Source organism: Balaenoptera acutorostrata, chromosome 10, assembly GCF_949987535.1.
Source record: "Balaenoptera acutorostrata chromosome 10, mBalAcu1.1, whole genome shotgun sequence".
Taxonomy (NCBI): domain Eukaryota; kingdom Metazoa; phylum Chordata; class Mammalia; order Artiodactyla; family Balaenopteridae; genus Balaenoptera; species Balaenoptera acutorostrata.
Window position 1 is genome coordinate 52,402,785 of NC_080073.1, and position 247,044 is coordinate 52,649,828.

The window sequence follows — 247,044 nt, forward strand, 5'->3', positions numbered from 1 at the left end:
AACTGATAATAAGATGTCAGTATGGGGGTACTTCCCTGGCGGTCCAGTGGTTAAGACTCCACGCTTCCACTGCAGGGGGTGCAGGTTCGATCCCTGGTCAGGGAACTAAGATCCCACATGCCTCCTCGCAGCCAAAAACAAAAAGTCAGTCTGGACATCTTGGAATAAGCAGCCTGGCAATGTGTATGTAGCCTATGCCACCCCCCTAAGAGGAATTCAATGAAGAAGTTACCCCTAATAATCAGGTGGCACCTTGGAGGACTGGACCCATTCTCTGGCTGTCAGGTACCTCTGTCTCCAGCCGCATCTGCGCTTGTGTAATGGAACCATGTACGTAGGGGTCATGGTGGGCAGAGATGGAGGCCATGCAGGAATGCAATAACACAAACTTCTCTTCTTCCTCAGAGTTGATCTGGTTACCACCACTGCTGAGCATCCAATGTGCCAATAGCAGAGGCCACCATGAGTCCCCACAAGACATCATTCCCTAGCTGGCCCCTCCTGTTATGTGGGGGGAAAGTTGTTTATATGGGATCCCTTTTTTTTCACAGGGGTCACAATTATTTGTCCTCATTAGAATAGATCCTTATTCTAGATATGATTTTGCCTTCTTTGCCTGCCTTGCTTCTACCAGCATGATATCGTGGACTCATAGAACGCCTCATCTAGTGCCATGGAATCGCACATTACATCATCTATAACCAAGAAACTGATTTTGCAGCAAAGGCAGTATGGCAATGGCATCATGCCCATGAGTTTTACTCTATGCCCCATCACCCAGAAGCAGATGGCTTGATAGAAAGGTGAGGTCACAGGGTACTAGCTGAGCCAATACCCTGAGAGGTTAGGGCACTCGCCCAGGATACAGTATATGCCTTAAGCCAGCAGCCAATATATGGTGTCATTTCTCTTATAGACAGAATACACCATCTAAGAACCAACGAGTGGGGGCTTCCCTGGTGGCACAGTGGTTGAGAATCTGCCTGCTAATGCAGGGAACACGGGTTCGAGCCCTGGTCTGGGAAGATCCCACATGCCGCGGAGCAACTAGGCCCGTGAGCCACAATTACTGAGCCTGCACATCTGGAGCCTGTGCTCTGCAACAAGAGAGGCCGCGATAGTGAGAGGCCCGCGCACCGCGATGAAGAGTGGCCCCCGCTTGCCACAACTAGAGAAAGCCCTCACACAGAAACGAAGACCCAACATAGCCAAAAATGAATAAATAAATAAGTAAATTAAAGTTTAAAAAAAAAAAAAAAGAACCAACGAGTGGAAGTGGGAATGACCTTCCTTCTATTACATATAATAACCCACCTACCAAAGTTTTGCATGCCATCCCTACAACCTTTAGATTGGTGAATTGGAAGGCTTGGGTGGGCAAGGGAGACATACTTCCACCAGTAAACACACAGGCGTCTGCCAGTAAACTGGACGCTAATATTGCTCTCCAACAGAAGAGAAGGTCACTCTACTGGCTGGTGATTGATCCTGATTACCAAGGGGAAAGTGGGTTGCTTCTACAAAATGCGGGTATGGATGACTATGTCTAGATCCCAGGAATCTGTCCAATAGCAACAGTCAATGAGAAACCATGGCAAACTAAGAAAGATAGGTCCTCAGAAGGAATGAAGGTTTGGATCCCGCCCACCTGTTAAAAAAAAGTCATGTCGGCCAAGATGCTCTGAGGGTGGAAGGGAAATATTGCAATGATTATCAAATAATACCTCTTGGCCAGTTACGGGAGCGAGGACTGTGGAATCTACATTTTATGATAAGGGTTTACTTTTCGCCATTTCTCTTTATGTGAAACAGCACTTATGTGAAAATAACCAGTGATGGTGGTTAATGTTACTGTTTAGCTCCAAGTGAGACTTTGAATTGACATATTCCCAGATCATACAGAAACTGATAGAACTCTGTGCTTCCCCTGTTTTGTTCCAAATTATGTTCATCCCAATGAAAGAAGAGAATAAATGGACTGTGCTGGTTGTTTTCCAACTGCCTCTCCAGATCCACTCTCTACCCTCCCCTGCCTGACTCTGCGCCCTGGGAGAATGACCTCTGAGGACTGTGGCACCTGTGCTCCTTTGCCGTCCAGCTGTCAAATGGTTCAGCCACCAGGAGGCATCAGGAGGAATCTAAAGGGTAGAAGGAGAGAGGTTGGGGTATTTCTTCCTCACTCCCTCCCTACCAGACCACTGGCAGCAATTGTGTTCCTCTACCTGTGGTTAACCTCTCCTTTCAGGCAGCCCCTTTCATGACCATGCTCCTGCTGGATTTTGATAACACGTCCAACTCCCCTCATACCTTCAGGCCTCACGGTGGTAACCCTTCCTGCTGTTGACAGTCCCAAGGGCTTTACCATCCCTTATTGGTTCTCTCAACCCTGCCTATATTTCTCTGTGGTCCTTTCATTAAACTCTTTTCTGTTAAACTTATTCTTCAGGGCAAGAACTGAACTCATTACTCTTGAAATATTTGTTATTAAGGTATAAATAGCATTCAACAAAATGCACAGATTTTTTTTAAACATCTTTATTGAAGTATAATTGCCTTACAATAGTGTGTTAGCTTCTGCCTCACAACAAAGTGAATCAGCTATACATATACAATACGTTCCCATTTCTCTTCCCTCTTGCATCTCCCTCCCTCCCACCCTCCCCATCCCACCCCTCTAGGTGGTCACAAAGCACCGAGCTGATCCCCCTGTGCTGTGCGGCTGCTTCCCACTAGTTATCTATTTTACATTTGGTAGTGTATATATGTCCATGACACTCTCTTACCCTGTCACATCTCACCCCACCCCCTCCCCATATCCTCAAGTCCATTCTCTAGTAGGTCTGTGTCTTTATTCCCGTCTTGCCACTAGGTTCTTCATGGCCTTTTTTTTTTTTTTTTCCCCTTAGATTCCGTATATATGTGTTAGCATACTGTATTTGTTTTTCTCTTTCTGACTTACTTCACTCTGTATGACAGACTCTAACTCCATCCACCTCATTACAAATACCTCCATTTCATTTCTTTTTATGGCTGAGTAATATTCCATTGTATATATGAAATGCACAGATTTTAAGTGTACAGTTTAGTGAGGTTTGAGAAGTGTATACACTTGGGTGACTGCCATCCTCATCAAGATACAGAATGTTCCCATTACATCAGAAGTGTGTTCCCACCTCCTCAAAGACAACCATGGTATTGTTTTCACCACAGATTAGTTCTGCCCCTTTGTGAAGTTCATATAAAAATGGAATCATACAGGGACTTCCCTGGTGCTTCCACTGCAGGGGGAGCGGGTTCTATCCCTGGTCAGGGTGTGGCCAAAAAAAAAAAGAGAGAGAAAAAGGAAATCATACAGTATGAACTCTTTTACTAAAGCTTCTTTCACTCATCATATTTTTGAGATTCATCCACGTTACTGAGTGCATCAGTATTTCCTTCCTCTTATTGATGAAGAGTATTCTACTGCATAAACATGACATCGTTTGTTTTTCTGTTCGTCGGTTGATGACATTTGGGTTGCTTCCAGTTTTTAATTATTGTGAATAAAGCTGCTATGAAATTTGGGTATAAATCTTTTTGTGCACATATGTTTTCATTTCTTTTGGATATACACCCAGGAGTGGAATTCTGTGTCTTCGAGGAGGTGTATTTTAACTTTATATGAAACAGCCAAACAGTTCTCTAAAGCAGTTGTACCAAATAAACCTTTAGAGCATGCTATCTCCCCAAATTAGGACAGGGCAGGACAGGTCTGAATAAAGACAAACTTTAAAATTTCATTAGGATTCCGTAGTAATATCCAATTGACTATTCTAAAAGCGATAGTAGGCACAGCTCCTGAAGGAATCAATGCGCAGTTCCTGCAGGTGCCTTCTGCCCCCTCCCCTTCATTCTCAGCAATAATCAGGCTTTCAAAGGTCCCCTCCAGCCCAGACATGTGAATTCTCACTCCTCAGGTTACCAGCTAGCTGTTGCAAGATGAATAGTTAAGTAAATTAATTTACACTCACACGTGAATGATTGTCAGGCCTTTTAGGGAAGGGGAGTCTCGCTATTCCGTGCGTTTCACTCCTCAGAGTGAGGTTGGCAAGTTAGAGCTTTCTTTTTCGTAAAAATGTTCTTCCTCTACAGAAGGACGCCAGCTGCAAAGTCAAGAGGCAGAGTACAGAGTTAGGCATCAGTTTTTTCACGGTCCTCCCGGGGCGGGGGTGTGTGGGGTGGGTTGGCCTCTCAGACTGCGTCACCCTTTCGCAGAGGGTCCCCAGGCAGGCGGGGGTTCCCTGCAGCGGGCTCTCCGCTCTCCCCGCCTCCACGCGCCCTTCCCCACTGCCCCGGAGGCGCCCAGGGAGCTCGCCGTTCGTTCGGCGCAGCCTCTTTTGGCACCGAGGCCTCCAGGTGCCCAGCACGAAGGCGGAGCCCGGCTACAGCCGCCTCCCCGGCGCCGAGTACTGGACCCCCTGGGAGTTCGGGGCCCCAGCGCTGCGGATCTGGCATCCGAAGCCTCCCTGGCTCCCCGCACTCCTCCCTGTCTGCGCGCCGGGCGCGAAGCCTGCGACGCGCGAACAGAGCACAGCACGCGGAGCCGAGCGGCGTGCGCGGCGCAGTGGCGCGGACACCCCCGATTGCCGCGCAGCCAGAGCCCGCGCTCCAGCTACCCGCCCACGGACGCCCGGACCATGGCTGCCAAGGGACCCGGCTCCCGCACCCGGCTCTGGGCGGCGGCGCTGCTCCTGCTCGGCCTGCCGGGGCTCTCCGTGCGGGCGGAGGGTGAGTGTCCGGGGAGTGCCCGCGAGGCGGCGGGCCGGGGTGGCGCGTGGGTTCTTGGTGGGGAAAGTGAAGCTCGCCGGGGTTGTCCCGTCAGACGAGCCCGGAACACGACCAGCCTGGGAGGAAACAAGGAGCGCAGCTGTCCTGCGACCCCGCCTCCCTCTTGCAGCTCACCGAGTCCCCGCGCGCCCAAACGCCCCCACAGGGCCCCTGAACCACTCCTTAATGCACAAGAGAAAGCCTGTGCTTTGGTCCTGCAGGCCCGCCTCTAGCTTTCCAAGATCTCCTTGAAAGGTCTTTCAAATGAAATCACGTCTAGGGTGCCCTGGAACCTCCTCTGCAGAGACATAATTTCCCACGTCTATTAAATGTGCTCCGAATGGCAAGGCCAGTGATTAGAAGACTCCCTTGGCGTTTTGGCTTGGTCCGGGAAGATCTGAAAGATGAGTGGAAATCAGCTAGGCAAAAGAGAGAGGAGAGGGTCTTGGGGAGAGGAAATAGCACGTGCAAAGGTCCTGTGAGTCGCAGGGGAAATGGGATAAATGATAGAGTGGCTGGAGCGGAAAGTTCAAGGTGAGGCTCTCCTTCGACAAGAAGCTAGAGAGGGCTTCCCTGGTGGCGCAGTGGTTAAGAATCAGCCTGCCAATGCAGGGGACACGGGTTTGAGCCCCAGTCCAGGAAGATCCCACATGTTGCGGAGCAACGAAGTCCGTATACCACAGCTATTGAGCCTGCGTTCTAGAGCCCGCAGGCCACAACTACTGAGCCCGCGTGCCACAACTACTGAAGCCCGTGTGCCTAGAGCCCAGTGCTCTGTGACAAAGAGAAGCCACCGCAATGAGAAGCCTGCACACCACAACGAAGAGTAGCCCGGTAGCCCCCGCTCACAGCAACTAGAGAAAGCTCACGCACAGCAACGAAGACCCAACACAGCCAAATATAAATAAATGAAATAAATACATTTAAAATATAATAAAAATAAAAAACATTTTAGAAAAGCTAGAGGAAATAGGTAAGGACCAGATTTTTGTGGGTTCTGAGAACTGACCCATCTTTTTGTTTGTTTGTTTGTTTTTAATTTTTTTTAATTGTTTATTTATTTATTTATGGCTGTGTTGGGTCTTCGTTTCTGTGCGAGGGCTTTCTCCAGTTGTGGCAAGCGGGGGCCACTCCTCATCGCGGTGCGCGGGCCTCTCACCATCGCGGCCTCTCGCTGCGGAGCACAGGCTCCAGACGCGCAGGCTCAGCAATTGTGGCTCACGGGCCCAGTCGCTCCGCGGCATGCAGGATCCTCCCAGACCAGGGCTCGAACCCGTGTCCCCTGCATTGGCAGGCAGACTCTCAACCACTGCGCCACCAGGGAAGCCCCTTTGTTTGTTTTTTCAACCTGAATTCAGCTTTCAATACTTCCCTAAACTTAGCAGGATCACAGCCTTAGATCAGTTCAGTTTCAAAAAGCTAATTCAGTTGTGTTTTGATTTTGGAACAAAACCCCGTTGACTCGGTGCAGAAGGATCTAAAAGAAAAGAAGCTAGCATGTTCTCACATCCATGAGGGGTTACTAGTATATCCAAGCTTGGAACAAATTAGATTGATGAAGGAGAAAAACCCTCAGCTGATTTAAGATGCTTTGTATATTTTAAAATGTCATCGCTATTTAGCAAACAATATTGGGTGCAGAGAGAACATTTGACAAAAAGAAGCATGGTGGTTAGGGAAAGGAGAAAGCAAAGAAAAAAACTCCAGATAGTATCTTAGAATTTTGGGTTCTCTTTGTCCTAAGTGCCAGCTTGTAGAACTCTTTGCTCCTAATTAAGGATGACTGTCTTATTTCTCCATATGCTCAGAGAGAGTGTTAGAGGGGGAAACACTGTCAACTTTAAAGGCTCCTAGTCATCACTGTTAATTTTTGAGATAAAATTCATGTAAAATTTACCATTTTAAAATGCATGATCCAAGTGTTTTTAGTACAGTCATCAAACATCACCACTCTCTCATTTCTGAAAATTTTCATCACCCAAAAAGAAATCCCATACCTATTAGCAGCCAATCCACTGTTAATTCTTTTTTTTTTTAATTTTTATTCATTTATTTATTTTTTTGTTGCATTGGGTCTTCGTTGCTGCGCGAGGGCTTTCTCTAGTTGGGGCTAGCGGGGGCTACTTCATCGTTGAGGTGCACAGGCTTCTCATTGCAGTGGCTTCTCTTTATCACGGAGCACTGGGCTCTAGGCGTGCGGGCTTCAGTAGTTGTGGCACTCAGGCTCAGTAGTTGTGGCTCGTTGTGGCTTGCAGGCTCTAGAGCGCGGGCTCAGTAGTTGTGGCTCACGGGCTTAGTTACTCCGTGGCATGTGGGATCTTCCCGGACCAGGGCTCGAACCCGTGTCCCCTACATTGGCAGGCAGATTCTTAACCACTGCACCACCAGGGAAGTCCCTGTTAATTCTTTACTGTAGTACTTTTTGGCCTGACATTGAGTCATGAAAATTAAGCTGATTTTAAAGAATGCAAGTAGAATAAATTGGAGCTAGTATTAACCTTTGAACAATGTATACTGTTGTACCAATTTTAATTCCTTTTACAGAAATATCTCTGCAACCCATGAGGCTTTAGAGTTTCACCCCATTATAACTGCTTAAGTGGAATGCCAGATGGATATGGATCAATATTTTGTGCCTATCTGGCTTGATGTGGGTCATAGAAAATTTAAGACAGAAATATCACTGGATAAGGAGAAAGTAACAACAGCACCAGGCATATTTTCTTGTTAACACTTGCCAGAAATGCCTCCGTTTCTCCCTTCTTCTTTCCTTCTCCCTTCTTCCGCAATGGAGAACTATAGGTAAATTTGCTTTCAAGAAACTCCATTTGCTGAGCTCCAACTTTTATAATAGAGCCATTGAAGAATTAGAACCTATTTCAATACTTCCCTAAACTAATCCTATGAAAGGATTCTTTTCTTTACTAAATATATGCTTAACTACCACCACTTTTCACATTTAGGTATTTATGTTCTACAGTGATGGAAGGAGGAAGAAGAAATGTGCAGCTAAACTGATGTGTTAAGACATTTGAAGAGAGAGAATTTGGAGTTATTAAAAATTCCATAGACTTATTCAAAAATAAGTCAAACTCAAATGAAAAACATTTACTTTTACATTGGACTAATTAGATGTGTATCTTATACACAAAAGAGACCTGCTACTGTAATTTTAAAACACTTTTGAAACAGAAAAATCTTCACATTAACTGAATGCAAATTAACTGTGTCTGGGTCAAGACTGCAGGAAAAGATTCATTAATTCAACAGATAATTTGAGTGTCTACCATATGCCAGGTACTGTCCTTGCTGTTGAGGATAGAACGGTGAGGAGAAACAGGTCCTTGCTATCAGGGAGCTTAAAATCCAATGGGGGAGAGAGTCATTAAGCAGATAGTTATATGAATGAAATATGAACTTGCGATTTTGATAAGTGATAAGATTAAAGGACGGAGGTATTATGAGGGCATATATTAGGAGATTTTTGACTTGGCGTAGAAGGATCTGAAAGATAAGTAAGAATTAACTAAGCAAAGGGGGGAAGAAAGAGGATCTGGATAGAGAATAACATGTACAGAGAAACTATGAGTGGCAGAGAAATTGGGACATGTGTTAAGAAACAGAGTGGCTGGAGCCCAGAGTCCAAGGTAGAAGTAGTCTGAGATGATGCTGGGGAAATTGATATGGGGCCAAGTTTTGTTTTAATCCAAAAAAGAGAGACTGATCAGGTTTGCGTTTTGAGAAGCTCACCCTGAGAGGAGGAAGAATGGCTGGCACCAGGGCAAGACTGGATGTGGAGAGACCATGTAGGGTGCTATTTCCCTTGTCCGGGTGAGAGAGGGTGGGGGTGGAGAGGAGGATGGGGTGAATGGAAAGGGTCTGGACTGAAAAGAAAAATGTGAGTCATCCATGTCAAGATGGCCTTTGAAACCATGTGTGTAAATGGAATCCTAGGGAAAAGTTTTACAATGAGAAGAGATGACCTACTTAATTTCTCCACAGATTTTTGTCACTTAAGTAAAAATGTTTTACTGCAACCTTACTGCTGAACTGTTCTAGTAGTTTTTTTAGTGGATTTCTTAGGATTTTCTATATGCAAGATCACGTCATTTGCAAATATAGTTTTACTTCTTTCCAATCTGGATGCCTTTTGTTTCATCTTCTTGCCTAATTGCCTTGGAGAGAACTGCCAGTACAATGTTGAATAGAAGTGGCAAGAGCAGACATCCTTGACCTGAGGGGAAGGTATTCAGTCTTTCACCACCAAGTGTGATGTTAGCTATGGGATTTTTGTAGATGCTCTTTATCAGGTTGAAGATATTCCCCTCCCTTCTTAGTTTGTTGAATGTTTTTTTTATCATGAAAGGGTACTGAATTTTGTCAAGTGCCTTTCTGCATCTATTGAGATGATCATGTAGTTTTTGTTCTTTATTCTATTGATAAGTTGTATTATATTAATTGATTTTGGGATATAAACCAACCTTGTATTCCTGGGATAGATCCCACTTGGTCACGGTATATAATATTTTTTTTATGCTGCTGGATTTAGTTTGCTAGTATTTTTGTTGAGGACTTTTATGTCTATATTCATAAGAGATAATGACCTGTAGTTTTCTTTTCTTGCGGTGTCTTTTGTCTGGTTTTGGCATTAGGGCAATGGTGGCCTCATAGAAAAAGCTGGGAGGTGTTGTTCCCTCCTGTTCTATTTTTCAGATGAGTTTATAGAGAATTGATATCAAGTTCTTTTTATCTATTTGGTAGAATTCATCAGTAAAGCCATCTGAACGTGTACTTTTCTTTGTGGGTAATTTTAAATTACTAATTCAATCTCTTTACTTGTTAAAGATCTATTCAGATTTTCTATTTCTTCTTGAGTCAATTTCAGTAGTTTGTGTCTTTTTAGGAATTTTTCCATTTCATACGAGTTGCCTAATTTTTGGCATACAGTTGTTTTGGTTTTTTGGGGGTTTTTTTTGGCCATGCCGTGCGGCATGTGGAATCCTAGTTCCCCAACCAGGGATGGAACCTGAGTCCCCTGCACGGGAAGCACAGAGTCCCAACCACTGGACCGCCAGGGAAGTCTGGCATACAGTTGCTTATAGTAGTCCTTTATAATCTTTGTATTTCCATAAGGTTGGAGTAATAACTGCCCTCTCATTCCTGTTTGAGTAATTCAAGTCTTCTTTCTTTTTTTTTCTTGGTCATTTTAGCTAAACGTTTGTCAATTTTGTTGACCTTTCCAAAAACCAACTCTTGGTTTAACTGATTTTCTTTATTGTTTTTCCTTTTCTATTTCATTAATTTTTGCTTTAATTCTTATTATTTCCTTCTTCTGCTTGCTTTGGGTTTAGTTTGCTCTTCTTTTCCAGTGTTTTCCAACAGGTTAGGATTTTTTTTTTTAACATTTTACTGGAGTGTAATTGCTTTACAATGGTGTGTTAGTTTCTGCTTTATAACAAAGTGAATCAGTTATACATATACATATAACCCCATATCTCTTCCCTCTTGCATCTCCCTCCCTCCCACCCTTCTAGCTGGTCACAAAGCACCGAGCTGATCTCCCTGTGCTATGCGACTGCTTCCCACTAGCTATCTATTTTACATTTGGTAGTGTGTATATGTCCATGCCACTCTCTCACTTCGTCCCAGCTTACCCTTCCCTCTCCCTGTGTCCTCAAGTCCATTCTCTAGTAGGTCTGCGTCTTTATTCCCTTCTTGCCCCTAGGTTCTTCATGACCTTTTTTATTTTTTTAGATTCCATATATATGTGTTAGCATACGGTATTTGTTTTTCTCTTTCTGACTTAGTTCACTCTGTATGACAGACTCTAGGTCCATCCACCTCACTACAAATAACTCAATTTTGTTTCTTTCTATGGCTAAGTAATATTCCATTGTATATATGTGCCACATCTTCTTTATCCATTCATCTGTCGATGGACACTTAGGTTGCTTCCATGTCCTGGCTATTGTAAAGAGAGCTACAATGAACATTGTGGTACATGACTCTTTTTGAATTATGGTTTTCTCAGGGTATATGCCCAGTAGTGGGATTGCTGGGTCGTATGGTAGTTCTATTTTTAGTTTTTTAAGGAACCTCCATACTGTTCTCCATAGTGGCTGTATTAATTTACATTCCCACCAACAGTGTATGAGGGTTCCCTTTTCTCCACACCCTCTCCAGCATTTATTGTTTGTAGATTTTTTTTTAATAAATTTTTATTTATTTAAAATTATTTTTATTTATTTATTTATGGCTGTGTTGGGTCTTCGTTTCTGTGCGAGGGCTTTCTCTAGTTGTGGCAAGTGGGGGCCACTCTTCATCGTGGTGCGCGGGCCTCTCACTATCGCGGCCTCTCTTGTTGCGGAGCACAGGCTCCAGACGCGCAGGCTCAGTAGTTGTGGCTCACGGGCCCAGTTGCTCCGCGGCATGTGGGATCTTCCCAGACCAGGGCTCGAACCCGTGTGCCCTGCATTAGCAGGCAGATTCTCAACCACTGCGCCACCAGGGAAGCCCCAATTTTTATTTATTTATTTATTTATTTGGCTGTGTTGGGTCTTTGTTTCTGTGCGAGAACTTTCTCTAGTTGTGGCGAGCGGGGGCCACTGTTCATCGCTGTGCGTGGGCCTCTCACTGTCGCAGCCTCTCTTGTTGCGGAGCACTGGCTCCAGACGCGCAGGCTCAGTAGTTGTGGCTCACGGGCCCAGTTGCTCCGTGGCATGTGGGATCTTCCCAGACCAGGGCACGAACCCGTGTCCCCTGCATTGGCAGGCAGACTCTGAACAACTGCGCCACCAGGGAAGCCCTGTTTGTAGATTTTTTGATGATGGCCATTCTGACGGGTATGATAGGATTTTTATTTGAGATAATTTTTCTTATCTTAATGTGGGCATTTATAAATTCCCCTCTATGCAGTGCATTAACTGCATCCCATAAGGTTTAGCATGTTTTGCCTTCATTCATCTCAAAATATTTTCTAATTTTGTGATTTCTCCTTGTCTCATCAGTTATTTAGAAGTGCTTTGTTTCATTTCTATTTATTTATGAATTTCCCAATTTATTTATGTTATTAATTTCCAATTCTACCCCATAGTAATTAGAGAAAATACTTTGTACAATTATAATCCTTTTAAATTTATTATGGCTTATTTTATTGCCTAGCATATGGTCTACCCCGAAGAATGTTCCATGCGCACTTGAGAAGAATGTGTATTCTGCTGCTGTTGGGTGCCATTTTATATAATCAATGTTCACTTTTATTTAACTGTGTATTGATTTTTTTCCCCCTTTCCATTCCATCTTGCCTCTCAAATAATTTTCTTTCTGTCTGAAATACTTCTTTTACTATTTCCTACAAGGAGGATCTGCTGGTGGCAAACCACCTTGATTTTGGTTTATCTGAAAAAATACATTTGTTTCATCTTCTTTCGTTGAAATATATTCTCAGCGAGTATAGAATTCTAAATTTGCAGCTATTTTTTGCTAGTAATTGTATTCTTGCTTCCATTGCTATTGTTTTAGAAGACAGCAGTCAAACTGCTGCTACTTTGAAAGTATTCTGTCCCTTCTCTCTAACTGCTTTGACAATATGTTCTTTGTCTTTACCATTTTGCAGCATCACTGGTATATATATACTTATAGATATTTTCCATATTGGGATTTGTTGTTGGACTTATTCAATCTATGTATTGGAATATTCATCAGTTCTATAAAATTCACAGGCATTTTGTCTTCAGATATCACTTCCACCTCATTTTTTTCTCTCCTCTCTGGGAATTCTGATTAAAGTATATGTTAATCCTTATTCTTGGGACTTCCCTGGTGGCACAGTGGTTAAGAATCCACCTGCCAATGCAGGGGACACGGGTTCGAGCCCTGTCTGGGAAGATCCCATATGCTGCAGAGCAACTAAGCCCATGCGCCACACTACTGAGCCTGTGCTCTAGAGCCCATGAGCCTCAACTGCTGAGCCCACGTGCCACAACTACTGAAACCCGTGCGCCTAGAGCCCGTGCTCCACAACAAGAGAAGCTACTGCAATGAGAAGCCCATGCACTGCAACAAAGAGTAGCCCCCGCTCACCACAACTAGAGAACGCCCACACGCAGCAACAAAGACCCAACGTGGCCAATAATTAATTAATTAATTTTTAAAAGATCCTTATTCTTTCCTTCGTGTCTCTTTATTATCTTAATATTTTCCATCTTTTCTTGTTTCTTTACTACATTTTGGATAATGTCTTCTCATTTCTTTTTTTTTTAATATTTATTTATTTATTTGGTTGCACTGGGTCTTAGTTGCGGGAAGTGGGCTCCTTAGTTGCAGCTCGCCAGCTTCTTAGTTGCAGCAGGTGGGCTCCTTAGTTGCGGCACGCGGGCTCCTTAGTTGAAGCTCACAAGTTGCGGCTTGCCAGCTCCTTAGTTGCAGCACGCAGGCTCCTTAGTTGTGGCATGTGAACTCTTAGTTGCGGCATGCACATGGGATCTAGTTCCCTGACCAGTGATCGTACCCGGGCCCCCTGCATAGAGAGCATGGAGCCTTAACCACTGCACCACCAGGGAAGTCACCTTCTGCTTTCTTTTTCAAGGTTAAGTTCTTTGTTTAAATGTGTCTGATACGCAGCCAAAAACATTTATTGCATTTTAAATTTATCATTGTATTTTTAATTTCTAGAAGTCCTATTTTGTGCTTTTTCAGATCAACTAAGCACTTTTTATCATTTCCTATTCTTTGCAGATATTTTCAAACTTGTCTTTTATTTCTTTAAATACAGTAATCATCACTGTTCTATAATCTGTGCCTGTTAATACCAGTATTGGACTTATTTTTAGGTCAGTTTCTGCTACATGTGGTATCTGTTGCTTCTCACTCATGGTGCCTTGTTTCCTTGTACACTTCACTGTTTTCTACTTCCGTGGGCATGGCCTTTGAATAAGTATTTGTATGGGATTTCCTGAAGCATAAAATGAAGGGGTTTTTTTTTCTCCAGAGAGGAGTTAGTTACAATTTTTCCTATCAGGCATCTGGATAAATGTCAGTCTCAGGCCACTTTAAGCTAAATCCATGGCTTGAAGTGTCTTAGACATAAATTTTTGTTAGGACTACAATTCCAAATGAGGATTAGCACTTGGCCTCCTAGCACCAAGACAGCTCATCCAACAGTTCTTGAGAATGAGGGGAGGGGATATTTTTTATTCTTGTTCCCTCTTATCTTGAGACTTTAACCCTTCAGACTCTCAGATTCATGTGTGCATGTGACAGTGGTAGAGTGGGGAGGAGAGGGCTATCAGATTCCCTACATCATGTGAGCTCTGGGCTTTCACTTTTCTCTCTCTTGCACAGGGGCTTGACCATCAAAATCTCTGTTTAATTTCATAGCATTTTTTTCCAGATAGGCAAATGCTATTAATACAAAAGTGTCTTGGGGTGCATGCTTACTTCTCCAGGTAGGACCATCAAGTATAGTTGTTCAGGTCGTGTACTGCACATTGGCACCATATCTGAGGGAGCTCCAGTCACCTACAGATATGTTTATTGTGAAAAGTTTTTGCATTTTTTATTATAGCTTTTGGTTCCAAAGCTGGAGAGGTTACTGTATTTGTTGTAATAATTTTACAGTAGATGACAGTTAAGTCTCTTATTCTAATAAAATCAATTTATTATGATAATTTTACTGACAGATGGAAGTGAAGTATGCCATTTTAAGTGAGTTTCTTCTCCCCTGCCTTTATTTTAAGCTTGACAGGGTCACCCAAGGCACTGCTTCGTCCTTCCGCGAGGCTCCTGGGGACCCCAGCGCTCCCTCCTGCACCATGGTTTTCTTGCCTAAAGCTGTCCTTTGCTTTCAGACTCAGCTCCCGCCTCTGCCTGAGTTCACGTCCTGTTCCACCCGTCTGCCGCACATTTTTCGAGGCCTGCTACCTGCCCATAGACTGATGCGGTGCCGGCAGCCAGGGTGCACCAGACGTGGCTGCTGCTGCCTTGGCCAGTGGGGGGAAATGCAGCACACTCATTGTAGGAAGGACCTGAAAATGTCCTAAGACAATGGGACAGAGAGAAGGGAAGCAACCTGCTGTCTGTGGTCACCCCAGGGCTGGGGCAGCAGAGGAAGGCAGAGCTGAGGCTGAATCAGGGTCTTGGACACCAAGTGACCCAACCTAAGGGAACCTAGGACGCTGAGGCTTGGCACTTGGTGTTTGTAAAACCTTTTTATTTACTTATTTTTATTTAATTTTTTATTTTTATACAATTTTAAAGGTTACCTTCAATTTACAGGTATTACAAAATATTGGCTATATTCCCTGCGTTATACAATATATCCTTGAGCCTATCTTACACTCAATAGTTTGTACCTCCCACTCCCCCAACCTCCATATTGCCCCTCCCCCTTTCTCTCCCCCCACTAGTAACCACTAGTGTGTTCTTTATATCTGCGAGTCTGCTTCTTTGTTGTTATATTCACTAGTTTGTTGTACTTTTTAGATTCCATGTATGTGATATCAATTCTCTGTCTGGCTTATTTCACCTAGCACAGTGCCCTCCCAAGTCTATCCATGTTGCTGCAAATGGCAAAATTTTGTGCTTTTTTAATGGCTGAGTAGTATTCCATTGTATATATATGTATACCATATCTTCTTTATCCATTCGTCTGTTGATGGACACTGAGGATGTTTGCATGTCTTGGCAATGGTAAATAATGCTGCTAAACATCTTTTTAAAAGGAAGATTTGAAGGGCTTATCCAGATAAACATGCCAGGACAGGCGGTTAAATTTTTTTTAAGTTAAGAGGTAAAAATAGATTAAAACACCAGTGTAACTGTCATCACAGTCCAGGGACGAATGCAATGGGGTAGTTGCTACACTTAGATCTTTAGGCAAGTGGGAAACTACAGTTCTGATAGGCATCTGCCAGAGGGTGAGTTTGCTGAGACTAAATTCCCATGGATCCTAGAGTCAGCCTGTGTCCGTGCTTGTCCTCACACAGGGAAGCTCTTTGTGCTGGAGTCTCAGAATGGCTCTCAGGGCCTGGAACTAGAGGCCGCTCGGCTTTCCTGCAAGAGCAGAGGCGCTCACCTGGTGTCTGCGGATGAGCTGCGGAGGGTGGTGCAGGACTGTGCCTTCTCCGTGTGCACCACGGGCTGGCTGGCGGACGGCAGCCTAGGGTAAGTCAGGCCAGCTGGGGGCGCTCTCCTGCCAACTCACCCCGCCTTGCCATCAGGGCTGATACGGGGTTCAATAGAGGTGCCAGGATAGACAGAGTGCAATGGGCTGTGGCTTCCAGTATATTCTTGTTTTGAGTTAAATATAAAAACAAAATGTTAAACAAAATATAAAAACAAAAATGTTAATTAAAAACATTTTTCTGGAGTTCTGTCACAGTTTTTTCCTCTTTACTTTGTTATTCTGAATTTCCTTTCAAGTTACAAAAGAATAAAATGCTTGTAAAAATTTCAAATAATACAGATATATATAAAGTGCACAGTGAGTTTCTCTCTTCTTCCCCACCTCAGAGGTAATGACTCTTAACTATTTGATATATATTCTTTATCTCTTTTTCTCTGTGGATATTCATCTGCGTCCATGGGAAGAGGAAGATGGTATGGAGGTTTTAAAATATAACCACGAGGGGCTTCCCTCACGGTCCAGTGGTTAAGACTCCGTGCTTCCACTGCAGGGGGCACGGGTTCAATCCCTGGTCGGGGAACTAAGATCCCGCATGTCCTGTGGCGCGGCAAAATAAATAAAAGTTCAGAGTCATCAGATCAATTTTAAAAAATGATAAATTTAAATAAATTTTTAAAAATAAAATAAAATATGGCCACAAATTCTTTCACATTACTCCCATTGAGAAGTGGGGTTTATGTCCTCTCCCTGTGAATCAGGGACAGCATAGTACTGCCTCGACCAGTAGAATACAGCAGGAGTGATACTGTGTGACTTCTGAGGGTAGGTCGGAAAAACCCATGGTCAGATTTCTGGGGACACTTACTTTTGAGATGCTACCTAAGAAGTCCTAGGAAGCCCAGGCCACGTGGAAATGCCTTATGTATGTACTCTCACCAATAGCCCCAACTGATGTCCCAGCCAATAGCCAGCATTAACTACCAGAAATGTGAGTGCAGACGCCTCCAGGTGATTCTAGCCCCCAGCTATTGACTTAGCCAGCCTGTGAGTCTTTCCAGCTCAGCCTCAGACATTATAGAGCAGAGACAAGCCTTTCCCATTGTGCCCCATCTGAATTCCTGACCCATGGAATCCTTGTGGAGAAGTAATTCTGTGGCCAGCTAGGAGAAAACATCCCATTAGTGCTGTTAACTACTCCATTAGTCATAAACAGAGAAGGCAGGAGCCATTCCACGTTTTCCTTCATGCCACAGGAATGTGAAAGAACAAATGGCCTCCAAAAACTACTTTGCTTGATAATGACCCAGAAGGTGTCTGGCTGGGAGATGGCCATAGAAAACACATGCAACCATGCTGATTCACATCTCCAAAGGTGCCACATGTGAAGCAGCAATTGAATAAAGAGAACAACTGAGGTTACTTCCAAAGCTTTTCAGTGAATCTGGAACTATGGCTCTCTCTGCTTTATATTTCCCATCCAAGTTCCTAAATAGACAAAATATGTCCCGTGTATGCATGTTTCCATAACATAGTCAAGTATGGATATTTTTCATAACTCTGTCAGTATCGTTATATCAGATAACCAGGGTATTCTAAAGATTCTAAAGAGCCAGCTTGGAGCCAGGCTTAGGTCTCCCAGGCATTACAAATTGAAACTGAGTCACTGTAAAGGTTTATCCTCTCTGGGTTTCCTGTAAGGCGTTAAGACATGTTAATGGATCTCTAACTTGCTTAGATGCTATTTTGTTGTTGTTGTTGGCCGCACCGCACAGCTTATGGGATCTTAGTTCCCTGACCAGGGATGGAACCCCAGCCCTCGGTAGTTAGAGCACGGAGTCCTAACCACTGAACGACCAGGGAATTCCCTTAGATGCTATTTCTTTAAAGTAAACACACTTACTTGATATATTTACTATATGACATATTAAAATAGTTTTCCATGTTAATGTCTCTGGAACCAAGAAGTATCTGACCATTAGTATGTACATTTCACCGTGCATCTTTCCTGCACAGCCATCTCCCCTCCCCACTAAAAACTAATTATTAAATGCATGGTGCATCTTGCAATTGATGGCATAGTAGCCATATAGATCTGATCTGTATCTCCATGAATTTATATTCAGTATATACATATATCTAGAAGATGGAGATCTAGAATGGTGAATCTAGAATTTGGGGCTATTTGTCTCCTGGGAGCTTTTACAGATTTCATAAAGCATGTCTGAAAAGCTGGGAAGCAACTTAGATAGCCTCATAGGACTAGGAGAATAGAGATTTGAATTCAGGTTTTATGTATGTGGGGGCCAAGGGAATACTTTTGCTTAGGGTTGGAACACTGAAGGGCTGTACCCTAGGAGTCACAGTAAACTGGAACAAGTACACAGGCCCTCAAAGGAGCTGCAGCATAGCTTCAAATCCTCTGAAGCCATGAGTTTGGATTGAGATGATACTAGAGTTCCAGTGTTCCACATAGGTAGCAGAACTGATTTTAAAAATCTTCTCTGGAGGAAAATAACATCATCCTAGACAATTTATTTCCACAAACTATTTTAGCAAGTATAGGATTTGTCGAGCAAAATAAAATAACCAGTCACGTGAGGAGACAAGGCAACAAGATAAAAATAGCCAATAGAAACTCTAGATGTTAACACTGGTAGATACAAACTTTAAAAGAACTCTTTAAAATGTTCAAAGATACAAAAGACAAAAAGGAGAATTTTGGCAGAAGTCTGAAAAGTATAAAAATAACCAAATGAAAACTCTAGAAATGAAAAATACAGTAGCTGAAATTAAGAACTTAATGGATGGATCTAACAGCTGATTTTAAGAGTCAAAGAGAAAATTAATGAACTGGAAGGTATTTCAGAGGAAGATGTCCAGAATAAAGAACAGAAGAAGAAAGGATGAAAATATAGAAGAAAGAGTACAAGGCAAAGAAGATGCATGTAATTGGAATTCTGAAAGGAGAAGAGAAAGAAGACAAAGCAAAAGCAATATGGGACTTAGCCACAACTGTGGAAAAACATCCACACACAGATTCAAGAAGCCCTACAAAGCCCAAGTAGGATACATAAAATAATTTCACGACTTGGAACAACATGGTAAAACTGGTAAAAATCAAATATGAAGAAAAACTATTAAAAGTAATAATAAGAAAAAGAAAGAGTACCTTCAAAGGAACAACAATAAACTGCCAGTGAAAGCCCCAAGACCACTGAATGAGGCCTTCAAAGTGCTGAAAGGAAATTACTGCCAACCTAGAATTCTATACCCAGTGAAAATATCTTCCAAGAATAAAGATAAAATAAAGAATTTTCAGACAGACAAAAGGTGAGAGAATTCATCATACATGATCTGCACTAAAAAAAAAAAAAAACACTGAAGGGTGTTCTTCAGGCAGGAGGAAAATAATTGCAGGTGGATGGCCAGAGATGCAAAAAGGGATGAGTGGAAAAAGTAAATATGGGGGTGAATTGGAATTATGTACAGATGGTCCCTGACTTACAGTGGTTCAACTTACAATTTTTTTTAACTTTATGATGGTGCAAAAACATTATGCATGCAACAGAAACTGTTCTTCAAATTGTGAATTTTGATCTCTTCCCAGGCTAGTGATATACTGTCTGATACTCTCTCATGACGCTGGGCAGTGGAAGTAAGCTGCAGCCCCCAGTCAGCCATGGGATCATGAAAGTAAACAACTGATAAACTTATAACCATTCTGTACCAAGACAACCATTCTGCTTTTTCACTTTCAGTACAGCATTCAATAAATTACATGAGATGTTCAATGCTTTATTGTAAAATAGACTTTGTGTTAGATGATTTTACCCAACTGTAGGCTAAAGTAAGTGTTTTGAGCACATTTAAGGTAGGCTAGGCTAAGCTCTGATGTTCAGTAGGTTTTGTGTGTTATATGCATTTTTGACTTACCATATTTTCAACTTACAATGAGCTTTTGGAGATATAACCCTGCTGTAAGTCGAGGAAGAGCTATAATTATATAAAGCAGTAACAGTAATACTAAACACTAAAAAATGGTATATCGGTCAGGAAGTGTTTTAAGTATGCTAATACATAGTATTTTAAATTGGGTTGTTGGGAAAGAGAGTAAAAGTAACATTAAATTTTAATAAGTCAAGGAAGCGTGTTATAACCTCTGTGGTAACCACTAAAAGAATAGTAAAAGAACATATAACTTCCAAACCAATACAGAAGAAAAGGAGATTGCCAAAAAGGAATTCAAACAATCAAAATACGAAAAAGAAAAGAGAGGAAGAAAGGAAGAATGGGCAGAACTAATAGAAATATGGCAGATTTAAATCCAAAGAGATCTGTTACTAAATTAAGCAGATGTGATGCTCTGATTAGAAAACAAGGACCATCAGGTGGATTTTTTAAAGTTCTACTATTTGCTGTTTACAAAAGATATCCTTAAATAAATCATGGGGCAAAAATAAATTATAATGGAAATTCACATATATGTAGAAACGAATGATATTAAAATATAACATACTCAAACTCATGGGATGCCACTAGTGCTATACCTGGAGGAAAATGTAAAGCATTAAATGCTTGTGTTAGAAAAGGAAAGAGGCTGAAGGTTCATGAACCAATGATCCATCTTAAGAAATCTGAAAATAACAGCAAAACAAACACCCCAAAAAGAAGAGAACTAATAAAGAGAAGAGAATTTTATGAAATAAAAACCAAGCATATACTAGAAGAGATCAAGAATGTATTGCCTCTGAATCTTGAATTGATATACGTGACCTCAACTCAAGCACCACCTATAACTTCCTGCTTTTAGACTTCTGGGGAGAGTATTGATACTTTATCATATTGATACTTTCAGCCAAAACTCCTGAATCAGGAAAATCTCTGCTGATTCAGCGCTGACAGAAGAAAAGAATTCTTTCCCAGTTTTGGTTAGTTCTCCTAACCCAGTGTCTTCTTTGTCTGTTTTAGAACAACCATGTGTAGCAAGGGGAGTGGTGAACAGCAAATCATGAGAGCTGTCGATGTGAGAATTGAAAGCAACCCGGTTCCTGGTGGCACATACAATGCCCTGTGTATGAAGGATGAAGGTCAGTGCCAGAGCCTTTGTAAAGGTTTTGGAGGGTGTGCTCGTGGGGGTTGACCTCTTAGGTTGTGTTCTATAGAAACTGACCTTAAGATGAGGATTCACTGACCATCATGAATCAGGGAGACTTCCAAAGAAAAGCCAACAGGGCAGTGGGGAAGTGGACAGGGAAAGGAAGGGGGAAGGCAATGGTGCAGCACTAAGCAAAGTCCACAGTGGCTGTGAGGTGGGGGGGGGTAACTTTGGCTCAATCCTGCAGGGAATCTCTGGAGACAGTGACCACAGGTCACCACGGGTTTCCTGATCAGGGGTGAGAAAACAGGGGTATTGATACCACTGAACTTGTCAGTCATTGTTTAAGGGCTGCTTCAGGGAGATATAAATTCCTGGACTCTTCTGGTTTTCGGTGTGCTCAGACAAAGAATTACGATAGCTGAGTCACCCTCCAACAAAGATGCACAGATGCCCACCCAGAGCCCCTGTGCATGGGAATGGTAAAGGGATCTAGGAAATATGGGCAGACCCCTGACAGCATGCGCTGCAGCTGCTGATACCACTTACCCTTTGGTCTGTCTTCATGGTGGAAATTTTTCTAAAAAGAAAAAAAATCCTTTTTTCCCAAAAGGAAATGTATAGGATTTAGGAAACTGCTCCTAGAAAGAAAAATTCAACTTCCTTCTGGGAAATCAGCTGAGTGGTGAGGAGAAAACCATAAAGGAGTCTCCAGGGCAGCGTTTCATGTGCACTGGAAAAAGTATACCTTCATTATCAGAAATACATGCTGCTGAAAGGGAATGTCCATGCAAATGGGGAGAAAGCGAGCTGCTTACTCATCAGTCATAGAAATCAGCACAGGTACTGCCAGGCTGCACAGTGGTCCCATCTGGGAAGTTTTAAGAACTACTGATACCTGGGTGCCAGCCCTAGAGATTCGGATATAAATGTTCTGGACACTGGGGTTTCTTAAAGCTGCTCAGTGACTATAACATGTAGCCCAGTTTGAGAATTAGTTCTCTAATGCAGAGTTTCCCAAAGCTCTCTGATGATGAGAAATACCAGATGAATTTATTAGAAATGCAAACCCTCAGGCTGCATCCCAGAGGCACCAAATCCCAATCTCCAGGAAAGGGGTCAGAGGAGTTGGTAAATCAAAGAGCCACAGTGAACCCTACCACCCTGGCTGGTGCTTGTTAGATGTTTATTGGTGGTAGGCTTCTCTGCTGCCATGGCATCTCCCTCCAGGAAGGGTTCTACATTTGCTGATTGCAGTCAAGCAACTGAAAGATGTGGCCATGGAAAGCCCTGGGGAGAACAACATCCATGGTTTGTTTTTTAAAAAACCACATAAATAAATGAAAACGATCCTTTGAATCTCAAACATAGGCAAAGGTTCAGATCCCTGAGGGAGACGGGACAGAGCCAGAGGAAAACCAGCATGACCTTCTTTCTTTAGTGATCTCAAATGGATACGTGGGGCTTCTGAGTCTGATCTCTTTCCCCTCATGAACAAGAGGTAGCAGCTAGCTTTTGCTGTGTAACATACCACCCCCAAATGTAGTGGCTTAAAACAACTGTTTGTTTAGTTCACTATTTTGGGGGGAGGGCAGCAATTTGTGTTATTCTTCTGGCCTCAGCTGGGCTCATTCACAAGTCTGCAGTCAGCTGCTGGGTAGGGGCCTTGCTTCTGGGCGTTGGCTGGATGTTGACTGGGGTGTGAGGGGGGTGCACTGAGCCATGTGTTCCTCATCATACAACAGGAGATCCTGGGCTTTCCACCTCACAGGCTTCAAACAGGTTGTGTGTATGCAAGTGTGTGCCCCTTTGCCCACAACTGTAGTGCATGAAGCCAGAGGTTGGAAACATCTGTTCACATCCTATAGGGCACCAAATTTAAAACCATGACAGTGACTCCAAAACTGAGTTATTGCCAAACCAGTAAGACATGCCTCCTGATATACTGCACTCAGAGGAGCACAACTTCAGTTCAGTAGTATTCCTGCCAAAAATGTGCAACCTGAATCTAACCATGAGGAAACTTTAGCCAAACTCAAGTTGAGAAACATCGTACAAAATGACTGGCCTATACTCTTTTAAAAATGTCAAGGAGGGCTTCCCTGGTGGCGCAGTGGTTAAGGATCCGCCTGCCAGTGCAGGAGACACGGGTTCGAGCCCTGGTCCGGGAAGATCCCACGTGCCGCGGAGCAACTAAGCCCGTGCGCCACAACTACTGAGCCTGCACTCTAGAGCCCACGAGCCACAACTACTGAAGCCCGTGTGCCTAGAGTCCATGCTCCGCAACAAGAGAAGCCACCACAATGAGAAGCCTGCGTACCACAAGGAAGAATAGCCCCTGCTCATCGCAACTAGAGAAAGCCCGCGCAGCAACGAAGACCCAATGCAGTCAAAAATAAATAAAATTAAATTTAAAAAAGAAAAGAAAAATGTCAAGGATAAGAAAGAGAAAGAGGGAATTCCATGGCTGTCCAGTTGTTAGGACTCCACACTTCCACTGCAGGGGGCGCAGGTTCGATCCCTGGTTGGGAAACTAAGATCCTGTAAGCCTCGTGGTGCAGAAAAAAAAAAAAAGACAAAGAAAGGCAAGGTAACTGTTTTGGATTAAAATAGACTAAAAAGACTTGACAACTAAATGTAATTTGTGATCCTAGATTGTATTTTAGACCAGGAGAAAACAGCTATAATTGATGAAATCTGAATATGGATTTGAATTAGATAATAGTATTGTATCAATGCTTAAATTCCCTGATTTTGGTAACTACTGCAGTTATGTAAGACAATATCCTTGTTCTTGGAAATATATACCAAGGTTCTTAGGGACAAAGAGACATCATATCTACAACTCATTCTCAAGTGGTTCAGAAAGGAATTACAGGGACTTCCCTGGTTGTCCAGTGGTTAAGAATCTGCCTTCTAATGCAGGGGACATGGGTTTGATCCCTGGTTGGGGAACTAAGATCCCACATGCCGCAGGACAACTAAGCCCACACGCCACAACTAGAGAAGCCCACATGCCGCAATGAAGAGCCTGTGTGTTGCAATGAAGCAAAGACCCAGAGCAGACAAAATTAAAAAAAAAAAAAGAATTACAGATATAGATACACATATATACATATTCATGTATGTATACATACACATATATGTATGTGTTTATGTATGATATATATTTTCTCTCTCTCTCTCTCTCTCTCTCTAGATATATATATATATATCTAGAGAGAGAAAATGATAAAGCCAATGGGGCAAAATGAAAACACATTAGTAAATCTGGATAAAGGGTTTATGGGAGTTCCTTATTTTTAAAATTTTTCTGTAACTTTGAAATTATATGCAAATGAAAATTTCCCCCCAAATGGTCTACATACTCCTCCCAAAACAACAATAACAACAACAGGAAAGCACAAAACAAAACAAAGCAAAAACAAAAACAAAAAAATAAAGCAAATTCATGATGCCTATCAGCTTATGTAAGGACTGATGCCATTTTAGCAAGTGAGCCCTGTGTGGGTGTCTTTGAGTCAAAGTGCTCAAGAGCCCCGCATCCAGGGCAGTTTGCCTGAGCCTAGCTTGCTCAGGGAGAGGCTTGGGTGGGGAAAACTGGAGTCTTGGTCCAACAGGGCCTGACTTGTGAGGAGGCTTCAGATGGGTGATGAAGGGGCTCAGGAACACATGCTGAGGTGGGATTAGGGTCAGAGGGCTGCTCTCTCTTGGACTTTCCAGAAAAGCAGGATGGATTCCCCACGATCCCTCAGAGAGAGCTCGGCCCCTGTTCCTCTGCCTTTCCTCCTTTAGAAAGAGCATGTAAACGGCTCCCAGATGGCTCTTCACTTTTCCTTAGGGGAGCCTTGTAGGCAGTCAACAAGGGATTATCACAGTAAGTGAAGTAAGTCAGACAGAGAAAGACAAATACCTTATGATATCACTTATATGTGGAATCTAAAATATGATATAAATGAACTAATTTACAAAATAAAAACAGACTCACAGACGTAGGAAACAAACTTATGGTTACCAAATGGGAAGGGGGGTGGGGGAGGGGTAAATTAGAGATTATTAGCACATACAAACTACCATATATAAAACAGCAGATAAAAACTACTACATATAGGGATTTCCCTGGTGGTCCAATGGTTAAGAATCCACCTTCCAATGCAGGGGACGCAGGTTCGATCCCTGGTCGGGGAACTAAGACCCCTACATGCCGTGGGGCAACTAAGCCCGCGCGCTGCACCTACTAAGCCCGCGTGCTCTGGAGCCTGCACGCCGCCACTAGAGAGAAGCCCACGCGCCACAACTAAAGATCCTGCATGCTGCAACTAAGGCCCAACACAGCCAAATAAATAAATATTTTTAAAAACCTACTACATATAAAGTAGATAAACAACAAGGTCCTACTGTATATGTGTGTGTGTGTGTGTGTGTGTGTGTGTGTGTGTGTATACATGAATCACTTTGCTGTACACCAGAAACTAACATAACAGTGTAAATCAACTATACTTCACCAAGGGAAATATGTGTGCCAAAGGAAGGTAAGAAGCCGAGAAGAGGCTCCTGGGGAGTGCACGTGAGGTCTGGTTCAGCAGACACCCGGGTGCAGTATCACCTCTAAAGGTTGCCTTTTTCCTGATGATGCTTCATTGCACCTAGCCCTGGGCTGCTGCTTCTCTTCGGCAAGACAGGAAGAATGAAGGGTGCTAACTCCAAAAATGGCAGACATATGCCTCATAAGGAGCCCAGAAGGAAAACAGCCTGTGGAATGTTCAGGCAGCTTCCTCCTGTGTTTCTTTTTTGGATAAAGTTCACCATGAATGTAGACATTTCTCTGTTTCCTTTCAGTATTTTTGTTTCACTGACAGTGAATTTCCAGCCCTGTGGTGACCTCACTTTAATAAGTGAAGTTATTTTTAACCAACTGGATGCTGATGAAATGAGCTGCCTGCACTTGGGTTCTCTGGCTCTGCTTCTCTTGGCAGCTTGTCTGTGGAGTCAACAGCATGGGGTCTGGAGGCTTCAGGTCTCCTCTCACCTTCTCGCTGCAGCACCCAAGGCTCACTAAGGGTGTGCTTCTGTTTCTCCCCCTCTAAGCCAGGGCTGGCCTGGCTGCTCTCCCCGCCAGCCCACCTCACCTTCTTAGCACTGTATTTCACCTCCCCTGCATATGTTACTCCTACCTGTATCTCCCTTAAAAATAGAAATGGAATGATTCCCTTCCTTTATGTCTTCAAGAAGAGAGCTGAGGGAGTTCCCTGGTGATCCAGTGGTTAAGACTCCACACTTCCACTGCAGGGGGCACAGGTTCGATCCCTGGTCAGGGAACTAAGATGCCCCAAGCTGCAGTGTGGCCAAAAATTAAAAGAGAGCTAAATGCTCACCTCTCAGGTGAGCAGGAATTTTTGAGAGTAGCCACCTCCCAGGTCTGCTTGAGAAGGCGCTGTGCCTCAAGATTGGCTTTGGGGAAATTCCAGCAATGATGGGAGACTGGAACCAATGAACTGCAATGCTTTGAGCAGCTGACAGAACTTATCCAGTTCAGGGTCTCCCGAGGGAGTGTGGAAGAGTCTGCACTCTTTACCATTGACCTGGCACTGGCCAATTTTTCATTTATTTGTCCAGGGTAACGCAAAGCAGGGCTCAGACTCGTGGGTGCTTTAGATAGATAGATAGATAGATAGATAGAGAGAGAGAGAGAGAGAGAGAGAGAGAGAGAGAGAGAGAGGACTCCTCTCCACCCTCAAGGAGTTGACGGTGTATAAGGACAAGCAAGAGATGAATGAGTTTCCATGGCACAAAGGAGGAACGTAATTAGGGAGACTTCCTGAGGCAGTGGCAGCTGAGGTGGAATTTGAAGGATTTTGTTCTGTGGGGATAATGGTTAGGGAAAGGAGAAGAGGACATTGCAGAGAAAACAGCTGGAGCATGGGCTACGAATCTGAGATCCCAGTGGTTCTGGGGAGACTAGCTCTGGGTGAGCCCTTGTCCTAGTGCTTCAGAGAATGAGTTGGGTTTGGAACATCCCTGCGGGCTCAAGTGGCTGCTGGGCAGGTCTGAGGAGGCTGCAGAGAGCAGCCCAGATAATCCCACTGCAGTTACTCCCAACTTGATCTATAGATTCAATGCAATCTCAGTCATAATTCCAGCAAGTTATTTTGTGGATATGAACAAACTAATTCTATAGTTTATATGGAGAGACAAAGACCCAGAATAGCTAACTCATAATTGAAGAACAAAGTTGGAGGACTGACATGACTCAACTTCAAGACTTACCTAGAGGGAGGGATAGATTGGGAGTTTGGGATCGACACGTACACATATTTAAAATAGATAACCAACAAGGACCTACTGTGTAGCACAGGGAACTCTGCTCAATAATCTGTAATAACCTAAATGGGAAAAGAATCTGAAAAGGAATAGATACATGTACGTGTATAACTGAATCACTCTGCTGTACACCTGAAACTAACACAACATTGTTAATCAACTATGCTCCAATATAAAATAAAATATTTTTTAAATTAAATTTTAAAAGACATAAAGATGCAGATATCAATACAGTGTGGTACTGGTGAAAGAACAGACAAATATCAATGGAATCGAGTAGGAGCCCAGAAATAGACCCACATAAATATAGTTAACTGATCTTTGACAAGGGAGCAAAAACAATACAATGGAGCAAAAATAGTCTTTTTAATATAGGTGCTGGGACAACTGAACATCCACATGCAAAAGAAAAGAATCTAGACACAGCCCTTACACCCCTCACAAAATTTAACTCAAAATGGATCACAGACCTAAATGTAAAATGCAAAACTACAAAACTCCTAGAAGATAATATAGGTGAAAACCTAGATGACCTTGTTTATGGTGATGACTTTCTTGATACAACACCAAAGGCACAATACATGAAAGAAGTAACTGTTAAGCTGGACTTACTTAACATTGAAAACTTCTGCTCTGCAAAAGACAGTGTCAAGAGAATGAAAAGGCAAGCCCCGGACTGGCGAAAATATCTGCAAAAGACATGTCTACTAAAGGACTATTATTCAAAATATACAAAGAACTCCTGAAATTCAACATTAAGAGAATGAACAGCTCAATTTAAAAATAGGCAAAAGACCTGAACAGATACCTCACGAAAGAAGATACACAGATGGCAAGTAAGCATATGAAAAAATGCTCCACATCATATGTCGTCAGGGAAATGCAAATTAAAACAACAATGAGGGACTTCCCTGGTGGTGCAGTGGTTAAGAATCTGCCTGCCATTGCCAGGGACACGGGTTTGAGCCCTGCTCTGGGAAGATCCCACATGCTGCAGAACAACTAAGCCCGTGCGCCACAGCTACTGATCCTATGCTCTAGAGCCCGCAAACCACAGCTACTGAAACCCGCACGCCTAGAGCCCGTGCTCCACAACAAGAGAAACCACCGTAATGAGAAGCCCGTGCACCGCAACGAAGAGTAACTTCTGCTCACCGCAACTAGAGAAAACCCACGTGCAGCAACGAAGACCCAACACAGCCAAATAAATTAATTAATTTAAAACAAAAAACAATGATTTACCACTACACATCTAGTAGAATGGCCAAAATCCAGAACACTGATGACACCAAATGCTGATAAGGATGTGGAGCAGCAGGAACTCTCCTTCATTGCTGGTGGGAATGCAAAACGGTACAGCCACTTCGGAAGACAGTTTGGCAGTTTCTTACCAAACTAAACATACTTTTACCATGCGATCCAGCAATCACAGTTCTTGATATTTACCCAAATTAGCTGAAAACTTAAGTTCACACAAAAACCTGTACATGAATGTTTATTAGCAGCTTATTTTCCTAATTGCCAAAACTTGGAAGCAACCATGATGTCTTTCAGTAGGTGAATGGATAAATAAACTGTAGCACTTCCAGACAATAGAATATTATTCAGTGCTAAAAAGAAATGAGCTATCAAGCCTTGAAAACACATGGAGGAAACAAATGCTTATTACTAAGTGAAAGAAGCCAGTCTGAGAAGGCTAGGTACTGAATGATTCCAACTATATGACATTCTAGAAAAAGCAAAACTAGGGAGACAGTAAAAGGATTTATGGTTGCCAGGAGTCAGGAGGAATGAATAAGTGTAGCACAGAGGATTTTTAGGGCAGTGAAACTATTTTGTATGATACGACAATGGTGGATATATGTAATTATATATTCAAAACCCATAGATTGGGTTTATACAATCAAAACCCATAGACTGTAGAACATGAAGAGTGAACCCAAATGTAAACTGTGGCCTTTGAGAGATAATGACATGTCAATGTAAGCTCATGGATTGTAACAAATGTACCACTATGGTACAGGATAGTGAGAAGGCTGTGCCTAGGTAGAGACGGGAACATGGGAAATCTCTGTACCTTCCACTCAATTTTGCTGTGAACCTAAACCAGCTCCAAAAATTAGTTTATTAGTTTTTTAAAAAGCAGGTACTCGGTAATAAATATGATGTAATCCTGTTTATGTTAACACACACACACACAATATCATATATTATCGCTTATATGTGGAATCTAGAGAAATGGTAGAGACGAACTTATGTGCAAAGCAAAAACAGAGTCACAGATGTAGAGAACAAACTTACAGTTACCAAGGGGGGAAGAAGAGGGTGGGATAAATTGGGAGATTGGGATTGACATATATACACTACTATGTATAAAATAGATAACTAATGAGAACCTACTGTAAGCACAGGGAACTCTACTGAATGCTCTGTGGTGACCTAAATGGGAAAGAAATCTAAAAAAGAGTGGATATATGTATACGTATGACCGATTCACTTTTCTGTACAGCAAGAAACTAACGCATCATTGTAAAGCAACTCTACTCCAATAAAAAATAATAAATACACACACACACACACACACAGACAGCTACATATGTAGTATACGTACGTGCATCTCTATCAGTATTTATTTGTAAATACCAAACAGGTAACAGTGTTACCATCAGGGTCGAGGTTGGGGGAGGGGAGAGGCATCCTCTACTCTACAGTCTGTAATATTTCAGCATTTGACAAAGAGTACCACTTGCTGCTGGGCACTGTCTCTGGGGCCACCTTTCAAGGAAACATTAGAGGATAATATTGCCTGGCAATTTAAAAATACAAAGTTGTGGGACTTCCCTGGTGGTCCAGTGGTTAAGAATCCATCTTCCAATGCAGGGGATGTGGATTCAGTCCCTGGTCGGGGAACTAAGATCCCACATGCCGCAGGGCAACTAAGCCTGTGGGCCACAGCTAGAGAGCCTGCATGCCGCAACTACTGAGCCCACACGCCACAACTAGCGAGAAACCGGAGCGCTGCAACGAAGACCCAACGCAGCTAAATAAATAAATAAATAAATAAATAAATCTTTTTTTAAAAAATAAAAAATAAATAAAAACACAAAGTTGTAGCACTTTGTAGCACATTTATTCATTCAACAAGTATTTTTTGAGTGCTTCATCTGTGCCAGGCATTCTGCCAGGTCCTGGGGATGCCACGGTAAAGGAGATCTCAGTTTAAGGTGCAGGCAACACCCATGGGGGAGAGGGGGTTGCTTTCTGTTTTTCTTCTTCTATTGTTACGTTCCTTTTGGATTAATCCAATATTTTATATTATTCCATTTTACTTCTTCTACAGGCTTCTTTTTTTTCAATATTTATTTATTTGGCTGCATCAGGTCTTAGTTGCAGCATGCAGGATCTTTGCGGTGCATGGGCTCTAGAGCACATGGGCTTAGTTGCCCCAAAACATGTGTGATGTTAGTTCCCCGACCAGGGATCGAACCCATGTCCCCTGCATTGGAAGGAGGATTCTTAACCACTGGACCACCAGGGAAGTCCCAAGGGGTTGCTTTTTAAGTTTTTTTTTTCCTCCCAGGCTGAAAAAGTTCTGCAGAGTTTGGGAAAACTTATTGTGATTCCTTGTCCTCAGAGAAGCCGTGTGGAGACCCACCTTCCTTCCCACACACCATCCTGCAGGGCCACACGGGCTTGGAGATGGGGGATGAGCTGCTGTACCTGTGTGCCCCCGGCCACGTGACAGGCCGGCGCGAAACAGCCTTCACCTTGCTGTGCAACAGCTGTGGGGAGTGGTATGGCCTGGTCCAGGCCTGCGGGAAAGGTAAGCAGGAAAATAACTCCAGGACAGCTGTATGGACTGCTCCTCCTGATGAGAATTTTCTGCTGCTGCCCTGCTGTCTTGCTCTACTCCCTGGGCTGCCCCATGAGGCTGAATAAAATTATAGCTGAGGCTAAAAAGACTCCTGGTGGGCATTTAGCTCCCGAAACCTGATCTGATTCCCCCAGATGTCCCCATTCCATCATCATTGTATGCCTGGGGGCGAGGCTTCTGCATCCCACCCCTGCCCAGCCCCCTTGGGAATTCTCCCAATGGCAGAAATCACTCTCTCCTATGACTCCTACACCATGGACCTCATGCCAGACCCTGAATTGTTCCCTGACCTCATAGGGTTCCTTTCTCCCCAAGACTCCTTCAGGGCCCACCTTCCTGATCCCCCATGACATCTGGGTACCAAGCGGAGGTTGGCGCTATAGAGGGGGATGACTCCAGCACCACAATGTTACTGAATTTGTAGGACAGTTGGTCCCCAGAATGTCCGGCAGATTCTATGGGAGAACCATGATGAGACTAGGGTGCTGTCTTATCTGTGAGCTTCATCCATGTTGTTGCCTGAGCTGTGGTTTTTTGTGTTCATTGCAGTTTACTATCTATAGTGTGAATACACCACCCATTATTTCTGCTGGTGGTCATTTGGCTTGTTCTCGTGTTGTGACTGTCGAAAATTTACGCTGCGGTGATCGTTCTCCTCCACATCATTCGTTTCACATGTGAACACATTTCTTTTGGTTCCTGGCAGTGGAGTTGCTGCCCATGGGGTAGGTGTGTGTTCAGCTTACGTGGATGCTTCCAGAGAGTTTTCTAAAGTGTTTTGACCAGTTTACTCTCCCAACAGCTGTGTATAAGAGCTCTGTTCCAGCATCCTCACCAACCTTCAGGATTGTGAGACTTCTTACATTTTTACCTATCTGGTGACTACTCCATGGTGACCTGTAAAACCCATGTCTCTACCCAAGCACTTATCTAATCGGATACTATTAGCATTTACTCAGTAAGTGTCTGTCCAAGAGTTTTGCCCATTTCTCTAATTGATTTTTTACGTTAATGTTGGATTTCTTTTTTATGAAAACTTTTTTTGTTGTTGTTGTTGTTTTTTTAAATCAGTCATCAATTTTATACACATCACTGTATACATGTCAATCCCAATCGCCCAATTCAGGACACCACCATCCCCACCCCACCACAGTTTTACCCTTTGGTGTCCATACATTTGTTCTCTACATCTGTGACTCAACTTCTGCCCTGCAACCTGGTTCATCTGTACCAGTTTTCTAGGTTCCACATACATGCGTTAATATACGATATTTCTTTTTCTCTTTCTGACTTACTTCACTCTGTATGACAGTCTCTAGATCCATCCACGTCTCAACAAATGACTCAATTTCGTTCCTTTTTATGGCTGAGTAATATTCCATTGGATATATGTACCACAACTTCTTTATCCATTCATTTGTTGATGGGCATTTAGGTTGCTTCCATGACCTGGCTATTGTAAATAGTGTTGCAATGAACATTGGGGTGCATGTGTCTTTTTGAATTACGGTTTTCTCTGGGTATATGCCCAGTAGTGGGATTGCTGGGTCATATGGTAATTCTATTCTTAGTTTTTTAAGGAACCTCCATATTGTTCTCCATACTGGCTGTATCAATTTACATTCCCACCAACAGTGCAAGAGGGTTCCCTTTTCTCCACACCCTCTCCAGCATTTGTTGTTTGTAGATTTTCTGATGATGCCCATTCTAACTGGTGTGAGGTGATACCTCATTGTACTTTTGATTTGCATTTCTCTAATAATTAGTGGTGTTGAGCATCTTTTCATGTGCTTCGTGGCCGTCTGTATGTCTTCTTTGGAGAAATGTCTATTTAGGTCTTCTGCCCATTTTTGGATTGGGTTGTTTGTTTCTTTAAATATTGAGCTGAATGAGCTGTTTATATATTTTGGAGATTAATCCTTTGTCCGTTGATTCGTTTGCAAATATTTTCTCCCATTCTGAGGATTGTCTTTTCGTATTGTTTATGGTTTCCTTTGCTGTGCAAAAGCTTTGAAGTTTCATTAGGTCCCATTTGTTTATTTTTGTTTTTATTTCCATTACTCTAGGAGGTGGATCAAAAAAGATCTTGCTGTGATTTATGTCAAAGAGTGTTCTTCCTATGTTTTCCTCTAAGAGTTTTATAGTGTCCAGTCTTATATTTAGGTCTCTAATCCATTTTGAGTTTATTTTTGTGTATGGTGTTAGGGAGTGTTCTAATTTCATTCTTTTACATGTAGCCGTCCAGTTTTCCCAGCACCACTTATTGAAGAGACTGTCTTTTCTCTATTGTGTATCTTTGCCTCCTTTGTCATAGATTAGTTGACCATACGTGCATGGGTTTATCTCTGGGCTTTCTATCTTGTTCCATTGATCTATGTTTCTGTTTTTGTGCCAGTACCATATTGTCTTGATTACTGTAGCTTTGTAGTATAGTCTGAAGTCAGGGCGTCTGATTCCTCCAGCTCCGTTTTTTCCCCTCAAGACTGCTTTGGCTATTCGGGGTCTTTTGTGTCTCCATACAAATTTTAAGATGATTTGTTCTAGTTCCGTAAAAAATGCCATTGGTAATTTGATAGGGATTGCATTGAATCTGTAGATTGCTTTGGGTAGTATGGTCATTTTCACAATATTGATTCTTCCAATCCAAGAACATGGTATATCTCTCCATCTGTTGGTATCATCTTTAATTTCTTTCATTAGTGTCTTATAGTTTTCTGAGTACAGGTCTTTTGCCTCCTTAGGTAGGTTTATTCCTAGGTATTTTATTCTTTTTGTTGCACTGGTAAATGGGAGTGTTTCCATAATTTCTCTTTCAGATTTTTCATCATTAGTGTATAGGAATGCAAGCGATTTCTGTGCATTAATTTTGTATCCTGCTACTTTACCAAATTCATTGATTAGCTCTAGTAGTTTTCTGGTGGCATCTTTAGGATTCTCTATGTATAGTATCATGTCATCTGCAAACAGTGACAGTTTTACTTCTTCTTTTCCAATTTGTATTCCTTTTATTTCTTTTTCTTCTCTGATTGCCATGGCTAGGACTTCCAGAACTATGTTGAATAATAGTGGTGAGAGTGGACATCCTTGTCTCGTTCCTGATCTTAGAGGAAATGCTTTCAGTTTTTCACCATTGAGAATGATGTTTGCAGTGGGTTTGTCGTATATGGCCTTTATTATGTTGAGGTAGGTTCCCTCTATGCCCACTTTCTGGAGAGTTTTTATCATAAATGGGTGTTGAATTTTGTCAAAAGCTTTTTCTGCATCTATTGAGATGATCATATGGTTTTTATTCTTCAGTTTGTTAATATGGTGTATCACATTGATTGATTTGCGTATATTGAAGAATCCTTGCATCCCTGGGATAAATCCCACTTGATCGTGGTGTATGATCCTTTTAATGTGTTGTTGGATTCTGTTAGCTAGTATTTTGTTGAGGATTTTTGCATCTATATTCATCAGTGATATTGGTCTGTAATTTTCTTTTTTTGTAGTGTCTTTGTCTGGTTTTGGTATCAGGGTGATGGTGGCCTCGTGGAATGAGTTTGGGAGTCTTCCTTCCTCTGCAATTTTTTGGAAGAGTTTGAGAAGGATGGGTGTTAGCTCCTCTCTAAATGTTTGATAGAATTCACCTGTGAAGCCATCTGGTCCTGGACTTTTGTTTGTTGGAAGATTTTTAATCACAGTTTCAATTTCATTACTTGTGACTGGTCTGTTCATATTTTCTGTTTCTTCCTGGTTCAGTCTTGGAAGGTTATACCTTTCTAAGAATTTGTCCATTTCTTCCAGGTTGTCCATTTTATTGGCATAGAGTTGCTTGTAGTAGTCTCTTGGGATGCTTTGTATTTCTGTGGTGTCTGTTGTAACTTCTCCTTTTTCATTTCTGATTTTATTGATTTGAGTCCTCTCCCTCTTTTTCTTGATGAGTCTGGCTAATGGCTTATCCATTTTGTTTATCTTCTCAAAGAACCAGCTTTTAGTTTTATTGATCTTTGCTATTGTTTTCTTTGTTTCTATTTCATTTATTTCTGCTCTGATCTTTATGATTTCTTTCCTTCTGCTAACTTTGGGTTTAGTTTGTTCTTCTTTCTCTAGTTTCTTTAGGTGTAAGGTTAGATTGTTTACTTGAGATTTTTCTTGTTTCTTTAGGTAGGCGTGTATAGCTATAAACTTCCCTCTTAGAACTGCTTTTGCTGTATCCCATAGGTTTTGGGTCGTCGTGTTACGAAAACTTTCTTAATGTGTTGAAATTTTCTCTCTCATCCTGTGGCTTATTTTTTCCTCTTGGAGTGTTTTTTGATGAATAGTGAGATTTTGTTGTCTCAAACTCTCTGTGCACAATTAAAAATTTGTTTTCTTGTTATTGATAGACTGACACGTTAGTAAAAATGCAATAAAAATGAATTAGCATAAAACTAAAGATATTCTAGACACAAATAAAAATTTTCCTTAAATAGACATAAAATTCCCCTGTCAAATTGTTACAAAGGCTTCTAAAAACTTCCTACTTGCTTGTCACATACTAATAACAAAGTTACAGAGTGGGACAAGTCCCTGAAACACAATTTGAGCCATTTTCTAGTACTTTCCTCTGTTGCTGCTGCTTTGTGGCAGGCAGGAGCTCCTGCCAGTTCTGATGGATTCACCTGTCTGAGAAAATGAGGCATAAGACCTGACTTCCTGCTTGTTGAATATGTCACCTCAAAGCAGACCCAAACTCACCCTGAGGTGTCAGTGAGTTGGCTGGGTTTCTGGCGAGGCACCGAGGCTACACCATCCCACGAGGCACACCCACCACTCAAATGGGTTGTTTACTGGCCCCAGTAGAATGAGAACTAAATGAAGGTTTTGTGTGTCTGAAATGGTGTTTATTTTCTCACTGCAAAGCAGAGTCGTTGGAGCTTTCAGCTGCTGGGCAGGAATTTTGGTTTCTACACTTAGCTGAATATACAGACCGTTATAGTTTTCATTACTCTGTAGATTTAACATTTAAAGTATCTGTGTTATTATAAGTGTGTGTGTGTGTGTGTGTGTGTGTGTGTGTGTGTGTTACAAGAATATTGTCACCAGGTATTTGACTCCACCTTACGTGTATTTTTCCAGTGAACACCAACTTTTTTTGATTAAGGAACTGCTTCAAGTTGGAGAAAAGTCATCTTGAGAGGGTGGGCCAAACAAGGGTTTTGGAGTTGGACTCATCTTGGTTTGGACAACAACATTCCTTCTACGGTCTATTGGCCATTCATTCATTCACTCTGTCCCCCTCCCTTCATCTGGCAGGGTCCCAGGTACTGTGTAATCAACGTTGAGCAAAACTGTCCCAACCGTAAAGGAAACTAGTAAACTGAATACCTTAGGAGAGACAGAGAAACAGTAGATGATGAGGTAAAAGGGAAAGCTGGAAAACGAGGTGTCCCAGGTGAAATTTTAAAGGAAGTGTGTGTTCCCAGGTGGAAAAAGTGCTCAAAGGCTGCACAGGTCCAGTCAATGAAAGCTAAAAAGTGTGCACTGGTTTCACAGCCTAAGAAGGTTCTGGTAGCCTCATGTTTTCAGTGTGTAACTGGGGAGTGGGATGCACCTGGGCGGAACTGCAGCGAGCACAGGAATGAGCTGGAGTGAGGAAGAGGGCCAAGGCAGACAACTTCTGCTGTTCACGGAGAGGATTGGGGCGGCGGTGGGGAGGGGCAGAGGGTAGAGCTGCAGGAGGATCAGGGGGCCAGAGAGGTGGAGGGGTTGTTTTGTTTTGTCTGCTTGCTTGCTTTTGTTATTCTAAGATGGGAAGTACCTCACTCAGAACAGGACCTGTGGTATGGTCTGAGCTCAGACCATATTCTTTCCCTTTCACTCTCGCGCTGACGGAGGAGGGTATTAGGCCCCTCACTGAAGGATCTAAAGGGATTTGTGTGACGCTGGCTCCTTGCTCCCTTGTGTGTTACTGACTCCAGCTTCCTGTACAACAGATAACCAAAGGCGGGCTGTGACTTCAGCTGTCTAGTACTTGGGTGAGAAATTGGTCTCTGCCAGCGGGCATCTCAGATTCTGGAGACAGCAAATGATCCTTCCAGAAAGGCATGGCCTGTGTGGCTTTAGGACTTGGTGGAGACCCCATGGGCAAGCAGCCGGGGACTTTCTAACGTGTAGCTCCCAAGCATTCCAGACTTGTGGCCCCAGCTGCCCCTCACCTCCAGGGAGCACTTGTCACTTCTGCACTGGGCTCGGCCCACAACCCTCCCTACACATCATGTGGCTGTCTGTCAAGACCCCCCTGCCCCCAGCCCAGAACGTTTCCTTATGTTTCCTGTGAGGTGCTGGAGCCCGCTCCAACCCCTCTAGCAGAACCTGCCCCAGGGGTCCCTGCCCCTTATTCCCCTCATGACCTCTTCAGGCCCAGAGAGCCTCAAGGCTCGGGTGCCATGGAAGTCAAGACAAAAGAACCTGGGGCTCAAACGAGTTTGGTCTCGGAGATTGCAGGGGCTTAGGAGCTCAGGGCTACTATGAAGACTGTTCCACTCAAATTTGTCACTGTTTGGGAATCTTGAAGACTGGCTAGATGACTTGGGTTAGATTCTCTAAAAGCAGAGCCTGTTCAGATGTCCATGGCTTGTTGAGGGAGAAAGGGAATAAGGGAGGCAGGGAAGGTGAGAGGGAGGAGTTAAGGATGTGGCCTCAGCTGGATCCTTGCTTTGCCTGATCCCTTGGGGAGCTGGGGAGCATGAATTGCACCACAGGGTTGGTCCCACTTGGAAGCAAGGGGACCGGCCTGAGTTCCTCCATATTAGTCTGTCATTGGCTGCAGGCTGCTGTGCATGGAGGGCAAGGCGGGTTGCAACCCCCCTAACTGAGGCTCCCATTTCTCCAAGGGCAGTCCTCCAGAGGAGTGGCAGCTGTGAACCCTCAGCTGCCGTCGCTCACAGCAGCTGGGGGATGGGTGCACTGGTCTGGGAAAGGGGACATGAGCACCGACAGCATCCACGACAGTGGAGAACTTAGTTGCTTATTAAAGCATCAGTTCAGGAGAGCAGTGGTTTAAAGAAAAATCAGTAAACTGGGGACTGCCTGAATGAGCGTGATGAAATTTAAACTTTGAATGGTGAGCAGGCATGAATGCACAGGGGCACGTCCACCTGGGTGGTCAGTGAGTGGCCAGTGCAGGAGGGTGCCTCAGGCACACACTGCCCACCCAGGTTGTATGTTCACCTCGACCTTATGGTCCAGCCTCAAGTGGTGCTGGTGAAATCTCTCACTTAGCACAGGGACTTTAGCCTTGACCATCAACCTGAATGGGTGGGGACTTCTTAAACTGCCATTTTCTCCCCTCTGCATGTTGGTATTTCTCTAGCTTTGGTTCCCAGAGTCCAGGTCTGGGTCTGGCCATTTTGTTTTCCATTCTCCTACCCAAATCCACAGTTGGTTTCCATTCCCAGTTGGGCAGCACGAAATGTTTGTCATACCTCTCTAATGTTCTTGGTATCCAACTATGATTGGTTGTTGCCCTAATTATAGACAAATCCTGGTGCTTTGCTCCTTACGCATGTGCGCAGATTTCCATGCTATATGTGGTTTTCTTTGGGCTTATTATACCAAGTCCCATATCTTCAAGGCCATATCCATCTCTGGCCACTTGTACCCTAGGAATAGTCTCTGACCTCCCAGCACTCCGAGTGGCCACCCCTGGCCACGTGACCATGGTACCACACGTGCTTCCCTGGGCACACTGACCATTCCCCTACTTGCTGTCCTGGGTGCTCATTGCCTTCAACACCTCTGCCCTCTCCTAACTCAGCAGCCAGTGGTCCTATGGCCTCTACCCTGGTCTGCAGATACCCCAGGAAGGGAGAGACTCATAGACCCTTGCTCTCTGATTTGCCCCTTGGTCCTCCTTTAAAACTCGCCCTGGGGACTTCCCTGGCAGCCCAGTGGTTAAGATTCTGAGCTTTGACTGCAGGGGGCACAGGTTCAATCCCTGGTCAGGGAACTAACATCCCACATGCCACGTGGCGTGGCCAAAAAAAAGACAACTTGCCCTGACAAAGGGTATCTGCTAAGACAGGCTCTGAAAAGCCTTTAAGATTTTCCACTCCAAGCTCCATGGTTCTGTTTGTGCTTTCTGGTCTGTAGGATCAGGAAAGTGAGTGACACCAAGCTTGACTTCACTCTACCAGCCCTGCCACCTCTGAGTCCAACAACAAATGGACAGCTATTCTTTTTCCCTTCTCTGGTCTGTTGCAGCTGTGGAAACAGGACCCATTCCCCATTTGGGCACTGAGAAAAGAGCTGTCGTAAACCATGCCAAACCTGTTCCATGTCATCTCTGTTTTGGAGTTGTTTTTTGTCCTTGTTTCGTTTTTTTTTTAACAACTTTCCTGAGGTTTAATTTGCATACAATAAACAGTAACCATTTAAAATATAAAAGTCTCTGAGTTGTCACAGATGTGTACACCCATGAAACCACCACCAGAACCAAAATACAGAACATTTTCATCTTCCCCAAGTCTCCTCATGTTCCTTTCTGCAAAAGGAGTTTTTTTTTTTTTAAAGGATTTTCTTATTTATTTATTTATTTATTTATTTATTTTTGGCTGTGTTGGGTCTTCGGTTCGTGCGAGGGCTTTCTCCAGTTGCGGCAAGCGGGGGCCACTCTTCATCGCGGTGCGGGGACCGCCCTTCATCGCGGTGCGCGGGCCTTTCTCTATCGCGGCCCCTCCCGTCGCGGGGCACAGGCTCCAGACGCGCAGGCTCAGCAATTGTGGCTCACGGGCCCAGCTGCTCCGTGGCATGTGGGATCTTCCCAGACCAGGGCTCGAACCCGTGTCCCCTGCATTAGCAGGCAGATTCTCAACCACTGCGCCACCAGGGAAGCCCCCTGCAAAAGGAGTTTTATACACTTTATCTCATTTCATCTTCACAAGTCTGAAAGTAGAAATGGCCGGCTCCAATTTATAGATGGGAAACAGGGACAGAGAGGTTCAGTAACTTTCTGCGTCAGACAGCCAGAAAGAAGCAGAGCCAAGGGACTTCCCTGGTGGTCCAGTGGTTAAGAATCCATCTGCCAATGCAGGGGACACGGGTTCGAGCCCTGGTCCAGGAAGATCCCACATACCGCAGAGCAACTAAGCCTGTGCGTCACAACTACTGAGCCTGCGCTCTAGAGCCCGCGAGCCACAACTACTGAGCCCACATGCCACATCTACTAAAGCCCGCGTGCCTAGAGCCTGTGCTCCACAACAAGAGAGGCCGCCGCAATAAGAAGGCTGCACACCACAGCAAAGAGTAGCTCCCGCTCACTGCAACTAGAGAAAGCCCGCGCACAGCAACAAAGACCCAAGGCAGCCAAAAATAAAAAAAGAATTATTAAAAAAAAAAAAAAAAGCAGAGCCAAGATTAAAACCAGGCACGTCTCATTCCAACATCTTTATGATGGCTGTGTGCTTCTCCAGGGGCCTCTAAAAAGCATCAGGGCAGTGCAGGGCTTGCTTTGTAAACTAGCTGTTCCCTCACTAAGTTCCTTTGCTATTTTCCCTCATTTCTAAAGCCCATCTTTTGTTTTCTTAAATTAACTTCCATTTCTGTTTTCCTCCATCTTCTAGACTTCCTTCATAGAATAAAAGCCAGAGACTGGACTGAATTTAGAATTTCTTTGTCAATATTGCCATATTTGTTCAGAGGTTCATTGAACCAGTGGTTATTTTTGGCTTGTCTGGTTGTCTTTTTCAAAATTACTATTTTTAAAGGCTGCGTAGCCAAGACCAGAGGGAAAAAGAAGGCATGTGTGAGCTTCCATAAATGCAACAACATGAAAAAACATGAAAAGTGGCAGCACTGGGAGAGCCCAGGGTTCTGGGGCCCGGCCTGTAATACTTCTGCCCCTGATAAAGGCACAACCTGGGCGACCCTTTTCTTTTTACTCCTGATTTCTATTACTGTGTAGTCTTTGGTTTTCCTAAAGTAACAATTAAATATAAACACACAGGGAATGACTTGGTTTTTGCCAAGAGAGCCCATGAAGTTTACATTTCCTGGACCCGTTGGTCTAAATCAGAAGGCCCAGTGTTGTGCCAGCCCAGCTTTCAGGAGAGCATGGGGGAGGGGAGGGCTGGAGGGTTGGCTGAGGAGAGCGCAGACTCAGGGGAGCAGAGGGAGGGGAGAGAAATTACACCTCAGCAGGCGAAGGGCTGATGTTCCCCATCTTGAGGCAGAGTGTAATTTTGGGTTGACATTCAGTGAGCAACAGACTTTACTGTTACTCAAGAAGGGAAAAACAGGCTTGGGATATTTTGTCATGAGTAGACTCTTTGTAAACAGTTGGTGTCTGTGTCTTCATTTGAGGTTTTGGCGAAACTGTGACACAGTGAGAGCCTGTTTCTGAGCCAGACCTTGACCTGAGAACCTGGGCAGACAGGAAGCGCTTGGCTCTGGGCCCTGGGCTGCCATCCAGGGATGCTCTAGGCTCAGGGAGCTCTGAAGGCAGAACCTCCGGACGGACAGACAGACACACACACACGCACGCGCGCACACACACACACACAGCTCAGATTGGCCATAAGGGTCCAGGTCAAGGCAGGCCCACCAGGCAAGAGTGGGCAGACCTATCCCAAATCCCCAGCTCTAACATTATACGCTAGGCCAGTATTTCCTGCACAAGAAGGTATGGGGGAGGAGAAAAATGGCTCACGTCCTGCCCATATTCCAGGTGCCTTCTGACTTCTGAAGCTCATGGGCTGGGTTACGTGGGAGAAGGAATTTAGCCGACATTGATTATGCTCAGTCCTAGGACTAAGAGGTTGTTTACCATTCTTTGCTACTGTCATGCACCAAATAATGCCCTGGCTGATGGACTTCCAGACTGAATCAAGCTTAATCAAAACGGGCTTCCATCACTCACTTGTTCACTTCTTCACTCACGCGTTTATTCATTCAACAAATATTTCCAGAGTGTCTACTATGTGCCAAGCACCACGCTGAGTGCTGGGGATACAAAGGCAGAGAGGACTTGTCCACACACCAGAAGACAGAACTGTCACAAACCCTCTGAGAGGATGACCAATATGGAGTCCCAAACAAACACTTCCCAACACAGACGGTCCTCAACCTCAGACACACCTCAGAACCAATTGGCAAAATGCCCAAATGACACTCAGTGCTCACAAACGGTTCTCAACGTCAGACACACATCAGAACCAATTGGCAAAATGCCCAAATAGCACTTGGTGCTCAAAAGAGAAGTTTGCCGGGTGCACACCACTGGACTTACCTCGGTCTTGGAGCTCGTCAGCTCGTCCGGAGGCATCTTTCCGTTCCACCAAGGGAAAGCTTACGCTGGCAGCCAGTGCGGAGCTGGGAAGAAACAGGGAGGAGCCCCGAAACAAATAGTTTCGACAACTGCTAGGAACGTCCTCCCAAACCCCCTCTCAGGGCCAGCGAGCCACGAGCAGCAAGCTACTCACAACCATCCCGACGCGTCTTCATGGCGGCGGCTCTGGTCGGGAAAACCCGGGAGCCAGATATCGCGAGAGCACAGTCTCAGGTTGGGAGCCGAATACTTACCTAAAGCGAGTCCAGCTGCTCGCCGCTCAAAAGCCAATAAAGAGGCAAGGTTGGTGGAAGGGAAAGTTTGCTTTATTCCAAAGGCCAGCAACCGAGAGGGGAGGGCAGTCTCCTGTCCAAAGACCGACTCCCCCCACTGACAATCAGTGGGCAAGAGCTTTTATAGGCGGAGGGAGGGGGCTACGTGTAGAAACAGCACAGTCAGCTCTGACTGTCATCTTGAAATTGGTCATCCACCAATGGTCTGACCACCATCATCTTGTTTTAGCTACAGTTAATCTTCAGTTCCAGGGTCAGTTTGTTCCCATTTCTTTGAGGCCAGTTCTCAGAATTGTGGCAGCTTATGTCATGGCTACAGACTGGTCATCATGTAGTTAACCTCTTCCACCTGATGGGGGTTTTAGTATCTATGAAGCAGCCTTCATCGTGTCATAGTAGTAACATCAAAGATCACAAATATAATAATGAAAAGTAAAATGAATGGGCTTAAATTTTAGGACCAGATCAGAAAGGATTTTTAAATGTGTTTATAACTCTGCAAGTCATTAAATAAGCAAGATAGGGAGACTTATTAGAAATAAACCAAATGCCCACTAATCCAGTTTCAGAGCCCAGGAACGCACCACACCTCAGCATTCCATCCAGACCTTGGTGCTGGAGATCTTTGCATTTTGCCCTTTTTAAGGTGCAGAGTCAAGTAGGGGGAAACTCCTGAGCTTTGTTTCCACCTGCAGAACACTTCTGACTCCAAATGTGGTGAGGTGGGGGGCAGTGGAGGGGGATCCCTCACACCAACAACCAATTTTCCAAATCTCTAGACACCAGCTGGGCGTCCTACAGTCCAATTCCATTCTAACATTACCTACCTGGAGTTAGTGCAGAACCCATGAATTACGGGCTCAGTCCCACAAGACTGCCTCCACTTTACATGCCAATCACAAATCCAGGTCACCTGGACTTGTGACCAACTGGCTATAAATTGGCGGTTTTTACAACCCCCCTCCTCAGGTTTGACAATTTACTAGACCAGCTCACAGAACTCAGGAAAGGACTTTACTTATAGTTACCAGTTTATTATAAAGGATATTACAAGGATACAGGTTGAATAACCAGATGAAGAGGTACATAGGACAAGGTCTGGAAAGATCCCGAGGACAGGAGCTTCTGTCCCTGTGAACCTGGGGTGTATTCCTCCCCAGCACGTTGGATGCATTCACCGACCTGGAAGTTCTTGAAACCCTGTAGTTTAAGGGTTTTTATGGAGGCTTCATTATGTAGGTATGGTTGGTTAAATCATTGGCCCTGGCGATCAGCTCAATCTCCAGCCCCTCTCCCTAGGTGGGGGTGGGGCTGAAAGGTCCAACCCTCTAATCATGTGGTTGGTTCCTCTGACAACCAGCCCCCATCCTGAAGCTCTCTAGGGGCCCACAGAGTCACCTCATTAACATAACTCAGGTATGGTCAAAGAAACTTGTTACGCGTAACAAAAAATATTCCTGTCACCCCTATCACTCAGGAAATTCCAAGGGTTTTAGGAGCTCTGTGCCGGGAACCAAAGACCAAATATGTATGTTATTATATCACAATAGCATAGGAAACCTTTCTATTTAATAATCATGTCTTGGACTTCCCTGGTGGCGCAGTGGTTAAGAATCTGCCTGCCAATGCAGGGGACACAGGTTTGAGCCCTGGTCCGGGAAGATCCCAAATGCTGCAGAGCAACAAAGCCTGTGTGCCACAACTACTGAGTCCGAGATTTGCCGCAACTACTGAAGCCTGTGCGCTCTAGAGCCCGTGCTCTGCAACGAGAAGCCATCGCAATGAGAAGCTCACACACCGCAATGAAGAGTAGCCCCTGCTCGCCGCAACTAGAGAAAGCCCACGTGCAGCAACGAAGACCCATTGTAGCCAAAAAATTTAAAAATAAATTAAAAATAAAATAATTGTATCTTGTAGTAGGATGTGACTTTCAAAGACCATTGAGAAGGGCAAGCTCAGCGGGCTGCTCTCTTCTGAGGACATAGCTACTTGAGACCTTCCTAACCAGCATGGTTCCTACCTCACCAAGCTGTCCTTACATTCTGGGCTCCTGCCTGTGTGGCCCGTCTTCCTTCTCACTCAGCTGGATTCAGGATACTTCACAGCACATCTCACAACTCAGAAGTCTTACAAAGAGCAAATCAGAGTTTCAAAAGATACTTTTTTATTTAATTAAAACATACATACAATGATATCACTTATATGTGGAATCTAAAAAATAAAACAAACTAGTGAATAAAACAAAAAAGAAGCCGACTCACAGATATCAAGAATAAACTAAAAAAAAAAAAAAAAAAAAAAAAAAAGAATAAACTAGTGGTTACCAGTGGGGAGAGGGAAGGGGGAGGGGCAACATAGGGATAGGAGATTAAAAAAAAGGGGTTATTATGAGATTATATGGAATCGTGTGTGAAACTGTTGAAAATTGTAAACCACTATAGAATTTAAAGATCTTTCATTCAATTTTTAGAAAGTTTGAAAAAATATACATACAAATCATAAGGGAACAGATTAATAAATTATCAAAAAATAAAGAAATTTGGCCACCACACAGGTCAAGAAGTAGAATGCTGCCAGTACCCCCAAAAGAATGTGCTCTTTTGTGCTCGGCTTCTTTTGCACAATTTTATGGCTGTGAGATTCCATGTAGTGGGAAGCATGGGTTGGTTCATTTTTAGTGATGTCCAGATTTTCATTGTATGAATGTACGACAATGTATGTGTCATTTCTGCAATTAATGGCCATTTGAAGTGTATCTAGTTTCTGGTTATTATAAACATGCTCGTGCATGTCTTTTGGTGCCCATGTCCATACGTTACTGTCGGGTACATACTTAGGAGTGGAATTGCCGTGCTTCACATCCTTGTTTACACTAGGGATTGTCGGTCTGTTTAACTTTAGCCATTCTGGTGCTATGTAAATGGCATTTCATTATGGCTGTAATTAGCATTTCTCTATTACTAATGAGGTTGAGCCTCTTTACACATGTTAAATGACTATTTAGATATCCTTTTTGTGATGTTCTGATTCAAGTATCTTGCCAACTTTTCTATGGTTTGTCTGCCTATTTATTTATTTATTTTTAACTTATTTATTTATTTATTTATTTTTGGCTGCCTTGGGTCTTTGTTGCTGCACGCGAGCTTTCTCTAGTTGTGGAGAGCGGGGGCTACTCTTCGTTGCAGTGTGCAGGCTTCTCATTGAGGTGGCTTCTCATTGAGGTGGCTTCTCTTGTTGTGGAGCACAGTCTCTAGGTACACAGACTTCAGTAGTTGTGGCACGCGGGCTCAGTATTTGTGGCTCGCGGGCTTAGTTGCTCCGCGGCATGTGGGATCTTTCCAGACCAGGGATCGAACCCATGTCCCCTGAATTGGCAGGTAGATTCTTAACCACTACGCCACCAGGGAAGTCCCTGCCTATTTATTATTGATTTGTAGGAGTTCTTTGTAAATTCTGGAACCCTTTGGAGGCTATATGTGTTGCAATTATCTTCAACTCTGTGGCTTGCATTTTAACTCTCTTCATGGTGGCTTTTGATGAACAGAAGTTCTTAAAGTTAATGTAATTTGATTGTCTTTGTGCCAATACCACACACAGTCTTAAAAAGTACTCCAGTTTTATAGTAAATCTTGAAGTCTTTTAGTTTGCATGCTCCAGCTTTTCTTTTTCCTTGTCTATTCTTGGCCCTCTGCATTTCCATAAATTTTAGCATCAGCTTGTCAATGTCTGAGATGTTTATTAGGATTGTATTAAATCTACATAGATCAATTTGGGCAGAATTGACAGCTTAACAATTACACTTCCATTGTACTAACATAGGATAGCCCTTCACTATTGAAGTCTTCTTTAATTTTGCTCAGAAATACTTTGTACCATTCTATGTAGAAATCTTACACATCTTTTGTTAGATTTATTCCTAGGCATTTGGGGGGTTTTTATGCTATGGCAAATGGTATCTTTTAAATTTTTTGTTTTCTGTTTATTGCTGGTATATAGAGATACAGTTGATGTTTTATGTTGACTGTAGACCCAGTTTCCTTGATAAACTTGCCTGTTAATTTGTTTAACACTTTGTATATAGGTTCTTTGGGTTTATCTGTGATACAGTCATAGCATCTGAGAATAACAGTTTTATTTCATTTGTTCCAGTCCTTATGCTTTTGGTTTCCCTTTCTGTGTTCCACGCTGGCTCTGTAACCTCGGACTTAATGAGGCTTTTCCCTCTTTCCTTCCAGACGGGGGTGAGGTACATATTGACTATGAAGATAATTTTCCTGATGACAGATCTGTGTCGTTCAGAGAGCTCATGGAGGATTCCCGGACAGAGGAGGACAGGGGTCAGGGAGAAACCTCTGAGGAGGCTCCAAAGCAGGACCATCTGGTCTCTATTTCTGTGGGGAGAGAAGACACAGCCCAGGATACAGCTTTTGCGCCAACCACACGTTTGCCCAGCACTGGGAGCGGTGTCCCCACAGACCTGCCAGGATCCCGACAAAACCAGAAGTACATGTTCTGGTTTCCTGATGAGACCTTCCACAAGCCTGAGTTGGAAAAGGAGATGGACGAGGACACCAAAAAGCAGTTTCCTGCTGGAGACAACCACAGTGGCACCACATTGGCCCCAGGTGAGCCAGAAACCAGGGTCATCTACAGCAGCACTGATGGTCCCTTGGGGCCATTTGTGGGCAGGAATGACAGCAAGGCAGGTGACCCAATGGTGAGCAGCAGCGATGAGTCCTGGTTAGATGGCTACCCTGTGACCGATGGGGCTTGGAGGAAGACAGAGGCAGAAGAGGAGGAAGAGGAGGACAAGGGCAATCGATCAGTAGGGCTGGAAGAAACCGTCCTAGTTACACCCAATCAGCCTGCTCTTGTGGAAGTTAAGAAGCCCAGGAGTACCACCCTCACACTCAGTGAGGACACAACCCATCGTTCAGTTCTTCCAACTCAAACACTAGATGTAGAAGCTTTGGCTCTCAGACCCATGAGTGTGTCTGAAACTGAGAGTCCCAGCAAGGGGGATGGTGACTTGACCAGGGACCAGTCGACTGTTCCCTGGAGATATGCCACAGAGAAGCCTCCCATGTCCACCCTACCCTATGAGCTCACCAGCTCTATCCTGGAGACGGTGACAACCGCCATCCAAAAGACGTCGGACCTCATTCCCTCAACTGTCATGGCGGCCACCCAGACTCCAACGGAAATCACTGCCCCTGAGGTCCAGGATACCTTTCCGTACCTGCTGTCTGAGGACTTGCTGGGACAGGAAGTCCCCGGCCCAGGTGCAATCGAGGAGCTTCTTCCAACCTTGGAGCCCTGCATAGGGGATAAGTGTCCCAGCCTCAGCAGAGGCCCCATCGTTGCCACCATTGTCACGGTCCTGTGCCTGCTGCTGTTCCTGGCAGGCATGGGGGCCGTGTGGGGCTACCGCAGGTGCCAGCGCAAGAGCTCCGTGTACAAGCTGAATGTTGGCCAGCGGCAGGTTGGTCACTACCACCAGCAGATTGAGATGGAGAAGGTCTAGCCACCTTGGGGGGCTCGCCCGAAGCCCCTTGGGAGGAAGATAAACTGTGACATATCACATTGAGAAACACTGACAATTCACTAGCGCACGAAACAAGTGGAGTAGGGCTCGTCTTCTTTTTCTCAGGTCTTTGTTTTCTAGGCTGAGAAGCATCTCTGGAGGCACCTGGCAGGGCAGGGAGGCTTTGGTGGCATCTTCACACACCTCAGCATCCCCTTGACCATCTGCCCTGGAACCTGTTGCACTAATCCCAGACCTGTGCTTCCTAATTCCAGTGAGAGGTCAAAACTCACCTCTTCATCATACAGTTGTCTTTTCTTTTTTCTAAGAAAGAAAATGAATGAGCCTGAGACATGGAATTTTCGAAATAGATGTGATGTACAGAGCATTTGAGAGCAGTGTTATTTCGGATATAGATATTTAATTGCTGGGAGTGGGATATGGAAGAGTAATGGGTTATTTCCTTTTAATGCTGTGACGTTGCTGAGGGCATATGAGCCAAGAACCAGGACATAGTCTAGAAGCTTTGAGATTTTTAAAATTGTTTGTTGAAATTGGAAAGAATTTACAACAGATGTTTGGTTGGGCGGGGGGAGGGGAGGAGTGGGGGGACACACATCCACCCCGTTCCCTCTATCCTGTGGGACAGCCCATCGTTTTTTTAAAAAACAAGGTTTGCTTTGTACCGGTAAGCACCGTTTCCTCTCAGAAGCAGTGGCCTGGTTGTCCTTGACCAGTCTGTGCCTAGGAATGTCTTAGAGTTTTTGCCAGGACTAACAAAACTCAGTCCTCGGTTTCCTTTCTCAGGATTAACCATTTCTCTGAACTCCAGGAAAAGAGAATGAGCTAGGAGGGAAAAAATGTTTCAAGAGGGCCAAGGGCTAGGATACCAAGCATGGGTACCTACCTGATAGAGAAGCAGAGGAATTGAAAAGGAATATGAAATGATCTGTGCCGATCTGTTCTTTACCCTGTTGTGGCGATTGTGAGCCCTCTAGAAACAGCCTGAGCGCAAGATGGACTCCCCATGGCTGTTGAGCACCCAGTTCACGGTGTCTCGATCATCTTACGGTGACTCAGCACATCTCGCTTATGATGACAGAGCATGGTCCTCAGACCAGTGGCATCAACATCACCTGGGAACTTGCTAGAGGTGCAAATTCTCTGGTTCCACCCCAGATGAAGTGGAGACCCTGGGGGTGGGGCCCAGCTATCTGTGCTTTAACTAGCCCTCCAGGTGATTCTGATGCACGCTCAAGACTGAACCACAGGCTTACAAGCACATAAATTTTGAGCTTTGAGGCCAGCCGAGGCTCTGGAGGCACCGATGAGGAACACCTGAGGTCTGTCTTGCACGGAGGTCAGGCATCGCTGTGCCCCTGGATAGCATTTGAGGCTGCCGAAACATCACCTCCAACTCAAAAATAGGTAATAGTAATACAAATGTATTAATAAATTTATTACAAATAAATAATACATGGGCTTCCCTGGTGGCGCAGTGGTTGAGAATCTGCCTGCCAATGCAGGGGACACGGGTTCGAGCCCTGGTCTGGGAAGATCCCACATGCCGCGGAGCAACTGGGCCCGTGAGCCACAATTACTGAGCCTGCGCGTCTGGAGCCTGTGCTCCGCAACAAGAGTCCACGATAGCGAGAGGCCCGCGCACCGCGATGAAGAGTGGCCCCCACTTGCCGCAACTAGAGAAAGCCCTCGCACAGAAACGAAGACCCAACGCAACCAAAAATAAAAATAAATAAATAAAACTATTAAAAAAAAAAAAATTAAAAAAAAAAAAAATACATGCAAATGTATTATTTGATAGAACTGCAAAATAAACCCCACACATCAGTTTTTAAGTTTTTATTGATTTGGTGTCACCTAAATTAATGTTATAGGATCTAAAAATGCACGTAGAAAGGGAATGCTTAAAAACACTGTAAACCTAAACTGTATGTCATCATGTGTGTTTTGAGACTGGTAAATGTTTACTGCTCACAAAAATTTGGGGGTGGGGATCCATTAACACAAAGCTTCTGACATTTTTGAAATAAATAATTATTTCCCCAAACAGTTACTTAGTGTATTTTATATCTGCGTTACGTCACAGTGGTTTTTTTAAAAAGGATTCTCTAGCAGTCTTGAAAGTAATGTCTTAGTACTTGTTGGATCTAAGACCACCCTTTCTAAGCCTAACTCTCAGCCATGTGACCTCCCACAGCAGGATTTTGGGGAGTCTGCAGAGCTCCTGCCCCCTCCTCCCTCCTTCCATCTTCCTCACCCCAACCAGAGACCATGCCTCTCACTACAACAAAAAGCCCAGGGCCTTGCTACTCAAAGTGTGGTTCCCAGGCCAGCAGCACAGACACCACTTAGGAGCTTGTTAGAAATGCAGAATCTCAGGCCCCTCCCCAGACCTGCTGACTCAGACTCTGTGTTTGACAAGATGCTCAGGTGATGGGTGCGAGCGGTCAAGTTTGAGAAGCACTGGCCTAAGAGACCAGAACCAATCGCTTCCCTTCTCCTAACTGATGGGACAGTCAAAGGAATCAATAGAGAGAGTTAGGGGTAGGGACTGGTCAGGAAAGCCTGGGGAGGGTTAAGAGAACCATCAAGGTGCGGTGGAGGGCTGCTAGGGGCCCAGACGAGAGCTTCAGCAACAGGAAAGCCCCCGCGGGACAAGGGCTCCGGCCTCGAGAAGAATACAGCCCCTGTCCAGCGGTGACCTAGAGAGGCAGGGTTTTTAGAGACCTGGACCTCTTCTCTCAGCCTGCAGTCCCTTGCCAGCAAGTCCCAGCTGCGGTCAGCAGCAGTCCAGGGTGAGGGAGCCCAGGCAATGTCTACCCAGGGGCACAGGGCAAGGTGGACAACAGATCTGGAGGCGTGAATGGAGTAACCCAGCTCAGAGACCGTCAGCACCGGTCCCATCTGCCTTATGTCCCTCTTTACCTCTGCGAACACCGGGTTATGACCCCGCCCAAGCCACCCAATGTTGTGGACACTGTTGGTGCCCACCAACAGGCAGGTGAACCCTCCTCCTGCTGCCCTGTTGGCTGCTAAAATGCTCATAAACACATACGCGTACCCTTCTCACCCAGAGAATTGTCCTCAGCCTAATGCGAGTTCCGTCACCCAGGAGTTAGCCCCTCACACCCCCCCACCCATGCAGCACCCTGCATGCAGCCAGTGAGTAATGGACACAAGCACACAGAAGTCCAGCCTCCTTGCCTCAAGGTGTGAGAGCTCCCATGGGATCATGCTGAGGCTGGTCTCCCACGAGACCACACCCTTTCCAGCTCCTTCCTGCTTCCCTTCTCCTGAGAGCACCCCGTCACTCGCACAAGGCTTTGCTTCAAGAGATCAGGACTTAAGACGTCCATTGATGGGTAAACTCTTACTGCCTACACTGCCCCTCCTGCTCAGTCCAAACTTTTCCACTGTATCCTCCGGAATTCCTGGGCTGACATCAACAGAATCCCTGTGCCCTCCACCTCCTCTTCCAATAGCCGATGTGTGTGACCTCTCTGGGCCATGGGTCTAGTTTTGCCCTGGCTGGTTCCTCACTCTTTCCACCTGCCTCCTTCCACACTTTTCTTTCTCCTTGCTGGTCCTTGGGTGATAGGCCTGGAGCACAGTAGCTGTTGGCTGTCATGCCGGGAGGCTTTTGGTCCTCGTTAAACAGTAAATACTTTGTCACTTCTCAGACCTTGGCAGCAAGGGACCAGCTCATCAGATCCAAAGCAAGCCCTGGATTCCCAGTGTTTTCCTAGTGAGATCCCAGTTCTCTGAAAGAGAGTCTTCCTGGGGAGAGGAATGAGCCTGCATCTCCTGAAGGCTCTGGGCCCGCCCATGGCTGGCAAGGACTCCCCCTCTGCGTGACAGCCAACAGTCCTTGGGGTGAGGGTTCTGCTTCACTAGATGCACATCCGAAACCTCACAGACCTGAGAAAGCAGCTCATTACAACACGCGTCCTAGAATGACTGGGTGTGGTTAAGACAGCCCCACCACCAGACAGAGAGAGAAGGCAGTCAAGAATAAGCAAAGTAAGGGACTTCCCTGCTGGTCCAGTGGTGAAGACCCCACGCTTCCACTGCAGGGGGCACGGGTTGGATCCCTGGTCGGGGAACTAAGATCCCGCATGCTGTGCGGTCAAAAAAAAAAAAAAGAATAAGCAAAGTAAAACATTTAATGTGATTCTAATTTCCCACAGAGTGAAATTGTACCCACTGCCCTGACCCAAGGAGAGGAGGTGGAAAAGATATCGGCAACAACCTTTGTGGTGTGGCAAAAGTGGGCCATCTTGTTTCTGTTGGTACAGTTAAGAAATTGCTTCATTTCTTCCCACTCTTTTTCTCGTAAAAGGAGGCACCATTAATCTTACGCTATCAGTTCCAAGAGGATAGCCAGTCAACTCACTCATTCAATGAGCCACCGAAGCCAGATTTGAGGTGGGGCACAGTTTAGGCCTAGGGTATGGTACTCACTGTGCCCACCTCTGGGACAGAACATTCTGCTACGGCACATTCCACGGCTGCTCCTGACTTGTTTCTGGGGTAGGAGTGGGTCAGTGAAGGCGAAGCTGGGCCGTCCTGGTGAATTCCCTCTCAGGGAGATGCCCCGGGGACGGGCTGCAGGCACAGGAAGTCCTATGCACAAAACCTTTGGCTGAGGCTGACTTAAGGTCCCTTCCCTTCCCACCCACCTCCTTGTATATAGTTTAAACTCTCCACACTAGGTCATTCAAGCCTGGAGTCCCCAGAAAAAAGAAGTCGCTGTTTGGGAGATGGCAGATGGTCAAGAGTTCGGACAGCTGCGATGAAGGATTAGTTGTGGGTTTTTCTCAGAGCCTCGCTACAAACTGTGCTGCCGTTCCATGTGCAAACACTATTAAATGAGAATGTTTTCTCTGGCTCCAATCCACCTTCTCCCCACAGTTTAAGTATTGAATTTTTTTTTTTAAAAACTGAAGTAGTTTAGGTTTACATCTCACATTTAAAACTTAAAAACGTTATTTCCATCAATGTTGGCAGAAACGGGCCACTGTTGATTCCACCAGCAGTCATAATAAACTCTTTCCCACTGACAATCTAACAAATCATTTTCTGTTTGCCACTGAGTTTGGTTCAATAAAATTTTTGTGCTCTTAAAATTCCCTTAGTAAGAACTCCTAAAAGCAACCTTTCCGAAGGCGGCATTTGTGGGCAACGGACCCAGTGGTTCTGGATCCCAGAGGTGAGCACAACAGGTTAGTGGCAGTTAACTAGAAAGCCTCAAACTCAGAAAGATATTAGTACATTGAATAGCGTGGTATGTACAACATTTCAGTCCATCAGTTGCTTTTAAACCTTTAGGTACACACAAACCTGCCCCCAGCCCTTCCCTGCTAAGGTAAAGTGTGAACATTAACAGAGGTGTAGGGGGTGCCTTGAGACCCTCCCCAGTGTAGGCCCCTGCCTGGGCTGCCTGAGAGGCATTGGGGCTGGAGAGAACCCCCTGCCCCGTGGTGGGCAGCCTCCCTGGGTGGAAACCTGACAGTACCCGTAGGGCTGCGTGCAGGTGGGTCAGAGGACAAGCAAGCCATCCTCATCTCGGTCTGGAAGCTCCCACAAAGCTTACAAATGGGTCTTGTTTTGTTTCGTTTTTTTTCAAAAGACAGGCCAGACTAATGCTGAGCCCACAAGGTCTCAATCCAGGATTCTTCTAGGTTCTTCCAAGAAAACCCGCTCAGGGAGGTACTGGGCTGAGGTCGCTGAATGCAGCCTGCGAGCTGGGGTTTTTTCTGGTGGTTTTGGAAGAATCGCCCCACTTTTTTTTTTTTTTTTCATTTAATTGGTTTGGCTTCTTTCGAAGTAAAAACTTAGTAATTTGGTTCCACAGCCTTCAAGCAAAGCAAAGTGCTGACGGTGTTGATCCTACTGTCCCCAGGGTTTCTTTCCCAGGGGACATCGCTAGGATGGGGGTGGAGGCGCTTTCAGTCCCCAGCGAAAAGAGGCCAACCTCAGACAGTGAAGGAGAACCTCCGCCCACCACCAGGCAACCCTGTGGGGAACATCCTCACCCACAGAAAGCTCACCAGGGCTCCGAGGGTGAGGACCAGAGGGAAGCTCTGTGGGCACAGAGAGGTGGACAGAGTCAGGCCTCCTTGCATGTCCTCGTACAGCCGGCAAGAGCCACAGCCCGGAGCTTCAAGGAGGCTCAAGCCTGTGCGGGTCCAGAGCCTCCACTGATGGGGTCCTGGGGCAGGGCACCCAAGCACGGGCCCCGCCTGCCTTGCAGTCCCACCCTGGGACCCACTCCCCACGGGATCCCTGACTTAGGCTTTGCTAATGACCTCACCTGAGAAAACGCTCCAATTTTATCTGCAGCCTGAACCTGGCATCCCAGCCTCAGACAGCTGCTTGGCACTGAATGCCTTACTTACCCACCCAGCCATCTTCCCCATCTCAGGAAATGGCAACTCCATCCTTTCCGTGCTTCAGGCCCAAAACCTTGAGGTCACCTCGAGCCTCTCTCTTTTTCCCTCTTATGCTCTACGGCCAATTTGTTAGCAAATCCTATCGGCCCTGCTTTCAAAAAAAATCCGCAATCTGACCACTCCTCACCATGTCTCTCCTGCTACCGCCCGGGGCCGAGCCCACATCCCCCTTGCCTGGATTTTTGCAGCCATCCCCTAATTGGTATTCTGCTTCTAGCCTTGCTCGCTTCCAGGTTTCTCACAGGATGGCAGCTGGCGTACTCCCTGTAAAACGCAAGTCAGCCCAGGCTCCGCTCTGCTCCACAGCTCCCACCCCACTCAGGGCAGAAGCCAGTGGCCTTACGCTGGCCGGCAAGGCTGAGCCATCCACCCTCCCACCCACACACTTATCCTCACCTCCTTCCATTCTGCCCCTGGCCCACGCCTTCCCTGGGCCTCCTTACTGTCCCCGGACCACACAAGCGCATCCCCACTGTTGGGAACTGCACGCGCTGCCCCCTCTGGCCTGGAATGCTCTGCCCTGAGACCCACTTCCCTAGGTCTCTGCTCTGCTGTCACCTTGCTGAGGCTTTCCCTGACCACTCTAGTTAAAACTGCAGCCTTGGGACTTCCCTGGCGGTCCAGTGGTGAAGACTCCATGCTTCCACTGCAGGGGGCCCGGGTTTGATCCCTGGTCGGGGAACTGAGATCCCACATGCACTGCGGCCAAAAAATTCAAAAAACAAAACAAAAACTGCAGCCTCATCTCCAGGCCTCCTTACCCCCTTCCCTGCTTAATTTTTCTCCATAGCAATGATCACCCTCTGATGCCTTGTACATATTTATTTTTGTTTATCTGTTGTCTGTCTTTCCCTGAAGAATGTAGGCTCCGTGAGGGCAGGGACTTTTTTTTTTCTGTTTTTCTGTGCAGTATCTCCAGTGCCCAGGTAAAAGCCTAGCACGTAGTAGGTGCTCAGTAAATATTTGTTGAAAGAGTGAATGAAACTAGCTTCCCTCTGCTTCCTTCCATTCCCAACTCTGAGACTAACGGCTGAGCACTGTCCTCAGATGGGATCTACCAACCATTGTAAGACTTTGGACATGTGAAAGTGTTGGAGAAAAGCCACATTTCTGTACTCGACCCTGTCTACCCAACTTCTTTTTCAATGGGCGCTGGAAAAAATGCAGGTCAGACCGTGTACAGACCATCATGAGGAGAAGTTTAGCCTTTGTCCTCACCATCTTTGCTGGATCAGGGGATGGGGAGAAACAAAACCAAAATGTGGAAAAGCAGAAAGGCTAGACTAGGTTTTTATAATTATCACCTTTTAGGAGTATTTTTCTTGTTTAAAAAATAATACTGATTTTTCTGGGAAAAGAAAAAAACTATCCATGGAAAACTGTCCTTCTAACCAAAATGGTGAGAAGGCAGGTATAAAAATGGAGAAGGCAGGTGTGAAGATGGGGGGCAGGTGTGAAGATGGGGAGACAGGTGTGAAGAGGGGGAGACAGATGTGAAGAGGGGGAGACAGGTGTGAAGGGGGGCAGGTGTGAAGGGGGAAGGTGTGAAGATGGGGGGCAGGTGTGAAGGGGGGCAGGTGTGAAGATGGGGGCAGGTGTGAAGGGGGAAGGTGTGAAGGGGTAAGGTGTGAAGATGGGGGGCAGGTGTGAAGGGGGCAGGTGTGAAGATGGGAAGCAGGTGTGAAGAGGGGGGGCAGGTGTGAAGATGGGGGTCAGGTGTGAAGAGCGGGGGCAGGTGTGAAGAGGGGGGCAGGTATGGACGCATGGAAGGCAGGCTCACCCCTGGTTAGCTGTAGTGAGAGATGGGGGCTTCCCTTTCACTTCACAGAGTAAAGAGAAGGCTCCGAGGTATCAACAACTTGTACTATTAGGAAAAGGAAGACAAAGAATCTGTGTTTCCTGAACATCAAGAGGAAGTCTCTCTGGCTGCTGGGGGCTAGCTGGTCTCCTCCAGCTCCAAGAGGTCATCCACATACTCCACAACCTCTCCCTGTAAGAGACAATAAGACACCTCTGTTAAGCAGGTACCTGGCCTTCAAAGTGCTGGTGAGCAGAGACCGTTTCCAAGAGGCAATTGCCAGCCACCCCTAGGCTGGAGCAGCCCTTCTTCCCTCGAGCCCAGAGGATCTGACTTCTCCCTGGGAGGGACCTGGCTTCCACACCATGTGAACTTGGAGTCAAGTGCTCCAAGACCCCCAGATGGCCTGTGTGAACTGGGTGGTCCAGCCCCTTCTGAAAGACCCTGTTTAGTGCCCCTTCCTCTGTGCATCCGTCCCCCAGCCCTACTCCCCTCCCATTAGCAGTTACCCCACAGGAAGACTTTCTGTCTGTTCCCTTTCTGCCTTGATCACCAGACCATGAGCTTTTCAAGGACCAGGACCTTCTTCTGCAGAAACTGGCACACACAGGTCTCAGTAAACCTGCTAGGGGATGGCTGACTGCGTGTAGGCATGTTACTGCTGGTGCAACTGAAGCAATCAGGCCACTCAAACAAGAGACGCTTGGGTGGTACAGGAGCCCACCTGCTCCCTCCTTTTGCAATGAGCCTTAAGCCTCTACCTGAAACAGCCCAGCATACTTTCTGATTTCCTTCTCTGCGTTGATTCCACTCCCACGACACACCTGACCCACCAGCTGATGACACTCATTCCCTTTACTGCAGAGAATGAGTGAATCAACAAGAAGGCCAAGCCCCTTCCCCTGAGGTCAGTACAGGCAGCCGTACCAATGGTGACCACCCCCTGCTAAAGCCTGGCCCCCCTCACGGAGGCCTCCTTCCCAGGCCAATAGCCAATTTGCTCCTTTTGATATTTTAACACAGAGAGAGTCATAAAATCTCTCAGCATTTGAGAATAGTTAGAAAATCTATCAAGTACATGAGACACAAAAGGGGTCTTATTATTTTTATCAAATGCTTCTACACGTCATGCCTGCAATTAGGAACTCAAGTGATGGGAGTGGAAGACCACTGCTTGAATAAACAACATTCTTCAGTTGCTTTCTGGACCCCAAAAGGAAAACAGGGTATGGCAGAGGATTACATATATGGCCATGACATCTGTTCCCAGGGTTACTGTCTCCTGCTGTGTGGCTACTGCAAGGTGGGGATGATAGTATTGTTTGCTTTTAGCTCACTACTAAGTGTCCCCGGCAATAGAGATGAAAGAAACACATCCTCCTATAAGGTCACTGGTGTCACGCTCAGATCTATCGATGTTTTCCAGGCACCCATCCCCCAGCTGCTGGGAGTGTCGTTGCTAATGGCTTATACCTGTCCCTTCTCTGCATGACTGATCTTGGCCAAAATGAGCAGCCCTGCCAGGGAGCTTATACACCACCCCTTCCGGGCTGCCAACAACTAGTGAGGTACTGAGAAAGGGGATGACAAAAGGCAGAAGAAGCTCTGTGATACAATGCATGCTCCAGAGCTCCCCGCAGGATCAGGATAACCTGACTGCAGGTGAGACCACAGGTGTGCGTAGCTCCTTCCCCTGCCCCTCACCTCCTTTCCTACCCAAGAGCATCTATTTCAGCTTGCTTTATAAACATTCTGAAACTGTAACAGGGCCTTTGCAAAATTTTTAACCAGTGTGCAAACTTTCAGGAGTTCTTACACACATTTCAAGCCCAGAAAGATATAGGGGCTTCCCTGGTGGCACAGTGGTTGAGAATCTGCCTGCCAATGCAGGGGACATGGGTTCGAGCCCTGGTCTGGGAAGATACCACATGCCGCGAAGCAACTAGGCCCATGAGCCACAATTACTGGGCCTGCGCATCTGGAGCCTGTGCTCCGCAACAAGAGAGGCCGCGATAATGAGAGGCCCGCGCACCGCGATGAAGAGTGGCCCCCACTTGCCACAACTGGGGAAGGCCCTCGCACAGAAACGAAGACCCAACACAGCCATAAAATAATAAATTAAATAAATAAATAACCCCCCCCAAAAAAAAGTTAAAAAAAAAAAGATATTAAGAAGAATACCACAAATATCAGGAGACTGTATTGACACTTTGTTTCGAAGTAGCATTTTATCCTTTGAAAATTTTTAAGGATTAACTAAGAATTTTATTGTGTTGGTTACAGTTTATTTCAAATTATTACTTGCCATAATTTGATATATAATTTAAAAAATAGCTCATTCTTTAGAAATTCTTTTATAATTCTAAACCTTTGATTAATAACCTAACTATTTTGGGAACTTCAATGGAGTTCTGTTATCTTGACAGGTCCAAGTCTAAGAATCCTAGGAATTTTAAAGCCTGGAATAAGCCTGGTCTATTCACTAGAGGATTACTAAGCAGCCGTGTGACTTTGAGTAAGTCACTCTACCTTTCTGAGTTTGTTTCCTCATCTGTGACATGAGAGAGCTTTACCAAATCTCATAAAGGGTCTCTTCTTGTTCTAATATTTATGATTTTTTTCTAAATGCATTGTTCTTGTATGTTAAAAGTCTTCAAAGGGATCATAGCCAGGAATTCCACCTCTGGGAATTTATCCTAAGGAAATGATCAGAGAAGAGGTAAAAGATCTAGTAACTGCTGTGTTATTTATAAAAGCAAAAAGTTGGAAGCAACCTAAATGCCTATAAAAAGAGCTTTATTTAAAAAATCCACACCATGGAATATTAGTCATTACAAAATTGTCTTTATAATGAACATTAACTAACAAGGTTAACAAAAACCACAAAATCATCTCAATAGGTGCAGAAAAAACATTTGGCAAAATTCAACACCAAAGCATTTGAAAAAATTCCTAGTTTGTCGAATGATAAAAAACATTCAACTAACTAGGAATAGAAGAGGAACCTCCTCAACCTGATAAAGGGCCCTACCACAGCTAAGAATGTACTTAATGATGAAACAGAAGGCTTTCCTTCTAAGATTAGGAACAAGACAAGGATTTCCACTCTCTCCATTTCTATTCAACATTGTACTAGAGGTTTTAGCCAGGGCAGTTAGCCAGAAAAATAAACAAAAGACATCCAGACTGGAAAAGAAGTAAAACCATGTCTATTCACAGGTAACATGATCTTGTATACAGAGACTCCTTAGGAATCCATACACATCAAAAAAAAGTTTAGAACTGATAGACAAGTTCAATAAGTTTGCAAGATTACAATATCAACATACAAAAATCAACTGTATTTCTATACACCAGCAACGCACAACTAGAAAATCAAAATAAGAAAAACAATTCCATTTCCAATAGCACCAAGAATAACAAAACTTGGGAAAATATTATTGAAGGAAGTTAAAGAATACCTAAATAAGTAGAAAGGTATCCCATATTCATGGATCGGAATATTTAATATTGTTAAGATGTCAGTCAATCTTCAGATTCAGCACAATTCCTATAAAAATCCCAGCTGCCTTTTGCAGAATTTGGCAAGCTGATCCCATATTTCATATGGAAATGCAAGGGGCCCAGAATAGCCAAAACAATCTAGAAGAAGAAGAAAGAAGTTGGAAGACTCACACTTCCCAACCTCAAAATGTAGTACAAAGCTACAGTATTCAAGACAATGCAGTACTGGCATAAGGATAGAAATCTAGATCAATGGAATAGAATTGAGAGTCCAGAGGTAAACCTTCACATTTAAGGTCAATTGATTTCTTACAAGGGTACCCAGACAATTGAATAGGGAAAGAAAGTCTTTTCAACAAATGATGCTGGACAACAGTATTTCCACACACAAAAGAATGAAATTGGATCACTACCTCACATCACATGCTAAATTAACAAAAAATAAGATTGTAGACCTAAATGTAAGTGTATAACACTATAAAAACCTTAGAAAAAACCAGTAAATTTTAGTGATCTTGGATTAGACAATATTTTCTTTGATATGACACCAAAAACACAAGCAACAAAAGAAAAAATAGATAAGTTGGATTTCATCAAAATTTAAAACTTTTGAGCTTCAAGACACCGTTAACAGGGCTTCCCTGGTGGCGCAGTGGTTGGGAGTCTGCCTGCCAATGCAGGGGACACGGGTTCAAGCCCTGGTCTGGGAAGATCCCACATGCCGCGGAGCAACTGGGCCCGTGAGCCACAACTACTGAGCCTGCGCGTCTGAAGCCTGTGCTCCGCAACAAGAGAGGCCGCGATAGTGAGAGGCCCGTGCACCGCGATGAAGAGTGGCCCCCGCTTGCCGCAACTAGAGAAAGCCCTCACACAGAAACAAAGACCCAACACAGCCAAAAATAAATAAATAAATAAATAAATAATAAAAATAAAGGAATTCCTTTAAAAAAAAAAAGTAAAATAAATATCCTTTAAAAAAAAAAAGACACCATTAACAAAGTGAAAAGATAATGCACAGATTGGGAGAAAATTTTTACAATTCATATATCTGACAGGGGACTTATAACCATAATATATAAAGAACTCTTACAACTCAACAATGAAAAGACAAGCAACCCAATTTAAAAATGGGCAAAGGACTTGAATAGAATCAACATTTCTCCAAAGAAGATATACAAATGGCTAATAGCCATATGAAAAGATGCTTAACACCATTAGTCAATAGGGAAATGCAAGTCAAAACCATAATTAGGTACCACTTCACACCCAGTAGGATGGCTATAATAAAAAAGACAGACACACACACATATACACACACAAAAAGAAAGACAGACACTATAAGTGTTGAGGAAGATGAAACAGATTAGAACTCTCACACATTGCTGGTGGGAATGTAAAATGATTCAGCCACTTTGGAAAACAGTCTGGCAGTTCTTTAACAAGTTAAACATAGAGTAATAGGACCCAGAAATTCTACTCCTAAATATATACTCCTAGGTATAAGAGAATTAAAAACTTTTGTCCAAACAAAAATTTGTACCCAAATGTCCATAGTATCATTATTCAAAGTAGCCAAAAAGCGGAAACAACCCAAATGTCCATCAACCAAGGAATAAACAACAGGTGGTATATCCATACAGTGGAATATTATTCAGCAATGAAAAGGAATTTTTACATGTAACGTGATGCATGTTACAACATGGCTAAACCCGGAAAACATTACACTCAGTGAAAGAAACTAGTCACAAAGACCAAAAACCATGATTCCATTCACATGAAACATCCAGAACAGGCAAATCCAGAGACAGAAAGTAGGTCAGTGGTTACCAGGGGCTGGGGGAAAGGGTCAGGGTGGGCAGAGGGGAAGGAATGGAAAGTGACTACTAATAGGTTTGGGCTTTCATTTGGTTTTTCTTTTTTCTTTTGGCTGCACTGTGCAGCTCGCGGGATCTTAGTTCCCCGACCAGGGACGGAACCCCGGCCCTCGGCAGTGAGAGCACGGAGTTCTAACCACCAGACTGCCAGGGAAGTCCCTGGGCTTTCATTTGGGTGAAGAAAATGTTCTCAAATTTGAATGCACAACTTTATGAATATACTAAAAAAACCCCACTGAATTGTATACTTTAGAAAGGAGAATTGTACAATATGTGAATAATATCTCAATCAAACTGTTCTAGAAAAACATAACCAGGGAAATTGCTCATACTACAGTGTTACATGGAAAAGCCATGATATATAATTACAGTCAAGTTTATAGTGAATATATATTGGAAATATATAGAAAAACTGGAGACATAAATACCAAAATATCAATAGTAGCTTGCCTCTAGATAATCAGGAACTCTACTGTCCCATTTTTCCTAAATACTTTTTTCTCAGGAATTCCCTGGCGGTCCAGTGGTTAAGACTCCATGCTTCCACTGCCTGGGACATGGGTTCGATCCCTGGTCAGGGAACCAAGATCCCGCATGCCGTGCTGTGCAGCCAATAAATCAACAAGTAAATAAATATATTTTTCTCCACTTTTCAAACCATAGCGGTCAACCTTGTTTGTGTCTGGTCAGCATTCCTTCCTTTTCAGCATCCTTGTAGTCATATCACAGGCTCTGCTTCAAGAGAACCCAAGCCAAGACATATGGCACATGGGTCACTTTGACGTGCAAAGTGGTATTTCATTCTTCCAACCCTGTGAGGCCAATGTTATTAGCCCCATTTTACAGACGAAGGACTGAGGCTCAGGGGAGCCAAATGCATGCTAGTGGTCGATCCATCTCATGCAAATTCATGCACAGAAAACAAATTCCATGATGATGTCTTATTTACAGGTGCTTCACCGAAAACTGGGGCAGTGGAAAGAGCAGACATGGAGGCTCAGGGCTCCCGGGTCTGGCCTAGCAGCTCCCGGAAACTTCCTGTCCCCCAAGCTCCTCAGCTATAAAGTGAGGGGTCAGACGAGAACAAACCCGCAGCTCTCTCCCAGCTCCGATGGCTGGCAAGGCCCCAGCTGTCTTAGAAAGAGTTTGACGGTTTGTTCCAAACGCATCTCTCTAAACGCTACCCCTAATGATGGCTTTTCTGTGACTAAGCTGCCCCACCACAGAATGACGGCTCCACAACCAGCAGAGTCTCCGCCGTCAATAAAGAAGTCAGCTAAGTAAGACTTAATCAGGAATTTCAAGCAACCCCAGAGAAGGATAAAATGCCTAATTTACAGAAAACAAAACAAAACAAAAAAAAACAAACTGACAGAAAAATTGGGATGTGGGCTTCCCAGTGTCTTCAGAGTACTAAAATTCAGTGTGTTTTATAATGTTAAAAAATGATGCTTGGGCTTCCCTGATGGCACAGTGGTTGAGAATCCGCCTGCCAATGCAGGGGGACATGGGTTCGAGCCCTGGTCTGGGAAGATCCCACATGCCGTGGAGCAACGAAGCCCGTGCACCACAACTACTGAGCCTGCACGTCTGGAGCCTGTGCTCTGCAGCAAGAGAGGCCGTGAGAGTGAGAGGCCCGTGCACCGTGATGAAGAGTGGCCCCCGCTTGCCGCAACTAGAGAAAACCCTCGCACAGAAACAAAGACCCAACACAGCCAAAAATTAATTAATTAATTAATTAATTATTTTAAAAAAAATGATGCTTGATGCCACACGGTGCAGGAAAAGAAAAAAAAAAAGATGCTCGGACAGCTCCTGTGATGGGTTCCTGGAGGACGGGTCCGTACTCTGTCAGGAAACGTGGTGCTCCAGCCTGCGTTTCCTAGAAAACCCTTCTTGCCCAGGCCAGTGCTCTGACACGTTAAAACGCCCACAGAAACTCTGTTTCCCGAGGCCACTTCTGTTTCTCATTTCAGGGACGACTCGGCCTTCCAATGATTTTTAACAAAGCTGTGAGTAATATTTTCTCTTAGCCAGACGTGTGCTAAACAGAAAAACTTACCTCATCATCATCCATTATGTTTTCCTTAGCAAAGTCATGCAGCTCTTTCTGGAGTGTCGTCACGTTAAAGAACTGAACTGCTTCCTGTTCAGACACAAACAGAGAACAGTTTATATGACCAACCTTTTAACGGGAGAACTGGGCTGGTGGCAGGTGGGGGAAGGGTATGAGCTTTCTTTGGGGGGTGATGAAAATGTTTAAAATTAAATAGTTGTAACGGTCGCACAGCTCTGTGACTATACTAAGACCACTGAATTGTGCACTTTGAAAGCATGAATTTGACAGTACATGAATTATATCTCAATTTGAAAAAAAGAGTAGCCAATCCTGAGTGAATGAAAGAGAAAGTGTGTGTGTGTGTGTGTGTGTGTGTGTGTGTGTGTGTGTGTGTTGGCTGGACAGTGAAGTTTAAGGAAGATGCATGTATGGCAAACCAGGACAGCATGCACAAATCTCAATGAAAATACAAGTTAAGGGCAAATTAGAAAAGATCTTCTGAAAGTGATATATAATCCATAAGTTTCCCTGAACACATGCAAAGCTGAGTGCATCCATCAAGGGAATTAAATGATGATTCATCCATAAACAAGCCTGCCATGGAGTTGTTAAAAAAAAAAAAAAGTAGGTGGTATGGGTGCGACATGGGAAGTGTTCATGATGAAATTGTTAGAAAGACAAAGCAAGTTGCAAAATAGTATGTAAGATCCCATTTTTGTAAAAATTAACAGTTACATGCTGCATATACAGTAAATGCATAGCTATAGGGCAGGATGAGAAAGAGAAAATATGGGATTAAGAAGCAGTCTCAATTCCTAAGTGAATCATTTCTGTAATGTTTAAAATTTGTAGAGTGCTTACTAATTTAGAAATAAAAGAAAGAAAGAAGTAAAATGTTAAAAGATAAAAAAGCTACCAAAAAAACTGAGTTTCCCTTCATTTCTGAAATAAACCATCTCTTAAGATGCAAAGTTGCTTCCTGAAAGTGGGATGAAGAAGAGAACAGGAAACGCAATGCCTGGTGCACTGGCACGTACTGGTCTGGGCTGGAAATGCTCCTCCAAGAGCCCCCACTTGTCCCTGTGGTACTGATAATACACCAGGTTCTGCTGCATGACCTTATCGTCCTGGTCAAAGAGCAGGTAGCTGACGGCACAGGGGGCTGCGTTCTTCAAGTCGTTCACTGAAGGCAAAGGAAACAAGAACAGGAAATCAGCAAACCTCTCACGACCCACCCTCCATTGAATAACACCTTCAAAAAGAAAAAGATCACCAACAAGCCCCTTCTCCACAGACCCTCCTTCGGAATACCTGCAAAGACAAAAGAAATCTTCCCAGGGTGAAAAGGTCACAGATAGGGTATCCATGGGAACGTGGAGGCCAGTTTGAAAAACAGAAGAAGTTCCTCTTTAGGTAGAGACCTATGCAGAAATGCCTACTATATTCCCCTCACGCCTTGGAGACTTGGGCTGGTGTCACATCCCTGGAACCTAAGCAGGCTTGGGTCCCAAGGCTGGACTGTCCTGAAGCTGAGGGAGCTGGTGAGGACATGCCAGCAAATGAGCCCTCCTTGGACCTGCAGTGCCTGGTCTCCTCTGCATGTGAACCATAACCTCCAGATCCAGGTGGGCCCTTCAAATGCTAAACCAAGCCTAGTTCACCCAAAAAAGGGTCCACCCTCTGGGCTGGAAGAGTTTTGAAAAGTCACCTGGTCTCCATGTCTCCTGGTGGTGGGGTTCCCACCTCCAACCTCCTTCCTTAGAGTCACCCCACCTATGGACGACAGCGCCCTCAGTGCAGCGGTTTTGCTGGGGCTGGGATTTCTCCGTGGGGTGAAGGGTAAGGGGGAAGAAGGAACGAGACACAAGCCCTTGGGCCTTTCTTCTGGCACACTCCACTCTCCTTGACAACCCAGGAACACGACTTTCCTAAGGCTCTGGTTGCCCAAGTATCCAAGTTGGGCATGAAGAAATGCTGCCGCCTTGTGGCCGTTTCCCATAACAACAACTTTAAAACCGCTGCTTATGGGCACTTCCTAGTCACAAGGCCTGTGGGGTTGGAAATGACACCCGTCCTCAAGAAATGTCCTGGGGTGATTGAAAAACATTTCAAAACAGGGCCGACTTTCAAGAAACCAATTTCAAGAGGTAAATTTCACTCACACTGTTTTTAAAAATAAAAAAGAAGCACTGGAAAAGATGCTCCACATAGCTGGGACTTCCCTGTTGGTCCAGTGGTTAAGAATCCACCTTCCAGGACTTCCCTGGTGGCGCAGTGGTTAAGAATCTGCCTGCCAATACAGGGGACACGAGTTCGAGCCCTGGTCCAGGAAGATCCCACATGCTGCAGAGCAACTAAGCCCATGCGCCACAACTACTGAGCCTGTACTCTAGAGCCCACAAGCCACAACTGCTGAAGCCCGTGCGCCTAGAGCCCGTGCTCCACAACAAGAGAAGCCACTGCAATGAGAAGCCCGCGCACCACAATGAAGAGTAGCTCCCGCTCGCCGCAACTAGAGAAAGCCCGTGCGCAGCAACAAAGACCCAATGCAGCCAAAAATTTTAAATAAATAAATAAATAAATTTATTAAAAAAAAAAAAAAAAAGAATCTGCCTTCCAATGAAGGGGACGCAGGTTCAATCCCCGGTCAGGGAACTAAGATCCCACATGCCGCGGGGCAACTAAGCCCGTGAGCTACAACTACAGAGCCCATGCACTCTGGAGCCCACACTGCCACAACTAGCGAGAAGCCCATGCACCGTAACAAAGAGCCCGCATGCTGCAACTAAGATCCAACACAGCCAAAAATAAAATAAATAAATAAATATTTTTTAAAAAGATGCTCCACATCACTATTGTTAGAGAAATGCAAATCAGAACTACAATGAGGTATCACCTCGCACCATTCAGAATGGCTATCATCGAAACTTTTACAAACAATAAATGTGGAGATGGCGTGGAGAAAAGGGAACCCTCCTACGCTGTTGGTGGGAATATAAATTGGGAACAACCACTACAGTGAACAGTGTGGAAGTTCCTTAAAAAACTAAAAATAGAGCTAGCATATGATCCGGCCATCCCACTCCTGGGTGTATATCTAGAGAAAACCAGAATTCGAAAAGACCCAGGCACCCCAACGTTCACTGCACCACTATTTACAACAGCCAAGACATGGAAGCCACCACAATGTCCATCAACAGACAAACAGAAAAGGAAGATGTGGTACGTTTATACAATGGAATATTACTCAGCCATAAAAAAAGAATGAAATGATGCCGTTGGCAGCAACATGGATGGACCTAGAGATGATCATACCTAGTGAAGTAAGTCAGACTGAAAAAGACAAATATATCACTTACAGTTGGAATCTAAAAATTGATACAAATGAACTAATTTATAAAACAGAAAGACACTCACAGACTTAGAAAACAAACTTATGATTCTCAAAGGGGAAATTAGGGGGGGTAGAGATGAATTAGAAAGTTGTGATTAACAGATACACCCTCATATATATAAAATAGATAATCAAGAAGGACCTACTGTGTAGCACGGGGAACTCTACTCAACACTCTGTAATAACCTATATGGGAAAAAGATCCAAAAAAGAATAGCTCTATATGTTTGTATAACTGAATCAAGTTGCTGTACACCTAAAACAAACACAACATTGTAAATCAACTATAGCCCATATAAAAGAAAAATTCAATTAAAAAAAAAGCAGTACCTGCCATATTTCCCTCAGGGCTTGGTAACCAGTGCTGGGGTCACATCCCTGAAGCCTAAGGAGGCTTGGGTCCCAAGGCTGCTCTCTGGCGGGGCTGAGGGAGCTGGGGAGGATATGTCATCAAATGAGCCCCCCTTGGACCTGTAGTGCCAGGTCCCCTCTGGATGAGACTGCCATCTCCAGATCCAGGTGGGCCCTTCCAAAGCTAAGCCAAGCCTAGTGCACCCAAGAAAGGGTGGACCCTCTGGTCTGGAGAAGCTCTGAAAAGTCACCTGGTCTCCATGTCTCCTGGTGGTGGGGTTCCCACCTCCATCCTCCTTCCTTAGAGTCACCCCACCCAGGGACGACAGCGCCCTCAGTGCAGCGGTTTTGCTGGGGCTGCGATTTCTCTGTGGGGTAAAGGGTAAGAGGGAAGAAGGAATGAGACACAGCCCTTGGGCCTTTCTTCTGGCACATTACGCCCTCCTTGACAACCCAGGAACATGATTTTCCTAAGGTTCCGGTTGCCCAGGTATCCAAGTTGGGCATGAAGAAATGCTGCCGCCTTGTGGCTGTTTCCCATAACAACAACTTTAAAACCACTGCTGATGGGTACTTCCTAGTCACAAGGCCTGTAGGGTTGGAAATGACACCTGTCCTCAAGAAACGTCCTGGGGTAAGTGATTGAAAAAGAATTCAAAACAGGGCCAAGAGGATTCAAGAGGCCAATTTCAAGATGTAAATTTTACTCACACTGTTTACCTGTAATCCAGAAAGCAAAGATTTCTTGGGGAGCAGCAAGAAAAGCTGAAAGTTTGGTTTTTTTATTCATTATGTCTTTGCCACAGTTTCTGATATTCTGGTTGGTTTTTAGAGTTAGGATTTCAGAGGACCGACCAGTGAGCTTCCAGGGCCTGGAAGTGTCCGGAACACCTCTAAACTCCAGTGTTCTCGCGTGTTCCCACTGAACCAAGCCTGCTTAGTGGCTGGAAGATCCATGTTTCAATGTCCATTCACGGGGTAGTTTAGTAAAGTGTCAGCACAACTTCTCATGAAAATGAAAGAAAAACACGGGCTATATTTTCCTCCAACAGAACATCTATAAACTGAATCCAAGATCAGCAATGTGTTGATAAAAGTTGAAAATGGGTGATGGGCACCCTGGCGTTCATTATACCAACCTCTCCAAAACATGTGTTGTTTTTTTTTATTACCTTGGTTTGTTTTTTTTTTTTTTTATTTATTTTATTTATTTATTTTTGGCTGTGTTGGGTCTTCGTTGCTGCACACATGCTTTTTCTACTTGCGGTCAACCGGGGGCTACTTTTCGTTGAGGTGCACAGGCTTCTCATTGCAGTGGCTTCTCTTGTTGCGGAGCATGGGCTCTAGGTGCGTGGGCTTCAGTAGTTGCGGCAGCGCGGGTTCCGTAGCTGTGGCTCGTGGGCTCTAGAGCGCAGGCTCAGTAGTTGCGGCGCACGGCCCTAGTTGCTCCGCGGCATGTGGGATCTTCCCGGACCAGGGCTTGAACCCGTGTCCCCTGCATTGGCAGGCGGATTCTTAACCACTGTGCCACCAGGGAAGCCCCCAATATATGTTTTTAAATTTCCAGAAGTTAAAGAAAACATGTACGTAATTTTTTTATAATTCTCATTAAAACAGGGTCCTTCCACGTGTGGCTGAATATAAGTCAACAGTTAACACTGGGGTTGGGGGGAGAGCAGGGAGGGGGGATGGAGATGGGTTGTTTGCTTTTGATGTTTCTCTGTACATCTCTGAGATGTTTGGTTCACTGCAATAAGCTTCTCCTGTAAGCCTTTTTGAGAAAAAGCACTTACATGAAATCAGTCACTTATATTAGAACAGAGGGCTCTTCATAAGCAAAGACACTGCCTAGTGGAAAACCGTCCCCTCCACACTAGAATGTGGTCAGTAAGTATTTGCTGGCACCGTGCTGTGAGCTCAGTGCTGCCTCATAGGAAAGCATGTTCACACGTTACATAGAACTAGACTCTTGTCCTCTATGCTGAATAATCCTTTACCAGACAGCTCACGCTGGGGTGACAGTGGCAAATAAAATCTCATCCTTCCCTCCATGAAAGGGGACTTCTGGGAAGGACACCTGTTAAAAACACACCTCAACCTCTTCTTGATCTCAGAAATGTCCCAACCAAGGGACATTTCAGGACATTTCATTGATGAGGTTCCGGCCGCTCTAAGATCAGGTTCACTGCGGAGAGAGGCCAGTTACCTTCCTCAGAAAAACATGGTATAAATGTCAGTATCAGAGACTTTTCAGGAACAAAGGAGCCATCTTGATTAACAGCAAAAGTTTAAATATTTTTAATTTAAAAACTAAAAAGAGAGAGAGACGGAGAGAAGGAAAATATTTTTCTTTTCTCTTTTTCCCTTTTTTAACCTTCAGCAGGCAAGGCTTTCAGTGTGTCCTGGAGAGGAGATGAGATGGGATTAAAAGGTAGGCAGGTTAGGTGGCTGCTGGAGCAGAGGGAATCCAACAAAGAACAGGATGAACACAGCGGGGAAGGGGGGCTGTGGAAGACAAGGTCACCTGGCACTCCTCCAGGACATCCCTGAGTCCCCAAGACCAGCTGCCCCTGAGTTTGAAGAGCAGCCTTGGGGAAGCTAGCCAGACACCTGCCAGTGGACCCAGACATTTCATCAGGAGGGCAGAGTTGTTGCTGCTGCAAATGACCCTAGTAACTTCCCGTGCTTGTCACTGAACTGCCAAGGTACACGCTGCTCACGCGAGTGGCACCCAGCAATCTTGGCTACAGGGAGAGGGGGGAAAGCCAGGAAATTCAGGCTGAAGTCTGAACTCCAAGTTCCTTTCTTTCTCCCATGTGTCCCCTTTGTCCACTTGGAAGGTTCTGATTGATAAACTCCAATTTCAGGCCAAGGCAGGACCAACTGCAATGACATTCTAAGAGTCTGAAAAGTAAAGCCAATGATGTGGAAGAAGGGAAATAATGATATTTTAAAAAAAGAAAGAAAAAAGAAAAAAGGGACTTGCCTGGTGGTCCATTGGTTAGGACTCCGCGCCTCCACTGCAAGGGGGCATGGGTTCGATCCCTGGTCGGGGAACTAAGATCCCACATGCCATGCAGAGCGGCCAAAACAACAACAACAACAACCAAAAAAACAGTTATATAGAGTTTGCCATGTGCCAGTGTGTGAATTTCCTAAGCATTCCACGTCTATCAACTCATTTAATCGTCAACAATCTTAGGTTAGTACTCTCTACAGATGTGGAAGTTAAGTCTTAGTACCTTGCTCAGATCTCCTAGAAAATGATTACTTACATTTATAATAAGCAAACTGCAAATAATGATACATGGTAGCCACAAATTTCTCGACTGGATATCCTCCTATAACTGGGGTGAGGTTCTCTTCACACTGTATTTTGCATTCCAGAACTTCCACATAATGATCTGAAAGAACACACAAATTTTCAGGCAGTGTATCCATTATTTTCTTAATGCCACTTCTGCCCCACTGCCCCAAAAGATCAAGGTAAAAGGTAAAAATGATAAATGATAAAATGATAAAAGTAAAATATTCACAACACTTATGATAAAGGGCTAAAACCTTTCATGCACAGAGTTTCCTAAATCAATAAGAAAAAGACAAATGTCCACTATAAAAATAGCCAAAAGGATGTTAATAGAAATTATAAAAAGGGCTAATAAACATTGTGAAAAGATCTTAACCACATTTGAAATTAAGAAATACAATTCTACCTAAAATAATGTAAGCTATTACATTGGCAAAATGTTTAAAATTTGATGATGTCCAGTGATAGGAAGAGAATAGTGAGACTCATGCTCTCATGTTCTGTTGGTAGGAGCAAAATAGGAACAAATGTTTTGGAGTACAATTCAGCAAAATTTATCAAAGGTTAAAATACACATAATTCTCCATAATTCCCTGGCTGTCCAGTGGTTAGGACTCTGCACTTCCACTGCAGGGGGCACAGGTTCGACCCCTTGTCAGGGAACTAGATCCCATATGCGTGCCGCAACTAAGAGTTCTCATGCCACAACTAAAGATCCCGAGTGCCGCAACTAAGACCTGGTGCAGCCAAATAAATAAATAAAATAAATTTTAAAAAATACCTAAATACAGTCACATAGAAAGATGTCAAAGACTACATTTCCCAGCCTCCTTTGCAGTTAGGTTGGGGCCATGTGACTAAGTGAGCCATGAAATGTGGACGGTAACAACTGATGAATACTACTTCTGGGGCTGGTCCCTAACAACCTCCCAGGTGACCCTTGGCCCCTCCCTTTTCTCCTTTCATGCAGCCAGAAGCGAAAGACTCCAGCATGATGATACACATTTTGCCAGCAAGACTGTGGAGGAACAGGCACTCTCCTACATTGCTGGTAGGAATGCAAAATGGTACCTTAAAATACCAAATAATTTATGTAAACCTTTACTCTGAATTATCAATCCCACTGATGTTGACTTTGCAAACACACTTCCATACTTAGCAAACAACAACAACCCACTAAAATTCCCCATTGCAGTATTAGATGTAATAGCAAAAGATTGGAACAGCCCAAATATCTATCAGATAGTTGAATAAACTGTAGTACATCACTCCCCGAACCCTCAGTGGAGCACTCGGCAGTAATAAAAAGAATGACACAATCTCTGCGCACTAGTTAGGATATATTGTTAAGTGGAAAAAGCATAAAATAGAATAGTGTTTAACGTATGGTACCTATTCTGTATGAAAGAAGCAGACACAAAAATAAAGGGAAAGTAGTTTTTTTTTTTTCTTTTTCTTTTTCTTCTTTTTTTTGGGCTGCATTGCGCAGCATGTGGGATCTTAGTTCCCCAACCAGGGATCAAACCCCCGCCCAGTGCAGTGGAAGCGCGAAGTCTTAACCACTGGACCACCAGGGAAATCCCTAGGGAAAGTAGTTTTATATTCACACAACCTTTATAGAAAAAAATGATTCAGGCAAGAATTCTCAACAGTGTGCTAAATCAGTGGGGGTAGGGTGGGGAGGGGGGCAGAGTTTGATGGACAGCAAGTTGTCCTAGTCTGGAAGCACCTGTCCACAAATTATTAATTTAAAAAGGAAAAACAGTAATTATATCGTGGAGAAACTGGGAAGCACCTCAACCAAATGTTTAAAACTTAAAGTCACCACTTCCCTGGTCGGGGAAGTAAGATCCCACATGCCGCGGGGCAACTAAGCCCATGCGCCACAACTACTGAGCTCTCGCACCTCAACAAGAGAGCCCGTGTGCTGCAACTACAGAGCCCACACGCTCTAGAGCCCGGGTGCCACAACAAGAGAGAGAAAACCCGCACGCCACAACTAGAGAGAAGCCCGCGTGCCACAACGAAGAGCCCACTCCACAACGAAAGATCCCGCATTCCTCAACGAAGATCCCGTGTGCTACAACTAAGACTTGACGCCGCCAAAACAAAAAAGAAATATGACAAATAAATAGGAAATGTGATCCTGGACAAGATCTTGAACCAGGGGAAAAAGTTGCTAGAAAGGACATTATTGTGACAATTGACAAAATTGGAATATGGACTGTAGATTGGATAAAAGTATTGTATTGATGTTGGGACTTCCCTGGCAGTCCAGTGGTTAGGACTCCACGCTTCCACTGCAGGGTGCCCAGGTTCGATCCCTGGTCGGGGAACTAAGATCCCACATGCCATACGGCCAAAAAAAAGTATTGTATCAATGTTAAGTTGCCTGAATTTAATAACTATCCTGTGGATATGTAGAGAATATTGTTCTTAGGAAATACGCTGAAGGATTATGGGGTAAAGCGTCGTGATGTCTGCAACCTACTTTCAAAATGTCCTGAAATAAAAATAACTATATACACACATATACAGAGAGAATGATAGTAAATGTGCACAAGGTCAAAAATTGGTGAATCTGGGTAAGGAGTATGTGAGAGTTCTTTGTACTACTTTTGGAACTTCTCTACAGTTTTGAAATTACAGTTGACCCTTGAAAAACACGGGTTTGAACTGCACAGGTCCACTTACATGCAGATTTTTTTCAATAGTAAATACTACTGTACCATACAATTCTCGGTTGGTTGAATCCCTGGATGTAGAACCACGAATTTGGAGGAATTATGGATACAGAGGAACAAAGGACATGGTGGACAAACTATTAAGTCATACTCGGATCTCCAACAGCACTGAGGGTCAGTGCCCCTCACAAGCTTAGTTGTCCTGCAGCATGTGGGATCTTATTTCCCTGACCAGGGATCGAACCCGCATCCCCTGCATTGGAAGGTAGATTCTTAACCACCAGACCACCAGGGAAGTCCTGGTGACATTAATTTTTAAGCATTTGGTTAAGGTGCTTTCCAGTGTTCAAGGGTCAACTGTATTTTAAAATAAAACTAAAAAAATCCCTAAATATCTATCTATCTAAGGTATAGCAAAGAAACGAATAAAGAAAGATTACCTTTGGGGGTGAGTGAGATGAATAGGAGAGATGTGGATGGAAGCAAGATTTCTCTGAGTGTGATTTTTTTAAATAGTTTTCACTCAAACATATGAATATTCTATATATTCAAAAAAAAAACTAAACAATTAAAAGGAAAAATCAAGCAAGCCTCCAGACTGAAAACACACTAAAATAAACCTAGATGTATATCCAATTGGTACCACACAGAGAAAAGAACAGATCACAGTAACTGAATATTCTTAGTGGGATACAGTGTAAGGCAGCACAGTCTAATAGAAATACAATGTGAGCCACATATGTAATTGTTAATTTTCTAGTGCAACATTAAAAAAAAAACTAAAAAGAAACAAGTGACATTAATATTAATAACATATTTTTTAACCCAGAAATGTCCAAAATATTATCATTTCAACATGTAATCAATATAAAAAAATTGTTAATGAGATATTCATTATCCTTTTTTTTGTACTAATTCTGCAAAATCCAGTATCTACATTATACTCAGAGCACATCTCAGATTGGACCAGTCACCATTCAAGTGTTCAGTAGCCACGATCAGTTGGTGGCTACCATGCTGGACGGCACAGATCTAAGGACTAAAAGAACTTCAAAGACATCGCAAAGGTCACTCAGAAGTTTTATTGTTAATATTTATATTGGTGTGATACATTTGAAACCATATTATGTTCATTGTAAGAAAAGCAAATAAATAAATATTCTACGGTATAGAGAAGTAAGATTTTCACTGTAAGAAAAAAGTATACAAATAAAAAGTGAAAGAGGGAATTCCCCAGTGGTTCAGTGGTTAGGACTCCTCACTTTCACTGCTGAGGGCGTGGGTTCAATCCCTGGTCAGGAAACTAAGATTCCCCAAGCCGCGTGGAGGGGTTAAAAAAAAATTGGGCTTAAAAAAAAAAAATACAGAGCACAGAGAACTACGGGATACAACCAGCAAAATCCAGACTGTGGGAATCTCTATAGGACAAACAACACAGTTTCTGCAATAACAAGGAGAAAAAAAAGAATTGGCGGGAGGATTTATAGATTAAGAGATTTAAAAGATAACCAGGGGCTTCCCTGGTGGCGCAGTGGTTAAGAATCCGCCTGCCAATGCAGGGGAAATGGGTTCGAGCCCTGGTCCAGGAAGATCCCACATGCCATGGAGCAACTAAGCTCGTGCGCCACAACTACTGAAGCCCACGTGCCTACAGCCCATGCTCCTCAGCAAGAGAAGCCACTGCAATGAGAAGCCCGCGCACTGCAACGAAGAGTAGCCCCTGCTCGCCACAACTAGAGAAAGCCCACGCGAAGCAACGAAGACCCAACACAGCCAAAAATAAATAAATAAATAATAATTTTTAAAAAGTTAAAAAGATAAAAACCAATTTGCTAGAATATGGATGAACCTTGAGGACATTATGCTAAGTGAAATAGGCCAGTCATAAGAGGACTAATACTGTATGATTCTGCTTATATGAGGTACCCAGAGTAATCAAATTCATAGAGACAGAAAGAAGAATGGTGGTTGCTAGGGACTGGGAAGGAGGAGGATGGGGAGTTAGTGTTTAATGGGTACAGAGTTTCAGTTTGGGAAGATGAAAAAGTTCTGGAGATGGATGGTGGTGATGGCTGCACAACAATGTGAATGTACTTACTGCCATGGAACTGTACGCTTACACACGGTTAAAATAGTAAAGTTTTGTTCAAAATAAAAATTTAAGAAGATAACCAAATGCAATGTGTGGAACTTATTTTGAACATGATTCAAACCAATAAATTGGGAATTCCCTGGCAGTCCAGTGGTTAGGACTCCACACTTTCACTGTTGGGGGCCCGGGTTCAATCCCTGGTCGGGTAACTAAGATCCCACAAGTCGCGCAGTGGGACCAAAAAGAAAAAAAAAAAAAAGAAAGAAAGAAAACACACAAAAAACCCAACAAATTGTAAATTTAAGGAACACACATTTATGACATTTCTGAGATGACTGGGACACTGGATATTTGATGATGAGATCAAGGAACTGTTGTTAAAATTCTTTTAGGTGTAATGGTTCAGTGGTTGAAAAAAAAAGAGTTCTTATCTTTTAGAGGTACCTATTGAAACATTACAAATGAAGTGACACAACATCTGGGATGTGCTTCAAAATAACATGAGGGACTTCCCTGGTGGTCCAGTGGTTAAGACTCCGAGCTCCTGATGCAGGCGGCCCAGATTCGATCCCTGGTCAGGGAACTAAATCCTGCATGCTGCAGTGGAGATCCCGCATGCCACAACTAAGACCTGGCACAGCCAAATAAATAAATAAATATTTTTTTAAAATAATAATAATAATATGAGCGGTAAGTGGGTGGGAATTAGATGACACCCAGTTGACCCTGAGTTAACAATAGTGAAGCTGCGTCATGGTGACATGGGGTTTCTTTACACTCTTCTATTTTTTGTATATGTTTGAAATTTTCCACAATAAAAAGGTTTTGTTAAGAGAAATAAAAGTACTCTGTGGAAAAAGAGATCCATGAGCAAAAAAGTGATAAAAAAACAAAAACAAAAACCGTACTGGATTCAATAACTGTAAAAGAGCTGCCTGCCCCAGGGTTTCTGGGAGCCATTAACCATCACAGCACACAGAGACTCCAAGAGGCAGACGGTGCTCAGGCCAATCTCAGACCTATCTGACCTGGGTCCCCTTCCTGCAAGGTGCAGTTTGGATATCCCAAACCACTTAGGGACATCTCTTGGCCATTTCCCATTCTCTGAAGCATCGCTGACCACTACTGGTTAAGGAGAAACCCTAGGGCTATTTATGTGTTTTCAATTTTTCTTCTTTCTTTTTTTTTTTTTTTTTTTTTGGCCGCACCGTGAGGCATGTGGGAATCTTAGTTCCCCAACCAGGGATCGAACCCACGACCCCTGCAGTAGAAGCACAGAGTCTTAACTGCTGGACCACCAAGGAAGTCCTCAATTTTCTTCATTCTTTCCTGTGTTTTCTAAATTTCCTATAATAAGCATGAATTATTTTATAGTCAGAAAATTTTTTTCCCGAAAGTTATCTTAGTGATGACTAATTAGAGGTTCATTTTACTCTTCGTTTTACCTTGATGTGTGCTGAAAAATTGCCATAATCAAAGTTATCTCCCTAAGGTGAGGCATGAGTTGCTTTGGGGCCCATTTTTATTTTTCCAAAAGCCTGTGGGAATCTGTAATCAAGTAGGGCTGATGAGGCAGACCTTCTCTGCTGGCCTGTATCTAGACACCATACTCACTGTTTCTCCAGAAGCTCCCACCAAATCAGAGGCTGATCTATACATGTGTCAGCCACCCCAGTTACCCTCTCTTATTTAAGCTCAAAAGTTCCTCAGAGGCCACTCAAGTACCTAGAAGGCATGTAGAACCCACAGGGGCAGCTATGCCATTTATGTCAAGGACACAACCCACCACTAACCTGCTATGGAAAGATAGAAATCCTTGAAGTCCTTGATCTCCCGGGAGCCCTCGCAGGCAGCGAGACACTCGTAAAAGGCCTTGAAAAAGTCAGGAAGGGCCAGCTCCATGTCCGTGATGCATGTCCTCCAGTTCTCACCGTTGTACCCCCGCACAGCTCGGATGAACAGGCTCTGGAATCATCAGAAAGTCTACAAATAATAAATGCTGGAGAGGGTGTGGAGAAAAGGGAATCCTCCTACACTGTCGGTGGGAATGTAAATTTGTACAGCCACTACGGAGAACAGTAATGAGGTTCCTCAGAAAACTAAAACTAGAGCTACCATATGACCCAGCAACCCCACTCCTGGGCATATATCCAGAGAAAACTCTAATTCAAAAAGATACATGCACCCCTATGTTCATAGCAGCACTATTTACAATAGCCAAGACATGGAAGCAACCTAAGTGTCCATCAACAGGTTGCATGGATAAAGAAGATGGAATATTACTCAGCCATAAAAAAGAGTGAAATAATGCCATTTGCAGCAACATAGATGGACCTAGAGATTATCATACTAAGTGAAGTAAGCCAGACAGAGAAAGACAAATACCATATGATATCACTTATATGTGGAATCTAAAAAATGATGCAAATGAACTTGTATACAACACAGAAATAGACTCACAAAGTAGGAAAACAAACTTATGGTTACCAAAGGGGAAAGGGGTAGGGGAGGGATAAACTGGGAATTTGGGATTAACAGATACACACTACTATATATAAAATAGATAAGCAACAAGGACCTACTGTATAGCACAGGGAACTATATTCAATAGCTTGTAACAACCTATAATAGAAAAGAATCTGAAAAATAATACATATATATATATTCTATGTGTAATTGAATCACTCTGCTATATACCTAAAACACTGTAAATCCACTATACTTCAATTAAACAAACAAACAAACAAACAAACAAACAAAAAGCAGGCTCTGGAAAGCAGAGAGAAGCCAAGGAAGGTCCAGACATGAAGGGAGAGAGATCTGTCCTCCTGAAAGGAATCAGACCATCGTCAAGCTCTACTCTCATTAGCTCTGGAGAAACCATGCTCACTCTTAATTACAAATAGGAAACCAATCAGTAACTTACCTATATCTAGATTTTTCTACCCTGTTCACAGTGGTACACTTATTTTATTTAATTCAAAAAGTAGCAGGTGCAATCCACCAGAGGGCAGACAGCAGAAGCAAGAAGAACTACAATCCTGCAGCCTGTGGAACGAAAACCACATTCACAGAAAGATAGACAAAATGAAAAGGCAGAGGACTATGCACCAGATAAAGGAACAAGATAAAACCTCAGAAAAACAATTAAATGAAGTGGAGATAGGCAACATTCCAGAAAAAGAATTCAGAATAATGATAGTGAAGATGATCCAGGACTTCAGAAAAAGAATGGAGACTGGACTTCCCTGGTGGCGCAGTGGTTAAGAATCCGCCTGCCAATGCAGGGGACACGGGTTCGAGCCCTGGTTCGGGAAGATCCCACAGGCTGTGGAGCAACTAAGCCAGTGAGCCACAACTACTGAGCCTGCGTGCCACAACTACTGAAGCCCATGTGCCTAGAGCCCAGGCTCCGCAACAAGAGAAGCCACTGCAGTGAGAAGCCCGCGCACTGCAACAAAGAGTAGCCCCCACTCGCAGCAACTAGAGAAAGCCCATGCAGCAAGGAAGACCCAATGCAGACAAAAATAAAATAAATAAATAAATTTTAACAAACAAACAAACAAAAAAGAATGGAGACAAAGATCAAGAAGATGTAAGAAATGTTTAACAAAAACCTAGAAGAATTAAAGAACAAACAGATGAACAATACAATAACTGAAATGAAAAATACACTAGAAGGAATCAATAGCAGAATAACTGAGGCAGAAGAACGGATAAGTGACCTGGAAGACAGAATGGTGGAATTCACTGCTGCAGAACAGAATAAAGAAAAAAGAATGAAAAGAAATGAAGACAGCCTAAGAGACCTCTGGGACAACATTAAACGCACCAACATTCACATTATAGGGATCCCAGAAGGAGAAGAGAGAGAGAAAGGACCTGAGAAAATGTTTGAAAAGATTATAGTTGAAAACTTCCTTAACATGGGAAAGGAAATAGCCACCCAAGTCCAGGAAGCACAGAGAGCCCCAGGCAGGATAAACCCAGGGAGAAACACGCCAAGACACATAGTAACCAAATTGACAAAAGGTAAAGACAAAGAAAAGTTATTAAAGGCAACAAGGGAAAAACGACAAATAACATTCAAGGAAACTCCCATAATGTTAACAGCTGATTTCTCAGCAGAAACTCTGTAAGCCAGAAGGGAGTGACATGATATATTTAAAGTGATGAAAGGGAAGAACCTACAACCAAGATTACTCTACCCGGCAAGGATCTCATTTAGATTTTTTTTTTTAATTAATTTATTTATTTATTTATTTTATTTTTTATTTTTTTGGCTGTGTTGGGTCTTCGTTTCTGTGCGAGGGCTTTCTCCAGTTGTGGCGAGCGGGGGCCACTCTTCATCGCGGTGCGCGGGCCTCTCACTGTTGCGGTCTCTCCTGTTGCGGAGCACAGGCTCCAGACGCGCAGGCTCAGTAGTTGTGGTTCACGGGCTTAGTTGCTCCGTGGCATGTGGGATCTTCCCAGACCAGGGCTCGAACCCGTGTCCCCTGCATTGGCAGGCAGATTCTTAACCACTGTGCCACCAGGGAAGCCCCTCATTTAGATTTGATGGAGAAATCAAAAGCTTTACAGACAAGCAAAAGCTAAGAGAATTCAGCACCACCAAACCAGCACTACAACAAATGCTAAAGGAACTTCTCTAAGTGGGAAACACAAGAGAAGAAAAGGACCTATGAAAACAAACCCAAAACAATTAAGAAAATGGTAATAGGAACATACATATTGATAATTACCTTAAATGTGACTGGATTAAATGCTCCAGTCAAAAGACACAGGCTCGCTGAATGGATACAAAAACAAGACCCATATATATGCTGTCTACAAGGGACCCACTTCAGACCTAAGGACACATACAGACTGAAAGTGAGGGGATGGAAAAAGATATTGCATGCAAATGGAAATCAAAAGAAAGCTGGAGCAGCAATACTCATCTCAGATAAAATAGACTTTAAAATAAAGAATGTTACAAGAGAGAAAGAAGGACACTACATAATGATCAAGGGATCAATCCAATAAGAAGATATAACAATTATAAATATATATGCACCCAACATAGGAGCACCTCAATACATAAGGCAAATGCTAACAGCTATAAAAGAGGAAATCGACAGTAACACAATAATTGTGGGGGACTTTAACACCTCACTTACACCAGTGGACAGATCATCCAGAGAGAAAATTAATAAGGAAACACAAGCTTTAAATGACACAATAGACCAGATAGATTTAATTGATATTTATAGGACATTCCATCTGAAAACAGCAGATTACACTTTCTTCTCAAGTGCACACGGGACATTCTCCAGGATAGATCACATCTTGGGTCACACATCAAGCCTCGGTAAACTTAAGAAAATTGAAATCATATCAAGCATCTTTTCCAACCACAATGCTATGAGATTAGAAATAAATTACAGGGGAAGAAATGTAAAAAACACAAACACATGGAGGCTAAACAGTATGTTACTAAATAACCAAGAGATCACTGAAGAAATCAAAGAGGAAATCAAAAAATACCTAGAGACAAATGACAATGAAAACACAACGATCCAAAACCTATGGGATATTTCTAGCCATACAATCCTACCTTAAGAAACATGAAATATCTCAAATAAACAATCTAACCTTACACCTAAAGCAACTAGAGAAAGAAGAACAAACAAAACCAAAGTTAGTTGAAGGAAAGAAATCATAAAGATCACAGCAGAAATAAATGAAATAGAAACAAAGAAAACAATAGCAAAGATCAATAAAACTAAAAGCTGGTTCTTTGAGAAGATAAATGAGATTGATAAACCTTTAGCCAGACTCATCAAGAAAAAGAGGGAGAGGACTCAAATCAATAAAATCAGAAATGAAAAAGGAGAAGTTACAACGGACACCGTAGAAATACAAAGCATCATAAGAGACTACTACACGCAACTCTATGCCAATAAAATAGACAACCTGGAAGAAATGGACAAATTCTTAGAAAGATATAACCTTCCAAGACTGAACCAGGAAGAAATAGAAAATATGAACAGACCAATCACAAGTTATGAAATTGAAATTGTGATTAAAAATCTTCCAACAAACAAAAGTCCAGGACCAGATGGCTTCACAGGTGAATTCTATCAAACATTTAGAGAAGAGCTAACACCCCATCCTTCTCAAACTCTTCCAAAAAATTGCAGAGGAAGGAAGACTCCCAAACTCATTCCACGAGGCCACCATCACCCTGATACCAAAACCAGACAAAGATACTACAAAAAAAGAAAATTACAGACCAATATCACTGATGAATACAGATGCAAAAATCCCCAACAAAATACTAGCAGACAGAATCCAACAACACATTAAAAGGATCATACAACATGATCAAGTGGGATTTATCCCAGGGATGCAAGGATTCTTCAATATATGCAAATCAATCAATGTGATACACCATATTAACAAATTGAAGAAGAAAAACCATATGATCATCTCAATAGATGCAGAAAAAGCTTTTGACAAAATTCAACACCCATTTATGATAAAATCTCTCCAGAAAGTGGGCATAGAGGGAACCTACCTCAACATAATAAAGGCCATATACGACAAACCCACAGCAAACATCATTCTAAATGGTGAAAAACTGAAAGCATTTCCTCTAAGATCAGGAACGAGACAAGATGTCCACTCTTGCCGCTATTATTCAACATAGTTTTGGAAGTCGTAGCCACGGCAATCAGAGAAGAAAAAGAAATAAAAGGAATACAAATTGGAAAAGAAGAAGTAAAACTGTCACTGTTTGCAGATGACATGATACTACACATAGAGAATCCTAAAGATGCCACCAGAAAACTACTAGAGCTAATCAATGAATTTGGTAAAGTTGCAGGATACAAAATTAATGCACAGAAATCTCTTGCATTCCTATACACTAATGATGAAAAATCAGAAAGAGAAACTAAGGAAACAATGTCATTCACCACTGCAACAAAAAGAATAAAATACCTCGGAATAAACCTACCTAAAGAGGTAAAACACCTGTACTCAGAAAACTATAAGACACTGATGAAAGAAATCAAAGATGACACAAACAGATGGAGAGATATACCATGTGCTCTCTTTCATTCAGATTATTTTCAAATCACTATTTAGTATTGTGTGTCTTATCTTAATTAAAAAAAAAAAAAAGTAACAGGCACTTGATAATAAAATCAAGTTTGAATAAAGGAAAAAGAGAAAACTCTAGTGACAGAAACCAGAGCAGTGGCTGTCAGGAGTCAGGGGGTGGGGCAAAGCCTGGACTGCACAGGGGTACAAGGGAACTTTTTAGGGGAGAAGAAAACATTCTACATCATGATTGTGGTGGTACCTTTGACAAAACTCATCGAATTACACACTTAAAATTAGTAAATAAGTTTTAAATAAATTATACCTCAGTAAAGTTGACTCTAAAAATCGATTCAAGGAAAAGATAAAGCTTAAGCAAGTGTCAGATACCCCTCCCCCTAACAGTGAAGTATGAACTAGGAGTGTCACACATCAGTACAAGTTCCTGGGGAGGGCAGCCGCGTGCCAGATAGTGGAAACGTCAAGGACTTTCTGCTAACTGTTGCCTGGAGCAGGTAAAAGAAATAACTAGGGCTGAGGAAGCAGCCTGGTTTCACAAGAAATAAGTAGAGATCTTGGACGCATGAGGAAACCTGCTAAATTGGAGGGGCCAAAACAGGCCTTGAAATACGCATGGGGCTCTCCATTTGTAGTTTTGTTTTCAGTTGCTCTGGAATGGGGGTATTTGAGGGTCACCCCTGGGACCTGAAATTTTCACCCAGCTTAAGGCCTCAGGTTAAGAAGGTGGGTCTCCTTATACCTCCTGGGCAGGCAGCATCCCCTGGAAACAAGACAGGCAGAGAGCTGAAGGGGCTTTGCCTGGAGATTGGGTAAAAGAGCAGCAACACCAGGCCGCTGGCTCTGCAGAAATGGCAGGGCGGCAGCAGCAAGAAAGCCCTGCAGAGAGAGGAAGCCCCTGGGCACGGTGGGGATGGTGCGGAGGGGGGAGCCCACCACACCCAGCGGGACTCCAAAGAGGGCAAGAAGGGTGCAGCTGCTTGCAGTGAAGCCCAGTGCACTGGCCGCATGCACTCCGCTCTGCTCCCCAAACCCTACCCAAAAAATGACAGGGAAGGAAGTAAAAAGACTTCAGTCCTTTTATGGGAGAACGGGAAAGGAGCAAGCAGCAGACAAGAGATTTCAACAACTTTTGGAAAGGCAAAAAACCGAATTTTCAGAGAGGAGGGACCTCAGAGCAGGTGAGCTATACACTCGTAGGCACCTGCAGGCACCAGGGACCACGGAGGCTGGCACAAGGCATGGGACAGAAAGCAGGGCTGAAAGTCTGAACAGAGCTGTTGGAACCCTGGGTTCCCCCACCAGCACCCACCTGCTCAACTAAGGGACCACACCTCCCAAAGCCACTCCTTGCCAGAGACTGGTGGTCTATCCTAGAGACTCTACCCATAAAGGCTGAGGGGCCAGGGAGCAGGCATAGCAGAGCCGAGTCGAGGCATGGGTTGAAAATCAGGAAGCAGGTAAGGTCTCCAACTCAGCTGTGAGACCCCCATCTCTCTCCCCAGACTGGCTCTCAGACACCAGTAGAGAAGCACGGACACCCCACCAGCCCTGCAGAAGGCTGGAGAATTCTTCCCTGGAAAACTGAAGGGCTCCAGGAAAGAGACTTCGCCCACTATGTTTGAGGGTCACCACCAGTGAAAAAGTGAGCCTGAGATCTGGTCCCACAATAGGAAACCCTGGAGTCAGACCTTAGGATCTAACGGCTCCCATGGGTACTTTCAACACATCCCTCTGTTTTCAACCCTGCCCACCCTCCACTGGTACCCACACCCCCAGAGCCCGAGCTCGACAGGGCCGGACAACAGTAAGTTCTCAAAGGGCTTAGATTCTTCCTCTTCTGATTGTCCTCATTCATTCTCATCAGAATTCCCCTCTGTCTCTGCAGATGCAGAGACTTAAGTAGCCTCCAGTCTGTCAAGTCAGTCTTCCTAGCGCCTCTATTTCCTTTCCAACTTAAGATATAAAGTTGTGTGTGTGTGTATAAATATATATGTTTCCTAGTTTCATCAGAAATGGAGAATTATATTTCTCTTTCTCCTATTCTTGGTCATTTTCAGATGATTTCCAAGACATGTCTTTATTCTACCATCTTATTCTACCATCACATGATCATATTTCTAAAATGTAGCATTTAAAAAAAAGTGGCTTTAAAATCATCATGGAAAGTAAAATTGCATTCTTTTTTTTTTTTTTTTAAAGAATGATTGATTGATTGATTGATTGCTACGTTGGGTCTTCGTTTCTGTGCTAGGGCCCTCTCTAGCTGCGGCAAGTGGGGGCCACTCTTCATCGCGGTGCGCAGGCCTCTCACCATCGCGGCCTCTCTTGTTGCGGAGCACAGGCTCCAGATGCGCAGGCTCAGTAGTTGTGGCTCACGGGCCTAGTTGCTCTGCGGCATGTGGGATCTTCCCAGACCAGGGCTCGAACCCGTGTCCCCTGCATTAGCAGGCAGATTCTCAACCACTGCGCCACCAGGGAAGCCCTAAAATTGCATTCTTAAATGGATCAACTAGGTGTTAAAAAGGCAATCATTTCTATTGTCATAATATTCATTAAATGTCATCAAAAATCACTAGCGGTCCTGTGATGTCAATAGACGTTCACTGAGGTACTCTTCTTTGACAACTCGCATTGCAACTAACCACTGTGTAAAAATGCAAATATACCTCATACGACTTGGTTTCCAAGTCTTTAATGTAGTCCTCGGCATCGGGCAGGCTCTTGTAATAAGCCATGTTTCTCTTCATCATTTCATCATCAGGATGCTTCAGTAGAAAGGTGTGAGCAGCTGCAATGGCTTTTGGAAGATTATTTGCCTAAAGTACAAAGAAGAAAGAGAAAAGCTACTCAATGGGTGGTGAGCGTGAACGTCTGTTCAGTCCTTCGGCAACTTTGTGTTTCTACACAATGTTGGAAGCTAAGGGTTCAGTGATTTCCAAGCCCCAGCAAGACCTGGTCCAGCCACTCTGGAAGAGTGTTCATTCCCTGCAGGTGAGTAGATGGCCTCTGTGTGCCTGTCCCGATCTACGCCCTGCAGTCTCCACCCTACCCTGCCCTGCCCAGGAGGCTGGTGTACAGGCTGTCACAGCGGACTCCCTTGCCCCCTAGCTTCCAGTGGGTTCATCAATGAGGAGCTCCAACAGGAGCCCAACAGGAACCCAACAGGAGACTGAAGGAAGGGAAGAGAATAAGGCTGGGCTGTTAGTGTCCTGGCTCTCTCCCTGCAAGGTCGCTCCCTTGACTGAAGGTCACAGCCCCTCTCAAAGGGGGCCTCTCCTTCCGGTATCTCTCCTTCTGGCTTCCAGCAATTGGTCTCTCCCTTGCCCCTTCTGGCCTGGGCGGGGGAGTGTCACACCTCACTGTCACTAGCCCTTGTAAATAACTGCTTTATTAAATGTTCCTCCAATTACCCAGTATGACTATATCACATCTTTTCTGCCAGAACCTTGACAGATGTATCAGTACTTTCCCGAGTCTCTCACAGAATCTCCGCTTCACTGTTCTCAGTGACTCCCACCACCTCCTCACTTACTCATCCATTCACTCAGCAAATACTTGTTGCAAGCCTCCTACATGCCAGGCACTGTTCTAGGAAATGGGTCTGTAACAATGAGCAAAACAGGGGGAAAGAATCCCTGCCTTTACGTACTGGACATGCAGGTGAGCCCCCCCACTCCCGTAACCTTGATCAAGAGACTCTTTTTTTTTGGTGGGGGGACGTGCCTCCTTATGACCTGTTTATTTCAAGTAATTGACCCAACCTGTACCAAATGGATTCGTTTCCTCTCTCTCTCCTCTATCTATATATATAGATACACACACACACACACACACACACACACACACACATCATATACATGGGTCTACAGGTGAATACTTGCAGATAGACATGTTGACATGTAACTTTACTATTTCATGGATATATGTGTACTAATATATTTTATACACTATATAATATATAATGTAATATATGTAATACATTATATTTAAAATGTATATAATTATTTTTGTAAATAAGTTCATTTGTATCTTTTTTCTTAGATTCTGCATATAAGCAATATCATAAGATATTTCTCTTTGTCTGACTTACTTCACTCAGTATGAAAATCTCTAGGTGCATCCATGTTGCTGCAAATGGCATTATTTCATTCTTTTTTATGGCTGAGTAATATTCCATTGTATATATGTACCACATCTTCTTTATCCATTCATCTGTCAATGGACATTTAGGTTGCTTCCATGTCACAGCTATTGTAAACAATGCTGCAATGAACATTGAGGTGCATGCATCCTTTCGGACCATGTTTTTCTCCAGATATATGCCCAGGAGTGGATTTGTTGGGTCATATGGTAGCTCTATTTTTGGTTTTTTAAGGAACCTCCGTACTGTTCTCCACAGTGGCTCTACCAATTTACATTCCCACTAACAGTATAGGAGGGCTCCCTTCTCTCCACACTCTCTCCAGCATTTATTGTTTGTGAATTTTTTGATGATAGCATCTTTTGTGTCATCCTATGTTCTGTCTCCCTGCTTTTCACACCTCTTTGTGGTCTCAGCTAATGTGTTGTCTCCCCCTCCAGACTCTGCACCTTGAAGGACCCAGCAGTGTCATTCATGTCTGCACTCCTGGTGCCTGGCACAGTTCCTGGGACAAAGCAGGACTTGGTAAGTACCAGTGATTTGGATGTAACATCACCACTGCATAATATTTTCATGAAATTAATTCATGTTTCCCTCTATTTTCCCCTCTCTCTCTTCTCCCCATTAGGTGGTGGTCAGCTGATTCTGAGTTTCACTGCCTCATGGGAGGTAGCTGTCTGGTCAGGACACAGAAACATGACAAAAGCCCCTGTACTCTTGAGAGAACTTGGCAAGTATGGGAAGAGGAGGAAATCGGGAGAGGGAGCTGCAGGAAGAAGCTAACTGGGCTGGAAGAAGAAGAGGGAGGAAGAGGAATCCTCTAGGCCAGAAGAAAGTCCCCCTTCGGGTCTGCAGGGGCAGCAAGGTCTGTGGCCCTTGACCTTCAGGTTTGGCACCTGCAGGCGGAGCCCAGGAGAGCAGAAGTCCTTAGAGAGGAATGGGATGCTCTGGGGGCGGGAGGCTCAAGAGGTGGGCAGCCGAGGACAGGGACACCTCCCTGTGTGACACGCGAGCAGCAAACAGAGGGCCCCCCGCGATGTCCTGGCTCCTCGGTCCCCTGGTATCACAGCACAACCTGGTGGGGCGGGGGAGGAGGCCCCCGGATCTCGTGCACAGAGACTCCTTTAGCCAATCCAGAGGGACACTCGGGGGCAAGAATTAGGGAATTCAGTTTGGAGAGAGAAAAATAAAGGGATACTTGGCACACTCTGGATTTCCGAGAATCAAAGGATAGCACATACCTGTGCGAAACTGCCCCAGAATGGGAGCCCAGTCATTTGGAGACAATGGCAGTGGCTACCCTGGAGGAGTGATGGGTGGTGATAAGGACAGACTCCCAGAAGTCAGTGCTGATATTTGGGGAATGCCAGGACCTGGAGTGCGACTGCTTTTTTTTTTTTGGCTTTGCTGCCGGCTGCTTGTGGGATCTTAGCTCATGGACCAGGGATGGAACTCTGGGTGGGTGGTGGGGGCCGGAAGGGGGATGGGGAAGCACAGAGCCCTAACCACTGGACCACCAGGGAATTCCCAGAACTGCCTCTGAAAGAGTTCTACAGACAGCTTTATACTCCTGGCTGGAAAAAGGCCAGACTGGCAGCCAGAAAGAAGGGAAGAGTATGAATGCAGCCCTTTTTAAAGCATGTGCCAATGAAATTAGATTCTCTGATTCTCAGAAGAGCAGTTAGAAAGAGTGGCACAGAGTGGGATTTTTAAGGCCTCTCACTCAGGACCTGAGTTTTACAGAATGGAAGCCCTTCCTGAAGGATGATTTTATTCATTTTTAACTCCAGCTCGGTCAGCTGGAGCGTGGAGCCACATCTTGACAGCTAAACCTCTGACAGACCCCAGGCAGGTTTTAGAGAAGGAGGGGGTGGGGGAACCTACCCTGCCACGGGCTCCTGAGAGACAGCCACCTGCACGAGAGGCTCCCAGTCACCTGCCAAACCGGCCACCCCTCAACCAGGCGAGGACAGAGTCCAGGTCCAGGCAAAGAGGGGGTAAGCATGCCTGTGAGGCAGCCAGCTCTGGCAGCTCAGAGTTCAACAGTCATCAAGGATCTGATAAAGCGCTGGGGCCCACCTGTTCCTCGGCCTGTGGGGAAGATGAGCATTTCATGGAGATGGCGGCCACAGAGAGAACCCGCAGCTCATGACATGAACCTAAGTCAGGCTGGGGGCATGAAACCTTCCGTGGTTTCAGATCCTGCTAGAGCAGGAAGCACCATCCATCTCCGGTACCTGTCGCCAGCCGTCAGGTGCCAGCGAGAATGAATGTGCCTGTCACCAATTATTTCCTCTCTACCCAGAAACAGAGTTTGAAAATATAAACACCATTATGGAAAAAAAAAAAAAAAAATCAGCCATACAATATCATCACCCCAAATCACTTTTTCAGTGATTTTCAGTTGAAGCAATTAAGGGAAGGTTCTGGTTTATTTATAAAATTCTAAACTTCTCCCTGCCCTGTAAGGGATCTCAAAATACTAAGACGGATGGTATTATACTGACTTTTTTTTTTTTTTTGGCTGCACCCCGCAGCTTGCAGGATCCTAATTCCCTGACCTGGGATCGAACCCATGCCCCCTGCAGTGGAAGTGCGGAGCCTCCTTAACCACTGGACGGCCAGGGAATTCCCTATACTGACTTTTTTTTTTTTTTTTTTTTTTTAATTTATTTTTGGCCGTGTTGGGTCTTCGTTTCTGTGCAAGGGCTTTCTCCAGTTGCGGTGAGCGGGGGCCACTCTTCATCGCGGTGCGCGGGCCTCTCACTGTCGCGGCCTCTCTTGTTGCGGAGCACAGGCTCCAGACGCGCAGGCTCAGTAATTGTGGCTCACGGGCTTAGTTGCTCCGCGGCATGTGGGATCTTCCCAGACCAGGGCTCGAACCCGTGTCCCCTGCATTGGCAGGCAGATTCTCAACCACTGCGCCACCAGGGAAGCCCCCTATACTGACTTTTAAGTAAGTGATTGTTACAAGACCTACAAAGGGTTTTGAGAGAAGCTATGAACTTGCTAACCTTTGAGGATGCCAGGATGGAGGAAACCCCTGCCTTCTGGTCACGTTGTAGCACTGCAGTCCCCTCCTCCCTACAGCACTTGTTTCAAAGTCATCTGTATATTAAAGAAATCAGAGCTTCCACTATTCTCCAGGTTTAAAAATAAAACGTTTTCCCCTTGATTATGTGACTCAAATTTGGCTCAGACTGTATTTGTATTTTGTAGAGCTGTAAAGCTCTACAAAAAAGAGAGGATTAAACGAGTCCTTTTTAGCGTAAAAAATACCGCTTGTATGAGTCAGCCATCACTTCTGCATTTCATACATTCTGGAAATGTATTAATCTTATCCCCGTTCTATTTTAAAATTGTTTTTTTATTGCCAGGACAAACATTCACAAATCTGATACTTATATAAAACTGTAACCAGGCATAGAAATAACCCAGCTTTTCTCCTATTTAGGGTTTCTGCTATTTTATGGCTCATATGAATGCAACAGACTCGCAGCTCCGTTTCAGGGAAATATGAAAAACAGATCTTGCAGCCCAAAGACTGAAAGCAAAGTTTAAAAAATCGTTTTCGGTTAGAGAAAGTAGAAACTGGACTTTGAGAGGTCTCTATTGGCAAAACCCGGTGAAGACCCACCAAGCTAAAACCTGTTTATCCAGTAACAGGGAATTCAGCCCTCTTAAAACTTGTGGGTCCCCAGAGTAAGGACTTGAAGGATAGAGACTGCAATTTGTGGCTATTTTTAGCCAGCAATCACAGGCAGAATGTAAGCAGCCACAAACAGAAGGAAGACAACTGTGTTACATTCTAGATGAAGGACAGCCAGCCCAGAGCGCCAGCCCTGATGAATCACAGCGCTCAGCTTCTTCTCCTCCAGGCAGGGAAGTGTCCTTCCAAGGAGCCCTGCCCTTTCCTGGCCTTAATTTCCTCTTTAAAAGGGACTGGGGCTTCCCTGGTGGCGCAGTGGTTGAGAATCTGCCTGCCAATGCAGAGAACGCGGGTTCGAGCCCTGGTCTGGGAAGATCCCACATGCCGCGGAGCAACTCGGCCCGTGAGCCACAATTACTGAGCCTGCGCGTCTGGAGCCTGTGCGCGGCAACGAGAGGCCGCGATAGTGAGAGGCCCACGCACCGCGATGAAGAGTGGCCCCCGCTTGCCACAACTAGAGAAAGCCCTCGCACAGAAACGAAGACCCAACACAGCCATACATACATACATACATACATAAAAAGAATGTAAGCAGACAAGAATATCATTAAAAAAAAAAAAAAAAAAAAAAGGGACTGGCCGGCTCCTCAGGTCCTCTTCAGCCCTATTACTGAAAGGCACCACTCACTCGAGAAATGGGATTTTAATGGCATATACCAAAAAAGTCTGTCTTCAAATAACATTGTGCTAGGCGTTCTATGTACGTTCTCAGCCTCAGAACAACCCTTCAAGAAAAGTATTTTCATCTCTATTGAAGATGAAGAATAGGGGGAACAGGATTTGAAGGCGTCCTTTGGCAGCGCGGGGTGGGAAAGAACTAACTCAAGAAAGAGCGGTGGGAAGCGGCCCAGGACCGATGGACACAGCCTGGGCCTAGGGGCGGGGCCTAGGCTTGGGGGCGGGGCGGGGCGAGGCGGACTTGCCTTGAAGTAGGCGAACTGCAGGAACTTGTAGGGCTCTCGGCGCTGGAAGTCGGCCAGCACTTCGCGGCTGGGCTGCGACTGGCGGAAGGCCGGCAGGCCCTGCTTGCAGCGTTTGAGGCAGTGCGCGCGGCGCAGCAGGCCCCCGAAGAGACGCAGCTCCGGGTAGCGCGCGAGGCCGGCGGCGGACTCGGGCTGCGGCGCCGCGCTGCAGTTGCGGTGGCAGAAGGCCTCGCTGTCGCGTAGCAGGCGGTGCAGCCGCAGGCTGATCTCCAGATAGCCCACGCTCTCCGCCCAGTGCTCGCCGCTGTATTGGTCCAGCGCGTGCCGGTAGGCCGACTCGAGCGGCATCAGCTCGTCCCGAGGGAAGCTGCGGAAGCTGTAGCGCTCGTACTGGGCGCGCCCTGAGCGCAGCGCGCAGCCAGCGCACAGCAGCGCCAGCAGCGCCGCGGCCGCCCGGCGCCCCGGCTCCATCGCTCCCGGCGGAAGGAAGGAAGGAAGGAGGGGTGCGAGAAGGAAAGGAAGCGGGAGGACTGAGCGACGCTGCGAGCCGAATGCTGGGGAGGCGGGGACGCCAGCCTCCGGCCCGCCCCGTCCGGCTGCCCCTCCCCACCCAATCCGGGGGTCCGGGCGAAGCTGCCCGCGCGGAGCGGGTGTCCTGGGGAGAGGCGCTGCCCTCTAGTTCCTGCACGATCTAACCCGTCATCCCGGGCTCCACTGTTCGCTCCTTTATAGAGGGCGGTCTGCAAGCCAGACGCGGCCCTAATGGATCACAGATCAGCGCTGCTTACACTTCAGAATCTCTTAGAGGACTTGTGAAAACGCAGATTCCTGGACCGTGACCCCAGAGTTTCTCATTCAGCAAGTCTGGTTGGGATGGGGGTCTGAGGATCTGCGATTCTAACCAGCACCCTGATGAGACTGATCCTGCGGGTCCACGGCCTACACTTTGATGGCACTGCGACGACCTTACATTTCAATGAGAAAGACAATGCATTAATAAAATTAATAAGGATGTCAGTGGCGCTTTGTAAACTATTAAGCTAATCAAGTTGGAGATGCACACACTTTATGACTGCCATTCCACTCCTCAGAATACGCTGGAGAGGGAATTCCCTGGCGGTCCAGTGGTTAGCACTTGGCGCTTTCACTACTGAGGGCGCGGGTTCAGTCCCTGGTGGGGGAACTAAGATCCCAGGAACGGTGCGGCCAAAGTTCTTTTTAAATTAAAAAAAAACCAATAAATAAAAGAATACGCTCGAGAAACTTGTATGTGTGCATCAAAAGATGCGGATAGAGGGGCTTCCCTGTGGCCCAGTGGCTAAGACTCCGCACGCCCAATGCAGGGAGCCTGGGTTCCATCCCTGGTCAGGGAACTAGATCCCATATGCCGCGACTGAGAGTTCACATGCTGCAACTTAAGATCCTGCACGCTGCAACGAAGATCCTGTGGGCCGCAACTAAGAGCCAGTGCAGCCAAATAAATTAATATTTTAAAAAATAAATAAATAATTTACAGAAAAATTAAAAGGATAGTGGAAACAATTCCTGTATAGCCCTCATCCACATTCACAAATTGCTAAGTTATGCCACATTTCCTTTCTCTATATTTATCTCTATGTTTTTTTCTGAATCATTTGAGAGTACATTGCATACATGAGGTCACTTACCCCTTAATCTTTTAGCATTGATATGTATGTCCTAAGAACTAAACTACAGACAATGATCAAATTCAGGAAACTTAGCATTGATGGAAGACTAATCTATATTCTCTATTCCTGTTTTGTCAACTGTCCTAATAATGTCTTTTACAGCACTTTATCCCCCTGGTCAGGATGCGGTCCAATATCCGGTGTTGAATCTAGCTCTCTCTTTTACCTAGTGTTCTGGAATCTGAACCTTCAGCTTTTCTTGTCATACCATTGACACTGTATAAGAATACAGGCCGAAACAACAATGAGATCCACTACACACCTATTAGAATGGCCAAAATTCAAAATACTGACAACGCCAAATGCTGACAAGGATGTAGAACAACAGGAACTCTTCATTCATTGCTAGTGGGAATACAAAATGATACAGCCACTTTGGAAGACAGTTAGGCAGTTTCTTACCAAACTAAACATACTCTGCCATACCATCCAGCAGTTACATTCATTGGTATTTACTGAAATAAATTGAAAACTTATGTCCACACAGAAACCTGCACACAAATATTTATAGCAGCTTTTTACATAATTGCCAAAACTTGGAAGGAAACAAGATGTCCTTCAATAGACGAATGAATAAATACACTGTGGTACATCCAGACAATGGAATATTACTCAGCACTAAAAATAAATGAGCTATCAAGCCGCAAAAAAGACATAGAGGAAACAAATACATTTTACTAACTAAAAGAAGCCAGTATAAAAAGGCTATATACTGTATGATTCCAACTATATGGCATTCTGAAAAAGGCAAAATTTTGAAGACAGTAAAAGGATCAGTGGCTGCCAGGTGTTGGGGGGAGAGAGGGATAAACAGGCACAGCACAGAGGATTTTTAGGGCAGTGAGACTATTCCGTGTGATACTATAATGGTGGATAAATGTCATTATACATTTGTCAAAACCCACAGACTGTGAAATACCAAGAGTGAACCCTAATGTAAGCCATGGATTTTGGGTGATTATGATGTGTCAAAGTAGCCTCATTGGTTGTACTCAATATACCACTCTGGTATGGGATTCTGATAGCGGGGGAGGCTGTGTGTATGTAGTGGTGGAAGGTATGTGGAAAATCTCTGTACCTTTCACTCAGTCTTGCTGCAAACCTAAAACTGCTTTAAAAATTAAAGTCTATTTTAAAAAAGAACACAGTCCAGTTATTTTATAAAAAGCCCTTCACTGGGGTTTCTCTGATGTTTCCTCATGATTAGATTCAGATTAAGCTCTTTGGACTAGAATACCATCCTTCTCGGCTGTCACAGAAGGAACACACTGTCTTACCTTATCACCTTATCGGTGACATTAATTTTGATTACCTTGTTAAGGTCGTATCCATTTTCTCCACTTCATTTTTTTTCTTTTGTAATTAATAAGTGTTTTGGGTATGATACAGCAGCACAGTTCCTAATAGCAGAAAGCAGAAATAACCTGTCTAAAAACAGAAGAGTGGATTTTTTTTTTTTTTTTAGAGAGAGAGGATGTGTGCAGAGGAGAATATTTTACAGCAGAGGATAATAAAAGAATTACAGGTACACATAACAACACAGTTCAACCTTAAAAAGAAAAAAAGAATGATTCCACTTGTCTAAAAGTTTAAAAATATGCTAAAGTACACAAAATATTATTTAGGAATGCAAGTAATACAGTCTTATTTCATACAAACACGCAGGGTAAAACTGTAATGAAAAAGGAGCCATAAACAAAAACTTTGGAGAGTGGTTTCCTGTAAGGTGGAGGAAGGACATGGAATTGGCAGAGGGTCACAGGAGGGAGAGGGGATGCGAGTGAGTATGGGAACATTCACTGCATCATTTTTTTATGCCATACATATATTTTAAAGATATTATTTTACAGTTCTTTGTTATTTTAAAAACAATTTTTAGGGGAAAAAATTGCAATGGTGATGTAAAGAGAATGAAACAAGTGGATGGGATGGGGGAGGGTGGGAGATTGCATGAGGAGGTGATGTCTGAGCAGAGACCTGAATGGGGTCGTGGAGGTGGTGGGGGGAGGTGGGAGTGGGGGGAAGCCTGTGGAGAGAGCTGAGCTGGGACGAGAGTTTACCTGGTCCCCTGGAAACTCCTGCCCAATCTGTGACCATCTTGCTTGGGGCTTGATATCCTTAATGTACGGAGAACATGAAAAAGTCAATACCCCAATTCCAAAACAGACACACAAAGGGGCCAATAAACAGAAAAGAGTTCAATCCCACTAACAAGAAGTGTACCCTCTTTTTTTCTTCTCATCTGGCTTCCTCTCTTGTCCTTGACGTCAGTTTAAGTCAACCTGGTGTGGTTAATGGAGAGAAACTGTCATACGTGCACTGTGTCCTCTGCTGAAATATCATCTGGTGTTGGTCACCACTAAGGAGTCAACCTCATTATCTTGGCCCAGCCCCTCCAAGTCCATCAGCTCTATGCCACTTCCAGGGCATTCTGCTTTGAGAGTGGGGTTTGGGAAATCTCTGGGAGCTCCCCGAAGCCCAGGCTACCTCCACGTATCACAAGCCGGTGGCCCACAGAAGATGGCTCTGGAGGAGGAGACAAGAAGGGTACAAGAGACGGAGAGAAGGCTACTGTGGCCAGAGTATAAAGAGCGGGGGAGGGACTTCCCTGGCGGTCCAGTGGTTAGGATTCTGTGCTTCCACTTCAGGGGGCCCAGGTTCCATCCCTGGCCTGGGAACTAAGACCCCACAAGCCACACGGCACAGCTCCCCGCCACTAAAAAAGAAGAGTTGGGGAGAGACTGTGGGGCAGCAAAGGTTAACTGGAATTGCCTTTGAGGAGACGGTCGTGGGTGGGCAGGTGAAGGTGGAGGGAACAGTTGCTTCCCATGATAATTCAACACAATTTATAAATGGAAGTGAAACCAGACAATGTCTACAGTGGCTGACCCGTGCTTCTGGGGTCTGTTCAGCTTCACTAGAGCTGTGTCCAAGAGTGTCTCCTCCCTAAAAGGAGCCAGCGTCCCCCAGGTGACTTTAATGACAAATTCTCTTTCACATCATGAATTTATTCATTCTTTCAATACACTGTTCAGCATCTACCTTATACCAGGTCCTGCCCTTGGCACTGGAATGCAAACATGAATCAGACATATATCCTTGACTGAAAGGAACTTCCAGTCGAGTAGAGATAAGACATCTATATTTTTTCCATTTGTTCCATTAACCTATAGTGAACTGTTCCATTAACCTATAGTGAACCTATAGGCACTGTATTAAATAAATATCACCTCTTTCCTAAGGGAACTCAAAGTCTGGAGAAGATATAAGTAAACCTTCAATTACCCACCACCAGAGCTGGAAAGAGTGCTGTGTGGGCCCCAAACAGAGCTGGGTAACTGTCTTAGTGGGTTCAGGCTGCTATAACAAAATTACCATAGACTGGATAACTTATAAACAGAAATTTATTTCTCACAGTTCTGGAGGCTGAGAAGCCCAAGATCAAGGTGTTGGCAGATTTGTGTCTGGTGAGAACCTGCTCTCTGGTTCATGGATGGCCGTCTTCTCACTGGGTCCTGACCGGATAGAAGGGGCAAGGGAGTTTTCTGGAGTCTCTCTTTTTTCTTTGGCTGGGCAGCTTGCGAGATCTTAGTTTCCTGACCAGGGATTGAACCCAGGCCACGGCAGTGAAAACACCAAGTCCTAACCACTGGACCACCAGGGAATTCCCTGGAGTCTTTTTTTGGCCACGCAGCATGCGGGATCTTAGTTCCCCAACCAGGAATTGTACCTGGGCGCCTGCAGTGGTAGAGCAGAGTCCTAACCAGTGGACTGACAGGGAAGTCCCAGGGGTCTCTTTTTTAAGGGCACTAATCCCATTCATGAAGGCCCCGTCCTCATGAACTAATCACCCCAAAGACCTCAAAGACCTCACCTCCAAACACTATCACTTTGGGGATTAGGTTTCAACATATGAATTCCGTGGGGGCTGGGGGTGGGACATAAATATTCACTCTATAGCACTAATCTAGTCTGAGTCTGGGAAAGTTTCTTGCAAGAGGCCATTCTTTTTTTCTTTTTTTAAAATTTGTTTAATTTATTTATTTTTGGCTGTGTTGGGTCTTCACTGCTGAGCACAGGCTTTCTCTAGTTGAGGCAAGCAGGGGCTACTCTTCCTTGTGGTGGCTTCTCTTGCTGCGGAGCAGGGGCTCTAGGCACATGGGCTTCAGTAGTTGCAGTACACAGGCTCAATAGTTGTGGCTCGCAGGCTCTACAGCACAGGCTCAGTAGTTGTAGTGCACAGGCTTATTTGCTCCACGGCATGTGGGATCTTCCCGGACCAGGGCTCGAACCCGTGTTCCCTGCATTGGCGGGTGGATTCTCAACCATTGAGCCACCAGGGAAGCCCCAAGAGGCCATCGTTGAACTCCTTTAAAGGGCCTGAAAAAATGGAATAGAAGTTTGCTGGAGGCAAAAATGAACAAAGGAAGAAGATTCTAGGCGAAGAAAACAACACTACAAAGGAGAAGACAAGTGATGGGACTGGAGGCCAAATAACACCATAGGAGACCCCTCAGTGTGATCTCCATAAGAAAAATGAGGGCCTGGGAATTCCCTGGCGGTCCAGTGGTTATGACTCCATGCTTCCACTGCTGGGGGCCTGGGTTCAATCCCTGGTCAGGGAACTAAGATCCCACAAGCTGTATGGCATGCCCCCCACAAAAAAATTAAATAAATAAAATAAATTAATTAATTAAATAAAATAAAAAAAGATGAGGGCCTGAGTTAAGGCACAGACCATAAAGGGCCATAACACAGAGAAAGATAAATGTCATAAGTTAGATGTAGGTAGAGTGGTGTGGAAATTGTTAGAAGGAAAGAACTCCTTCAGCTAGTGCAAGCACTGATTACTTCATTACAAAAGAGGTATTAAATCTGGGACTTGAACTGGGAATGAGTTGTGACCTATGGTCCTAAAAGCAAAATCTAAGAGGACGTCCCCGAAACCCACGGTTAGAGAAAGTTCAAGAAATACATACAGGCAACGGTAGGCTGCAGAGCAATTTCTTCATGTTCAACAAATAATTATCTTATCCTGGGCTGGAAAACGGAGGCTGAGTCAAGAATTAAGTGCTCATTCTTTATTTGGGGGGTAAACCCATGACAGTGGGAGAGAGAGGAGAGGCAAAGAGGGAAAGGAAGGATGAGACGCAACACAAAGTAATGTGTTACCACACTGGCTACGGCTTCAGAACAGCCTTGGAATGTGGACCCACTAAACTACGTGGAATGTCTCTGAACAGGCTATACAGAGAAACCACTCCTTGAAATAGTTGATCCGAGGAAAGAAGGGAGAGGTCATTTATTTACTGGCTCTTTTCCTCCTCTGACCTCTGTTGCACTATGGTTCTCTACGGGGGAGTGAACTTGCCTGCCCCTCTGGGTTACACCACCCAGCCTCTGGCAGCCATGTAGGAAGCATGGTGCTTTGTTCCAGTGAGTGCAGAGGTGTGTAGAGGAGCCAGAAACTCCAGATGGTTGGTTTGGGGCAGAAGATGTGCTGCCAGGGCAGCTGGGGGGAACAGGAAGCCTAGAGCTCTGGAGACAGGTGACTAGGGAATCTGAGGCATCACACAGATAATGTTTGATATAGCAGTTAGAGAGGTTGTAATCAAATTACCATGGAAACTCTCTGACCCAGAAGTTGCAAACTTAAATCTCTCATGGGGCCTGCAGGCCATGTCAAAAGAACAGTGGACCAGATGGAGATCGTTGCCAACTGGAAGAACTTACCTGCTTAAAGAATGTCCCAATGCATATCTCTGATCTACTGTTACCCTGGTATGGCCAGACCTTCTGATCTTTGAAGAGAAACTGGAAATCCAGATTATGTAAATTCCCCTGATTAAATATTGACAATTCCATTGATTATATAAAATTTAAGACACCGATGGGCCAACATGGTGACTGTCAAAACAAATAGCCCTTTGGCCATATCTAGTTGTAACCTTCGATTGAGCTAGAAAACTACTGTGATCATTCAGAGACATGAACCACAGCTGCAGATGTGGATATAAAGACAGAGAGGGCTAAATCCGGGGGCCCACACGAAGAAGAAACAACAGGCCTAGATCAAACACGAAGGGGAAAAAACAACACTGCAAAGAAGCAGCTGGGAGACCCTAGGGAAGCAGATGCTTTTGCCATATAGTGAAGGCGAAAGAAGATAGGAGAGAGAGTGTTTAAAACAAAGTCATTTCCCCCCCCCCCCCCCACTAAGGCCGGCCTCACTTGGGGCATTTGTTTTTAGATCTCAGACTCCTGAAAGGGAGTTTGAGGACATGGTGACAAGGGCATCCTAATGCTCATGACTGTCAAGAGGGATGGGCCAGTCCTGGGACACAGCTGTTAACTTTTATTGGGATTGTGGGGAAACTGTTGTCCAATGATTTCACAATTTTATCTTTTTATTGTTTCATAACCATACCCATCAGTTGGTTGCACAATTTAACCCCAGGATACAGGTCTTGGGACTTACTGTCTCAGAAAACTCAAAGACTTGTGAGAAGCATGAGGAATTGCTGCACATCAGAATTGTCCGCATCTGTTGGCAGGAGGCTTTATTATTTATTTTTTAAATAACTTTTTATTTTCATATAAGAATTGCTATATGCCCTTTACCTAATTCATCAATTGTTAACATTTTGCCTTATTGCCCTTATTTGCTCCATAATCATGTACATCTAATAATATGTATATTATGTATTATGTATAATTTTATATATAAACATATACATATGATCATTTGAGAGGAAGTTGCAGACATTATGCCCCTTTACCCCTAAATGTTTCAGAGCGTATTACCTTTTTTTGTGTGTGTGTGATTTTTTTTAACAATTTTTTTAAAAATTTTATTTATTTATTTTTATTTTTGGCTGTGTTGGGTCTTCGTTGCTGCACGTGGGCTTTCTCTAGTTGCAGTGAACAGGGGCTACTCTTCGTTGTGGTGCACGGGCTTCTCATTGCGGTGGCTTCTCTTGTTGCGGAGCACAGGTACTAGGCACGCAGGCTTCAGTAGTTGTGGCGCACAGGCTTAGCTGCTCCGTGACAGGTAGGATCTTCCCGGACCAGGGATCGAACTGGTGTCCCCTGCATTGGCAGGCGGATTCTTAACCATTGCACCACCAGGGAAGTCCCAGAGTGTATTTCCTAAGAACATAACCACTGTATTGTTATCAAAATTAGAAAATTTAATCTTGATACAATATTATTTTCTAATCCATAGTCTATATTCAACTTTTGCTAATTGTCCCAATAATGTCTCTTGTAGCAATTTTTTTTCCTGGTTCACGATCCAATCTGGGATCATGCACTGCATTTAGTTGTCATTTCTTTTTAGTGGAGGCCTTGTTTTTTCCTTGCTTTTAACATCTATCATTTAGTATTCCTAAAACCTATTGCAAATTACAATCATTTAAATAGAACTTTAAAAATATTAGAAATGTAAAGTTAGCTAAATTTTTACACTGAAATACAGATCATAACTGACACTGGGGGACTTCCCTGGAGGTCCAGCAGTTAAGACTCTGAGCTTCCAGTGCAGAAGGCTCGGGTTCGTTCCGTGGTCAGGGAACTAAGATCCCACATGCCAAGCGGTGCAGGCCAGAAAAATAAAAAAAAGAAAGAAAAGAAAAGAACTGACACTGGAACCTGAGGAAAGCTCTGTTAGGACCACAGTGGAAAACAGGTCATTCAAAGGGAGATTGATTCTTGTTCTAAAACTTTATTTACTTATTTATTTTTAATTTTTGTTGGAGTATAGTTGATGTACAATGTTCTGTTAGTTTCTGCTGTACAGCAAAGTGAATCGGTTATACATACACATATATCCACTCTTTTTTTAGATTCTATTCCCATATAGGTCATAACAGAGTATTGAGTAGAGTTCCCTGTGCTATACAGTAGGTCCTTATTAGTTACCTATTTTATATATAGTAGTGTGCATATGTCAATCCCAATCTCCCAATTTATCCTAACTTGTGCAAAGCCCTGTTAGGATAGAAAAACAAAGTTTTTACCTGTTATTGGGCCACATATGTCTCTTCCCTTCATTGTTCTTAGGCTACTGATGAGGCCTCTGTGCTTCTCAAGCCACCTTTGGTGAAGGATCACTTTTGTTTCTGCGATTATCAGTGCTCTTTCCCATCTTTCAAGGACTGATCTGGTTGTACAAATTTATAACAAAAAATTACTAGAAAAAAGAAATTAAAAATAGACATAAAATTCACATCTAATTTTTTCATTATTAGATGCAACAGACAAACTTTCTCAAATTGCTATAAGTTTCCAAATACCTACTCTGAATTTCTGTACTTACCTTATGTCACTGGTCCTCGGATCACACTTAGAGTAGCACTGGTCTATATCAGAGCATGCCGCATATATAGTTGTGTATGTGGACATCTTTCTACTGGAAGTGATTCCCTATGGGGTGATAGCCTTCTCAAGGTCATTTCATATTCCCCACAACCTGGAGCAGGAGGTTTACACACCAGCACACACTCTATATGCACACTTGGACAGGAACTAGAAATAAAGTAGGCACAGAAGCATGGCCTTGTAAAAGTAATTCGGGCTCTAATAAACTATAGTGGAAAAGAATATGAAAAAGAATATATTTTGCTGTATACCGGAAACTAACACAACATTATAAATCAACTATACTTCAATTAAAAAATAAAAATAAAAAATAATTCGGGCTCTAAAGTCAGGCAATGAGGGACTTCCCTGGCTGTCCAGTGGTTAAGACTCCGTGCTCCTAGTGAAGGGGGCTCGAGTTTGATCCCTGGTTGGGGAACTAAGATCCCACATGCTGCACAGCAAGGCCAGAAAAAACCAGAAAGCAACAGAAAACAAATAAAGGACTAAATGGCGAATACCCTTGTAACCACCCTCTGGTTCAAGAAACAAAACTTTGTTGCCCTTCCATGGGGCCCCTCCCAATCTCAGGCCCTCACTCCCACAAGTAACCACTATTCTTGACTTTTATAATCGTCACTCACAGTGTTAAAATCCAGACTAAGTTTTAAAAAGATGCACAAGTTGTAAAAAATAGTGCTAAAGAAAAAAATTATTCTGACACCTGCTAAAATGGTAAGGAAAACTTCCTTCAAGACTTTTTTGTAATAAGGGTCAACTCTACTGCCATAGGTGGGGAGGGATGGGTCTCAATTCTAAGTACAGCAAAGATAGCTGGGGATTTACAGCCAGCAGAGAGAAGGGCTTGGTGGTGAAAAATTATGAGGAGATCTCAAGGGATTCTTGCTAAGGGGAGGTCAAGGACTTAGATATCAAAGAGAGGTGGGGTGGGAATGAGGACCTTGATCAGATAACAAGAATTGGGGGATTGTTCCCAAACTGACTTAGCAGGATTCTTTGCTAAGGCTGGACAATGCAGGGCTGGCAAGGACAGGACAGGCACAGAAGGCCAAGGTCCAGGTCTAGAAGAGTCTAAAAGAGTCTCTAGTCAGAGGAGCCTAATTAAAGTTTAGTCTAGGAGTCTGTCAGTAGACCGCATAATTTAACCATACATTTGTTTTTTTGTTTTGTTTTGTTTTTGGCTGCGCCCTGAGACTTGTGGGACCTTAGTTCCCCTACCAGGGATCAAACCCAGGCCACCACAGTGAAAGCGCCGAGTCCTAACCACTGGACCACCAGGGAATCCCCTAACCCTACATTTTTATTTTTCAAAACTAAGTTAACAATATAAAAGTCGAAAATATTTAAAATGAGTGAATTTTGTGGAATGTTAATTATAACTCAATAAAGCTGGAAAAATACATATATTTGAAATCGATTTCCCTAAAGGCTCCTTCCTCTGAGAAAAGGGGGATTTTCAGAGTTCGGGGAACTAGGTAGGAAAGACTTAACTTCAGACTCATATCTAGTGGTTAACCAGCGGTCCTGGACACGTTAACTCACAGAGTAGAGACTTCGTTTTCACGAGTGTAAAACTTGGATAAAACTTGTATTTTATGCTCAGTTGACAGATCTGCGTCATCGTAGGGATGTTGAGAGGCTCAAGTGCAAAACTGAAAGATGGGAGGTGTTGCTACTCTTATCTCTCAAAACCCAACGATGAGATAAAAATTCCGCAGCCCCTGGTGCTTTGAGGGTTGGCATTCGGAAAGATTTCGCCACAGCTGAAACACACCTCTAAATATATCAATAACCTGGAAAAGTGGTTCTCAAACTTTAGCATGCATCGGAACTACCTGGAGGGTTTGTAAAAATACAGATTTCTGGATCCCACCCCTAGAATTTCTTGGGCGAGGACCTGCTATTTCCATTTCTAACACGTATCAGAGACAGGATTGGTCTAGGGAACCACACTTTCCAGTCCCCTGGTTTAGTCTTCCGGACAGCCCCGTAGGCAGGGCTGGGAGGCCATCTAGCCCACTTACGTTTATCTGGCCTCAACTTCCCTCTTCTGTCCTGTCAAGGGAACCAGGGAGCAAGGAGACCCCTGTTAAAGGCCAACCCCGAGGCGCGTTATCAAGCTGCTGACAGCCAGGCCTCCTGAGGGTCTTTGCAAAAGGCCCCTCCCGCCGGCGGAGGCCTGCCGGGGCCAGATAACACCATACTGCTGTCACGCGGCCGCGCTGGGCCCCAGGCTCCCGCCTCCCTGGGCTCAGGGCCCGGCGGCCGCTGGGCGGGGCGCGGGGCGGAGCCGGCGCGGGGCGGTGCCAGGCCGCGGGTCCTCAGTCAAGTGACACCCGGCGGCTGCCCCGGCGCTGACTGTGGAGCCAGGAGGCCGGAGGGTGGATATGTCGGGGGTCGTTCGCATCCTCTCCCTGCTGCTGGTGCCGCTGCTGCTGGGCTCTGCGCGTGGCTTGCACGTAAGTCCACAGGACCCCCGCGCAGGAATGATGGATAGGGGACAGGCTGGCGGGGGACCGGGCTGGTGCTGCGGCCACCTGGGGTCCCAAAGGGCGGAGGTCCTGGGACCCCAAGGCGCGCCCGGGCCCGCAAGGCAACCGGGGGAGCTCAGGCAGGGGGCTGAGCCGGCAGAGGGCCGGCCGGGCGGGGCGAGCTTCCTTACCGGTAGCTCTGTCGCTCGTGTGTTCCGCCCCTGCCGCCTCTTTTCGCTGGGACCTACTTCCTTATTGGTGCAATGAGGGGCTGAGATGAGGTGCTTTCCAGCTTTGCGGGTTTCCGGGAGGGGGATTCCAAGTAGCGCGCGTTCTTGGAGGGCGCCTTGGGCTCTGGCTTGGCGCGCCCTCCCTTGCCAGCGGTCTGCGGAGCGCTCCGGAAGGAGAAAAATGGGGTCAGGAGAGGCCCCCGCAATGGGAACATTGGATTAATTACCTTCGAGGTGTTCTCTTTTCGGACATTTCGTGCCCTTCTCGGCCCTTCCCGCCGCCTACTTTTAAGGCTTGGATTTTACAAACCTTCAGGGTTTGGCGGCGGGCAAGAGGCAGGCTGCAGGTAGCCGCCAGCGTTGCTGGAGGGAGGTCTGGCGGGGCGAGGTGCTGGGCGGTGCGGGGCGTTCACGATTGCGGGAGAAGAACTACAGCCTCAGTCCACCCGGCAGGGCTAAGGCAGGGGCGGAGGAAACTCCGAATCGCTCCTGGGAAGGTCAGCATCACGGCCTTGGAAAGGTGGGGTGGATCTGAGGGGGGATTGAAACGGGCGCCTGTCTCTCTACACGTTCAGGGAACCAACTTTGGTTCCTCCAGAGTTCGGGTGGGCTGAGTCTGGGACTTGTTTTATAAGTGGAAAATGGTGAACTTTGACTTACAAATTACACCTTTGATAAAAGGCTTTCAGTAAAGTGCGTAGGGCAAGGGGAAAAGAAAAAAAAAATATATATATATATATATATGCACATATTTATCTTAAACCGAGGTTGAGAATCTTATTTGGAAAACAACTGTTGAAAATATTTTCATTTGGGGTTCTTCTTGGGAAAAGGTCACCTCAAATGACTATTTGCTAACCTTTGTCTACCTGGGTCTGTGCTTCCCCTGCCCCAGTTTTTTGTCTGGGAGCCCTGGAGTGGGAACTAGCCAGCTATGAGAGCCACAAGAGAATAGTTCAAGGGTTCAGTGGCAGAGAGAGATGGGGAGAAGGCAAATCTTAACCAATATCTAGGAGGGTTGTGAGACGGGAGGGTTAAGGATTTATGGAGGAGGAGCTGGGGGACAAGGCAGCCTGCCGTGTCGTGGTTGCTCATTATTCTTGAGCAGCATCAGTCACAGGGGCTGCCCTGTGACTGCCAGGAGGCTGTCTTCACCCCAGGAATCCTTATGTCAGGTGTCTAGGTGTCCCTCCTGGGCCTAGAGCTGAAAAAGATACCAGCCGACTAGCTTTCCATGATTTCCTTCTTTACATTTATTTACAACAGCGGTTCTCAAACATTAACTGTCCTAGAAATTAAAACCGAACATTTAAAAATATTTATTAACTTACTTAAGAAATCATAAAATCGTTATATGTTAATAAACTTTATATATTTCTTGAAAAATAATATTTCTTCCCAAATTTTAGGGCGAAGAGTGACATTGTACATTTTTGCAAATCTCTTTCATGTCTGTCTTAATAGATGATAGTTGGATTCTCATAGCTACTTCTGCATTCAGTCTTGCTATATCACATGTCATGTAGCCTCTGGAAAACTTCACTGTACACTCATGAGAGAATGATTATGGCTTAGTACTGTTTTTGAAAATAGTTTTGACTTAATGGGCCCCCTGAAAGGGTCTCCCTGGACCACACTTTGAGAACCGCTGGTTTAGAATAATGTTTTTCTTATTATAAAAGTTCATATGCATTATGGAAATACCTTAAACATACAGAAAACTGTAAGAAAATGAAACTGCCCATCCTGTTATAATCCAGCATGTTTGTATTTCAATAATAAAATGTAGCAACTGACTGGTATTTGAGTGGCTTGGATTCAAGGTGGGTTGGGCAGGTGTAAGTGGCCTTCAGGTTTTGACTGGGGACAAGGAAGCTCTCATATCCCACAAAGCTGACGCCGGTTCCTGGTTGCAGGCGGAGCTGACCTGGAAACCTGTCCTTGGCCACTGTCCTATCTAAGGAGCTCACCTTCCAGAGCCCGCCTGCACAGAACTGGCAGGGGACCCTCTTAGGAGCAGAGGTGATGGCGATCTTCAGGCAGCTGTCCCTGGGCGCAAAGGCCGCCCTGGCAGCCGGCACTGTCTTCGTGTCCATGGTCATCTCCCGCTCCTACCTGGCGGAGAGCCTCGAGCTCAGGGCCTGGCGGTGGCTGTTCCGCCTGCAGCTCGCCCTGTTTGCCAACTCGCTCATGCTCCTCGGTTCCCTCTACATCTGGCGAAGCACCGTCAGCAACCTCAGCCACTCCCCTGCTGCAGAGTCGGCCTGTTTCCAGCTTTGGAAGATGGCCATTGTGGCCTTCCTGGCCCTGGCCCATTCCAGTTTCTTCACCATGCTCTTTCTAGTGGCCGAGGAGCCCTATCTCTTTTCCCTGGCGGCCTACTCCTGCCTCGGGGCATACATCATCATGGTGTGCTTCCTCTGTACCCTCAGTGGCATGGAGCAGGCCTACCAGCTCCTGGCCTTGCGCGCCGGCAGGGTGGTGGGCAGCCTTGACAAGACAAGGAAGCTGGCACTCAGGCCAGCGCTGGCGGTGCTGGTGACCGCCGTGCTCAGCGTGGTAGGGCTGCTGAACGCTGCCCAGCCCCCGGCTGTGAAAACCGTGGAGGTGCCCATCCATTGGCTGCCCACCTCCATGGACAACCTCAAGATCGCGCTGCTCTCGGACATCCACTTGGGCCCCACGGTGGGCAGGACCAAGATGGAGATGTTCGTGAAGATGGTGAACACGCTAGAACCGGATGTCACAGTGATTGTGGGTGACCTGTGCGATGCCGAAGCCTCTGTCCTCCGGACGGCCGTCGCTCCTCTGGGCCAGCTTCGTTCACGCCTCGGCACCTACTTCGTCACGGGGAATCACGAGTACTACACATCAGATGTCAGCAACTGGTTTGCGCTGCTGGAATCCCTGAACGTCAAGCCCCTTCACAATCAGAACGTGAAGATTTCTGCCACCCGGGCCCAGCCTGGCGGGGGTGAGGATGATGACTGGATCTGCTTGGCCGGGGTGGACGACATCGAAGCAGACATCCTGCACTACTCTGGCCACGGCATGGATCTCGAGAAGGCTCTGGGGGGCTGCAGCCCGGACCACACCACCATCTTGCTAGCTCATCAGCCCCTGGCTGCCAAGAGAGCTCTCCAGGCTCGGCCAGATATCAACTTGATCCTTTCTGGGCACACTCACGCTGGGCAGATCTTCCCCTTGAATGTGGCAGCCTATCTCCTGAACCCCTTCTTTGCTGGTCTGTACCAAGTGGCCCAGACTACATTTGTTTATGTGAGCCCAGGCACGGCCTACTATGGGATACCCATGCGACTGGGCAGCAGGGCGGAGATTACAGAGCTCATCCTGCAGCGGGTTCCCTGAACCCACCCCTGCCCCGTGCGCCTCCTCATTGCCCTTGCCCTCCGTCCCCGACCCTCTGCAGAGCAGGCTGCCTGCTTTATCCCCTCCAGTCTCTCCTGCCAGCACACGCTTGTCACAAGACTGGCTTGCACCGTGATCAGTGGTGGGGCTGCCTGGCAAGTCCAGGCGAGTTAACTCTATAGATGGCCATCTGCTTCTTTCTGTGCATTTGTGAGGCCCCTAAAGTCACATGTGTAGGAACAGGCATCTATTTTCCAGATGATGTGGAGTAAGCCCTCCTCTTCTGCAGAACTCATGGGGATGAACTGAATCAGGGGGTTGCTTGAAGGGGATGCCTGTGGAAAGTGGAGTAGGGAGGGGACTCTTGGTATTTTAAAAGCCTCTTTAGGACTTAAGCAGTTTTCAAAAGCATTGATCCAGAGCTTTCTGGGGAAGGGGCAGTGTGGCTAGGTAATCTGGGAGAACTGGCGAGATGGAGGCCCCTCTGGCTGCTGGAGAAGAAGGTTTTCTTTTCCCCCCTTGGTTCTATCAGAGTCACCTTTACTGAGAGCATCAGCCAAATCGGCTGGAATATAGGGCTCATCCTGTTCCGGGCCTTGAGTGATGCTGTCTGATTGGCTGTGCTCCTGGGCCTTTGGGGTTGGGGGTGGGGTGGAAGGATGGGAACACTGGTAGGTGAATGAAGGTCATAGTGCTGCTGCTGCCTAGGAATTCAGAGGGTGTTTGCCAAACTTGGCTCCTTTTATACAACACCTGGATGAGGTGATTAGGGGTAGGCGACTTTCCCCAGCTGAGAGATGAGGGAACCGAGGCAAAGGGAGGTAGAGCACTGACAGCAGCACAAGGGTTATGGGAGATGCCCGCTGGAAGCCTGGTGTTCTGCCTCCCAGGACCAGTGTTCTTCCCACTGCCTGATGGTAAGTAGCTGTACCCTGAACAGGCGAGGACAGTGTTCAAACACAAGTAACACTGTAACGAGAACAAGCAAGGGCCTATAACCTGATGCCCTTTGGAAGTGGTCTGCTTGAGGCCGATCTCAGTTCACAGTAACTACGTGAGCCAGATGCGGAAGGGGGTCGGCCAGTTTCAGTGTAGGATGGCTGTTAGCCTGGAGGGACAGTCAGGAAACTGGAGTGCACACCCTCCACCCCAGGTTTGGGTCAGAAACGGAGGTTCGCTGTCTACCGGTAGGGAGGTTGAGGCTTGCATGGCGAGTGGCAGGGCACTGAGCTCCCGCGGGCCCCAAGGCCTTCCCTCCCTGGGACCCCTGGCTCTGGGATGCTGGGCTGTCCTTCCTGCTGGTGGCTCACTGCCCCCTTCCCCCCCACCAGCCTGACCCCATCAGAGCTCTCCTAGCGCTCTGGCCACAGAACCAGATGGCCATCCCTGAGCTGGACCCTCAGAAAAAGAGGCAGGGGTTACCGTGTCTGGAGCAGCCCCACCCTCGCTGGCCGGCCTCTGTGCCAGAGGTAGGATACCCTTTGACCCTGGGGTAGCAATAAGGCCTGACAGACAAGACCTCACTGAGAATCTTTCTGCAACAGGGAACTCTGACTGGAGGGGCTCACCCTCTCTTGTCAGGCAGCATCGGGCAAATGACCTCACTGAGCCTCGGTTTCCCTCACCCTGAAATGGGGATAATTATCATATCTACCTCAAGATTGTTTTGCAGGGAAGGTATTAAGACATGGCGCAGAAGTTGCTTGTGGCTCAGTCACAAGGAAGCACTTGATGTTGCTAATTTTTAAACATCCCGTGGGGCCTGCAAAGGGGCTGTGTTGGTCACAGGTGCACAGAGAATTTACGGAGCAGCCAATCCTGGGGAACAGGAGTGGGTACCATGCCGCCTGCCGCTGGGGCCCAGTGATTTGTCACAGCGGCAACTGCTGGGGTTGCTTTCCTCTGTCTCTTGCCTGTGTTATTGTCTCCCTGTGCACACTCAGCCTGGCCAGGGCGAGTCTCTCCATTTTCCCCCTTGTCCTCTTGGTTAGTGGAACCCTGGGGGCTCCTGGAGACCACCTTTCTTGTTTCCAGGCAACCAAAATATTGACAGCGGGTCTTCCAGTCAAGTTTAAAATGTATCTTTGAGTTGAGATTTCAGTGGTTTCCTTATTATTTACCCCCTCGTGTTTAATCATCCTTACAGCCAGGAATAAGTTTGGAGAAAAACTTATCCAGGACCAAGGAAAGGACCCTGGAGAGCCTTTCTTTTAACACATTTTGCGGATGGTGGGGTTATAGGAGGGGGAAGTGCTTTGCCAAGGGCAGCGCCCAGCTCAGCTCAAGTTTCCTGACTGCCTTCTCGGTGGCATCACTCAAGCTCCCCACCTCAGGAAGGTCACTTCCAGACCTTCTCACTTTCTCGTGCCCTGACCCCAGTTGGGATCACCCCCAGTCTACACTAGTTCTGCCATTTGTCTTCCACCTTATGGTGCAACAGGTCGTGTGTGTCTCCTGCTTTACCAAGTATTATTTCACTGGTTTCTTGATTTGGGATCTTTCTCATCAGTGCCCTGAGCTGGATGGAATTCACTTCCATCAGTCCTGCTTTTCATCTTGCACCTTCTTGTCTCTTCTCTTTCCCTGAGTGCCAGCATTTTTCGGTCTTGAGCACCTTTCATCCCTGCTCTGAAGTCCTTGCTTGACTGATTCCTCTCTTAACAGAAACAAGACAGGTCCATCTTCTGTGCCCAAGGAATAGTCAGCAGCACCTTCTCACACTTGGTTTGTGTTCCGTGACGTGGTGGAAGTTTTCCCAGCACAAATTTCTCCATTTGTGTCCAGATATGGTCCTGGTGGGCTGCTCTCCACGGCCCCCTTGGTACCTCTGTTCCCTGTTCTTCACTCATTTACCTTCTTTGATTTGTTTATTTATTGCCGGGCGGGGGGTGGGGTGGGGTGGTGAGAAACATTTACTTGAAGCTTGAAAATGCTTTCAATTTCATTCTAGTTTCTTTTTAAAAATCTGTTAAATGCAAGCTAAAATGAAACATAAAGCTTTCTAAAAATTAACAATAGCCTGTGTACTGTGATACTATTGTTATAAAACCTCAATACATTAATCCTACTGCCATTCATTCCAAACATCCATCCGTCCAACCATCCTTTTTTCCCCTTATTTAGTTTGTTCTTTTGAAAAGCTTTTTATTGTGAAAATTGGGAAGTATTCACAAACTAGAGAGAGCAGCAACAGAATCCCCATCACCCAGCTTCAACATTTGTGACTATTCTACTGTTCTTTCTCATCTACCCCAGCCCTACACTCTTTCTTTTTTGTCTGGAGTATATTAAGGCAAATCTTAGAAAATATAATTTCACCCTCAAGTGCTTCAGTATGAATCCTTTTAAAAAAAGCATATCCATAATGCTGTTCTAGCCGATGAAATTCACAGTAATTCTTTAATATCATCTTATACCTAGTTAGGAGACTTGGGGCTAGAAGTTAGGTTTTCTACCTCTTAATAAAAGTATTTTTTCCACTGTCAGGATTAGGTGGCTGTATCGATTACAGGTAAGTATAGGATTCAAATGCAGTTAACTGTGTAAAGAGTTAGTTTTCAGTTTTTCCTGATTATCTCAATTGTCTTTTTTGTGTGTGTGATAGAAAAGCACATAGCATGGAATTTATCATCTTAGTGATTTTTTAAAAAAATTATTTATTTATTTATTTATGGCTGTGTTGGGTCTTCGTTTCTGTGCGAGGGCTTTCTCCAGTTGCGGCAAGCAGGGGCCACTCTTCATCGCGGTGCGCGGGCCTCTCACTATTGCAGCCTCTCTTGTTGAGGAGCACAGGCTCCAGACGCGCAGGCTCAGTAATTGTGGCTCGCGGGCCTAGTTGCTCCGCGGCATGTGGGATCTTCCCAGACCAGGGCTCGAACCCATGTCCCCTGCATTGGCAGGCAGATTCTCAACCACTGCGCCACCAGGGAAGCCCATCTTAGTGATTTTTAAGTGTACAGTTCAATGGCGTTAAGTGTATTCACATTGATGTACAACAGATCTCCAGAGCTTTTTCATCTTGCAAATGAAAAACTCTATACCCATTAAACAACAACTCCCCTACACACCCCCAGCCCCTGGTAACCACTACTTCACATTCTGTTTCTATGAATCTGACTACTCTGGGTACTTCATACAAGTGGAATTATACATTATTTGCCTTTTGTGGCTGGATTATTTCACTTAGCATAATGTCCTCAGTGTTCATCCACATTGTAGCATGTAACAAGACTTCTTCCTTTTTAAGGCTGAATAATATTCCATTGCATGTATATACCACATTTTGTTTATTCATTCATCCATCAGTGGACATTTGGGTTGCTTTCACCTCTTGCCTATTGTGAATAGTGCTGCTGTGAACATGGGTGTGCAAATATCTCTTTGAGACCCTGCTGTCTATTCTTTTGGATATATACCCAGAAGTGGGATTGCTGGATCATATAGTAGTTCTATTTTTCATTTTTTGAGGAAACTGTATACTGTTTTCCATAGCAGTTGGACCACTTTATAATCCCACCAGCAGTACACAAGTGTTCCAGTTTCTCTATATCCTCACCAAATCTTACCTTCCATTTTTTTGTTTGTTTTAATAAATTTATTTATTTATTTATTTATTTATTTATTTATTTATTTATGGCTACACTGGGTCTCTGCTCTGTGTGGGCTTTCTCTAGTTGCGGCGAGTGGTGGCTACTCTTCGTTGTGGTGCACGGGCTTCTCGTTGCAGTGGCTTCTCTTGTTGCGGAGCACGGGCTCTAGGCGCGTGGCTCAGTAGTTGTGGCTCGTGGGCTGTAGAGTACAGGCTCAGTAGTTGTGGTGCATGGGCTTAGTTGCTCCGTGGCATGTGGGATCTTCCCGGACTGGGGATCGAACCCGTGTCCCTTGTATTGACAGGCAGATTCTTTTTTTTTTTTTTTAATTTATTTTTTGGCTTCATTGGGTCTTTGTTGCTGTGCGCGGGCTTTCTCTAGTTGTGGCAAGCGGGGCTTCTCTTGTTGTGGAGCACGAGCTCTAGGCACTCAGGCTTCAGTAGTTGTGGCACACAGGCTCAGTAGTTGTGGCTCCCAGGCTCTAGAGCACAGGCTCACTAGTTGTGGTGCATGGGCTTAGTTGCTCCGCGGCATGTGGGATCTTCCCGGACCAGGGCTCAAACCCGTGTCCCCTGCGTTGGCAGGCAGATTCTTAACCACTGCACCACCAGGGAAGTCCCTGTTTGTTTTTGATAGTCGTGTGAGATGATAACTTATTGTGGTGTCGATTTGCATTTCTCTGATGATTAGTGATGTTGAGCATCTTTTCATATGCTTGTTGGCTATTTGTATACCATCTTTGGAAGAATGTCTATTCAGGTGTTTTGCCCATTTTAAAATCATATTATTTGATTTTTTTTTGTTGTTGAGTTGTAGGTCTTTATTATTCTGGATATTAACCGCTTATCAGATATATGATTTGCAATTATTATCTCCCATTCCATAGATTGACTTTTCACTGTATTGATTGTATCCCTTGATGCGAAAAAGTTTTTTATATTGATTGTATCCCTTGATGCGAAAAAGTTTTTTAAGTTTTATGTTCCATTTGTCTATTTTTGCTTTTGTTGCCTGTGCTTTTGGTGTCATATCCAAACAGTCACTGCCAAGCCCAATATCATAAAGCTTTCCCCCTATGTTTTCTTCAAGGAGTTTTAAATTTTGGGTTTTATGTTTTGGTCTTTGATCCGTTTTGAGTTATTTTTGTATATGGTGTAAAGTAAGGATCCAACTTCATTCTTCTGCATGTGGATATCCAGTTTTCCCAACACTTTTTGTTTAAGAGACTGTCCTTTCCCCATTGAGTGGTCTTGGCACCCTTATTGATGACCATGTGAGCATTTGCGTGACAGTTTATTTTCAGGCCCCTCTATTCTATTCCATTGGTGTATTTGTCTGTCTTTATATCAGTAACTCATTGTTTTTATTACAGTAGTTTTGAAATCAGGAAGTGTGAGTCTCCCAACTTTGTTCTTCTTTTCCAAAATTGTTTTAGCTACTGAGGGTTCCTTGAAATTCTGGATGAATTTTAGGATGAATTTTTCTATTTCTGTAAAGAATGCTGTTGGGGTTTTGATAGAGATTACATTGACTCTGTAGATCACATTGGGTAATACGGACATCTTAACAATACTGAGTATTTCGATCCATTAACATGGGATGTCTTTCCATTTATTTGTGTCTTTTTAAATCTCAGCAGTGTTTTGTAGTTTTCAGTGTATGAGTCTTTCACCTCCTTGGTTAGGTTTATTCCCAAGTATTTTATTCTTTTTGATGCTATTATAATTGGAATTGCTTAATTCCCTTTTTGGATTGTTCATTGTCAGTGTATAGAAATGCAACTGATTTTTGTATGTTGATTTTGTATCCTGAAACTTTGTTGAATTCATTTATTAGTTCTAACAATTTTGCATGTGTGTGTGTGTGTGTGTGTGTGTGTGCGTGTGATATCTTTAGGGTGTTCTACATATAAGATCATGTCATCTGTGAATAGAGATAATTTTACTTCTTCCTTTCAAATTGAATGTCTTTTGTTTCTTTTTCTTGCTTGTTGCTCTGGCTAGGACTTCCAATAGTATGTTGAATAGAAGTGGTGAGAGCGAGCATCCTTGCCTTGTTCCTGATCATGGAAGAAAAGCTTGCAGTCTTTCACATTGAGTATGATGTTAACTGTTGGTTTTCATATATGGCCTTCATTGTGTTGAGGTAATTTTCTTCTATTCATAGTTTGTTAAGTGTTTTATCATAAAAAGTTGTGGAATCTTACCAAATAAATTTCTGCCTCAATTGAAATGATCATGTTTTTGTCCTTCATTCTGTTAATGTGCATTCCATTGATTGATTTTCATACGTTGAATCATTCTTGCACTCCGAATCTCACTTGGTCATGGTGTATAATCCTCTTAAAGAGTTGTTGAGGGAATTCCCTGGTGGTCTAGTGGTTAGGACTCAGTGCCTTTACTGCCAAGGGCGTGGGTTCCATCCCTTGTCAAGGAACTAAGATCCCACAAGCCATGCAGCGTGGCCAAAAAAAAAAAAAAAAAGTTGTTGAATTTAGTTTGCTGATATTTGTTGAGGATTTCTGCATCAGTATTAATCAGGAATATTGATATTGGCTTGCAGTTTTCTTTTTTTGTTATGTCCTGTCTGGCGTTGGTGTTAGGGTTATGTTGTTCTCATAGGATGAGCTTAGAAGTGTTCCCTCCTCTAATTTTTTGGAAGAGTTTCAGGAGGATTGGTGTTAGTTCTTCTTTAAATGTTTGGTAGAATTCTCTAGCTAAAGCCATCTGGTCCTTTGTTTTTCTTTGAGATTTTCAATTACTGATTCAATCTTCTTACTAGTTATTGGTCTGTTGAAATTTTCTATTTCTTCATGATTCAGTCTTGGTAGGTTGTATGTTTCTAGACATTTATCTGTTTCTTTAGGTTTCACAATTTATAGGTATACAATTGTTCATAGTAGTCTCATAATCCTTTTTTTTTGTGTGTGCCATCAGTTGTAATATCTTCTCTTTCATTTCTGATTTTGAGTCTTCTCTCTTTTTTTCTTAGTTAATCTAGCTAAAGATTTATCAGTTTTGTTGATCTTTTCAAAAAATGAACTCTTACTCTCATTGATTTTTTTTCTATTCTCTATTTCACTTAATCCCTGCTCTAATTTTCATTACTTCCTCCCTTCTGCTAGCTTTAGGTTTAGTTTTTTTCTTTGATTTCTTGAGGAATTGTGTCACTTCACAGTTCTTTTGTTTGAATCAGGATCTAAAAACAAGGTCCATATATTGCATGTGATATATTTCTTAAGTCTCTCTAAGTCTATAAGATACCCTCTCTTCTTATTTTGTGCCAGTTATTTGTTCAAGTTATCTGGATATTATGTCTTGGTATTTCCTACATTTTGGATTTGTGGTGGTGTTTGACATGTACTATCCTTCATATTTTCTGTAAACTGGTAGAGGAGGACATCTATTAAAGTTAGAGCTAGAAGCTAGAGAGATTCATGTTCAACTTTTCTCCTTTTTTGGTAGGAAGACTTCATTGCCTTCAGTGATGCTGAGATTGACCAGGTGTTGTCAGCTTGGCTCCTCCACTAGAAAGTTCCACATCATCTTTTCATCTAATGTTTCAGCAGTCGTTGATGATTGTTGCCTAAAGTCATTAGTCCAGCAGGGATTGTAAAATGGTGATTTTTTTAAAGTTTGATACATTTAATACAGAATTTAGTAGGCCAGAGTACTAAATAGACTTTCTGGGAGTAATTAGTTGGCTTTTATCTATTCAAGAGACAATGGAAACTTCTTTTACCTCAGTTCTGAATTTTGAAGGAGTTTTTGTGGCACTTAGAAGTATAATCATGGGAATTCACTGGCGGTCCAGTGGTTAAGACTCTGCACTCTTGCTGCCAAGGGCCTGGGTTCAATCCCTGCTTGGGGAACTAAGATCCCACAAGCCACACGGTGTGGCGAAAAAAGAAAAAGAAGTGTAATTCTGCTTTCAGCCCCCAAAACGATGATTTTTAATCTCATTTCTTCTGCATTTACTAGCTGTGGTTCTTCTACAAAGAATTCTCTTCATCAATTGTTTGGTTATTCTGAAAAAGTCTGTAGCAAAGGCAAGATGGATGCTGGATTCTTCCTCTTTATTCATCAGTTTTCAGAATAATGAGTTGATACCCCAGCAAACTTCAGGGATGACCAATAAGCTTTTCTTTTAGGTGGGAAGGAGTATTATGAATTTGGCTGTTTTTGCATATCTGACGTGTTTCAATCTAACGAAATGATAAATCTTTTAATGCTCAAAATATCCCATTTTGAGCCAGTTGGAACTCCTTCAAATTGGCTTCTACGTCATTTTGTGTGGCCCTAATAGTTGTTGATTGTTTTAGGCTTATTTTGTATATATTCTGCCCCAGACTTGGATTAAGTAATTTCTTAAGGAGCCCTGGTTCCTTTTTGTGGGAAATATTTAGACACCATAATTTAAGTGCTAGAGGAGCTAAGTGCTACTGGCTAGTGTCATTTCTTAGCTGTTTCTGTGGCTATTGCGGGGAAATAAATATTTTTTTAGAAAGAGAAAAAATTTTAAGTTACATTATTTTTTGGAGCAGTTTTAGGTTCATAGCAAAATTGAGTGGACGGTAGAGATTTCCTGATTGCAGGGCTTTTACTTAACTTTCTTTGATTTTATGTTTGTTTCTATTTTATACTGAAATTTTTGGTTCCTAACAACCCGATGTAATTACTTATTTATCCTGTTATGTATTTTATAGATTCAGAATAGTAATGAAATATTATTAATAGGATGAAATCTACCGGATGCAGGTTTATTTGTTTTAATGCAGTTCAAGATGTATTTTTATCCTTAGTCTAAATATAGTCAAAATACTATTTCAAATTCACTTGAAATGATTCTTTCCTCTATGGACAGTTAGGTCTGTTTTTCACTTTTAAGAATTATTTTATATTTGTAAATTTATTTTTTTTAAACTGTGTATTTACCTTTTCTCTGAGATGAGGGAGCAGAATTAAATCTGTAAATGTCTGTGAGTCCTGGAGGATAGGGAACTGATCCTCAACTGTGCTCATTTCTCCTCCATTCTGCCATTTCCCCTTCCTCTTCCATTGAAAGTTGTACTCTATCCACAGTCTTTTGGAATGCTGAACAAAAATCTTCTTGGAACAAGACAGGCATAAGTAAATAAAATTAATAAATCTATAAGCCATAGCAGATCATTCACAAATTCCTCCAGATCCATATTGATTATCACCATTCATTCCCTGTGGTGGTTTTTCTTCTACAGCCTGTCTGATGTAATGGTGCTTCCATGACATTTGATGTTTGAAAGCCTCTAGCTCTGGCATTATCAATGTGTGTTTTATAGTTGTCTGCAATATTCCTTCTCTTTCTCTTTGTTCTGTGAACTGAGGGATCTGGGAAGCCCATGTGTGTAAACATCCCTCCACCCCTGTCTTCTCCCCTTCTCTTAATCCCTTTTCCCTCAACACTAGGGTGCTAGCAGCCTGGGATGGTTGGGTCTCTGTCACGCTGGAGCTGAGCAGCTCATGTCAGGAATTCTCCAGGCTCTTGGGCCTCTGGGATGAGTTGAGAAGGTATGTAGGGTGCTGGGGATGGAGATCCATGGAATAGGTGCTTACCTGAGTTATTATGAGAGACTTGAAGACGTTAGCATCTTCACGTAATCGGCATGACACATAACCTGTGATAGCACTGAGCTCCTTTTATTTCTTTATTCAGGTTGAGGAATGTGCACAAATAATGCAAATATAATTATTTTTAGTCCTGAGGATTAGGCAACTTGAGGCATGTTCACATTACCTGGTGATGTAAATACCAATGTTACATTGAATTTTTTTTAAAGAAAGACTTATTCACCACTGAAATAATCTAAATAGTATCATTAACTTTAAAAATGTTGTATTGGACAGCATTAGTTACCTGGTATGTATTTGCTCTGGGGTTATTTCATTTGTACTGTGGTCTTTTTTCTCCAGTGTTATATGCATTATGTACAATACATTGGTTGGGGGTGGGGGCACGGCTTGGAAAGCTGTGGGCTTTGACTTGTTTGGAATTGCTTTTTATTCTGTAAGTTCTGTGACCTCATGCACTGTAAATATTGATGCTAACACACCCGAGCACGTGTGAAATAAAACTGTGGCTCTTCAGTATTTGGTTCCAATGCGAATTAATTAAAAAGGGGTTGGGGGAGTAGGTGTCCAGTAGTTAAGAATCCGCCTGCCAATGCAGAGGACATGGGTTCCATCCCTGGTTGGGGAAGATCCCACAAGAGAAGCCACCGCAATGAGAAGCCCGCACGCTGCAATGAAGAGTAGCCCCCGCTCGCCACAACTGGAGAAAGCCCGCGTGCAGCAACGAAGACCCAGTGCAGCCAGAAAAAAGGGGGTGGAATTTGCACACAGGACAAATTTTCCATTATATGTATTTGGGGGAATAAACTCTGAAGGCAGCTTTCCCTCTTTTCTCCTCCCCCCACGTTTCTCGATGGCCCTACTTCCATGAGTGGTGCCACAGCTCAGAGATTAAGGAAGCTGGCTCTTCTAGGCTGGGTCCTCTCGGGTCCTTCAACCTTGAAAGGGGTCACTTTGGAGCCATGAAGTGGATTTTCCCTGTTTACCTTGGCCATCACAGTCACCAGTTAGAGGCTGTCTCTTAGGTGATGCTGCTTCTGCATCTTCTGTTATCATCCCCTCTGCTGCTTTTCTAAGCTTCCGTTTCAGAGACTTGTCACCGCTCCCCAGGTCCAAATAACATGCTGTTGTTTGTATATCAGACCAGTGTGACAGCTCAGGGAGTGTCCTGACAGTCGAGGTGTCTCATGGGAGAGAGCGGGGCAGTTACCAGGTCCCTGGAGCAGGACAAAGAATGTGTCCTGCTGTCCTGACCACTTACAAACCAACTGCTTTTGACCCTTTTTATTGATGGTTTTGAAAAGATTAGCCACAGAGCAAATGCCAGAGGCTGTGTTGACTGTCCCACAGCTGCCACTGGGGCTACCACTTGGTTAAACAAGTGGTCCACCATCATCCTGCACGATCTGTTTTTGGCAGGGGCTCACCGGTGATCTGAATGGGGATGTGATGAGGATGTCCACTGAGTCTTTGTGGTGGAGGCACCAGTATCTGCAATTCCAGGAGGAACTGTGGGCTTGTTCAGATGTATCTTGGGTGGAGGTGGGCAGTGGACAGCTCCAGGACATCTGTTTGGCCTTTCCCTCCACAGTGGCTGTTACTCATGGGGAGGCTTCTGGGGGCTGTTAAGTAAAACCATCCCAGTTTGCACTCAGAAACAGGGACATCGCCATAGGGTAGGTCCTCTGACTAGTGAGAAGGACGTGGGCCCTTTCCCGTGGCAACAAGGTGGGGATGGTGGCATTCAGGAGCCCTGGTATACATACCAGCCCAGACTGCATCCAACAGTCCTCACGAGGTCTGGGGGTGCGCTTTCCTTAGGACACAGGTGTCCTAAGTCCCGTTGGGGAAGGAATATTTATTGTGTGTACTTAGGGTGGCATCACAGGGCCCTTCCTCAAGGGGATCCATCCAATCCTTCCTTCCATCAGTTGGCTGTTTGTTGTAGAACCGCCTCAGAGCTGGGAACCAGATGAAGGAGTCATGATTTTCCACTGCAGGGGCTGACCTCAGCCTTTTGCTCACGAGTGATTGATTTTTTTCTTGCGAGACACATCAAGCAGCACCCTCACTGGTTGGCCAACCATCTCACCCTCTAGGAATGCTGTGGTTTCTGAGCCCTTGCCTGAGGTCACCTCTGTCAACACGCCCCAGCTGCCACTCTGGCCTAGCTGGTTGTGGTGGTGATTATGTCCATCTGCATCTGGCGGTTAAGTGGTACCTCTTTGGTTATGCCAGGATCTCATCACCCTCGAAGACACGAGGGAGCATCTTCTGTCATCCCCTGCCCACAGAGCACAGCCCTCAGGGGACTTCTGGATGACACAAGGACCCTCCTCACGCAGCATGTGGTATCTTAGTGCCCCCATCAGGGATTGAACCTGCACCCCCTGCAGTGGGAGCGCAGAGCCTTAACCACTAGACCATCAGGGAAGTCCCTGGAAGTTTGTGCCTTTTGACCACCTTTCTCCAATTCTCCCTGCCCCTGACTTTTTAATTTGTGTCAACATTTTACTAGGAAAAATTTTCACACATAAAAATTGAGAGTTGAAAACATTTTATACTCACCTTTCAAATTCTACCATTAACAATTAATTACTATTAATCCATCCTTCCATCCATCAATCCATCTTATTTTTGGGATGCGTTTCAGAGTGAGTTGCAGACATCAGTGTACTTCCCCTCAAATACATCAGCATATAAATCATTAATTAGAGGTCAATATTTGTTTATATGCCTTTTTTTCCCTCTTAAGGTTAACTTTACATACAATGAAATGCACAAATCTTAAGTGCACCGTTTGATGAGTTTTGGCAAATGCATATATCTGGTAATCCAAAACCCTGATTCAGCCCTAGAACATTACCCTTGCCCCCAGAAAGTTCCCTCATATTCCTTCCCAAGCATTGTTATTTTCTAACAATACTCTGTTTTGTTTTAATACCATCAGCTTTTCAGAGAAACTCCATCACTGGACTTCTAGAATGTCCCCCATTTCAGGCTTGGCTTATTGCTTCCTTGTGTTGTAGTTAGATTTGGGTTCAGCAGAGATTTAAGTTACACAATGAGCACTGCTTGGAGGAGAGGCTGTGTCCTTCCTCCTGAATCAAAACATGGGAGTGACGTCTGCTTGCTCCATTTTTATGAGGTTGACGCTGAGCAGGGATCACGGGGAATCTGCCTGATCCCTTCTTTATAAAATTCCATCAACCTTGCTGATGGTTTTAGCATCCATTGATGATTATAGCTTAAATCCATTATTTCACTAAGTGTTCAGAAAAGGGTGTTTTTCAGATTCTGTTATTCCATCTGCATTTATTAGCTGGAATTCTGTGAAGGGTTTTCCATTGTCAGCTTTTCGGTTACCCCAAAATACAGTTTTCATGTGAAAGGGAAAGAACCTTTTAGAGCATGGGCGACTCCAAAGGTGACTGATTAATTCTTTTTTCCCCTCTGTGTATCATTATGAACTCAGGTGTTAATAGCCTTGCAGCCTTCCCCCACCCCCGCCCCCAGGTCATATGTCTTTTAGGTTTCTCTCTCTTTAAAAAAAACAATGCTCAAATTTTTCTACCTGAGGCCAATGGGAGCCTCTTCAGGTTAGTCCCCGTGTTCATCCTGCATCTAACCAACCCCTCCCCCCACCCCCCGCCCCCTGGTCCTGTGGGTTCCATCTCCTGCCCGCTGCCCACCTTGCTGCCACCCAGCATCGTCCATGACTCTGCTTTCTTTATTGCCATTTCAGGAAAAGACCACAGTGCCAAATATTTGAAAACATGTCTGATCCTATCATTCTTCTGTTTAAGTTGCTCTCTATAGCTCTTGGCATAAAGTCCAGGCCCTTGAACATGGACTTCAGGGCTCATTCAGTCTGGCCCCTGCCTGTCTCCCCTGTTTCGGCTGCCACCATGCTTTATCTGTGTTGAGGTTCCATTGCTCCTTCCCTGCATCCTGTGCCCCCTCCACCAGGGCTCACAGTTTCCTCTGCCTGTGTCGCCCATCCCCTTCGCTAACTCTTCCTCATCCTGGGGCTCAGCTTAGACCGATTATTCTTTTTTTTTTTTTTTTAAGGATTTTCTTATTTATTTATTTATTTATTTATTTTTGGCTGTGTTGGGTCTTCGGTTCGTGCGAGGGCTTTCTCCAGTTGCGGCAAGCGGGGGCCACTCTTCATCGCGGTGCGGGGACCGCTCTTCATCGCGGTGCGCGGGCCTTTCTCTATCGCGGCCCCTCCCGTCGCGGGGCACAGGCTCCAGACGCGCAGGCTCAGCAATTGTGGCTCACGGGCCCAGCTGCTCCGTGGCATGTGGGATCTTCCCAGACCAGGGCTCGAACCCGTGTCCCCTGCATTAGCAGGCAGATTCTCAACCACTGCGCCACCAGGGAAGCCCAGACCGATTATTCTTAACCCTGGCTGTACATTACACCCTCTGGGCAGTTTTAAGAAATACCAATGCCTGGGCTCCACCCACAGATCAATTAACATCTGAATGTCTGGGCAATGAGGCTTGACTTTGCTATTTTTAAAAGCCTTCGCAGGGGCTTCCCAGGTGGCGCAGTGGCAGAGAATCTGCCTGCCAATGCAGGGGACACGGGTTCAAGCCCTGGTCCGGGAAGATCCCGCATGCCGCGGAGCAACTAAGCCCGTGAGCCACAACGAAGACCCAACACAGCTATAAATAAATTAAAAAAAAAAAAAAAAGCCTGCGCAGGTGATTCTGATGTGTGGCCAAGGTTGAGAACCACAGTTTGGGGTGTTCCTTCCTCTGGGAAACTTGTCCCCCAGGCCTGGGTTACATGCCATTTATTACTGCTGCAGCTTTCTGCTCTAATCCTGTCCCCCCATCCCCCCAGCTTTACTCAGATATAATTGATGGATAATGCTGTGTACGTTGAAGGTGTACAACCTGGTGGTTTTATCCTCATTTTACTATGTAGGCCTCACTATGTCGACTCTTGGGTTTCTTCCTCGCTAGACAGAAGCTTCATGTGGTCCGTGGCTGCATCTGTGTGGTTCCCCTCTGTTATTACCCAGCACATAGTAGGTGTTTGTAATATTTGCAAGTGCTTGTTAGGTTGATGTTTGGGCTGGATTTTGAGATTGTTTGAATGCAGGGGTGCTCTGCTCTGTGGGACAAAGGCCATATTCCACCATCTGCCCAGATCGTTTCTCTCCAACCTCATCTCCTGCTTCTCCAAATCCCTTCCCTTAGACAAGCGAACTCCAAACAGCCCTTTCCTTTTCCCAGTTCTGCCCGAAGTTGCTCACTCCCTTTCTGCCTGTACAAACAATTTTCCCAACATATGGGCCACCTTTGAACTCAAAGAACTTGTGGGAAACCCTTATTTGACATTTAACCATATACATGCTGTGCGATGTTTTCAAAGTCATCCATTGGGGCACCTGGTATAAGAAATTATGTGAGTTTCTTGCTTTTGAGTAGCAATTAAAGCGTTGTTTGGAAATATTAAATTGACACTCTGGCCTTTTGAAAAATGATTCTTAAATTATTTGTTTATTTTTGGTTAGCTTTATTAACTCACATACAGTAAAGCTTTCCAGTTGCCCCTAAGCAGTCTCCTGGCAGCATGCAAGATCTTTAGTTCCCCGACCAGGGACTGAACCCAGGCCCCCTGCAGTGGAAGCTTGGAGTCCTAACCACTGGACCGCCAGGGAATTCCCACAGTCACAATACTTTATATTTGGATTTCAGGCCAAGTGTGATCTAGGACCCTTGCTCTCATGGATGTTTCCAGATATGGCTTCATGGGCAACCCCCAAAGCTCTCATGGACTGTGATGCTGCTATGAAAAAAAGATTAAAAAAAAAAAAAGCCTAAAGATGCACAAGGAATCTTACCAACAATGGAGGACACTAATTAAATGGTCTCTTGTAGCCCTTGTCCTGTTGGAACCTGAGATCTATTGCTGCCTTTTTATATCCACCAGGGGGCAGTGTTCTATTCTACCTCACAGTCAGCCTCCCCTTTCAGGTCTCCCCTTTCTTTTCTTTTTCTTTTTTTTTTTTAATTAAAAACTTTTTTTTGGCCACGCTGCACGGCATGTGGGATTTTAGTTCCCCGACCAGGGATCCAACCCAAGCCCCTGCACTGGAAGCACAGAGTCTTAACCACTGGACCACCAGGGAAGTCCCAGAAGTCTTCCCTTTCAAACCCTAGCATTTCAGCTCCTGAAGTGATCCCCAAACTGTGTTTCTCAAACTTTGATTTGACTTCTAGAAATACATCTTACATCTCAACCCCACAGAGACATACATCCATCCGTATGCAACTCTATATATGTATATATAACAAAATTTCATAAAATGGCACTTGTTTTCATAGAGAACAGACCTGTGGTTGCCAAGGGGGAGGGGGTTTGGGAGAGGGATGGATTGGGAGTCTGAGATTAGCAGATGCAAACTATTATATATAGAATGGATAAACAACAAGGTCCTACCGTGTAACACAGGGAACTCTATTCAATATCCTGTGATAAACCATAATGGAAAAGAATATGAAAAAGAATGTATATATGTGTATAACTGAATCACTTTGCTGTACAGCAGAAATTAAGACAACATTGTAAATCAACTATACTTCAATAAAATAAATTTTTAAAAAAACACTTGTCTTTACTATGTGCAATACACTGATATTTCTATTCACTTTCATTAAAAAAAGTGCCAATCATCACCAAATTGAGTTCATGACCTACAAATTGGGTCTCACATATTGCCTTAGAGTTCATTTAGTCTGGCATCCTGCATATTTATGGATGAAGAGATGCAGGGTTAGAGAGGGATGCTCAGTCACTGTGGCACTCAGAGCAGCACCTAGGATACGGCTTCAGGGCTTCGGACTTCTGATCTGTTGCTTTCAGCACAACGACATTCCTGTTGAGGGACACCCAGAGCTCCGGCAGGTCACAGCCATGGGGGGCAGGGTGTGTATGTGTGTGTTCCAGCCCCAGCACACTGAGCTTTGCCACGCCTTGCGAAGAGTCCCCTGCAGCAGGGTTTTCTCTTTGGGCATGTAACTTCTGCAGCTCACCCACTGATTGTCACATTGGTGCCGGCCTCTGGAATCCTGCACGTGGCTCCTCCTTGCCCTGACTTAGCAGTGGTTTGCTTTAGAGCCCAGGATCAAGAACGTACACAAACTAAAAGGGTAGGGAGTCAGTTGCCACTGTTGAAGTGTCTGCTTCTGAAATGCGGAGGGTGGAAGTTCTCATGTGGTTCCGTCCTTGCCCTGTAGAACGCCTCCCAGAGGACTTTCGAGATCGATTACGGCCACAACTGCTTCCTCAAGGATGGCCAGCCCTTCCGCTACATCTCGGGAAGCATTCACTATTTCCGCGTGCCTCGTTTCTACTGGAAGGACCGGCTGCTGAAGATGAAGATGGCTGGGCTGAATGCCATCCAGACGTAAGTAGGAGGGCACTGGGCTCTCACCTGGGCCTGGACACCCACACCTGGAGGGAGGGTCCAGCTGCATCTCTCGGTGCAACTGTTTCATTGCTCAGAACGGGGAATAGCATGGTCTGGGGTCCCGGGAGAGGCTAGTCATGGGCTTGAGTGTCCCTTCTTTAGACAATTAAGTACTTCTTCCAACCTTGAACTTTGTCACCAGAAATCATAAAATGGATATCAGCTTGAAAGGGCAAAGGGAAGTAACAATGGTTGAGCGTTTACTGTGTGCAGGGCACATTACATGGATGATGCCATTTCTCCAAGGTCACCCTTCTTGTTTGCAGCTGGCGAAACTGAAATTTGCCCAGGCATATGTTTTTGGACAGAGGTCCCTCTGAGATTTGAAGATAAGGGTGTTGGTAGGCAACCATAGCTCCTCAGCTCCTAGAGGGATATGCCTTGTTGGGTAGATTCCTGAAACCTAGTTTGTCTTTGTGGTTCTGCTGGGGTGATTCTGTGGCCCAAGGTTACAGAATTTTACCCCCAAAACTATCTCTCCTTATCTCTTCTGCTGTTGTAAAGTGACTAATTGAGAAGGAAGTTGGGGTGGCTGGCCACTTTGGTTTTTGCATTGCCTATGTGGATTGCTGATAACTCTTGAAAGATAAAGGGTGAGAAAACCCAGCAGCAGATTCCTGGGACAGATAGGAAGAATCCCACTTGTTATTCTGGTTCTAGGGCCACTGGGACATGTCTGTAGTTTCAACACTAAGTTCTGGGGGACCAAGACTGTTCCAGGGAACCCTGGAACCATGGGATTGTGGGAAAAAAACACAAGCCAGGGGTCATCAAAGACATCTTTGTGATGGCAGTGGGTGGCTTCATATTTAAAGTTGTGTCCCAGGGCTTCCCTGGTGGCTCAGTGGTTAAGAATCCACCTGCCAATGCAGGGGATATAGGTTCGAGCCCTGGTCCGGGAAGATCCCACATGCCGCAGAGCAACTAAGCCCGTGCGCCACAACTACTGAGCCTGTGCTCCAGAGCCCACGAGCCACAACTAGTGAAGCCTGCGCGCCTGGAGCCCATGCTCCGCAACAAGAGAAGCCACCTCAAGGAGAAGCCCACACACCACAACGAAGAGTAACCCCCGCTTGCTGCAACTAGAGGAAGCCCGCACGCAGCAATAAAGACCCAATGCAGCCAAAAATTTAATTTAAAAAAATAAAAATAAATAAATAAATAAATAAATAAATAAGTTTGTGTCCCATGCTGCAGGCAGCCCGAGGAGCTGGTTGGAATTTTATTTTATTTTTTATAAATTTATTTATTTATTTTTGGCTGCATTGGGTCTTCATTGGTGCACGCGGGCTTTCTCTAGTTGTGGCGAGCAGGGGCTACTCTTCATTGTGGTGCGTGTGCTTCTCATTGCAGTGGCTTCTCGTTGCGGAGCATGGGCTCTAGGCACGCGGGCTTCAGTAGTGTGGCACACGGGCTCAGTAATTGTGGCATGCAGGCTCTAGAGCACAGGCTCAGTAGTTGTGGCGCATGGGCTTAGTTGCTCTGCGGCATGTGGGATCTTCCCGGACCAGGGCTTGAACCCGTGTCCCCTGCATTGGCAGGCAGATTCTTAACCACTGCGCCACCAGGGAAGTCCCGGAATTTTTGTTATTTTACCTCCTTCGGGCTATTCCTGACAAAATCTTTTGTTAGGAGGACGCAGGGCTTGGAGGTTTTCCCATTTTTATTGAAAAATATTTTTCAAAAAATAAGTATGCCTCTTATTACTTTAGCACAGATATTTTCATTTTTCCTAAGCCCTTACATAGGCATAAGTAATTTTTCCACAGTAGTAATTTGTGTCCATGAACTCTGTATTTTTTTTTAAGTCAAGCATTAAATAGGAATGGGCATTCTTTGAGGGTCATACACTTAAAAGTGATCCCCACAAGTTTGATTCTCTTGGTAGCTGCTGTGGAAACTCAAAAGAAGGCTTCCTTTCTGCGAGTCTGCCTTAGGAAGATGTCTGTGTGTCCTGCGGGTTTATAGTTCTGCAGACTGTTCAGAAATTCATGTAGGACACCTGGATTTTTGAGCTATTTCCAGGAAGGGGCTGTGTGTGTCTTGGCAGGTACGTGGCCTGGAACTTCCATGAGCCCCAGCCAGGACAGTACGAGTTCACTGGGGACCATGACGTGGAGCATTTTATTCAGCTGGCACATGAGCTGGGACTGCTGGTCATCCTGAGGCCTGGACCTTACATCTGTGCGGAGTGGGACATGGTGAGTGCGGCTAGACCTGCCCTGCCTGCCTGGTGTGTGGACAGGCAAGGATCTGGGGGAAAGTGAATTAAAGCAGCGTTGGTAAGTCTCTAATTCCAGGTAACACGGGCCTGTGACTGAGCAAACCCAGTTGTCTTTTACCTTGGGCAGTGCCCAGGCAGAGAGGAGCAGGGAGGGGTCAGAAGGCATGGGTCCTCCTCTTGGTGGTCACGTACAGAAGTCAGTTTCCTCATCTGTAAAAAGAAGTTCATGGTGTGGCCTCTGTCTGCCTCACAGGGTAGTTGTGAGGTTAAGTGGAGTAATCTGTAGAAAAGGCTTTGGTTCTCAAAACATTGCATTCATGCAGAGTGATCTTATTTTTATTATGTTTACAATTTCTAATTGCCCTGAAAGTTACAACCCAGAAAGCCCAGCTCAAATACCCCTTCTCCGTGACACTTTTCTTCTTTCCCCTCACTGCTAATAGTAATTTCTATCTCTCCTAAGACCTTATCATGGCCTCTTCTTCCTTTTTTTTTTTTTTTTTTTCCTCTCCTAGGGAGGATTACCTGCTTGGCTACTAGAGAAAGAATCTATTGTTCTCCGTTCTTGTGATCCAGGTAAGTTGTTACAGATGTCATAAGAGAATTTAAGAAAGCTTAGATAATTTATATCAAAAGAGTCAGGTATTTCGAAGGCTGGGGTACTCCTGGGCGAATGCTTCTGAAAGTTCAGCGGAAGTTTGAGTGTTCCTCACCCTCCTCCAGATACTGAATGTTTTAGGAAAGAAGGATTATTCGAACAACTTGACCAGATCTCGCTGATACCCTGGTAACTCTTTGAATTGGCACTGGGCCCTGTTTGCGGTTGACTGGCTGATTTTAATGCTTTCTCTGCCTCTGTTCTTAGAATACGTCATGGCTGGTGATGACTCCCAGCTAATCAGAATGGCAGATGTAGTTTCTGCGGTGGTGTCACTGGATTTCTCAGTGGCTGCGGTGTCTTCAGTTCCTTTGTCTACTTTTACAGAGTTATCTGTAAATGATAGGTATTTTTTCTTGTCTAGCTGTAAACCCTGATCAATCTGCAGGTCCCATTTAGCTGCTATTCTTTTTTTTTTTTTAATTTTTATTGGAGTATAGTTGATTTACAATGTTGTGTTACTTTCTGCTGTACAGCAAAGTGAATCAGCTATAAATATACATATCTCAACTCTTTTTTAGATTCTTTTCCCATATAGGTCATTACAGAGAATTGAGTAGAGTTCTTAGCTGCATTTCTGTCTTCTGAAGGCTTCAGTTTCTCTTGGTGATGAAGCTGGTCATAAGAGCAGCTAACACTGATTAAATTTGCTGTGTAAAAGGCTAGTATATTATGTTCTATATGCATTTCCTTCTTAGTGTACTACCCTCACATTTTACGCTCTTAGTATATTAGTGTTTTTCCACGTTTTATCTCAATTAATCCTTACAGCAACTTTATGACCTATGTACTCTGTTATCCCCATTTGACAATGTAAATGTAGACTTGATTAGAACTTAACTTTAAGAAAACTCAACTGTGACAGAGAGGACACATCACTCAGTCATTCAGCAAACATCGGTGGATGCCTCCTGCGCTGCAGGCTTTTTGTCCTAATGGCAGGGACAGATACCAGGCATACTGGTCCTTGTCCTCTCAGAGCTCCGCTGAGGAGACAGCTCTCGGCAGGACAACTTTTAGCAGACTTTTAGTGCATGTAGCGCCCCCCATTTCAGAAGGTGGCTGTTGAATCCAGTCTGTTCAATCTCTGCTGCCAGCCCCAGGGTAATAGGCTGCGTTGTGTCTCTTTGTAGAAAAAGGCGTGTGATGGTGTTAAACCTGGTTGTCTTCCAGATTACCTTGCAGCTGTGGACAAGTGGTTGGGAGTCCTTCTGCCCAAGATGAGGCCCCTCCTCTATCAGAATGGAGGGCCGATTATAACAGTGCAGGTAACCGCAGAGAGGAGCCTGGCCGGGTCAGGGGAGGTTTCCATCCATCCGCATTATATATGGGAACGAAGCCGACATGAGCCTCATATGTCTATTTCTTTTTTTTTTTTTCTTTTTAATTTTAAAAATTGAAGTATAGTTGATTTGCCATGTTGTGTTAGTTTCAGGTGTACAGCAAAGTGATTCAGTCATATACATATATATGTGTATATATTCTTTTCCAGATTCTTTTCCACTATAAGTTATTACAAGATATTGAATATAGTTCCCTGTGCTATACAGTAGGTCCTTGCTGTTTATCTTCATATGTCTGTTTCTTTAAGAGGCAATGCCACAGATGGTGCTTTGATTTAAATTGCATTTTGGGGAGGCATTACCATTTTTGAATGCTTGCTGTGTGAGACTCTCTGCTGGATGCCTTACAAATGCTATTCAGTTATTCCAACCACCATCTTCAAAGAGGTTAAGTGACTTGGCCAAGGTCACGCAGCTGGCAGATGTTGCAGCCTGGCTCCTCTCCTGTGCCACATGTCCTTCTGGCCACAGGGATGCAGCATGGACTGACCCACTTTGGTGTCTGCACTGCCTAGGCCGTCAGTTTCCATGGGTGTGGAAAGAGGATGCAGTGAATTGGGGCCACTGTGTTTTCTCTCCCACTTCCTGCCCTCACTTTCCTTCTTCCATGTGTTTTTCACTTTGCAGTGACTGGTAGATTGTGAGGTATATCACGTGGCATGAATTTTCCAAGTGAAAAATCGGTACACTTGACCTGCGATGATTTTTGATGTTTGCAAAAATACTTAGGTAAAACAAAACCATGTCTGTTGGTCATTTACCAAGGATGCTCTTATTGCAAAGAATACGTTATGTAAAACTGGCTGCATCCCAGACCAGCAAGGGGGTGCGTGCGGCGCTCCCTAGGGGAGCGTGGGCCAGATTTCCTTCTTGTGAACGGCACTGTGGAGTGTTTGCAAGGGACGGTCATTGTGGGGAGGGAGCCTGGCCATTTCCATGCCCTTCAGATATGAGAGGGCTGGGCTGGCCAGGGTGCCCTGCGTGTTGGAGAGAGGCCAGGCTGCTACTCGCAGAGAGGTGTACTGATAGCACTCACTGCCCCTCACCTGTCCTGAGTCTGTACCAAGTTAAGCTTACAGGAGCCCATTTTCCTGTATGAAGATTTCAAGGCTGAAACTGGATGTATCTGCATAGCTGGGTCTTCTTCCTTTCTCTTGATCTCAGGTTTTCCTCAATTTCCCTTGCTTTTTAGTCTCTGCTTCTGCCAAAATCACTTTCAATTTTTGCTGACGGCTTTTCTGTACCTTTTGGTTATTGAAATGCACCACAATGTCAACAAATATGAACTGTGCAGGGGAGAGCAAAGTTGACTGTCTTGGGGGGGCATTTCCTCCTATGTCCATCCCTGGCAACCTCAGATGACTTGAACTTGACCGTGGATCCTGCCGGAGGACTCAGCTTCCTCCTCTCCCTTACCCGCCTCACATCTCCACCTGCTCAAATCCCACCTAATCCTTTTGCCCCTTGATAATTAGGAGTGGGGGCCTTCCACCCACAAATTTGCTTCATACAATTCATGAGGGATTAGCCCTGTTTATACCTGCTGTTTTGGAAGAGTAACAACTGAAAACGTCTGCAGTGTTTTGTTGCTTTATTAAGGAGCTTACAGGGTGAGATAATTATTCTAGAACAAAGACCTGCAACCTGCAAACCTGGCCCTCTGCCTGTGTTTGTAAATAAAGGCCACTGGCACATGGCCACGCCTGACCGTTTATATATTGTCTGGGGTTGCTTGTGAACCGCAATAGCAGAGTTCAGTAGTTGAGACAGAGACATATGGCCAAAAAGCTCCAAATATTTACTCTCTGGCCCTTTATAGAAAAAGTTGGCAAACTCCTACTCTGGAAAAATCAGCGTTCCTCTGAGGCTAACTGCAACTTCGTCTATGAGTCTCAAAGCCCTTTTCTGTGTGTTTCTCCTCTCACCTCCCCCGCCTCCACACACACCTCTTCTTTCCTCTCATTGGCAATGATAGAGAACTTGACTATACGCTTTATTGCCAGCTTTCTGAGCACTTACCAGGTGCCAGGTATTGTGCAAAAGCCCTATTCGTGTATTGGCTCAGTGAATCCTCATACAACCCAGTGAGGTAGGTACACTCACCTCGTACAGACAAAGAGACATTTTACGGGTGGAGCCACCTGGATAAGAAGAGGCAGAGCTGAGGTTTGCACAGGGGACTCTTGGGCCTCTGATGTCTGTGCCTGTGACCGCAGCACTAAACTGTCTTGCGAATGTTGAGATTTTCTCTTTCTCTAAAAACCTAACCAAATTAGGTATATGCATTTATTACAATCCTGTTTAAAATACAGTCCTGTATTTTATCTTAATACAATGATGATAATGGATAAATAAGATTTGAAAGAGTAAGTGAAAATCAATGACATTGGCTTGGGGCGTGGCCAGAAAAGAACAAGAGGTACAGAGGCTCTGGGCCCTCTTTTTTTTTTTTTTTTTTTTTAATTTTTATTTATTTATTTATTTATTCATTCATTCATTTATGGCTGTGTTGGGTCTTCGTTTCTGTGCGAGGGCTTTCTCTAGTTGTGGCAAGCGGGGGCCACTCTTCATCGCCGTGCGTGGGCCTCTCACTATCATGGTCTGGGCCCTCTTAGTTGCTAAAGCCGACCCTTAAATTTAGCTCTGAACTTCTTGGCAGCCAGATGATGAAGGAAGACACAGCCATTTAAGTAGCTCTTAATTAAAGAGGAGAAAAAAGAAAATGAGGGGGACAGTACCTTGCCAGTATTTGCAAAGCTTTTCTTAAGATTTATTTCAATTATTTCCAAAGGGACTTCTGAGGCACTAATCAGAGTATCAGGATCAGTCATCCAAGGGGAGTTTCCTTTTCTGTGTGAGTGGCAAACACCTATTGCAGGATGGCTTCATGACCTGTGAAGCCCTTGATACTGGCCTACCATTACCTGTTTTGCTGCTTCCTTTTTTTTTTAATTTAATTTATTATTATTTTTTTTTTGGCTGCACCTCACGGCATATGGGATCCTAGTTCCCCGACCAGGGATGGAACCCGCGTCCCCTGCACTGGAAGCGCAGAGTCTTAATCACTGGACCTCCAGAGAAGTCCTTGTTTTGCTTCTTCTTTTTTCTTTTTTTTTTAATTAATTAATTAATTTAATTTATTTTATTTTTGGCTGTGTTGGGTCTTCGTTGCTGCACATGGGCTTTCTCTAGTTGCGGCGAGCAGGGGCTACTCTTCGTTGCAGAGCATAGGCTCTAGGTGCACAGGCTTCAGTAGTTGTGGCTCGCTGGTTCTAGAGTGCAGGCTCAGTGGTTGTGGCACATGGGCTTAGTTGCTCCGTGACACGTGGGATCTTCCCGGACCAGGGCTTGAACCCGTGTCCCCTGCATTGGTGGGCGGATTCTTAACCACTGCACCGCCAGGGAAGTCCTGTTTTGCTTCTTGAACCCATAACATGAAAGTATAGTCAGAGGGATTCTCGCTGAGAAAACCATCGTGCATTAAACCATTTGGGAGGAGGTGCTTTGCAGATGATGATGATGGTGTCTAGTTCTTCTACATCACTCCCTACTCCCTTCCCACTCCCCGACTCTGTCCATAGGCTTCATGGAGCTACTAGCAATTTTGCCAACAGCATATTCCTTGCAGGAACACTCTCTACCTCTCCCACTTCCTTGACCAGCGAGTGCCTTTCTGTCTAGAGCTGCCTCGGGCAACCGCTCCGGGGAAGCTTCCTTAGCCATCTCTTCCAGCCACTCTCAGACTGGGCACCTCTTTTCTGGGGGCTCACAGTTTCTTATGCTCATGTTCGAAGGCCACGTATCCCTAGGATCACAAAAATTTGTTTGCGTTGTGTGCAGGTAGAAATTGTTATGTGTGGGAAATTTTTAAATTTTTGTAAAATTGTGAAGTATACCACACACACATTAATGTGCAATAATGAAGCAGTATGATGAGAACAGCCACAGAATGACCACCCAAGATGGAAAATGGTACGTGGCCAGGACCCTGGAAGCTTCCCAGGTGTCCTTCTTAATCACATCCCACTTCTTCTCACTGTTCTGACTTTCGTAGCCGTCAGCTTCTTGCTTTTCTTTACACTTTTACCAATTATGTGCACACCAAGACTTGATAGTTTGGTTTTGACTGATTTGAATTTTCTATTCGGGAAATTGAATCGTCTGTATTTTTCGGTGTCATGCTTCTTTCACCAACCTCTATACCTCTAAGATTCTTTGGTGTATTGGATTTTTTGGTGTATCTGGTGTATTGGAAATAAATGAAGGTCATTCATTTTTATTGCTTTAGAGCAATGTTGCTTAACCTTTTTTTCATTGTTGCCTATTAAAGATCCTCTCTAGACATATTTTTCTAATTGCCCCCCATGAAATTTTAATACCTGAGATATACTGTATAATTGTACATATATCTGTACTTTATATGAAAAATAAGGGTTTTTTTTTTTTAAGTTACACAATTTTTATTTATTTATTTATTTATTTATTTATTTATTTATGGCTGTGTTGGGTCTTCGTTTCTGTGCGAGGGCTTTCTCTAGTTGCGGCAAGTGGAGGTCACTCTTCATCGCGGTGCGCGGGCCCTTCATTATTGCGGCCTCTCTTATTGCGGAGCACAGGCTCCAGACGCGCAGGCTCAGTAATTGTGGCTCACGGGCCTAGTTGCTCCACGGCATGTGGGATCTTCCCAGACCAGGGCTCGAACCCGTGTCCCCTGCATTGGCAGGCAGATTCTCAACCACTGCGCCACCAGGGAAGCCCCAAGGGTTTTTTTTTTAATCCTATAAAAATCAGCTCCCACCTCCTTGGGGATGCTCTCCACCTCATTGAGAATGGACACTTCAGAGCAGGGGTTACCACCCTCAGCACTATTGTCATTGTACCCAATAATTCTTTGTTGTGGAAGCTGACAATGCAGGATCTCTAGCAACATCCTTTGGCCTCTACCCACTGAATTAACAGATGATTTTTCCATTTTTCTTCATTTTTTAATATTTCTGCCATGGAAAGTTATTATTTATGTAATGTTTAAAGTATCGGTTACCTATTATAGGGGAGAATATCACTACAATCTGAAAACTAACACATTGGTTGTTTTCCTTATTTCTGGGAGGTATTAGAAGGTAGGTTTTTATGCTGAGTTGCTTTTTGGAAAATGAGTTTTGAGGACTGAGTGTAGGAGATATTTGGGGGGATTACTAAGCCTTGTCATCTCAGAGATGTGCAGGTAGTTTCTCTAAACAAAAGCTTGCCTTCGGACGTTGGAGTCTCCTGATTTCTTTCCCCTCCTCTTTTTAAATTTGCAGGTTGAAAATGAATATGGCAGCTACTATACCTGTGATTACAACTACCTGCGTTTCCTGCAGAAGCGTTTCCAGTACCACCTGGGTGAGGACGTGCTTCTGTTCACCACGGACGGGGTGCATGAGAGGCTCCTGCAGTGCGGGGCATTGCAGGGGCTCTATGCCACCGTGGACTTCGGAGCAGGTTGGTGTCTACGGTCACAGAAACCCAGCTGAGCAGGCAGGTTTGGGCTTTTTACTCCATCGGTCGTTCTAGGCAGCTGTTGTTCAAGTGGCAAGGGCACATCGAGTGAGATTTCCCAAATTTTCCTGTATCTGGTAACTGGTAACATAGAATACCTGATAATGCACCCCTCCATTGCAGAGGTCACTTTATGTCAGCTGAGTTGGGCCTTAGGTCAAAAGCTCCATTTCCAGCCCTGGCAGAGCTGGCTGCAGCCTGGAGTCCTGTTCTCTTAGGGGCTGCCTGCCAGGAGCAGTTCCAGGTTGAGGAGCTCCACCTTCCAGGCTCTGTCTGGGATGTCCTGCTCTTCCCTGCTCCCCCTGTCCCCCCGAGTCATGGCTGGATGCTCGGGCTGGGTCGTGGCCATCGTGAACTGTGAGGCCAGCCCTGGGGTTCCGGGAACTTACCTGGCACTTCCGTTTTCTTTCTACATCAACTCATAACGCTGGGAACTGTGGTGGGCCAGAGGTGGTTTGGCAGATGCTACAAAAAATCGTCTTGCCTGATGCATTAGTGCTGTGTAAGCTGCTGAGATTCCACACATGAAAGGAGGGCTGGGATGCTTCGGGCTGTAATGACAGTAAGAAATCTTCATGTAGGTTGAGAGCAGCTTTCATAAAAGGCATGGCAGCTAAATGCAGTGTGTGATCCTGGCCTTTTTTTTTCCGTGTTTTTTTTTTTTCTTTTTTTGGTTGTTGTTGTTATGAAGGACATTATTGAGACAATTGAAATCTTTGAATAAAGCCTTTAGATTAGATAATAGTATTCTATCCATGTTAATTTCCTGTTTTTTATCATTGTATTCTGTTTGTTTAAAGAATGCCCTTGCCCTTAGGGGATACACACTGAAATATCTAGGAGTAAGAGGCCATTCTGTCTGCAAATTTTTCTCAAATGGCTCAGAAAAAAATATGTATATTCATATAAAGGGGGAAAACCTGATAAATGTGGTAAAATGTTAACAATTGGGGAACTTGGGTGAAGGGAATATGAGTTCTTTGTACTATTCTCACAGCTTTTCTGTAAGTTTGAAATTATTTCAAAATGAAAAGTTACTGCCCCGCCCAAAAAGACCAGCTCTTCAAGTAGCATAAGGATCCCGCTGTTCTCCCATCTGAGGGATGAGACGTACATCCAGTGTTGCCTTCTCTTGAGAAGGATGTACAGAAAACTGAAGTTGCATTTTTAAAAAGATTCTTTTACACTACCAACAAGGAAATAACTGGCTCTGAGTGAATTGAGTGTTTCTAGAAACATGGTACGTTGCTCAGAGCATTTGACGATGAAATAACTCATCTACAAAGAGCTGCACAGGAAGTGGCATGCTGGTTTCGTCCGCTTTGGCACACTTCCCAACACAGTGACGAAAAAGCACAGTATTTTTGTGTTGGGAGGAACAAATTGAAGATTATTATGAGTTAGTTGTAAGCATTATTTGTATGTAGGGTGACAGCACATACAAATAATGCTTCTGCTGTGGGTTCAAGGACAGACATTCAAGACCAGTGTACCTGGGGCAGCTGGGGCTGTGGTAGCTTCATTCATTTGTGTGCGAGAGGGGCAGTGCCTGGGGTCAGATCCCAGGAGAGGCGCCTGAGAGCAACATTTAAAGATCTGGAAGCTACCGAATGCTTAACAGTGAGAAATTTACAGCCATAAAATAAATGAGATTCCATTCTTTCTTGATCAGCACGTTCTCTCCTGAAAGCTGGCCTTACAGAGAAGCCCAGGGCTTGTCCAAGAGCAAGGGGTTTTTGGAGACTTGGCTGGTGTCCCTTTCACACTGGGACACCCACTGCGGGAACTGGACTGTGCAGTATGGGGTCAGGGTGTCCTCTGCTCTGGCTGGGAAGCACTGTGCGTGTTCACTGATGTAAAGCAGCCCATTACCTCTCTGGGGAGAAACGCTTTCTCTCTTTAGAGATGGAGGGGAGAACAGAGACGTGGGAAGCAAGATGAGATACAGGCATCCTAATGGAACATTTCAGAAGAAAAAATTGAGTTCGCGAGTGGTCTGGAATGACTATTGATGTACAAATTAAAATTCAGAGTATACTCCATGATTCAGGGATAAACGTAATTAGAGCACATGTGTCCCTTTGATTTGTTAATTAAGTGGCAGATATTTGTGCCACTATGGTGTGTATGGCGCTGTGGAGCTTACCAGGAAGTATGTTCAAAGCAGGGCTATCCTGTAGGGAGCAGCTAGGTCAACCAGATGTCCAAGTGGAGAGAGAGAGAGAGAGAGAGAGAGAGAGAGAGAGAGAGAGAGAGAGAGAGAGAGAGAGAGAGAGAGAGAGAGAGAGAGAGGGAGGGAGAGAGAGAGAGAGAGAGAGAGAGAGAGAGAGAGAGAGAGAGAGAGACCAGCCGTGTGTCCAGGTGCTGGGGACACAGAGGAAGCACAAAGCCTGTGCCGTGATCTCCCAAAGGAAAGCAGTCAGGAGGGGCCCGGGCACTGTTCACAGAGGAAGCATCATTCTGTGGTCCCCACAGTCCGTCAAATGGATGGTCTGAGTCCCCACCTAAAGCTAACTTGGAGGTGTGCAAGCCCCTGGGGGTGTGGGGAAGGGCGGGGGCCTCGGGCGCAAGTCCTACGAAGGAATCTTTTTATTTAACTTCTTGTCATTCCCATGGCTGACCGTTCTTCTCCCTCTCATTTTTCAGGTGTCAACATCACAGCTGCTTTCCTAATCCAGAGGAAGAGTGAACCCAAAGGACCCTTAGTAAGAATCAGGCGTGAGGCGTGGGGAGACTGTTTGCTTGTACTAACTTCATTACTGCTGCTGGGAGAGAGCGATTAAGTGCTGTGGAGGGTGGGAATGGATCCTTGGTTTCTCTGGGTCTGAGGTCAGCAGCTGATGGGAGTGTAGAGACCCCCTTCTGGACACATGGGAAACAGCAGAGGCAGTGCTGCTACTTGACACTGAGGCCCTGCACTGGAGGGGGGCAGAATGGGGACCAAAGTGAACATCCTGCCTCCATCAGGCTCTGCGCTCTTGCGTACTTCATCGTATTTGGTCCTCGTGCCAGCTCTCATAAGTAGTATCATTGTCTCCATTTTCAATGAAGCTCAGAGACCATGTCACTTGCCCAGGGTCGTACAGCTGGTGAATGGCAGGGCCAGGATCTGAGTTCAGGTCTGTGTTTCTTGAAAGGTCTTTGTGACAGAGCTTCTCCACCTTTAGTGTGCTTACAAATCACATGGGACTCTTGCTAAAACGCAAACGTTGATCTGTTGGGTCTGGGAGGGGATTGAGATTCTGCATTTCTGACAAGCAACCAGGTGACGTGGGGATGTAGGGTTGCTGACCACTCTGGGAGCCGCGGGGCTCTGTGACATGCTGTGTAGGCGCCTGGGAGGTGGAGACGGTGACCAGGTCCTGGCAGGTGTGCTCAGCCCATCAATGATGCAGCCCTCTCTGTGCTTCCCTTCTCCTTGCAGTTGTGGCAGTTGTCCTTGTCACTTGGCCCCGTGTAAGGGGGAATATCCTGTGCCTTCCCCACAGCAAGTCAGGCTGCCCCGCCTGCGTACCCAGCTTCGTACAAAGCAGCCTTTTCTGAACCTGGTCTCTGCTTCGTGAGCCATGCAGAACCCGAGTTCCCAGACTCTGGGTGGAGCTATTTCCTGGAGCCTGAGACAAGAAGGCCCCAGAACACATCCAGATTTCTCTTTCCTTCCATAGATCAAGGGCTTGGCAGGGTCCTGCCCAACAGAAACATGAAGTGTTTGGGGCTTGCTTGGCAGAATATTTGGACAAGTCTACCTCACTTTAAGTCAACCTGAGACCTGAAAATCTGGATTCACACAAAGGGTGAATTTGGAGCTAATTATTTTATAAACATTTTGTCATCTGATTCTTTTGCCCAACAAACTTTCCTACCATATTCAAACTGGGGATTGGTTAACAAGATTTTGATGCAGGTACAACTTTTCAGGGACACCTGTATTGTCCGCACCTGAGACCTGAGTTTAGGCAATGCTATATGGGATGTCCTCATTGGTCCCCCAGCTCCAGGTAAAGCAGTGAATGTCAGCTCCTCTCCCCACCTGTTCCTCGGTAGAGAACCTAGGGCAGTAGTTACTGAGAAGTTCAGCATGTAGAGGTCTTAAGTCTATCCTAAGCTCCGTATCCCTTTCTCTTTTCAGGTCAATTCTGAATTCTACACTGGCTGGTTAGACCACTGGGGCCAACCTCACTCAACAGTCAAGACTGAAGTGGTGGCTTCCTCCCTTCACGATATTCTTTCCCGAGGGGCCAGTGTGAACATGTGAGTGTTATTTTTTGGAGGGGAGACTGTTCTCCGTAGCTGTGGGCTCATGGTGAAGTACCGTCTGTTCTCTTGTTTCCTTGTAGGTACATGTTTATGGGTGGCACCAATTTTGCCTATTGGAATGGTAAGAGCAATTTAACATCTGTTTGTAGAATCTAATCCTAAAATGTTTCTGGTGCTTGATTTTTGGAGGGGTGTGCCTATGGGGTGTGCCTATGTTATTTTCTATTTTTGTTTGTTGTCTCCCAAATTTTCTAATATATAAGAATTGCCTATTTAATTTAAAAAATCATTTTTCTTTTATTTATTAAGAAGAGGAGAGAAATGTTGAATTTACTTTTCTATTAAGAACTGATTTAAAAAAATTGAGTATCCAGGTGTTATGAAATAATCAATGTTATATAAATGAGGAACTGCATTATGATGATTATAAATTACCCTTCTATACTTGTTTTAGATGCTCACAAATTACTTGTTCTTTTAAAATTTAATTCAGAATTTTAATTTAATTTACAAATGTATTATAGAATCATAGAAATGGAATATTTTTCATACGTAAATATGAATCTTTCCAAGTTTTATTTTTTTCTTTTCTTTTTTTATTTTATTGAAGTATAGTTGATTTACAGTGTTGTGGTAGTTTCAGATGTACAGCAAAGTGATTCAGATATAGATAGATATAGATATATAGATATGTATTGTTTTTCAGATTCTTTTCCCTAATAGGTTATTATAAAATATTGAGTATAGTTCTCTGGCTATACAGTAGGTCAAAAAATCATTTTTCCTTAAAAAAAAATTTAAGAGACATAACTTGTACATTTAGAAGCTGTTGTTTTAAATCAAGCTAGTCGGGCAGGTCATAGTCTCTGGCTATAACTTACTTGTTCATATATTCTGGTCTTTTTCTTCTCTTTTTTTTGAAAAAAAACACTTTGTTTTGTTGAGATACAATTCACATACCATAAAATTCATGATTTTAGGAATTTCCTGGCTGTCCAGTGGTTAGGACTCCACGCTCTCACTGCCGAAGGCCTGGGTTTGATCCTTGGTTGGGAAACTAAGACCCCACAAGCCACATGGTGCAGCCAAAAAAATAAATAAATAGATTCATGATTTTAAAGTACATGATTCAGTGGTGTTTAGTTTATCACAAACTTGTGCAGCCATTATCACCATCTAATTCCAGAACATTTTCATTACCCCAAAAAGAAACCTCGTACCCAAGAAATGCCCCACTCTCCCTCCTCCCAGCCCCTGGCAACCACCAGTCTACTCTCTGTCTTTATGGATTTGCCTATTCTGGACATTTCATACGAAGAGAACCATACAATTTGTGGTCTTTTGTGTTTGACTTCTTTCATTCAGCGTAATCTTCTCAAGGTTCATCTATATTGTACTGTGTATCAGGACTTCATTCCTTTTTATTGCTGAATAATATTCTATTGTGTGGATATACCACATTTTGTTTATCCATTCATCAACTGATGGACATTTGGGATGTTCCCCCTTTTGGGCCATTATGAATAATGTTCCTATGAACATTGATGTGTAAGTATTTGTTTGAACCCCTGTTTCAATACTTTTGGCTGTACACCTAAGAGTGGGATTGCTGGTTCATATGGTAACTAACTCTATATTTAGAGTTAGAGGAACTGCCACAGTGTTTTCTAAAGCAGCTCCATCATTTTACATTCCTATATGGCCTATATGGTCTTTTTTTTTAGTAGGAAAAATTATGGTAGAATTCTCTTCATTGCCATTGACTTTTGCAAAGACAAACCGTCCTATATTGCTTTTCTCTAAGCCTCATTCCCCACATCTCTCCACATCTGCATTTTCCTTAGGAGTCATTGAGGATGCTCTACAGTTGAGTTTTGGAAGCCTAATTGGACCTCAGTCTCCTGGTGTTAGTAATTGGACACTATCAGCTCTTAGTGAAGTTTCTTCTTCAAACTGCTATCTTTTGTGCAGGGCAGGATGGTCAAGGAGAAGACTTTGGTTAAAGTATTATTAATATTATTATTAGAGCCAAAAAATGGAGATAATGCAAAGTTCAAGTGTCATTTCTTAAAAGATAGTAGAGTGCCAAGGTTGGTAATTGAAGTTAGATCAGCTCTGTGTCTGTCTTCCCCTTAGAAACACTTTAGACTTTGTGATGCCTTTTGCATTCAGAAAGTAGAGATTCCTCCTAGCTTCCATCCATGGAACCGAGACCAGTCACCAATCCAGGAATAAAGACTGATATTTTTTGAAACTTTACAGTTCATGAAACAATTTTTTATATCCCATTATTTTATTGAAAACAATACATTCTTTTTTAAAAATATGTATTTATTTATTTATTTATTTTTGGCTGCATTGGGTCTTCGTTTTTGGGTCTTAGTTGCTGCATGCGGGCTTTCCCCAGTTGCGGCGAGCGGGGGCTACTCTTCGTTGCGGTGCACGGGTTTCTCATTGCGGTGGCCTCTCCCGCTGCAGAGCTTGGGCTCTAGGCGCGTGGGCTTCAGTAGTTGTGGCACGTGGGCTCAGTAGTTGTGGCTCGCGGGCTGTAGGGCGCAGGCCCAGTAGTTGTGGCACACTAGCTTAGCTGCTCCGCGGCATGTGGGATCTTCCCAGACCAGGGCTCAAACCCGTGTCCCCTGCATTGGCAGGCAGATTTTCAACCACTGCGCCACCAGGGAAGTCCCAATACATTCTTTTTTAAAATTTACGTATAATAACTGATTCACTTTGCTGTACACCTGAAACTAATACAACATTGTAAATCAACTATACTCCAATAAAAATTTTAAAAATAAATAAAATTTACATGTATAAAACTACCACTCAGAAGTTGTCCTTAATCCTGTCCCTTGCCCCTGACCTTGCCATAAACAATACAAGGCTCTTTTCTGCCTCTGTTTTCCCATTTAGTCCTCATAGCAGTCTCATCTGGGCTGGGGATTATGGACCCACTTTACAGATAAGAAAAGCAGGGTACCAGAAAAGTCCACAAGATTCCCATTCAGTTGGCAGAGAGTGGAGCCTGGGCTCAAACTCAGGCCTTGGAAAGCTGGTCACCGCTCTTTGGATAACTCCTTGCAGCCTGAAGCCTGTGTTTCCAACCTTCAAACCAGCCCCTCTGTGTTTGCGGGCCTCTCTCTCCTGCCCTGTTGCCCGGTCTCTTTGCGGGAGTTGGGCGGGGTGGGTGGGCGGTCTGTGCTCTTGGCTGCTATTCTTCGGGCCGGCTTCCCAGAGGAGAGCAAGGGAGAAAACCTCTGGCTCAGGTGCTCACTGCGTTCCTGCCCACAATAGCTGCCCACGCTGTGCAGATAGGTGCCCACTCTGTGCTCATGTATCCCCACGGGAGCCAGGCTGTCCTCTCCTCCTCACACACCCTGCAAAGCTGAGGAGCGGTACATCCTGCCAGTTCTCTTGCCTTCCTACCTCACACTCCCCAGCATGGCCAGAGGAGGCTGAAGTCAGCACTGTTTCCCTAGGACACTGCCCTGTGGGGACCTGAAACATCCAGAGGAAGCATTCCGCTGGTAGAACTGCACAGACTTAGTTTTCCAGTCTGTCCTGTAACCCATTGGCCAACTTCCCAGCCTGGGTTCCCTTGGCCTGTAAAGTATGTTTCTGGGTGTTCACACTTGTTGACACTCCCTCACAGAGCTCCTTCTCATGCATGGCTCTGCAAGGGCCTCGGGTAAACGAGGCCATGCCTACCACTAGGATGCCCTTGGTCTAGTGGAGCAAGGTCACTGCCACACTGAGCGAGAGGAGGGACCACAAAGGAGAAGGTGAGCTCCTTGCAGCAAGGGATGTGGTTTTTCTTTTCTTTGCATCTCACAGCAAAGGATGTGTTTTAACATAGGTGTTCCCAGGGGCAGGAGAGTAAAAGTAATATGACTGGATCAATTCAATTGGTTGAATGGTCCAGGTCTTTCAAAATGTAGATTCTGTGCATAGAACAGATGAGACAGTCTTTGGGGGATGACCTGATCTTCGGCCTCCCTCATCTGTCAACCCCGCCACCAGGAGGATCACCCAGGGCGGCTCCATCATTCGTGAGCTGTGGGATCGCTCCAAGGAATTCGTTACTAAATCATAGTGAACTGTCAGATTTTGTGCCTCATTTACTTAAAAATTAGATTGGATATAAGATTATCCTAAAATAACTTTATTCTTTCACACACTTGCATTGCAAAATGCTCTCTGGAGTAGAAGAGAAAGGGGTGGCATGGAGGCTTGCTGGTCTGCAAACGGCAGCGTCAGTGTCACCTGGGAGGCTTACTTAGAAATGCAGAGTCTCAGGTCTGACCCCAGCCCTGCTGAATCAGCATCCCAGGTTGGGCTAAGGAGTGTGTTTTAACGAGCTCTCCACATGACTCTCAGGCCGGGGCAAGTTGTACTGACACAGGGTCACTGCCCAAATTTGCAGAGTCTCCTATCTGTGAATATCACCTGTGACAAGGCTGGGGCCCACTGGTCTAGACCATGCCCCTTGGACAATAATTGCAACGCTGTTTGCTTTTTGCATCGACGGTATTGGCATTATTTATTAGTCTCTGCGGCGGGTCACGTTCCCTGGGAAACGGGACTCTGAGATTGCCTGGCACAAGTTTATTGGGGTGTGCTCCCAGCGGCAACACCAGTGAGAGTCAGGATTGGGCAGAAGGAGAAGCTGGGCAGTGACGCAGTCTCAAAAGTGGCTCAGCTGATTCTAGAGGGAGCTCTGGAGCTGGGATGGCCCTTTGAGGCAAGGGGACTGGGTTTTTATATCCCTGCACTGGTCAATCTTTGGATGTGGGCGATCCCAGGAGGGGTGTAATCTTGGGCAAGGTGGCCCAGTAGAGGTCAAGGACCAGAGAGGGGCACATCTGAGAGCCGTCCTCAGCAAGCACTCCTGGTTAACTGGGGGAATGAGTGAGCGCCTGGGCCCTGAAGGTCAATGTGAGAGGCACACCACAGCACCCCCTAACTCTTTGCAGACATTACAAGCGCCCAAGGTTACACTTGACTTTCAGTGGGCTGATGTGTGTCTGAAGTCATCTCCCAGTTTGTTTGGTCTGATAAGCCCCTTAGTTGTTTGCTGCTTATCCTGGGCCCAGAAAACTGTGTGTCCACCATGGACCTTTTCTCAGCCACACATGAGGTCATGAACAAGATCACGGCTGCAGGGTTAACGGTCAGACGTAGGGGTCATGCCATAAGCCTTGCTGTTGCTGGTTGTGAGATGTCCAGGGGGTTTTGTGGGGAGCGTCAGAGGCCCTGCTTGTCTAGTGACAGGGCTGTCTGCTGGGGTCGCTGAGAGAGTGGATGGGGAACTTGCTCTGTAGACTCTAAGGAGCATGGCGAGGGCCACCTGCAGGAAGAAACTCGTTTCTCTAAAACTTGCCTCCTGAGGGCCACCTCTGTGTCACTTAACAGTTGGCTCTAATGTGTTCATTATTTTCTCCCTCCACAATGCCGAGCCATGAATCCCAAAGAACTTGTCCCAGGGGAAGGCCTTCCGTAGTAGCTAGAGGCACGGTTTTGTCTTCCAGGGGCCAACACGCCCTACCAGGCACAGCCCACCAGCTACGACTATGATGCCCCCCTGAGCGAGGCCGGGGACCTCAGTGAGAAGTATTTTGCTGTGCGGGATGTTATTCAGCAGGTGAGTGCTTTGTACGGGCTGCAGGGGCTGGTCTGGGCCAGAGCCTGCCTGGGACTCACAATGCTCTGTAGACAACTTCCTGGAGCTTTTGTGTTTAAAAGGACGGATGAAAGGGAAGCATGAGCAAGACTTGGCCTTGAGTCTTGGTCCCACCCGATTAAGAGTTAGCCTGTCAGCAAGGTACTCCACAGTACGTTGTAAGGATTAAAAAGAACACAGGTAAGGCCTCCGGTACAGCCCTGACACATCTGTTGTCCAGTAAGTGGTGGCCATTTATGCTATTATTCATACTAAACAGAAGAAAATGTGTGTCCACATAAGTAGCTGAAGTATGCAGGAAAGAAAATCCGTGGGCATTCTGAACACGGTACAAACGTGAGCTGTCAGCAATGCTTCATTTTTCTATTCGGAGCAAGTGATTGCTGTTTCCTCCTGGCCTGACACCTGAATGCTTAGTCCTGCTAACGTTGTGACCTTTGAGGCATCTAACGCACCCAGGTGGGGTTTCCTGTCTCTGTGTGGCTTTAAAAAAAAAAACCACAGTTTTTCTGCTCAGTCACCTGAGTTTTGAAGTTAAAAAACAAAGATTTTCTGCCTATAAATGGTATGGACTTTTTTTTCTGTTAGTTTTAAGTATGCTGTAGTCTCAATGTAAGCCTAAGTGTTATTTATATTATGAAAAATTTTAAACATATTGAAAAATATGATCTATACTTAACTACTCTTAGAGTTTGTCCATTTGATCTACGTTTTCAGATGTGTGGTTAAAATGTTGCTCGTGTGATTTTTACTGTGGGTTTAATCTCTGTAGAATTTAGAGTGATGACTCCCAAGTTCTGTCTTGTACGTTTGTTCTCTGTTTCAAAGCTCTCTATTCCTATCTTTATTATTTCCTTCCTTTATTTGAAGCTTAGCTTTTTATTTATTTTTTTTTATTTTTTATTTTTTTAAATCTTGCTCTTTTACATACTGTTTTTCTTATGTTTTGGTTATGTGTTTTTTATTCACAAAGAGATCTAATTTTTTTTTAAATTTTATTTATTTATTTATTTATTTATTTATGGCTGTGTTGGGTCTTCGTTTCTTTTTTCCCCCCGTTTATTTCTTTATTTTCTTATTTCTCATCTTTTTTTTTTTTTTTTTTTTAAATGTTTTATTTATTTATTTATTTTTTATTTTTGGCTGTGTTGGGTCTTCGGTTCGTGCGAGGGCTTTCTCCAGTTGCGGCAAGCGGGGGCCACTCTTCATCGCGGTGCGGGGACCGCTCTTCATCGCGGTGCGGGGACCGCTCTTCATCGCGGTGCGCGGGCCTTTCTCTATCGCGGCCCCTCCCGTTGCGGGGCACAGGCTCCAGACGCGCAGGCTCAGCAATTGTGGCTCACGGGCCCAGCTGCTCCGTGGCATGTGGGATCTTCCCAGACCAGGGCACGAACCCGTGTCCCCTGCATTAGCAGGCAGACTCTCAACCACTGCGCCACCAGGGAAGCCCCTCTCTTTTTTTAAATAAATTTATTTATTTATTTATTTATTTATGGCTGTGTTGGGTCTTCATTTCTGTGTGAGGGCTTTCTCCAGTTGCGGCAAGCGGGCGTCACTCTTCATCGCGGTGCGCGGGCCTCTCACTATCGCGGCCTCTCTTGTCGCGGAGCACAGGCTCCAGACGCGCAGGCTCAGTAGTTGTGGCACACGGGCTTAGTTGCTCCGCGGCATGTGGGATCTTCCCAGACCAGGGCTCGAACCCGTGTCCCCTGCATTGGCAGGCGGACTCTCAACCACTGCACCACCAGGGAAGCCCGGGTCTTCGTTTCTGTGCGAGGGCTTTTTCCAGTTGCGGCAAGCGGGGGCCACTCTTCATCGCCGTGCGCGGGCCTCTCACTATCGCGGCCTCTCTTGTTGCGGAGCACAGGCTCCAGACGCGCAGGCTCAGTAGTTGCGGCTCACGGGCCTAGTTGCTCCGCGGCATGTGGGATCTTCCCAGACCAGGGCTCGAACCCGTGTCCCCTGCATTGGCAGGCGGATTCCCAACCACTGTGCCACCAGGGAAGCCCTAGCTTTTTAAACTGGGCTTTCTTCTTTTCTTTTCTTATATAAATACTCAAGTCTATACGTTTCCTTCAAGTACTGCTATGGTGCCATCTCATAAGTTTTGATATGTAATATATTTATTATTATTTGCTTTTAAACATGCCCATTTTGATTTCTCTTTGACCCTTCAAACGTTCAGAAGTGAGTTTTTAAATTATTAAACATAAGTATTTTTCTAGTCTGTTGGTTTCTCACATATTTGCATTGTGGTTGGAGAATGTAGTGTGTATGATACCAATCCCTTGAAGTTTGTTGAACCTCTCGGTAGAGCCTGGCCTATACCAATATGAACAAATATTCTGTGTATTCTCGAAAAGACTTCGTGTTTTATAATTGTTGGCTATAATCTGTATACGTGTTCATTAGATTAAGCTTATTAATGGTGCTGCTGAAATCTTTGATATCCTTCCTAAATTTTTTGGTCAGTTTATTCTATTAGTTATTGAGAGAGTTGTGTTTATGTATTTCTTCTTGTAGTTCTGTCAGTTTTTGAGGCCATGTTATTAGTATGTAGATTGAGAATTAAATCTTTTAGTATCATTATATGGAAGTCGTCTATCTCTGATAATGCTTTTTGCCTTAAAGTCTTTTTTGTCTGATACTAATACTACCTGCATTCTTTTGGTTAGTATTTATCTGGTATATCTTTCACAATGCTTTAATTTCAACCTTTTTATATCCTTTTTAAAAAAACACGTGTCCCAAAACAGAAGCAGACTCAACGGACGTAGAGAACAGACTTATGGTTGCCAAGGGGGAGGGAGGGATAGATTGGGAGTTTGAGATTAGCAGATGCAAACTATTATATACAGAATGGGTAAACAATAAGGTCCTGCTGTATAGCACGGGGAACTATATTCAATATCCTGTGATAATCCATAATGGAAATGAATATAAAAAAGAATGTATATGTATAACTGAATCACTTTGCTGTACAGCAGAACTTAACACAACATTGTAAATCAACGATACTTCAATTAAAAAAAATAAAAATAAAAACATGTCCCTTGTAAACAGGATATACCTGGATTTTTTAAAAATCTAGTTGGAACATTTTTGTCTTTTAACTGGTGCACTTGTTCATTGTCGTTCATTATAATTCTTGATACACATCAATTCATTTCAACCATCTTATAATAATCTATTTGTCCAGCTTTTGTGTTTTGTCTTCCCTTATTACTTTCTTTTGAACTGTTTATTTTTGTTTCCTTATTTCATCTCCCTCCCACCCTAGTTTGGATGTTATTCACTATATTTTTATTCTTTTAGTGGTTACCTGTTGAAGTGTGAAATATGTACCCCCCAAAAATACAACTCAGTAAAGAACAACGTGAACCCCTGGAACCAACACACAGCCCCCCAGAAGCTCCCCTCATGCTCCTTCTGGTCATTGACCTCCCACTGACCTCTATCACCATAGGTTAGCTGTGCTTGTTTTTGACTTTATATGGATGGGTTCATACAGTATGCACTCCTTTATGTCTGGCTTTCAAAAAACTTTAACATTCAGTTTTTACTTATAATAATTTAAAATTAATCCATATCTTTACTTCCTTCCTACAACCAGAACTGTATCTCACATTAACTCCAGTTACATCCTTCCTGACTTATATGCTCTGAATGTCGTGTATTTTAGTTGTGGGCTAGTTGTAGATGTGAATCTTCAAGGGAGATTTGTTTTCTCCCCTATTTATTGCTGTGCAACAAATTACCTACAACTCAGTAGCTTAAAACAACAAATGTGGGACTTCCCTGGTGGTGCAGTGGTTAAGAATCCGCCTGCCAGTGTAGGGGACACGGGTTCAAGCCCTGGTCTGGGAAGATCCCACATGCCGTGGAGCAACTAAGACCGTGCGCCACAACTACTGAGCCTGCGCTCTAGAGCCCGCGAGCCACAACTACTGAGCCCATGTGCCACAACTACTGAAGCCTGTGCGCCTAGAGCCCGTGCTCCACAGCAAGAGAAGCCACCGCAATGAGAAGCCTGCGCACTGCAATGAAGAGTAGCCCCCGCTCGCCGCAACTAGAGAAAGCCCGCGGCAGCAACAAAGACTCAACGCAGCCAAAAATAAAAATTTAATGAACAAATAAATTTTAAAAAACAAAAACAAAAACAAATGTTATGACCTCACACAGCTTCTGAGGGTAAAGAATCTAGGGGTGGCTTAGCTGGATGTTGTAGCTCGTGAATTCTCCTGAGGTTGCACTGAAAGCTGTTGGTGAAGCAGCAGACTCTGAAGACTTACGTGGGGCTGAAGGGTTCATTTCTTTCTTTCTTTTTTTTTTTTTTTTTTTTAAATTTTATTTATTTATTTATTTATTTATTCATTTATTTATTTTTGGCTGTGCTGGGTCTTCGGTTCGTGTGAGGGCTTTCTCCAGTTGCGGCAAGTGGGGGCCACTCTTCATCGCGGTGCGGGGACCGCTCTTCATCGCGGTGCGCGGGCCTTTCACTATCGCGGCCCCTCCCGTTGCGGGGCACAGGCTCCAGACGCGCAGGCTCAGCAGCTGTGGCTCACGGGCCCAGCTGCTCCGCGGCATGTGGGATCTTCCCAGACCAGGGCTCGAACCCGTGTCTCCTGCATTAGCAGGCAGATTCTCAACCACTGCGCCACCAGGGAAGCCCTCTTTCTTTTTTTTTTTAATATTTATTTATTTATTTGGTTGCACCGGGTCTTAGTTGCAGCTGGTGGACTCCTTATTTGCGGCCCCCTGGCTCCTTAGTTGCAGCACATGGGCTCCTTAGTTGCGGCAGGTGGGCTCCCTAGTTGCGGCATGCATGTGGGATCTAGTTCCCTGACCAGGCCCCCTGGATTGGGAGCATGGAGTCTTACCCACTGTGCCACCAGGGAAGTCCCTGAAGGGTCCATTTCTTTCTTTACTTTCCTCTTTTTTTTTTTTAATTGAAGTATAGTTGATTTATAATGTTGTATTAGTTTCTGCTGTACAGCAAAGTGATTCAGTTATACATGTATATATATATTCTTTTCCATTATGCTTTATAACAAGATATTGAATATAGTTCCCTGTGCTATACAGTAGGACCTTGTTGTTTATCTATTTTTTATATAGTAGTTTGTATCTGCTAAATTATCCTTCCCCCACCCCTTTTCCCTTTGGTAACCTTAAGTTTGTTTTCTATGTCTGTGAGTCTGTTCCTGTTCCATGAATAAGTTCATTTGTGTCATATTTTAGATTCCACATATAAATGATATCATATGGTATTTGTCTTTGTCTGACTTACTTCACTTAGTATGATCATCTCTAGGTCCATCCATGTTGCTGCCAATGGCATAATTTCTTTTTTTTATGGCTGAGTAGTATTCCATTGTCTATATGTACCACATCTTCTTTACCCATTCATCTGTCAATAGACATTTTGGTTGCTTCCATGTCTTGGCTATTGTGAATAGTGTTGCTATGAACATAGGGGTGCATGTATCTTTTTGAATTATGGTTTTCTCTGGATATATGCCCAGGAGTGGGATTGCAGGATCATATGGCAACTCTATTTTCAGTTTTTTGAGGAACCTCCTTATTCTTCTCCATAGTGGCTGCAACAACCTACATTCCCACCAACAGTGTAGTAGGGTTCCCCTTTGAAGGGTCCATCTCACATGGCTGTGTGCAGGTCACTAAAGTTCTTTGCCACGTGGGACTCTCCATGAGGCTGCCCACGATGTGGCTTCCCCCACAGTGAATGATCTGTGAGAGAGTGGGCACCTCCAGATGAAAGCTGCAGTCTTTTTATTACCCAAACACAGAATGACATCCCATCCCTTTTTCCATATTCTTTCCACTAGAAGCCAGTTACTAAGTTCAGGCCATATTCAGGGGAATTAAGTTCCACTTATGGAGGCGAAGAGTATCAGAGAATCTGTGGGCATGTCGTTAAAACCGCCACATCCCCCTACACTCAGGGCCGTATTTATGACGGGCAATGTTCATTGTAATCACAGGCAGCCTTTGGTTATGCCACTAATCAAATAAACAGGTTCATTTATTTCCTTTACTGGTTTTTTATTTTTAGACGTTGCTTTTTTTCCTTTCTGACCTAATTTTGTTTAATTGTATAAAATTACAAGGTATCAGTGTTTTTAGATGTTTCCTCTATGGCTAAGATTTCCAAGAAAGATGTCTTCGAATGTCCTGCCTGGAGTAACGGGCTGGTTGCCAGCATTCTGCACCCTCGGGCAGGGTTGCGGGGGGGGCGGGGGGGGGGTAGTTACTTTTTACTATGTGCATGATCACATTCTCCCCTTTCAAAATGTCCTCGATGCTGCAGGTTAACCATGAAAACAAAGACCATGTTTTCCCCTCTCTGGAGAATAAATCTCTAGTCCCAGGTGGGAGGGGGCATTGCATAGAGCAGTGTTTCTCAAATACCAGAGCATCAGAACCACCTAAGTACTTGATGGAAATGCAAATTCTACTGAATCAGAAACTCTGTGGATAGGGTCAGCAATCCAAGATTTTACAGACCCCTGGGTGATTCTGACATGCTCTAGAGTTTGAGAACCTTTGGCTTGGAGAAGGGAAAGAAATCTGAGGATCATGCTGCTTTACAAATAGCTTTCACCCAATCCTCCTTATTTTAGCACCTGTACCTCCCAGTTCCAGAAGGATCTGGTGCTTCCAATTTTGAGCCTTTTGGTAATTTTGCAGTCAGATTGAATTGGTTCTTAGTTTTCTCCCATTCTGGATTAGGATTTGCCTTTCTTACTACTGATTTGCCATTCATTTGTCCATTTTCCAGCTTCCAGAATTTTGTTGCTGTTGTTTCCTCTTCTGTTCTTCAGTTCTGTGTATTTATGTCTTAAACAAAAATCTGTTTACTGAGATGTTTACTGGCATTCTTTTGGGAAAGAATGAAATTAGATGTTATGTTTAGTGTACCATCTTAACCTAAATGATCTCATTCTCTGTAATGGCTACATGCTATTGTGCTATTTAGATTTACTGCCATTTACGTAATCCATTTCTAATTGATGGGCATTTAGATTATTTTCAACTTTTTTTTTTTAAACTCTTTTTTTTTTTTAATTTATTTATTTATTTATTTATTTTTGGCTGTGTTGGGTCTTCGTTTCTGTGCGAGGGCTTTCTCCAGTTGTGGCAAGCGGGGGCCACTCTTCATCGCGGTGCGCGGGCCTCTCACTGTCGCGGCTTCTCCCATTGCGGAGCACAGGCTCCAGACGCGCAGGCTCAGTAGTTGTGGCTCACAGGCTTAGTTGCTCCGCGGCATGTGGGATCTTCCCAGACCAGGACTCGAACCCGTGTCCCCTGCATTGGCAGGCAGATTCTTAACCACTACACAACCAGGGAAGCCCTCAACTTTTAAATGACATCTCATGTACAGTTCAAGGAGAGCTACAGGAAATTTTCTTTTTTCTTTTTCTTTTTTTTTTTTTTTAATATTTATTTATTTATTTGGCTGTGCCAGGTCTTAGTTGCAGCATGTGGGATTTTTAGTTGCAGCATGCGGGATCTGGTTCCCTGACCAGGGATGGAACCTGGGCCCCCTGCATTGGGAGCGTGGAGACTTAGCCACTGGACCACCAAGGAAGTCCCCGAAATTTTCTTGAAATATATTGCAAACGGCCCTTCAATGAAATTGTATCAGTTGAGTCTTATTTCCCCACACTTTTACCAATACTGTGCATTATCAGACTTTTTGACCTTGCCATTTGATATGTAAAAGGATAGTTTTAAAAGTAAGCACTACATTTCTTTTTTTTTCTTTTTTTTTTTTAATTAATAGCTACTTTATTTATTCATTTATTTTATTTCTTTTTGGCTGTGTTGGGTCTTCGTTTCATGTGAGGGCTTTCTCTAGTTGTGGCAAGCGGGAGCCACTCTTCATCGCGGTGCGCGGGCCTTTCACTATCGCGGCCCCTCCCGTTGCGGGGCACAGGCTCCAGACGCACAGGCTCAGCAGCTGTGGCTCACGGGCCCAGTCACTCCGTGGCATGTGGGATCTTCCCAGACCAGGGCTCGAACCCGTGTCCCCTGCATTAGCAGGCAGACTCTCAACCACTGCGCCACTAGGGAAGCCCAGCACTACATTTCTTTAGTAATGAGTACTTAGAGTTGTACACCCTTTCATGTATAAATTGTCCATTTATGTTACTTTTTCTATGAACTATTTGTTCAGGTTTTTTCATAGTTTTTCTGTTGGGCTATTTGTTCTTTTTATAATTTGCAAGAGTTTTGTTATTGTGGCATTTTTCATTTTTCACAGTTTGGGGAGGGTTCTTTTTTTTCCTGTAAAAAATAATCCTGCGTTTTTATGTAGTCAAATATGTTACTTCCCTCCTTTATGGCTGCTTCCCCACTGTAGTAGTATAAATAAATTCTCTTAGCGTGTTTAAAATTGTTATGATTTCATATTTTACATTTAAGTGCTGATGTGCATGGAATTTTTGTTGTTGTTGCTGTTATTAGGAGTGAGGTAGAGACTTAGCTTTATTCATCTCTTAAATGACTAGACAGTTATCCCAGCCCTTTTTATTGACTTATCCATTATTTTGCCACTGGTTTGATGTGCCCATTTTGTCACCTACTTAATTTCCATAAGTATTTGGGTCTATTTTTGAACACTTTCTTTTATGTTATTGATTTTTTTTTCTCTTTTACCAATACCAAACTGTTTTAATTGTTACCTTTACAATATTTTATTATGTGGTAGGATTAGTCTTCCATCTTTAGTCTTTCAGTATTTCCCCGGCTATTCCTGCAAGTTTACTTTTCTATGTAAACTTTCGTATTATTCTATCAACTTCAAAACAAAACAAAAACTCGAGATACCTGTTGATGTTTTAAGTTTATACATCAAATTAGGGGTGATATTTACAATATTGAGTCTTAGCTAAGAAAATGCCTTTCTACCTGTTCAAGTCTTCTCTGATGTGCTTCTTGTTTTAAAGTTTTCTTAAAATAGTCCCTGTCCATTTCTTAATATGTTTATTCCCAAATATTCTATGTTTCTAATACTAATATCATTATCAAAGGAGTCTTTTATTTCTTTATGAGAAATATTATGATATATATTTGTCTTCAAAATATAACCTACTTAAAAAATGTTAAATGTATAAAATAATGTCACACACATCCATGTACCTGGTACCTAGATTTAACACAGGTTATTATGAAATCTTTGCTTCTGATTTTTTAAGAAAATAATACATCACAGATAAAGCTGGGTTTATTTCCTGTTTCTTCTCCTCCCTCCTCAGAGGGAGGAGGAGGAATAGTATTTATCCTTCACACACATTTTTGTGATTTTTTACCACAAATGCATGCATCCACATACACTATATTTAATTTTTTGGTCTCTTTAAATTGTACATGAATATTCCATTGTACTTCCCTTTTTAAATTACTGATTTCTTTGATTTTATTGTAGTGCCTGTGGACTTATTTCTTTTACAGTCTGTTGCCTCATCTCACAAACCACTTCAGGTTTGTTTATTTTTAAACAGATTTATTTAGATATAAGTCACATACCATAGACTTCATCCATTTAAAGTACACAATTCAGTGGGGTTTGTATGTTAATTTTTTAAAATTGTGATAAAATATATATAACATAAAATTTGCCATTTTAACCATTTTTAAGTGTACAATTCAGTGGCATTAATTACATTCATAATGTTGTGTAACCATCACCATTATCTATTTACAAAATCTTTTCATCCACCCAGACAGAAACACTAACTATTATGCAATAACTCCCCATTTCCCCTTCCTTTCAGCCACCGGTAAGCGCTAGTCTACTTTCTGCCTCTGTGAATTTGCATATTGTAGATGTTTCACAAAAGTGGAACCATACAGTATTTTCCTTTTGTGTCTGACTTATTTCACTTAGCATAATGTTTTCAAGGTTCATGTTATAGCATGTATCAGAAGTTCATTTCTTTTCATGGGTGAATAATACTTCATTGTATATATACAGGCAGCCCTCCATGTCTGTGGGTCCCACATCTGCAGACTCAACCAACTACAGATTGAAAATATAAAAAAAAAAAAACAAAATTACAGAAAGTTTCAAAAAAGCCAAACTTGAGTCTGTTGCACGCAGGCAGTTTTTTACATAACATTTACATTGTATTTACAACTATTTACATAGCATTTACACTGTATTAGGTATTATAAGTAATGTAGGGCTGATGTGAAATATATGAGAGAATGTGCATGGAACATATGCAGATGTACTCAAGTCCCTTGAGCATCCTGGAATGTTGGTATCTGTGGGGGTCCTGAAATCAATAGTCTGCAGATACAGAGGGACGACTTGTATACCACAGTTTGTTTATCTATTCACCTCATTCATCTCTTGATGGACACTTGGGTTGTTTCCATCTTTTGGCTATTTTGAATGATACTGCATTGAACATGGGGGCACAAGTATCTGTTCAAGTCCCTGCTTTCGATTCCTTTGGGTATATACCTCTCAGTAGTGTTGCTGGCAGGTTTATTTTTAGAATCATTTTCTTTCTGAAATAATGAGCTTTTCTATGCTTAACATAGAAGAAAAATCCAAGTCAAATTTAAAAGCAGATATTTACATGTGCTTTTCTTGCACAAAATATCATCTAATCTTTGGCCTCATCATAACCTCACGTTTTTATTCTCCCATATATTTAGCTACTTCTTTCTGCCCCCTGCCCCACTCCTGTAACCCCTCACATTTTCTTGACCTTCCCTGGCTCTTAGGATTGATGGCTGTTAGAGTCTTTCACCATCACCCTCCGTAGCCCTCTCTGCTGCTGTGCAAGGGCCCCTGCTCCACAATCCACCGGCCTGGACCATTCTGCTGTCACACTCTGGCCCTGAAACCAGGCAGGAGAACTGTGAACTTCAGTGTGCACTGGCTGGAACAGGGATTTGTACTTCCAACCTCAACTGGACCTTTAATTATCTGCACTTCTCTATTTACACCCTGGTCTCTCCTCCCCATCTAGTGGGAACCAACACTGCCATGCTTTCTCCTTAAGGTACAGGTGATGCTATCTCCTCCTTCACCAGGAACATTAATGCTGCTGAATACACCATGTGACATAGTCAGCTAGGCATTTCAGAAAGGGTACTGAGTGAGGCACCAAAAGCGAATGTATATTTAAATGAGTAAAAAAAAAATCATTACCAACTTACCGTTACCAGGGGATAAGTGGGGGGAGGGATAAATTGGGAGATTGGGATTGACATATACCCACTACTGTATATAAAATAGATAACTAATAAGGACCTGCTGTATGGCACAGGGAACTCTACTCAATACTCCGTAATGGCCTATATGGGAAAAGAGTCTAAAAAGAAAAAAGAGGGCTTCCCTGGTGGCGCAGTGGTTGGGAGTCTGCCTGCCAATGCAGGGGACATGGGTTCGGGCCCTGGTCTGGGAGGATCCCACATGCCGCGGAGCAACTGGGCCCGTGAGCCACAACTACTGAGCCTGCGCGTCTGGAGCCTGTGCTCCGCAACAAGAGAGGCCGCGATAATGAGAGGCCCGCGCACTGCGATGAAGAGTGGCCCCCGCTTGCCGCAACTAGAGAAAGCCCTCGCACAGAAACGAAGACCCAACACAGCCATAAATAAATAAATAAACGCAAAGTTTAAAAAAAAAGAAAAGAAAAAAGAGTGGATATATGTATATGTATAACTGATTCACTTTGCTGTACACCTGAAATTAACACAATATTAATCAACTATACCCCAATAAAAATTGTTTAAAAATCATTACAAATTTTAAAATTTTTAAATTAAAATAATTGCAAACATCACAAAACTTAAAAACATATTTTGGCTTTATTAACTGAAACACCTCTGCCATCCTTCTTTCCTTATATTCTTTTGGCTGCATGCTGTTTTATTGTCTCTTCGGATGACAACAATGTTTGTAATCTTCTTCTCTAGAGAGACTGGCAATCTTTCTCAAGTGTGACTGATTGAAATTTGTTTTTTAGTATTGATAGTTCAGAAAAACAGGAAAGCTTCACATTTTGTTGCTGATAGCATTATATGAATATTTAGGATTGTTATCTAAACTGAGGAAATCTCTCTCAAATTCTTTCATGCATGAGCTGTAATATTTGGAAGAAATTTCTGTAGACAGGTCCTGGCCCCATAACATTTTTTTTTTTTAACATCTTTATTGGAGTATAACTGCTTTACAATGGTGTGTTAGTTTCTGCTTTATAACAAAGTGAATCAGTTATACATATACATATATCCCCATATCTCTTCCCTCTTGCATCTCCCTCCCTCCCACCCTCCCTATCCCACCCCTCTAGGTGGTCACAAAGCACCGAGCTGATCTCCCTGTGCTATGCGGCTGCTTCCCACTAGCTATCTATTTTACATTTGGTAGTGTATATATGTCCATGCCACTCTCTCACTTTGTCCCAGCTCACCCTTCCCCCTCCCCATATCCTCAAGTCCATTCTCTAGTAGGTCTGCGTCTTTATTCCCGTCTTGCCTAGGTTCTTCATGACCATTTTTGTTTGTTTGTTTTTTAGATTCCATATAAATGTGTTAGCATACGGTATTTGTTTTTCTCTTTCTGACTTACTTCACTCTGTATGACAGACTCTAGGTCCATCCACCTCACTACAAATAACTCAACTTCGTTTCTTTTTATGGCTGAGTAATATTCCATTGTATATATGTGCCACATCTTCTTTATCCATTCATCTGTTGATGGACACTTAGGTTGCTTCCATGTCCTGGCTATTGTAAATAGAGCTGTAGTGAACATTGTGGTACATGACTCTTTTTGAATTATGGTTTTCTCAGGGTATATGCCCAGTAGTTGGATTGCTAGGTTGTATGGTAGTTCTATTTTTAGTTTTTTAAGGAACCTCCATACTGTTCTCCATAGTGGCTGTATCAATTTACATTCCCACCAACAGTGCAAGAGGGTTCCCTTTTCTCCACGCTCTTTCCAGCATTTATTGTTTGTATATTTTTTGATGATCTGGCCCCATAACATTTTAAACCCTGTTTCCCCTCCACAACCCACATATTTCTGGAGCTGGATGCCTTAGAGCACAATCATATTGCGAGTCAGCATAATCTGTTAGCAATAATTTACCTACTCATAGGAGTGACAGTGAACCTTGTAAATATATTCTACACCCAAATTAAATAAATCCCCACCTCAGCTCTCCTTTGGTTGAATCTCAAAGATGCCTGTAGCCACTCTAAAGCCTCCTGACCCAAGAGGATGTTTAACACAGGAAAGCTGGAGCAGATAGAGGCGAGGGTCTTAGCCTTTTGTGGTTAAACTGCATTACTTCTGCAAATTTTACAAAAACCTATGACCATGAGAACGCACTGCTAGGACCCTCCCTTGGGGCACTTCTGGCTGCAGAAGATGAGTTCAGCAGCTGCTGCAGTAACCTAGGAATTAGATGATGGCAGGGCCAATGGGGAGTGGAGAGGAAGCAGTTGATTTGAAAAATATTCAGGAGGTAAAACTGGTGGAATTTGGCAACTGGCTGAATGCCGGTGTGAGGAAGAATGAGGAGTCATTGATTTGTCCAGGTTACAACCTTGGTTGGATAACTAGATGGGTATTGGGGTCAGCAGCTAACATAGAGGGTTGCAGAGAAGGCGCAGGTGGGAAGGGGGAGGGAGAAGCAAGTTGAGCTCAGGATGCGTCTGAGGACATCCAGTTGGAGGTGTCTGTCTGGCAAGCATCTCACTTAAGAGTGAGAAGCTCCAGGAAGAATCCGTTAGGCACGGATTCTGCAGTCATTGTGGAGGTGGAGGCTGAAGTCCAGGAGAGGTTGAGATTGCACGCAGAAGCTGAGTGAGAAGGGCAGCGGGCCAAGCAAAAGACAAACCCAGAGGATCCCAAGCATTTAACCAGTGGCCACAGTAAAATGAACCCATGAAGGAGACAGAGTCTTCAGAAAGTAATGTAATCCAGTAGCTTATGATAGATTGCAGCTTAAGATGTGGTCATCTTTCCCCACTTCTCTTTTTTGATATTTCAGGTTTGGAAGAGAGAAATGAACGACTTTAAAAGTGAGCTCTTTCTTATGAGCCTTTGTAGATGTTCACTTCGATGGTTTGTTAGATGGTATTCAAAGTATTTGTCTGCGTCGAGGAAAAGAAATGGGATCATAAACACCCCCATATAGCTCTTCCTGCCTCTTTCCTTCACCAAAGGCTTAAAAAGTCGAATGGGTCTCTTCTTTAGTTCATCTCAAGAGTAAGCAGGGTGGAGATGGACAGTCTCTTTCAATTACATGGACTCCCAGAGATGGGAATTTCCCAGCAGGCTGCACAAGCTTGTGCTCAGCGGTGAAGACTCCAGGCAGCCCTTTGCACAGGACTATTCACGGCGTGACAAAGCTCATGACATTTGCATTTTTAAATGTATTCTCTTTGGTGTGGGTAAAACTCAACCAGACATGGTTAACACCTTGACCTCGAGGATGAAGCGTAATACTATAGGGTAGCGCCCTCCTCCTTGGTAGCAATTCCTGAGAGGGGCAGTGGTGAGTTTATTTTTGTATGCTTTTGAATGAATTTCAGACCGATTTTTTTAAAGAGTTTTGTTCCAGTTCTTCATAGGGATTCCATCAAACATGAGTCCAGCTGACTTTCTGAAGATGGGTCACTCTGCAGAAATTAAGTTGTAGTTGAGGACCTTGATGACTGGAGGGGATCTCGGAATTCCATGAGGGTGGTAGTGAGGCTGGGCGGGGACTGGACATGAGAGGATGGCCATCGTGATTTTCAGTACTTCAGAAGCTTAATGAAGTTTGAAACTTGACCCAGGACCAGTCTACACTGGCTGATTGATTGTCCATCTTGGTTTATGGCTGGAATGACATTAGCTCAGTGGGTAGACACAGCTGTCTCTTGATGATCCATGTTGCTGGTGGACACAGTGTTTATGTCTGATTATTAAGGATTTCGATGTGAATATTACTTAATGAATGTTAGTCTTTTTTAAAAAAAATTATTGAAGTATAGTTGATTTACAACGTTGTGTTAATTTCTGCTACAGCAGAAGTGACTCAGTTATACATATATATATATATATTCTTTTTCGTATTCTTTTCCATTATGGTTTATCACAAGATATTGAATATAGTTCCCTGTGCTATACAGTAGGACCTTGTTGTTTATCCATCCTATATATAATAGTTTGCATCTGCTAATCCAAATAGATAGTCTTTTAAAGCGTCACGTGTACTCTTGTGGCATTAGTCTATTCATTTCCTACGGACCTGGCTTTTCTAGTCTGTCTTCCAGAGTGGTTTCTCTGAAATGCTGATCTGGTCAGGATGCCTTCCATGACTCTGCCCCTGTTTTCATCAAGCCTCATCTCTCAATTCTCCCCCTTTTTTTTTTGTACCACTTTAAAAATATTGAAGTGTGGTTAATTTACAATGTTGTGTCAGGTTCGGGGTGTACAGCAAAGTGATTTAGTACTTTTTCATTCTTTTTCAGATTCTTTTCCATTATAGGTTATTACAAGATATTGAATATAGTTCCCTGTGCTATTCAATTCTCACTTTCTTGTATGAGTCTCTAGCCTTAAAATGAAGGTACATAAAATTCTAGAATTTTACAGGAGGTGCAGTTTACAGCTCCTGACTTCTGCACAAACTGGTCCCTCTGCCCTTATCCATCTGAAAATGAGGACACATCTCATTACCTTCTCTGGGGTTTGTCTTTGATTCGTCTCTCTGAAGGTTTAGTCACACTTTGTTTTCTGTCACCACATTATACTGTGGAAATCTTGAAGACACAACTTCTCCTAGTTTGCTAATATAACTTGTTTATACATTCTCACTCTGGACTAGGGGCTGTTATTATCCTTAGTACCAAGCATAAGACCTGACACAAAGTACTTTCCTTTTTTTTGCCACGGCTTGTGGGATCTTAGTTCCCCGACCAGGGACGGAACCCGGGCCCTGGCAGTAAAAGCGTGGAGTCCTAAACTCTGGCCAGGGAATTCCCCAGAGTACTTTCTAAGAGCTTTTTAGATAAATGAATGAAAACATTAGAGATCTTGGGAAAAGAAAAGTTGGTCACCATTGAATCTATTGGATTACACTGGGAAAAGAGCAGCTTCCCATGTTGAATTTGTCCATCTAAACAGGTAGGATAAGAAGCAGTATTTATGACTGCTCTGAAAACTATGATTAAAGTACAAATTACTATGGAGAAATAAAGGTTCAGAAGTATAATATTTTGGCATATTTGTCTACTTCTTTTCTGACATATTAATTAGTTGGACAGAAGATTAGAATTTTGCTGTATGATAATCAATGAAAACTCAATATAAACTGATAATATAAACTCCCTCCCTTCAGAGTCTGTTTTACCATGTACCTTTTTCCTTTTCTCCTCCACTTCAGTCTTCTGTTGTCACCTTCATTCTCTCTACTTGTTTTTGCTTTCGGTTTGAAGTCTTTTGTTCTATAATTATTTGAATGGTTCCTGGAGCTTAAAGAACAGACATACAAAGATATACACTTAGATTCTGTTTTGGGGAGAGTTTTTGGTTCCTTTGCCTTTCCAAAAATCACTGGCACTGTTGTTTGACTCTTTGACCCTCCTTTTGAAACATGAATTGTATAGATATGTTTCTGAGAGTTTAACGGCTGTTTTTCCTTTCTGTCTTTTTCCACTATGGTTTATAGTTTGAAAAAGTACCGGAAGGCCCTATCCCTCCATCCACACCGAAGTTTGCATATGGAAAAGTTGGTCTGAAAAAGGTAAGGAAAAAAAAATGACAGAAACACTGAGAGTGAGGAAGTGGAGTTCAGCAGTCGTGAGTGAAAGTGTTATGCTGGGGAATCGGTTCGTTATTTTTCTGTGAACTTGTTTTCTGTGAGACTGATGGGGTGGATGATGTGTCTGGGAAAACGGGGACACGGGAGGTGAGAGACTCTGTGTGCATGTTGACAGGGTGAGCACATGGGGCACGAGCGGGCATTCTTACATCATTTTGGTTCCATTATCCACGTCAAAAGCAGCACTAGGAGCCCTTGTGGGAATAACGTGCAGCCTTATTGTTATGGCTGGTGATGTTCTTTTCTATAATTCACCTTTCTCACAGGGGGTTCTCAAAAGCCACAGGCATTAACCCTCAATTATACACTCCCCTCCATCTCAAAATTATGTCCTCGTGGCTTGTGGCTTATATGGTAATTGGGACATCAGGGGGGAAAGCTAGAAATGAATCATAAATATGAGTGAAGACCATTTTATTCTAGGGAAAGAGACAAAGAAGCGAGGTTTCATTTGATAGGAGTGACGTAAGCCCAAATCAATTTGTTTTAACCATCTGTGTCTTCAGGTTTTCCCCTCTAATAATCCCTAACTCCTACATGGGTTAACTCACAAGGAAAAAAAAGTTACATATTTCTTAAGAATCTTGATAATTCTAATATAGCATCATAAGTTTTTATCTTTAAGCAAAATACCAAACATGATTGTATAATTTTTCCATTCGTGAAGCCCTTTGATACATTATTGGTTGGTTGAGCTCTTGTAACATTTTCCACCTAGTGTCGGATACGTGTGTTATGATCTACAAAGAATGTGGTCTCTCTGCCTGATAGGAATCTTGCTTTAGATTAACCAAACTTTAATCACACTTGTAAAGGGAGTACCTTCTGCTTGTTCATTGCTACTGCTACTTAAGGAAAGGGTTGGTTTGTGTCTTTTTAAAAAAATTTTTTATTTTTAGTTGTGTTGGGTCTTCATTGATGCGCGTGAGCTTTCTCTAGTTGTGGCGAGCAGGGGCTACTCTTCGTGGTGGAGCATGGCCTTCTCATTGCGGTGGCTTCTCTTGTTGTGGAGCACGGGCTCTAGGGTGCATGGGCTTCAGTAGTTGTGGCGCACGGGCTTAGTTGCTCCACAGCATGTGGGATCTTCCTGGACCAGGGATCAAAGCTGTGTCCCCTGCATTGGCAGGCAGATTCTTAACCACTGTGCCACCAGGGAAGTCCCGGTTTATGTCTTTATAGAGCTGTGAAAATTTTATTTTTATGCAACAGAAAATAACTGCTAATATTTCAAACAACAACATTGCTACAACATAGCTACCTTAGTACCAGAGCGCATTTTGTTTACCAGGAAGGAAAATTGTGAGACCAGAAACTAAATATATACAATTGAAGATAGCAAATCGGCATATAACTAAATGAAGTTTAAGTAGAACATAGTTATATAGGATAAAAGCTTTCACCATGAGTTGAGTTCCTTTAGTTGTCCAAGTGGGAAAGCACCCACTCAGCTGAATTGATGGATTGTACTTAAGACTGTTTTCTTCCATGCTGCCTATTGGCGAGGTAACCATGAAAAGTGTTTATAAAATTCCTGACCAGTATCGTATTAGGGAAAGCCCTGGGTTTGGAGCCAAACCTAACTGCAAATCCTGTCTGCGCCTTGATTCAAGTGAGCTGCTCTGAGCCCCGTTTCTTCTTTCCTGAAAAGGGACAGTAATGCCTGCCTTTCCCGGTGTTGTGAGGATTCAGTGAGGTATGCGGTAAAGTGATGTCTCCCCTGGAGTTTGGTGAGGCACTTATAGCCATTATCATTGTTGTTATTGCATCAGAATAAACACCGTGAGCTGCAAGAATACACAATCATAAGTATTAATTGAGTGTCTACCTTGTGCTGGCATTGGAGGTAAGCACAGTACAGACCCTGCCCTTAAGGAGCTGATGGTCAGCAAGGACAGCAGTGGTATAAACAACTGGAAAGTGATACAGGCGTGGAAATATGCTGCAGACAAATTCAGAGGAGGGCACAGTCGGAGCTACTTCATTGGGAGTGGTGGGAAGGCTTTACGGAGCTTTGGTTTTCATGCATTTTAAGGGCCTTTCATATACAGGAGGTTGGGTTTGCAAATAGGTATGTTGAAACTATTTTTAAGTTTATCATCTGTTAATTTTCATCCAGAGTTAAGGAATAGATGGAATTGATTGAAGGTGACTGGGGGACAGCACTAAGTAGAATTTGAACCATTTCAATTTATTTAGGAGTTTGGTCAATGACGTTATTCTCTACTGTGATTACCAGGGAGGGGTGACAGTGAGTGAATGCTGCTTTTGTTTCTTTTCAGTTAAAGACAGTGGAGGAAGCTCTCAACCTTCTGTGTCCCTCTGGACCCATAAAAAGCGTTTATCCCTTGACATTTATCCAGGTGAAACAGGTAGGCCTTCAAAGGTAATGCTTCACCTTTTTTCTACTTGCAAAAATGTGCTTTCTGCACTGCCTGTTCTGAACACAGAGACCAAAACGGTAAGTAGATAAATCAGACCCCACGTAAATTAACCATGGATCTCCACACTCTCTTTAGTTCTAAGTACCACATGGTGAGCTGATCTTTCCTGTGTTTTCCCCCCATTTCTTATTATCAGATAGGTAGTAGCTCAACCTGCTTCAGCATAATTCTGTACAAGCTATAAATTGAGTATATTTAGGACATAATTAATCTTTCTTATAAGTTATCAGAGGAAAACCACTATTTTATTACTCAAAAAAGACAATTATTTGTCCTTAGCTCAAAGGTATAAGGACTGTGTTCTTAATAGATTAGGTTATTAGAGATTCTTTTTCCTGCTTTTGAAGAGAACAAGAACAGAGTACATCGTGTGTGTGTGTGTGTGTGTGTGTGTGTGTGTGTGTGTCTGTGTCTGTGTGTTTAATCTCCAGGCCACAGCCCCATCTTTATTGTAAAAGTTTTCCCCAACTTTTTATTTTGGAAAACTTGTCAGAATAGTACAACAAACACCCATAAAGCTTTCACCTAGATTCACCAAGTGTTAACAGTTACTTCACTTGCTTTATCTTTCTCTGTGTGTATACGCAGTCAACTGCTTTTTTTTTCAGCCGTTTGAGGTAGTTGTCAACATCATGACACTTCACCTTTATATATTACAGCATATATTTTTAAGAAGGACATTATCCTACACGACCATAAATAATGATCACCCTTAAGAAATTTAGCATTGGGACTTCCCTGGTGGCACAGTGGTTAAGAATCCGCCTGCCAATGCAGGGGATATGGGTTCGAGCCCTGATCCGGGAAGATCCCACACGCCGCGGAGCAACTAAACCCGCGAGCCACAGCTACTGAGCCCGTGTGCCTAGAGCCTGTGCTCCGCAACGAGAAGCCACCGCAACAAGTCCGCACACTGCAACAGCGAGTAGCCCCAGCTCACCACAACTAGAGAAAGCCCACGCAGCAACAAAGACCCAACGCAGCCAAAATTTAAAATATAAATAAATAAATAAATTTGTTTTTTAAAAAAGAAAGAAATTTAGCATTGATACAATCCTATTATCTAATACACATTCCACAGTCAGGTATCCCTGGTCATTCCAACAGTGTCCTTTATAGCTTAACTTTTTTCAGTCCAGTTTCCAGTTCATGATCACACATTGTCTTCTTTCATCTGAAACGGTTCCTGAGTCTTTTTCTCTCTCTCTCTCATGACATGGACATGTCTGAAGAGTTCAGCCCAGTTTTGTATACGGCCCCTCACTGGTTAGATTCAGTGAAACATTTTTGGCACAAACATGACAGTGGTGATGTGTTCTTCTCAGGGCACCATTTCAGGATGCCCATGAGGTCACTTTTTGCCTTAGGTTCAATGTTCAGTTTGATCACTTAGGATCTCAGCCCCGTTTTTTGAAATGGAAAGTTATCTCGGCCCTCCTTTCTGACTTCCCGGGGAGATCACCTTCTAGAGGGAATAATAGCACATCCGATCTCACTTTAACGTATTTTGCCTCCAGTTACTATTGTTATACTTGCAATTTCACTCCAACAGCACTGCTTTGTGATAAATAAAAATGAATAATTAAGCTCCCCACCCCACACTTTTTTATTAACGTTGGGTAGGTTCTTTCTCTGGTTCTAACACACACTGACTGTACGTCCACGTCTTCATCTACCTGTCTTCTCCACCTAGTAGGGTCTGAGCACATCAGACAAGACACGACACAGAGCAGTAGGAACCTGGGAAGTGAATCCCAGGTTCATGTGTGGACACCGGCAGCCCTTGTTCTTCCTCAGACCCCTTCTGCTCTCTCCTCTTTGGCCAAGGCAGTGCTCTCGGATCGGGTGGGGCTCCTGGGCCCTGGCTGTTTCAGATCTGGGACAAGCTCATAGAAGATTTATTTCCAGCAAACCCCTTGGCGGGCACACCTGCAGGGAGTGGGATGCAGCCCTGGTACCCCTGCAGCTGCCCCCCACCCCATCCCTGGAGGCCTCAGCTTTGCCTTTGCAGGGAGCATCTCAGCTTCTGCTCCCCTCCTGGAAACCCCTGGCTAAGTTTTCCTCGGCCTCTGAACTAGGACACACCACTTTGGTACTTTCAAAAGATAAAAACAAGAGAGAGATGGAGATTTGGGGTCTGGGAGGGAGGCATCCTTGCACTTGAAGGTTTGGCTGGCGACAGCAATAGCATTTCTTGAGTTCAGCACTTTCCTGCAACACAGGAACGTGTGTTAGCGTTTTCCTTCCACTCCTGCAAGTCACCTCTCCACTTGCCTGGGGTGCACTTTCTTGCTTTTGGGGCCCGAGGAGTAGGGAACTTTGTCTCTGTTCCCTGCTGGATTTCCATTTGGACTCTCTTGTATGACTCAGGATTTATCCACCTCCACCAGCTAATGGCCACAGCAGGAAGCCACGAACCGAGGCTGATGGTTGGGGCCTTCCTTTGGGACCAGGGATCCCAGCTCTCAAAGTACTTTCTGACTTAGCGACAGGTTACACCCCCATCTCTATCGGTTTCCCTCATGCCTCCACTTTAAACAGTTTCTGATTGACTCTTGTTTTGTATGTTAGAGCGGATTTAGCCCAAGAATCTGGAGAACGTTTTACCGAGCATTCTGTTGCCGTTTGCCTTTTTTTTTTTTTTTAATTGAGAGTTATGTTTTATTCGGCGGAGATTTATTATTTTTTTAAATTAATTAATTAATTTTTGGCTGTGTTGGGTCTTCGTTTCTGTGCCAGGGCTTTCTCCAGTTGCGGCAAGCGGGGGCCACTCCTCATCACGGTGTGCGGGCCTCTCACTATCGCGGCCCCTCCCGCTGCAGAGCACAGGCTCCAGATGCGCAGGCTCAGTAGTTGTGGCTCACCGGCCCAGTTGCTCTGCGGCATGTGGGATCCTCCCAGACCAGGGCTCGAACCCGTGTCCCCTGCATTAGCAGGCAGACTCTCAACCACTGCGCACCAGGGAAGCCCGCCATTTGCCTTTTGTTGTTGTTGTCTTTGGTTCTGGTTTTTGAGGTAACAGAAATAACTTTGGGATATATATGATGTGATCCCCCTGAGTGATTCTGGGCAAATCACTTAAAACATTCCAGGGTCCAGTTCCCTCTTGTGGGAGGTGAGGTGACGTTTGACAAAACACTCTTCAGGCTTCCTTGCAGTTCGCTGCTGTGATAACTTTATTCTATGACCCGAAGATTGAAGCCGGTTCTCTTCTCTCAGCTGGAATTTTTGCCGAGGCTGAGGAAGCATTTCATTCCTCTGGTTTTAGAAATGTCACTTTCACACAGATCGAGGGTGACCAAGTTCTCCTAACATGAATGGCAAGAGTGATGTCTTTTTCTTGCATCCTTCTCTAACCAGTACTTCGGGTTTGTGCTGTACCGAACAACACTTCCTCAAGACTGCAGCAACCCGACACCCCTCTCTTCGCCCTTCAATGGCGTCCACGATCGGGCCTACGTCTCTGTGGATGGGGTAAGAATTCTCTCTATACTTGTGTGTCTGCCCCCACGGGAGAGGGGGTTTGTGGGTTGCACTTGGTAACATGACAGTCAAGGCAGTGGCCGCCTTTCCATCCTCAGGCTCTACGCCTCCTCGTGATGCCCCTTAGCTGTGCCCCTTGCTTGCTGATGTAGCCTCACCTGTGCTCTATCTACCTGAGATACACCCCCTCACCCATCCGAACCGCAGGCCTGTGCTTAAGGCCCCACCTCCTCGGAAAGCTTCCTGGTTGCCCCAGTTCAGGGCCATCCCCTCTGACTGACCATGTGTGTCACGCATGTCTTCTTTGCTCCTGGAGGGCACAGTCTGTTTTGTACACACCAGATGACTCATTTAACTTTGGGTCTTCATTACACGAGAAATTATATTCTGTAGGATTGTTCATGATAATTAGAGCTAAAGGACACAAAGACTTTGGTCTTGTAGCAAAGTAAAGATAACATTTTAGGATTTCCCTTCCTCTCACTGAACATGTGAGAAAAAACACATGAAGAGATTTTTCGTAACCAAGAAAATTTGTTCAGAAAATTTTAAATGAAAATATTTCCATTCTGTTGTCATTAGCGGCTTTAATTTCAGTGGCGGCAAGTGTCTAAGACATTATGTGTATACTGGCAGCAATTGTTTCTAAAATTCCAATCTGGGGGTTGTCTTAGTGAATTATGGTCATTTTCTTAAAAATCTTGCATTTTAAAAAACTAGGAATATGTTGCTGCTAAAATACCTGTTGCTTCCCCTCATTCTATTATTTCATCTTTGTGGTTAATGCATCATATCAGGTATTTTGAAGTGAGACTACTCTACCTAACTCGCTGATTTTATCTCGTTTGTCTGATTTTGTCTCCTCTCTCCATGTTGTTCAGAAGCTACTTTTTGTGACTGCCTTTTTGCTGTGAGAACGTGAAGAGGTTCCTGTATTAGGAATCTTCCCCTGGAATTTTTGCCTCTATCCCCTTTCTGTTAAAAATAGATACACAGGCTACTCAACACTCTGTTATAACCTATATGGGAAAAGAATATGAAAAAGAATGCATATGTATGTATGTATAACTGAACCACTTTGCTGTACACCTAAAACGAACACAATATTGTAAATCAACTACACCCCAATATAAAATAAAAATTAAATTTAAAAAATAAAGGACTTTCCTGATGGTCCAGTGGTTAGGACTCCGAGCTTCCACTGCAGGGGGCGCAGGTTCGACCCCTGGTCAGGGAACTAAGATCCCACATGCCATGCAGTGGGGCCGAAAAATAAGATAAAAATAAAAAATAATAATAAATACAAAATTTAAAAATAAAAATAGAAATAGATGCACAGCAAAACATCCCAGAGCTAAGGAAACGAGCCTTGCCCCTTCCTTGCTGGGAGCTGAGTCAGCTGACCTTCTTGTGTAGAAAGCAGTGATTTCAGGAACGTGGGCATCTGGCCAGTAACTTGGGCAAAGGAGCCATCAGAGCATTTCCTCCCAAGTCTGGTGACACTTCCAGGCAGGAAAATGAGTGCTGAATTAACTGAGCGCGCTGCCTCTCTGCTGACCCTCCCACCCTAGTTAATTCTCATTTGGCATTGAACCAACAGGTCCCCCACGGAGTCCTTGAGCGAGATATTGTGATCACCCTGAACATAACAGGGAAAGCTGGAGCCGCCCTGGACCTCCTGGTGGAGAACATGGGGCGTGTGAACTACGGCAGTTCTATCAACGATTTTAAGGTAGGCCTAGCTTCCCTGTAAGGAGTGAGGTTCAAAGGTTGACCTGTGCCTAAGCCACTAGGGAAGTTTCTGTAAATCCATTTTAAAACTCTCCCACATACACGCTTTCCCTCCAGCCCTGTTCACATAGAAGTAATTTTTAAAAGCACACCCACCTTTCCGTATCTGATGAGTGAACCTACCCTGATTTGTTTTGCAACCTAGAAGTTGGGTTATTTTGAAGAACTGTTTTCCTCTGCAGGTGATGAGAAAGTTGAGCTTTGCAAACAGAAGCCTTCCTTTGTGTTTGAATTCAGTCATCCTTCAGTAAGAAACAGGAGGAGAAAGCCACTGCACCGTGCTTTTCCTTTGCTTAAAAAACCCACCGAGCTCGCAAAAGGCACTCCCTTGCCAACAAAGCCAGCTTAACATTTGGTTTGCTCTGTTTTCTGGATGTGGATGAACCAGGACAAACTCTTGAATTGCAGAGAGCCTTTCCCTTGGTGCACTGCCTCTCACTTCTGTTGGTTAGTCTGTGCCTAGGTGTCTAGTCCAAATACGTTTTTCTAATGTATATTTTGAGAGCATTATTCAGCAAACATTTGTGAAGCTCATACTCTGTGCACATGCTCCGTGAGGTGCTTTGGGGGGGTGCAAGGATGTTGAGATATAGGCTACCCCATGGGTAGCTCACCATCTGCTAGAGGAGGGAAGTCTTCACTGAGGGAATGATGGCATCACCTACTCTAGGAGAAGACAGGTGTCTGGGGCTATTTCCTGACCCTCCTGGTGGCACCTCGGAGGCAAGGCAATGACACTCTTAGGGAATAGCCATACAGGGGCCACTTTTGTCTCCAGTAGAAATGTCCCTGTTACAGTCCTTGTGCTCAGGCTGTAATTAGTGGCCTTCCTGCTTGGCTGTCACAGGCCACGCTGACCTATAGAGTGATGGGGACTCTTATGAGGTGTCTTAAGTCCCCAGGACCCAGCAAAGAGCCTGGCACACAGCTGCCTTGTTAATGCTTATTGAATTACTAATTGAACAATTGAGGCTTGGTATTGAGACGTATCCTGCGACTAATTTGGGATCCCACTGGGTTGGAGAAGTTCCCCTCATAAAAGGCTGGGAAGAGGGACTTCCCTGGTGGCACAGTGGTTAAGAATCGGCCTGCCAATGCAGGGGACACAGGTTCGAGCCCTGGTCCGGGAAGATCCCACATGCCGCGGACCAACTTACCCGTGCACCATAACTGCTGAGCCTGCACTCTAGAGCCCGCGAGCCACAACTACTGAGCCCACATGCCACAACTACCGGAGCCCGTGCACCTAGAGCCCGTGCTCCGCAATAAGAGAAGCCACCACAATGAGAAGCCCGCGCACCACAATGAAAAGTAGCCCCCGCTCCCTGCAACTAGAGAGAGCCTGCACACAGCAATGAAGACCCAACACCGCCAAAAAATAATTAATTAATTATTTTTTAAAAAGGGTGGGAAGAGAAAGCCAGATGAACCATGAGCAAAGGCTTCGATGCAGTGGCTGATGCCATGGGCGCCCCAGGCCCCTGCCCCTGCTGGACAAATAGAGCAACTTCAGAAAGTGAGTCTGAGGCTCCCCATCATCATCACGGCCCTTTCTATCCTTTCACAGTGGGCTGGATGTTCTTTTGCATCCTCCCCCCCTCCACTCACTCTCTCATCCTCAAATTGCATCATTTCCTCCATTCTAGCAACGTCTCTGAACCAAACACTGAAGATTGGGGATTTGGGATCAAAAGCTCTGGCCTCAAGCCAGATCTGTCACTTTGATGTACACACCGTTTGAGTCTGCATGTACTGTTTGTGTTTCATATCCCAGTTTGCTTTTCCCAGGAATTCAGGGCTGGAACACAGAGTCACTTGAAGCCTCCCTCCACCCCCACCCCCAGCTCATTGCTCTGTTTCTCCTTTACAGGGTCTTATTTCTAACCTGACCCTTGCTTCCAAAATCCTCACCGACTGGGAGATCTTCCCACTGGACATGGAGGATGCAGTATGCAACCACCTGGGGACCTGGGATGGCCATGACAGCGGCTGTGCCCACAGCGCATCTGACTACACACTCCCGGCCTTTTATGTGGCTAATTTCTCTATTCCCAGTGGGATCCCAGACTTGCCCCAGGACACCTTTATCCAGTTTTCCGGATGGACCAAGGTATGTGTCTCCATGGGAAGTGTTTGAATTCAGGCCTCAGACGTCTGGTTTTCAGTCTCTGATTGAGAATCAAAAAGAGCCGCTAATGGGATGCTGTGTGACAGTCTGGGAGTGGAGGGTTTTCTTTGGAAGTTTACCCATTTCTCAGGAGCAGGACCATGGCAGATCTTTGAAGATGCAATGGTCAGCATGAAGGTACACCATCTACCCCTTTTTCATTGACTGACAACTTCCTTTAGAAACTTCCTCCTGCCTCTAAGAAAAATCATAGTCCCCTTGGAAAGTGCCTAGGAGGAGCCCTTCTTCTTTATCCTGAAGAAAATCTGTCCCAGGCAAAGGGGTGAATCTCTGCGGAACCTGTTTTCTCTTGTTCGTGCCTAACTCTGTACTCTCAGAACACCCCCACCTCCGTGTGAAAGTGCCCCTGTGCCCTGGGGGCATCCACCACTGTCTGTACGATCCTCAGCTCTCCCTTGGCCACTTTACTGCCTGCTCACTCTCCGTTATTCTTTGAAGACATCAGCATGTCTTCTTTCACCATTGTCTTCTCCACTTCAAGTCCTGTTTTCATCCTAGATGCCCTTATCATGACTCAGTTATTCATTCAACAAATATTTTAGTGGCCACTGTTACCAAGAGTGGGTCCAGTTGCTTGCTGCTCTAAAGCCAATAAAGAGGCAAGGTTGGTGGAAAGGATAGTTTGCTTTATTTTGGTTGCCAGCAATTGGGGTTGGGGAGGACAGACTCCTGCCCAAAGGCTGACTCCCCCCCGCCCCCAATCAGCAGGCAAGAGCTTTTATAGGTGGACGGAGGGGGCTACCTATAGAAACAGCACAGTCAGCCTGACAGTCATATTGAAATTGGTCCTGCGGTGGTCTGACCACCTTCATCTTGATTGTTTTAAGTACAGTTAATCTTCAGCTCCAGGGTCGGTTTGTTACCATTTCCTTGAGGCCAATTCTCCGAATTGTGGCAGCTTATGTGATGGCTACAGTCTGGGCCTCATGTAGTTAACTTCTTCCACCTGGTGGGGGATTCAGTATCTATAAGACAGCTCACAGAACATGACTCAGAATATTATCTATAGCCCTTGAGGAGGAACTGAAGTCCTTGACTTTGCTTAATGACTAAACTATTAATGTTTTGTCCTATTTGATTGTTTTCCTTTGCTTCTGTATTTTCCCACTTCTCTCATTAAACCTATCCTTTGGCTAAAGTTTTTCTACAAGACAAAAGGCAGGTGGAGGACATGGAGGGGGAAGGACAATAGGGTCCTGCTCCATTTCAATCCCCCCTTTTCTTTGATACTCCCCAGTCTTTTTTTTTTTTAATTTATTTATTTATTTATTTATTTATGGTTGTGTTGGATCTTCGTTTCTGTGCGAGGGCTTTCTCTAGTTGTGGCAAGCGGGGGCCACTCTTCATCGCTGTGCGCGGGCCTCTCACTTTCGCGGCCTCTCTTGTTGCGGAGCACAGGTTCCAGACGCACAGGCTCAGTAATTGTGGCTCACGGGCCTAGCTGCTCTGTGGCATGTGGGATCTTCCCAGACCAGGGCTCGAACCCGTGTCCCCTGCATTAGCAGGCAGATTCTCAACCACTGCGCCACCAAGGAAGCCCGATACTCCCCAGTCTTGATGAGGGACAGGTATAGAACAAGAAAGGGAATAAAGTTTTGGATAGAGAGGTTAATCATAAACTTGGCAGAGGAACTTGGTTTTAGTTCCATTTCTGTTCCAATTTCCCCCAAATCTTTGAGGGAATGGGGCAACAACTGCTCTGGCTACTTCCTGTTGAAATGGGGCCTAGTCCTGCCTAATTTGGGGAATGGACACAGAGTTGGAAATAATTTCATGTTCCAAGCTTAGCATCAATATTTTGTATTATGAAAACATTGCCTCTGTCTTTGATTGCCTTGTCATAGTACCTGGACAAACATTTGAAAATTAGTAGACATATTGCAATGAGGGTAATAATCAAAATGTATTTTTTTTTTGAAGATCAGCTTTTTAAATAAATTTATTCATTTTATTTATTTACTTTTGGCTGCGTTGGGTCTTCGTTGCTGCATGCGGGCTTTCTCTAGTCGTCGTGAGTGGGGGCTACTCCTCATTGTGGTGTGTGGGCTTCTCATTGCGGTGGTGTCTCTTGTGGCAGAGCATGGGCTCTAAGCGTGCAGGCTTCAGTAGTTGTGGCACATGGGCTCAGTAGTTGTGGCTCGCAGGCTCTAGAGCACAGGCTCAGTAGTTGTGACCCACGGGCTTAGTTGCTCCGTGGCATGTGGGATCTTCCCAGACCAGGGCTTGAACCCGTGTCCCCTGCATTGGCAGGCAGATTCTTAACCACTGCACCACCAGGGAAGCCCCAAAGTGTATTTTTGTACTATTCTCTGAATGTATTTTTTTCCTTAATGGTTAAAGCGGATGTACAGTGTATGTTTAATAGGCCATAAACAGGCTGTTTGGTTAGCCTAAAGTTCAAATTAAATCAGGTATAAGACGGAATGACTTCCCCATACCTCAATATGTGAAAATTTCTTCTATCATTTTCCCCTTTCAATTGTAAATAGAAAACATTGATAATCAATGTATTTTTCCAAGTTGCCATAGTGGCTCAGTTGCCTACTCTGGGTCCATTCATGTCCCTCAGTGCTAGGCCTACTTTTTGTTTATATATTTGTCTAGTCATCTACATTGGGGGAAAACTAATCAGACATAACAAACAAGTACAGAAGAGTATGTTGATGGGGAAACATTTTATAGGCTATACATTTTATCAGTTATACCCAGTCATCACACAAACATTGTACATGTGCTTTAAGCAGTAAACTTAAAGCCAGCAGTGATACACATCATTAGTAGTTATACTCTGTGACAACTTCATTAAACATTTTTTTCCATCCTAAACATTGGGGTCAGACGTATAGTTAGAAGAAAAACAGTAGTTTTCCATTAGAATTCTTCAAATTTCTTATCAATATTTCTCTCTGAGATTCCTCAGGGGCCCTCTGGAAAGCTCAAAATTAGATAGATAAAGAAACTTACAATCTGTTTTCAAAAGCAGCTCAATATTCCAGGAAAACTTTGTTCTCTTAACAGAGAGAAAGCCAGATTCCCACCTTGTACCAGCTTACTGTCAATAACAAAATTCATTTACATAATTAAATTCAATCTAATCTTAATCGATCTTAACAACGTACAAAATTCTTTTCTTAAAGTACCTTTTTTTACCAAAAAAGGATACTTTCTGTATCCATATTAATTTGTCCCTTATTTTTTTCCCATCCAGAAGCAACCAGCTTTAGGACAAAATTATTCTCCTTTTATCCCTCAACAAAGATATCTCCAGGGAATTCGGTGGCAGTCCAGTGATTAGGACTCCACGCTTCCACTAAAGGGGGCATAGGTTTGATCCCTGGTTGGGGAACTAAGATCCTGCATGCCACATGGCATGGCCAAAGGAAACAAAAAAAAAACAGAAAACAAAAATATCTCCATTCTTGGGCTTCCCTGGTGGCGCAGTGGTTGAGAATCTGCCTGCCAATGCAGGGGACACGGGTTCGAGCCCTGGTCTGGGAAGATCCCACATGCCGCGGAGCAACTAGGCCCGTGAGCCACAATTACTGAGCCTGCGCGTCTGGAGCCTGTGCTCTGCAACAAGAGAGGCCACGATAATGAGAGGCCCGCACACCGCGATGAAGAGTGGCCCCCACTTGCCACAACTAGAGAAAGCCCTCGCACAGAAACGAAGACCCAACAAGCCATAACTAAATAAATAAACAAATAAAATAAACCCAAAGTTTAAAAAAAAAAAAAGTAAGCTGAAATATTAAAAAAAAAAAAAAATCTCCATTCTTTATATTTTCTCTCGCCAACAGCACACATCCTACTTGCTTTACATACTGAAATGTTTCCCTTATCATTTTTACATATTACAATTTTTAACCCTTTAAAACCTTAACAAAACTAAGAAACAAGTAATTGAACTGTTATACCAGCATTTTCTGATTGGCAAACTTAAGAACATATTCCATAACCTCTAAAAACATACATTTTTTTCATGCACAATTTCTCTTTAATGTGGTACCAGATGTATGTTTAATACACCTAAGTCCTCTTTCCGCTCTTTTTTTTTTTCTTTTTTTTTTTGGCTTGAAGTTCTACTAATTAACCCAAGGCTGAAGTCTCAGGCAAAGTGAGCTGTGTTTGTATTTCAAGGACGCGTTAAGAGTTAACTTCAAACTTTCTCCTAAGCATATTTTTGTTCTCTCAGGGTCAGAATTCTGAGAAAACAAAAGTATTTATCAAGCTAGCTTTCTCTAACTGCATATACAAAGATAACCAGTTTTGGAATTTCAACAGAATTTCATCTTAACCAATTCTTTTCGGAGTTTGAAGAATACTGTTGGTGGCCACACAGTGTTTTAAGAAATCATCTTTCTTTTTCTTTAGTCATAGTGTCATAGCTAAAATCTTTCTAATGAACTGAACCTGAATTTCTCATTTTACAAAAGGCAACAAGAATACCAAGTACACAAATAGAATACACACTCACACACCAGAAGACAGAAGTGTCACAGATCCTCTGAGAGAATGACCAATACGGAGTCCCAAACAAACACTTCCCAACACAAACGGTCTTCAATGGTAAACGCATGTCAGAGCCAATTGGCAAAATGCCCAAATGACACTCAGTGCTCACAAATGGTCCTCAACATCAGACACACATCAGAACCAATTGGCAAAATGCCCAAATAGCACCTCATGCTCAAAGAGAAGTTTGCCCAGGTGCACACCAGTGAACTTACCTTGGTCTTGGAGCTCATCAGCTCGTCCAGAGGCATCTTTCTGTTCCGCCAATGAAAAGCGTACGTTGGCAGCCAGCGGCGAGCAGGGGAGAAACAGGGAGGATCCCCGAAACAAATGGTTTTGGCAGCTGCTAGGAACGCCCCCAAATCCCCCTCTCAGGGCCAGTGAACCATGAGCAGTGGGCTCCTTGCAGCCATCCTGGTGCATCGTCATGGTGGCAGCTCTGCTGGAGAAAACCCCAAGGAGCCAGATATTGTGAGAGTGCAGCTTCACATTGGGAGCCAAAATCTGTTAGCAAAAGTGGGTCCAGCTGCTCACTGCTCAAAAGCCAATAAAGGGGCAAGGTTGGTGGAAAGGAAAGTTTGCTTTATTTCCAAGGCTGGCAAGTGGTGGGGAGGGCAGACTCCTGTCCAAAGCCAACTTCCCCCCACTGACAATCAGGGGGCAAGAGCTTTTATAAGTGGACAGAGGGGGCTACATATAGAAACAGCACAGTCAGCTCTGACAGTCGTCTTGAAATTGGTCCTGTGGTGGTCTGACCACCATCATCTTGACTGTTTTAAGTACAGTTAATCTTCAGCTCCAGGGTCGGTTTGTTACCATTTCCTTGAGGCCAGTTCTCTGAATTGTGGCAGCTTATGTGATGGCTACAGTCTGGTCCTCAAGTAGTTAACTTCTTCCACCTGGTGGGGATTTCAGTATCTATAAGACAGCTCACAGGACATGGCTTAGAATATTATCTATAGCCCTTGAGGAGGAACTAAAGGTTCTTTTTTTTAACATTTTTTTAAGATTTATTTATTATTTTTTAATTTATTTTTGGCTTGTGTTGGGTCTTAGTTGCGGCGCGCAGGCTCTTCCTTTCTGCACGTGGGCTTCTGTCTAGTTGTGGCGCGCAGGCTCCAAGGCACGTGGGCTCCGTAGTTTGCGGCACACAGGCTCTCTAGTTGAGGCAAGTGAGCTCAGTAGTTGTGGCGCGTGGGCTTATTTGCACTGTGGCATGTGAGATTTTAGTTCCCTGACCAGATATCGAACCTGCATCCCCTGCATTGTAAGGCGGATTCTTTACCATTGGACCACCAGGGAAGTCCCAAACTAAAGGTCCTTGATTTTGCTTAATGACTAAACTATTATTGTTTTGTCCTATTTGATTGTTTTCCTTTGCTTCTGTATTTTTCTCACTTCTCTGATTAACCTTATCCTTTGGCTAAAATTTTTCTAGAGACAAAAGGCAGGCCAAGGACATGGTGGGGAAGGACCATAGGGTCTTGCTCCATTTCACTACTGTGTGCCCAAACTTTGTGCCAGGTGCTAAGGATACAATAATGAATAGAACCAGATATGGTTCTTGCCCTCATGGAACTTAAAGTCTTGTTGGGGCAGCCAACCCAAATCATATAATCACCCAAATTAAATGATAGAACTGCAGCTGCAATGGGTGCTAAGAAGAGATATGGAGGTTGATAATAATTGGGCATTTGACCTTGTCAGGGAGGTCAGGGAAGCCTTACCTGTGGACATGATGCTTGACAGAGATAAGAGTGTTGAATAGGAATTAACGTGGCAGAAAGGGGAGGGAAACATGCTCCAGGCAGAGGAGACAGCATGTGCAAAGGCCATGTGGTTAGAGGAGAAAGTGGCCAGTGTGAGGAACTGATAAAGGACTGAAATGTGTGGAACACAGAGAAAAGGGAGTGTGGTTCAAAGAAGAGGCTAGAAAGCGGGTAGAGACCAGATCAGGACAGGCCAATTAAACCATATTAAGGTTTGGTCTTTCTGTTGAGAGTCACTGAAGCAGCAGAGAGACATGGCACGATTGTGATGTGATGAGCCTCTGTGAACCCAGGATGGGTTGGTTGAGGGTACATGTGGATTCAGGGAAACTGTCTAGGAGGCTGGACCATAGTTTCATTGAGAGACTGGGATGGTGGGAGCCAAGATAGAGATGACATCAACTATATGAGAGATGTTTGAAGTTAAATCGGGAATTCCCTGGTGGTCCAGGGTTAGGACTCCACACTTTCACTGCCAAGGGCGTGGGTTCAGTCCCTGGTCGGGGAGCTAAGATCCTGCAAGCCACATGGTGCAGCCAAAAAAAAAAGAATAAAGTTAAATCAATAAGATGTAATGACAGATTGGATATAGGGATTTAAAGAGAAGGACGTATCAGATGACTCTGAGGTTCCAGGCTTGCAGCTGGGTAGATGGTACCATTTACTGAAAGAAGAAATTTCAGAAGAGGACTTGGGCTGGAAGAGCAAAATCATGAGTCTGGATGTGGACAGCTGAGTTAGAAATGCCTTGGAGAACAGTGGAAAGAAGGTACACAAGGAGGCTGTTGGATTTATGGGTGGGGATTCAGAGGAGGGATCTGGGCTGGGAACATACATATGAGATCATCTGTGTATGGATGGTTGTGGAAAACATGGGATAGACGAGGTCCTCTAAGGAGAGAGGATGAAGAAGGAAGAAAGGAAGACCTCAGGCTGATCTTTGAGAGACACAAACATGACAGAAAGTGAGGAGGAGAGACCAAAAAATGAGAGGAGAACAACATTATGCTGCCAAGAGGACAAGTGAAATGAAGACAGAAGCATCTCTGCTGGATTTAGCACCAGGGGGTCATGGGGACCCTCAGTAAGGGCTAAGCCAGCAGAGTGAAGCATTGCAAGCCAGATGGCCTTCTACTGAGGAGTGTAGGGGGAGGACATGAACACATGAATAAATACGGATACTTGAAGATAAACATTCTTCTTGAGAAGTTTGACCCTGAAGGAGAAGAGGAAAAAAATACTGGAAAAAAAACTGGAAGAGACGATGTACATGGCATATGTTTAATAAATGCCCTTTTATAATGTTTGCTTTTTACATGTTTATGGACATATATTTTCATTATCATTCTGTTTGAAATATTTTCTAATTTCCCTTATTATCTCTTCTTTGAACCATGGATTATTTAGAAGTGTGTTGTTTAATTTTCATATATTTGTGCGTTTTTTAAAGCATATCTTATTTTTGATTTCTAATTTAATTCCTCTATAAAACTTCTGGAAGAAGGAGAAAAATCTTTATGATCTTGAGTGAGGCAAAGATGTCTTATATTTGACACCTAATACATGATCCTTAAAGGAAAAAATGGATAAATTGGACTTCATCAAAATTGAAAATGTTTTCCCTTCAAAAAACATTATTAAGAAAATGAAAATCCAAGCCACAGACTGGCAGAAAATGTTTTCAAATCATATATCTGACAAAGGACTTGATTTTAGAATATATAAAAATTCGTATAACACAATAATAGGAAGACAACCAACCCAATCAAAAAATGGGCAAAGGACTTGCATGGATAGTTCACCAAAGAAGATATACAAATGGCTGATAAGTACATGAAAAGATGCTTAATATTCAACATCATTAAGGAAGTACAAATCAACCACAATGAAATACCACTTTATACCCACTAGAATTGCTATAATAATGAAAGATGGACAAGAACAAATGTTGGCAAGGATGTAGAGAAATGGGAAATCTCCTACGTTGCTAGTGGAAATGTAAAATGGTACAAACACTTTGGAACACAGTTTGGCAGTTTCTTCAAGGGTTAAATATAAAATTACCGTAGGATTCATCAATTCTACTCCTAGGTAGAGACATAAAACATATGTGCATACAAAGACTTACATGCAAATATTCATAGTAGCATTATCAAAATAACCAAGAATTGGAAGTAATTCAAAATGTCCATCAACTGATGAATGGATAAATAAACTGTGCAATATCCATACAATGGAATGGTATTCCACAGTAACAAGGAGCAGACTACTGATACAGGCTACAACATGGATGAATCTGAAAAACATTATGCTAAGTAAAAGAAACCAGTCATAGAAGGCCACATATTGTATGATCCCACTTGCATGAATCGTTCAGAAAAGGCAAATCTGTAGAGACAGAAAGTAAGTGAATGGTCACCTAGGACTGAGGGTGGGAATAGAGAATGACTGCAAATGGGTATGGGATTTCTTTTTGGGGTGATGGAAATGTCCCAAAATTAAATTGTGGTGATGGTTGCAAAATCTTCTTAAGTTTATTGAGACTTGGCTTATGGCCCAAGCATATTGTATTTCTTGATGAATATACCTCCAGAATTTTAAGCTCTACCATCCTCTCTCTGGCCACATATTTCTATCCCTCGAACTCTCATGCCTCCCAAGCCTACTCTTGGATCTTATGGATGACCTGAAGCTCCACCATTAAGGCCGCAGTTCTTCCCTATCCTGCCTAGACATCGTCACCATTTTTTTAAGGGCCATCAATGCACTGACCCCCTTGCCCTTCCACTCTGTCCCCTTGATCATCCTCCACTGGGAGTGGGTCCACCATTGGCCTCTGTTGGTTCACCAGTAACTGAGCAGCCCTGGGGGAGCCACTCTGGCACATTTGTCAGGGGGCCACGTTCCCCTCACTGTCTGCAAACTCTGGAGGTCCCAAGTTGCCCAGCAGTCCTGGGCCTCTCTCTTCCCTGTCCCCAGCTGGCCTTTATGACCCTCATCATCCGCCTTAAACCACCTTCCTCTTCCCCACCCCCTCCGCTGAGGACTCACCCTCCTTGACACTATCAGGTGGAGCTCCTTTGTTCCTCAGCTTCCTGTCAGACTTACCTCTCCACCTCCACCCTCGCTTCCTGCCCAGTGGCCTCTAGGAGGAAGTCTAAGCTCCAAATCCCCCTCCCACCTCTTTCCTCCAGGCCGAGATCCTGTTCTCTTTCTCCTCCTGCATTTTGTCAGCCTTTCTGTCTTCTCTGCCAACTCCCGTGTTGCAGCCCAGAAACGATATCCAGGGCCTCTGCGACCCAGAAACAAAACAAAGCCCTCCCCGGATCTTCCCACTGGAGCACAAGCAGGCTCGTTCTTGTTCTCTTGCTCCCTGCCCACCCCCAGTCCTTCCCCCCTTTTCCCTCTTGGTGTCCTCTGTTCATGCTTTTTCATTCCCTCCCTCTGCCCACCGGGTTCACGACGTCAGGACTGGCATTAACGCCTCTCTGAAACCTTCCTAGACCCTTAGTCCCCCTTGATCCACCTCGTGCCCCGCCTGGACTCAGCTCCGTGACGCTTCATCACTCAGGCTGGCACCCTGGTTTCACCCACTGAGTCATAAGTTTCACGAGGGGCATTTCTTTAAGTGCCCAGTTTATTCTCTGTCCTCCCTAGGCCTGGCTGCTCTGTAACTGCTTTCAGGTGGAAAGGGGGAATTGCCTGTGTTGCTGGGTCCCTTGAAAGAAAGCACGTGCGAGGAGTGTAGGCCCTTGGGCGGTCCTGTTGGTGAAGAGGGGCTTGGCTGGTGCTCTGGGTACAGGGCCAAGGCCAATGAGAAGACCCAGCACAAACCATTGCTCACCAGGTGGTGTCAGTTTAGTGCCTTAAGAGAAACAACCTTCAGGAGATGCAAAGTAGAAAGAGAACATTATCTGTCACAGGGGTTATGAACAGGGCTAGGGGGCTCAGATGGAGCTTGAAACACACCTGAAGGATGGATGGTGCTTCATCGGAATCGGAGGCTTTGTCAGGGAGGGAATTTCAGGTGAAAGAATAGTAGATGCAAAAATGAAGAAATGGAGAAGCATAGGATGTTTCTGAGGTCGAGGGGTTTTGCCTTGGCCAGGTCATAGAAGTGTCATACCCAGGAGTTTTGCTCGGCACTTAAGAGACACTATCTTCATAATCATTAAAGGAGGCCCCTGTGGTAGGATGTCCTGATAGTGTGTCCAGTTTGCAGATGAGCAGGTAGAGGCTCAGAGACCTCAGCAACGTGTGTGAGGTACAGACATGGTGGTGGAAAGGCTCCCCAGCCCCGGGTCTGTCTGACTTGAAGGCCCACACGAAGAGGCAGGCAGCATGTACGGGGCCTCGAAGGCCAGCTGGGAGATTGTGCTAATTATCCAGGCAGAAGCTCTTTACTTACTTAGTCAGTCTGATGGATTTTCTGCACCGTCATGCTTGAAAAGTACGTGTACACACAATATTTATGAATGTGTCAAGGGGTTTGGAACCCCAGAAGCCCATCTAATTTATATGTCCGATCAAAAACGAGTACACAAATGTTCACAGCAGTAGTATCCAAAATTATCCAAAATCAACCAAAAGGTCGAAAAACCCAAATGCCCATCAGCTAATGAATGCATAAACAAAATCTGGTCTTCTCACATAATGGAAAATTATTTGGCAATAAAAATAAATGAAAATAAATAAATAAATAAATAAATAAATAAATAAATAAATAAATAAATAAATGAAGTACTCATCCATGTTACAACATGGATGAGCCTTGAAAACATGTTCAGTGAAAGAAGCTAGTCACAAACCATACATAACAGTACGATTCCATGTATATGAAATGTCCAGAACAGGGACTTTCCTGGCGGTTCAGTGGTTAGGACTCCAAGCTTCCACTGCAGGGGGCACCGGTTCCATCCCTGGTCACGGAACTAAGATCCCGCATGCCGCACAACACAACTGGAAAAAAAAAATAGAAAAAAGAAAAAAAAGAAATGTCCAGAACAGGCAGATCTCTAGATATGGAAAGATTAGTGATTGCCTAGAACAAGGGGAAGGGGGTATTGGGGGGAGATGGGGAGTAAATACTAAAGAGTGCAGGGTTTCTCTTCGGAGTGATACTTGGGTAGCTCTGCAGTAAACTAATAACCACTGAATTGTACATTGAAATGAGGGAATTGTATGGTATGTGAATTATAACTCAGTAAAGCTTTACACACACACCTGCAAGAAGGCCCATCCACAGGCTTTGTGGACCTGGGTTGCACAGGTCTGAAGGTCAGAGGACATACGTGTATCATACATAGGACAGAGCATGTGTGTTTTCTGTTATTTTCCAGCGAGCAGTGGTCCCTGTTGCCAAGGACAGTCCCGGGCCAGCTCCTGAGGTTCTGAATGTTCAGCAGATGCAGAACAGACAGATACCACCCCCAACAGGGCATGGAGTTCTGACTTTGGGAGAATGAGCACTTTGGCAGATCTGGGGGTGCGTTGGGGATGGACTACCTGAAGCCTGGGCCGTTTCCAAGACTCTGCCTCCAGGCACTAACCCGCTCCATCCACCTCCAGCAGGGAGGCCCTGTCAGGCCCCCGTCCCAGCCTCTTGACTTATGCTAGTCACTTGCTGTAGAGAAACTACCTTGATGGAGTGAATGAAGTCACTGATAAAGGTGATTCAGGAGATTTAAAAAATCACTTCTGATTACTCGGCCTTACTTAAGTCAGATGTGGCTTTCTGGTTAAATGCCCGAATGTCAACTGGGATTTCAGTGGGAAGCGGTCAGGCATGTTTTGCTCTATCCCAGAGACACAGGCCAGCGCTTTGTCCGCACAGAACTCTCGTCTGATGCAAACTCCCCGCAGGAGGCACTGTTCTTCAGTGGTCCAGCTGGGTCAGATGGGCCAGACCTGAAATGTCGTGCTCTGCCGCTGCAGTGATGTGTGTGCTGTTTATCTCTCCTTCAGATGCGTGTGGATAATCTCACATGAATATCCTGTGTAGCCTTCCTGCATTTTTTTACCACTCGCAGTACGTCTGGGTGCCTAGCAAAGCCTGGCAGTGAGAGGGGTGGGATAACTTCCCGCTTTTCCTCTACCAGAATTAAGCTTTGAATGTTAAGTATCAACATAGAATACGGACAAAAAGCAACTTCATTCTTTAAAGGCAAACATTCCCTCTTTGAAGATGTAAAAAAAATCATGAAATAAAAGAATTTATAACAAAGGGCTGACAGAAATCCCTTCTATTTTGAGACTCTTTTTTTGCATCTTGCCTTTGAAATTTCCAGCTCTCTAATCAATTGGCCTTTCTGGTGACCAGTCCTATCCGGAGGCCTGGTCACCAGAAAGATGATGTGATTAGAGGGTTGGAACTTTCCACCCCACCCCCAACCTCTAAAGCCAAGGTGGGGGACTGGAGATGGAATTCTTTTTTTTTTTTAATAAATTTATTTATTTTATTTATTTATTTTTGGCTGTGTTGGGTCCCCGTTGCTGCACGCAGGCGTTCTCTAGTTGCGGGGAGCAGGGGCCACTCCTCGCTGCGGTGCGCGGGCCTCTCATTGCGGTGGCTTCTCTTAGTGCAGAGCACGGGCTCTAGACGCGTGGGCTTCCGTAGTTGCAGCACGTGGGCTCAGTAGTTGTGGCTCGCGGGCTCTAGAGCACAGGCCCAGCAGTTGTGGCGCACGGGCTCAGTTGCTCTGCGGCACGTGGGATCTTCCCGGACCAGGGCTCGAACCTGTGTCCCCTGCATTGGCAGGTGGATTCCCAACCACTGCGCCACCAGGGAAGCCCTGGAGATGGAATTCTATAAAAACTCTAGAACAACAGGATTCGGGGAGCTTCTGGGTTGGTGAAAACATTCAAGTGCTGGGTGGTACACCTGGGTGGGAGGTACACCTGGAGAGGGCTGGGAGCTCAGCCACCCTCCTACCTTGCCCTGTGAATCTTTTCCATCTGGCCATTCCTGAGTTGTAGCCTTTATAATAAGCCCATAAATATCAGTAAAATGTTTTTCTGTATTCTGTGAGCCATTCTAGCAAACTATTGAACCTGAGGAGGGGTGCGTGGGAACCCCCAGCTTACAGCTGGTTGTTCAGAAGCAGGATTCCAGAGTTTGGAGCCTACACGACTGGAGGGATGGAGCTGTCAGCCTCTGAGAGGGGCGACTGAGGAGCACAGGAGGGGACCGGAGGCCCTGTGTTGGGCATGTTCAGTCGCAAGTACTTCCTGTTCATCCAAGAGGAGCTGTCTGCTCTTGGCCACCAAAGCCTGCAACACAGCAAAAAACGAAAGCTGCACTCAGTACAATGGAATATTGTCATCTCTGTTTCCAGACCTGATGGCCATCCTCTAGAAGACCTGTCAGTCTTGAGTCTATACGGATAATTCTGTACAAATGGGGAGGTGGGGTACAATGTAAGTTAAAGGTGTGCTTTCGGTGCCTGTCCCAGGTTTGGGGCTGTAAGGAAAGGACCCAACCTGTAGAACTGACTCTGAGTGGAGGGCGATGGGGAGGAACTCTGCTCCCACACTCCTCGGAAACTGTCCCCGCCGAGGCCACCGACACCCACATAGTGACACCCCAGACATTTCTCACTTAACCTCTTGGCAAGTAACGTCTGACATAGGTAACCACTCCCTCCCTTGAAGCTCTCCTGACGTCTGTGACCAAACTTCTGATTTCCCTCCCCGTCTTCGTTCCTCCTCAGGCTTCTCTTTCTGTGTCTGTGTTTCAGTTCTCAGGACTTGATCCTGGGCCCTCTTCTTACATTTTCATGGGAGGTCATCCTCACAGATGTGCTGGTGACACCCAAATTTTCAGCTCCAACTCACCACTTTTGAGGACCGGGAACACCACATCCAAGCACCAGGGTGGACCAGCTACCAGAGGCCTCAGAGGCACCTCCCACCCGATACATAGAAGACAGACCCTTCCTCCTCATTCCCCTGAAACCTGCTCTTCTGCAGGAGAAGTGGTCCAAGGACAAGGAAGGAAGCTGGACTTCAGTGCAGCAGTGGGGGGGTGGGGGGGATGGAGAGGGGGCCCAGCTGTGGGAAATAATACCAGCAGCCTCATCGTGGAGCACTCCCTGAACACCAACCACTGTGCTGAGTGCTCACCTGTGTCCTCTTACTGTCACTTAACAACAACCCTGAGAGAGGCCCAGACACGACAGAGGCAGCCCTAACGGGGTTTGGTGACTGATTAGTGAAAGAGGAACTGACTAGTAGAGGACGATCCTACTCTTGTTAAATCGGGTTCAATGACATCATTTACTTTACTAAAAAGCAGCATGCTACTGTACCTTGAGGCCATGGAGATGCGTATCAGTTAGCTTTTGCTGCTTAACAAACCACCCCAAACTTAGTGGTTTCAAACCAAAACCATTTATTTAGGTCCGGATTTGGAGTGTTGGCAGACTGGGTGGTGGTTCTTCTGCTGGTCTCAGCTGGGCAGGGCCTTCTAGTCAGCGAGGAGGCCCTCCTCCTGGGGGGCTGGTTGTCTGCCTGCTGAGGCCACAGAGATTGGTCCACATCTCTCTCATCATCCACCAAGCCAGCCCTGGCTTGTTCATATGGTGACTGGCAGGGTTCAAAGGAAGAAGACAGATGTGCAAGGTTTCTGCCTGTGCTTTCCCAATCCTTCATTCCTCTCTCTTGGAAGGGCGACCAAACCATCACAGGCTTCATCAAATGTCCATTCTGTTAAGGACTGAGAGTAGAGGGGAAGTTTGTCCTGAAGACTTTCATAGCTTTGGAGAATTAACCAAAACCAAAGACAATGTAACCCTGGGTTTTGGGAAAGTTGGAGGGAAGGTGCCAGGCAGGATGCCTACGTGTTGGAGTCACTTGGGCAAGTTAAAGGACAGAGTCCAGGGACTCCCCTGGCAGTCCAGTGATTAAGGCTCCACGCTTTCACTGCAGGGGGCACGAAATTGATCCCTGGTCAGGGAACTAAGATCCCGCACGCCGCGGCGCAGCCAATAAAAGAGAGTCCACGTGGGAGCTGAAGGCTTAAAATAGGCCACAGCTGTTAATTTGGGGGAGAAAAGAATAACTAGAACAGATCGTGCAAATTAAGGAGAATCAGGAGAAATATTGTATCACCTTTGATGCTCAGCTAGGAGTGACAATTGGGGGATACATCCGTCGGTCACAGAGTAGTCTGGGAAGTGGGGCCACCACGAGTGTTCGCTAGTGGGAGTTGGACCTTCCAGAAACATGGGGGCAGCTGGCGAAGTGAAAGTTGGAAGAAGGACCAGACAATCAAAGGCAGAAACGCTCATCACCCTCCCGATTTGGTCCAGTCGGCTTCTCTGGGGACTCCCAGAAGCAAGTGGTACCCTGGTAAGCTCACGGGAGGTCTTTGGGGCTGTTGTCTGTGCAGTTACTGCACTGCCGCTTGGCAGGGCAGTGTCTAGGAGGACGAGCTGGACCTGGAGTAGTGGGTGGACCAAGGCTGAGCTGAGCCCACAGGTGCCTGGTTCTGTCAGTTCCTCGTTTAACCGTGAAAACCCCCAGCAGTGCCCCGGCTCCCCTTCCACCTTCCAGTGTCCAGCAAGTTGCTCCTTGCTCGGGGAGCGTTCTGCTCCCAGGGTCCCTGCTCGCTGCACCCTGTCTCCTCGCCCGGGTGAGTTGCATCCCCCAACCCTGGAGGGAGCCAGGGGAGCCTATTTCCACCCTGGGCTCCCAGGTCCCCATAACCAGCACGGGGGGCTCAGGACCCGGTCCCCAGCTTCCAGGTGGACATGCCCAGTGCAGCACGAGGGATGTGAGGGGTAGCATCTTAGAAGGGACTGACCCTCAGCATGGCCGTGGCTGGGATGCAGTGTGGAGCCCGTGGAGCCCAGGCCAGCCCTTGTGTGCTACTCACCAAGCCCTCTTGCACTCCCCCTTGGAGCCCATCGTTCCCCCTCGACCGCAAAAGTCAAGTTCTGCTGTTCTCTAATACTGCGGAAACAGGGTGCTGCCAGATCTTCAACTGATAAAACCTGGTGAGGCTGTCAATGCGTGCACCTTCAGGATGGATCGAGATAGCATATCCCGTGGTAAAAACAAGAGTAAAATAATTCTGAGAATTGTGAAACTGCCACCCTTTTTCTAAATGACTTATCCCAACAGACAGGTGGCTTTCCATCACTGGCCTCCTTTCGTGGGCCTGTGGAGGCCAAGGTCTTTTCACTGTGCTGGTGTGAGGGGTGCTGCCACACCGTGCTGACCACGGGCCAGGCACTGCTTCCTCCCGCCCTCACTGTCCCCGAGTACCAGAGTGAGTGCGGAGCTGCCCAAGGTCACACAGCCAGTAAGTGGCAGGAGTAAGGTTTGAACCCAGGTAGGAAGCTGACATTGAGGGGACACCTGGGGTTAACCAGGTGAGAACTGAGTAGTTCTGCAGCTGGGTCAGGGCTGCAGGTGGCAGCCAGGACTGGGCCTCCTCCAGGGTGTCCCCCAATACATTTGGGCCACCATGGGAGCAATTTTTTTTTTTTAAGTATTTGTTTATTTATTTATTTATGGCTGTGTTAGGTCTTCGTTTCTGTGCGAGGGCTTTCTCTAGTTGTGGCAAGCGGGGGCCACTCTTCATCGCGGTGCACAGGCCTCTCACTATCGCGGCCTCTCTTGTTGTGGAGCACAGGCTCCAGACGCGCAGGCTCAGTAATTGTGGCTCACGGGCCTAGTTGCTCCGCGGCATGTGGGATCTTCCCAGCCCAGGGCTCGAACCCGTGTCCCCTGCATTGGCAGGCGGACTCTCAACCACTGCGCCACCAGGGAAGCCCGGGAGCAATTTTTATACTTCTCCCTCCCTCCCTTCCTTCTTCCTTCTTCCTTCCTTCCCCCCATCTCTCCCACGTATTCTCTCTCTCCCCACTTGCTCTGTCATGTGTGTGAGATCTCCCCTCCTTTGCTCTCTTTCTGTGTAACAGAAGGTTCCATCTATTCATCCAACTGCTAAGTCCCACCTGTGAGCAAATCCTAGCTCCTGCCTAGAGGCTGTGCAGACACACCTGCACCTGGTCCCTATTCTTGAGGACTTTCTCCTCCCTCTCAGTTTTGTGGTGGAAGCAGCTTCTCCTACTCACGGAAGTCGTCTTTGCAGCTTGTAGGATCCCCTCTGCTCCTTGAAGCAAGTCCCCACCCTCACTCTGATGCTGGTGTGAAAACTGCCAAAACACAGCAGGAACATAGACACCCACCTGGGCGGCCCCCGTCTCTCCCTCCGCGACCTCCACATCCTTCTAGAGGACCTGTGTGTCCCAGGCTGCAGGCCCCGTGCTTATCTCGTGTACAGAGGCAGCGAGGTCACCACCTGCCTGGAGGAGGGGAGAATAAAGAGGGAAAGCTCGTCTCCTTGAGGAGGCAGGGAGGCAGCTGCCTACAGAGGCGCCAGGCAGAGGCTGGTGTGTGCCGACAGGCACCTGACCCCCACCCCGCCCTGGACCCAGGACGAAATCCAGTAACTTGGTGCATCTGCCACAGTGTCATCCAGTGCTGATATGTGTGGTGCTGAAGCCAGTCAAAGGGACCAGACACATCTCTTCCTGAAGCAGTGTGGGTACCAGGGGCAGCTTTTGTGGCTTCTCCCACCCAGCCCCTGCCCGACTTGGCTGGACATCTCGGCAGGATGCTGGATCCCACCCTGGCCTGGCCTGGCTCTGGGCCTGGCCTGTGGCAGGAGAGCGCCTTTCTGGGGACACTGCCCGCCTCCCCGCCCTGGCCCCCTTGCACCAAGGCTCTCGCACTCCCCAGGGTGGTCAGTGCAGCTGGGTTGATGGTTTTCTCTCTCTCCAGGGTCAGGTGTGGATTAATGGCTTTAACCTTGGCCGCTATTGGCCAGCACGGGGCCCCCAGATGACCTTGTTCGTGCCGCAGCACATCCTGGTGACCTCGGCCCCAAACACCATCATCGTGCTGGAGCTAGAGCGTGCGCCCTGTGGGCATGGTGGCCCAGAACTGTGCACCGTGGAGTTCGTGGACAGGCCGGTGATCAGGGCAGTGAAGACCCACAGCCGTGTCCCTGCAGACCAACACCAGGACTCATGGCTGGACCGTGTGTGATGACAAGGACTGTGACCCTTTGGAATTCTAGCCTTGCTCATACCTCACATGCCCCTCGGAAGGTCAGCATTCACTGGAGAGTTTGATTGGAAAATAGATTAGGTGTGTTCTCACCTGAGGTTTCTGACGGTGCCTGACACACCCCCGTCTGGCTGCGTGGACATAGGGTGAGGGTGGCAGCCCAGCAACACACAGAGGCATCTGCAGAGTTGGAATGGAAGCGTTCAAGGTGTTTCCGATTTTTATTTTGTACAAATCATGTAGTCTTTTTATTAAATAAAATTTGTATTCAAATGATCTTACTGTTTTTAATGTTTAGCAGGTGTTAAATTATAGGTTCTGATTTAAATCATAACTAGACTTGAGTGGGCTGAATAAGCCACTTCACTAACTTGAGGTTGGTTCAAAGGAGTAGAAAATAGTCTTGTTTTGATCTAGTGGACTATTGCTTTTCTGATCTTTATTTGACTTCCTTTTGAATCTCTGTGATATCTACTAGGTGAGCCTTTAAACACAACTCCAAATAATTGTGCAAAGGATTGACAGTTGGAGAGCGTAGATAGGATGGGGCATCTGTACAGCAGGAGACCCCAGAGCCACTAAAATGGTGATGCAGACCATGGTAAGTGGTGTTAAAAAAGCAGGTTGCGGACTTCCCTGGTGGCGCAGTGGTTGGGAGTCTGCCTGCCAATGCAAGGGACACGGGTTCGAGCCCTGGTCTGGGAAGATTCCACATGCCGCGGAGCAACTAGGCCCGTGAGCCACAGATACTGAGCCTGCGCGTCTGGAGCCTGTGCTCCACAACAAGAGAGGCCACGATAGTGAGAGGCCCACGCACTGCGATGAAGAGTGGCCCCTGCTCGCCACAACTAGAGAAAGCCCTCGCACAGAAACGAAGACCCAACACAGCCAAAAATAAATAAATAAATAATTAATTTAAAAAAAAAAAAAAAAAAAAGCAGGTTGCCTTAAGTTGGATCCCATTTTGTGTGTTTAGACGTAAGAGCTGCACGTATGCACACATTCAGCCCAGGCCTGTTCAACGTCGGTAGACACGTGAACGAACACACGTGGACATGCAGAGACCAGGCGTTGTGTGAGATGCATGTCCTGCCCGGGGCATCCTGCTCTCAGACATTGGGCACTGTCCTCCACCACACCCAGTTCTGAGCATACTGTATATTTAATCCACTCGTCCCCCACAAGGACTCAGAGGAACGTATTGTCCTCTTACCCGATTTACCAAGTCACACGTCTACAAGTGGTAGAGATACGGTTTGAACCCCGGTTGTCTGGCTCTGGTATCTAGACACACACTGCATTTGTCATATATCGACACATGCTCATGTTCCCACAGGAGGGGACCACAGCAACATAAACAGAATTGTCAGTATGAGCATATCTGGGTGGTGGGTGTTTGAGAGATTGTTTACCTTTTCTTTTTTGCTTACCTGTATTTTAAATCCTGTACAGAGAAGATGTACATTTTTTTAAGGGAGGAAGGAAGGAAAAATTTCTGATGCTAATCTACAGCATCTTTTCACGGGAGTGTGTTTTTCTCTGTCTCCTAGACATCAGTGATGACTGTCTGGGATTCAACAGGGAGTTTGGAAACTCTGGTTGAGCCACTGCAGGAGGCAAGTATGAGTTGAGACAGACCAGAACTTAACTCAGGACTGTCTTCCATAGCATCTTCTGCTGGATGTCCTGCATCCTTTGGATGTTGGGCCGACCACAGGGTGAAGGGGCTGCTATCTGCACACGCAGCCTCACTGCATCACTCTTTCTTCCACTTCTAAGTTACTGAAAACTTAGAAAACGATACTCAAGAACTGTGCCCAGTGACACGTTTTGGGAAGATGTGAGACCATTCCTTTTAAAGCCTTACGTACATTGGTACATTGCACGTCCCCCTCCCAGAGATTCCCTGTTGTGGAGTCTCCAGAGGCTCAGGCAGTGGAGTGAAACCACCGCGTCAGAGCGTACATTTCCCTTCCATCCTCTCATCCGATATTCAGAACGGCACCCTACAATAGGCAGCAGTAAACCCACTTCACAGATGAAAACATTTAAACGTCAGCGAGAGCTGGAGTTGGATTCCAATCTGCTGTATCTCTCTGTCCAAAGCCAGAGTGTTTTGTCTGGTTCATGTGAGGGAATCTTTTGGGGTTTTCACCCTTGTCCAGGATGTCATGTTCTGCAAAACAGAATCTTAATACACAAATGGTACCACCCTGGACTCTACCCAAACCTATCCAACCCTCTGTACTGCCTCTCAGGGGTATACATTTCATCTTCTATAATGTCGTTCTTAAAGTACAATGCCCCTCCATTATTCCTGCTTTCTTAACTCTGTGGAAGGGTGCTACATCTGAAAATAATAAGGGCAGCACCTTTATTGCCTGCTGTGTAAACCTTTTATATTAAATTTATCTTAAGCTGGTTTTAATATGTCAAAGCTTTCTGAGCAGGCCTGAGCTAACCCAACCATAACACTGATGTTCCTGGAACATTACCATATTTTCAGCCATCCTTGTGAACATCATGGCCTTGGCTTAGACGTTCCCCAGATTTGCACAACCTGCAGAACCTCTTGTTTTGAACAGAGTTATTGAAGTGTGATTTACATACCATAAAATTCACTCAGTTTTACTAAACTTATATGGGTGTAAACCACCATCACAATACATTTTTAGAACACTTCTTTCACCCCAGAAGGTTCTCTAGTGCAGAAAATCTTCATTTCCACCCTACTCCAGGGAACCACGAATCTGTTTTCCATCACTGTAATTTTGCCTTTTGTCAGAATTTCATGGAACTGGGATCACAATATGAAGTCTTCCGTGTCTGACTTCTTTCACTCAGCATAATGTGTTTGAGGTTCGCCCATGTTGTAACGTGATCAGAAATTTCTTCCTTTCTTCTGCTGAAGAGCATTCCACGTGTGGACATCTATTTGTCAGTTATGGGCATTTGGATTGTTTCCAGTTCGGGGCTCTTATGAATAATGCTGATCTGAACATCCATGCACAATTCTTCATGTGGCCAACTGTTTTCCTTTCCCTTGGGTAGACACCTAGGAGTAGAATTGTTTAGTCACATGATAAATGTATGTCCAACTTTTTAAGAAACTGCTAAACAATTTCAGAAGATCTTGCCTGAGGCAAGGAAGGATGAAGAAGGGACAGAGGCGCCCTGGGTGGGGCCCTGTGGCCCTGGAGTTTGTGCCCTCTATCTCTTTACCCTGCTCTGTGTCAGGCTGCTCAGTGTCTCTCTCTTTTTGTCTGTCAGTCAGTCCATTGTTATTTCTCAGCAAATCCAGTTTATTCAGAATGAAATTGTTTCGTGTTCATCCGAGTTTGGGTTTTTTTCATTGTTTCCCCAACAAGCGATAGGTCTTCTGTCAGATGACACACATAGGAAATGATCTTGTGTGGTCTTTGTTTCTTGCCTTATGAGCATAAAAAAAAAAAAAAAAAAGTCATTTCCTGAAATCACTTTTTCAGTCAGCGCTCTGAGGGCTTCTGTCTGGTCTGTGGCAGAAGAGACGGCTCGGGTGGCCTAGTAGCTCGTGGGCTGTGAGGGAAGTCCAGTCAGTGTCCAGATACTCGGGCTGAGGCAGTTCTGGGTTAAGCCCAGCCTCTGCTCTTGGTCTGACTGAGCACGTTCCCGGGTTGTCCCCTGCCCTTCAGCCTTCGGGTCCTGAGGTTTGCTAACTAGACACCCGGCAGCCTTCTGTTGTCTATAAAAGCCCAGGGATGATTCTCAACTGATTCCTCAGCAGACAGCTGCTCTGTACCCCCAGGGGTTTTCCACATGTGAGGAACCCCCCAGGAGCCCAGGCCTCTGAGCCCTCAGGCCGGCAGCACCGTCCCACCCCCCCCGCCCCGGTGAAACAGGACAGGCTGGGGGCAGAAACGCTGGTGCGTGCTCCCACGCCATCGCTCACCATCGACATGGTCTCAAGGAAGTGATTCGCTTATTAAGCCCCCATTTCCTCACCTCCTAAGTGGGGTCCCCACTTGTGGAGCTTTTACATCAAAGGCAATAATCATAAAAGCGCCTCATAGGGCACTTGCCATGGAGCAGGGACTTCCTGAAGGCTAATTGCATTCTTTCCCATCACATTCCTCCACAGAAGCAGGTAACCGATCATCTGGAAACCTGAGGGACGGGCAGGGAAGAAAAACCACCAGGAGACACCATCCTTTCCCTGGAGCTCCTCGTGTTCAGTTCAACAACTTGGCTCTTCTGACCAGGCGCCGTGCTTGGCTGAAGGACGCAAAGCCAAGGAGACAGTCTAGTATCAAACATGGACCCAGACCAGAAAAGAGGGGGGGAGACTCCACAGAAAGGGTGAAGGTGCTTCATCCATCAGGACCTTCCAGCACTAGCCTGGCCTTGCTGGGAGCAGCCTGTGCCTACAGAAAACACTTGAAATCCAGCGTGGACTTCAGAAACCTCAGTGTAGACCTCAGGGTCCTCCACTTCCTTAAGGCCTCTGTTCACCTGTTCTCAAAACTTAAGCAACTTTCTGGTGCCAACACCTTGAATTCCTAATCCGAAGGGCATTTCCCATCAGTGCGTGCCACGCTGGTTGTGGTCTGTTGCTACACATCAAACTGCTTCAATACATTTGCATAAGTGGCATAAAAAACTATTTTGTGATGTACATGATTCCATGGATCAGGAATTGGGACAGGCACAGCAGGATGGCTTGTCTCTTCCATGATACCTGCGGCCTCTGCTGGGTCCTGGAATCATCTGGAGGTTCCTTCACTCCAGACGGCATTTGGGCTGGGATGTCTGAAGGCTGAGCTCAGCTAGGATTGTCAACCAAAGCTTCCATACATGACCTTCTCTATGCCTTCAGTAGCCGGGTTCCAAGAGTGTGTGTTCCAGGAGGGAATTCTAGAGCGTCCTTTTTGTGTATTTACGTCCATCCCACTAAAGTCTGAGAAGCCGGTGAGCATGAATTGAATCCCTTCACCCTTGGTCCGAGGTCCCGTTGGCAGAGCACTGTGCTTGCTCCAGAGTGGGTATGTTTAGCCTGTGTTAATGAGTTGGATTCTTTTGTCTCTTTTGCAGATTACTGGCCTTTAGGGGTCCCACCAGGTATTAACGAAAGGGGAATTGTGACTCTGAACATAGACTAGAAATCCACTGTGTGACCCTCCACCAGCAAGAGTATATGGCAGGGTGAGGTGATGGGAGTGTATACTGCACTTAAAGTCTGGTTTCCTTCTTTGTTATCTTTGGATTTAGATTTCTGAGCAAGGCGTGCACTCTGTCCAATTTACTTCACCTTGGCTTTAATTTTTACTAAGCAATGGGATTTTTATCTAGGTAATTGGGCCGTTCTGGATCACCTGTCCTCTTTTCCATGGCCTTTGAAGTCATGAAGTGTCCCAAGAAGTGTCAGTGAGGACTCCCCGGGGGTTCAGGTCCTGTCCCTTTTAGGGTGGGTGTGCTCTTCACCTTTAACTATGCGTGGAGTGTTTTCATTTATACAATAAATGTTCATTCAGTACTTACTCTGAACCCCATGCTACTGAGTAGGACGTATTTCTTGCCCCTCAAGGAGCACACAGATGTGTGAATGGACGATGCAGTGTCTGTGGGGAAGACAATTCCAAGGACAAGACCAGCGTGCTGTGAACATTCCGGATCTAGTCCTGGACCTGTTGCAGAGCTGGGATTGGTCAGGGTAAGCCTCCTGGAGTGGAGCCATGTGGAGAATAAGAGAAGGAGAAAGGAATAGAAATGAAGAGAACAGAAGGTACTTTAGGGAGGAAGCAGCAACTACAAAGATCCAACGTCTAGACAGACAATAGAGAATTCCAGAAATACTCAGACCCCAACCAATCTTACTTAACAAGCACCCTTACTTCTCGCTAGCTCCAATTCTAATTCTCGATAAACAACACACGTAACTGACTGTAACCTTGTGGGTTTTGCCTTTATCAGCCTCCCCTATTTTGTAGTCCAGCGGAACAAATTCAGGTGCTCCTTGAGTCTGTGTCTCCCAGGCTACAGTCCTAACAAACCCCAAATAAACACCTTTTTATTTCAATCGGGTCTCAGTTTCTAAAAATTTTGGTTAAAACTCGTTTCATAGTCCAATGAATTCTTCTGTTGCAAGAGTCTGCAATACAAGAACTTATTTTCCTCCTCAACTGTTGAAACTTAGATAATTTGTTTTCTTTCTTTCTTCTTTCTTTTCTTGATTGCTGTTATTATGGAAAATGGTAGGGGAGAATTTTTCTTTTCGACTCACACTTGAAGAAAACATGTCCCACACAATCCCTCCATCTCCATCATGTCTCGTAAAATCTCTGTATCTTCACACTAAATGTGCTAAGAATCTCATCTGTCTCTTTGGGACAAATGCCCACCTCCAAATGAGCCTTTTGTTTTTCGTGGTAACTATAGACATTAAGGCAATTATCTCACCCAAAGGTTTTTGAGATAATGGGCGATTTCCTGTTTTGTTGACACTTGCTGTTAATACTGTACTCTCCCATCACCTTAACTGCAATATGTGGTCATCATGGAGCTCCTGCAGAGTAGTCTTATGCTCATGAAGCAATAGCCAGTGATAATAACAATCACAAAAGAAGAGGAACTTCCATCGTTTAATTAGGCAAAGGACACATAAGTAAATATCCTGGGTACTGTGTCAGAAATTCAGACTTGTGGATTAGGACCAGGTTGGCAAACATTCTGTGAGCCTTGGGGGCAGACGAGGAAATGGGAGAGCTAGGTTGCCCTGATAATTATTAGAGGAGGGACTGTTAATCCTTGCTCAGGTTACATCTCCTTCTGTGGGACTTAGCTCATAATATTGTTGTTATTTGTTTACCGCTGACCCGAGAGCCTTCACGACAAGTACCATGTGATTTTCATTCTTGTATCCTTGGTACCCAGTACAGCACATCTAGCCCTCAATCAATGCTATCTGGATGAAAAAACACTTCTGTGTCTACATTCACAGACTGGGAGTGGGTCCATGTGTTTTCAGTGTTGCTTTAGCCGTGTCTAACACAGATGCTAGCTGAGGTGTCCTTCTCTTTAAAAAATTTAGATGAGATTTGTCTTTAAAACCTTCCCAAGATTTCTGTGAACCCCGGGAGAGGCTTCCTTTCTCATGGTTTCCTCTGGCTAGACATTGTGCTTCCACTGAATTAGTTCAATTCATGAACGAGCTCATCATCCCACACAGTCTTTTGCAGTATCTTGACTCAAATGTGGAACTGAGTCCCTTGAGTTTCACCAAAACCTCACCCACATTGGGCCTTTCATCTGTAGAACTTTACAGAAGCTTTAAGGAGATGTGGGTGAGGGACAGTCTACACAGCAACAGCATAAGCTTGATAGTACTGAATATCAGACACTCCAGTTTTTACAAGACATTCTACCATGCTCCATGTTGCTTGGCCATCCTTGTTTTATCCTCGCTTCTCTTCTCTTCTTTGTCCACTCCCACCTCTGAGTTTCCAATAACTTAAAAATTAAACATGTCCCATCTGTATTCCTGAAATGACACATTCTCACCTTTCTCCTTCAGGTCCAGTTTCTTAGGAAGGACCCCTGAGAAGGCTTCCATGCGCTAAGAGAGAGGAGTCAAAAGGAAAGCCAAGTCAGATGCCAGGGAGCATCCCTGGGAAGGGTTCTGGCATGGCCACCTCCCATGGCCAAGCCCCTGGAGTGGGAAACCACAACAGAATCCCCACCAAAGTTTTGAGATCTGAGCAAATGGGGCTTTGCGGGGAGGAAGCAAGATCCCTGAGCTCCCCATCATGGCTCAAGTGTGAAGGCAACATGGCATGGGTGTCTGCACGCGGACCAAGGCCCCTTCAAGGGTTCCTATGAGCAAGACATGGAGTGGAGAGCAGAAAGATGGTCTCTTATGCCAGCCAGAGCAGCATGAAGTAGCAAGGCCTCCAGAAAGCCCTGCTAAGTCTTCTGAGGCCACAGAGGAATACAGGAGAAAATGGAGCATTTCCAGTGTTGCAAGAGGAATGCCAAAGGATCAGTGGATCAACTCAGGAGGTCAGTCCATGGGTTGATGGTTGAGGCCCAGACAGGATGAGGTGCATTTCAGCAGGTGCTGACAGCAACAGATGACAAAGACCAGAGTCCCTTTCCCAAAATTGTGACATCGAATGTCACTGAAGGAAGGGGCGTGGGTTAAATGCTGAATTGACTGAGATTAAGTCTCTGCCTTTTGGAGGAACTGGGGTCTCAAAACAGAAGTTAAGTTCAGTTCTAGATGGAAGTTTACTGTTGACACCCACATACATCTCTCTTAACACCTTTGGGTAGGATCAGCCCTATCTGGTGTCGGTAAATGTTTTAGAATCGTTTGTTCTTTGTTAGTAGGTGTTATTGCTTCCTCAGAATGGATCAGCATATTTATTTAGAAGTATTTCCTCCACTATTTTATTATATTGAGTTCATCTCAAGTGAGCTCGTTTGGATTGTTGATCTTGTTCATTGTTGTAGAATTATATTTCTTCCTTGGACTAAGGAGTGTTGGATTGCAGGCTCATTTTGAATGGGAGATTTCCTATTAGTTTGTTTATAAAGATTTGTTTCTCTCTCTCTCTGCTCCTCCATCCCTACATAGGAATTTTGAGGTTGCCTCTGTATTGGAGGCTGTTGGTACCCTACCCAGAAGCCTTTGCCCACTGCTGCACCCCTCCTTTACCTGCTGTGAGTGTTGGTTGTTCTTTTCCCCAGAGAGCTACTCCTGGCTTAATTAGGAAGATGCCTCACTAACATGAGAATACAAAAGGCCATACTCTTTGCCTCAAAATGGGCTTAATTCTGTGAAACAATTCATGCTCCAGAGCCCCCGTGAAATCAAGCCAATGCAGGCAACTTGTAATGGTTAATTTTATGTGTCAACTTGGCTAAGCCACAGACATTTGGTTAAACATTATTCTGGGTGTGTCTGTGAGGGTTTCTGGATGAGATTAAATTTGAATAGAAATATAACTGATTTCTTTATATTGATCTTGTATCATGTAATCTGCTGAACTCATTTATTAGCTCTAAGAGTTTTCCTTATGGATTCCTTAGAATTTTCCACATAAAAGATCATGTTGTCTGCAGAGAGATGTAGTTTTACTTGTTCCTTTGCAATTTGAATCTGGATGCATTTTTTTTCTTTTTCTTGCCTTTTTTTTTTTTTCCTGACCAGAACCTCCACTATGATAGAAATGGCGAGAGCAGACATCCTTGTCTTGTTCCTGATCTTAAGGGGAAAGCATTCAGTCTTTCACCATCAAGTATGATGTGGTGAACATTCTTGAACAAGTCTTTTAAGGACTGAGGTCTTCCTTTCTATTGAGTAAATACCTCGGAATAGAATTCCTGGATCACAGGGTACGTATATGTTCAACTTTACAAAGAATTGTCAAGCTATTTTCCCAAGTGGCTTTTGTATCCAACCATCTTTTAAATTTTTCTTGTTACATGTTATGTATCATCTCAGTGAGTTTTGGAAACCAGGAAGGCCCCCAAACTGTGGGCTTCTTGTTGCACCTTAACTGGAAGTCTTCTCAGTGATAGACTCAACACATCTGCAACCCTCAAGAAGTTTCCAAGGGGGGACTTCCCTGGTGGCGCAGTGGTTAAGAATCCGCCTGCCAATGCAGGGGACATGGGTTCGAGCCCTGGTCCGGGAAGATCCAACATGCCGTGGAGCAACTAAGCCCATGTGCCACAACTATTGAGCCTGAGCTCTAGAGCCCATGAGCCACAACTACTGAAGCCCGCACGCCTAGAGCCCGTGCTCCACAACGAGAGAAGCCGCCGCAATGAGAAGCCCACGCACCGCAGCAAAGAGTAGCCCCTGCTCGCCTCAACTAGAGGTAGCCCGTGCGCAGCAACGAAGACCCAATGCAGCCAAAAATAAATAAATAAACTTAAAAAAAAAAAAGTTTTCAAGGGACAGTTCTTTTATTTTCAACTTAAATCCATTCCCTCATAAGCTCACTCTTTGTCGACTGTACAAACCCTCTCAAACTCCTCCTTAGTCATTCCCCCAAGAGAAGCCCAGCTAGACCACAAAATCTGCTGCTTGAACCACCATTCACTTTATTTGCATGTGATGTTTTTGTGGCCATGTCATTACAATTAGGAGGAATCCCTCTAACCAAGGCAACCATGGAGAGGTGGTTGTACAGTCCGGTCTTGGTGCAGATCTTTTTCGTGCCTGGCAGGGCTCCAGTTATAGCCTTGGCTTATCTCCTGTGTGATCAAAAGAATGCAAACGTTCTGCAGGCTCCCACGTGCTATCTTGTAACCGTCTCATACCGCAAACTCTGCTTCCCATCCCAGGACTGACAGCATCTTCTTCAAAGCACTGCACATCTCCACAGGCAGGTATATCAGGATGAGCAATCAGCTGCTCACCTCACTTGTGAGCCCTGTTTTTTAGATTCTCTCTCTGCGGTTCATTAGTCAGTTTTCCTTAATCACAAGGTCTCCCTCTTTTTATTTTTCTAAAATGGAGGATATTGATTGTTTCGGCAGAATATGAAAATAATGCATGTTTGTTTAAAGAAATAAAGAAGCCCTGAAATTATAAAGCATAATTCTTCCCTCTATAAAAATGGCTAACATCAATAATATCTCAATAAATCTGGAAACATTTTAAATGACTAATAGTTTGGGGTTGAAGTTTGAGGTTTATCCTTCCAGGTTTTTAAAACGCACTTAAGGGAATTCCCTGGTGGTCCAGTAGTTAGTGGTTAGGACTCAAAGCTATCACTGCCGGGGCCCAGGTTCGATCCCGCAAGCCATAAAAAAAAAAAAAAAAAAAAAAAAAGAAGCACTTAATATACATCATGAACATTTCTGCATGGTAGTAAGTTTATAGCTGGACATCATTCTTTTTAATGGCATATTCCATAATATGGATATGCATTAATTAATTAAGTTTTATTATTAAATGTTTTAACCATACAGAAAAGTACTAAGAATAATGTAATAAACATCCATGTGCCATTTAATCATCAGAAAAAAAGTTCAGTCGTGTATACATATTTTCTCCAGTTTGTCATTTGTCTTCTGATTTTTCTTTTGGTGATGTTTCGTCATGCATATTTTTGTATTCACATAGATGAATTTATTACTCATTTCTTTTATGGCTTCTGAATTTTGAGAATGTTCTTGCCTGTGCCAAAATTCTGAAGAAATTCTCCCATGTTTCCATTTAGAACTTTTATTGTTCCGACTTCTACATTTAAATATTTTATCTATTTGTAACTTAACCATGTATGGTGTGAGGTATGAATCAAGCTTCATATTTTTCCCAGATGATGGTCCATTTTGGTCTGCTCCTTAAATAAACAATTCATTGTGTCCCTCCTTTGATTTAAGATGCCATCTTTTTTTTTTAATTGAAGTATAGTTGATTTACAATATTGTTAGTTTCAGGTGTACAGCAAAGTGATTCAGTTATATATATATAAACATTCTTTTTTAGAAGACGTGGTATATATGTATTATATATATATAATGTGATATCACTCAGCCACAAAAAAGAATGAAATCTTGTCATTTGTGACAACATGGATGAACCTAGAAGGCATTATGCTAAGTGAAATAAGTCAGACAGAGAAGGACAAATACTGTATGTTATCACTTATAGGTGGAATCTAAAAAACAAAATAAATGAACAAAAACAAAACAAATGAACAAATGTAAAAAAAAACCAGAAACTGTCATAGATACAGAGAACAAACAGGTGGATGTCAGAAGGGAGGGGGTGGCGGATGAGTAACATAGGTGAGGGAGTTTAAGAGGTACATCTTTCTAGTTACAAGATAAATGAGTAACAGGTATGAAATGTACAGGGTGGGAAATATATCCAATAATTATGTAATATCTTTGGTGACATTTTTTCTTTTTCTTTTATTTCATATCTATATGAGATGATAGATGCTCACTAAACTTACGTGATGATCATTTCATGATGCATGTAAGTCAAATCATTATGCTGTGCACCTTAAACTTATACAGTGCTGTATGCCAATTATATGTCAATAAAACTGGAAGAGGAAAAAAAATAAAATTATAAAGAAAGTACAGAGAGTTCCTATAGACCCCATATTCCATTTCCCCTATTACCAATATCTTACCTTAGCATGATGCATTTGTTATACTTGATGAACCAATACTGATGCATTATTATCAACTAATGTCCACATTTTATTCAGATGACCTTAGTTTTTAGCTAATGTCCTTTTCTGTTCCACAACTAACTACATTTAATTGTCATGTCTCCTCAGGCTCCTCCTGGCTGGAACAGCTTCTCAGACTTTCCTTGTTTTTGCTGATGTTCACAGTTTTGAGAGGTACTGGTCAGATACTTTGTAGAATGTCCCTCTTTTCCAGTTTTTATACCTCTAATTTATTCCGCTTACAGCAAGGAGCTAGTATCTCCAGCACGATGGCGTGTAGCAGTGATGATAGCAGGCATTCTTGTTGTCTTTTGCTTTTAGCTAAAATACCTCAGGAGTGCCCTGTTAAGCATTTTGAACTGAGATAAATATATTTGATCATGGTAATAAAATATTATATTCCTATACTTCTGTAGTATTCCTATCCTGGTTATAGTCAATATTATTTTTCTTAGTGTCTATCTTTGAATTGTTTTTTTTTAATTGATTAATTTATTGTTTGTTTTTATTTTGGGCTGTTTTGGGTTGAGCTTCTCATTGTTGTGGCTTCTCTTGTTGCGGAGCGCAGGCTTCAGTAGTTGTGGCACGTGGACTCAGTAGTTGTGGCTTGAGGGCTCTTGAGTACAGGCTCAGTAGTTGTGGCACACAGGCTTAGTTGCTCCGCAGCATGTGGGATCTTCCCGGACCAGGGCTCGAACCCGTGTCCCCTTCATTGGCTGGCGGATTCTTAACCACTGCGCCACCAGGGAAGCCCTATCTTTGAACTGTAAAATATGATTATGTTTGTATTTGTGTGTGTGTGTGTGTGTGTGTTTGGGGCAGGGTGTCGGTAATTTTCCAGGAGGCAAGCTGTTTTCACAACCCAATGACTCTCTTTTACTGCCACAGAGAGAGATTGCCTCCTGCAAATCTGAAATTTAACAAATCTGCCTTGTCTGCTCTTCTGAACGAAACTGGGACTCGGAGAGCTTCTGACTGAAGCCCTTCTCCTGGAGGTGTGCCCCTCCCTTTGGGAAGTGGATTCTTTCAGTGCTTTGTGAGGTCCGTCACTGCTGCACCCTCTTCCCACCCTTCTCTTCACCTTTCCCCACAATTAGTGCCTGATGACGGCTGCTTTTAGCAGACCTTTCATATATTTTGGAGTCTGAAAAGTATCTCTCTCTCCAAGTTTGATTGAAAATGGAGTTCGTGGGTTTTTTCATTCTTTCTTCTTGCTGTTATTTTACAATTTCCCAGAGAAGATGAAAATGCAGACTTCTGCAGCTCTGTTCATACCAAAAGTCTTACTGAAGTCATTTTTGACCCAAAGACCACAAACTAATTTCTGGAACTAGGAGGCAATTCAATCAACCTTTGAACTCTGTCACACAAAGTTTTATTAGAAACATAATGGGGATTTTGGAGAGAGGACTGGTGAACTTTGTGTAGTGAAATAGAAACTTGAATTGCTAGCATAGAGTACTTAATTAAGAGATAAGGAAATTCACTCATTCACGAAAAAATAATTGAACAACTGCTCTGTGCTAGGCATTTTACTAAGCAGTGAGGTGATGATTATTGTTCGTAGGGTTTGTCTAATTCATTATTAGAATATTGTTTCCCCTGAACTCAGTTGCTTGGGGATAATAAAACCAACCTTATCTACTTTAAGAAGAGGCTGAAATGAGTTTCAATATATGAAAACAGTTGGTGGAGTTCTGATATTCTGAAAGGGGAATTTGGAGCCATTATAAGCTTTTAAGGAGTGAAGTATTTTATTTTTATCTTTATTGAAATTAGTTGATTTACAGTGTTGCCCTGGTTTCTGGTGTACAGCAAAGTGATTCAGTTATACATATATGTATCTATTCTTGTTCTGATTCTTTTCCATTATAGGTTATTACAAGGTATTGAACATAGTTCCCTGTGCTACAGACTAGGTCCTTGTTGGTTATCTATTTTATATATAATAGTGTGTATATTTTGATCCCAAGCTCCTAATTTATCCCTTCCCCCCTTCCCCTTTGGTAAACGTAAGTTTGTCTTCTATGTCTGTGAGTCTATTTCTGTTTTATAAATAAGTTCATTTGTATCATTTTTTTAGATTCCACGTGTAAGTGATATCATATGATATTTGTCTTTGTCTGACCTACTTCACTTGGTAAGGTAATCTCTAGGTCCATCCATGTTGCTGCCGATGGCATTATTTTTTTTTTTTTGGTGGCTGATTAATATTCCATTGTACATATGTACCACATCTTCTTTATCCATTCATCTGTTGGTGGACACTTAGGTTGCTTCCATGTCTTGTCTATTGTAAATAGTGCTGCTGTGAACATTGGGCTGCATGTGTTTTTTTGAGTGAGAGTTTTCTCCAGATACATGCTCAGGAGTGGGATTGCTGGATCATATGGTAGCTCTATTTTTAGTTTTTCAAAGAACCTCCATACTATTTTCCACAGTGGCTACACCAATTTACATTCTCACTAACAGTGTAGGAGGGTTCCCTTTTCTCCACGACCTCCCTAGCATTTTTTTTTTTTGATTTGTTGTTGTTGTTGCTGTTGGCTGGGCCACGTGGCTTGTGGGATCTTAGTTCCTTGAACAGGGATTGAACCCAGGCCCTTGGCAGTGAAAGCACGGAGTCCTAACCACTGGACCTCCAGGGAATTCCCTCCAGCATTTATTATTTGTAGACTTTTTGATGATGGCCATCCAGGAGTAAAGTATTGTGACCACAGAAATGGGTGGAGCTTGTGTCTGGTTCATTTGAGCCCAGGAAGCCACTGACCAGTACAGAACAGAGGACGTCAGGTGGCCGCAACACGGCCAAGGGTAGAGTTGGCCTATGACTATAATAAAACAGAGTGTAGGGACAATGCCTCAGGGCTTGAGGCAGGCAAATTATGGCAGCAAAGGTGAGGTTGACTAATGGAATTGCATGAACCAAGAGTCAAATGGGGGCCAGAAGGCAATGAATGGACAGCCCTGATGCAAACTCAGTGCTTCCTCATTTTCCCACAATGGAAATGGGGTCAATTTCCATTTATATTAGGTGCTGATCCAGAAGTCCCCATTTTAGACCTGAGTTCCTGGAAACAGACTCTGAAACCCTGAGATTAGCATACAGGAGATTTAATGGGGAGTCCTCTTGGGAACAACACCTGTAAGGGCATGAAGGAAGCAGGAGTGGGCAGTAGGAAAAGTTGGTCCACAATGTAGCTGCAACAGAGGCCCCAGCTAATCTTATGGCGAGCTCCGCAGTTGTAACGCAGTTCAGCGTTGTCCCAAATTAAAGCAAGGGGGCAAGTGTCTCTTTCTCCTCAGTATCCAGGTGCTGGATATGAGCTGGCCCAGGAAGGACAGCCCTGAAAGGAGACCAGCTGAGAGCCCCAGATGTCAGGGCTCCTGGTAGATGGTACAGTGAGCGGCCCTCCCTCCCGCATGGGGTGTGTGGACGGCATCCCACAGAACCCACTGACAGTCTCTTCCAGCCCAATGCAGGATGGCCACTGGCTCAGGAGCTCAAAACTGCTGCCTCTTAGGTCTGTAACTTTGCTTTTGTCTCATCTTTTCCTACTTTGCTCCTCTCCCCCACCTGCAATGTTCACTTTAACTACAAAAACCTACTCATGGGCTTCCCTGGTGGCGCAGTGGTTAAGAATCTTCCTGCCAATGCAGGGGACACGGGTTCGAGCCCTGGTCTGGGAAGATCCCACATGCCGCGGAGCAACTGGGCCTGTGAGCCACAACTACTGAGCCTGCGCGTCTGGAGCCTGTGCTCTGCAACAAGAGAGGTCGCGATAGTGAGAGGCCCGCGCGCCGCGATGAAGAGTGGCCCCCGCTCGCTGCAACTAAAGAAAGCCCGCGCACAGAAACGAAGACCTAACATGCCAAAAATTAATTAATTAATTAATTTAAAAAAAAGAATCAGATTTATATATAAAAAAAAACCTACTCACCACTACCTGACCACACAGTGTGCTCTTGACACCACACCTGCCTTTTCATGTGTGATTTCATCAGCATAGACTGTCCTTCCTTCCTTCCATTCATCCAAATCATGCTCTTCTTATAAAGCCGACTTCAAAAGCTACTTATATTATGAAATTTGACATTGAATCGATTTCTCCTTCATCTGGGGTCCTGAAGCATTTTGTTTGTGACTTTGTTATCGTATCTGTCCTGCTTGCACTATAGTCGATCTTGTGCTTGTGTTTTCCCTACTCAGATTATAAATTCCATACATGCAGAGCTCACTCTTTTATCCTATATTCTATCCATTACCTAGCATCCGGTTTGGCACAAAACAGACTCTCAACAAATAGGAATTAATTGCATCAAATGTCCCAAAGTGTTATGAGAGTTTCTTAGGAATAACCTACTTAAAGATCTGAAGACCTTTGGCCATCACCCTGTATTCTTCCTTCTCATGGGAAGCAGGTAACACATCTATTTAATAGAATTTGAGTACCAACTACGGGACAGATCCTGACAGGGCTATTTCTTATTATTCTTTTTGTTGTTGTTGTTGTTGTTGAGGTAAAATTCACATACTATAAAACTAATCACTTAAAAATGTGCAATTCAGTAGCATTTAGTACATTCACAATGCTGTGCAGCCATCACCTCTATCTAGTTCCAAAACATTTACATCACCTCCAAAGCAAACCTGCTTCTTCTGTTCTTAAAGAAATTACACCTAGCCTGTGTTCCCCAGAAGCGAGGCATGTTGCAGCAAGAAAAGGATGGGTCTAATGTCTGAAAACTTATTGTTAAACCCACCTTAAAAAGGGCTTCTGTTGTGAGTGGCACACGTAGGGCAGCTTGCTTGTTCTTTGTGCGGAATCGACATCAAGAGATTTTGGAAGCATAACTTTTTGGTACTTGGGCAGCTGGTGATCATTGGTCCTGATGCCCTCAAAAAAAACCTTTGAGTAGAAATCAAGCTGGCTTGCCTTCTATGTTTCTGTTACTGAAGGGGAAGAAGGAACTTTCTTTTCCGTGTTCTGAGAGGATTACGTTTGGCTATCACCGGAGGTTTTAAATTCCCATCCTGAGGGGACACCCCCCAACTTTGGAACAAGGGAGGCCCTGAGTGACTGGAGGTGATAAGTGACCCCACCCTCAGGTGGAGGGGTGGTAGCTGTGTGGTCTGCACCGCAGCCTTGCTTAGCATTGTATGCGATGGACAATGAAGGGACAGTAAAACCCCTTTGGCCAGTCTTTGTCTTTTGGTGTCCTTACTGGGGTTTGGGTTTTTTTTTTTTTTTTTTTTTTTTTTGGCCATGCTGTGTGGCATGTGGGATCTTAGTTCCCCAACCAGGGATCGAACCCACGCCCCCTGCAGTGGAAGCTCGGAGTCTTAACCACTGGACTGCCAGGGAAGTCCCTCGGTGTCCTTAAATTTCTGTCTCCTTGTGATTAAATGAATGAAATTACAAGCTCCCTCAGGAAAGGGGAGGCAGTCACTGGCTGGGAAGTTCAAAACCACACTTTATCTATGACCAAGGAACATAGATGCTTTCAGTAATCATCTTATTTCTTTTTTTCAGTCACTCTGAACTATATTCTCCTTTACAGATGCGAGGAAACTGAGGCTAAGAGAGGAAAGTAATGTGCTCAGACTCACAAGGAAACACAGAGGTAGGATTTGCAGACCCTGCCATATGGTGCGGAGGTTCTCTAAGGAAACACTGCCTAGGAACCCAGCCCACCCCCACTCCTTATCCATTCTAACCTCCAAGCATTGTTGTGACAACACGTAGCGACTCCTTTCCCCATCCCAAGTGGTGATCTTAACAGTGAACCCTTTAATTCTTCCTCTCGGGGACATCCATCTCGTCTACGACATGTAGCGAAGATGATTAATCGAGACAATGGGAACATTAGTGGCTCAGATTCTCATCCCCGTCGGGAGACCAAACACACACATAACCAGGAGAAACCATACATGGGTTTATTTTATTGTATTTTATTGTATTTCTATAAAGGCAACATCAACTTACCCTGTTAAAATCACTTCTGAAAATAAATTTTCTGGAAATGCATTCTTTATAAATGTAAAGCGTGCAATAATGTGTAAATTTACAGAAACATTTTAAACTGGTTAACTCAGGTAATAGTCTGTAAAATAGGTTTTGTTTCTGGAGATATTACAGGTATCCCTAGACTTTGTTAAAGTCTTTACTTAATTCTGATTAAGGCTTTACGAACAGAGATTTATCTTAATGGGGTAAAATGATTAATTACGTAATTAAAATGACTTGTAAGAACTTTTGAGTCATCCAAAAGTTAAAAAGCAGGGCCAATATTTTAAAAGAGAGGATGACACCTTGGAAAGTCATTTGTATGCCACATCAGCAATAACTTTTAGTGGCTTATTCTTGCCTCACTTGACGGCAGGCACTTCAAAATGATTAAGGAAAAATTGTCATACTTGATTAGTCCTCATCATTTTTGGTTTTGAAGGAAATGTTTGTAAATGAGTAAAAGACCCCAAATAAATGTGTCTGGGCCTATGTATTATTTTTTTAATTTGAATATTCATCTGTTATAATTAAAACAAAACATGTCCACAAGCATATGAAACTGTGTTTGAATTTCCACAAGTATGTTTAGATTTGTTAATGCCTTGTATTTCATGTTCGGAAATCAGACCACGCTAATGCCTTTTTCTCCTTATTATTGTAATCAGCATTGAAAGCTTGGCTTCCATTAACAAATAATCCTTTACAATAAAAGAATCAAGATCTAAGTTCATTACTTCACTATTCGTTTCTGTAGACACCTGACTTCATGGAGTATACCATGCTTCAGATATATTCTTAGGAAAACACTGGGACAGCATGCCGAAGTTTTCTATATTGTTTCACAAAAAGCTAGAAGTTAATTAAAGGGCTCATTTTCACAGCAAGAAGTAGCGATTTACTCCCCCAGTCAATTCTCTACAGTCCCCTCTGGAGAATCCCATGAGTTCAGGTTAGAAGGGATTGGTGTTCCCTTTCCAAAATCATCCATCTCCTCATTGAAACACTGCTCAGAATCCTCCTCGGGTTTACTCATCCCTGCAGGAAAGCCTGGTGCGAGGAAGGACACCTTGGTCCGGGTGAACTCTGGCCACACTGAACCTGTACTTGGCAGGAAGAAAAGCTGACTGCAGGGTGAGAAGCCCTACAGTTTTTTGCAGTGGATATAATTCTTCTTCCCGGTACTTGTTCAGGAAACTCTTACTACAATACAGTTTTAAATAAGCTCTTAATTTGGGAAGCTTATTAACTCTGCTTTTTGCATTTTCATCTTTTACAGAGCGTCGTGGAGGTCGTGGTCCACCGTGGACTGTGTGTAAGATGAGCTGGGGGTGTCGGGGTAAATCGGGAGGAGCCTACAGTACTGGCAGAGCACCAAAGTGCCCCGGCAGGTTTTGAAGAGCTGTACGATGTACTTGCGAAATTTCTCCCCCAGGAAAAAGTAGATGACCGGATTAAGGCAGCAGTGAACGAAAGCCAGGGTCTCTGTGGCCTGAATGGCATAGTCCAGGTGTCTCTCAAAGGTGCAGTCTTGAAGGACCTCCAGCTCCACCAGGGTGTCCAGGAAGAGCACCACGTTGTAAGGGGTCCAGAACCCCAGGAAGAGGACCACCACGGCAAAGATCATCTTCACTGCCTTGTTCTTCTTCTCATTTTTGCAGTGCTGCAAGGTCCTGATGATCATGGAGTAGCAGAACAGCATGATCCCCAAGGGGATCACCAGCCCTAGAAGGTTGATCTCCAGGGAGCTCAGAACCTTCCACCTCGTGGAGTTGAAAGAATACTTGGTTTTGCAGTAGGTGTGGTTGCGCTCAGTATAACACGTGCTGAACACAAGGCCTGGGAGGGAGGCGAGCACAGCCACTGCCCACGTGGCCACGCTGGTGATGACCCCGTAAGTCAAGGTCCTCGCTCTCAGGGAGAAGACCGCGTGCACAATGGCCAGGTACCTATCGATGCTCATGAGTGTGATGAAGAATATGCCGCTGTAGAAGCCCACCAGGTACATCCAGGAAACGAGCTTGCAGAGGCCGAGCCCGAACACCCACTGGTCTGCGGCATAGTAGCCCCAGAAAGGGAGCGAGAGCACGAAGAGCAGGTCCGAGATGGCGAGGTTGAGCAGGTACACGTCGGTCATGGACTTGAGCCGCTTGTACTTGAACAGGACCAGAACCACCACAGAATTTCCAAGCAGACCAAACAGAAAGACCAAGGAGTAGAGGGGGGGCAGGAAGAGCTCCCCAAATGCCTTGATACCTTCCTTGGTGCAAGGTTTGGGGATGCTTTCATAAAGATAATAATTGTTATAGATGCTTTCATCCAGGGTGGTGTCTGCTATACCCGTGGGGTTCATTTTCAGATGTATAGGCTCCTCACGGCAGGTCTGAGCCCAACCAGAAGAACCTAATGAGTGGAAGAGCCAACAAGATTTCTATCAGAACAAAAGCGAATCAGAACGGTGCTGCGTACAGAGCACAGCTGCTTCGTATTTTGCCCAGATCATCATACACTGTTCCCAACCTTCCCACATGGAAGGGCTCAGGTCCTTGAACTGAAGGGCAGTGCAGCCAAAGTGAAATAATCCTGCCCTTTGGAGGCAGATTCCAAATTACAGCTCTGCCACTTTTCCTACCCCTCTGCTGGGAGCTCTGGTTCTCCCGTTTGTAAGCGGGGGTAGTAAAACCTCCTTATCAACAAGAGGTTTTCCTTTTTTTTTTTAAGATTTCTTTTTCAATATAGGGACCATTTTTAAAGTCTTTATTGAATTTTGTTACAATATTGCTTCTGTTTTATGTTTTTTGGGTTTTTGGCCATGAGGCATGTGGGATTTTAGCTCCCCGACCAGAGATCGAACCCGCATCCCCTGCACCGGAAGGCAAAGTCTTAACCACTGGACTGCCAGGGAAGTCCCAACGATGAGGTGTTTTTCAAAAGTATATTTCTGAAAGCTAGTCTGGCATTACTGAAATCACTCGCAAGAATGACAAGACTAGCTGACGTGCCCAACAGAACTTTACCCAGGGCCTTTCTGACATGAAAGCCAAAAAAAAAAAATTAAAAAAAGATTTTAAAATCTATGCATGTTTCCCCTTCAGACTGTAACACCAAAAATTCAGTGATGACTTAGGTAAATCATCAGGCTAGAAGGGAACCAGGTTGGCCTCTTGCCTTTATATAAAAATTCTGGGACTTCTCTGGTGGTCCAGTGGTTAAGAATCTGCCTTCCAATGCAGGGGATGTGGGTTCGATCCCTGGTCAGGGAACTGAGATCCCACATGCCGCTGGGCAACTGAGCCTGCGCGCCACAACTAGAGAGCCCACATGCCACAACGAAGCTCCTGCGTGCCACAACTAAGACCCGATGCAGCCAAATAAATAAATAAATAAATATTAAAAAAAAAAAAAAGAATAAAAGAAAAGGGGGCAAGGACCAAGAAAATATTTTTTTTAAAAAATTCTAATTCCTCCTGTGTGCTTTGTACTTCATAGGATTTCAGAGCATGTTCACTCATATCGTACATTCAATCCCAGTCCTGTGCTCCTGTTCCCACACCCCCCTCCAACAAAAACCTGGTACTCTAAGCCAAATAAGCATACTGAGCCATGGTGTAGATGACTCGTGAAAGACTCAGAGAAGTTAAATGCCTCCTGAAGGCCACACAGCCATGTAGAGAACTTGTTCCTAGGGCCCCAAGTCCCAGTGATGTGCTGGTGAACCAGGTCTGGGAGGGCAAAGAGGTGCGGGGGATGGCGGGGGGAGCTCTGATTTATGGCTCTTGCTGGTTTCCGTGGTGTAAATACTCCCACCATGGCCAAGTTCAAGCCACCAACCGCCTCAAAAATTCCTGAAGATTTAACAATCAGCTCCTGAGAGCTGGTGCGGGTGGGCCCTAGCACGCCACAGCCAAGCCCCATGTTCCCTGTGGAGCACCTTCTTAGTTGGAACACACCCAGCCTCCCAGGCTGGGTGACTGGCCACTCCTGGGCCAACCTGACACTAATGCAGCAAATGTGTTTTCCAGGCCCTGTAGAAGGTTGCAGTATTCAGTTGGGTAAATTGAGGGAAATTTTTGGCCTTTTCATCAAAACCACATGTAAAAAATTAATCTTACACACTGAATCCTATCAGAGTGGGAATTAGCAGGACAGATCTAGAAAAGGCACATCATAGCCAGAAATAAAATCTCTACCTCGCCAACCACCCTCATTTCTTATCTAAATTGGCAGATGAGGTTAAAACCTTCTTAAAGTTATTCACACGTCCACATGTGAATCGGAGCAATGCAGGAGGCTTTCCGACTCAAGGCCACCTCCTCTTGCATCCTTCTTAGTGGCACCCTGATATTCCTTATCAAAACCCTTTCACATTGTTCGATAATTCACATCTATTCCCCATCTCCCACCCTGACCACCACACACCCAAACACCCAAGCTATGTGTTTCTCAAGAGAGAGGTTTTGGTTTATTCCTGCAAACAGATGCTGAAGACCTGGGGCATCTTAGGGTCTCAAAAAAAAAAAAAAAAACTGTGTTATATGATTATCAATTCTAGTTAAATGAATAACAATTCTAGCCTTCCTCCATAATTTTACCAGTGAAAATGAAAGGAATAAGAGAGACTGAGGTGTTAGGAAATTATCAGGAGAAGAAACTAAAGTCAACACAGCTGGTAAATGTCTGGAATTATTCTGCAGGCCTTATTTGGCTGGTGTTTCTTGACCTGGGAGTCTCGATAGAAGCCAGAAGTGGAAAAGTGTATATGTTGAATGAAAATTAGCTGTGTGTTCTGAGCCTGTGGCTTAGGTCAGATGTGTGCAGGAGGAGAGCCCTGTATGTATGCGAGAGCCAGTCAGATGAGGGCTGGGAGGGTAGGTTGTGTGAGCTGCAGGACAGGTGCCAACAGAATGACCAGCAGATGACCAGGATGCCTGAGTGATGGGGTTAGCTGTGTGGCTGGGCAGCTTTCAGCGCTTCCAAAGTCCACACACCTTTGGACAAAGCAACGCAGGGCCTGAGGCCCTGGGAACGCGCCCCCTCACCCCCCTGCCACGCTGGCCCCTTACCTTGCGTTTCTGAAAGTGGCTCCAAGGCAGGTCTGCGAGGCAGTGCCTGGCTTGCTCAAGAAGCACGGCGCTAAGAAAGACAGGAGCCTTTGAAGGGCTCGTGGCTTCCTGTGAGCACCAGCTCTGTTCCTCATCCATCTACGCTGAGTTCAAGTGGGGTTTTTTGATAGAAGTAAGAAGCAGAAAATGAGTGACTCTTAGCTTGGGTTCGGGTTAAACTCTTAGTCACTCATTTCCCCAAACTGAAAGCTGGGAAGGTTTGCTCTCTGCAAGATGAGGGAAGTTAAGTTTTTCAAGAGAGAAACTTCTAAATGTTTTAAAATGTATTTGTTGGATTTTTAATTTAAATTTTTTCATTTTAGCTGGCTATGTGCAGTAGAAGTGATCTTTATATTCTGGATCAGTGGGCTGTTTGTTATTTCCCCATCATGGATGTACAGTGGCCAGCAATCAAGATATTCAGTGTTCTCTAAACAGTGGGATCTGAGGAGGTCAGAGTGAGAGGCCAGATTTATTCAAGAATAAGGCTAGTCAAGAGGAGAGAAAAGTGTATCCAAATGTGTGTGTCTGGCAGTGACGTGGAGGCCCTAGTCAACCACGTTCGATAAACGTCCTCAGCCTGTTGTAAAGTGACATGACCACATAGCTCTAAGCCCCTTTCCCAGCAGGAAGAGCCCTCCCCCAAGCCCCTTCCACTGAGACACAGCAGAGCTTCCCCTGACAGTGCTCCTGGCTGAGAGTTTCTTCAGGTTCATGTACCCATCACAGCCAAGGAGCTGACATCAGTCCTGAGTCTTTTCTATACGGTATCCTGCCAGCTTCTGCCAGCTCCCAGCCATTTCCTTCTATGTGTCCACAGTTGCTTGGCTCTTTGGTTCAGCTTACAAGAGCCACAAATGTCATTTTTCCTGAGGAATTTGCATAAATAAGAACTGAAAAATTGAGCTAGAGCGGTGTTTATCAACCTTTTTTTTTTTCCATTATCACCCCTCCCAAGGAGTCTTTTTGGATTTTTTTTTTCTAATCACCTCCCCATGATATATTTTAATACCACAGATAAATAGGGAAGTTCCCTGGTGGTCTAATGGTTAGGATTCAGTGGCCCGGGTTTGATCCGTGGTCTGGGTACTGAGATCTCACAAGCTGTTCGGTGCAGCCAAATTAATAATAATAATAATACCACAGATAAATAGTAAATCTGCTTATGTTTCGTATATATATATGCAAATATATATGCTTTATATATATAAGAGTAAGGTTTGTTTAGGTTGGGGGGAGTTGCTTCTGGCTTCTAATGGGAAAAGACCAGAAATGCTGCTTAAAATCCTACCGCACACAGGCCAGCCCTCCACAATACAGTCATCCAGCCCAGAAGGCCAGCAGTGTTGAGGCTGAGGACTCCTCAGCTACAGCAATATTCCCACCTGTGAACTGTGGAACCAGATTCATAGAAATCCTGTGAAAAGGAAATGGACAAATAACCTTAGGGAATGCTGGGCTTGGATTCAGGTTAAATACAGTTCCTTACGGCAGTGCTTTCCAGTGCTAATAGTATCATGAACTCTGGAAGCAGATGTAGAGTAAAAATGTCCCAGATATATTCTGTTGCCAGAGCTGACACCAGATCCTTGCTCAAAACCCGCCAACCCCTCCCTTGCACAGGAACTAACATGTATCTTTAAGTCACAGGGTCTGGAGACAAAAAAGGGGAGTTATAGGAAGAGAAAAACAAAAACCCAGATAGAACCAGCTGGAACCAAGATGAATCTGACCTCCAGCAACCCCTGAGCCTCATTCTATGCTGATTTCACTACATCAGCTACTAAATGACACCCCTGCTTGCGGCCATGACCCAAAGTTGTGCCACGTGGGCGAGAAGCTCATCCGTAAACAAAGTTCCCACTTCTCCATTCTCAGGCCATTTAATAAAACTTGCACTGCATCAATCTCAGCTTCGTTTTTGTTTCTGGCTGCACGAACCTGAAACTTCCCTGCTGAGGCAGGGGGCCTCGGCTGGGCTAGGGCCCGAGCAGGGGTCCATACGACCTGATTCGGTAACAGTTTGACCAGTAAATCTATGCCCGTTATACAGAGTAACTTATTTTTAGAAATGCAGAACCTGAGGAAGGTTCCACCATGGAATTAGAGGACTTGAGGGACGAGTTACCCTGGGCAAGGCCATCTGAGCATGTTGCCTAAGTCTCCATGGACCCTCCATGGAGGGGGGAGAAGTGGTAAGTTCTAGAACAGATGGTATCTGGATGTCCAAATTGTCATCAGTGGTAGTTGGTCATTGTGGGTCTGGAGATGGTCCCTTAAAGCTAGTTGGTGCTCCCTTGACTGACTGGCCATGTGACAGGCACCTGGCCCCATGAGTGGGGATAAGCCCAAGCTCCAGGGTCCATGGTAGCTGAGGGCACTTGCTTTTTGAGGCCTGCTCAGTCTGGGTTTGGATCTCAGGGCCACCATGTACTAGCTATACAAACCTCAATTTTCTCATCTGTAAAAAAGGGTGATAAAGCCTGAGGATTGTGGGAGGATTAATGACCTAATGTTTGTAAAACACTTAGCATGGTGCCTGGTACAGATATGTGCTCAAAAAGGCACCAGCTGTGAAAATTAGTAGGATAAATAAAACACACAGGAATAGCTTTCTCTCTTGAAATGGGTGAGCCTGGCATGTTGCCCTTAGCCATAACTAGGAATCCAGGAAATATTTTGATTTAGACTCAGTGGGCCACAATCAATTTCTGAGTTGCTGTTCAGGTTAAAAGCAGGTTTCAGGGCTTCCCTGATGGCGCAGTGGTTAAGAATCCGCCTGCCAATGCAGGGGACACGGGTTCGAGCCCTGGTCCAGGAAGATCCCACATGCCGCAGAGCAACTAAGCCTGTGCACCACAACTACTGAGCCTGAGCTCTAGAGCACACAAGCTACAACTAATGAGCCCACGTGCCGCAACTACTGAGGCCCGCGTGCCTAGAGCCCGTGCTCTGCAACAAGAGAAGCCACGACAATGAGAAGCCCGCGCGCCACAGCGAAGAGTAGCCCCTGCTCACCACAACTAAAGAAAGGTCGTGCACAGCAACAAAGACCCAACACAGCCATAAATAAATTTTTTTTAAAAAAAGCAGTTTTCAGATTTCCAAGTTGCAAAGGTTACTGCCCTGGAGAAAGTCGGTCTTCAGGTTTGCAAAGTAATAATGATAGTGTCCTGGAGAAACACTAAATAGGTTTTCCCTCCAGTAAGGGATTCAAAACTAAACAATATCCCCACCCACAAAAAAAAAAAAAAAAAGAAAAAAGGATGAAATTTTAAGAATCCAGAGAAGGGAGGTGGTGCACTCAAGGCAGCACAGCCAGAGACACAGTCAGTGTTAATGCCTACCCTCCCGACATTTTCATGGACAATACCTTTTATTGAGCTAAGTTTCTGAAACCTGACCAGAGAGAAGGTGACCAACAAAAAAATACCCAGACCAAACCCTCCCCCAAGGCAAGATGGTATGCCATATGCTGCACAGCACAGACCTTCAACAAGAAACAAAGGGAGAGTGTGAGCCTACAGCGCCCCTGGTGGACCAAGCCTTATTTCAAGATCAAAGACATCAAAATACAATCCCCGGGCCACAGGTACCGTAGCCACCCAGCGTGTCTGACATTGGAAGGCAAAAACTCCCAAGGCCTTCAGGAGGAGCTCCATGGACCTCTGCTGCAGAGCAGAGGTGATAAAGCATCCAGGATTTGGTGTCAGACCTGTTAATACAGCTTAAAATGAGAGAAGGCTGTCAGGCAAGCCACACAGGGGTTGGACCCAAGGACAGAGTAACAGCAAGCTAGAGCTGTAGGGGGCAACTTATGTATGGCAAGCAGGGTGGAGTTAGTTAGCTTTCAAGAGTTCTCTGCTGATTGGCTAAGTTGAAAAACTTTGTAGGCTTGGAGCAGAGGAGTTGTCCCTAGTCATCTGGTTCCCAGTCCCCAGGACAATTAGGGCTGGTTCCTAGTGATGCCAGAGTACACACAAGAGGATAATGGGGGAAGTGACTGGGGTATGGACCTAACTCCTCAAAAAGGGGAACTGACCGGGCCTCAAAACTGGGTCAAGAAAGCATTTGAACACACTATATTACGGGGGAGGTCTGAAGAAACAGACAAAACTTTGGAAAGGAAATAAAAGATTGCAAACAATTAAATTACAAATGGGTTGTTTTGTTTTGTTTTTTGATGGTAACTAAAAATTACTGCACATTTGAAAACTAGAAAGCACATTTTCATGTAACCTGGATGTCAAAGAAAATACTATAGAAAATAGAAAACACTTATAACTGAATGATAATAAAATATCATTTATCCAATATTGTGGTCGGGGACTTCTCTGGCGGTCCAGTGATTAAGACTCCAAGCTTACACTACAGGGGGTGTGGGTGGGGGAACTAAGATCCTGCATGCTGTGCAGTGCGTCCGAAAAAAACAAACAACAACAACAAAAATTGTGGTCGGCAGCTAAAGAGGCTCTTAGAGGATAATTTAGACCTTAAATGTTTATATCAGAAAAGAAGAAAGGCTACAAATTGGTAAGAAGTGTTTAACTTGAAAAAGAAACTGCAGAAAAAGGAAGAGTGGAAGAAACTCAAAAAGGGTATAAGGAAGGATTTCTCTGGTGGCCTAGTGGTTAGGATTCCAGGCTTTCGCTGAGGTGGCCCAGGTTCAATCCCTGGTCGGGGAAGATCCCACAAGCTGTGCAGTGTGGAAAAAAAAAAAAAGAAGAAGAAGAAAAAGAGTATAAGGAAAAAATAATAAACATAAGAGAGAAATTAGTTAAACAGAAATTGAAAGTGGGGCTTCCCTGGTGGCGCAGTGGTTAAGAATCCGCCTGCCAATGCTGGGGACATGGGTTCGATCCCTGGTCCGGGAAGATTCCACATGCCGTGGAGCAACTAAGCCTGTGTGCCACAACTACTGAGCCTGCACTCTAGAGCCCGCGAGCCACAACTACTGAGTCCACATGCCACAACTACTGAAGCCGCGTGCCTAGAGCCCATGCTCCGCAACAAGAGAAGCCACCGCAATGAGAAGCCTGTGCACCGCAATGAAGAGTAGCCCCCACTCGTCACAACTAGAGAAAGCCCACGCGCAGCGACAAAGACCCAATGCAGCCATAAATAAATAAATAAATAAATAAATGTATTAAAAAAAAGAAATTGAAAGTAAAATAGACCCATAAAAGTATTTGAAAACAATAACAAAATTGACAAAACTCTAGGAAGATAAGTAAAGAAAAAATAGGAAACAATCTTGGGAACGTAAAGGGAGAAATAAATACAGAGCAGAGATTTAAAAGATAATAAATAATATGAATGATTTTATTACAATGAATTTGAAAACTTAAATGAAATGGATAAATTCCTAGAAAAATCTACCTACCAAAATTGTCTCAAAAAGAAGTATAGGGCTTCTCTGGTGGCACAGTGGTTGAGAATCTGCCTGCCAATGCAGGGGACACGGGTTCGAGCCCTGGTCTGGGAAGATCCCACATGCCGTGGAGCAACTGGGCCTGTGAGCCACAACTACTGAGCCTGCGCGTCTGGAGCCTGTGCTCCACAACAAGAGAGGCCGCAACAGTGAGAGGCCCGCGCACCGCAATGAAGAGTGGCCCCCGCTCGCCACAACTAGAGAAAGCCCATGCACAGAAACGAAGACCCAACACAGCCCAAAATAAATAAATTAATTAATTAATTTTAAAAAAATTTAAAGAAGTATAAATCAGTCAAAAATTGAAATAAAAATTGACATAATCATTCAAAAATTGAATCAGTAGCTTAAATGCTTTGCACAAAAACAAAGTTAAAAAAAAAAAAAAAAAACCTCAGGATGGTTTTATAGGAAAATTCTACCAAACATGCAAGGATTTTTTTTTTTTATTGGCATATAGCTGCTTTACAATGTTGTGTTAATTTCTGCTGTACAGTAAGGTGAATCAGTTACACATATACATATATCCCCTGCTTTTTGGATTTCCTTCTCATTTAGGTCACCACAGAGCCCTGAGTAGAGTTCCCTGTGCTATACAGTAGGTTCTCATTAGTTATCTATTTTATACATAGTAGTGTTTATATGTCAACCCCAATCTCCCAATTCATCCCACCCCCACCCCTTTTCCCCCTTGGTATCCATACGTTTGTTCTCTACATCTGTGTCTCTATATCTGCTTTGCAAGTAGACCCATCTGTACCATTTTTCTAGATTTCACATATATGCATTAATATGTAACATCTGTTTTTCTCTGACTTACTTCAGTTAGTATGATAACCTCTAGGTCCATCCATGTTGCTGCAAATAGCATTATTTCATTCTTTTTTATGGCTGAGTAATATTCTATTGTATATATGTACCACATCTTCTTTATCCATTCCTCTGTTGATGGACATTTAGGTTGCCATGCAAGGATTTTTGTTTCTTTGTTAACTACACATCTCTAGCACCTAAAACAATGTCACACATGGGATATGCTCAAAATTATTCACTGAATGAATATCTTACACAGATTACTTTATATGACATAACCAAGAAACTTAAGACTTCAGTAATGGGCAAAAAGTATAAAAGTAACAATTCACCAAATAGAAAATACAATTAGTAATAAATGATAATGGAATAATGTGCAATCTTCCTAGCCAACAACAACAACAACAAAAGCAAGAGATTTTTTCCTAAGAATTTAAGTTGTGACCAATTCTCCTAGGTGAAAATTCATTCAATGATTCAACAAGATTTCCTGAACATCTCCTACATACTGGACAATGGTGATTTCAAGAGGAAGTGTCCATGTTTCAGGGCACCAGTTCACAATCCAGTGGAAGAGATGACAATGTAAGAAGATAGTTATGATAGAATATTATGTAAAATAAGATTGAACAGAACTGTATAATAAAATAAAGAGATAATTTTACAAAGTATAATACTGAGTAAGTGAGATATGAGCACAAGTCTATAATAGAACAGAAATCATACCTGGCTCTGCTTGTTGGAATGAAGGAAGGCTCCTAAGAATAGTTGATATTTGCCAACCATATTTGCCAAATGAAGGCATGACGTAAGGACTGACTGGCAAGGCTAAGGAAACAGTGGGGTCAGAGGCAAGGAATAGAGAGAGGGCAGGAAACCTGTTTGGGATGGTGATGCTCAGTGTAGTAGGCGGGGAGGGACACTAATGGTAACTGAGATCAGACACAGGCTGAAGTCATCACTGGCATCAGCATTCTTTGAAATAAGAGAAACCATGATCTCATCAATGCTCTTCTTTCTAATTGAACGTTAGCTCTACCTCTGAGCACAGTGATGCAGATGTGTCTAAGGCTCCATCCAGTAGGTAGCTCTTGGGAACACCCCATGGGATAGTCACCTTCCACTTCCTTGTTTTCTTTTGGGCTCCTGATGGTTTTCTCCTGCCCCCAAAGCACACCCAGGGCCAGCTTAGCCAGTGTGCAGCACCCCTTCTTTGGATTTAACCCTGACAATTTTCCTTCCCGTTAGGTGAGGATAGGAGACAACAGCTTATTTCCTCTTTGCATCCAAGGAACTAAATATAACACACAAGTACTGCCAAATTCTGAATAATAAAATATGCATTATTCTCTTTTTATGAACAAATGTATTAGTGTGAAGTCAAGCGGAGGCCAGTGTTCATGAAGGAACAAATCCAATCATCTCAAACAGATCGATGGTTGATTACACACCTTACTCCTCCCAGGAGTGACGCTTGACGCCAGAAGGGAGCTGGAGCCCAGAGTCCAACGACCTCATTCCCACCCAGCCGGTCCCCATGTTACCGTTAGAGACTCACTGAGGGGAAAAAACTGCCCAGGGTCATTGGCCAGAGGGTATTTCGATCCCCTGAGGTGGATTTTTTTCTGGGTGAGGCTCGGACACCTCACAGCCTGCCCCCCAGTGCGGGCCCTCGTGCTCTGAGGAGAGTGGGGCCCAGCCCTCCCACCAACCCCTGAGCTTCTGAACCCTAACTTCCGACACCCCTACCCCTATACAAAACCCACCAGTGGCCCAGAGAGGAGAAAGTGAGAGAAATATGGTAGGCAGCGGATAAAGCCTGAAAGGCTTCGCTCCAGCCTGGCTCAGGCTCACAAGGGTCTTGTCTGCAGGGCACAAGGAGGGGTGGTGCCTCACAGCCTACCAACCAAGGGAGCAGCATGGGGGCATGGCTTCAGAGGAGTTGGTCATGGCTCCCTGCCCCCTAACTGCTCAACACTGACCAGCAGGAGATGCCAAACACCTACTGCCGCTCCCAGCAGCCGCTTCGGCAACACAGCTCCTCAACCCGTTCCCCTTGCTTCTGCTTGGGAGAGGCTGGAAGAAGCTGTATGGTTGATCTAAGAACCTTGCTCATCTCTTTCCTCAAATTCACACAATAAAGAATGCCAAACACTGGAGCAGGCTGGGGCAACACTCCTGCCTTTTCATCTTTGCTGTACCTAATCAATAGAAACATATATGTAACCATATGATTCATGAGTTTATTTGCTGAATCATCCCTCAGTTATGGAGGCCAATTTCAATGACTTTCTTCCAGAGGTAGACTTTTTACATTATTAGGAAGCCCCCGAATATTGTCTACCACCCCCCCACCCCCCGGCGACTATAGCCCAACTGGTGAAATTGCAGTTGTTTGACCCTGAGCAATAGTATAAAAAAAACAATGGGAGACTGTTGATGGGCAGCAGAGTCTCCAGGGAACAGGACCTAGACTCTAGAGGTCCTTTCCATACTGCTAGATACCAACATGTTCCATCAGTTCTTCAGGACATATACTCCACACAGAGCAACGACCACCCTTCCTCCTCCAGAGCAACTACCACCCAACACACCTACAATCCACCAAATCCTGTCTCTGGAATAACCAACTGCCTCCAATCCTGACTTTCTACCTGTAAGTCAGCCCTGTGAGGTTCCTCCTCCCATCTTAACCCAAGGTTCTATTCCTTCCTTGTTAAACACAGTTGAAGACACAAAATATAAAATACAGCTCTGCATATTCAAAGAATACATTTTTATTTTACCATGTAAATAATTTTGGAAATATGACAGTACATTCAATATGAGGAATTTTAATACTGCCATCTTATATGTGAGAGAGGCAGTAGAGAAGAGTATCACGGGCATTTTTACTACAGAGAAACAGTTTACCACAGCCCTCAAGAGGGTACATGAGGAGTCACCATGAGGAAAGAAGTTGGAAAAAAATCTCATTCCTGCAGCTCTGAGAATCCTTGGGTGGGACCTGTGGAGGCAGAAGGTGGCTATGGAGACTGGAAAACAGACTGCAGAGGTACGCCATGGTCTGTTGCTGCCATCTTTTTTTGGTCTAGGGTAAAAAGAGGAGAAAAATCTGTTGGAAAATAATGGCTCCATGATGTGCTAAATAATGAAGCCCTGAACTGCAAAACCCAGGGCTTTCAACAAAGAAAAACAAAACTGCTTAGAAGCAGTTGGGAGAAACCCTGGGCCATATTCCCTTAGGGTTTACTCCCTCCTCAGTGTTCCCAGGTGTCAGACACTGTCTCTCCCATCTCTTAGGAATAGATATCCCTATCCTCCCTCTTCTCTTTCCTCTGGCATCCTCCGGCCCTGCCATTTCCCTGACACTCCCACGTCAACACTTAGTCCCAGAATCTGCTTAAATATTAGCACCAAGGGTTAAGAGCTGGGATATACCAAGCCTTCCTAAGTGCCAGAAGTCAATGTGGAGAGGGAGATGAAGTAGGAAAGACTGAATATTTACCTTATATCCACATAGCCACTGTGATTCTCTCATGCTATGATATTTGAGAACATTCCAAGATAAGAAGTGATACCTAATATAAAATAAAATGTATTCTTAATCAGAAAACATTTTTCATATATTATCTATGGTACTTAAAAATGTCATGTAGAGAAAATTAACTTTTGCTCTTTTCTGAAAATATTTAAAGTTTATATAATAAAACACAAAATGATACTGTGAATATGTTATCAAACAAGAATGTGTGTGTGTGTTAGCTTGTGTGTGTGTGTCCCTGTATACATACACTTTTGGGTGCAAATATTATATAAACAGTACTCACACCTACACAATGACATGATGTAATAAAAAGCTCATGTACTAAAATGTATCCACGGTACAATGGTATATCTGCATTACAAAAGCCCTCCTCCCTCATACTTTTTTTGAAACGGGGCTCATTTTACTTCATGGGACATGCACACATTGTTAGCAGTTCCAAGATATATTTATTTGAATGTCTTGGTTTATTTAAGGAAAAAAGGAAGAGATGTTGTGATCAATAACTGAGTGCTGGAAAAGGATCATTCTTACATATAATTGAGAAGTGGGACTGATTTGGTCAAAAGTGTCAGTCAAGCTACATTAAACATATTTTAACATACAAAACTGATTTTAGAATTATGAGACTGAAACAAAGAAATGCATTTTCCATGTTGAGTGTAACTTACATCATTTATTCATGAGCAAAATATTCTAATCAACTAAGTTTTGCAACTAAGGGAATAACTATAGTATTTAAACTCACCCATTTAATATGTTTTTAAATGCTTTAGCTTCTTTCAGCTTCTCTAAGAGTTTCTGCTTGATGCTTCTATTGAAGCATGCTCCAGAGTTGAATGCCACTCCAAATTCACTGTCACATCCTCATCTGCATACTAGGGCCTCTCATGGGTCATGTGCTATGAAGTAATGTAATCAGTTTTTCAATTCAATCTTATTTTATATCTAACATTTAAATTCAGCTCAGAATTAATTTGGAGGATCCAAAGAATATTATCATTCTTAAACATGTGGAAAATTTACATGTGAAAAAATATCCCTTCTCAAGAAATTGAGAGTTAAGTTTCAGAATTCTTACCTATGAATGTGCTCAAGACGATCATCAACAATATCATTCCCACCCACCTTATGGTTTAGCAGTCATAGTTTATTACAGAGCTTGGAATATTTGGGGCGAAATATTACTGTAGGCTAAAACCTAGAAAAATTCACATAATTAGTTTAATGATAAAGATATTACCCCAGCTGTTATGTCATATGACACATCTTGACTATTGTTCTTGCACCCAAACTAGGATTCAATGCTTCATTTTGGCAGTTATTTTAAGGGCCACAATCTGATTATATGCATGTGCAGTCTTTTTTTTTTTTTTTTTTTTTTTTTTTTAATTTTTTTTTATTTATTTATTGCTGTGTTGGGTCTTCGTTTCTGTGTGAGGGCTTTCTCCAGTTGTGGCAAGTGGGGGCCACTCTTCATCGCAGTGCGCGGGCCTCTCACTATCACGGCCTCTCTTGTTGCGGAGCACAGGCTCCAGATGCACAGGCTCAGTAACTGTGACTCACGGGCCCAGCTGCTCCGCGGCATGTGGGATATTCCGGGACCAGGGCTCGAACCCGTGTCCCCTGCATTGGCAGGCGGATTCTTAACCACTGCGCCACCAGGGAAGCCCCATGTGCAGTCTTTTCATCACAGAATTTAGAAAAAAAAAAGTTAAAAACAGAAATAATGTACTAATTTAAAATATACTGAAAGTCACATACAAAAACTAAATTAAATATTAATATTTAGACTCTTGCCTTCTGAGATGGCCCACACTCTGTCCGTGCAGTGTGTTTTTCCCAGGGTCGCTCTCACTTTTTGAGACGGACTGCATTCTGTCTACGGAATGTGTACCTCTCTAAATAAAGCCACTTCTTACCGATCACTTTGTCTCTCAGTGTATTCTTTCTGTGACAAGGCATAAAGAACCTGAGCTTCAGTAAGTCCTGACACCAGTTCTGCAGGGACTAATAAGGCCCCCACCCAGGTGGAGGATAGAATGATGATGTTGACCCTCCTGACTTCAACCAACTAAAGCTTGGACTCTGTCGACCTTTGCCCCAATTCTATGCTGAATTCTCCTCAGCTCAAGCCCCCTCCTGAATATGCACGTACCTTTAGTTTAAAACTTCCCCAATTTTGCAGTTCGGGGAGACACCTCTTTGGGAAAATATCCCCGGTGTTCTCCTTACTTGCTGCAAGGAGAATCCCTTCCTTCTCCCCAACCCCCCAAAAATTAATATTTAATTAGATCAAAGATTCCTCAATATATAAGTGATACTGGTAGAAATTTAAAGTGCATTTCAAATAATTCTTCCATCAAAGGATCTATTATGGCAGTACAGTGGTTCTTGGAGTGTGGTCCTTGGACCCCTAAAGGGGCTTCAGGATTGTTTCAAGGGGCCTATGAGGTCAAAACTATTTTTGTAATACTACTACTAATACCAAAGTAAATAATTTTAACTTCTAAATTCTAAAGAATTTCTAGAATTACAGTTGACCCTTGAACAACATCGAGGTTAGAGACACCCACCATCCATGTGGTCAAAAATCTGACTATAAATTAAGCTGGCCCTCCAAGTATGCAGTTCCATGTCCATGGATTCAACCAACCTAGGATCAGATCGTGTAGTAATGTAGTATTTACTATTGAAAAAAATCCACCTATAAGTGGACCCGTGCAGTTCAAACCTGTGTTGTTCAAGGGTCAACTATATATCTGTTTTTAATTTTTTTCTTCTATGTCCTAAAGAATGTACAATGAGGGGACTTCCCTGGTGGCACAGTGGTTAAGACTCCGCGCTCCCAATGCAGGGGGCCCGGATATGATCCCTGGTCAGGGAACTAGATCCCACATGTATGCTGCAACTAAGGAGCCCACGTGCCACAACTAAGGCCCGGTGCAACCAAATATATATATATATATATATATATATATATATATTTTTTTTTTTTTTTTTTTTTTAAAATAAAGAATGTACAATGAAATTTCCCAGAGGCTACAATGTGATGATGCTGCCAGTGGTTTTACCTGCCAATGCTTTTGCACCATTAGTGCAAATATCAACACAGTGAAAAAGGCAAATAACATCTTATCATTATTATGAAAATAGTTTTGGACTTGCAAACACTGTAAAAGAATCTCTGGTTCCCACCAGAGGGCTCCACATTCCACACTTTGAAAACTGCAGTACTAGGGTAATGAATCTTGCCAGCAGGTGACAGAAGGTACAGTTTAGTATCTTCAAATTAATCCTAGCCACAAGTTAAGATATTGTGAGTTATCAAATGTAATCCAGGATTAGGCAAAGCCTTCTTAGATATATAACAAAAGCACAACAACAACAAAAAAAGTAAATTAGACTTATAAAAACTTTTATGCTTCAAAGGATACCATCAAGTAAAAAGACAACCCACAAAATGGGAAAAAAAATATATATCTGATAAGCGACTTGTATCCAGAATATATAAAAACCCTTACAACTTAATAAGACAAATAACCAAATTTAAAATGAAGAAAGGAGCTGAATAGACATTTCTCCAAAGAAGAGATATAAACAGCTAATAAGCACATGTAAAAATGGTGAACATCATTAACTATCAGGGAAATGTAAATCAAAACCCCAATGATATACAACTTCACATCCACTAGGATGGCTGTAACCCAAAAGACAGATAGTAACAAGTGTTGACAAGAACATAAAGAAACTGGAGCCCTCACACATTACTGTGGGAATGTAAAATGGTGCAGCCACTTTGGAAGACTGATGACTGGATAAACAAAATGTAATATAGCCATACAATGAACTATTATTCAGCTATAAAAAGGAATGAAGTACTAGTACATGCTACATCATGGATAAACCTAGGAAACATTATGGTAAGTGAAATAAACCAGTCACAAAAGACCAGATATTATTTCATTTACATGAGCTGCCTGAATAGGCAAATCTATAAAGATAGAAAGTAGATTAATGGTTACATAGGGTTGGGGGAGAGGAGGAGGAGAGAATGGTGAGTGACTACTAATGAGTATGGGGTTTCTTTTTGGGGTGATGAAAATGTTCTAAAATTGATTATGATAATGGTTGCAAAACTCGGTGAATATACAAAAAGCCACTGGATTGTACCCTTTAAAAAGGTGAATTTTATGGTATGTGAATTATATCTAAATGAAACTGTTACATGTATACATAAGTCAGTTGCCCTTATTATGACTTTAAGACACTACATGATCTACCCTTAATATTCTAACCTCATTTCCTACCATCTCTTCCTTTCTCCCTCAACACTAGCCTTTGCCTCAAAGATGCCACAAGGCATGTTGCCACCTCAGGTCATTTACATTTGGTTTTTCCTCTGCTTCGAATATTCTTCTTTCAGATATGTACAGTAAATTCTCCCATTCCTTTCAAGTTTTTACCAAAAAAATTACTTTCTGAATGAGGTCTTCAACTGTAATCCAAATGAAAATTTCAATACTCTCTGACATATTCTTTTAATCCCCATTCTCCTTTTTTCTCCCTAGCATTTCCTATTACCTAAAATACCAAATATTCTATTTTCTTTTTTCTTTTTTTTTTTTTTTTTTTTTTTATTTCTAAATGATATTCTTTATTACAGTTATTTTATAAAATAGAATGTAACATTGATTAATAGAGAAAAATCTGTAACACATTGACGAATATTAAAAAAGTGAAAACCATGCTTAATCACAGTTTGCTGTGAGAACCCTGTCAACGTTTCAGTGTTTTCCATAATTTTCATAAAATTGGAATCATACCGTTTTATATACTGTTTGATAACTTTGCTTTTAAAAAGTAATATTATATTGTGAACATTTTCCTGTCATTAAATATTTTTCTAAAATATTTGAATGGCTAAATGAAGTTCCATTATATGCATATACAAAGATTTATTGCAAGAATCTCCTATTGTTGAACATTTATGTTGTTGCCAAAATTTTAGTATTATAAATAACTGTGATGAAAATAGTCTTGTACGTAACTTCTAATATGCATTTCTGTTTATGAATTTAAAATTCTAAGGGTGGAATTATTTGTTTTATAAAGGATATGTACATTATAAATACAGCTGACCTTTCTTTTGACAGTTTGACTCTATAATAAAAAAGAAAAAAAGTAAAAAGAGCCCAAATTCCATAACACCTAAGTCCCTCCATAAACTAGACCCTGAGCTACCTTTTCAGTTTTAGGTCTAAATTCTCTCCCTATCCTCTCTCCTTCCCTCCCCGTTCCCTTCTCACACTCCCCAAAGCCACTTGAGCCCCAGGCACAGTAGCACTTGCTATTGTTGAATAACTCATAAACTTAATAGATCTGGGCTTTTGCTCCTTCTGCTTTCTCCACCCAGAATGCTCTTTTCTTTTTTTTTTTTTTTTTTTGTTATATTCACTAGTTTATTTCTTTTTTTTTTTTTTTTTTTTTTTTTTCTTTTTTCTTTTCTTATATCTTTATTATTTTTTATTCAAAAAGTTGATTTACAATATTATATTAGTTTCAGGTGTACAGCACAGTGATTCAGCATTTTTCAAGATTATACTCCATTATAAGTTATTACAAGATAATGGCTATAATTCCCTTGCTATACAGTATATCATTGTTGTTTATCTATTTTACACATAGTAGTTTGTATCTGTTAATCCTGTACCCCTAATTTGTCCCTTCTCCCTTTCCTCTCCCGTTTGGTAACCACAAGTTTGTTTTCTATGAGTCTGAAAACATTGGTATTATTTTTTAGATTCCACATATAAGTGATATCATACAGTATTTGTCTTTGTCTGACATTTTGCTAAGCATAATATTCTCTAGGTCCATCCATATTGCTGCAAATGGCAGAATTTCATTCTCTTTTTTAATGGCTGAATAATATTCCATTGTGTATATATGCCACATCTTAGTAATCCAATTGTCTGTTAATGGGCACTTGGATTGCTTCCATGTCTTGGCTATTGTAAATAGTGTGGCTATGAACATTGGGGTGCATGTATCTTTTTGATTTAGCCTTTTTGTTTTTTCTGGATATATAGCCAAGAGTGCAATTTTTAGTTTTTTGGGAACCTCCACACTGTTTTCCAGTGACTGTGCCAATTTACATTCCTACCAACACTGTACAAGGGTTCTCTTTTCACCACATCCTCTCCAACATTTGTTATTTGTAGCCTTTTTGATGACAGCCAGTCTGACAGATATGAGGTGATATCTTGTTGTGGTTTTGATTTGCATTTCTCTGATGATTAGCAAAGTTGAGCATCTTTTGATGTGCCTTTTCATGTACCTGTTAGCCATCTTCTTTGGAAAAATGTCTATTTAGGTCTTCTGTTCATTTTTGATTGGGTTGTTTGTGTTTTGATATTGAGTTGTATGAGCTATTTATATATTTTGAATATTAACCCCTTGTTATATCATTTGCAAATATTTTCTCGCATTCCGTAGGTTTTTTTAAATTTTGTCAATGGTTTCCTTTGCTGTGCAAAAGCTTTTTTTTTTTTTTTTTTTTTAATTATTTATTTATTTATTTTTGGCTGTGTTGGGTCTTCGTTTCTGTGCGAGGGATTTCTCCAGTTGCGGCAAGCGGGGGCCACTCTTCATCGCGGTGCGCGGGCCTCTCACTATCGTGGCCTCTCTTGTTGCGGAGCACAGGCTCCAGACGCGCAGGCTCAGTAGGTGTGGCTCACGGGCCTAGTTGCTCGGAGGCATGTGGGATCTTCCCAGACCAGGGCTCGAACCCGTGTCCCCTGCATCGGCAGGCAGACTCTCAACCACTGCGCCACCAGGGAAGCCCTGTGCAAAAGCTTTTAAGTTTAATCAGGTCTCATTCATTTATTTTTGCTTTTATTTCTTTTGCCTTAGAAGACTGATCCAAAAAAATATTGCTATGACTTATGTGAAAGAGTGTTCTACGTTTTCTTCTAGGAGTTTTATGGTTTCTGGTCTTACATGTAGGTCTTTAAATCATTTCGAGTTTATCTTTGTATACAGTATGAGGGACTATTCTAATCTCATTGTTTTACATAGAGCTATCCAGTTTTCCCAGCACCACTTGTTGAAGAGACTGTCTTTTCTCCATTGTATATTCTTGATTCCTTTGTCATAGACAATTGAACATAGGCGTATGGGTTCATTTCTGGACTCTCTATTCTGTTCCATTGACCCATGAGTCTGTTTTTGTGCCAGTACCACACTGTTTTGATTACTGTACATTAGTAGTATAGTCTGAAGTCTAGGAGGATTATACCACCAGCTGTCTGAAGATGGTAAAAGATTTAGTGTGGTAGATCATAATATTAATGGTAATGGATATTAGACATAGGCTGAAGTAATCACGGGCCTTTTCAAATAAGAAAAGCCATAATTCAATCAATCTTATTCTCTCACATGGACATGAGTAAAATGGATAATAAGAGAACTCTAAAAGATGAACTACTGAATGTTTACTTTGTAATATATACTCTACTGAATATATATCTATCCATTGAAATCCTCACAATAACTCTATGAAGTAGATTTTTTCTTTATTTTCCATATGTAGATGGGGAAATTGAGATACACACGTATTAGTAGCCATGCCAACATCATAAAGTTGGTAAGTGATGGAGCCTAGATTAATATCCAGTGCTTGAGCTCTGAGCCATCTTTTCTTGACATTAGATCTGGCTAAGAGGAGTCAGCCCATACCACTTCATGGGTCCACAAAGAATCCCAACCTCTCCTAAAAACAAGTGTCAAGCTACACACAAGAACTTGGATGGGGACTTCCCTGGTGGTCCAGTGGCTAAGACTCTGCGCTCCCAATGCAGGGGGCCCGGGTTTGGTCCCTGGTCAGGGAACTAGATCCCACATGCGTGTTGCAACTAAGAGTCCTCATGCCACAGCTGAAGATTCCGCATGCCACAGTGAAGATCCTGCATGCGGCAACAAAGATCCCACGTGCCGCAACTAAGACCCGGCACAGTCAAATAAATAAATAAATATTTAAAAAAAAAAAAAAAAGAACTTGGATGGATTGCAAGGTAATTATGCTGAATGAAAAATGCAATCTCAAAAGGTTACAAACTGTAAGATTCCATTTTTACAACATTCTCGACAAAATTATAGAGATTGAGAACAGATTAGTGGTTGCCAGGTATTGGGTGCAAGGCTTTATCTCATAGGTAAACCTTAGGAACACCCCCATAAGGTGGTCAATTCCCATCTCCTTGCTTTCTTTTGCACCCCAAAGACCAGTCTTCTTTTTCTTTCAAGCTCACTACAACTTCTACAGCTCCTTCCTAAGGCTTAGCCCTGACAATTCTTCCTTCCAATCAGGTGAGGATTGGAGCCACCAGCTAGTTTTCTCTTTTTTGCAAACTCCAAAGAACGAAATATGCATTATTTTCTAATTAGGAACAAATGTATCAGTGTGAAGTCAAGAAGAGGCCAACATGTTCATCAAAGAGCAAATCCAGTCACTGCAAAGGGGACTGACGGTTGATGAATCATTTTCGTCCTCCCGGCCCCTCGCGACCCTTCGACGCCAAGTAAGACCTTGGCCCCAACGGCCTGCCCTCACCCTCCAGTCTGTCCCCATGTCACAGAGGCTCACTGAGGGGAGGAAACGGCCCAGGGTTGCCGGCCAGGGGGACTGCTATGCCCTGAGGCAGTTTTGGGGGGGAGATGGGGCCCGGTCCCCCCACAGCCTGGCCCTCACCTGGGCGGCTCCCCCGCCTTCCAGTGCTCCGAGATGGGTGAAAGCCGCTGCCCTGGTTCCACAGCCTTCCCTTCCCCACTTCCTGGCGCCCGGTCCCTCCCCCGCTCCCCAGTCAAATTACCTGTCAGGGACCAGCGAGTCTGTAAAGAAACGACATGGCAGCGCAGGGCAGTTAACGGCCGCCCCAGCTCTGAGGTTGTGGCTCAAGGCGTGTCTGAGCATGCGCTTCTCCCAGCCAATCAGAGGCAAGGGGGAACTGGCGGGCGCCTCTGAGTGGCTAGCCTGGAGGCGCGAGTCTCGCAGCCAATCAGAGCCAAATGAGCCCAGAGGCTGTGGCTACAGGGAGTGTGTTCTTTCACTCAAGGCTCAAAGTGTATCCGCGCCCAGGCGGCCTCAAGAGCCCGGTAGGAGTAACCCGTCTAGGGGCGGCCGCCTCTCGGCCAGTCAAGGCAAACAAAAGGACGCATGTCTTGTGGGTCCCTATGGGGCGAGATCCACGGGAACATCTACACGTCTCACTGTTGCGCTGTCAAGGCTCAGCGCTGTAATAGGAGACTGAGATCTACTGAATATCCAAGCCTGAATTCACACTGGTTCCTCTGCCATAAATGCCCTTCTTGCTTTCCTTCCCAGTTGACTCCGGTTCTTCCTTCAGAGGCCGACGCAATGCCATCTTCTCTTCTAAGCCTCCTCCAACCTGGGAGAATCTGATCTCAGGTGGACCGGCCCTGGTCATCCTGCGTTGAGACTGCCCTGCCTTTGTGCCGCCCCACCACCACCCCACACCCCACCCCATCAGACTAGGAGCTTGTCTCGCCCCGGGAAGTGGAGGCAGATTGCATAATAACAACTTGCAAGGGCTGAGTCTGAGGCCGAGCTTCACTCACAGCAGGTTTCACAACCTCCAAGCTTTGTGGCCTCAGGGAAGGGAATTAAGCCCTCTGAGATCAACTTTCTCATCTACAAAAGCGAGGAAGATGGAAAAGCCTCCCTTTAAATTGTTGAATGACTTGAACTGTAAGTAAAGGGACAGATAAACCTAGCGCAGGCTCTTGTCATTTCCCTAACTAGTTGTCTGAAGAATGTGAGGAGTTCAGGGGCTGAGGAGTGGGAGGGGGATTGGTAGCACCTTCTGGTACCTAAATTTAGGCTTCTTTAGGAAAAGGCATTTCCAGATTGGAGGCACCTCAGGATGACATCGGCAGAACTGGGCCCAACAGTTGGAAGCCCCAGGAAAATGGCTTGGCTAGGGGGTGAGGTCCCCCTGCAAGGAGGGGTCCAGCGGGAAGAGGCTGTGTCTGGAGCTGGACCAAAAGACCCCTCAAACTTTATCCCAGCCTCGGAACCTATGACTGAGAAAGGAAGAAGTTCGGCAGCATTTTCCCCTCTGGACCCCAAGCCTCCTTGCCTTTAAAATGAGAGGACTGGGACTTCCCTGGTGGAGAGTGGTTAAGAATCCGCCTGCCAATGCAGGGGACAAGGGTTCAAGCCCTGGTCCGGGAGGATCCCACATGCCGCGGAGCAACCAAACCTGTGCGCCACAACTACTGAGCCTGTGCTCTAGAGCCTGCGAGCCACAACTACTGAGCCCATGTGCCACAACTACTGAAGCCCATGCATCTAGAGCCTGTGCTCCACAACTAGAGAAGCCACCGCAATGAGAAGCCCGCGCACCGCAATGAAGAGTAGCCCCCGCTCACCACAACTAGAGAAAGCCCGTGTGCAGCAACGAAGACCCAACACAGCCAAAAATAAATAATATAAATTAAAAATGAGAGGACTGGGTTGGACATCTCTAGGGTTAGGGAGGGCAGCTCAACCTTGGAAAAAAGCCCACCACCCCGAAACCCTTCCACTGTACATCCTTGACCTCATGGCCTTTCATCAGGAATGCCTTCTCCCACCCCACTCCAATATCCTCTACCATGTCTCACAGTGTTTCCTCCACGTTCAACATACTAAGTACTAAATACGAAAATCTGGTCGTCCCCTGAGGACACTGATTTTTCTCTAGCGTTCTCTAGAGCAGCTGTTCTTTCTCAAACACTCCTGGTTCTAAAAAGATTTGGAGGAGAAATAGATCAGGAAGGTGCAGTGTCCTAGCACAGAGGAGATGAGAAATGTGAGCCTAAAGGTAAGACAGCTTCACTTGTGAGGAGGCAGCAGCGCCTGAATTAGGGGCCTCTGAAAGCTGGGATTTCTGGTCTGGCGCCCACAGAGGTCTTTCCCCAGGGCTGGATGACAAAATCTGGGGGAGAAGAGAGAGAAGCTCTCCCTTTACTCAGCAGAACCAAAATATAGAAAGGTCTTGAGCCTGGGGTTGGAACCACTCCCTGGGTTTGGGCTCCTGTCTGACACAGGACAAGCCACTGAACCTCTGAATGAACCTCCAATCCCACCTGTTGCCAAGCCTTCCAGGTCTCCACTAACATGTTTTCCCTCAGGTTTTCTTAGCTTCAGCTCTTCCCACCTATTCCCAGCCCCCACTCTGGGCTTGTCTCTTGCTTCTCATCCCTCCCCCTGGCCTCCTGCACCTGCCATAGAACCAGCACCCCCAAGTCTCAGCCATCCTTACACCCATATCATCCTACCCACCAAAGCCAAACCACCGAGCTGAGCTCCAAGGCCCCTCTCCCCTCTGGGCAGTGTGGCGATAGGACACAGGAGGAAATGGGCACCGGGACTGTGAGGCCAGGAGAGTAGAGAGAGCAGGGAGCGAAGAAGCTGTGGTTCTACATGTAAAGGGAGAAGCACAGTGAGGGAGGAAATAAAGAGGAATGGGATCATTTCAGGAGAAATGACAGGAACTAGTGAGAGACTGGAAGCAGGGCACGCAGTATGTGAGCTGCACGAGGGCAGGACTTTGGTCCACGTTGTTCACTGCAGTATCCCCAGCACCTGGAACAGTGCCTGGGTCATAGAGGCGTTCAAGAAATATGTGTTCCAGAGCAGATGATTCATAGAGTGAAGTGATGACTGATGAAACAAAAAACATAATTAGTTGGAATTAATACTGCTTACAAAATTCTAAATACCTTACATAGATCTGTCATTCTTTTTTTTTTTTTTTTTGCCACACCCACACCGTGGGGCTTGTGGGACCTTAGCTCCCTGACCAGAGATCGAACCCAGGCCCCCCGCAGTGGGAGCACGGAGTCCTAACCACTGGACCACCAGGGAAGTCCCCATTCTTTTTTTTTAATGTATTTATTTATTTATTTGGTTTTGGCTGTATTAGGTCTTCTTTGCTGCGCGCAGGCTTTCTCTAGTTGTGGCGAGTGGGGGCTACTATTCATTGCGGTGCGCGGGCTTCTCACTGCAGTGGCTTCTCTCCTGGCTTCTCTCGTTGCGGAGCACGGGCTCTAGGCGCCCGGGCTTCAGTAGTTGTGGCTTGCGGGCTCTAGAGCACAAGCTCAGCAGTTGAGGCGCACGAGCTTAGTTGCTCCGTGGCATGTGGGATCTTCCCGGACCAGGGCTCGAACCCGTGTCCCCTGCATTGGCAGGCGGATTCTTAACCACTGCGCCACCAGGGAAGTCCCCCATTCATTTTTCAAATATGTATTGAGTGTTTATTCCATGCTGGACACTATCTAGGCCCTGGGAATACAACAGCAAGTGAGCTAAACAGAGAGGGAGGGGATAAAAATGACAAATCAATAAACAAGGTAAAATAAGCTAGTCATAAATGCTAGTAAAAAATGAGAAAGAAAACAAAGAGAGTTGAAATATTTGAATATTTGACTATAGAATATACTAATGAATAAACGAAAGGGCATTGCCAGAACTCTAATCTGAGAGTGTGACAACGGAGGTCCTCCTGGCAGGTGTGAGGAAGTTGGTGAAGGAAGCCAGCTGGCAGGGGAGAGACAAGATGGGCTCAGTTTCACAGCTTGTTACGGGTGGTGTTGGCAGAGATTCCTGGAGAACTGACAAATATGAAAATGAACTCTTCGGTTCATAGTCATACCTATACACGCACACACACACACACACACACACACACCTGCATATCTGATACGATCAAGAATAAAAAGATTTAAGAAAAAAGTATATACATATAAAGAAAAAAAAGAAAGAATAAAAGAATAAAAATATTTTTAAAATATATACAAAGAAAAAAAGAATAAAAATATTTAAAGCAGAAAGGAACCCAAATGAGTAAGGATTGGCTCCTTCACACCGAAGAGTGCTACCTGGCCTCTGTCACAAATGGGCAAACTGCCCCACCCACAAAAGGCCAGTGCTCCGTCTCCAGTGGTTTCCTACTCCTCCGAAGTGGGTTTCTGCCTGCATCTCGGTCTCTCTTGCTTTAGGAAGAACGTCCTGGAGGGAGATCTTGTTGGGAGAGAGTATGTTGCTGTGTGGAAGGTGCAGCAATATTAGTGGTGCTGGAGTCATGACAGAGCCTGTTTCCTGGGGATCCTGCCGGACTTGGCTGGCAACCTTGACATACTGGCACCTGCCCAGCCCTCCCCGCATGAGGGCAGTGGGACAGCGTGTTCTGGGTGGATCCCTCCCCCTTTCTCTCCTCATTCCCATCCCAGACCTTAATGTTACAGGCACGTTCCTAAACTGAGTTCCCAAACCTGATAAGATCTCTCAGTCCAGATTAGAGGCTGTATTGCAGTCCCCAGCCCACCCCATTCTTACTAAGAATTTGTCCTGGTGACAGCCCCTCAAAGATAACCCAGGCTCATCTGGGAGAAGGTGGTCCAGGCTGCTGTTGAACTCTCCTCAGGCAGTAGGGTCTCGCCCTGGAAATGGTGAGCTAACTGAGAACACAATGTAAAAAATTAAAAATTTTGGGAATTCCCTGGTGGTCCAGTGGTCAGGACTGCACACTTCCACTGCAAGGGGCACGGGTTCGATCCTTGGTCGGGGAACTAAGATCCCGCATGCTGAGCGACGCGGCCGAAAACAAAAAAATAAGGTTAAAAGTTTCCGATTCAATGATAGTTAGCTCGGTCCAGTGAAAATACTCTGTCTTCAGCCTTTTGTAGCAAGGATAGCACATATTATTAGAAATAGAATTCTGAGTGTTATATATGATAGCCATTTTAAAACATATTATCAACTACACTCCAATAAAATTTTTTAAAAAATGTTGGGAATGCTTGACTGTAAAAGTTGCCAAGATAAGTCTCCAGTCACTAAAATCAAAGTTGGATCTTTTGAGTAAAACACTAGGAAATTACCCCACCCAAGAAAACAAAGTTGTTGTCAGGCCACCTGTCCCAGCAGGCCCTAGAAGGGCTTGGTTGAGCAGAAACTACATTCACGTCATGGAAACCACTAACAAGGTCATGTTCACATTTGTCAGTCAGTGTTGCAGGAATATTCACCTCCAAACCCAGCTCCAAAACCCACACATCTTCTTCCCCACCAAAGGGCTACATTCCCCACCTCCTCATTTCTTCTAGGAAAGCCTTCATTCCAGCACTAGGCTAGGCATGGGGCATCAAGAGTAAGTGTAAGTCATAACACAACCTTAAAAAAAGAAAAAGAAAAAAACACAGTCTTCTTTTTTTCTTTCTTTTTTTTTTTTTTGGCTGTGTCGGGTCTTAGTTGTGGCACATGGGATCTTTTGTTGTGGCGTGTGGGCTCCAGAGCGTGTGGGCTCAGTAGTTGTGGTGCACGGGCTTAGTTGCCCCGCGGCATGTGGGATCTTAGTTCCCCAGCCAGGGATGGAACCCACGTCCCCTGCATTGGAAGGCGGATTCTTAACCACTGGACCACCAAGGAAGTCCCCAAATCAGTCTTGTTGGGAAAAAAAAAAAGATCAACAATGGAAATGGTGAGCTATCTGAGAAGACTGTAATTTTTTTTTAAGACAACACATTTAAAAAATTTATTATTGGCTGCGCCACACAGCTTGTGGGATTTTAGTTTCCCGACCAGGGATCAAACCTGTGCCCCCTACAGTAGAAGTGGAATCCTAACCACTGGACCGCCAGGGAATTCCCTGTAACTGGTTTTAAGTCATCCTAGACAATGCCCAAACTAAATGACCACTCCCTGGATATGAAGAATTAGAAGGAATGAGGCAACACAGCCCAAATCCTTTTGTAGAAGGGAACATGGTCCTTAGTTGTAAGGCTAAAGATGAAAAGAACTGTAAACCAATATGGTATTTTAGGTAGCAAATTTGTTTTACATAAGACTATGGGTGAAGCATTTCTGAAACTACTATATATGTATTCTAGGACTGGGCAAATAAGTAAGTATATTTTAGATAATGAGTCCCAGGTTTCTCTCTGTGAAGAAACTTACAAATAATGAAAGGAAGGAGACTGGAATAAAGCCTGTGATGTTGGGTTAGAATCAGAAGTATCAGTATGAAAAAAAAAAAAAAGTATCAGTATGAACTCAAGGTTTTTAGTATATTACAGATAGATATGTGTGTAGGTGCATCTGTGTACATAAATATATTTCCTAGTGCTGTCTGCCGAGAGGGCCTAAGAGCAATGACACTCCAGCAGAAGTGAGTCCACTCTGCACCCAGATTTTTGTTTCTAAACACCAGTTTGCAATACAAGGAATCAGGGTTTCTTGGAGAAATGGCTGTCCCCACCATAATGAGCCATATTGTGGGACTTCCCTGTGGTCCAGTGGTTAAAACTCTGCACTCCCAATGCAGGGGGCCCGGGTTGGATCCCTGGTCAGGGAACTAGATCCCACATGCCACAACTAAAAATCCCTCATGCCACAACTAAAGATCCCACATGTGACAACGAAGATCCCACGTGCCGCAACTAAAACCCAGCGCAGCCAAATAAATAAATTTTTTTTAATTATTTATTTATTTATCTATCTATGGCTGTGTTGGGTCTTCGTTTCTGTGCGAGGGCTTTCTCCAGCTGCGGCAAGCGGGGGCCACTCTTCATCGCGGTGCGCGGGCCTCTCACCGTCGCGGCCTCTCTTGTTGCGGAGCACAGGCTCCAGACGCGCAGGCTCAGAAGTTGTGGCACACGGGCTTAGTTGCTCCGCGGCATGTGGGATCTTCCCAGACCAGGGCTCGAACCCGTGTCCCCTGCATTGGCAGGCAGACTCTCAACCACTGCGCCACCAGGGAAGCCCAATAAATATTTTTTTTAAATGAGCCATATTCTTACACTATATGGATGCTTCCAGCCCACATCCTAGCTCCCTACCCCCCAATCCTGCAAACAGCCATGCCTTGGCCACACCTGGGTCCGTCTGCCCTAGGAAGGCAGTTCTAGGGAAGGGACCGGTGCAGGCCTTAGAAGCAGCATTAAGGTAATTTGAGCTGAGGCCCCAGGTTTTACAGCATGGTCTAGAAGGGACAGCCCTTGGCCACTGGGACTCCTTGCCCAGTGGTGTGGGACACGGCTGGAGGAGAGCCAGAGTGGAGACCGCTGAAGTGTGGGACCCAGGACAGAGGCACCTTTTAAGAGAAAAATAAGTGAATTTAGTATTTCAAAGGATTTGAATTGTATTTTCTTTAATTTTTAGGCCCTAAGGGTCATGTGATGCTCTAGAGAAACGTAACTTAAATTTGACTTACTATTTACTATTGAGCAGGCCCAAGCTATCTCTCTAAAGTTAGATGTTAACTTGGGGAAGAGTGCAAATGATTTCTGTCCAATAGGATAGATAACCCCAAAGATCTCACTGCCCTGAAGGACATTAAGTGGATTTTAACTCACTTTGCAATCCTATGCCAGCATTCCTTTTTCTGCTGATATGTGTTCGCCCCCTTCCTATCCTCTTTTTAAATTTTTTTTTAATATTTTATTTATTTATTTTTATTTATGGCTGTGTTGGGTCTTCGCTTCTGTGTGAGGGCTTTCTCCAGTTGCGGCAAGTGGGGGCCACTCTTCATCGCAGTGCGCGGGCCTCTCACTATCGCGGCCTCTCTTGTTGCAGAGCACAGGCTCCAGACACGCAGGCCCAGTAGTTGTGGCACACGGGCTTAGTTGCTCCACGGCATGTGGGATCTTCCCAGACCAGGGCTCGAACCCGTGTCCCCTGCATTGGCAGGCAGATTCTCAACCACTGCGCCACCAGGGAAGCCCTGCCTCATTTTATTAGCAGCTTCTCCTGGGGCTTTCACAGGATTAAAGATTTCTTCCATTAAAAAAAAAAAATGCATCCATCCAACTTTCTATGTTCAAAAGTCTCCCATTGTGTTCAGCTAGGAGTAAAAGGGAAATAAAAGTGAGAGGCCTGAAAAGGAAATGGGGAATGGAGTCCAGAGTTCATTAAGTCATACACCCCCATCTTGAGTCTTTGAGGAAACTGCTACTCAGGATGGGTCACAATTTTGAAGCTGAAGCGAGTAGTGGGCAAAAAGCACTTTAAATGCTCAATGCCAACATAGGCTGAAGTGGAGAGATTCCCTATGCCAGGTGCTGATGCCTGGCACTTTAGGAAGGAGGGTCCTGTACAGTAGGGGTAGGACCTACCACCACTGGAACTTCTATATACGCTATCACAGCTGGGAAGGGACATACAACAGGGGCAAACGTACAGGGGGTGGGGAGTGGAATCCAATGTGGTGGCTTGCCAGACGCTCCATTCAGAGGTTAAACCTAAGACTGATCAGACACAGAAAGCAGGTGGGCAAAGTTGGGGAAAATTTTCCAGTGAAAAATGAATTTTCCAGTGAAAAATGAGGTCTCCTAGTAAGCTGTGAACACACAGAGCACAAGAGAAGTCTTCATCCTCCTGGCATCTATGTTACCCTGCCAGCAAAGAGGCACTTGGGCAAGTTGCTCACGTCCCCTTGGCTGGAGTTCACATCCAAGTAGTTCCTCCCACCCCAGGCAGAGGTTATAAGGCCAGTGCCCACCTGGGTGGTGGCATCTGTGAGAAAACAGGGTGGGGGGCTGTGGTAATTGGGAAATCACATACTTGTCCCTCTAAAGGGACATCTGCTACTCAGCTTCTTGGGAGAAGACAGGCCTGTGGCTGCCAGATCTGAAACTTCCCAAGAATCCAAAAGTCCAGATTTTAAGCATTTAAGCTCTTTAACACTTCCTCGTTTAAAATGCTGGTATCCATCTGTTTTGAAAACACTGCATGGACCCAATCTGACCCACTGACCAGAGTACAACTTCTGGGCCATGCATCAGAGACTCCCTTTCATGATGGGCAGTGTACACACCCTTATTTATTCTCAATTAAAGGATGACACAGGCACACTCTTTCCATGGAAAAACCCTCTTGTTTATTTGATTAAACAAAAATAAAATAAGCTGCATAGGAACAATTTTAAAGTCCAAAGAGACACCAACTTTGTTTTAAGGCTGCAGTAGCTGATACAGCATCTCCTTGCTACCTTCTCCAGCCTTCTCTGTGGACCAGAGCGATACATTCAGAAGCCTGTTAGCTAACACAGGAGTTTTTGAACACTTTTCCACTGGTTCTTCACCTGCTCATTGCCTGTCATGCCTGAGGCCTGCAGTATATCACTTAAGATTTAAAAGTAAAAATCCAGAGGGCAGGAGAAAAAAAAAAAACCCACCCCAAACAAAAACCTACCTTAAAGGTTTGGGGGAAAAACCTTTGTTTCCCCATTCTCCACTTAATTGACGGGATCCGCACCACCACCACGATGCCCATTTTTAAAAGTGTCAAGAGGCAGTCAGCACCCAGGTGGGCTTGCAGCATGGTTTCTGTGGCCCGGGCAGTTAGTCTGGTGGTGCATATCCCTTACATGTCTGCCTTGGACAAATCAAAAAAAAAAAAAGTCTTACCTTAGTCATTCTAACATCAAGGCAACATGCCTATGTTAATTTCTCCAATTTTTGCATTTACTTTTCTCACAAAAACAAAAAACCCTCAACCAAGCCATGTATTCTACACTTTAAAACATTTTGCTGACCGGGCATGACAGCTAATGGACAGTATTAAGCAAGATTCATTAAAAAAAATACAAACGACCTTCCCACCCACCTGAATATACCTAACATGCTAGTTAAAAACAACAGCCCTTACCCTCCCACCCTCTCACCTGCATTGAATTTAGGGGAAAAGAAGAAAAGAAAGAAATCTTACCGCCCTAGAAACAAGAACACCCCAGAAATGTGAAAAATCCTCCTCTGAAAAGACAACTACACAGACTGCTAGAAACACAAGGAACTATTCCAGAGCTGGTTATTTAAAGAAAGTAAACACTTTGCTACACACATTAACATTCAGTCAGTATGCTCTGAGATAGAGCCTTAAGAAAAATACTACCTGAGCTTGTAAGTTAATACAATCATTAAAAGGAGGTCTACGACCATGTGGATACACAAAACTTTTAGAACCATTACTGGTTAAATGATGATGGAAAACATCCCACCAGGCTGGCTTGTTAACCCGTAAGATCGGTTTTTAAAATAGGCATCATTGAGGTATTTCTTCACCATGACATTTATAAACCAAATTCACAATAATGACAGTGGTGTTAAGGATGCTCTCTTCAACCAAAACAAAAATTAAGCGAGGGGGGAAAGAGAGGTGGAGAGGCAATACAGTATATCATGGTAATGTGCTTCTCAACTTTATCAAGTATTTAATAAACAAGCAAAGGAAAAGAATAACCCGTCAAAGAACATGTTACCTTTGGTAGGTGGGGGCGGGGGGGGGGGGGCGGGGGAAATCAAACACAAAAGAGCAACACACACACTTCACCATCACTGCTCAGTAAGACAGTGATTGCTGCAATGCCATGGTGAGGGACATCCTGCTGGGTCCAGAAAGGGTACAAATACAATCACGAGGTCTAAAGGATGTTCATTCCCTTCCAATAGGTGATATTCCCAACAACTAGACCCTTAGAATTGCTCCTAAAAGGGTGTTATTTTCAGACATTCAAAATACAGATATTTTTTCTCTTGAAGAGAAAAAATAAATAAAAAAAAAGACCTAAAGGTCTTCGTTTGCAGATAAGTCCTCAAAAAGGTCAGATGAACCCGTGGTTTCAGAACACTGAACAACGTGGTAATGGTGTGCGTAACTCCTGGTGGGGGGGGAAAAAGCCAGATTGGTAAGAAATACTTGGATTTATGACTACATTTGCCTGTATAGGACTATTTGGTTTCAAAGTTTCTTTTCCAAGGTCAATCAAATGCTTCTCCTGTGAGAAGTCAGTTCTGGATTTATGAAAACATTTTCTTCTCGAGGTAGCTCTCCACTCCTACCCACTCCCCGGTGGATTAATACTATTTAGAGACCCGTCAGATACTAACATGAGGTAGATGACTTTCACCAAAAGTGAGGTAGAAACTAAACAAAAGCAGATGGTGTGGGATGGAGTGGCTGGTGTGTGTGTCCTGTGCCCTGGCCCACAGGCAGCACAGCCCAGGGAGGCCAGAGCGCCTCAAGAGGGCCAGGCTCCACGATCCCATCACACGCAAGTACAAGACTATGACTTTTATACAGCCCCAGACTGTTGGAAACTCAGCAAGAGTGATGTTTTAAATAAATACTTTTTGGCACCATTGGATTTCTTCTTCTTTTTTTAAACAGAAAAACAAGCCTATAACTTTGGCATATCCTTCACTATCTACCAGAACACAGCAATCTTAGAATCTTCCAAAGAGTAAGACGACACACATACAACAGTATTCTGCTGCTTCAAGCCCAGAAGACCTCCCGCCTCCAATCATTAAGCTTTGGCTTAACTAGAATAAAGCAGACCGAGCCAATCTCATGCTATTCTCTTACAGCCCCATTACGAACTGCCTTCCATCTGGCAACTTTTTTTTGGCCCAGCGTGTAATTTAGATTCCATTTATGGTACCTCTGTATGTGTTTCCCCGATTCCCCAAATAAGTTAGACTTAAAAGGGCATCCATCAAAGAGTTAGTGCACTTGGGGGTACTGTTTGGGCCACTGGGCTCCAGCCAACTTGCATGCCACCTGCCAGCCAGCACACAGCACAGGTTCTCAGACAGCGTTGCTTCTCGTGACCAAATTCACAGAGGAATTATTTAAAAAACAAAAACAAAACAACCACAACAAAAAACTGTAACACTTTTGAAACGTTAAGTTGGTGTCAACCAAAAGTGGCTTGTATCTGTGGGTTATTTAGATTTCCTTTAGCCATTCTCAATATCCAAACCTATACATCCAAATCCAATTGGCATCTCAAACCATATACTGACCTTACACCTCACCTCACCCCCTGACCAGATCAGACATACCTGGGGATTTACTGTCTCAATATCACATTTCCTCAAGAGAAACATTTTATCCTCTTCCCTCACAGCACCCAGGACCTTATCTTTTCACCACTTTAAAGATGCCCTCTTTGACCCAATTCCTGCTACCCTAACATCACCTCATAATGGGCAGGAGATACGCATTGATAAACACTTGTTATCTCTCACACTAGGGAGGTCCAAATGCTGGCTTTTCTCATCTCTCTTCCACATTGTACAAGAAGCACACTCTGGAATGCTTTGCACCAATCCCTGTGGGTCAGGAGTCAATCTGGGGCAGCCACAGATGGCAATATTTTAAAAACAAAAGCTTCCCAAGTGTGACCATGTTTCTCAAATGGCAGTGATGCACAATTTTGGGTGCAGAAAATAAGGAGACGTACCTTTTACAGAGAGTAAAGAGGCAGTATCACCCAGCGACACGTTCATTTCAGGGAGCGGACCTGCTTGCTTTAAAGCAGGCAAATTGAACAGTCTATTTAATTAAGCCCTAATCATTTTAGCCACATGTGGAAACCCTGGCTTTACAACCAGATCCACCAAAAAAAGTTAAATAAGCAGCTTTGGTTGCTGCTACTCACCAAGCAAATTTCACTCAGGTTCCAATATTTCCCCACATATGGGGAAACTGGGAAGGAAAGGCTAAGAGTGATGTTGAAAATGAAGACAGAATAATCAAAGGTATTGACTACCGGAAATAACTTAGCCTAGCCATAATCATGACCTGAGTTTCTGAGAACATTTTAAAGAATTTAAGATACTTTTTTTTTTCAATTAAAAAAAATCTTAATCATTTAAAACCAGTTGTCTTTGGTGTTTAAAGGGGGATTATTTAAGGGGCAGGGGGATTGAGAGGAGGAGATTCAGCACCAAGTTATTCCAAAATAAAAAACAATAAAAATGTTTAATTACATGATCTCTTTACCAGTTAAAACTTAGAACTTAGGGGCAACATAAAAGGCAACTGAATAGGAATTAGAGAGGGATTCACTATTAGAGAGGGAATGACTATTAAATTCTTCAATAAAAGGAGAAACGCTTTTACATAACAAGATCCCCTGACACCTCCCCACCCTGAAACACAGCAGCTGGGGGACAGCAGTTTGAAGCTACTTTCCAGTTTTTGGATCCCTTATTGCATGTGGTTCTCCTTTATGGAACAAGGTTACCCCCATCTTGGTCACTCAGAAACCCCAGAACTAAAGCAATGGGAAGAGACAGGGGACCACGAAGTGGTAAATTAAATGTCCAAAAGAGCTGGATGGGAAAAGCAGTTTGATTGGCTTGCTACACTGTTCCCCATCATCTCCTTTTTTGGGGGGGGGGGGGGGGGCGGAATGACAAAAACAATCGATCGACTTCTTAGTCTGTTCGTTAAAAACTCTATCCATATTGCAAGAGGAATTTCTCTTAAATACAGGAATAGAAACTGATCTGTTAGTCTTCCCGTTTAAACAAGAGGTGTCCTGGAAGCCACTGCCATCTGAGAGCACCTCTTTCTCCTGTGGTGCTCTCGAATTTGGTTCTCATTTCAGTATTTGAAAGACAGTTAATGCCCAGAAGCACAAGGTTCTGCACCCAAGTCCAGCTTACGACAAACCCACCCTGTAAAGTGACGGATGCCATCCCATGTTTCTGCAGCAGGAGTCTGGCTTAATAAATTTTCATTCTTTGGTACCGAGATACAGGTTGAACAAGAGGTTTCACGTCCTATACGTTTTTCCGGTCGGGGCAATGTGGTTTACAAATCCTTTACATTCAAAGGCCTTTGGGGGGGAAAATTCACGTTTACCATGCTCCATGGCTCGGGAGCAGACCACTCTGTAAAAGTGACCCGAGCAGAGGGTGTGGGGATGGGCTGTTCCCATAAACTTGACTTTAAAACATTCTATTTCCCTGAACTTCCAAAGCAGGAAAAAATTGTGCTTTTAAAACAAAAGTTCATTCCTTTGCCTACTCTTCTTAGGAAAAGAAATGCCTAACATTAAGAGAACAACACTCAACCGCAGTCTGGGGGTCCCTTGCCTGTGTCTCATGCTCTCTGCTGACCAACTCAGCACACGCATGCCCACCCACCCACTCAATGTCCACACGCCACATGCCTGAAAATCCTCTTTCTGAGAAGGAGGTTAATTTTCTTCTTCTACTTAATTCTTTATAACCAACAGCAAACTAAAAACACTTAACTTCTGAGAATACTTTCAATCAAAAATCCTGAACTACGTCTATTTTTCAGAAACCGAAGTGTGAAAAGAAAAAGTTCTTTGGGAGGTGGTATAGCATTTTCAGTTTTACTATTTTGGTGTAAGGTGGCTTCACACCCACACATACATACACACGCGCACACACACACACCCTCCCTTAGAAGAAACAAAGATTGCATACCCTAAAATAGGAATGGTCTGCTTTTCTTGGCTAGCAAGCCACAGCCACTTCTTCTAGGAATAAGAAAATATACTGATGTTGAACGGGTTGAGAAACACACTGAGGTATAAAAGAACACAGGAAGTTCACTGTTGCAGCATTAAAAAAAAAAAAAAAGATTTTTCCCAAAAAGATCAAGATCACACCACACAGCCTAACCCCATAAACACAGTATTCTCAAGAACACAAATACTCTACAATTAAGCATCTT

At 44.3% G+C, this 247,044-nt stretch overlaps 5 protein-coding genes, 2 long non-coding RNA genes and 1 other non-coding gene across 11 annotated transcripts; 5 read left to right on the top strand and 3 right to left on the bottom strand.

Annotated features, from left to right (window-relative positions):
- Positions 1–4,276: 4,276 nt before the first annotated feature.
- Positions 4,277–50,382, top strand: SUSD5 (sushi domain containing 5). Its single transcript, XM_007191565.3, has 5 exons — positions 4,277–4,767; positions 15,792–15,969; positions 20,900–21,018; positions 30,982–31,170; positions 47,037–50,382. Exons 1-5 carry the CDS (start codon positions 4,677–4,679, stop codon positions 48,323–48,325), a joined length of 1,866 nt encoding a protein of 621 aa, XP_007191627.3. The 5' UTR covers positions 4,277–4,676; the 3' UTR covers positions 48,326–50,382.
- Positions 50,383–55,688: 5,306 nt separating this feature from the next.
- LOC130709058 (uncharacterized) lies at positions 55,689–56,547 on the top strand. The gene is made up of 3 exons (XR_009009514.1): positions 55,689–56,249; positions 56,341–56,375; positions 56,458–56,547. It is a non-coding gene; the product is annotated as an uncharacterized LOC130709058 (long non-coding RNA).
- Positions 56,548–56,642: 95 nt separating this feature from the next.
- Positions 56,643–92,294, bottom strand: CRTAP (cartilage associated protein). The gene is made up of 7 exons (XM_007191522.2): positions 91,742–92,294; positions 85,635–85,784; positions 77,655–77,826; positions 71,054–71,182; positions 65,071–65,216; positions 64,037–64,120; positions 56,643–56,788 (listed from the first exon to the last, which is right to left on the bottom strand). The coding sequence occupies exons 1-7, from the start codon at positions 92,210–92,212 to the stop codon at positions 56,735–56,737; spliced, it is 1,206 nt and encodes a 401-aa protein (XP_007191584.2). The 5' UTR covers positions 92,213–92,294; the 3' UTR covers positions 56,643–56,734.
- Positions 92,295–99,896: 7,602 nt separating this feature from the next.
- On the bottom strand, positions 99,897–105,037 carry LOC103001886 (uncharacterized). Of its 2 annotated transcripts, none has more exons than XR_009009449.1 (3): positions 104,492–105,037; positions 101,469–101,641; positions 99,897–100,599 (listed from the first exon to the last, which is right to left on the bottom strand). It is a non-coding gene; the product is annotated as an uncharacterized LOC103001886 (long non-coding RNA). The 2 variants fall into 2 exon arrangements; XR_451883.3 differs by having other exon boundaries at positions 101,469–101,611; positions 104,492–105,023.
- Positions 104,122–195,935, top strand: GLB1 (galactosidase beta 1). Of its 3 annotated transcripts, none has more exons than XM_007191525.3 (16): positions 104,122–104,288; positions 125,351–125,520; positions 127,634–127,784; positions 128,323–128,383; positions 129,639–129,733; positions 135,112–135,292; positions 137,996–138,054; positions 139,479–139,600; positions 139,687–139,727; positions 145,135–145,247; positions 161,996–162,070; positions 164,428–164,517; positions 167,950–168,063; positions 169,673–169,804; positions 171,734–171,973; positions 194,528–195,935. In XM_007191525.3, exons 1-16 carry the CDS (start codon positions 104,217–104,219, stop codon positions 194,555–194,557), a joined length of 1,746 nt encoding a protein of 581 aa, XP_007191587.2. In that variant the 5' UTR covers positions 104,122–104,216; the 3' UTR covers positions 194,558–195,935. The 3 variants fall into 3 exon arrangements, with proteins under 3 accessions (XP_007191587.2, XP_007191586.2, XP_057410530.1); XM_007191524.3 differs by lacking the exon at positions 194,528–195,935 and adding an exon at positions 190,123–190,698; XM_057554547.1 differs by lacking the exon at positions 194,528–195,935 and adding an exon at positions 183,672–184,484.
- Positions 106,487–110,771, top strand: TMPPE (transmembrane protein with metallophosphoesterase domain). The gene has a single exon (XM_007191523.2). The coding sequence runs from the start codon at positions 106,556–106,558 to the stop codon at positions 107,897–107,899; it is 1,344 nt and encodes a 447-aa protein (XP_007191585.1). The 5' UTR covers positions 106,487–106,555; the 3' UTR covers positions 107,900–110,771.
- Positions 195,936–207,350: 11,415 nt separating the features above from the next.
- LOC114239062 (U11 spliceosomal RNA) lies at positions 207,351–207,484 on the top strand. Its single transcript, XR_003624261.1, has one exon. It is a non-coding gene; the product is annotated as a U11 spliceosomal RNA (small nuclear RNA).
- A 1,766-nt stretch (positions 207,485–209,250) lies between these two features.
- On the bottom strand, positions 209,251–210,944 carry CCR4 (C-C motif chemokine receptor 4). The gene has a single exon (XM_007191566.2). The coding sequence runs from the start codon at positions 210,942–210,944 to the stop codon at positions 209,865–209,867; it is 1,080 nt and encodes a 359-aa protein (XP_007191628.2). The 3' UTR covers positions 209,251–209,864.
- Between the last annotated feature and the right edge of the window lie 36,100 nt (positions 210,945–247,044).

Bases quoted from the DNA above. Each gene is read 5' to 3' on its own strand.
- CCR4 (XM_007191566.2), bottom strand. From the start codon at position 210,944: ATGAACCCCACGGGTATAGCAGACACCACCCTGGATGAAAGCATCTAT.
- TMPPE (XM_007191523.2), top strand. From the start codon at position 106,556: ATGGCGATCTTCAGGCAGCTGTCCCTGGGCGCAAAGGCCGCCCTGGCA.
- GLB1 (XM_007191524.3), top strand. From the start codon at position 104,217: ATGTCGGGGGTCGTTCGCATCCTCTCCCTGCTGCTGGTGCCGCTGCTG. The intron at 127,785-128,322 runs GTGAGTGCGGCT...TTCCTCTCCTAG, and splicing joins TCTGTGCGGAGTGGGACATG to GGAGGATTACCTGCTTGGCT. The intron at 169,805-171,733 runs GTAGGCCTAGCT...TCTCCTTTACAG, and splicing joins GTTCTATCAACGATTTTAAG to GGTCTTATTTCTAACCTGAC.
- CRTAP (XM_007191522.2), bottom strand. From the start codon at position 92,212: ATGGAGCCGGGGCGCCGGGCGGCCGCGGCGCTGCTGGCGCTGCTGTGC. The intron at 65,217-71,053 runs GTAAGTAATCAT...CTTTGCCTTCAG, and splicing joins GCAGTTTGCTTATTATAAAT to TGAACGACTTGAAGAACGCA. The intron at 64,121-65,070 runs GTACGTGCCAGT...GTGTCTGAACAG, and splicing joins AGCATTTCCAGCCCAGACCA to GAAGCAGTTCAGTTCTTTAA.
- SUSD5 (XM_007191565.3), top strand. From the start codon at position 4,677: ATGGCTGCCAAGGGACCCGGCTCCCGCACCCGGCTCTGGGCGGCGGCG. The intron at 15,970-20,899 runs GTAAGTCAGGCC...TGTCTGTTTTAG, and splicing joins CTGGCGGACGGCAGCCTAGG to AACAACCATGTGTAGCAAGG. The intron at 31,171-47,036 runs GTAAGCAGGAAA...CTTTCCTTCCAG, and splicing joins GGTCCAGGCCTGCGGGAAAG to ACGGGGGTGAGGTACATATT.